Source organism: Eleginops maclovinus, chromosome 4 (assembly GCF_036324505.1).
Source record: "Eleginops maclovinus isolate JMC-PN-2008 ecotype Puerto Natales chromosome 4, JC_Emac_rtc_rv5, whole genome shotgun sequence".
In the NCBI taxonomy this organism is placed as follows: Eukaryota; Metazoa; Chordata; class Actinopteri; order Perciformes; family Eleginopidae; genus Eleginops; species Eleginops maclovinus.
The window spans coordinates 16785829-17037984 of record NC_086352.1 but is presented as its reverse complement, the minus strand read 5'-3'; the positions used below and the strand labels follow the sequence as shown (position 1 = coordinate 17037984).

Below are 252156 nucleotides of genomic sequence, written 5' to 3'. Positions count from 1 at the left end.
CACACACACACACACACACACACACACACACACACACACACACCACTGTCACTTTCCTGTCACATACCCATGGAAATGGCCTGAGGTGAAGTAAGGATGGGTGCCCAGAGCTTTACAAATCCTCTTGAAGGACAGAGCAGAGGAGCGCCTGCCTTCCTCCAGCCCCAAGCTATCTCCACACCTGCTGCACTGCACTCACTGAGCTGCCTGCCCTTAATTTGGTATTTCCACAAAGATGACATGTGTATCAGGCAGAGCAGGAAATGTCTTGGGTTGGGAGAGAACAGCCCCCTGACAGGTGTCACCTCCAATCTGCACAGGCCTACCTCTGATGTGTTAACTATTCAATTAACCAGCACATCGCACTGAGTGGGTGCCAGCACCTAATTACCTCTGAGACCTTGCCTGTGAATGGAGTGAAATATGTGCGTGCATGTGCGTGGATGACAGGTCACACATCATGTTACAGTTAAGGGTTCTTCTCACTCTGAACCACCTCGACATTCATATAGAATATGTGGTTCAGAGTATGTGTGCTTGTGTGAGAGAGGCAGGGTGTTCTTTCCATCCTCCTTCACTCCTCCCCTTATTTCCATCTCTCAGCAACAACTAAACACTGCAAGAAAAAAAGGCCTTCAGCTTTCAGTAAAATATGAGTGCAAACATTAAATAAAAATAAAAACAGTATAATTTAGCCATGTTTGAAAATGACTCCTGTCGTTTGGCCTCCCTACCTCACACCATTAAAATAACGAGGTGTCACTGAGCTCTGCTTCTATAGCTCCAATGTTGACACCCATCAAGACAAATCTATATTTCATGGCCACTTACAGATGTATAAATAGCCAAATGAGGTGTGCTAACCATCTATAAAATGGCACTAAAAGGTTGCCAGAAGATGGCGAGTGTCATGAGCCAGTTGCGTTGGTAATCAATCTGGGGAGAGAGGAGAGGAAAAGGAAAAGAGGAGAGGAGAGGAGAGGGCTGCATTGGTGGGTAAAAGGAGAGGCACAAAGCGGCGCAACAAGCAGGGCAGTAAATCACATCTGCACGGCACGCTCGCCCCACTGACACGCAGCCACTTCAACTGACATGGGGCTTGCTCGACACCCTGATGGATCACCACACTACACTCCATTAAAGGCAAACGGGCACGACAAGCTCTGACATAACAAACAATTAGTCACTGCTGTGGGTATGGACTTTACATGCCGAGGGCCGGACAGGAGATGGGCACTCGCTTCCTTTCTTGGGCACCGAGGAATATAAGGTCAATGTTTTTTTAGTGATATGAAGAAGGAATCAACTGTTGTAAAAGCTACTTTATATCATTCATGATGAGCACAAAGCATCCAGTTAAATTACACATATTCTATATGTATATTAAATGCCAATGGTTTTGAAAGACCACTGATCGACAGGTGGCAGTAATATCCTAAGAAGCAATGCGACAATAAAGGCCTCGAAGAAGAAAAACATGCATGAAAACAAAGCAGGTTTCTTTAGAAAAAGTTATTTTTATATATATTTTATGAGATAGGTAATGAATTCCTTGTTTCTTGTGTTGTTGACTTAATAACAGGCTGTTACCTGCATTAGTTGTAAGTCTCAACTATTTGAGCACTGGGTTTTATAGTCAGTAGCGGCATGGCTGTGAGTGTCTACACTTATTACTCTGGATCTTTACTACAACCTCCCTCTGTTACTACATCTTAGGTAAACATCATTGATTAAAAAGGAACACATGCTTTAAGTTGGTGTTGTCCAACCTTTGCTCAGGAACACGTTTTTAACCTTTGTTAACTGAAGCGTTATTTGTGTGATTTGTTTTCTGAAAGGTAATTAACACATTTGGTTCTATTTTGAGAAGTCTCTCTTATCTTCTTCTTCTTCTTGCTAGTACTTCATTTTAAAGAACCGACAACATTTGGAATCGAGGCTGATTTAGAGTCATGCAGTGCAAGTGTTTTCCTTTATATTTAATTACACAGTAACACTACAGGTATACAGGAACCGCATGTAATTAAACGTCTTACTGACAAATGTGACCATCATGTATTCTCTATTACACCACACTGACTCTCTCTCAACACCAAGGTACTTTTCTTTAAGTAGACCGAAGATCAGACGACAAACAGGTAATAAAGAGATACAGGCCATAGGGAGTGACTGACATTTGACTCAACTGGTAACTGTCTGTGCTTTGTGTAACCCACATGAGGACTGTGTGTGAGAATTGCATATGTGTGTATGATTAAGAGGTTTGTTTTGATCTAATCAGGATCTGGCATAAGACGACGACATCCAGAGATCCCCATGCTTTGGACTCTTACGAGGTGAGCCGGGGTTAGACGGGCAGGACTGAGCACTTGGGGATTAGTTGTGTCTGTTTACTGCGCCAATGGCCGAGTAGAAAATGAGTGTGAAAGTAAGTGTATAGGGAGCATCACCACCACTCTTCAATCACAGATGGAGGTGAGCTCCCTATCAGACCTTTAGCCACCTCCACTCGTCCACTACTGGTCTCCACTGGGCACACATACCTATTATTTATCACACACACACCTCTCCAATAGCATGACTTTCCACTTTAGTCCATCAGTGCTTCGAGATGATCTGTCTTTGTATACACGGTTGTGTATGTGCACACACTCTCACAGAGTAGACACATCTACAGATGGATACATATGTATGCACAGGAAATCCTTCAGACACTCTCATTCACATTAACACACAAGCACACACATCAATACAGCTAACCACTTAACAACACATCAATGCATCCCTTTCTCCGAGGGAACCATGCAGTCCAAGGCCTTTCCATAACCCCAAATCACCTTCCTTAATATCTGTTTTCCGCCTCCAGAGGATTCTCTATTGCCAGACATGATGGCCTCTGCTCTTTTTACTTTCTAGCATTATCTCACTATGTTCCTCGCTGTATGGCGACCATGACTTTGGTCGATGAGAATCAGCAAAAGCCGTTACTGATACTGATAAACATTTGTAAAAGACCCAGATCATGTGCCTTTCACAACACTGGTTCCTCTAACAGCCAAAGCTCTCTTATCATTCATTTAACAAATACACTTGACAATTTAAGCAATATTTAAAGTGGACCTGACCTAACCTCACTGAGAAGCAAAAGGTACAATTTTGTTTACATGACGAAAGTAGTTTTTAGCTTAGCTCCATCTATCTATCTAATCTCATGTGAGAAGAATGCCCAGAAGGAAAACAACAAAGACACTATAAATGACATGCAGTCTATGAAGGAAATTGAAGAGTTTTTCGGATGTTGTGTGTATGTGTTTCTACATTAGCCACCTAGTCATAAGACAGCCACTGTCCCCAATTTTAGAGCAAGGTTTTGCAATCATGGACTTGTTGTTGCAAACTGTCCTAGGATGCCTGGAGCTCAGCGCCTGGTCATTCTCTCCTCTGTGCCTCCTGCTGGTTCAATCTCTTCAACAGAAACAGAAATAGCTGTGGGACCGAGTGTGCAAGTCTGTGTTTTGCTCTGGTCTGTGTGTGTTTGTGTTGGGGCAGGTGGTGGGATGGAGAAAGAGCACCAGTGGGGATCAGAGACAGACAGATGTGTACCTACCATCTCCCTACAGCTCCACTGGCACTTTAATGACACCGGCTCTAGTGTACATTAGATTATTAGACTCCAGAGTACAATATCCAAGACTGGATAATATTGTTTTTCCTCTGGCTGATGATGCATTACAAAAATAAGGAATGGTGTAACAGATGTCTCTCGGGTAAAAATAATAAATCACACAGACTTGTAACATGGTTGAGAAATATGCGCCCACAAACACTCCCACATCCACAAAACCCTTCAGTGATTCATTTACTCTTCATTCCAACTGAGATAAAAGCCAGGAGAAAGGAAATGAGACAGAGAAATGGGAAAAAAGAGATTAGTTTGCATTTAACTTCCAAACATCATTAAGGCCTCTTTACTAATTGTGTTGTTTTAAACGAGTGAAATCTGATAATGACTTCATTAGTGACTCAGTGTAAGGATGACTCCCAGGGTTTAGAGAGATAGAGAATAAATACAGAGAGACAAAGAGTGTATCTGTATGTGCGTGTGAGACAGTGTGATCAGACAGAGGAAGCCAGCACTGAGGCTGTCTGTTGAATCTCTATTTAGATACACACCTAACTGCACACAAAAAAGGAAATGATACATGCAGAAAGGACACCACCAAAGGCTGAACAGGATAAATAGAATAATAACAACAGTACAGACATGGCTAAAAAGTGCGTGTTCATGAGTGTGTGTGTCCTCTCTAATGCAGAAGGGGACTGCTTGAGAAGGGGAGAGGTCTAATCCATAATACGGCAGCTTGCTGCATGGCTGCATACATTACTGCATACATTACTGCATCAATCAGTGCTAAGCTGCAGTGTAATTTTCTAACTCCCCATTTCTCTCCCTACCCCATCACACAGACAACACCCCATGGCTATTTCTGATGAGATTCAGAGCTGGAGAGAGGGAATGAGGGTGAGGAGGGGGAAGGGTGTTTATGGAGAAACCTACCTTCCTCTCCTCTTTCCTCTCCTTCTATCCATCCAACCCCCTGATTAATTTCCAACTAGATTGCTTGGCCAGCAGTATTATTAGCATAAAATGTCCATGGATCAAGCCCAGCTATGAAACCCTTTCATCAAGCTGCTTGTCAAACACAAAATTTGAAATCTCATTTTGTTTCTAATATCATTTTCATACTGGGGAAGTGATGGGGAGAGGAATCAGGCGCTACGGTGTGGAGAAACAGAGACCGTTGACGAGGTGGCGGGGGGGTACCAGAGAATTGTTATTCCAATGATAAACGGAGTCATCAATCAAAATTAAAACGAGCTCCAGGTTTGGAATGAGATTCTATACAAGCAGGCACACGTTTGTAAGTGTGCACGCCTGGCCGCAGACATGCCCACATGCTGCGGGCCAAGGTCAGTGCTGGTGGATAGGTGGGGGGTGGGGCATTGTGGGCTTGATCTGGGACGGAACAAACATGTGAGCTCAGCTTAATTTCTCATCTTCTGGTGCTTTACGTCAGCAGCACTTTCACAAATATGAATCTATCACCACACATGACACAACACCTCCACAATCTCATAAAATGCCTGTCAATGCACTGCTGTTTGACAGCCACCACAATAAATAATTCTAAGCATTGCTTTGATTACAAAATGTGCAACACAGTCACGTGTGACTCCCCCGAAGCAGCACACCGTGCCATTAGTTATGAAAAATAAGGAAGGAGAGCAGTGGGGGGTTTATTTTAATAAGGATAAAAAATCAATGAAATTTAATCAATCCGAGCTAATTAAAAAAACTATATTGTGAAACAATCAAGGTGCATAAACAACATTACAATAAATGAACTGTGCCAAGAGAGGCATGCTCTAATTAAATGATACAAATTGTCATTCCTTGGCGGTGTGCTGTTTGTTGACACATTGAATAAAGAGTGGGACACGCCTGACCACCCCCATGAGGCCCACTTCTACTGCATCTTTTGGTATTTTACAGTTTGTACTGTATATGTTATTTAACATATCAATGCATCAAATGACCCAAAGATAATACGCGCCAAACTTTACAGTTCTCCTCACCTCTGCAGAGTATTTCCGTGCCATTGTTTTCATTTTACAGCACACAAATTTACTCTCTTTCACCGCTCTCATCATCATTGTTCACGACAGTGTCTGGTGTTGAGGTAGGGAACATTTTTAAAGACCAGCCAGTGATTACAGTGGAGTATTTACTCGCTAAAGGACAGATATTTCCCTCAGGGGTTAGTGGAGACCAAACCATATAAGGAGAGTGAATAATACTTGGAATTATTTTCATCATGAGGCAAGAAATACTACTCCATGTGAATGCCAATGGTGCTCTGTGTCTGCAGGAAATGTGAACAGGGAATTGTTTGAAAACAGGTTCACCATATTAAATTAAATATGAACAAAGCAGGATTTACAGTATTTCAAAAATCCCCTCTGCAAATGTTTCAAGGAAGAAATAATGCCTTTAACACATTCGACAGGACTCAAGGATACACATAAAGCATTTAGGTATGTAAGACTGAATGTTAGCCTAACTTTGTGAACAAGAAACCTCAACAGGGCAACTTGTAATGTAAGGTTCAAGTACAAATGAAGAATTCATTTAAAAAAAGGTAAAGACTGGTATTTTAACCTACACTCAATACATTTATTGGTTAAAATTGGCTCCGTGTGCATCTTTAAATGTAACTCTTAAAATAATATACACCTATGAATGGCTGTGACATGAACTTCCTGTATGTCCCCTACAGATGACATGCATTATTAAAAATATTCTGTCTGGCGGTTATTTATTATTTCTAGTTTTTTTACATGACAAAGTTAGCAATGCAATGTTTTGGCTTTGTGGCAATGTTCTTGTTTTACATTTAAAGAAGATCAAACATGAGCAAATTATCAAAAAGAAACAGGAACTGGCCATCACCCAAGGGCTTGGATTCTCTTCTCATTTGGTAGAAATGTTCTCTTGCCCTGGCACCACAGTTTTCTCCACTACAATTTGCAATACAATAAGAGTGTTTTAAATTAAAGAAACAAAATAGACGTATTTTTGGAGCCCTAACAGTGTTTGAATATGCAGTGGTAGATTCCAAATATGATTTTCTGTTTGCATTTGAGAGATCACTGTACCTTTCCTGTTGGATCTCTTCTCTGACTCTCTAGTTTCTTCACCTCTGTCTGCAGGATGAGCCCTTCCAGCTACAGGTGCAAACACAGAGAGACACAAAGAGAATGCTCAAGGACACAACAATGTCAAAATACACCAGCGATACAGGATCAGTGATTATTAAGGATGCACACAAACACACAAATCTGTTTTTCTTTTGACGTTAAATTGGAATGGGAATAATCCATGAGTGGTTTGTGACATAAGGCTACGTTGTTGTCACAGAGAGAAAACACACATGCATGCTTGCCCATACACACAAACACACTCATTTAAAGTTCAGTGAATCGTTATCACTTATCAAGAATAATTGCTGCATGTTTGTGCAAGTGTGAAATTGAACAAAATCCCACTCTATATAATTAAAGAAAACACAGTGAGCACACGATAACACGGAGAGGCCAGGAGAGCGTGAAGGCAACCATGGCTTATTGTGTTCGTTCTCTATCAGAACGTCTGCCTCCTGTCCAACCTGTGGAGTCCTATCCTGGTGTTTATAAAATATGATTTCCTCACCTATCACAACATGTAACCTTGACCAGCCCTGTGCACAAGCTGTAAGTTTTATGTTGCACAGAATTAGTCTCATCCCTACTTTCTCTCTGGTGCTTTTTTCACCTCTCAGCTTCCAATCTCTTCTCCCTTGTCTGTCTTTTTCTGTCTGCTGACCTATCTGCCTGGATGAAAATGACGTCCTCTGGTGAATCTAAGGAAACACCACATAAAGCAATTACTAACAAGCCTGATGTGCCAACCCCTCCTTTCCTTTGTGTAGGGAGAGGATAGAGTGGGGCCAAGTGCCCTTCAGCAAAAATGAATTTTCCAATTTCAGTTAGTTCTTCCATGAATAAATAAACAAATGAATAATTGAAAGGAGCAACATAAATAAATAACATCACAAACATTTCACTGGTACTCATAAGTATTCTACAGATAACCCAGGCTGCATGCTAATGATAAAAACAGTACATGTAGCAGGTTGAAATGCATTATTCACTGCTCTGCTCCAAAATTAAATAAATAAAAATCTCTTAAGAAACTCAAAACATCCTCTCAGCATTGAAGTGACAGGCCTGTCCCATTTCAAACTCACAAGGACACTGTGGATAACAAACAACTGACCAGTGAGATGTAAGAGGGAATAAATAAACCAGAAAGTTGCTGGCAGCCATTGGCAGGATGTCAAAAAATGCATTTAGTCGTTAGAAGGGAAAACTTCCATGCTGGATGCATCCATCCAGCAGGTATTGACAAAGCTTTCTCTTCAATGGCCCAAATGTTCAACTCAGTTAGAGACACTTAGGTCAGAGGATGGTAGTTTCTATGATCAATAGTTCTATGATTTTATTTAGATTTTATTTAATCGGTATTTATATTTTATCATATTTATTGATTTTGTTTTCTTTTGTTTTACCGAAAGAGATCCCCATTTCATTGTGTTTGATTTTTTATTATCATACCTTTTACAGCCGTGTCTCTGAACTGTTAAACTGTTATATCATGTGTTTTGTTTTGTGCTGTTTTAAATTGTGATGTGTGCCTTGTTAAAGCATTTTGAGCTGCACCTGATGCATGAAAAGTGTTACACAAATAAAGCTCATATATTATATTATATTTGCTTGGAAAAAGCTTTGCTTTCATAAGGACATTCCTTAGTGCATCTAAACAGCAGCACAGGACTACAGAGTGCAACAAATCCCTTTGTGCTGAACAGAAAAGACACACATCACATGCCAAACACAAACTGTATCAAGCAAGGTCAATGTGCTGTTCTTTGAGAGGTCCATGACACATTGCGGCCTTCAAGCAACAGAAAAACTATGCAAGGCTAACAGCATAATGAGGACTTTATAGACACATTTGTGTAAACTGACTCAACATTGTTTTGTAAAAAAAGGTTAAATATGTTAATTACCTTTCTGCAAAGGTAGTTACTCTGCAAGTATGTTTAGAAAAGGGCAGTTTCACACATGGACAATCGAACATTGGTGTACGGATAATTTTGCCTGACAACAACAAATGCGCGCAGTAAACTAAGTTTAAATCTAGACAGATCTCTGTTACTCGACTCAACGTTGTATTAGTAAAGGCCTCATTCTATCACAACTGATGTCCGATTGTACAGAGATGGTTGTACAGGAGGGAATTATGTAGACGCAATATTGAATGTGGGGTTAAACAATGATTACTAATCTCTGTATTAGAATAAAGAGCAGCACCTCAGCAAACACGGGGAAGTTGCCCTTTGTCCCCTGTGTGGCTCGTTTTACACAAAGCTCATTAAGGGATACTGTTAACATGCTTCCTAAGCACAAAATGTTAATTAAAAACACAAGGCTAATATGCATTTTTCCGCCACGCTTTTGAACACCATGGCAAAAAAAAAAAAAAAATCTCATTTCCTCTGTGGCTCTGCTGATTGCAGTCTGATGCGGCGCTGAAGTTAATTAGAAACCTGTGATCTGATGTGATGAGGGGCTGACCGCACGACACGCTGCCACCAGATTCCCCCCCAACCCCACGTCACCTCCATGACTGCAATCAACCTGGGCCTACACATCAATTTCTGCGGCAGACTAGGCCATCTCACCCAGATTCAAGGTCCTGCCCTGATGATGCTGTCTTTTTTTCCTCTCTTCCTCTGACAGTGTTCATGTTTGTCTCCTAGCATGTCTTTCTGGGCCACCAGGCTGATGTTTCTTTCTTCGTGAAGACACCAGAAGGCCAGGCAGATCTTCAACTTTAAATCCTACAGCTCCCTATCCCATAGATATCACAGATCAGGTCATGCTATTAACATAGCTCTGGAGCTGGGCTGACAGCAAAAAGAGGACCAGGTCAGCATGGAAATAACTATAACAAAGTAATTATCAATCATTTTCAGCATCAGTCAACAAGGCTTTTGTTCAGTCAGACTATTTTTATGAATCTCATTTACATTCATATCATTTTGTACAAACATGTTTGAAGTTTATGGTGCCAGTGTTTCAGGGCACAACCAGGTCTCTACATCCCAAACTCTGCTATGGATGTATATGGTCTGTAAAATGTGCTGCCCTTTGGAATCACAGTGTGCTCTCTCAACATTAAAACAACATGTCTGTAACAGCACTGATAAGTTTTCACTAAAAGACACTCAAAGCGGGGGACCGTTTTTATGAAGTGACAAACTCACACAGTGACAGGATCATCCCATAAAAGTCCATACGAATGAAATGAACGAGTGTTCGTCGGGTGTGAAAATATACTGCGGCACGCACCTCTGCAGACCCTTCTATTAATCAACCTGTCTGCACTTTGTTTTGAGAGTAATCTCGTCCAACCACCAGAGAAGCACTCAGCAGTAAGTGGCGCTTGGCTGTGCTTTGAAGGCCGTGGTTTATTGCCATCCCAAAGCACAGCAAGACCGCGCTGTAAAAACACATCATCTCAGCGCTCAACACTTGCCTGCAGTTACACACCTCACACATGGCCATCGAGCACAGGCCTGAAGAACTCCTTAAGAACTCCTGGCCTTAAGCTTAGCTATCAGAGGCCTATGCAGTAAGTCAGTAAGGCTGCTGTTTTAAGTCATTTCCTTGACTTTGTTTTTGCAAATGGAAAGTCCTGCTTCTTAGCATCCCCCTATCTAATACTAGTGCATGATATGGAATAAACTCACTATTTATTTATTACGACAGTCAGGGTCAAGCCCTTATACACCTCCATTCCCACACTAATTAAAACAGCAGCAAAGCAGGTCAAAACCAAAAGTTAGAAATTCCTTAAAGCTTGCTGCACGGAGGTTTAATGATAAGCTACAGTATAGAGGTGAATTTCAGAGGATTGCTTAGAGAAGCAGTATTATGGAAAGGTCAGTCTGACTTTATTTCCCATTCCAATTCAGAAGGGTGATTAAACAGATCTCTGCGTTTTCTGAGAGAAGGAGAAGGAAGTCAGAGTGTGCCTCAGTGTGTGTGTGTGTGTGTGTGTGTGTGTGTGTGTGTGTGTGTGTGTGTGTGTTTGTGTGTTTCTGAATGTGTTTCTGTACAGAAGTTATTCTTGTGGTAAAATCCTGAAAACCAGACTATGGCCATTAGCTGATACTCTTGAAATCTCCCCATTTCTTCTTATGCATTGCAAAGCTAAGGAAAAGGCTTTGGCAAACACAAAAAAACACAGATGCAACATTTCCATTTGTATTTTTCGGTTATAACTGAGTTAAGGTAAATCAGTGGGACAGTACGGTTCATGACTTAACATACTCTGTGCCTGTAAAGTCAGTTTCAACAAGAGGCCTACGAATAACTCATTGTTTATTTTTCTGAACTTCAAAAATGATTACGGTGACTGATAAATAAGTACAATGATTTTTTTCAGAAACATAGCAACAGCCGTGCATACTGGCAGATTATCCGGCCATTGTGGCGTGGTCAGTGAGCTTACAATTCATTCGTTATAATAATCATTGACAGGTCTTTTGAGTCGCAGAGCAAACACACTGACTGATGTGCAAATTGTTGTTTAAGGTTGTTGTGAGTAGAAATACGGCTTGTGCAATTACGGCCAGCTCCACAGCGATTGAGATTTATAAATCCGAATCATAAATCTGACGAGAGCATACAAATATTTCTGTGTTTGTGCATACACACAGAATTTTTATTGTGAACGTATGCATCTGAGCCCTGGTCTTCCTCGAGGTTTAGGGGCCACTGTGTTAAGAAAAGAAGGCTGGGACTCAGTAATGAGCAGCAACAGTTATCATTAAAATTGCCACTGCAACTGAAATCTAATTCCAAGCTGAGATTGTTTGCAGAAGTGTTGTGTAAAGCAGGTCTGAGGAGTGACTGCTCTTAAATGGATGACCTCCTGCCTTTCCAATACAAGAGAGAAGACATTATTGGTCCTTTGACCTCTGTATCAACACTCAGTATTCATCAGTATTTATGAATGTGACATTCATCTTTCAAGGATGCAAAGATTGCAAGAGCTGTTGATCCACATCTTGAAGGTAGCATATGCGTCATAGCTACAGCCTATCTTAAGGCATTGACTTTTATTTTCTCTCACAAGGAGGAGGTCAAAAGGTCAAGGCAGGATGGCCCACGGCACCGCCAGCCTTTTCCTGTCTTCTTCTTTGAGCTCAATCAAAAGAAGGGATGAGCTGAAGCCAAAGGTACACATGAACACTCATATGTAGTGGTAAAGCCTTCTCTGTCCTGTTGAGGGAGCTGTGTGGATATATGTGTATTCATATGTGTGCTGTGCTTGCCGTTGGTCAATAGAAAGGCCACTGACCTTTCTTTGCAGCTCTTGCCTCTTATCCTGCAGCAGCATCTTCGGCCTGTCTATCTGCACCTGTAGCTCAGAAATCATTCTTTCGTTCTGCGTCACCGCCTCCTCCTGCTCAGCACACAGACAGGAAAGAGGGGGCAGAAGTGAGGCATACAGAGGATTGAAGCCGTCTGTTTTTAAAGGTGTCAGAACACCTCACTTTTGCATAATACATATCACACCTCACAGATGATCCATTAGCAGGTTACAGCAAGAAAGGCGAGCAATAAGCTGACGAGGTACACCTGCAGTGGATGCACAAAGACAGGCACACTGCACATAAATACACAATATCCTCCACTTTTACTGCCAGATGAGAGGGTGGGATTGTCCCTGTGGGGCGGACTCGTGTGTGGCTGCATTTAAAACCACTTTTACTTCTGTGCTCCGACCCTAAACTGCCTCTGGAGAAAGCGCAAAAGACAAAGTGCATGAGAGAAAGGAAAAGAGGAAAAAAGAGCGAGAGGGAGAGGCAGAAAGAAAAAGAGAAAAAGGCAAGTCACCACACCCCCCTGCACTTCCAGACACTGATTTATAATTTTAATATCTCTAATTTCCACAGCAGCGCCCATTTTCCAAATGTCATTTTCCAATTTATGTCAAACCGTGTGACCATTTTTCTTAATACAGCTTATGACAAGCTCGGTAGCAAGGCGGATATGCAATTCAGATTGAGTGTTTTACAGGCACTGCAGCAGACACACCAGGGTGTTTGTGTGTTTATCTTTATCAGTGTCTGCTCAGGATTTTGGAGGGGAAAGACCGGGAGCGTTTTACACCAGGGGAAAATTGGATTCCCTGCAAAATGTGTGCCCTCAGGGAACAGAACCATAATTCTGGCATAAATCTAATAATTACAGTTATCATAATAAGAATTATGATGGTGGCAATGATAATGTATTAAAATATGCATTAACATTAAGAGCTTGAAATGGGATGTGGGCTGGCTTTATGACCATTACATGAATATTGATGTTAATTAAAACAGAACCTCCCTTTTTATGTATCACTCCATCTTGTTGTAATGCTGAGAGTTGGACACAGTTGTGAGCCAGATGGACCAGAAATTATTACGGGTCGGTTTCCCCTTGAGGGACACTGTGGAAGTCCTCTTAGATGTGCTAAGGGGCTTTGAATGTTGCCTCTTTCCATATATATCTCATATCAAAGTCTAATAGAAATAGTATAGTAGTACTCTTACCAAAATAGTAATTTAGGTGAAATGTCTCAAGACACACTGTGTTAATCCAGATGTTTGTGATGTTGAAGAGGTGGCAGCTTTGATGGGAGTTAAGTTAATTAAAGACAAGGAAAAGTGTTAGCTTCGTTTTCCATCACCTTGTGCCTGAGGGACATGGGACCAACCTTTATATAGGAAGGTACAATATATAAGAAAATGAATAATACGAGATATCACATAATAAAAATAATATTTAGTAAATCAACATACTTTAGGTTTTAGTGACTAAATATTTAGTCAGAATCACATAGTGAAGGTTCGGCTTCGTTCTCTCAACACCACGGTTGTAATTCCTTTGCTCCTTTACGAATCTCCTCATGAGTCAAACATACCTTTTGGTTTAGTTTACCTTAATGACTAAATGATGAATGGTAAAAAAGATGACCATGAAAGCATAATATTTATACAATCTGGCATCACAGTTGGGATCTAGATGTAGAGTTCAGTAAAATAAGGGAAATACAGCAACAACAGTAAAAAGAGTGTTTGTATTGGAAGTTTAAAAGACTGCACTTATGATTTTTCATGTTTCATCACATTAACTTTAAACAACTACCACTGACCTTTTACTAAAGCATGGAATAATTTTTGGATTGATTTCCTTCTTTAAGCTCCAGGCACGCATTGATTCCAGTTCATGCAACTATGGTTACAAAAATCAATTTGCAAACACTTGGAATTTGCTCGAGATAGGGTATCTATTACAGTGGACATTACAGTATTGCATGACAAATAAATGGATTTTGTTAAATGTTTTTCTATCATCGTGTGTTAATAAAGCTGAAAGCAGGAAATGAAAGCTTCCTTACTTGTGGATAAACAGAGACACAACTAGATCGTTTCCGTTCAATTCTTTCAAGGCAAGAAAAAACACCTTCAAATAATACTTTTTATAATTGAATGTTTGCATTTGAGAAAAGGAAAATATAGTTTTAACAGTTCCAGCTCGAAGCTGCTTTTAGACATATTAAGTTGAGAAATTAAATGACATTAAATACAAAAATGAAGGTGTACCCAAAATGCAAGTGGAAGTTTTTCAGAAGTTATACTTGACTTTACAATCATGTTATAAAAGATGTGAAACCGTTTGTGCTTGCTGCCTTGCTTTCTAAGAGAAATAATCCTGAATGTCTGTGAAGCTAACCTCTGGCAACAAACATGCTCTGAAAACCATTAATGATCAGTGGGACAGAGCAGACCTGTCTAGTGGTGTAAAGACCTGCTTAGGGTAATCTAAACAACCTCGGCTCTATGCCTCCTCTCCCCTCTGAGCCAAACACTGATCGACTCTCTGTGAGTGGCGGCCCGCCAGCTCCCATGTTCTCTGCTATTGAAAAAAGGGTAAAAATAACAGGAACAAGTTGTCGGAAATGAAATTTCAATTCATCCAGTCCCTTTATACACTGGTGCGAGAGCCTGTCGTTGAGAGGGAGGGATCAATAGTGTTTAGACAGCAGGGCAGATTTTCTAAGCGCTGGATCAATAGGAAGGAGAGGGGAAAAAATACCCTGGCTTTTCTTTGGCTGTTGTAGTAAATACGAACAAATCAGTGGCCTTAGGCTAAATGGATTGACCAGCTGTTTCCGAGTTCTGTGTTGTAAATAAAGATCCATTCTGAGGTGTGTAACCGAGGCCCATAGGCGAGAGTGCCACTGTTCAGGTTGGCCCTGCATGGGCTGCGCAAGGCCACACTAGAGTCAGGGGGTGAGGAGGCAAGTCACAGCGGAGGGGCATAGCTGACAGCAGTTATATAACTCTATATATAAAAAAGGGGATATATTTATCTTATTTTTCACACACAAAAGACACATAGACACTGTTTATTCTTTGCCTTTTTTTGGAATTGGTACAAGAACAGTGAGATTTGTTTCTTTCTTTATAAATTGGTTGGACTTGAGTAAGTTTAAACAATAATTGGCAACAGTGGCAGGTTAAATATCTCCACCAATACAGTCGGCTAATCAGAGGGTAAGATCCTGACAGGATGACTGATGGTCTGCTTGCTTTACCTCACCTCTGGACTTATTAAAGAAAAACACTACAGGCCATGCTTTTACAAAACTCATTGGTCAACGACAGTAGTGCATTTGATGGGTGAAATTCATCACTGAGAACTCTTCAGCCCAAACAAAACACCCATTGGAGCGCCAACCGATACAAGATCCTCTGGTCATTACCAATCGCCTCCAAACTCAGTGAGAAAACACTTTGAATGTGTGCGGAAAAAGGATGGCTGTTGACTCAAGCTGCGGGGTTTACAAGAAAAAAGAGAAGAGAGAGAACATTCTTAGGGCTTTTGCTGTGCTTGGAAATACCATCTGGGGCTCAGAATAAAAGCATATGTGGTTAAAATCCCTTTCCACAGTTGAGAGAATAACCTAGCTTTACATTTGGCCCCAGTAAATATACAGCACTCCCTGTTGTTATATACAACAGCCCTCTCTGCAAGAGGCCGGTAAAACTGCAGTCTGGTTTTGCAACTGCACAGAGATCTCACACTTACTGTACGATTGCAGTCACATAACAGACATGGAAACTTCACAATAATACATAAATAGAGCAGCTAGACATGTTGTGTAACTCATTTGAGAGCAATTTCACAATGTAATTGAGGCATTGTGTGTGTATGTGTGTGTTTGTAAGTGCCGGCTCTCTCTGATTAAGGTGACCTAAGATTGTGCACTTACCGAATCTCAGGCTGAGCAGCAGAGGTTAGAGCACAACTCATTGGCTTCCTGAACACATTACCTTAATGATGCCATTCCTCACGCCTCCATTTTAACACATTTAGAGATGGAGCAGTTACAACGTCTATTAAGACATTCAAATGACTCCCCCAGCTATTTACCCGCTGCTCTAGCACAAAAGGGTAACCTGAATTAAGTGTGACAGCACTGACTCGTTCCCCTTTTCAAACAGACAAAACACATAGACAAAGTCATCACGCGGTAACGGTCATTAAAAATTTAGATTACAGCTCTCTTGCTTTCTTGAAAACTCTTGTCTTTCTCTGCTTGTTAATAGAATCGTTTTTTTCTTTCTTTTAATATGAAAGTGTTTATTATGACAGATTGTGGAGCTGACTCTGAGGGCTGCTTGTTCTCTGGCATCTGATCAAACCTCATTTACTCGATTGGGGGATTGAATAAAAAAGCCTGATCATTAACCCTGTTTCTGCCACTGGAGCAGGAGTGGCTGCTTGCCTCCTACACATTTCATATTTTGCTGCACCTCAGGTGAAGCAGATGCTGTTGTCACCCCATCCAAAATGTACACAGATATTCACAAATTAAGAAATGTACTAACTTGTACAACATGAAATATATGTCGTTAGAAGCCATGAACTTTCATAGTCAGTTCTCAAAGACAAAACCTAAGAAGTAAAATTGAATTGTCAGCTTGTCTTATTTTAGTGTGGTTTTTGACAATGTTACTGTCTGATGAGCTGCACATCTCAGTGTCATTGTGGTCAACTCCCCACAGGAGATCTGTTCCATATTTTGGCCTATTTAACATTTATCCCCTGTTTTGAGGTATTTGGGGTATTCTTGGGAGGAGACAAAGGTTATCGAGAGTGTTTATGTTCCTGCTTGTACTGGGGTTTCTAATGTGTAACACAGGGCACTTAGGTATTCAGACGCCTGGGGCTATTCTCTAAGTGGTCTTTACTTTGAAAACACAGGTGCCCTCCAGGGGTTGATGAGTGGTGGTTTTGTGCATGTGTGTGTATGTACAAGGACGCAGTAAGCTGGGAGGGCAGATAAAATAGCTGCACTGTTCTGCGGCCCATGCAACGCTCTGAATAATATATCTATACATCATGAGTTCATGTCAGACTTTGATTCAGTGTGGTGGTCTTGCAGAAACCACTGTGGTATTATCTTTAATAATGCAAGCTGGGATTACCCTCTTACTCTATTCTGATAAATATGAGCAAATCAATTAATTCCGCTGACATTCCCCCCTACAGCACATATACAAATCCAACATTGTGCTTGGCTTTCTTGTTTTTGGTCTCTAAAGCGGGACTGAATAGTTTAGTTTTTATGTCCTTATTCTAAGAGAGTAGGGAAGATTTGTTATTGTTGCAGAACACTGTAAAATAACTGTGATGTTGATATTTGAAAATCAAATGAGGTTTGGAGCAAGCTCATAAATTAGACAAATAAAGTTGCATGTCCCGCTGCTGGTGCATGAAAAAATGAATATTTGTGATAAAATAAATCAGAGGTTTGACATATCTCTCACTATAATTAGCAATCAGACAACCATAACCAAGCAACACAATGCATTCTATACTGTAATAGGAACATGTAGCCACCATGGTAATACAGAATCACTGCTCACATTGACAGTGTCTTGCTGGAAAAGCAGTTCATATGAGGACAATAAAAATAAAATGTGTGTAATGTGTCTTTTGCAGTGGTTAGGGTGGCAGTGAGCGAAGTACTGATGGAGAAGCCCCATGGTCATTTTAAAGGCTATGGAGCACTTAGCAGATCTCAGCTGGTCCTCATGCCAGTGACCTTGGTAATGAGGAGCAGCTGGCACAACACTCATTAGGCCTCGATATCTCCACCTACAGAAACCGTCTTTTATTTCCATAAAACCTTTTATCTATTTCTCTTTGTGCTCCTATAGAGTCCAACACTGGACAAGGGCCACTAATGGCTACAGCAGTACAGCAAATGTCATTACATAGCTTGTCTTATCAATACTTCTAAAAACATAACATCAATGGAAATCGAGGCAGAGCAGATATAATATGTTTCTGGCAGTATCACAATCTTGCAGGTCTAATTAAGTCGAGTTCAACAGAAAAGCTGCATGAGAGGATAGAGGAGAGGGGGACCCAATTAAAACCAAATCGAAACTCAGACTCACTTTGGTTCATACTCACAATGAGCAGGAACCTGTGAAAACAAGAAGAACACGCTTTATTAGTCCCTAAACCCCTCCCCCCCCCCGCCCCCCCAACCTCCATTTCCCTACACTTGCCTGTCACTGTTCGGTTCATAAATATTTTCTTATTATGATCATCATGACTTTTTTCGAGAGATATGCAAAAAGAAATCCGAGCCAATTACCAGGATTACAGGTGGAATGGGATCTTGCTGAGAAGAAATGAAGGGTTGCCATGGAGATAAAGCCAAAGAATGAGCCCGTATGTGTAATCATGTGACCAATATCTGGTTAAACTGTTGCTACGCTCCGGCCACTCACACCAAAGGACACTTAACCTCAATCGCTGGAAGCAATTGCAGGCCCATGTTGCTGAATTTATTAGCTATTTCGGTCTGGCTGTGTATCTGGTGCTGCAGCTCTATCCAAACACAGAGCATTCTCACCCTCTCTTTTATTAATGACAGCGCTGGAGAACTTTAAACAGTGTGATGATATTCACACAACCTGCATCAAAGGGAGAGCTGTGACAATGTTACAAAATCCAGTGGACACAAAGCTAGACAATAAAGAGTCAATAACATTAATTTAAACTTGAAGTGTCTGTAAAAGTTATACAGCAAAGACACAGACTTATCAGTAGGATAGAGGTACAGTAGAGGCTTTCCTGTTCGAGTTTGTTCCTGAGTTTATTTTGTCAGTGACACCTCTAAAAATATGCGGTTTGTTTTGATCTGTTAACAGAGCACACCTTTACCTATACGTATGTGCTGTGTGAACTGTGTCCCACTCTGTGATCCACCTTATTAAGAATACACTACCTTATGCACAGACAAGGATTAATAATTGAGAATGTGTAAAATGGGATTTGAAATGAAATGACTTGGATCAAAAGTTAATTAAGAAACACCTTGCACAAATATATCTTTTTAGATTGTGCCTGCTCACACGACCGCAAGAGAGGTTCAGTTTGATGTGTTGAGCGAGTCAACAGCAGACTAAAACAAATCTACTTTGAAACTGGAGCCGAGCAAAAAGTGGTCCTTCTGTCTTTGTATTTGTTTCTCACAGAAGACAAGTCTACTTGAGGATGTACTTGAAATGTTTATATTTTTTTAGTGATTCAATTAATACAAAGCAAAGGAGTGAAGCTCATTGGCAGAGACACCAAAATTCTATTATCCCCCTCTATTATCATGTTTAGAACATCTGTTTATCTTCTAATACAACTCATTAAAAGTCCTTCAAAAGCGAAATGCAACATCCTGCAATGCAGATATGCCAATGATAATGAAGCTGGAGTGAAACGTGTGGACAAAAATTATACAAATAAATGAATATACTCAGACAAACGGGAAAAATCATCCGACCAGAGCAATTATGGATCTAATCAGAGGTTTCTGCGTGAAGGTACAGCTCTCCTATCTCACTCCCATTTGCATCATAACACAGTGTGCAATATTAATTTCCGAGTTTACTGCTTATTGGAAGTGCAAAGTATGAAAAGCCATTAAGGCTCCAAATAGGAAAGCAATTTGCTGTCACATGGATTCGGCTCTATTAAAAAAGAAAAATCTTGTTAACCATTTGGAATTAGAGTCATTTGGCAAAAGGCATTCTGCCGCACTCCAGTAAAATAAGTAATTATGCTCCTCGTCCTTCTATCCCTCTCTTTCTTTCATTTGCACAAGCCAAGTGGGGAGTGGTGGATAGGGAGAGCGACTGGATGCAAAGGTAATTAAAGTTGTTGGCTATCTGTTTGGTTAATGTAGGGATCAGGCCAGCTGAGAGCTTTGGAGGGGAAAGCAAGATGAGAAACATCCATTTTTCTGTCCCTGTCTGGCAGCCCCCAGGCTAACTCTGATCTGGTCCATATATCACCTATTCTCGTCCTGCAATCCACAAACTAAACAGGGAACCATCCATATAGAAAACCTGGAAGTGACTATTCCTCTGAGCTTATCTCAGTTTCATTTAGGTTCCGACTGAGTAAAATCTCATTAGCAGTTCCCAAATGTGAGTAGCCTACTGTGTAAATCAAACCATCTCTGCAGGCCCTGATGTCTTAGCAGCATTCATACCATGTACTTTAAATGCTGGGTTGCATTCACTAACATCATTTATCACTGAGTGTAAAACCTTAACTTTTCCTTTTTTTACTAAATAAAAACAGGCATGCCTTTAATGTGATAACATTAGAAAACAGCTGCAATAAACATTAATGTAAAGTCTATATCAGAGAAAAACCAAATCACAGCTTTAACCTCTCTCCCATTCATATGCCAACCAAAATCATTTGGAGTGAACTCTTGACCCGGACCTTTAGTTGAGCTGTATTTTCTGAACAGTGTCATGACCTCTTAATCATCATTATCCGAGCTCAATGGGTAACCTATCCAACCAGGCTTGGCTCCCCTCACTCCACCATAAGAATAAGAGCCAAAAAAAAAAAAAGGCGATTTATGGGGTGGCATGTATGGCCTCTAAGGTGTTTTATGGTTGGACCTGCAGGGCCTATTTAGGAAGCACTGCGTGCTCCGTCCTGACCACAGGTATTGATCGTCAGCAATGGCCATGGCGTGACTGACTTGTTAAAGCCCTGCATGTGCCCTCACGGGGAGATGAAAATGAGGCCTCTGTGTGTAATGATCTGTGTATGAGCATGGAGAGGAGGCCACAGAGACAGAGAAGAGAAGAAATTAAATAATTCCTTTACTCTTTCAGGAGAGGCACTGCAGCCAGCCATGCTTGGCTGCTTAATGTGGGATCTGTTTTTGAGAAGAAAATTAAAAAGAGCGAGAGAGAGTGAGAGGGATAGTGGGGGAAAGAGAGATAAATGGCTGGATGTGAAGGCGGTAAATGAGAGCATCCTGATGCAGGAGCTGTGTGCGGATGTCCCTAATGGGGTAGGCTGATATGAGCTGTCTGGGAGCTGACCACCACTGTTACACCGCCTCCTTGCTCCCCCACACCAGGCCCTTCCAGCGCTTAGATGCTCCATGCTAATTGGCAGAAAACGATGGTGCATAACAGAAGAGACATTGGTCTAATTTGAAAGGGGGTGAAACGATGGATAAAATGCGTCTAATCATATGAGGCATTTTCTTGTCTGTGAGGCAGAGACTGCGCTTTTGTTTCGTTCCTCTGGAGAACCTTGAATCAAGGCACACAGGGACAGAGACTATCAGCAAACGATTTAAGACAAAAAGGAAGGCAACAGCACCTAAAAGTCACTTTCAAGTTTGTTTAGTCAGAAAACAGCCACACTCTGAAAGCTGCACATATTTTTACTTAGTTATTACACACAAGAAAGAATAAAAAACATGGCTTATTCAATTCCACTGTGAATAGTCTACAAGATGTGCGAATTGGACAATCAAGCGGTGTCAAAATCACTGGAAGACTGGGCGTAGTTCAAGAAAAGAATGACACTTTTATACAACAGTTGAATGAACCAGCTTAAATAGGAGTGATGGTGGGTGTGAATCTGCCAATCACTGAGAACAACTGGCATTGTATTGCATTGTTTTTACTAGAGGAAGTCAAATAAGGCACAAACAACCTCTGCTGTACATCATGAAACAAGCTCCTCAAAAAGAACGGAAAATCTAAATGTACCTCTGAATAACCATTTCACTTGTGAAAGATCTTGGGGCTCTTGGCTGCATTAGACCTTTTGCATGACCCCACCCTAAAAGCCTCTCACTTCCTCCCCACAGGGGCGAGTGCCAGTTCATTTCACCTCACCGGCCTCATTAACGCAGCCCTCTGCCATCATTAAGACGTTTGCAGCAAAATTAATTGAAAGACAGATTAAAAATAAATTAAGAAAAATGCGTTGCAGAATGCCTGCGTGCACTTCATAAATCACCGGGGCAAAGCCAGGAGCTGGCTCCCCATAATTAACTGCAGACTATTTATTTTATCCTGACGGTATAAATTAGAATTCAGACGCACAGATTATATTAGGGCTGTCTGCCATGCGGAACTGCTGAGGGGTGTGCGGAATATTTTAAGGATACAAAGAGGAGAACAGAGAGAGGTAGGGAGAAAGAGAAAGAGAGAGAGAGAGAGAGAGAGAAAGAGAGAGATAATATGTAAAAAGGCAAACAATATGTAAATGCATACATAGCAGAGAGATAACATTTGTGTCCCATGGAGCTAGTATTTACTCAGGCAGTGCATAAAGAATACATCGACTAAGCAATTAACAGCAATAATCAAGTGCCTGATTAAAAGAAACAACATATGTCTGATTATGAATGAACTGCGCCAATTGTTCTGCTGGATGGCCCGGTTACATATTTAACAACAGATCTAAGCAGCGTTGCTTGTATACGGTACACTAGGCCTGTGATCACTTTTAGAACTGGTGACATAACATTACCCAGGAAATCTCCCCTCGTTCTCCCCCACTGCTTTCCATGCTCCTGCTGTATCACTACCTGGCCACTTCACATGCAAATGCAGACTAAAGCTTTTCTGCCAGTCAGCCTCAGACACCCCCCCACAGACACGTTTGTATCCCTCAGTCTCTCTCAGTCAGTGCTGGCCACACACTGCCTCCTCGTGGGCACAGTGCCCAGGCTGGCACCGAGCCAGACCTGCTCTGCCACACTGGACTGGCAAAAACATTCCCTCTCTCTCTCTCTTTCTCCACACTCCAGATTCCCCGCACATGCTTTCATCAGAATGCCTGTGGCCCTCTCCTCCTCCTTTCTCCGTCTTTATTCTGCACCACAGCTGAGATCCACACTTTGAAAGTCTGCCCTCCAACCACCCAGAGAAGAATAATGCTACACGACTACTGCCGGGGAACAAATAAAGCACTCACACATTTGAATGCTTGGTTATTATGCAATCATACTGAAGGCAAAACTGAGTTATCTATAAACAATGTTACATCAAGGCCCCATTTCAGGTATCAGGTGCGTAGGGGAGCATGAACAAGCACTGTACACCCTGAGATGTATTCAATTTTGTATATTTTCATGAATCAACACAAAAATAAGGAGTATGAGCCCGTCTTGTTTGCAGTCAACACTGACAGATATGACAATACAATATGTGACTGCCAGCAGACTCAAAGTTGTTCTTGATAAATTATATGGTTTGATATGATCTGCATTGCAGCCCACAGCCAGGGGACAGAAGCTGCACTATACAACTGAATACAAACACAACCACCAGAGTAAATATTTTAAAATTAAGTTGTTAAAATGATTAAGTTGTCTATATTGAAGATATTTTTTACACTGTCATCCTGTAAAGTAATATACACATTAAACAGAGGCTCATCTAAAAGAGGGGTGTAAATTAGCCAGTGTCTTTTCATTTCACAAAGTACTGAGCTAGTGCATTAAGTTAGTCTTTTATAGCAAGACAGCTAATGTCACAAATAATCAATTACATTCATTATGCCTCATATTTTACATCATCTCTGCAGTACGCTTGTTATAGTTGTTTATATTTCCTATGAATGGTCTGTTCCTGTTTCTTGCTCACTGCGGATGTTAAAGACTCAGGTGGGAAGGTAGGAAATGAAGGGATTAATCAGCGTAATAACACAATCAGGTAGTGTATCTTTAAAAATGAAGTCTTTTTTATTTATTATTGTTGGTAATGCACGTCTGCAAGTGTCCTACTGTGACAGCCTCACAGAGGGAGACTTGTACACAGTGCTGCACCCAGTACAGAATCCATTTAAATCCTACTGTATCACAGTGTTGGATCCACTTCCCCTCAAATATAATGCCAATTGAAGCCGTGTTTGTAGTGTTTTGGGGACTCCTATCATCCCTTTTTTGGGGGGAGCAGTATAGGGGGCAATACGGAGGGGGTTTTGAACAACCTCTGCTTTTAAAGGCTGTATTTTTTTTAAGTACAAGATCCCAATGAGCCACCCTGTCTGATTAACTGATCAGCTGTCTAATTAGCTATCACTGAAAAACTGAATCCAAAATTGTAGTATCTGTAATGCATTAATTGACACATACACAACCAAAACTTTACCCAACTGATGTTAGCAAGGCTTTGACCCCAAAATTACAAGCAGGTTTTAAACAGTCGTAGCACGAAAAACAACCAGCCTGCCTCAGATGTATAATTTTGTTTCCCCGGTGAGTAAGAAGCCTTGGAGGCGAGTGCATACGCAGCAGTCATGTTTGTTAAGATACATGGCTAGAGCCGGCCTTTTTTCTCAAGCACCGGAAAAAATAGTACATCACCAGCAAAGAAAATAAATATATACTTATTACATTCTGCACACTGCATATATTCACCTCCTTAACATATTGCACAGGCTCAGTGTTAATGTGCAGAGCTGCACACGGGCAAAAAACATGCAATGAAAAATGACAACAGGGAGGGGTAACTGCGGACCTGGAATATAATGGTGCGTTGGAGCGGAGGAGAAATAATCATACCTAGTGGTGGGGTATGAGGGGAGAAGGGAGGAGCAAGACGAAGATGAGTCTGTGCCCTGTAGCAGGGAAATGGAGCTCCACTGCTCTGCTGCTGGCTGCCTGATTCCCCAATAACGCTGCACAAGAGCTCCCTTCAGCAAGGGGCAACAGCAGGCAGTGTTTGTATACAAGAAATGCATTCCCCTGACACTCCGCAGCCACAGGAGAGACAAACAGATGCTGCAATATTACACTATGTACATTATAGCAGCCACTGTGGTGCTAGCTAGTTTAAAACACAACAAATAAATACAAAATATTTATAGTTATTAAATTCAAAGGAAATGATCAGGCAAATATTCTGCAATGACTGATATAGCAGCTGTCTTCTGTCCTGCACAGAATTTTGATCAGAGCTGCAGTTCCCTCTGTGGCCGTTAGGTGTCTCTCTTTCACTTCGCATGGCTGAGGCTCTCTCTCTCTCTCTCCAAGTGGAACTCCTCTGCTTCTGAACTCCCATCTACACATAATATATACACCATCATTTGAAAATGGCAGCTTTTTGAAAATTCACCTTGATTATCAGACATTAAAAGTGACTTCTCCAGAGCTGAGTGTCTGGCTAGGGGGATGGCTGCAGACAGCAGAACAATGCAGCAGGCTTGATATTAATGCCTGGCTGGGGTGTGCAGGGAGGAGAGAGGAGCCAGCCCTTTGTTCTCCCCTACAGCCAATTATTTTTTACGTGTGCCTCTTTTCACAACAACAAGAGAGAATTTAATTTTAATGCACTCTCTGGAAAAAAGGGGGAAAACACATCTACAGTATTCTTAAACAGAGAAGGAGACTAGCATCATCGGTTAAGTATATATGCACACATCTCTGTATGATGCATAGACGGATGACAGGGGCAACAAGAATGACATCAACACAAACACACACACAGCATCACGAATCCTCTCATGCAAAATGATAAAACACATACCGTCTCACTTTCAAACCAAAGCAGAACCTTTTTAAAAGAAAAGCCAAAATGAGCAGAAAGACAATGAAATAAAACCACGGCTATTTCATTATACAGCCTAATGGTGCCGTTGTGGGGTGCACATTAACATGTGCATACCCGGGACACAATGGTAAGAAAGCACAAAAAGCACAAATAGCAAGGATTCCTGATCAAATGGCATGAACAATAAAAACCCAGGATTGGTGTTGGAAGGTATGTGGCCAAATATTTTTCTAATTGGAAGGGCACTTTATCTTGCTGTCAGAAAAGCAGTAAAAAGCGGTACTGTTCCCAGAAGGAGAGGAGCACAGCTTGCTGGCCTTTTATTAGTGCTGGAGCTCTGATATATGCGTCTGCTCTAGGCTTTCATCAGGAACCAGCACCATAAACACACGTACATACACACAAAGAACTGTTACAAACTAGCTACAGTAAAAACCCAACACTATTTTTCTAAACAAGCAATGAGCATACACTCATCAGAAATTATTGCCAAAAAAATATATAAAAACAAACTGATGATGCCAAAATGATCTTGGGGATTTTCTTGTTAACAAGTTAACACAATGATAACACATCAACACTAAGAGGCATTCAAATTCAGAAACAGCAGAGCAGTTTGAGGAGCGAATAACCACCTCAGTACAACCAGACAGTGTAAAATGCTACTGTAACAAATGGGCAGTGTAAAACAATTAAGCCACTAGAGAATAAAAAAAGCAGAAAATTCAGCATGAACACACAAACACTGCTGCAGAAACTCTTACATATGCAGTTCATGATAAGCTACATTTCCCTAACAGAGGCTCTACAAACTGCAACAAGGAGACAGACACACAGGCACAGACAAGGACAGCCAGACTGACAGACGCATGCGCATACGTGTGCGCAAACACACACACACACACACACACACACAAACACACACAGACACACACCAGCTAAATTAAATTTCAGTCCTTGGGCAGACAACTTAACGGCTTGTGTGTGGGACCTACTCTGCAGCACAGCAAAACCAATTCTCTGACGATGGTGAAATTAAAGGGCAGAATCCAGCCTGTTTATGGTGCTCACTCTCTTCTCCTCTCAATCAAATGTTTTATTAGCAATCATTTGGTCCTAGAAGTCATGTTCTTTAGAGGCAGCCGGCATCATGACAGCAGCCGCTGGACAGACAACACCACTTCACCACGAAACACTCCCCATTATTTACACCTGGCCTGCTTGAAGCTCTAATTAACCACACGGTAACCATGTCTTAAAGGGGACTTGCTTACCTAGACCTGCTGCTTCCATCAGGTCCAGCTTTTATATCCTGTGTCTTGATTCTAATGTAAGTCACAAAATTGGATGTATTATGAAGCACTCGAGACATAAGGAGCAGCTGACAAAATAAAACATGTTTACCAGTTTGTATAAAAGCCCAGCATGCAAGAGGGTGTCTGGTTCTGGCTGAGCAAACATAAAAAAACATTGTGATCCTACAAAGGGAATAATAATGTGAACAAAATGCAATGATAACATGACACTTTATTAATCTGCTATAGAGACAGCCCTACTTTGTAAAATCACTATTTTGATTCTGTTGGTTAAGGTATGAACAGGACGGTGCCTGCTGATTAAGGCAGCCATGTTGGACAACTCTGCATGTAGCTTCAGGGAAGCAGAGCAATCACTAACATGTCCAGTGTTTTGCCTCTACACTCTTTCTTTTCTATCTTATTTCACTAAGCATTAGGGGACAAAGCTTTTCAATGCACATTGCGTGTACTGGTATGATGTTTACATGACAGAAAGTTGTTGTTTTTATCAATTATATGGGTAAATTAAAAATTAAAATGTGGTAGAACAAGCAGAAACAGATAGTGATTGTATATTTTATGGAAAAACATATTTGTGGATTTTCTGCTGTAAATATGTTGAAATATGTGTATATGTGTGCATACTGGCCACCTTCGATTGTATCACTGAGGCATGTCTTTCTAGCTTTCTACTCCCCCCAACCCCCACCCTGCTCTGCTCTCATCTCCTCTGGAGTCTGGGAGCAGTAATCTGTTCCTGAGCCAGCGCTGCTGGGATTATGCAGCGACTGGAGATAGGATATATGCGTCATTAAAGCAGAGAGCACAACGTTGCAGAAGCAAGGAGACAAAGTCAACAAAGGTGACACAGAGACAGAGGACACAAATAGCAGAAACCCGCATGTACCCATATGCACACACAAATACACAAACACAGGTATAAAATAAAATCTCTACTGTATGATTGCAACCATATACAGGTCTGCCTGTGCCAACGAACACAGATACAACCCTTTTTTCTCTTACATAAGGTTTCTTTAACCTCCAGTGAATAAAAATAATCGGGCGTTTCTGTAATGGCTGTTTTAGAGAGAGCCACTGCATTAAACCCAAGGCTCTTATGTAAAACAATGTATATACACTACGCAAGCCAACAGTCATGACTGAGAATATTGTGAAGCTTTAATTATGCCAATAGATCCTTCATTCCGATAGCAATTTATCAATAAATCCATTTTTGAGACATTAAGACGTATGAACCACAACAATTAAAGCCTAACTTTGGCATTTATTAAATTAGCTGGTGAATAGAAATTGTTTGCTAATAATTGAAGGCATACAAGCGTACATTTGAGTTGTCTACATAGAATATTATAATATGAGAGTTAATAACATCTAAAGTTAGTTTTAATCTAAAGACCCAATCAACTATTGTTATAAATACATGACAATATGCAGCAATAGTTTGTATGTCAGGTTGAGAGTTTTGACATAATAATACATTGAATTACTTTTTACATAATCAAATAATTATTACCTTTATTTTTGCGTAGGTAGGCCCATGTGGTCATAAGGCATTGGTTGTCTCACCCTGCCCCAGGTGTGCTGTGTCTTCCCTGGCACTGTGTCACAGAGGCTGTCTTTGCTCCAGATGAGCCTCCAGGTCTTCACATCTGTGCCCCACCTGGGTGCTCTCTGCAGCCAATCTGCCCCACGATGCACGCTGCAAAGAGCACTTTTTCTGGTGCCTGAAGGATAGACAAATACGTGCTTAAAGGAAAAGTGAGGAAAAGTTAGTTGATTATAAAAATGCAAAGTAAAAAAAAGAGTGCTTTCCCCTATAACAGAGTTAAGAAAAGGTGTAAATATGTGGAAAGTTGATGCTGACTATGTCAGAAGTTTTGTTATTTAAATGTGTGCATGAGAGGTAACTTAACATTTAGAACCAAAATAGTAATAAACAAAAATTAGGAATGAAATAAACTGTACGTCCACGATGGTTTGTACCAACTATTTCAAGTATTTAGGCACTGAGGCTTTGGTGAGTTCAATCTCCTTCACACAGTAAGCGCTCCCCCTGCAGAAAGTATTAACTTTTCAAGGAAAGATCTGACTTTCACCATACCTCTTAAGTAGTTCGGCACCTTGAAAAACAGACATGTCTACAAGGTTATTATGGCCAAAGCATGCTTGTCAGGCTGACCTTTGATCTGTTTATTAAAGATTTCTTTGACTGAATGGTTACTGAATTCTTTGTTGTAGAGGGTCCTTCAAAGATCTTTTTTAGAACCATTTGCCATGGCCATTTGTCATTTAGTGAGAGTGAAAATCTGCAGAAAACCTGCATCAGATTGAACAATTAGTAAAGCTTAGCTGTTATTAAATTACATGATTTTGAAATGTTTTAGTTATCTGCAATTCTTTTCAGTGTGAGCTCTTATTTACACTAACAATATATATGTATATATATATATTTTTTTAAAGATATTTTTTGGGGGCTTTTTGCCTTTAATCGGATAGGACAGTGGAGAGTGACAGGAAAGTGGGAGAGAAAGTCGGGGTGGGATCCGGAAAGGACCACAGGTCGGGAATCGAACCCGGGTTGCTGGCGTACGGTGTAGGTGCCCCAGCTAGTTGCGCCACGGCCGGGGCCTACACTAACAATATTAAAACGGTTCCTCACTAGTTTCACGATCACTGCCTGCTGTGTCCATTGGAAGGCCTGGTCTGTCAGAGACACTGCAGACAGAAATTGAAACATGTCTGGCTCTGTGCATGTTCTTGTCTTAACATCAATCATCATCAATGAAACTGAAAATACACTCAACGTTACTTTTTAACTTAATAAAAACATTTTAAACCTTAAAGTATAATGCAATAGGCTGTTCATAATACAATAACCTTAACATAAAGGTTCTGCGAAGTTATTAAATTATGTGGTTTTGCTTTATTACAGGGCAGATATTTTACTTTTATTCTGACTGGCCACAGGCAATAATCATTCAGGTATAGGTATAGTAGTAAAGGAAAACTACACCCTCGTAAAATAATTAAATTAAAATTTTAAAACATGTAAAAATAACTGTGGATTTTGAAGTTTAAGAATTAGAAGAACTTTTACTTATACTAGTTGATGCACTATGGTGGATCATATTCCCCCGTACCAACTCTTAAATAAAGTGTGTTTTGCAATATGTGTGGTATTGTGTTGGTCAAATGTCACTAGACTGACCTCAGCTCTCCACTCCAGCTTGCAGTCCTTTTCATTAGCGCTTCCTTCTCTGCTTCCAGACGCCCTTTAACTGTAGCTGAGGAAGAGAAAATGGCACATTAGCCTCCAAGTTATACATTTACAAAACTCAAGTACAAGTATTTGACATTTGACATGTTTATTATCCACTTTATGTGACTGAAAGCATTTGTGTTTCATTTATCTACTAGAATACAATATGAGTTGAGAACAATTCATGGTAAATCCGTATTCATACTACACATAATAATAATCTAATGCTGAACGACTACAGCTGCAGCTTAAACATCTATGAGCCTTCTAACTTGGCGGTAAACTTTTAATAATTGGGATTCTCCCATCACATGGAGGCTGTTGTAGGCTAAAATCTATTAAGTTGTCAGTTAATGATCAGAAGAAAAATAATCATGACATAGAACTTCAATCTTTGAACTTTTAAAGACCAGCAAATGTTTTGAGCCTGAATTTGTTCCTTGTACAGCTGATGCCTCACCTCTGCCGAGTCATAGTAAATGATTAACTCATTGGTATTAATGATATAATACAGCAGACAGATCATACTGTAAAAGTGAATTTAATCATTTATCACATTATTTATCACATAGGCCAGATGTGGATGGGGGTTTAAATTACTCTGAATAATTATAAACAAAGATGTCATCTTTTGTATTTGACATTCGAAAACAAAGCCTAGTGTATGAGTATCCTTGAGGCCAAACAAATAGGTTGAATTTATTTTTTACCTATGATACATAACCACTAACCCTAACAGACCTAAAGTATGCAGAATGTTTATCAAATCATTGTCAGTAGGTGCATTGGCTGCTCTATAAAGACACCAGTTACAAAAAAAAGAGAAGCCGCTAATCAAATACAATGAAATGAATTCAAGTACCAATTTACAGTCTGATGTGTAGGAAAATGGTGGGTGATTGTTCTGGTCAATGAAGTATGCAGGAGCAGTAGTAAGAGAATAAGCACAGATTGTAGTAGCTAAGGAAGCACTGTGAGTGTTTCAGTCAACTATACGGAGAGAGTCTGACACCTCAGGATCTGATCGAACAACACAAACAGATTCTGCCCAGAGGCTTAGCAACAAGTGACACAGACACCATCCATCAACACAGTCAGTGATTCAGATTGGTCAGTGTGTTTTTTTTCTTTTTCTCAAGGGAAGATGGCAAGCAGCATCTTTTTTTTGAATGTATGTCAGACACCACAGTTATCAATCATCAGAAAGCTGGGTTTGATTGCCTGTCAATGTGACTAAGTGTCCGTTTGTCATACAGAACATGTTTTTCTGGTGACCCAGTGGACATGCATTCCTGCTTACCTGTCTGTGAGGTACGCTTTTTTCATTCTCTGCAACCATTTGTGTACTTACATGCATCACAAATGGAAGTATATATGCCATATTGCTTGCATCTTTAGTCATCTGTATTTACATACACACACATACACATGTGTATATATGCATATAAGCATATTCAGGACTAATAGACCTATTAATACATACTAATAGATATGACTAACTAACATCTACACATTTTACTGTGACTTCACAAGCTGCATTACTCTAGGTCAGATGGCACAGGCAAAATCCATATGAAGCAAAGCTGGGATGGATATATTTCAAATGTACTTATCAAAAATGCTAAAATGCATTGATGGGAATGGGCTCATGAAGCATGATGAGTCTGAGGCCTGCTGGAAACCCCGGGCCTACCAGTGAGCACTGTACCTGACTCTTGAGCTCCTGGGCCTGCTGAGCCTGGCTCTGAAGCTGCTTTTGGTAGTGCTGCATGTAAATCGGCTCCTTCTGAGATCCAGGCAGCTCTCTTGCAGTTCAGGCAGCGACTGAGAGATCCTTGCTCCTGGATGTCCAGCTATTGAACCACAAAAGAAGGCAGGGCAGCAAGAGGAGGAGAAAAATCAATCCAGCACACATAGCCTATCCTCTCTGCGCAGTCACCATGCTCACTCTGTAGCTGAGGCTAAGATACACCATGGTTCTTTGTCCTCCTAAGCAGATACACAGAAATATAGCCACCCAGAGTCCTGCCCTATCAATGGCAGGCCTAATTTATGCCCTAATCTGCTAATTCTGTCTGATGTAGATAAACCAAATTCAATATTTATCTGCAACAAATGATTCTGATTGGCAGTCAAATCACAAACAATACACATATTGTGCTACTTAGTTTTCAGTCTTTATTATGAAAAATACTATTTGATCGATAACTACATGTAGATTATGTATTTGAACAAGGGAAACATTTAAATACAGCCATGTATATACTATTTTAATGTTGTATTCTGTAAGACTAAGCAGAATGTCACAGTTCATGTTTATAAAAGTAAGTACTCCAATTAATACTTCTGTTAATTATAACTATAAGAATAGGTTATCAGTATATGTAATTTAAACACTTAAATTACAAAGACATCACAATACTATGAAAGTTATACATTAATGTATAATAAAAAAAATACTGAATGCAATTGTAGAATACACAGCGATGTAGCCATGATATCTAGCATACTATGAGATGAACTGTTCTTACCAAACTGGCAACAAACGGTTGCCTTCCCAGTAAGTGCCTCGGTGATAATAAACAGGCCACTAATTAATACTACCTCGCTGTGCTAAATCACGAGAGAGGAAGAGATAGAGGGGGAGAGAGAGCGCCAAAGACAGAGAGAGAGGAAGAGGTGGGAGTTTGTGAGAAAGGAAAGGAGGACAGTAAGAGGAAGACAAACAGACCTAGCTCCTGGTTTACTTGAGGCTGTAATCCAGTACGCCTGATGATGCTGCAGTGTCATTGTTACAGAAGGAATTATAAGCAGTCAAGATGGAGACCCAGACAGACATCAGGACAAACCATCATTCAACCATCTGCATACAGGCTGGCAAGTCTTCCATGAAATCAACAAAAACCAGGAGTAAAAAAGGCAGTTATTTCCATTCCTGACCTGTTCAAAGCCCTGTTTCATCTCCGTGTCCATTCTTGCTTCTCGGAACAAGTCAAACAAAAGAGGCTGGCGATTATTCCAGAATTAAAAGTACAGATTATGCAGAAATCCATTTCACGGAATCGCTTAAAACGTGTCTCATCCGTTAGCACTCTCTTTCTGTATGCGATCCACACCGATAACCCTGGTCTTGCTTTCTTTGCCTCACAATCGCTCCCTCTCTCTCTATTCTCCCCTCCTAAACTGATCAATACTTCATTTAAATCATGACATTAGCACACTACTAGTGGAAGAAAAGGGAGAAAACAAATACAAATTAGCTTCTAATGTTACGAAATAACGGATGTTCAATGTCGGAGGAGGCTTTCTTCCAAATATAATGTAAAAAACAAAAGACAGAAATATATGCAACTGTGCAGGGGCTGTACTGCTGTTTTGATTTGAGCTCAAGAGCCTCACACTGATCAATACAAATTTAAATCCAGGCTGAGGAGAGCTATCACAATATTTCTTCTCATCAGAAAAGGCAAACATGCTATCCCAATTATCCTATCAAATGACTAGCGACGAGGGAACACACGCTGGATGCTGATAGAGGCATATTTCATATTTATTCAGCACAATTTTTACATTAGCACCTGAGCGCATAATTGCCTAATATATATGCACACTCACACTTTTATCTATTCACATAATTCACAATGAGCGCAATCAATACTGCCCTCTCCATTCTCTGCACCATGCTCATAAAATGCGTCTGCATTAGATCATATAATAAGTCGTTCAGAAAAATCCCAAAGAACACGGGCTAATATCCTGGCGCTCATTGGAATTGCGAGCGAGAGTAACTGGCTAATCTTTCTGTCGTCATTAAACCCGGATATTTACCTGAGCAGCCTGAGAGTCACGGGCCTGGTGAGGGAGCAACGCATCTCTTTGGAGTCTGTGGATGGTCTCAGCCCGCTGAGATAGCTGAGAAGAAGCCGATCAGGTCAGGTTTTCTCCATTCCGAACATGGGTGAACAGAGGCGAGGACAGGAGAAAAGGGAGAAGAGAGAGGGGCAGACCGTGAGCCTAACACTAGGCGGGAAGTGGTGAAAATAGAGCCAAAGTCGATCGCTCGGGGGAACATGCACTTACATATAGTCTGGCGCCAATGTCGACCAATGAGCAATTAGGCAGACAAGACTAAAGTTATTGATCGGGGGTTCAGGCTCTTTTCTCAGGGCTAACTAGTCTGCCTGAGGTTGTGTGATGGCTGCTACAGCTGTGGACTGCAAGACAAGGAAAGGCATTACAAGAGAAAGTGGGAGGAAGGGCAGGTCTTTCTCTCCACAGGCCTTGCTCTTGAGTTGGGTTCTGGACATTGTCATTTAGGCTCCTATTGATTGCCACAGGTTTAATAAGCCTTCATATGAAACGCTAAGGGGGATGGAAACAACCTATCATTTTTGAAGGCTAATCAGTTTTTCATTTTCAAATTACAGAACAATGAGATCGAGAAAAATAAAGTTACTTATGCTTAAGGTGACAACAACTTGAAATGAACAATTAAGTACTCATTTTAAGGTCATTACAATTAGTTTACTACGATTGAGGTTTCAATTGTAAAAATAAATTATAATGCTGCTATTCTGACACTTTAGCGTGACAACAATAGTAACAACAATGCTTAGCTAAGCTCAATTACACATTCAATGCCATCTCAGAAGAAAACAGGAGTTGTTTTTCAAATAAGACATTGGATTGCTTTCACTAACATCTGTACTGTGTTATTATTATAGAAGATATGTTTATGTAAGTTTACTGCTCTCTTTACTATGAAAAGTTTGTGCAACAACATGTGATAATATGATCGTAGAATGCTTTATGAGGATGTTAGGGTTTTTGTTTTGTCTTATTAGCCCAACAGCTAATGTGGTGCTGGTGTAGCTGCTAGGTGGCTCAAGCCGATGTATGGGCAAGAACTACACACCACGGTTCTGGCCCCTTGATCACCATTACACATACTTAGCTTAAAATGACAAGAAGATATCAAGATGGTAGTGCCTGTGCAAGGGAAATGTTGTCATCACTTGTGTACAGGGGGAGGAAGAGGATGCAGGCTGTCCATCTATACATAAAATCTATTGTTATTATACAGTAAGTCATACTACTTTCTCTTGGCAATGTCTAACCTTGTGTAAGGATTGGTGTTTATGCTATGGCGAGGGGGCGCTAACTCCATTTTTTCAGGTGTTATGACCTGACCAATGGGCTATCCTGACTCTAACCATTGAGGTCAATGCTAACTCTCAACAGTTTACAGTTTGGGGTCTTGCCACGGTCAATACCACTTTTTGTTTTATTTTTAAGATTCTACAATATATACAATATTGTGAGAATGCACTTGATGTTAATCAGTCACCACATCCATTAAAAAAGAAAAATATGTTTAGGATGAAAACCTACAAGAGTTTCACAGCAGCATGTATAGAAATAAACTGCTGACCAATCGTGCAAAAATAGAGGTCAATTATGATTGATTTGCACACAAAACACCAGTGTACTAATGTATAGCACCTGCATGTGTCATGCTAGTCAAATGCAGGAGAATCATTAAACATCATTTAACCTTTAAGGGGATGGTGCAAGGTGAGAAATTGGTTTCATTATTCCTTCCTGGCTTCTTTTTTGAAACAAGAGAAACAAGATTTATATAACTTAAATCAGGACTTGTTTGACAAAGGTTGGCCTTTTCTTTAATGTATTTTGTATTAACATGTTGTTAGATTGTTTTGTATAGCTTCTGTATTATCTAAATGGAAAATACTCATTGTGTTCTCTGAACGATGCTTCCGGGAGGTGAAATAAAAGATCTGTGATACAAAATATCTCCCGCCCTTGGTCACACCAGACATTATATTCTGTTATTTATTGGTAATGTTGCAGATTAAATTAGAGTGTTTATTATGAGGAGTATGCAGAGAATGTTCAGTACAAATGAATGAAAATGTGCTGTATGCAGAAGTAGTGCTCGCCCCTTTTGCTGTGGCTTGTGTCTTTGTATGCAGTGCTTTCTTGTGTTTTGAAAATCAATTCTGATATTTCAAAGGAGAGGCATGATAATGAAAGGGCACATGAAAAAAAAAACCTATCTGAGGCGATTGCTCATTCCTCACAGCTCCCATTGCCTCTGCATCAGAAGGACACCTTTAATATTTGGACTTTCCACGTCACTCTAGACTAAATCCCTAGCAACCACCATAGCAACATACTCTGAGATCAACGTGAAATGCATGGCAAGTTCCCTGCTGCCACCAGCCAGAGAACAACAAGGGGAGAGAAAAAGAAGGGAATAAGATGGAGACAAATAAGCTCGAAGGAACAAAATAAGCTGAGAGGAAATAACGACCCAGCACAGAAATGATCATATCAATAATCACACATGCTTGTTTTGCGACATATGCTAAACGAATCACAGTACGAACTAAAAACCACACACATCTGAGACCAGCTATGTGATATACAGACAAAGAGCCTTTTCCCATAAGGTAACATTACTAGGTAATACAATGTCCCAGCTATACAGTACTGCCTTGTCTGATAAGAGCATATCTCACCTTGGCAAATAGATCAAAATGTATGTATGGCATGAATACATAAATATGAGCTTGCACGAAACATTTAAAATCGCTAAAAATCTTACATTTAAAGATATTGGCATGGAGGAAAAATTACTATATAGAAACCTTTACTGTAACTACCTCAGTAAACACTGAATGAGTAAACACATAAACTGGGAGAGTCTCACATTCAATTCATTCATTAACATTATCAAAAGAAAGTAATGAGGTTGAAGTGTTGATGATATTGTTCCCAAAGATGTGAAATTGAGTCAGTGTAGTAGGAATATTTAAAAATGTTATTGCTCTGGTGAAATAATACTGGATTTTGTCTGGTATTTTGGTTATGGTTTCGGCATACAGATCTGTGATTTAATATTTGTCGCTAGGATCCAAGTTACTGCATGAAACAAAGGTAACAAATGACCATATTAACAAAGTCAAAGCTGTGTACTTATATCTATGTTGGAAAAAATGTGAGTACCGTTCATTCTTAGAGCCAGTGTGATTGTGTTTTTGTGTGTTATACCCCTTTAAAACACTGAGAAAAGATAAACCAAGTCCCGTCTATGACTTTTTATTGCCAGCCAGGGCAAAAACACACTCGCTAGGGTGCTCGGAGTAGCTATTAAACAAGTGTGGAGGTGACCTCTGGTTTTTAGCGCTTGTTTCTCTGACAGCCACTGCTGCAAAGGCCATCATAAATGGATTTCCTAAAGTTTCAATCATGAAAATAAAAATGGAAAGTATTTCAAAAGCAGGGAGAAAGCTGTATAGATCACACAGTGCCTCAAAACTCCTGTTCTTTCTCAATGGTTGATCTGACCAATGGTGACCATGGTTCAGAATCAAGCCTTAGCAAAAACATATTAGCAAACTTACATATTTTACACCTTTCCAGTCTCAGGTTTACATTATCTGGAGTGACCTATTGTGTATATGGAAATGTGTTTGTGCTTAAAGATCCATGCGGTGTTCATCAGACTGACTTCTTCTTCTGTCTTTTATTGTGCATCATCCAACAGATATTGCATGCATATCCATTTAACATCTGAATTTGTCACTGATCCCGAATGATCTCTGTGGTAATCATGCAAACAATGCATAACTAAATAGATGTAGTGGTGAGTATATCCACCTTCACTACATTGCACTGGTGTTGTAAATATTCCAGCGTTACATGCAGCATCAGAAATGCCATATACCTATAAAACATAACATGAAATGTCCTTATGCTTTAAGGATATGCTGTCAGAAAAGTGGTTCATAATGGAAGATACTGTAATTTATGACCTATTGTTCAAAAATGTGAAAAATCATGTTTGCACTCAGCTCAACAGCTCGAGTAGGTGTCAATGTTAGTGGCTGCACTGAACACGGCCAGCTAGATATTCATTTGTGTCACTGTACACACAATGCAGTTCCATTATTATGGGTTAAAGGGATGGAAAAGCAGTCTACATTTAAATTAAAATCTGAAAACATCCTTTACCCGACCCTTTAGCCTTTGAAACGACAGGGGCTTTGTGCAGCGAAAGCAGAGGAAGGCTCAAAAGCGGGGCCTGAATCAGCTAGATTGCATCCTATCCTAAATGCAATTAATGAACCTCACAAAGGGGGATTATGCTGACAGGATTATTTTCAACAACAATGCAGCACCCGCAACCAATTACAGACGCACACACATGGTATCCATGCGAACACTGAACCTTGTAATTCAAACACCCAACAGTTTTCAAACAAATGCCATCAGCACTAGCATGGTGGAGTGCCATTGAATTGACCACTGCACTGTTCTATGACAATAAACTGTGACACTTACTTTTAGCTTTCATTAAGTTTCCTGTTGATCTCCTTAAATATATATTTCTAGCCTTTACAACACATTGTTTAATTTTCTAGTTCTCAGAGTGAGGCTCTCTGGCTCACCTTAAATCATCAGAAACGTAATCAGCCTCTGTGAACTTTGCAGAAGAACAGAGATGTTTGCCTAGCTCCAACATTTGACTCAAAGCCCCTGACAAGGATCTCAAACTGTCTGCAGGCAAATGAGACAAATCAAATTAGTGTAAGCAATGTTAATTTCAAGCAGCATTTCATTAAAAAAGTAAAAGATAATCAGAAACAAAGACTCCATGTCCTTCTGACTAATCTAATAATGCTTCGTTTGTTTGCTTTAATCACATTTAACGATTAAGAATCAGGGACGGGGCTAAGTCATGTAGACAGAGGGATCTCATAATCTGCCTGTCATGGCCACCATCTGATTTCCTGCCATTAGTCACAGTATGGATGCTGGGATGTGCGAGTGGTGTGTCAACCCTCAGATGACGTCTTTTGAGAGGTGCACTAGCCCCAGGATGGGACTGCTCATCTTCAGAAGAGAGGGGAAGTAGGGGTTCAGGTATCACCTTACCCTAAAGACTTGCAGTACTAAACTGGGGCCACTGGCAGACATGGCTATTAGCTTTGAATCCTGGGGCCTAGATACTTAAAGTATAATCTTCTTAAAGTTTGGGGGCCAAGCCAGAGATCAGGGAACATCTGTGTAATGTTAAGTTCTGTCATGTGAGTTTTCCGTCTTCCGGAAGCTAAATTGTACACAGACTGCCCGAATAATAAAAAACAACCTTAACCATTTTAAGTAATGCTATAAAAAAAAGCCTGAAAATATGATCATTTCAACATCTTGTTGTTTAATTTAAAAGGTAGTGTTTACATTGAAATTGTATTAGAAAAACATATTGTAAAGTTATTCTTATACTGTATATGCTTTTCCTCCATGTATTACAAGGGTTGATTTCAGTATAGATTTGGCATGATTTTCAGTGAGATAGTCGTAGGGCTGTCCAGTTGGGGCGAGTACACAAGTTACTTTTTATGTTGACATCCATATCAGCCATTTGGTTGAAACTAATGCAGTTCATGTCCTTTCTTTTTTCTGCATAACTGTTGAGATATATTGCTTGGTGATATACGATGTACTAACAAATACACTGCATCACCTGTAAGGGTTTAGGGAATCCACAAAGTAGCCATGTTTCTGACTGTAGTGAGTTTACTGTTTACCGAGTGTTTTGCTGCATAACACGGATTTATGGTGACTATTTATTTCTGCAGCTGGAACTGTAAAGGGGAGCGTTTGCTGAATAAGGAATAAGGAATAGGGAATGAAAACACTTATGTGGAATTTTTTAAAAAACTCATCAAATCCTCCTCCCTCAGAAAACATTAAAATAACTCATTCCTCATCAGTGGGTGAGATCACTTGAATGGAATCAATCAATTGTGTTCCGCTTGGCTTTGCTCTTCTTTGCTCTTCGTTTCCAAATCCAATCTCTTCCATGTCATCTCAGAGCACATTTATAAGGGCCCAGCCTCTTGATTATCTCCCTCCCTCGCCTCAACTCCCCCGCTGCTGCATGCTCCAATGTATTAAATTAAATGAGGTGTCTGTCCAGGTCACCCTTGCCCCAGCCTCCCCCCCCCCCCCCCCCTCACTGCTGGTAATCAAGGGAGAGTACCCCTCCCTGCTGGTTTTGTGCCAGCCAGGCTGCATAAATTAGCATTAATGTAGGCTGCAAAGACCTGCAGTTAGGAGGGAGGAAAGGACTGAAAGGAGCAAAAAGAGAGAATAAGGGGGAGAGAACTGCAGGCACAGATTCAAACTGAAAACCCACAAAGGGTTACTTTTCTCTGTAGGCTTACCGTCTTCCTTTCTACACCTTTCTTTCCCTTTTGTTGCCTAGCCTCTGTCTTTCTACTGGCTATCTCCCACAGACAGACTCAACAAAGCTCAGAGGAGTAAAACAGTGGTGGCTGGGGTTCTGGCAATAAATGAATCATAGATGAGGTTGTGTGAACACTGTTAACATAATCCCATGGCTCAAGCTCAAAAATACTGCAGGGCGCTTACGTCTTTGTTGTTCATCAAATATTGATGCATGCATAATTATTAAAGCATAAGTGTGCAGATGGTGGGAATATGTAGATACATTTCAGTGGCTGAGGCATTTTGGGTTTTGGCCTTACGAAAGCAAATTTGATTCCAGGGGATCTTATTAGACTTAATTACCTCAGGGATACATACCATTATCTTATGATACAGCGTTGAATGTGTCATGTGTTTTATATTGACAGTATTTGTTTGTATTCAGTTGGTTGTGATTATTTATAAGAAACTGTCAAAGCAGCATGTGGATGTACAGCACGCTGCTGTCGTTTGCTTCTCTCTTCTTGCAATCATTGCTATGACAATAACAGGAAAAATCACCACGTCCCTTTATTCTGCTGCTCCCAAACTTTAATTGCTTAATGCATCCTTTACACTTATACCGCTCACTCCTCTCAGTTTCCCCCTCCATCTCATCATTCTTCCCATCCCCTCCTCCCTTTCTCATCTCTTCACTGCCAGCTAATTTACAACCAAGTTCTTCCTGGTAATTAAAGTTGAACTACATGGAGGCCTTTAGTCTCAAGGCGACAAAGAATACAATCAGCCAATAACTACCTAACGTTGTGTTTAGCACAGAAGCTAACTATAACAAGATATCCTGTTAGTGACCGAGTCCCAAACACTTCACATTTAGCATGGGTGGGGCACACCTGATGTTAGTCACTCTTTGCATAACACTTATACTGTGTCATCACCGTATGAGAAAAAACACCAAGAGGGATAACATTACTTCTCAATTGCCTTCAACAGAAGGCACTATTTTGAATATTACGTACGCCACAAGCATGGTTGGGATATGTATGCTAAAGCACATGTAATGTAGTAAGTATGTGATGTGAAAAAACTTGCATGACTCTGCAAACATGGCAAATAGAATGAGAATGTTTCTTAATGCCATGGTTGCAGGAATTTAAAAAGAGTGATTAGGCTAACAACTCACTAACTGCGCTGCAAACAGACTTGCTTTTAGTTCAATTACATTTCAGTACTGGTTGATTTGGCGATACCTCTGCTTACTCTGTATAGAAGAGAATTATTTTGTGGGTTTATGTTTTTACAGTATGCACTGCAGCATAATATAATAAATCTCACAAGTACCATGAAACAGTCTGAAAGTATATTACTCACAAAGAAGCAAAAGGTCAATGATCCCATTGCAGTTACATGGTGTTCTGGACAAGTCCATACCTTCCTCAGAATGCTTAACAACTCAATGGCTGTTTAACAAAGAAGATCATATATGGAAGAGTCATTAAGAGTGGTTTTAGTGCTTCATAGTGCACCAATGCTGCACTACAAACCACTAAGCAGTATAAGATATTTGATGGAGGGAAATCTGAACTGGAACATGCGAACAATTACCAGACCTACAGTAGGTACTGTTCAAACCTACAGTACATGCTGTGCATACGTCTGCAGTCCGACATTATTTATTTCTACACTTCTCTTGGAACATTTATAAGAAACTGCTCTGAGGGCTCGGGAGGGGTGTTATTAAGCAAGAGCCCAGCTTGTCCCTTTTCTTTAATTAACTTTCATGGACAGCGAAGAGGACACGTTGACACCTGTCTGGTGCAGGATGATTATTTCCTACCTTCCTCATCTGTGCATGTGGTCTAGGTAGTTTGTGTGTGTGTGTGTGTGTGTGTGTGTGTGTGTGTGTGTGTGTGTGTGTGTGTGTGTGTGTGTGTGTGTGTGTGTGTTTCAAATTTCATACAACATTGATCCATATAATTGATATATACCATCACTTTTCCCCTATGCATGCAGCAGTGAGCCAGCACTAATAAACATAAAGTAATTCACACACACATACACTCACACACACACACACACACACACACACATTTTGCCAGAGATGACACAAAGTGGATCATCTAAAAATAGAAATGCATTTCAAAGTTTTGAAACAAATTGAAAACTCCCAGCTCTATAGGGATTTTAATTAGTGTTGCTCAGTCAACAGCATAGCAACCTAATTCTTTCTTACTAATAAACAAATCCAGATTTCTTTTCATCATGAACAAAAACACATAGCAAGGGCTGATTGAAACAACTACTCGTTCTGTGCTTAGTTATATCTCCTGCATCTCGTCTTGCTAGGCATGGTATAAGAAATGTTGCAGTGAAGCAGAAATTAAATCTGTGACAGATTTGAAGACTTGGCCTGAAAGAAAACCAAACTGCCCAGTATTTTTAAGAAGGTACAGTTCACAGAAAGGTGTGCGTTAGTTTTCTTTCCAGTAAGTGCTTTCAAGATTGATCCTTGTTGCGAGTCATTAGAAACTTTAACAAGCCAGATGATAAAATAGATAACCCACTAAATGATGTATGTATGTTTTGATTCAATTGTCAAGCTAATTATAAGCAAAATATGTAAAAATACAACTAATTAGGTGTTTTTTCCATCAATCTAACCCAGAGCTCTTCAGGAATTTGTTTTAATTTTTCTTTATGCCGGCTATATTGGCCATTTTCCATGCTGTCCAGAGTCGAAGACAATAATTCATCAGTTATGGGAGTTAGATATTCGGTACGTCAGAACTTATTTGAAGTCATTTTCATAATCCGTTTAGCACATCAACACTTTTTGTTCAAAGTTGAAAAAGGTGTCCATACAGCTTTGCTAATGCAACACTTCAAAATGTGCATAAGAACACGTAAATGGGAACACAGCATCTGTCACTTATCGCCTTGAAGTTACAGACCACCACAAAACAACAGAACATATATGTTAATACAATTTCATTTAACACACAACAAGAATAATGAGATAACAATTTAACTGGGGTTGATGATTATAAGCATTCTGGGAGGCCATTAAAAGTGTCCTTGTAACGACAAGAATCTCTGTGGTGCTGGGATGAAAGGACAGGGTGAGGCCTTGATTGATGGCCAAGGATGAGCGATTAGAGCTATGAGCTACTATAATATTCTCCATGACCGGACACACTGCAGGAGCAACCCACAGCACTGTAAACATTTCACTGCATGCCAACATGCTTTACTGCCTTTAAAGGGAGGGACATGTGCATTTAATACTAAAGCAAGCTGCTGCCAAGGCTCACTATCACAGCTCTGTCCGAACACTTGTCCATATTCACACACCCATTAACATATGGGTGTGTGAATGTGGAGGATATGTATCCTCCATATCATCCCGTGTAATCATATGCACACATACAGTTTCATCCAAGTGTACACTGGGCAAACCCATTTATTTACATGAATGTAAAACCTCTTTACAGTATTTAATTTAAATTCAATTATAGGGGAGGAGTTCAGGCAGGGCCTAATTGTTATTTTAGGATTAACTTTTTCATCTGGCATGTGGTAAAGAACGATTATATGGTCAGTGAAAAGTTTATTTTGGGGGTCTTTATTCTGAGTTCTTGAAACAACTTTATCATAAGTTCTGAAATGTAATATGCTATATTTGAAAATGCACATTTTACCTACCTGCCTGCATTTAACCATGAATCAGAGGAGGGAAATTGTGAGTAACACAGCATGTTTACAGGGTAAGTGGAAATGACAGCAATTGACGTTAATGGATCCGTGTGGTCTCAAATGTATGTGTAAGTACAGGTATGTAGGCACGCTGTTTTATAATGCACAGGTTTCCAATTTGATAAATGCCATGTTATTAGAAAGCAACCATGTACAAATAAAAATTGAACACTTATTGATGCACAGGTAAATATGTGCTACATTTTGACAAAGAAAACCCTACAATGTTGCATTGAAATTCAACACAGACTGAGCGAAATAGTGATCAGAAAACTTGATCTGTACTAGTCAAGTAAATAATGGCAACGAAACAAAATCAAAGCAAATCTGTGTTTGTTACAAACTAGCTGCGATAGAAAAGGGGTGTTTGAATGAACATTTAGGCCCATTTATGATGGACAAAAATTAGGAATCAATCCCAAAATTGGTAACAAAAGCAAACAGTTTGGAATACAAAATACCCTCAAATGGGCAGCATGATACACATAACATGTGTAATCTGATAGCTTTGTAAGAACACGTAATACCAAGTGGGAATTCTCCTTCAGAAATGTTTTAGCATAATTCTGAAAACTTCAATCGGCCCAAAACGCTCCTTCACAGAAGCTTTGAACATTCATACCTAGCAATTTAGAGTCCTAACTTCAGCTGAACTGCATGTATTTCAGGACAGTCAGGTAAAACCAAATTGGAGTCGGAAGAGGACAGTCAGCTCGCCACAGAGCCACTGCCTGCTTCATGCAATATGAAAATCACATAAGAAATGAGCATGTACTGTCAAACCTCCAAATTGTTGGGTCTTACAAAACGTTTGGAATAATGTTTAGCCTAGCCCCAAACATATTTTTGTTGTCATTCACAATTAAATAGATTGCAATAGTCATTTAGATATAGTAGTACCTTTAGCCAGTTACAATTTAGCAAGTTTAATTGGACATAGTTAGTGTGCACGCTAAAGAGTACACAGGGAGATCAGTGGTCAGTGTTGGTGTTAAGCACTAGAAACAGTTGCTATTTACAGCGATAAGAAACTGTTTAATGAGACTATGTTGTGCTATTGGCAATGCTCACTGGCTAACCTACTCTCCCTAAATTACAATGGATCAAAGGGACTTGTGATAGCTTGGAACAATCAGGATGAAAAACTACAGCCTAGAAGGCAGGGGTTGGCACTACTCCTGAACCCTGTGAATTGTATGAAAGGTGTGTGGAGAGACAGAAAGGAAGAAAAGAGTCAAGAAGAGAGAGCAATGACGGCATGTGAATAGAGAGGAGGTAGGGGAGTGGATGAAAGAGAGAGGGAGGGAACAGGGGTTAGGTATGGAGAAGAGAAATCAGGTTGTTATGTATATTGCTGGCAATTCACACACGCACATTCCATCTGAGATCCCATCAGCTGTCAAATTGGGAAAGCGATGGGGATGTAAGGGAAGCAAGAATCTCACCAAGGCCTGAACTTGGCACACCACTGAGACCTAATCAAAACACAATCACGTTCACTGCCAGAACAGACGCCCGCACTCAAACACTCATTCCCTCCACTCACATTCACACCCAAGCAAACTCCTAGTCACTCCCTCTATTTTCCACACAAACACTGTTAAACAAATGTACACATAATCAGGCACACACTCACAGAAAAACATTAACTTGCAGTCACACATGGGCAAACACATTCTGTCCCATGCAATCACACGTCAGCCTATTTCAAACTATCCTGTGCTCCAAGGTGGAGAGATGATGTATAGAAACTGCCCAGCTAAATACAGACTTTTATCTCTCTCTATGACCCGTGACTTGAGTTTATCTCCATTATGTAGTGGTTTTATTTCAAAAGCTTCACCTCTGTTGGAGGTTATTGGTATGGAAAACACATACAGGAACTATGGTTGCATATACGGATCAGTCCAAATTCTTCCCCAACTGAGTTTAGCCTACTTACCTAATGCCCCGGCCCCTAGGACAGTCTATCTGAGCCCCTAGTTGAGGCCACTCACTCAGGTGTGAAGGCATCACGGCTGACCAGCTCCCAGGTCAGCATTCTCACTGTTAATCCACACAGATAGGCCAAATGCTGACCACTAGCAAATAATGCTTACAGTCGGCTCTGCCAAAGTCACTTTAATGTGAGAACAGGTGTCTGGTGATAAAAAAAAAAGGAAAGTATTTTTTTCCCTTGTGATTTCCTCAGTTGTGCTAAACTAAGAGATTCTCCTGAGTAGATGTCACTGATAAGATTAGGTCTGGTGTGGTTGGTGGAGAAACCGTGATAATGTTCCAGCTTTAACACCAATACTGAATGGTGGTTTTTAGGGGTGGCACGGATCACAAAACTCACGGTTCACGGTGTATCACGGTTTGAGGTCCACGGTTTACGGTTTTGTACGGTTCTTGGTGTTTTTTTTACTTTTTTATCGTAGCCCCATAATACACGCCGTTTCACCAGTGGAACACTGTAATAGTCACTGAAAAGATTTTACTACCACAGCACAACACTTCTATGACATTACACAGTGCCTTTAGCAATGCATTACAACTTGGTCTTTGCCATTCTGGTAACAGCCAGTTTATAACAGGAGCCCTGTCTCTGAGAATATTCTTAGGCAGATGCTATTACTAACCATAGTTTAGGATACAGCATTTAAAAGGGTATAAAATTATAGTTATAATGTAATAATAATGCACAAACTTGAATTTCAATTGACTCTAAGCACACTGTTTTAACAATCTCAGAAAGGTAGCTAGTATTTTGATAGAGCAAGAGGGAAGACATGTATGATTTCAACATGTTTTACTTTATTACTCAAAATAAGTGTCAGGAATGTTTGCTGTCCTTTGAACAGGCGAACACAATTGCCTATGAGAACATGAGGCCGTAAACATAATATGAGCCCACCATCCAACCAGCCTAACAGAAAACAAAATCAACAACTCTTCTAATCCCTGAGAGTGAGGATGTATTTTTTTCACTTGAAATTAAAGTGCAGTGCTTTGAAACATATGGCTGGATTTGGTATCTAAACTTAAAGTGCCAGTGCCACTGTTATATTAACAAAATTTCGAACAAAATACACACAGACACAATCAGTATAAAATATTGCAATAGAACCAAACACTGCACTGTTTAAAACAGCCTTCCCCCTTTCACTTAATTCTCATATTCTTCTGCATGAAAATGAGCTTGTCAACATTTTCTGGCAAGAGACGAGACCTACTTGCAGTTACAATGTCCCCTGCTGTGGAAAAAACCCGCTCACTTGGCACAGATGTACCTGGGACAGCCAGGTCACGTTGTGCCAACTTTGCTACATGGGGATACGTGCGTTGGTCTTCCACCATGCGAGGGGATTTTCATCCACAGAGATGCAGCCTGTTTCCTTGTATGAAGTGACCTCTTCACGAATTATATCTTGGAAAGGCTTTGTGCTTCTTGCCTGTGTTGTAAAAAAAATCGTAGCTTTTTGGAAAGAAATTCGCTTGTGTGGCTGTCGTATATTGGGCGCGTTTGTAATACGCAGCTTCGTAACTCCCATTGGGGATTAATGTGGTGGGCAGTCACTGTCTGGTAACTTTCCGTGGACCTAGAAGTCCATCCATCCGTCGTCAGAGCTACGTGGCATGCCAAAGACAACTCCGTCACTATTTCCTCCCTTGTCTCGTCATATAACTTGGGTATCACATTGGTGCCAAAGTATCTGCAAGAGGGCATGACGTACCGCGGCTCCCGGAGCATCCTCTATCTCCGGCCTGGGCGGCCCGCCTTCTCCACTCCCACTTGCCATGTTTGTACAGCTGACACACCTCGACCTCTTAGCTTTCGCTTCTTTCGCGCGAATGAAAACCACGTGGTAACATACGGGCATTAGGCTACAATGCAACGTCGAACGTCTGGAGAAAAAAAAAAACAAAAAAAAACGTGGACTCCGTACGGTGCACAGACGCACCGCACCGTGGCAAGCAAACCGTACGGTTCGGTTTTTTCACCAAAACCGTGCCATGCCTAGTGGTTTTTCTATCTTATCTTATCCATGAGCCAAATAATCTTACTGTGTGTCAAGTGCATATATATGTCTGTTGCTCCATCGGTTAAGAAGCACTGACTTTAAGCAATTCCTTATTTATACCTTATATTGGAATTAGCACCATTTCCTGAGAGAACAAAGCAGGTGAGTTTCTTAACTGGCTTAACTGTGTCAAGCAGGAGAGCAGACAATGAAGAACATGAAGAACATGATACTGATGCACAAAAGTCTATCTTACGGAAACACCATAAATAAAATAGAACACACTATGCACCAGTAGAAAAACAAACAAATGATTTACATTGCTATAGATATACTGATTGAAGAAACACAGGTACAGAAACACAGACATCTTGTGGGACAATTGTGTAGGGATTTTCTAGTTTGGCGCTAATGCAGGTCAAGTCATTAAAAACAGGGTGAGAGGTACTGTAAAGCATTTGCCAGGCACTTATGGATCAACTAAGACTATAGGTTTATACTCAACTTCTCCAACAGGTCTCTAGCACGCCAAGGCTTCCTGACAGACAGTCTGCCAAGTTAAGTGCATGAGCCCATTGCTGGCGAGACTCCCTCTGAAGGAAAGGATAAATGCTGGATTCACCCATAGGCTTTAGAGGTTGCTGTGGGGTAAAGGGGCAGCCTGGCAACACAAGGAGAGAAAGTATACTTTGTTCAGAGTAAAGAACAGTGAATCTTTACACATTTCACTGTCCTTTTCGGTAGGATTATGGGCCGCTACAGATGTTCAAGTCCACAGACAGAGGCCCAAAGCCTGGTATCAACTTAACACTGACTCAATACGCCATGGCTTCAGAGATTACAGGGGGCTAAATGTGCCATTTCTGACACAAAGTGCAGCGTTGTCGACTTTAACACACCCCTCTCACTCTTCATTTCTTTTCCTCTCATCTACTCTTGTCTCCTTTGCAGTCCCTTTCTGTCAAGTAGCCCAGACGAGAAAGAGCCGAACGTCTGTGTCTGCTTACTGGGGCAAGTGAACATTTGAAATGACAGAGGGTGACGTTGGCTTGAGTGCTGGAGAAGATGCCTCAGAGCTAAGTGAAGGACCATTAGGGAGACGCTTATAAGATGCATGCATGTAGACAGGGCTACAGAGTGTTCACCTTGAACAGTCTGGTGTCATCTGCTGAGGAGGGCTATCACACAGTGAGAGCACAGCATCAAACTCCAATCAAACTCCATTGCTGCTGACAGCAAAATCAAACTGATGCCCACACACACGCCGAAAGGTGCTGTGACCTCCACACCCCGTTATTATTCATGCACAGTGACTAGCTATTACTTTGATGCCTTCTCACTTTGGTTGGCATTCCTGTATTGGTCAACTAAGCAAAAAGCTTTCAAGAGCCACAGTAACACTGATGAACTGAAAGATTCTTCTAAAGGAGACACACAAAGAAAAACAGTGGAGGCATATCGCGATGGGGTAATGGAAACATCACAGTTTACAGCTCAGGCACACAGTTGGATAGTTACCTCTCTCTTAATGGACAATAGAACCAACCAAGAACAAGATTTTACCATAATAGAGAAAAAATTGCAAAAGCTCAACTGCAACTGCAACAATTCTTCTGTTGTGTCATATGCTGTACACAGGTAACACTGAAATCATCAAAGGGAAGTGGTGATGTATGCTTTTACATTACGGCCCCTCCACACAGTTCTATTGCGTTGATGCTTGACGTCCTCGAACTGCATTGTGGTTCCGTTGCTTCGCTTTGGCTCCGATGCTTGCGTTGAAAGTTGAGCGTCGACGGAAGCGCCAGCAAATCAAATCCCGCTTATGCAAATATGCCAGTACAAGCGCTAGCCAATCAAACCATGTGTATGTGTGTCCGGGGCAGGAGATTAATGTGATTGGTTGTTGGTCGCGTTAACCCCACTCGCCAGACACGCCCACCGGCAAGCGTCAACGCAAAGGAACCGTGTGTACGCTGCGTTACACATGTCTCATTTATTAGAAAGTACACTAACATTGATCTTGTGTATGCCAAAGCATTGACTATTAAAAGAAAACAAATCCCTTTTAGATAGCAATAACAACATAAAGAATGCATATATACTGTAAATGTATTAACGACTGAGTTACAAAATATAGTATTGACTACAGTAGTTCAGTGAAACAGTTGGTCACATAGGAGCAAATGTTCTTCTACCCTACTGAAACAGCGCCACTGTACAATGTGTGATGTGTGTAACTTTAGTGTCAGGTGTACTTTATGTGTACATATTTGTCTTTAGCTTCTGTAATAAACATTAATGACGTGAAATATTGCACAAGCATGTTCCCTTCTCAGTAATCTAACCTTGGTCATGTGTAACCTTGTTAGCAGCACCAGTGCAGGCATAAAGGATCAGGCAGCAAATGGCCTTAGTTTGTCCCTCAAGGATCAAACACATACACCATTCTGTCTCTCTTGCATCTTGTCATCTTGTCTCTTCCCACCAATGTTTGCAGAGTTGGAAATGTCTTTAATAATTTATGCTGTTAATAACCAGCTCAGGCTCTGTGGTACAGAGCAGTCCTGTTTAAACATCGCTATGCATTTGTGTGTGTGTGTGTGTGTGTGTGTGTGTGTGTGTGTGTGTGTGTGTGTGTGTGTGTGTGTGTGTGTGTGTGTGTGTGTGTGTGTGTCAGTGTCTGTGTGTGTGTGTGTGTGTGTCCCTGCAGCATAGGGAAAATAGGACAGTGTTTGAACAGTGAGGTGAAGGTGTACGAATGTGTATGTGATTGCAGTGTGAGTTATCACAGACTGGGCCGAATTGACTGATATGATAGTTGAAGGTGGTTATAGGATGCGGTCCTGTGTCAACATAGCAGATGTCAGTGTAGAAAACTGAAGGTCACACACTGAACTATCCTAGAAAGTAATAGGTAGATGGGACATTGTATCATAATGTCAGAGCTTAGCCTGTTGCTAGCTGCAAGGGTTGTCATGAGAAGCGATACTTTGGTACCAAGTCAATAACAATAATTCTGGAAACCTCACACAACTGGATTTTTCTACAATACCATCAGAACTTGAAATCACCCAAGGATACGGTACACTCGCCCTGGTTGCACCAAAGGCATGCACCCTATTTCCCCCCTGATAATGCTACTTTAAGAATGACATATCCATGTTGGAATCAGCAGATATTTAACATTAGCTTTCTTAGCAGCAGATGAACGGAGGTTTAAAAGAGTCCTATTATGGTGGATTCAATCTCTATTCATATGAAACGTATATTGGCTAATGTTATCAACAATTCTGGATTTACAATCAACGACATTTGTAGTAATGTGACATCCCTTATGACAAACCCAGGCTAGCAATATCCACACAAAGAACATCAAAGAATTTGGAATTGAACCACAACAAAGAGGAATGATGCAATCAAGGACCATCATATAAAAACACCCAGCAGTTAATCCTTATAGAGAATGCACTTAATGGTGGTCTCATCAGTGTCTATAATTTCATCATCCACATCCTCATCCGGCCCTTTCCGTTTTTTTAATTCTCTCTTTCTGGTTCTTTATTGTCCCTGCCTTTTTATTTTTCTTTGTTACTTCTTTGCAATCGGCCAGTCTGTCTGGATGTGAGCTCACCATTTTTTCAGCCTGTCTATCTGATGGGAGGTGCAATAAAGAGGCGGGGCTTATCAGAGCAAGGATGACCTTGGCAAAAGTCTGATGATTTAAGGCGAGCAGCAATATCAATAGTAATGGAGAAATTAATAAGCTGGTGCATTGGCCTGAGGGTTCGACTACAGAGGGTGGAGTTGGTGGGGGAACATTGGCGGACTGTAATCTGCAGTTTGGGGGGGGGGGGGCAAGGCTGAAGGATGGCAGGAAGAAGAGGAGGTAGAAAGGGTGGGGGGGGTTTAGGGTGGTGTGGAAGAGGGGGTGGTAAGTGCACGATTTCCTAAGCAGCAGTGTGGTGCTGCAGTCCATGCTGTCACACGTCAAAGAGGGAGCAAATCAAAGGCAGCTCTTTTGATGAATATAAAACAGAGAGTCCTGCTGAGAAGCACTCTCCCTCCCTCCCTTTCTAATCACAGAGCCGCAGAGGCGGCGGGCTGCACCAATCCCCCCCCAAGCCCAGCACAAAATGAAAGGAGAGCAGAAACAAGGAAAAGGGGACAGAGAGCAAACGCGATCACAACAAAGGCTGCTTTATAATAGCCATAAACATTTGTCCTCTTGAGACATCTGCACAGAATGATGGGTGCGGTGTGGCATGATGCGAAAGAAGCTGGAATGGCATCAACACATTTTTACCCCCCACCCAACCCTGAAAAAGGTTCATCTCCAATCTCTGCAAGTGTAGTACATGCATTTTATCTGCAAACAACAACCAGTCCACTACTCTGCCAGGCACTGAAGCATGTTGCTTAGCTTGCAGGGTTTTGATAAACCGTCTAATATTCCCCACTACATGCTCAAAAAATGTATTACCCTATGGCACAAGTCTAATTAACCCATGCTTGCAAGAAACTGAAATGCTGACAGTGCTTCTGTTGAATTCATAACATCCCCTTCCCCAACTAGAAACATGCTATTCAGGTAGCATTATCACAGAATAGTTAGCTTGTACTCTTTTACAGACTGGAACATAGGCACACTTACTTTGTACAGCATTGAACATGTGTCCTTTGTAACTCTTAAATAAGAACTAATGTGTATTAAGAGTGAAGTCCAATAACGCCTCCTATGAAAAGACATGTAATGTGATATAAAGGCAAATCTCTCTTATTTTGTGTCTCATGGTTACCCTCCTTAGTAAGTACTAAACTTGAAATGTGGCTTTGCAGACTGTGTAAATATTCTATGTACATACCACATAATAACGAATATTAACCTATGCATAGGTCTGTCATTATCGATGACCTGACCTCCACTGCAGTGCAGTCTGGTCTAATCCACACAGCCTCCCAAGCTAAAAAATTGTCATCACTGTGTTCAATCAGCTCAGCCTTTGTAGCACTGGCTGGCCTCTTCTCCCCTAGCGGTGCCCCTCTAGTGCTCCCCAGGCAGCATTAGTATGTGACACCAAAGCCCACTCCCACCCAAGCCCTGAGCCCAAAAAGTGACACATGCATGGGTGTCGCTGCCGTTTCACCTCCTGCCTGCTGAAGTATGAGGCAATTTCCTGCGAGTGGTGCATGGTGAGAGAGAGCGGGAGGCCAGCACAGCACAGCTCTGCTGCTCTCTTTGATACTGTCAGGGAAGAGTAATGGCTCTCTGCAGCAACAGCCACCACCAAACTAATGTAGTGTGACTTTGGTTCTCCTTTTCAATACATTACAACCATAGTGAGCAAGAAGGAGATGGCAAAACGACAGGCAAACTGTGAGAATTTTGGGAGGAAGCACAGGTCTACATAGGGACAGACAGATTCCTTCACAGATGGGATTCAATTTCATTAAGTTTAAGTCCTAAATAAACAAAGACATGACAGGGATGTTTCTGTAATTGGAACACGTGTGCAGTGGCACAACTCGTACCAACCAGACAGGATGCTACTCAGACTGTAGGCCTTACAGGAAAGCCTGTACAGGCAAAAGTCAGCCCTGTTAGGTAGGACAGCTCCTACTAATCTTAACAATGATTTCAAGGTCACAGTGCTTTAGTACACACAGAGAGAGCAGCTTATCACTGGAAGGAACTCATCTAATTGGCCAATCTACTATCTCAGCAGCTATGACAGCCTTGTTCATTGTGCATGAACTTGCAAATTTAATAAACTGAGAATAAAAAGGCATCTCACATTTCTTTGCCAAATTTCCGGATTATAACAAAAAAGGCAAAGAAAGACGCTCTATTTGTAGACCTAGAGACCTCTCGGGTTAAACCTCTAACCTTTTTTCAGTTATTGGTGTAATTGCAATCAAACCCATTGAGAAATTATACCGTTATTATGTGGAATTAGAAGCGGATTCAAATTGCACAAAATTATAATTCATTAGAGCTCATTTAAAGCCATGGTCTTTAGGCTGGCTGCCAGGTGTCTGGAGATGTCTAGAGATAGTGGGTCCTCTATAAAGCCTAAGGGCTGAGGGTTATTTAGAGGGACAGACAGCTATTTTGCTTGGCCTTGGCTTGGCTCCCACATTGAGTACAACATGTGCCATCTTTAGAAAACCATTTGACAGGCAGCTTTCCAAAAGTCCCCAGTACGGAGCCAGAGCAATTACATCTTTGGCCAGTGACAACAAAACTGTGTGACTTCAGAATCAGCTTTATGGGCCAGGAACCTGCTCACATACAAGACATTTGTCCTCAGTTCCTGCATGAAGGTATTAAAGTAGTAAAGTAGTGTTAACAATTAAGGAAACTTGTGTAAAGCGCTATTTGTTCATTAAAGCAATGCAGTGCTCCGGTCGATATACATGTTAGCTATTTATATGTCTATATTTCTATAGAAACTAAACTTCAGTAAGCATACAGCAGTAAACATTCTAAAGCAATAATCACACAATCACATTGCTATTGAGATAAACAAATCTAAATGTTGTATAAGTTCCTATTTTCTGAAAACACAGAATGTGCAGAACAAATCACCTTCACTGCCTTAAAGAATGTCCTTCAATAGATACTACAGCAGTGTCTAAACCACAACAACGATCCTACTTTTCACTAACAAGTGAGCTCAGATGTTAAGAATGTTTTCCAAACAGAATGAATGCATTCATGGGTGTGAAGAGTCTCTAAATGCTGACTGTCCATGGTGCTGAAGTAGACAATGAAAATCTATTAAAGTAACACAACACATCTTAGAGAACGACTGCCATGTGAAAATGTTTGTTGTTAATATACAGTTAAGAGTTAGAGCTTGGAGTGTGGTACATCTTACATGATGTATGTTGGTTATTGGAAGCAGGTCTAAAATGCTATATAAATGTACATTTAGCGGCTGCATAAGGAAAATGTTGTTCTTTTGCACAAATTAGGTCTCAAAGCTTGTGCTCTTGTACGTCCCTCCTTACAATGTGCTCCGTGCAGACATCAATCTGGTGACTGCTGTGCATCACTGGCGATGGCACCTTCATTACCAAGGGGAGGTCAAAGAAAACCCACAGAAAGTGGAAGATGTAGATGATGCATGTGATTGAGATGGAGTGCATATCAACAATTTCCTTCAAGGAATCAACATCCAATAAAACTTTTTGAATAATGCATCTTTAAAAGCATTCCGACTTAAAGATAACATAAAATGAAGTAAATAATTCAGATTGAAAGACATAGGAGGTCGTTGATAATCTACCTCCCATATTCAAAGACCTTTTTCAAAAACATCTTTGAAGAAAGTGAACTGTGTTTTATGATGATCAGCCTTTGGTTTGTAAAACAGCACAGTTACACTATGTTTTTACTTTGTCAAATGGGTGGTTTTAAGGACTGTGGATCTTAAAGACTATCGGAGCAAAACTACGTTTTAATGGCATCCAAACCTTTAAACTTTCTATTAAAGTACTTTTTTTTGTTATAAAAACAACTACATACACAGGGGTTGCCCATATACATTCAAAGTATATCACATCTTTAACATTTGCAGAACTTCTAAATGACTTTATGACAGCATTGCTGTGTATTGAAAAGGTTTTTTTTTCCCTTAGAAAACAGCTTAACAAATAAATAAGCTCTTTTCTAAACACACAGTTAGCAGTAAGATCTTTATAATGACAAAAGTTTGTTGTTAATATCGATATCTGTCATATGTTTACTCTAAGAGACCACTTGCCAACACAAATGGATACATCCACAATATAGAAACTCATGGACTGAATTGATTTGAATCAATGTAGAGAGGGAAAAAAAGAAATACTGAGAGACAGAGAGAAATAGAAACAGAGTGCAAATGTGAGGTGGATGAGGGGAGTGTAACAAGGCAGGGGTTGTCTGGAGCCCGAGGCCTGGGGCAGTGCAGGGAGAGAGATGAGCTGGTGTGCACACTGCAGGGTATCGTCTGAGATACACTTCTACTGAGGCTAGGTTTGCAGCACAGTGGGTCACAACCTACCAGTGTCTGGCGTGTTTATGTTTGTGTTTGAATGATGGATTTACAAAATAGTGAAAAAATGCAAGCCAGTAGATAGAGGAATGAAACAAAGGATTGTCTAAAGGAAGAAATAAAATACACCTACGGTTTTGAATGAAACATTTACTAATACACCTTTACCAATGCTGAGTGGATTTGTGCGTTGAAGATCCCTTCACTCTGAACCGTGGGGCAGATGTCTTCAGCTACGGGCAGCCCTCCCAGTATCTTCAAACAGGCTCTTTGAACACAGAGCGCTGTTTTCCCCTGTGAAGCCAGCCTCTAAGTCTGCCAGGGCCTCCCACCCACCCTTTTTATTTGTTCATTGTTGACTTGAGCAGAACTATGACCTGGCCGTATGTATACCTTTGCTTCTCTTTATCTCCAGCTTCCCTGAGGAGAGAGTATAAAGCCCTGATTCCACTGTATAATGTCCAAATTTGAGGAGTTTTGTGTTTCTAAAGGAGCTATTATACTATGCTCATTATTTCTGACCTGATACTAGCCGCAGCAGGCCCAGCACACTGCTTGAACTGGGTGTTGTAGTTCTTCCTAAACCTCAGCATTAAGTAGCCTCTTTGATCTCGCACAACTGTGACAAAGCAGCACCACCAGGCCTCCTAAATGAACCACTCAGAACTCAAGCAGCGGGAACAACATCAAGTAGAGCTTGGGACAAAAATATGCAGATCCAACAGGAACGCTTCCAAAAAGAAAAGGGGCAGAGGAAAAGATGAGAATACAGGGTCCTCAGTATAATTAACTACAATGAGCTGTAGGCAGATGTGTGACTCCTAAACATAAAAGAAAAGATTACAGCCAGTATTTTTCACAAATTGCTCAGAAAATTATGAGTTTACTCAATGGAAGCCGAACATTTCATCTGTTAAAGGTTATTTGTTATCTCCAGGCACCCAGAAAGTACTTAAATTGCCTTGATCTTCACAGGTTTCAGTGCCAATCATAAGCATGCTAATCACAGATGATTTTCCAGACCTACAATAAAGAAAGAAGAACATGGAGGGTCTTTGTCATCCCAGGGTCTTGAAAGATCTTGTATGCAAGAAAATAATAAAGCCTTTTGAACTAAATTACAACACCCCTTTCAAATTAAGCTTGCACAAAAAAAAGCATCTTGAAGCTGTGCAGGTGCTTCCTGAACTCACACTTAACAGAAAGCAAAAAGGCCTGATTTTCTGATGTCATAAGTCATCACAGGCACCTTGGAATTAGCCCTCTTATTACAAGCAGGGAGATGGATCTATCTTATAAACATTCCCGCTGTCTTTTACTGCATCTTAGCAATAAACAATGAGTATATGTTCCATTGAAATGTTGTAAGGTATATTGCTTCTGATTAAAATCTCAAATGGTTACACAAATAAATATACGGCTGATTTGAAAGAATGAAGACGAGATGTTTTAAAATAATATATTTCTTATCATTTGTTAATTAATGTTTTATATTAAAATATAAAACAACAATGCTTTATATCTGTGGGCTGGAAAGCCAAAGCAATAACCAAAAGCAGATTAATTTCAATGCCTGCATAGAGGTGAATTAGTGGCTATTACTTCCTTTTCAATACACCCTTAGGTCAACTTAATTATTGTTAAATGCCAGTTGTACAAAGCTGCCTTTAAACTCACCAATCATACAGCAGGGAACATATCATCACCACTTCAGTAAGTTTTTTTACTCACAACCATATCGTCTAGTCTAAATGCCAGAGGTCAATCTTCTCATTCAGCAAGAAATCAAAATGATAATGACTTCTTATTAGAAATTCTATCTGGAAGTGCACACAGCAAACATCAAAAGGTGCTGACAGGGTGACTGGGGGCAACGATGAGGCTCAGTGATAATCCACATCAAAGCAAAGGCCGAGGCTGTGGGGACATCCATCAGGGGGCTAGGACTGTAACACATGTGCAGTAAAAATAAATACAGGCAGACAGCAATTCTCAATCTACAATTGGGATAATTCGCCCACCACTCTGAAATTGAAATGTATTATTGGTAGCCATTCCCAAAAGGAAAAGGCACTTTTTGGGGACTGATGAGCACAGTTGAAGGCCAGCCAGTACGGATGGGATGATGTCGTTTGGTAAATTATAAATGATAGCCCCACGGTAAAATGACATAAAGGAAATAATAAAATAAAACATCTAGTGGAGCCATGATGAACGTACACTGGAAATGTGCACTTCAGTAAACAATCAGCCAATGTCAATTATATGAAATTGGGCTGGCTATGCAGCATTTCTATTCCGGCACTGGCACAGTCAACCTTTTAATGGCAGGCTGTTAGGTAATAGCTATTTGTCTGTTGGCCTCCAGTTTCAGTTCCCAACAGATCCTTTTCACACTGACCTATTACAGCGTGGCAGTGCTGGTTCACAGTTACCTGCAGCGGCCTGTTTTACAAGGAGCCTGACAAACCCATCACTGTTTCCAGAGATTGAGGGAGTTCAGTGTCTGTACCAAGGAGGTAGGGGTCCTGACCTTCCTCCACTGGTCCTCTTACTCTATCCAGCCTGGCCATCCTGATAACAGCAGGTCAGGTAGCACAGACCCGTTTATGGTTCATTTACAGTAGAACTCACAAGACTTAGTAAATAGTTTGAACCACCAAAAACCTCACCTGGATACCAGCATGGACTGACACCACAAAACAGCAACAACAACCGTTTACAAAAGCCTATCTCAAATTGTAAACAACATGCCTCTTCTTCAACTCTGTACTACCAATAGAGAAGAATCATCATGTAGAAATACATGAGCATTTATTTTTAAGAAAAACTTTCAAAACTGTATTTCAAATCCCCCACAAATTTTGGTCTAGAAAAGGAACGTTTTTATTTTTTATGAACTGTTTATGCCTTTGTCTATAAAATAACAAAACAAGTTGCAATGTTATGTTACATGTTCATGATGACGATGATGAGGGTAGGGGTAGTATTTTATAAAATCATTATAGGCCTTTATTCTGGATATTCCACTGATATTGCTCATACAATGTAGTCTTCAGGATAGATTAGGCAGCAGGACTGCTGACTTCGGATTCACTTACATCCACAGGGCATACAATTAGCTTAAGACCTCACTTGGCGAGCACATGTCTACTACGCTTTCCCTTCATTATACAAAACCATCAATTTTCCAATTATGGAGTCATATAATTATATTGCACTTTAAAAAGTGGGATTTCATCCACACATGACTTTGACAACATTATTCTTAAGTCAGCACAACACCAAAACTGCTCAGATGGGTCATAAAGAAATGCATTCTTTATTAAAGTGCCATTTAATTAGGTATTTTATTAACCTTTGATTAAAAACATTAATCAAGCATTGTGCTTGTTAGACTCAGGCAATGCCTTTTTAAATATAATCTACTGAGAGAATTGACCAGCAAGACAATATAGCAGATGCTAAAGTCTGTACACTTCTGTTGTGTTATGTCTATTACAAAGTATAAAACATCAACATAAAATCACAGGACTATGATGACCATTTTTACAACTGCACATGCAATCAAACAAATACAAAGGCCTGTGTTTAATGCAGGTCTTCATGTTTTCTAGGTCAGAGTGTAAATTTCCCCTCTGTGGGGAATAAAGGTATTCTGATTCTGATTAATCCCTAAAAACATATACTGTTTAACAGAGAATGGGTCCTACTGCTTTGGTTGACTTTTTGGGGGGCATTTGTCAGTCTTATACGGCTTTGTGCATTAAATCTCACATTTGGTTGAACTTCACCAAATGCCTTGCAAGAGGAGTATTGTGAAAGTTTTGTAAGTGAGAAATAGCTTACTTCTTAAAACTCCAAAAATGATGTAACGGAAAATGAAACCAGAATAACAAAACTTTCTCTTTTATCCCATGCCCTGTGTACCTGCAATAACAGCAAGGACAGGCCTCCATCTGTTACACTCACATTTCTTATTCCATATTCTCCCCTCTCACCCAGCCCTCCACCAACAAAACCCATTCTTAAACACAACTGGGGAATTTCAATCCTACTTCATATCCTAGAACAAATTCCTTCTCTGATTACTGATGCATTTCAAAGCAGGCATCATTATATTTTCAGAACATTTTCTTTTAAAAATGTACTGAAAACCTTTATGCTGGTTCCCAAGGGCCCCCTTCTCCTCTTCTGTTATGCTCTTATTAGTCTGTCTCTCCCGCTGCCTGCTGGGGGATCCACATTGCTATTCACTTTCTGTCTCTCTGACCTCTGTGTGGATGGAATTCATCTGGCCTATCCCTTGTTCTTTACATTACTTTGGAGACAAGCTGCTACCGTCTGATGTAGCTATTAAAACATAAAACCCATTAAATAAAAATGTGCAGCAGTGATGCCTGTGGAAAGATAAAGACACGAGAGAAAAAAATACTTTCTACTGTGCAGATAGTAATTTATGACTACATTTGGGTAAAAATATAGGATATGTATTGTTTGAAGTAATTCAGAACTGATAAGTTTAAAAGTGCTGTCACAATTTCCAGCGATTTTGCAACCAAAGAACAAATTACCAGATGTGGGAGTTAAACCTTGTGATTGTAATGCAGTCACCAGCTACCTCAGAAATTCCTAACTCCCAGTAGTCACATTGGCAAAACATGGTTCTGTTTTACAAGTATGAGCAAAAAAACACATTATCTGTGAGTGTTAAAGCAATTATCTAACCTTACAGATGCATGCTCAGTTAGATCAAGGATTCCTACGTTCAGGGTGATCTGTCAAATTTCGAAATTTAGATTTTTGCTATAGTAGGGCACCTACTGTAGTTTTTTTTATAAACAGTAAGATATTTTCAATTTTGAAATAAAAAAATTGTATTAAGGTTTTAAATATATGATGTTGTTTCTGGCTCCAGAGGCAGTTAAACACAAGGCCTAGAAAGTGTGGATCTGAGCTGAGATGGCCTTCTGTTTGAATGCCCCTGGAGCCAGAAACAACACCATCTCGGCCTAAACTCATTTACTGGGAAAAGAAAATGCTCTCTAGCCGATTCATTTCAGCTTGTTGTTCGGATTGTCCTTTCGAAAGAGCTTTCAGCAGTATCTTAAGCAAAGTCGATGATATCGGCAAGACTGAACAAAAGCCAATGAGTAGGCTGGAAAACCCAACTTAAGATAGTGCATAGAGATGAATGGATTGATTTGGGATTTGGTAACACTAGGAAACCTTTAAGAGTTCATTGATTTAAAGTTCATAAAAAAATTTAACTTGAAAAAATGACACAAACCTTGCTTTAAGTGTTCATGTTGTTTAAAGAATAGTATGAGTGAGTAAGTGTATAATTGACGGGTTTACTGACAAATAAATGAGTTGGACAGAATAGGAAGGGGCTTTTTTATTGCGCAAGTCTTAAATGCAGTCCTGAGTGGCCGTTCTGGCAGAGAAGCCTTGCAAGGAACTGTTGGAGTTGATGAGGTAGTCCGGCTGAATGATATACATTGCCGGCCATAGGCGAGAGCTGTCCATTAGTAACAGGGGTTCCTGTAATGCCTAGCTCCAGTACATTATTTCGAAATGCATCAGTCAGCGTCGTGCAGCACAGATAAATTCTAATGCTTAAGATCTGTAATGCATACTCTCACCTCTGCTATAATACGCTGCAGGTTAGGAGGGCAGGAAGAGAGAGGAGGGAAAAATGTAATTTATTTTTCACTGCAGCCAGTATTCTTCCCATTAGCTTCAAACGTGAGATAAGTTATGGACTTTAACGAGCGCCTTTAGCCACAAGAGCACGCTGCACACAAGACTGCAGGCAGAAAAACTGGGCTGAAGGAGGATGCACTGGCAATCTGGATGTTTACCGCAAATGAAAAAACGATAATATCTCAATGTCCTGAGAAAGTTCAGAATGCAGCTTTTAATCAAGCTATTAAATTAATTCAATGTCAAATACCATGGAAATCTCATGATGCCTTATTGATGTGTCCCAAATCTGCACACTGTAACAAATACGTTAACGGGCATATTTCCTCCCCATCCACGTCACGTTACTGCCCATGACAAACAATTTAAAAACTCTGCCAGTATGCAAATACAAATACAATAGAAAAAGAAGGGCTCAAAGTGGGTGGCTGCCAGAGGGAAGCAACCTTTCACCTTTTCCGAGTTTAAGCTTATCACTACTGCATCACATTTCTACCTTTGCCAATCAAACATAACGACTGGAAATGGTCGAGCTGTCCTGACCTATTGAAGAGTTCTGAGATCACTTCCTGTGTTTCTGAGAGTTAAGACATGCCACAGCATGTTAGTTGAGTTATAAGAGTGCACACTAATGGATACACACTCCATAGCTAAAAGGTCATACATAACCTAATGTTCCGGATTGTGTGCTCCTGTTTATTAAATTAGTTGCTAAAACGGCAGGGCTGTTTCTTACAACGTCTTGCCAGAGTTTTTATAGCGTTTCATGACCCTTCATGTCTGAACTGAGTTTACACACATGAACCTGCACAACATGTATTAAGGCTGCATAAAGAAATGATATTCCATAATATGTTTTTACGCATTTTGTTAATAATTAGTATTCTCAATGATTTCTGGAAACAAACACGCCTCCCTGTGTTTCATTTATGTGGCGGTGGTGGCAAAGTCCATAGGGGCTTGGCCTGGGAACTGGAAGGTCACCAGTTCAAGTCCCCGAAAGACCTAGTGCCACCGTGGTGTCCCTGAGCAAGACACTGGTTACCTACACTGCTCCCCGGACGCCGTACATAATGGCAGCCCACTGCTCCTAACACTAGGATGGGTCAAATGCAGAGACCGCATTTCGTTGTCCTAGTACTTGTACTCTGTGCAATGACAATAAAGTTGAATCTTCATCTTCATCTTCATCTTCATATCCTTATATAATTATTAAGCTTATTTTTCAAAACACTTGCTAAACAATATTACACATTATGTGTTGTTTAGCTCTACAGAAAAATACAATGGAGCGCCACAGGGATCACGTATTTCTGTAGGCCAACCCGGAAGTAAGCTGCGCAAGGATTCCCTCGACAAAAAAGCAATGCAATTTCTCCGTAGGATTTTGGAATATTGTCAAAATACGATGTATTTAAAGTCGTAGAACAAAACATGATCCGTCTCTCCTTATTTCGAGCTATTTTCCAAAATCCTATGGAGAAATCCCACTGACTCTCAGACGAGGGAACCTGGAGTTGTGAAATGCTAACTCACTTCCGGGTTTTAGGACTCGTTCCTGCGCCACTCTATTCCCATCAATGTAAACCTTAAGTTAACAATTGCAAAGAAACTTTAAGAAACTGAACTATTTAAAGCAATCTCTTATTTACAGTAAGAACTTATAATGTTTACATGGACATGTGGCTTCTCCGTCCTCCTGGCTTTTTCAATTCTTACAGCAGCCTAGAGCTGTATCTGCCTGAAAAACCTCTTTGTTTCAGTTGTCGACAAGTGAGTAATTAGAATTGTGCCTGTAAGATCTTCATCCAGCTGTATTAGGAAGAGTATTAAGCATGTATGATCAATACTCGGTCTAAAGCCTAGCTCTCATCTGTTGCATATTAGCATCCATATCACTAATAGCACTTCACACATTTTAAGTATATGACATTAAGAACTTATTATGGTATATTTAGAAAAATTAAGCCTGTACTTAATATTAGCGCCTTTCCATTTCTTATTCATAGAATTTGGAATCACCATCTACGTAGTCAACAGCCAAAAAGATAATCATAATTTATCTGTCAATGAAAATCACATTTTATGAATCATGTATAGATATCCAGATGAATTAGCTACACCAATTGTGTCTAAATAAACTGTAGGATTTGGGGGAATCTCAAATCCGCGCGCCTGGACCACCATTATATATTTTATTTCATTTTATTTGACTGAGCTGTGATAAAAAAAACCCATCATATTACAGTTCTTCAGTGTTTTACACTAATAACTTGTACATTTATATGTAGCAAGATATATTAGTGTTTGTTATCTAGTATGTGTCTATGTCTATACTATATTTGATTGTGCAAATAAAGCTCAAGTTAAAAGCAGCATTCAGGACAAACATTGCATATTATTTCCATTTTATCAGAACCAATAAATGGTGTTTGCGTGAGAGGCGGTGGATATGTTGGCAGAGATATATGAAAGAAAATGGCTTTTTATATAGGCTTGATACTATTGCTCCACCCTAACCAGCCACAGGCTAAATAGAAAGACAGCAATTCTATGCACAAGTGCCATGTTGTCTCATCTTACATCAAATCATGTGCCAGCTCTGTTTATCCCAGAGAAACTGCTAGGCCTTTCACGCAGATAAATTATGAAGTGACTACAAGACTCTTAATTAACCCATCTACCCAGTCTGAATAATGCAGGGTTCTGCTTACTACCATGTTAGTGCACGCTCATTGCATGCTATAGTTAACATAACTGCTTAACACAGCCCTGGGCTCCCGAGAACTGGTGTGTATTTCAGGATTAAACTCATTAGTGGTGTGTCTGCATGTGTGAGTACAAAGATGTTTATGCTTTCATTGACTATGGCATGTGGCGCATGCTTAATGCAGCCGTTTAGGAAAGTGACATGTGGCAGTGGACATGTTTACCCTCTGGCACTTGTCTCTGGTTCATCAGGCGTGAGAGGGCAGGGGCTTCAGCATCAAGCATCTGTTAGTAAGGGCGGAGTGGAGTTCAGTGAAGCAGAAGATATACACAAATACAAAGACACATGTACATACCTGAACGGCAAGGACTGCCACTAAAAATGGGATAATAAAGTTATGTTGTCAGGACACTGAATTTATCTGTTGTGCAATGATAGACATGAGACAAGGACAGATGCACAGAGCTTGGCCTTCATGTTGACAGAGCAAATCTCTCTTTGCTGCTGGTCCATGCAAAGGCACATTTGGTGTACAGCTTGCTAAGAAGTTGTGATTTAAAGTTCAAGCTGGTTACACTCAAATGATTTGTAAATATGCACGTATTTGTGTTAAGTTTATATCTGAGCACTTGTCATGCAAAACCATTCGCCTAGATAGCAACAGGGTATATTCTGCAGTCAAAAAAGCCCACATCACATGAACCTCTAAACTGGTGAGCTGTATTAGCTTGCAGATATTAAATGTGAAGTGTGGACTGTTGTGAAATTCAATGTGGTCCTCATTCTTCTGCTACTTCTTCAGTGTCCAAATCCACTGCCTGGATAATTATTTTGCCCATCATCACTCTCTTGGTGACTCTACCAGCACTGGCAACAACTGACAAAATATGCCTTGAGTTGCAAAAGTGTAAAGTTTATTTTGTCAGTGGAGGTCCTTGGTTATCACTTAACATCATTTAGGAAAGTTCTGATGATTGGTTTGACAGCCTGTTAGGGTTATCATCCCTTTGCACAGTTGAGTGCAGAGATTAGTTTATGGTGATGTCATTCAACCCAGCAAATGTGTTCTGCAAAAGGATTATGAAGCCATTGCAGATTTAATAGAAAATAAACATTAACAAAATGTATTTAAAAGGCAGAGTTTTGGGGGCTCTTTTCAAGTAGGCTTAAAGACTTCTGACTTCTGTGAGCCAGTAAACTGTAAATGTTCCATGTGTTGCCATTATTGCTTTTGGATATTGTTTTACCATATTGCTTTATATCTATATTAATTGCATAGATTGTTATTTGTACATTATGTGTAATCCTGGTTGGTGCAGGATACGTCTTGTGTCTACAAATATGAAGAGGTTATACTTAAAAAACGAATTATCTAAAATAATGCAGGCTTAATTAGACTTTTGATTCAACTTGTTATCTTTTTTACAAAGTTCACTTAGCATTAAAGCCTAAATACATATATACATCTTGTGCGTTTCAGTATAGTGTAGTCTTGAAAGCTTTATCAGATCTCACATTAAAGGATAAGCAAAGATACAAACAAAGATAGCAAAAGATAGCATAGATACTGTGGGCTTACATTAGTCCCTTAGCTGAGTCACACATACACACTAGTCCTACAGCTGCATAGTTACAGCTAATATGACCATCATTTTTCTGAAAAATCCAGCGACAGAATGATTGAAGCAGCTAGGACGAGGCAGATGAGAATGTAGTGAAAGTTAGTGAACGAGTGAGGGAGCATCAGCACACCAAGTTAATGTTAAGAGACAATAAGTGCCTTAAAGGAGGGTTGCATCTAACCACAACCAAAATGGAGATTTTATTCCAAATGGAAGAAGAGCTATTACATCATTACAAAGAGAGAGAGAGAGAGAGAGAGAGAGAGAGAGAGAGAGAGAGAGAGAGAGAGAGAGAGCAGCCTCTTTTTAATGCGGTGTGCTTTTACATAAGATTGCTCCATCATTCATGTTTGGACTGTATTTATGGATATACCTATTTGCGTCTCTGTGATTTCAGATGCTGTTACCCACAATGCTTAAACCTTCATGCTAGTGGAAGAAGATTGCCACTTTTATGGGAATATCTTGTGCTGAAATAAATCCTCACCTGCTAATGTGTGCTGATGGGTCAAGGGGTGTAATGATTTTGAAGGGAGCTTTCAGTGAGAGTAGCAATCTAGCCCTGCTTTCATGTATGCCTTTCCTCGAAAATACAATCACTATGTACTGTACCATCAAAATTAACACTTATGTTGTTACTATTTTCTAAACTTGCCCCACCTAGTTTATAAAATACTTTACAGGCCGATACCTGATCAACAAGAAAACTACAACAAGAGTGGTGACCTTCATCAAACATAATGCTATTAATGATTGGAAAGATGTAATAAAATAAATTCAAGATAAATTGTATTTGTTTTGGTTGATTTTTGGTTAGCCCTAAATACGCTTAGTCTTCGCACCCTGAACAGATCTTTGCATTCAGGGCCCGATCCAGGATTGCTGTATAAAACAATAGCACACCTCATACTTAGCAGAGTATTTAACTCAGCCCCCCTGATAACAGACAAGGCTAATATTGAAAAAAAAAAATTGTCTCCTTCCAGAGTTGATCTCCTAACATTTCTTGTTAAAGTACTGATAATAAAAATTCACAAGGGAGAGGACCCTCACACTTGAAACAAAGATCCTGCACCTCCTCTGCACCCTCAACGACATATCAATAACACTGACTTCTGACTCATTTGTTTATTCAGTGTGGGTCTATCTGAAGCCGATGATGCATTGTGAGGTGGTATTAATGACTGACACAGAGCTGATCCAATACAATCCAATTGTGCTGATCCAGCAAAGGGTTTCTCTGTCATTTACCCCCCTCCCAGATACATTGCTTCATGTTGTGATTGCTAAGAGGAAGAAGCTGGGAAGCTTATGTGGTTAGCCTGCAGAACCCCCAGTTGGATGAAGGGACCTTGCCGCCTAACCCTTCTTCACAATATCAGCAGTTATGGCTCAAGTATGGACTAATTCCAACCCATCTAGGAATGGATAACGTCACTTGTCTTTTCTTCTGTGTTTTCTAATTGCGAAGACTGTTACGGGGCAAAGCACATATTAAAAAGCGATGCATGCCCAGCTGTCACCTGTATTTGGTTGCTCAGTTAAAAATGGAGGCTGGCTGAGCAAATATCAAAGCCTGTTTGAGGGCTATACATATTCGTAGAAATAGAGGTACATCCAAATAACTAATTTTACCGTGTGCCATTTGAAGACGCCACTTGATGTGACTTTATGTACTGTAGGATAGCAAATCTGACATTTGAAACCACATCTTGTTTACAATGGCAAAAGTAGGCAGAAACATTTAGACAACAAATAGAGAACAAAATTATGTGAAACTCCGTTTTCTCTTACCATATATATTTAGTGTTCATTACTTTCATTACATACTTAACTTGGTCCTTTCAGATGGAACAAAAGATAGTTTTTTCCTTAATAACTCCTGCCCAATGTGGTTTATAATACAGTTAAAGAATGAATTAAATTAAATGAATAAGGTGAGCTTTGACCGACACACAATAAGAAGAAGAGTATAAAACGAAACTTTCAGTTTAAATACATCATAAATTGCAAAACCAAACTCTTAAAAAGAATGTTGTTTTTGTTGTTACCTTTGTAAGCTGAAATGTGTGTAAAACTAATAAACAAAGGATTAGAAAATGTTAGAAATTAACTATGTTCAAACAGATATGAAAAGGAAAGTGACCCTGAATATGTTCGAGAAAGCCATACAGTAATTGTTGCTGTTTGTCTCAGTCCACCAGAATGAAACTATTTCCGCAAGTTCACTCTGGATTTTAGACAACAACAAAACAGTCTGATGATAACTGTATGCCTTGATGATATGCATTTTCAATCACAGTCCACAGCGGCTCATAAGCACTCCACCATGTTGGCCATTGTTGTTATGTATTCCATTCAATCGTACAGTATAACTAACATAATTTGGCTCAGTTTGTTTTTCATGTGCAGCCCATATACAGTGTGAAAACAGTACCATTAATACTTGCATATGTACCATTAGCATTAGCCAACATTATCCATTTCATGAAGAGGAAGAAGAAGAAGAGGAAGAAGAAGAAGAAGAAGAAGAGGAAGAAGAAGAAGAGGAAGAAGAAGAAGAAGAAGAAGATATGCTTTATTAATCCCTTACAGGGAAATGTCTTTCCCCACTCTGTAGTGTTTACACACATTACACACAGGGAGGATACATGCACAGATGATATACATGCACAAACACAACCACACACATGCAGGAGAGGTGTGTGTTGTGCACAGATGTCAGGTGACGTAGGTGACGTAGGTGACGTGTTCCTTTTTTACCTAAAGTCAAAATCTGCTTTGAATGGCATTGGCTGTTCAATGTTTTCTTGAAAGTATTTCTATGGTAAAAATAACATTTCTTTAACAAAAAGGTGTTCAGTCCGAACCATATGCAATGAAACCTGTCATTGTTATAAGAAGGGTCTTACTTAAAATAATGTTTTTTACACGTTTAATGTTTTAGTTAGAGATGACGCTACAAGAACTGTTTTGAACCCAAACTCTAGACAAACATATTCTTATTGACCGACAATAGATATTTCTGTTAAGAAAAACATTATATTGAAAATTTCTTTTAAAAATGTTTGAAAATTACTTAGTTTTTCTTCTTTTCTTTGGAAACTTGCTGTTTTAGGCAACTCTCATGCCAAACTTGTCATAACTACTTCTACAGTATAATGTTGAAAGTACATGACATCATAGAAGAATAACAAAACGTGTGCACATGCAGGATATAAAAATAAACAAATCTAAAACTTTATTTCCTCATCATTGTTAACTTATAAATATTTATTTATTTAGTATTTAAATTATTATTGTCAATATTTGACATGTTACTAAAATCACTGCAACTCAAATATAGTGACTGATAGTAATATTTTAAGTTAAATTAAAAAAAAATTGAATAAAGTGTTATATGTATTTTCACATCCTGAATGTGAAATTTGCCATGCATATTCATATACTGGATTCAAATTCAAATATCAGTCATTCATTAGAGATAATGAAAGGTCTGTGCGGTATAATAAGCTTCCGGTTGAATGCTAATTCAAGAAAATAATTGATTGCATGAATACCATGCACTCAGTAAATGAATCTTGGCAATTTCACAGCATTGCTACACACACGGAAAAACGCGTTAATAAATTGCAGAGAGAACCTAGTCGTCAAAAAATAGCTCTCGGTAATTATCTTGACATTCTACTTAAGAAAGGTCCGAGTTGGAATTAGCGACACCAACCAAAGCAAGTGCGAGAGAAAAATAATCTGAGCCAAAAGGTGAAATTAAAGAACGCTGAAGAAAGGTTTGTATTTCCATGGGATGGTCCACTTTTCTTCTTCTAATCCAGAGTCCTGATGCCAGTAGTGAGAAGGTGACACACTCCATTTATGTAAGTGTGTGTGTGTCTCTCTGCATGTGTCGAAGAAATAAAAGGAGACATCATGCTGACTTACATAATGTAATCTCCTTTGTCTCTTTCTGCCTCTAATGAGCACACGTGCCCTTACACACACACTCCACACATTCGCATGTCTGCTGCTATACATTCAATGTCCAACAAGAGGGGAACAGATACCCCTCAGACTAAAAGGTGCTTTTTACCATCAGAAGCTCGGCAGTGTCCAAGTGTGAGGAAACGTAGAAAGAGTGCATTCCATCTTCCAGCACATTGGCATCTAAAGCAAAAATATGACAAAATAAATATTCTTTGAGAACAGGCCTTGAGGAGGAAATAAGAAATACAGATTTTTTGTTTATGTCCTCAATGTACTGAAGTGAAAGCCTTTTCTCCAACGCAGTCCCCTTTTTTTCCCCTCCGGAACAATGTAGAATTATCTCTTTAGCCATTAGCATCACACCAACTATGCAAAGCAGGCAAATCAACACAAACAAGAGATCGTAATAAAATAATAGCAGCAAACTGAATCCTGATGGGTAATGAGAAGCCCAAACCACTGGTGTGACATTTGTATCACACAACAGGATGTGTCTGGTCCTAGTTTCCCTGGATACAGCCTAGAAGCTCTTTGCTGGGCTTGGCTGGGCTGAGTGGTGGCATCGAGGGTACTGGTGGAGACTGACTGGAGCCCACACACACATGCCTTCAGATGCAGCCTCTCTCTCCTTCTGTGTTTCTCTCTCTCCTCTCCTCTCCATCCCACCCAGCTGCCTTCATCCAACTGACTCATGAGGAAATCCTCTATAAGAGGTAAAAGCTGCTAGCTCCAATGACTTGAAAAAAAATGTAAAAAGCGGGCATCAAAGAAAAGGGAAAGAGCCAAAACGAAGGCACACGCAACAAGACAAAAAGCAGTAAGAAATCGCTGTCGCTCCGCCCAGTCGCAATCTTCCGCCTTTGTTTTTTCTCTCATTTTATTTAGTTTCGCAGTTGTTTTAGAGAATTAGCATCTGCTACTGAGCCTTTGTAGAGGGATTTATGTGCCCCCCTACACATGTATCCCATACCACCCGTCCCCGCCCCTTGCCTGCTTTTTTATCCCCCAGTCAGTCTGCCAGACAAGTTTTTCCCATCCAGTCACAGTACCCAGCCAGCAACCCCTTTTTGTGGGTGTGCTTGTTTAGTGGGGCTGGTCTGTAAGTGTGTTGCATGTCGTGCCAGCTTGGATAGGAGAGATGAGGAGGAAAAAAAACTCTTTGTAAGTTATGGGAACACTGTGAGACAGACACAGGCGCTAATAAATTATACGCTTCATTTGCATATTCCTGGCATAAGACATTATGCTAATACTGTCAATTTGCATAATGGATTCCTCTTGTTTCCTCAATTGCCCAGTTGCTGCTTTTATTTTAAGATGATAATAATAATTAAAAAAAAGATGGTGAAACAAGACAGAATAGCCATTTGAGCGCTATGACGCCGCTTGCCACTGCTTTTCTGACGCATCAAACAGAGAGACTTGAAAGAGTAAAACAATTCTGTGTTCAGATCATTTCTGATTATACAGCCATGCAATGTTTGAAAAATAAAATGTGTACAGAACACAAACAGACATAGGAGAGAGAATATATTTAAGAATGAAAATAGCAATTTCCTGAAGTATGCTGCACGATATTTCCGAGAGTTCGTAAATTTCTCTCTTAATTAGTCTCTTCTATATTGACCATTAAAGCAAGCCACAGCATTGCTAATTACCGGCAGTATGCATGCACCCTTCAGAGGGAGGGGGATTCATTAAATAATTCAACTATATTTCTTTCCGCTTTTTACCTCATCAGCTCCGTATCAAATGACAAGAATAAAAATAAAAAAAAATAGACGAAAGAGCAGATGTGACCAAGATAATTATTTAATCAAATATGCGCTACGACTACACTAATGACGCAATCGCTAATGAGTTGATAAAAGATAATTATCACATGTAGAGAGCCATAACAAAACATTTCCGAATAGACAGAAACGAGTTAACAAACCCTTTGTGGCACTTCTTATCCATGTCCTACAAAAGTAACGGCGAAGCAGATGGTCACAGATCCAGCTTTAAAAGTGATACAATTAAGACAATTACAAACAGAGACAGAGCGAGAGAAAGCAGAATCGTGTGTAGAGCTGGAAGAGAGGTAGGGAGACAAGTAAATAAATAAAAGAATTGAGGGTGGTAGAAAGAGGACTTTGATTATTTATAAAATGCAAGGACAACACAGTGGTCGGATCCGTCAGCAAAGCATAAAGTTGTATCACAGACAATCGAAAACGCAGCTTGAAAATGTATATTTATCTGCATGTGCCATATACTTTGGTACATATAGGGAAAGCTAAATACCCTGTTTTTGTTGCAGTACATTAGGTGTGCTGGTTATTGGTAGAGGCTCTTTCTTCCTCCAGCTAGGACAAATAAAAGCAAGGGTATAGCAGAAGCACAGTTAATGCCTGGCACTTTGGTTGCACGGCAGGACGCGAAACAGCAAGGCTTACGAGAACTGTTAGACAAAATCATCAGCATTTAGAATCAATTAACCCAAATGTTAATTAATGTCAAGCTCATAGTAGAGAAAAAAGGGAGATGGAAGGCGGGTGTACTGGGCACGTGGAAGGAAAGCTAGTGAGAGGAGGAGGGTGGGTAAGAGAGGGACTAAGAGAGAAAGGGGATGGGCAAATAAGGGAAACAAGGAGCGAATGCGGTGTATGGCAGAGAGAAGTTGGCACAGTGCCATCCATTCAGTGGCAGCACCAAGGCACACTTCTGTTCGCTCTCTAGGGTAGGTGGTTAGATAAAGCCTGGGAGAGAGAAGGTTCCTGTTATCATATTGGTAGCACCACAAGCTTTGATTTTCTTGGATCTTGTTTTCTTTTTTTGTATTTTTTTGTTGAAGGAGGGGCAGTTTGATATTATTAGAGTATGAAAGTTGCAGGGCAGATACATCCTTACTTCAGTACCGTCTCTGAGGACAAGAAAACGTCTGCTGATGAAGACTTCAGGAAGTCACCTACACCTGAACAAATGAGTGCTGACATACAGATGGATTGGCCTTTGCAGCATGGCACCATGATGGAGGTACAAGGATGGATATCCAGCACCCTCAAATACAGCAAAACTGTATATGACAGAAGATGCGAGACAGGAAGTGAACCTACAGAGATAGGTTCTATATACAGAAGAGCGGGAAATGGAGGAAACATCTAATGGGATTAAAAAAGGAAAAAAGAAGAAGAAATAAACAGAAACTTTGGCTGTTTTATTGTTCTAGTGATAACTTGGGGGTGTGGCGGGGGCACAAATGGAAGCTCCTCCCACTCGCTCATTCAGGCTCTCTCTCAAACCAGCTCTCTGTGCCAGGCAGCCAGCCAGCCATCTGGGCAGGAGACGCCATGCCAACTCATCCGTTAGCAGTAAAGGACGTACCCTCGGAATATAATAGCGAAGACAAACGCCATTTCTATCTCACAGTTGAGATTTATGGACTTGGGCAAAAGTCATTGGTTTGGAGGATGCCCAAGGAGCAATCATTTGGCACTTGCCTGTCTCAAGTTGTGTGCCAGCGGGAAAGTGATGGCATCTGGTATGAAAACTGGCAAAGGAAGGGGAATAATAACCAAAGACGGATCGACACAATCGGATATCCTTCACGTCTCAATTGCCGAAAACGAAGGAGACACGAGCAAACAGAGACGTCAAAGCATCTGATATGACTAATTAGAGCAACATTTGCTTCGTTAATTAATTAGGGCAGTCAATCAAAGGAACAACTTGATTTAGGCTGTTAACAAAAGGATCCATTCAAAGGGATAAAACAACAACAAAAACAAAAGGAAGACAAATGCTGCAAACTGTTTAACTATTAGTAGAGGGTGTGAAGGGAGTGTCTTTTCGTGCCAACTCCCTTCTCTCTTTACCCCTACATTTTCCCCAGTGTAAACTGCTAATTCTTATTGCACTGGATGGCAGCCACGTTGACGTATACCATAGGCACTGCTGCAAACAGACACTGCCAATTTGCCAGTGGCTTGCATACCTACAAGAGGACGAGGGGGTGGGGGGGTAGAGAATGGACTTGAGGGACTGTGCCTGAAGCTCAGTAGCAGCTGTTTACAATGTCACAGACACAAAAGACAGAGAAAAAGGCAAACATGAGGATGCACCCTAATGATCTGCCAAAACAAATTACAATCAGTGGAGGGACAGGAATTAATTACATATTTTTCCTCTATTTGAACTTGTGCTGATCAAAATGAATCACACATACTGTTTTCCTTTCGAAGATTGTTTTTATGATGGGTACATTTCTTTGAGCGTTTACATCCATAGGAAGTCAAGCAATAGCAGAAAGCAGCACAAGCATTTATGTACTTCATATTTTTTTCCCAGCAATCATCATGGATTTCAATTCCAATTGGGACTGGTATCCAGCATCATGAGAGGGGTGGCACGGACACAACAGGAACTCAGAAGAATTGGTACAGAAGGCACAGGAACAAGGAGACTACGTGAGTTCAAGAGACACTGAGGGGGAGGTGCTGGCCTGCCTTCAACCAAAATGGGGGTAGTGAGGCCGTGGGAACTCATTACATCCTCGACACCCACCCCACACCTCCACAACTTTTTTGCCCCCTTCTTGCCAACCATTGAAAAGAAATGATCTAACTCCACCCTTCCAGGATTTTCCTTCCTGCGCCAAACTATAATAAACAGATGCAACGCAGACTTTCCAACTGGTTTGAGTTTCAGTTCGGGGTACTATCTGAGTCCGGAGGTACGTTTCTGTTGTTCCCGCAAAGTCGGCTGGCAGCGGGCACGGAGCCAAGGATGGGCATCGCTGCAAAGACACACAACGGAGGCTTTAATTAAGTTCGCGATCATCATTAATATGCACAGTTGGAATTAAAACAGTAATTAGCAACGCAAGGATATTCACCCACTGGCATCCAACGATTATTGTTTTCATTTTCTTTTTTCCTGCATTTCCTTGGACAAGATGCATGGTTGTGCAATATGAATAATTAAGGAAGTCATCCAAAGGGAGGGATTATAACATCTTTGTGCTTGCTACCCAACCTTGGCACTACCAGGATGTCTGCATCTGGTTGAACCACCACTGAGAAAGGACCATTTGAAAGATGGCATCTTTTTGGGCATCTCAAATGCGATAATCGTGATCGCAACAAATACGAATAGCGATTTATCTAATTCGTAATTGATGTCGTATTTTTTCCGTGTTAATCAAGGGGAAACACATGGATATTCTAATCTTTCGGAGCTAATGAACTTTGGATAATCATCCTTTTATTTAATTCCATGGGGGATGTTAATTGTGCAGCGTCTTCATTACACAAATGGATTACAAAAAAAAAAAAAAAAGCTTGCGCAAGAGAGCAGAATGGAATGGGCGGTGTAGTGTGTGTGTGTGTGTGTGTGTGTGTGTGTGTGTGTGTGTGTGTGTGTGTGTGAGAGAGAGAGTGTGTGTGTGAGAGAAAGAGAGAGAGAGACAGAGAGAGAGGGAAAGCTAGATCGGGGATATTTTTCTTCCTTCGTTTTATGCCAGAAGTCAAATAATGCCACAGTACCCACAAACAAGCAGAAAAAAGCTCCTGCATTGCCAGTGATGTTCAAGTGCTCCCTGTTGGAAAAGCTGGTGCCTTAACTCTCTACCTGCTCTCTAGAGCAACATCTCTCAAATATGAAGACATCTGCCTTTCCTTGTTCTGGATTTTACAAAACTGGAGCGAGAAGAAACCATCCTGGAATCTAATTTCTCTCAAATTGGATATTATTTGTGTTATTGAAATGATTAGCGCATTAGCAGCATTGATGTTTATTAGAATGGTGTTGTTGGCGCCCAGCCGAAGCGGAATGCAGAGGAGGCAGCACTGTGGTGGGCACTGGCTAATGTCCTCTGTGCTTAATCATTCTACAGCAGAATGGTTTTATGCATATTTCATTTGCATATCATTAAATTGCCAAGGCATACTGCCAAATGGTAAAAGCGAGGGACTGGAAACAGAAAAGCATATAATATAAAGAGAAAAAAAGCGACTCATTATGCGATGACAATCTTCAAAGCTGGGTTCCTGGTTTCTGGCAACCTTCCAATTCATTTAATTCAACATTAATTAAAAAAGTCACCCTGCTCAACCTTTCCGACACGGACTAATTGAGCACCTTACATTCTGTGCAAGGAGCCATCTCACATACAGTGAATTCATGCATGTAGAACTAATAAATGTTTGTGGATTTGTGAATTAAAAAAGAAATAGATTATTGTAGCGATTCGAGACATTCAGAAATGTTTACATGTGACGAGTTAAATCGAGAAAACTGACTTGAATTAACAACAATTGGTCAATTACTATTACTACTAATATTACTACTACTATTGTAACTACTATTTTGTCAGAGCACAACACAATACAAAACAAACCCTAAAATAAACCAGGTCCTCGCTTTAGAACAAGGCCCATTATATCTGATTTAATTAGTGATAAGCTAATCCCCCCCACCCCCCACACACACACGCAAATACAGGTCATTCCATGAGAATAATTTTTGCACAGTTTATCAATTTGCAAAAGAAACACAAGTAATAAGGGAGGATGTTGAGGAGAAAAAAACTGTAGGATTTTGAGTGTCCTCTAAAATCATTTGAATTTTAAGATTGAAATATTAAAACAGTATTGAATGAGATAGCAAAAGCTTGTTTATTAAAACATGTCCAAAGAATAATTGCGTTAAGATGATTTAGATCTTAACGCTGAACAAGATTTTTTTTAACGGTGCACCACATTTTTAAAATCAGCTCCTGATTAACGGAAATCAGCTCTCATATAAAACAATACCCCGGCATGGTTCAACCGTAAAACCACAGAAACAACAACTCTATGGTAAAAAAAAAATGTCTCCACAGAGACCCATGTATCTAATTACTAATCCTCCCTTTTCCAGACATCCTTGCTTAATTCTTTCCCTATGCAAGGCAAATCCCCCCCAAGCTAGACTATTCAAATGAAGTGAGCTTCACGCCTCAGACAATTAGCCATGTTTAGTAATTTGAGAAATGATTGCCGCAGGTTCAAGGAGGAGGGGCGGTACAGAGGGGGCGCAGGCTGGCAGGGGAAGCCCAGTAAAGTGGGTGGGTATGAGGCTGGCGCTTTGTAACCATGGCACATGCAGATGTCGCTGTAGTTCTTCCAAAAGCTTCTACCAACCGAGAGGGAGGGAGGTAACGAGGAACTCGTTTGGCATCACACACCTCCACCATGCGTTTCTAAGGAGGAGTGTTAGTGTGCACGAATGATGGAGTGTGTGGGAAAGAGGCTGGTACTAGCAAGGGCCTGAGGAGCTGACGTGGGTGAGACCAGGGCTGGGGGAGATTCCTCTGTATATGAGGGAATTTGGATGCAAATAATGATAGTGGAGCATTGAAAAGGTTAAGCAGCACGAGTGAGGTGTCTGTGTATTCCTGAGCCTGTCATAAGATGTAGACATTATGTAGAGTGCTGACATTAATATGCATGTGGGCCCTCTTTATTATACAGCTCAGCGTGAGGTAATATTGCCGGGCTGATCCGACTCGCTTCAGTGACTGTCTGAGAATGTTATCTCTCTCTGAACAAACACAGCTTTTATTTCCTCACCGTCCTGTCAAAATGTTCAACTATCAATCATATCCACAGAGGTCAGTTTAAAAATGAAATACAGAATCTCCAGTGACAAGTTCTAACCTTGGGAAATACAACTGACAACTGAAATATGTCAGTTAGATGATATAGTCTATACATTGTTAATGGCATTTCATGGCTACTTTTACCCATTAAGCTACATAAAAGACATGTTTTATATTGCTATACACTTTACTCTTATCTAAAGTATACAATACTTGACTTAACCTTTTTTGTGGCGGTGTGGTAGGAGTTTAAAGCTTTCATAAAATGACTAATACCAAAACAGTCTGAAAGTATACGGTCTTCAGTAGAATTATTAAAAAAGGATAAAAATCTATGAAAATGTAACCACTACTTGGTATGTCAGTCCCAGCTTTCAGATTTCAGTTTTATTTTCCAGTTGGGGTGCATACAACAAGTTTACTCCATACATAGAATTAACTATCTTCTGAGAAATCTGTTTATGAATTGCTGCAATCATTGTCAAATAAATGTTCTCTAAAAAAACATTACAATTAAAACAGTAACACTAGTGCAGAATCCAATGATTATTCCAATCAGAAAATATCAGCTCAATACACATAAACATACATTTAGGCATACAGTAGTACATACATACACTGTAGTAGCTGTGCCAAGCATCATGTCTGTCAGTCAGCTGCATACCACACTGGGTCAGTGCAACCTTAGCAAAGCGGTTGCACAGCCACGACACCTCACCTTTTGGCTTATCACACAGACTGTGCAAAGTAAAATGCCTGCACATAGGTTCTTGGATCGCCTCTGCGAAATAAATCATACACATGCCAACAAGCACATACGTACATGCAGAATCTTACCGAGTGAAGGACTGAGGAGGGGCATTCAGCAGCTATGTCTGTGAAGCAGTACTATCTCTTTAACCACCGTCTTGTCTGGGGTCTGCAGATTAATTGGGTCCTGGTAATTCTATCAGATTAGTATTAATACGCTGTCACTGAGGCAATCGAGGTGACCCCATGTATCTAGCCCACTCTTCATCAACTGGTGTGAAGGTCAACTGTCAATCAACTTACACAATATGATAATCAGTCTTTAAAGTCAGCATGAGGATGCCATTAACAGCAGCAGTAATGGCTGATGAAATAACTGTCATAACGGCAAGCCTCCAGGGATGAATGCTTATAGATTGACTGGGAGCGCAGGGAAAGAGGAAAAAGACCTCAGCCATTCAGGGAATGTGCAATTTGAGAAATCCAGCCTTTGAGCACATTAGCAACACCTTTTAGCCTCAACATAACTAGCTAAATCTTAACGAATACAACGATTAAATGTCAACGCTGCAAAGCATTTTTTCAGTAAAACTATGGAACCTCTCAATTGAAGGATTTGTCTAGTTGGAAGTTGACTGTGAACTCAGTTCTCTAACAGAGCAGTTCTTATAGCATACTATGGCTGTCAGAGAGATAAAGATGTACCATCAGAGTGTGACTATTTTGCCTGGTCTATTGAGAAGCTGCTGCCTGTTTGCCTACAGTATTTCAGTGACGATAGACTTGAGTGCACATGAGAAACTCAGCATAGACTGAATAGAGTAGGCCATCCTAAGGGATATAGTCCATAAATGCCCCCCCTGATTCCTGCATGCTCAGAGAGATTCTATGTGAGCGTATGTGATTGTTTGAATGTCTGTAGAAAGATATGAAGCCAGGCTCGGCCCCTTTCCAAGTGATAGTTCGACGACGGAGAGTGAGAAAGGAAGAAAAGTGGCGGGAATAGAAGACATGAGAGAGTTAAAGAGAAGAACATAAAGAGGAAAAGAGAGAGAGAGTGAAAGAGAGGAGGAGATGAGAGACAGTGTGAAAGAAATGGTGCGTCTGTACTGTGTCCCACAGGGCCTGAACTGGGCTGCTGGCAGGGGAGCCATTACATGCGTGTCTCTGACAGCTCACTCTCTCATTACGCCAGGAGACAGTTAACACCACCACTTTTAAACCCCAGCTTTATAATGCTGACTATATCATCACCCAGCACATACACTTTAATATATTTAGTGGCTGCTTTGTTATATGATACATTAAAAGGATCAACTTATAAAGCTTGCTAGATTACATCTGTGCTCTGTAGAGTCTGGATGTCCACAGATAATGTCTTTGCTTTTGTTGAGTCAGGATGACGTCTTCTGATGTTTTGAGTTTTATATAAAGAAAGAACATAAGCTGTTTACTAAAGATTCATTTGGTTGATCAAAATGTGTTAGTATTATAACTTTTTCATATTTGAAGCTCACATGTGCAATATAAATAGAGAGCTAATAATGCTCAGCTTCAAAATTCATAATAAAGGATATAAAATTGGTTACTTAAATCACAGAAAGATCTTTAAATAAATTAACTTTGGGATGTCCACATGCTGAACTGCTTCTCCAGAAGGTGTTGTAATTGCCTGAGAAAGGAGTTGGCAGAGTTCAGAAGGAGATCCAAACGGGAAGCAAAGAGCCAAAATGAAGAATAGCAGGAGGTACTAGTTGCCATGTTTTGCTGACCACATTGTATACATGTTGTTTTGGTCTGTATACACATTGTATTGGTCATGCTTTTCCTGTAGTTTTCATCCCCTTGTCCATTAGTGGCTTCTCCCTCCTTCCACCTTTCCTACTTCTTTAACCCTAGTTTTATTCTTTCTGTTAATCCGTCTGTAATAGAATATGATGATTTCACTTGGCTCACTTCCCTTACTCACCTGGTTCTCCTTACTTTGATAGCATCATCCTGATGCACTATGGCTGCCAAGATGATTTCCCATAGCTCAGCATGTTGGATAGACAGCTACAGTACTACCTAGAACCTAGCATGGGATGTCCATGTCATATATACCATACTGATCTAATAACACTGAAGTCCTGCTGAAACACCAGAAGCCTGTGACATTGAGAACCTCTTGAAATTACACGTTACTCATAATTCACAGTACTGTCAGGAGACAACCTGTCTGGTTAAAACCTCCCTTGTCCCACCCACTCAAAAGGAGCTGAGGCTGTGAATGTGATGAAGGAAAGGCAAGAGGCACTCATAGGAATAGCGCTAGGCAAGCACACATGAACATGACCTCTGCTGGCTATGGAAAAATTCTGCTGCCTCCACACCTTATTGCTAAAGGGCAATGACAGACTTAATTGGACAGAAAAAGACATTTCTTCAAGACTTTTGGCAAATCCTCCTGCTAAGGTTATGAGAACTGTTTAAAAGAAGGAGCCAACTTAAACAGATGGATTTGTGAAGCAAGAAGACATGCATCTGTCACTGTTTAAGTACTTTAGGCATTAGTCAACTTATTGAATCAGAATCTTGCTAAAATTAAGCAAACAATGTCTGCATGCAGTTGATGATTCCAAACATTTCAAAACATAGTGTTAGAATTATAAAATAATAAACAGGGAGGTAAATACCAAAATTGAAAAGAAAAAAAAGTACAATCTTCTCATCTTCAGCAGCTGTGTTCTGATGTGAAAAATGTAAATACAGTATCCAGGCTTTTAAAAAATTGGCACGTTGGAACATGAATACAAAATAAAATATCTCTTTTCAAAGTATCTGTATAGGTGTAGATGGGGCTTTTGACTTCAGCCTCAAGGCCTGCACCAAACATATGTCCAGTCTTACATAAGGTTCAAAGGGAAGATGGAAAGAACGGAAATACCGTAGATGAAGGACTTCGGAAATGATTGACACAAGGGGCTTGTAATAAGAACCTTGAGACCTATTTAAATTTTTTTCCTCCACAAGCCAAAGACATTAAACAGTTTTTTCAGTGCAAATCTGAAGAGTTACCTCGATCATAGCCGGAACAAAGGAAGGAAAATTGTGCCTTTTTAGAGCTAACAACCTTTAATGCTTTTTACTTCTTAGCACTTGTTATAGATTCGCCTCTTCTTCTTGTCCCTAGACCAGGAGGTAAAATAATATGAAATGCCTATTCTTATATTTTTTAGTGTGATGGACATGAATATTGGAAAATCTCTGCAGAAACTAAAAAGCCAGACTTACCATTGCCAAAGCTCTTTAGTAATGTTGGCTTTGTTGGAGCATTTTACTCTTGGCTGCCAACCCTCACATTAACCACAGTGACAAAGGTATGCAGGATTGAATAGGAAAGAGAAGGGAAAGGAATATGAACAAGGGACCACAGGGAGAGTCATAATACGAAGAATGTCCAAATGAAAGGTTGAGAGAAGGTGAGATGGGACTATGTAGAGTGAGCTACATGAAAGACATGAAATAGGTTTAAGATAAAATGATGCACGACTGGGTTGTGAGGCAGCAGAATTTAAATATATTTAGTGAGCTACATGCCACTTTGAAAATGCCAATTGAAAATATAAATGCGAAATAAACGTAGAATACAAATTGAAAAGACCAAGGTTGACTTTTTAAGCTTCATTCCCTTTATTCAAACACTTTATTTATTTAAGTGTAATGCCAATTCTGTTGACAGAATTGGCATTACACTTAAATAAATAAAAACTTTTTGACTGGCAGACAAAAGCAGTAGCGTGGCAAACACTGTTGTAATCCACTGTTGTGGATTTGAGCTTGATGAAGAACAGAAATACCATGCCAAGTGCATTAGAGAGAAGAATTAAAACGTGGCACATGAGAGTGATCTAGACTGGGACGTAACAAAGACATGGGTACAATGATCTGCTGTAGTTGAAGTTGTGGTAAGGAGAAATTGAGAGAAATTAAAACGACAAACATCGAGACAGAGACAAGGAACTAAGATAAGAAAGAGTAAACAGATACATCTAAACACTCTTAAAATAAAGTATGTGTCTTCCAGTAAGGGGGGGCCGCTCTCTGATGCACCGCAGTGACAGGAAACACTGAGGTCCCTGGAGGACAACAACTTTTACCAGCATTTGCGATAGAATATATAACTGACACTCATTTACTTTCATGATGAATTAAACATAAAAGTATCTACCAACAACTTTGGAAATATGACATTTGTGATAGCTATTACTTTACAATGAGAACATAAGGAATGCTTTTCATTGGGTTTGAAAGCGATACGCACTTTAAGAGATTTGCTTAAACTTTCCAAATCCTACCAAACAAACAATTAGTCTGTCTGTATAACCATTCATGATGGCAGCAAAAAGAAGGAAAATGGAAACTTTTTAGTTCCAGCACCTTTTTCTTGGTAATATACTAAATCACATTATAGTGAGGAAGTAGTATTCTAGCTAAAAGGGAAAATGTACGATTGATATACAACAATATTGTTTGTGCGCAACAAAATACGTTACTTGTTATCGTCTTCCATAAAATCCCATATGATGTTCCAAAAAGCGTTGAATAAGAGCAACATACTTCACAGGTGTCTTAAATTCAGGTTGTATATATAGTGATTACAAAACCACTTAAATAATCCACTTTTGTGGTTTGTGAGAAAATAATACTGTTTATAGAAATGCACACTGAGTTTTTCTGATGCTTAATGCTGATTTGTAAATATAAATCATTGAGGAAATAAACCTAAACCTGTCCTTTTTTCTCATTTGTTTTCAACAGTGTTCTCAAGACTTTAAGCACCTGAACAACAATCATCATGTGTTGTATTTGAAAATTCCTTGTGTAGTGTAGTATAACATATATGTCTATGTGTTAGTTTAGCAGAAGCAGCGTCAATAAGCCATTCTGATGTTGTGTTCAACAGACAGAATTATGGCAGTAAAACAACAAGTATGCCATATTCCCAACAGGTTTTACACCTACACTTAGAAACTATTGTTTTTATGAATTATTAGATAATAAATAATATTCTCATGATTATCTGAGTGTATAAAAAGGTGGCATTCATCAAAATAGAAAGGGAAATTTAGGTCAAGTTGTTTGTATTCAAAACAATTCAAGCTAGTAACACATCCTCACCTCAAACCCAATGTAGTTGTTGTTGTTGTTCTCCACATGTACAAGACAAATAAACAATTGGAAGCAAATATAACAAATACTTGATTATGAAAAGGGTATAAATCACTGTCTTGGGAAGCAAACACAACCAGCAACTCCTTAAAAGATGCATTTACTGGGAGGAACTAGATGATTTGTTAATAGCACATAACAGCCATTATCACATGGCACATTATATCATTCAAAAGTGGCCCCAGTGCATATTAAAGGTAAAACAAGGGCCTTTGATACAGAACTCCTCTTTATACCCTCCCTACGGAGCCCAGGACTAAATTGGATTTCTGTTTCTTGATTTGAAACATCTATCATTTATTATTAAAAAAGGAAATAAAAGGAAAGTAAGGGAAGAACTGCCTTTGGCAGCATCAAGAGGCCCTGTGCTAAACCACCACTCAAAACTATGTGCTTTTTATACCCTTCCCCTACCAAAACCAGGTTACTTTTGAAACCGTCTCAGATATCAGGCCTTCTATATTTTAATATTTTAAATTATAACTAATTTAGTTATTATGGATTTTAAATGTTTGAAATTATACATTTAGGTGTGTTACTTGAATTTAAACAAGTGTCAGTGTATTCAGTTTTGTTTGACCATCGGTGTTGATGTCATGTCCTCCAGGAACACATTTAAATTATCTTCAGAAGGTAGGAAAAAATAATAATTTGATAGAAATGATCCATCCATTCAATTTAATACAATCCTGCCATCAAGAGTTGAAATTAAAACGATATTGCCAAACTGACACGATAAAACTATAATCTTTTTTACATATTGAACTGTATGTAGACCAACAGGATGTCATTCATTCATTCTCTTAGGTATATACATTTATCAAACAATCTACAGGTTTGGGGTATATTCTGCATGGAGAACAGTAAAATCAAACATTTGAGAGAAAACAAATTAGACTGATTTTCTTTCACTACCATATACCTCATTGGCCATAGTCAGCATCTCTTTGTAAGGGGCACATCTTCCTTACAGGGGAAGTTTGTGGACTTTTTTTGTCCAAATGTATTAGGTTCAAAGATGGAATGACTTATATGATAATGGATGCTGACATGGCCATTTCTATGCGTTTGCATGATGGATATGTCATGTCAGACATGACATGGTAAGGGGCACCCTCTTTTGAATGGCCCCCACAGAAACAGAAGGTGGTGGTGCATCTCTCAGACAGCCAGGAAATCCTTCTTAATAAAAGCTCATCCATGTGGTTTTGTAATCCTGCTCTGTATTATCACTTTGTTGAAGCTAAGTGTTGCAATTAGGCCGGCCTTTTTCATGCAAATCAATTTGACAGCACAACAATCAGTTAGTTATGCTTGCTGCTGCTCTCTCATTCTCCCCCCTCCACTCCTTCTGTCCTTTGCCCTCTCCCTCTTTTCTACCTCATTTCTCTGGCATTTGCAGAGGTCGCTACATTTGCATTATTTATCATATAAGGTTAGAATAGGCACCACTCAAAGCAAGAGCATATGGTTATTAGCACAGTATTACAAATGTAAAATGCAGTCATTTGCCTCACTCATGCTTACCAGTGCATCCCACTAAATATAACAGGATCATACTGCACTGAAGCTATTCAAAACAAACATGGGATGGTGAAGGAGAGACCTGTCCATCACTCATTTAAAGCCAAGTAAATATGTTTAAACTTTCATTCACACTTATATATGTTCTCCGTACACAAAGCACCTTTTCAGACATGATCTTGGTTCATTCTAAGCTGGAGATGCACGTAGAGTCGTAAACAGGAAGTCCTTTGCTTAGTTACAGGAAATACAACAGAGTAGGATTGATGTTTTTTTAAACTAACCACTGCTAGTCAAGGATAATATTGTTTTTATTTTATTTTATAGAAAGCACTAGTGATAGTTGTTTGGAGAGACAAGGAAGGACGAATCAGGGAACCACACATCATGACTGATAAGACTCTTTCAACAAGTGAACGTGGGGGTGATGCATCTTCAAAAAGGTCTAATTTTCTGCCGTTCCAGATCAAAAACCAAAGTGTCTTTAGATCAGATTGGGATAAGAAATGTTAATTATAAAATATATTAACATCTTGGTTTCATGGCCTTGGAAAGGCTGTAACTGTATGGACGCTAGACTTAACATAGCAGAAAATGTTGCGTTTGAAAACCAAGACGTGTTAGTGTGATGTTACCTTAGATAGTTCCCTGATTTACATATGACATGCTGCAACTCTCTATGTATGGAGTAAAACAAACACCTGCACTACATGACAGGCTATCATAAATGTATATGTTAAAGGCTACTCGAGCATCAGGTCCCTCATTCATTAAGATGCATGTGCTGTTGGAAGCGTGGTCATTGAGAATATTAATAGATGCCATTTGTTCATAGGAGGAGTCCCATCAAAGGCCTGCATGGAGTTGTGCTGGTATGATAGATAGATGTGGCTTCATTACCATTAAAAAGTCATTTACAAGACAAATAGGGACAAGCTTTTGAAATACGGTTACCTTATAAACAAACAGGATCAAAATTAAAAACAAAGCGGTTTGTTTGTAGACGTGACAAATTCTGATTGGCGGAGATTTCCTCTAACACCTTGTTTGTTTTGTGTGTGTTTGCATAGTCAATAGCGCAAGTGAACTGAACAAGTGTGGTCAACATAAGTAGTGAATGCAGAATTCAATACAGTCTGAACTCTGTTTCACACATTGCATTTGTGTGTGTGCTTGTTGGCGTACAGAGAGCCTTTCACTAGAGGCGGTGTCTCATTAACATGCCAGTCCACTATAAAAAGCTATCTATCCATCTATCTAAATTCATATTTTCATCAAAGCCGTTAGTTAAGTACAGAGGCAAGATGGGGAGACAGCCAGGCAAAATCTGAAGGAAATAACTGCATGTGATGTTTTTTATAAGGGTCAAATAAATTAAATCTGATAGAAAAATATCGAGGGAGAATTTAAAAAAGAGAGATGAGAGAGAGGGAGAGAGAGAGAGAGAGAGAGAGAGGGGGGGGGGGCATAGAAGAAGTGCTTCAGGATGGTGTGTGTGCCTTTAAAGTGAAGTCTCAATCTCACGTAGTTTTGTTCCTTAAAAGGAAATCAGAGGGCTTAGCTGAGGCATTGCCTTAAAAGTCATGAATAAACATCAGATTGCCTTTCTGTGCATACATCATACATCACAAGATGACACTACCTAATGGATGAGGATTCCTCGCCCTCCGACACATGAAAAGGCAGCGAAATTACCCACCAAACCATGCAGCCACATGGTTCTAAAATGGGCCGCTGAGGGAGAGAAAGGGAGGGGCGATGGGGGAGAAAGGAGGAGAAATGAAAAAAAGAATCTCTTAGTAAAATGGATCCCCATGATAACCACAATCTCGTTGGTGAGCCTATGTTCATTGCAGGATAAAATAAAATACACTTCCTTTCTATCTTTTCCCATGAATGAAACTCCTCCTTTAATATCTACAAATGTTTTGTTTCTGATGCCATTTCATGACATTCAACAGAAAGAGGAAATGTTTTGAGATCTTTAGGAAATAATGTATCACTGTGTCTCAGCTCAAAGAGTGAATTTGTTATAGAGGGGCACAGAAAAAGGACATCTGCTAGCCAGCACAGAGGGCCCGCTGATAAGAACAGCCGCCTGGCTGACACTGTGTCACCTCCTAGAAACATGAAAAAAAACCTGATGAAGGGCGCAGAGACGGAGAGATGAACAAACAAACAGGGACAGGGTCCGAGTGTACAGTGACTGGGAAGAGAGTAGAAGACTAACAATGTTGCAACGCATCACAGAAAGCACCACTGCGCTAAATTCTTCCGATGATTGCATTCCTCAAGAGAAAACTCCATTTGTCATTAACACAGCAAACATGTAAAGTGCAATGCAAAGAATAATCTTTGAAATAGTTTCTTAATATAATAAAAGTCCCCTGAATAATAGATCGGATAAAGAAATCAGTAGGTAGGAAAACACTTGTGGTACTATGTCCATGAATAATTTGTGGTAGGGGTATGGAGGAACAGGCGTCATTTTGAGCTCACGCATGTCCTCTATTTCCTATGTGCAAGCGTGGGTGCATCATCTGCAGAGAGCCTAAGGCAACTATGCACAGGACATTTCCACAGAGGATCACTTAGAAAAATATCCATCAGAAGGAGATACTAATTAGTGCAATTCCATGTATGCATGTGTATCTGTGTACGTGTGTATATGTGTGCATGCCTGTGCATGTGTGTGTTAGGGCAGAGGGATGTACACCTAGCCAGGCGTGAGAGCAGTGTTGTGCAGCCGAGTGCAGTAATTTCTTTGATCATTTTTAATGGCCATTCTTTCATGTGAGGCTGCAGCTCGCACACAGCTCCCTGCAGGTGTCATCTCATTCCTTCAGTTGTGGGATTAGTATGCGGCAGGCAATAAAAAGCCAGGCCATTACACTGTGCAGCACACATACATAATCTCAACACAGTGGGATCATTACCTTTTCAAAGGATGATATCAGCTCACAGTCTACAGAGAGACACAAAGAAAGTGATAGAAGCAGAGTAAAAGCGGAAAATGAACCAAAAGAGGACAGAAATAAAGAGGCTGCAATCCACAGTAGCAGTGTGGGATGGAGGGGGTTAGAGAAAGAGCTATCAATCAGAATTGCAAATAATGGCAGACAGGCAGGCAAGCAGGCAGTGGATGATGGTTCAGTTCCCCCAAAAGGCTGGCATGATATGGACACAGTGGTACCTGTTGTATTCTGAAATAAAGTTTAAGTTTCTCTAGCATTGTAAGTCCCCAGAAACATTATGAGGCCATTTCAGCTGCTAATTTGCAATACAAGTTGAGAAAATCTGATATTGTATTCTAACATTGCGATAAAAAAATACCAGTATGACTGTTGCTATGCATAAACCCTTATCTTATACTAAATATAAAGATTCTATAACAGTCCATCAAAGAGGAAATCTATCCAACCGGTTCAATGCTGCAGGGCAGCAAGCTGAGCTGTGGTAGGACTTCTAACAGATCGTCTCTAAAGCCTCACATATATGACGCCTTTTACACCAAACACCAGTTTCCACCAGTAACTAAAAAAGCTCTCCACAAGGGCAAAGAGTGCTCCCACTGTGCCTTTCACAAACTCCTGTGCAAATGAAAGCCGAGCAGACACGCAAAAGGTCTGTACCAGCACCTAAAAAGCCATTTTCATGATATGTGAATCCGTTCAAACCAGCATGTTGTTTCATTATTAATAGTTCTCAAGAGGCTCTGCTAGTTGAGATAGACGGCTGGCTTATCTCCTCCACCTGCATACTGCATCTCCCATGGTGGCCTGCTGAACCCGGTGCAATTTACACTCAGTTTTTTATCCATTTATTTCACCGCTTTAACCTGTTCTCATGTAGGCCAGCAGTTGTTCTTTTATTAATCTGGCATCTTTCTGTCCATCTTTTACCTTTTTTACCTTTTAACTTGAAGTCACTTGTATACAATACAACTTTAATGAACAAAAAGGAGTATAATTTTACTTTTCTTTAAGAGATTAACACTTCTCATAATTTCTTATCTCTCTCTCTAGTCTTTACTCAACAGCAAGCCAAGCTCAACACAGTAATTAGTCGACTCCAGGGAAAAACGTTAGATAATTCTTGAGCTTTGCATTCAGGCAAAGCTGCTGAGCCCTGGTATTTTTAAGTAATCCAGTTAATCATGAAGAATCTGATAATATCAATTATTTCAGTAAACAAGGAAGTCTAGATTAAGCTTTTGCCCTTCACTCAATCCCCGCATTAAATCAGCACACACATACATTTAGCAGCTAATTGGAGTAAAATGGAGCTTTGTGAGGGATGATTGAGGATTTCTACACAGTCTGTAGTGGAGTCTGTAAGGAAAAGTACACATTGTATTTACAGGAATGGTGTCAGGGAATGTATTCAACATGATATTATTGTCCATGAACAATCATCCTCCATTATGACAGTTACAGTTCAACTAAACCATAAGCTTATCATTGCTACAGTTTTTATTTACTTTAAATGTGCTTTAACTTAACAGTCTTGGACATAATTTACATTTTCAGGAAATATTATGTTTTTTTATTTATTTTATTTCGTCTCTACTGTAGTACTAGTATGGGTTAAATGCAGAGGATACATTGTGTGTGTGTGTGTGTGCTATACTGTGCACTGTACGAATAACGAGGGTTTCATCCTCCAATTCTTCTTCTTATAATCCAAGAAATACCTTTGCCTTTTCTTATCTTGCATATTTCTAAGTAAAAGGGAATTTAAAAACATCTTGAACAGATGTCTGACCAAGGTAAATGCAGGAATCCTGAAGGTTTATGACTTTATTTAATTGTAACTCCCTTTAGTCAGTAAATCAGGAAGCAGGCAAATGTGTTTTCCCCATCAGATGACTTCAAATAAAGCAGTTTCCATCTTTCCATAAATGAACTACACAGGATCACACTGCCCGTGCTTACGCAATGATTCAATTCACGCAAACTATACAGCAAAACTCTCAGGGTTTCCCACACATAGACTTTACTTGGGCGGGCCGCCCAGGTATATTAACGGCCGCCAAAGTATATTTTGCGACGCATTTAGGTTTTTCTTTTTTATCCGTCCGCGAGCACGACGCCCGGTCGTGCTTTACCTTTTAAGTATCCGCGTCTTCTGAAGTAATTCCAACGTCCTCTTCTCTTTTTCTCGTAAGGTCTCCCTTTCTGTTTTGTTGCTTGTTAGCAGAACCTTCACACGATAGCAGAGCAAACAGGTACAGGAGGCGTAGAGCCAGGAGATCATTGTCCACTAGTTAATCGATCGCGGATGGCGTCGTGCTCGTTGACGGATAAAAAAAAAACTAAAAAAACTAAATGGCCGGTCATCTGCACCCACCCCCCCCAAGTATATTTCAGATCTGTGGAAAACACTGACTTATATATTGAAAAAAAGTGCAACATATAATTCAGACAGAAATTTGAGCGCCTTTATCTTCGCTAATTTGATTTAGAGCTCCTGCGGTCACGTGACTTTTGGTTGGGAGCCACCATTTTGGCAGTCAACATGACCACCGGTGCCAGTGTTTTCTTACCGAGCGAGTATACTTCTCATTTTAATTCAAGTGAAATTCGGCTTTATAGTACAAAATTAGAGAGATTAAATATAAGCGACCCATATAATTCAACCATATCACGGCAGTTAACTATTTGAAATAAAATAATCTGAATAACACACCGATCACAAGTAGACCCAACATGTAATCAGACAGGAGTTTGATCTACCCACCTTTGACGGATGGCTTCTGCAGATATCTTTGCCTGCTCTACTTTGTGCAGTTTAGCCTTCTGCCTTCTGTTAAAAACCTCCAGTCTCGTTTTATGTCTCCTCTTCTCTGGAGATGGAAGGTAATCGAAAATTGAGGGGATAAAATCTGGACTCAACGGATTATCACTCTTTCTCCCTACAAAATAAGAAGGAATATTTCAACACGGGTTTGTTTACCACTAGCTTGCTACAAGCTAACTTGCTAACTGGCTAGGCTGCGCCAGAGCCACACTTGTTGAGTTAAAAAGGGACATCACAGTGTCCGTTAGCTATAATAACTGGGTGCTACTTCTTAAATTAAACTAATTAAATTTAATTAAACTGACCAGAAACTTTTTGTAGCATTGTACTGTATTCCTTCACCCACCTGATATGAAGTGATCACTGCATAAGCGAAAGCCAACGGCCGGGGGGTCCCATCTTTCAGTCTTTTTCTGAAGGCTCCTGGCTCTTTTAATCGCTCCAATCCACTTCTCCCTCCTCTCCGCGTCTTTAGGAATGCGATAATACGATACACCTTTCTTTTTCCCACGCCTATTTGTGCAACCTGGTGCACAGCAGTTATCCACCATCCTTGACAGTCTGCCAGTGCCTGTCAATTTACTGCCGCGATGACTGCCAAAATGGCTGCCCCTGTCGTATCTCGTCACGTGACCAGCATATATGACATCATCTGCAGGAGCTCTATACCTTGCAGACATCTTGTTGACAGGCCATCAGATTCCCTAGGTTCATAAGGGAGATAAAAGGCCAGGGTTCCTGCAGCAAATGATGCCTTCCTACAGACCTATGCCTATACTCTGCTTTAATTGGCCTCTTCTGTAGATGTGAACCTTAAAGACTAAAATGTCCCAGGATTAAAAGACTCTGTGTTCAGGCAAGGCAATTGTCTTAACCTTTTCTCAGCTGCTATGTATTTCCAGCTACGCCCCTCCCTATATTCATAATTTTTTTCTGTCATTTTACTTTCTACATTTCACCTGTTCCTTTTTCCACTATACTTTCACATTAATGTGTAACATGTAGGTTACAGGTCAGCAAACCTCCCATCCACTGTTCGTGCCAAACCACTTAACTATTTATCAAAGGTTATACAATTCATTTTATCTTTTAGGATACTTTCATTATTTAATTTGTCAAACCGTTGTAAGTCCTCACTTTCACATGCCAAATTGAACCCCTACACTGCAGTCTTTACCATTGCTAACGTGACTCTTTGCACTTAAAAAGGTTTGAACAGCCAGGTCCTGTCTCTGATACACAGCTCCCCACTGGTAGTCCATCATGAGCTGTGTGGGTGCTGTGATCAAGCAGCTAGTTTCTTCTGCACTAAAGTATGTTTTATTAGTTGGAATGCTTGCTAGGAAACATATTGTTTGTACTGCTACCCTTGGCCACGGATTCTGAGATTGTTATATACAGTAAGAATTCTTGTCATATTATGCAATTCTTCAATTGACACATCTCTTTTACATTCTTCTGCCTTTATTTAAATAAAACAACTGCAGTAAGGAAGAATCCAGAGCAAAAAAGCATGAATCCAATATGTCATGTTAACAATGAAGTGAAAGAGTGTGTATCATTTAATCATTTCTCCTTCATTTATTTTAATTTGACCATATAGGATATTTTATCACAGGCCTTTGAACACCTAAGGAGTTTTGTGAGAACTTCCAGTTGTTAAAAGTAGTACTCAAAGTACTGGGGATTTATTTAATGAATTGATAGATTGAAAAAGTAAGCTTAAATTCCACTGTAAGTGTTTTGTTGTGCGTATGTTAAGCCTCTGACATAAATCCTATACTGCTCCACGGATAAGAGACTTGGAGGACATCCAAGAACACAACGGCTAAAGTACAAGCATTCATCAACAACTACCCAAGGGACTCTTGAGCATCCACGAGAAGAAGAGGTGAATGATTCGGCCACACACTCTGAAAACCTATGCCAGCATTGGTCCTTGGATTGAACCGCCCAGGCAAAAGAAAGATAGTTTGGCCCAAGAACACCTGGGGCAAGTACCTGCAGACTGACATCAAGCTGAGCAGGCGGACAGAGTAAGAGCTGGATGGAGAGCCTAGGAGAGGAGACTCTGGCGAATTGTGGTCAACAGCCTATGCTCCAAAAGGAATGATAGACGCAAGTCAGCAAGTAATGTGTAGATTTGTGATTTACTTTAAGTGAGGTCATTTCTTCAGAACGGCTGTCAATCCTCCTTCAAACTCCACCACCCGACCTACCTCCCCTCCAGTTGCACAGACCTGGCCAGTGCTGAGTGATGGACTAATCGATGTGCAGACTAATCAGCCAGCTTAACTCTAATACCCTGGACAGGTCCACATCATTATCATATCAGCCTCCACACGTTTTGAGGTGACATGGAAGAGGCAAAGGATTAAAGACAATCTTGTAAAGAGGCAGCACAATTTTTAATGCGTTGACCAACCAAGAGAGGCCTGTGAAAGCTGGCAGCAGGGAGAGGGAGCTTAAGGCAAAAAGAGTGAAGACCAAAAGAAAAGAGGAAACCCAGACAAAGACTTCATGTCCGGTCTAGGCTGCCACTTCCTCTGCTGGGAAAGGATCATGCTAACGGTTCATTATGAGCATTAGTTAGGTGCATCGTCGAGAGGCAACTAAAGAGGTAGAGGTCCTTGCACCCAGGCCAATGTTAGCCCATTACGGGTGTCTATTAAAGTGAAGAGTTTCTATAAGTTAAGTACACATTTAGAAGAGCTCAAGGAACTTGTAGAAATTATCCATAAACTGCTTTACACAAACTGTTTACAGGCAGTAAATGACGCATAAAAGGAGAAACAGGTTTGAGGTTGCTGGGAGCTCGGGGCATGTGGTAGAGTCTGCACACTTTAAGCAATTATCTTTACAGACACGCACACACACACACACACACACACACACACACACACACACACACACACACACACACACAAACAAACAACATGATCTGGTGTTAATTACACTTAGTGAGGGGATGACATTGACATTCACACTTTCACAGCAACCCAATTGATAATGCAGACGATGCCATAGAATCTGAATCATTTTGATTTTACTTAATAATCATAATATCTTTGTATAATGTCTCCATATCTTGTGCTAAACCATGCTACAATGTATTAAGTCATCACAGGTCTTATATGTAACCATATGTGTGTCATTTTTTATTTCTTTTGATCATACATTTCATGAATGAGCATACTGATGAGGTTTTGCATTTCATAATAAAAGGTCGGTCTTATTAAGATGAAAGGAAGATAAAATCCCTCTCTTGATTTCTGATATCTTAGACACACAGTCGGCGTTAAACTGTTAAATTACAACTTTTAAGTCTTGCCCCTATATTGGTGGTATATTAAAAAACTCATGCAATCCAGAAAGAGATGGCCCATTCATAAACGGCTTCAGCTATCATAAAGCAGTAGTACTGGTGTGTGCTGGATAGTTTCATGGCTGGTATTTGTTCAAAGTTTTTTCTGATTCATAGAGGAACTATGCTTGAAAATGAATGTATCCTCTTAGTCAGGATTGTAACTTGAGGCAACGGCTCCCCATCATCATTAATGTTTAAGATGGCTAACAACTGTGCTGTCAACAGCTTCCAAGATAATCGACATGTCAATCAATGACGGGTGTGAGGCCGGCTTTTAGAGGGTCCCTAAGGTAGCTGTTTAGAGCACGCTCAGTTTAACACAGTGGCAATGGGAGAGTGTAAACAGAGAAGAATATAGACTCCAGGATTGACTGGCTGATCAATGCCATTGATCATTTAGCCCACAGAGCCTCCACTTCTCTGCATGGGCTGCTCATTTCCCCCACAGTCATCCCACTCCCAGGCGTTACGCTCCGGATCACAACTACTCTTTACTCAGTCACTAACAAATGTAGCCAACACACTAGAGGGAGACAGAGAGGGGGGCTTATACAAACATTACGTTTGGTTGGATGGTGTGATATGTTTGACTAAGTTTGACAAACTTTGATTTGTGTTTTTATCTTCACACTCACAGTGATGGGCTTCTTTTATACCCAATGCAGTTAATAATATTTTCTATTTAAACCAAAAGATGCAGGTATTTTTCATAGCAGTTGTGTAGACCAAAACAGTGCAAATAGGAAGCAAATCAATTATAGTTTGAGCAAATATCACATGGCTTGAGTACTAGTTGTCATTATTAGCAAAGTGGAAGTTAAATTTAGAGTCATAAAAAGTATTGCTGCTCTTTCAACATTGAGAAAAGAAAATGATGATAAATGATCCTAGTCTGAGAAGCATTTGCTTTCCAAAGCATCTTTTAGTGGCATGGAAACAGAGACAAACTCAGAGTGACAGTTGGCACACCTAACTTTAACAACAAGGCCAACCTATTGGTTCATTCTGCCTTGATGCAGGCCGAGTCCACCACTTCAATCACTGTACAGGCTGATATGTTCTGGCAGCATTCACTCTGAACTGTGCACCCTACATAAAAAGCAAGGACACTCAAACACAGAGCTAATTTCCCCCATCCTAATTTACTGGTGGTAGTCCTCTTTGTTGCTGAAAGAGGGATAGTGCATATTGGGCTCCCCAGCAGTGACACTATAGACAGTGAGTGGCAGTGTGGACAGAGAATAGTGACAGCAGGAGCGTATTATCTGTTGGACCGTTCCTTTACAACCTCAAATCAAGCAGTGAACCATTTGACAAAACAAATTTGGTCAAGGTACAAAAAAAAAAAGAAAAGATGTCACGCATTATAATCATAATCCAATACCTATTACTAGCCAATCAACTGGATCCAGCATACTGGGTTGCTGTAACTACACACAGGTCCATCAGTTCTAAATTCATGATGAATTTTTATTCTTGCTCTTTTCTCAAAGCATCCATTTCAGATGAGATGAAAAAGTAATATTCCAGCAATAAAGCTTGATTTACATCCCCTTCGCCGTTCCCCCTCTTCCTTTTTTATTTGATCATTTAGCCAGGATCATATAACTGTATATCAGACACAAATGAAATCAGGTCCCATGCACATTAAGGCCATGTCTTTCTGCAGCTAACATCCCCTCCAACCCAACCACCCAGCTCCACAGCAAGCCAAGGGCAGAGTCCCATTCATTTTCAGGCCCATTTCCTCCTATGATTAGGCGATCAATCAATCCCAGCATTCAATCTCATCAGGCAGACGGGATTATCTGCCCATCTTCCCCTCTGCCTCTTTCAACTCACTCCCTCCCACACACACAGCAGCACATTAACATCAGATCAAGTATCAGCCAACACAAGCAGTCTACCACATCCTCTGACCACAAACAGACAGCTTCTCATTTTAGCCATTTCTCACTCATCCCCTCCATCTCCTGCAAATGGCTGTGCTCAAATAAATAAAAATGAACACATTGTAAGTGCTAACTACTTTCCCTTTGTATGTTGCAAAGAATTAAGGCTTCCTGCTTCAAGATATTGAAAAACAGTCTTAAGAAGAAATGGAACCCCCCCGACCGCCTCCCAGAGATCTGCTCATTCTCATCATTTTTGTTATTCTCTGGTGGAGATGATTATTATAAAACATCATATTGTGAGAGTTGAAGAAAAAAAATGAATTAGTAATAAACGCACAAGAGACTAAGAGCACACACAGGAAAATGAAATTACTTTTTATGCCATCACTAATATTTAATATTTCTAGTTTTTTTTCAGATAAGCACTTGGTAAAAGGGACATTTTCCTTCCAGCTAAAATATTTAATAATTCCCCCTTAATGGCAAAAAGCTTTTTGATGTAGAAATGCTAATTCTTGAAACAACACTGATGAAACTGTCATGCTTTCAAGACACACTAGCTTTTAGTAACCATGTGCTGGGTTAATAATGTTTCACGTCTGAAAGGCAGCATTTCCTTCCATGCTCATACCCCCGTGAAGGTAGGCCTCAATACACCAGGATCTAAATCATAACTGGTACAGTCACATTGGGAAAAAAACAAGTCGGAAAGAACTATGTCACTTTTAACTATAAAATACACTTAAGAAATCATTATTTTATATTTATATGAAGACTCTTTTTGTTTATGTTCACTATAAAAACATGTTATTAGTGCAGCAATAGGAACTGTGGTTTTTTTAAACATGTTAATATCACAACCTTTTACTTCAATTTATTGCAATCTTTTTGTCAACAGGTTTGGCAATGAAAGTCCCTAACACGCTATTCAATGTTATCTTTTCTCTTGTAAACAGAAGTAACAAAGAATGTAGAGTTTGTGCGTTTCTGACACTGTGTTTCTGAACTAACTCCGTATTTTCCATCATTTATTTTACATCAACCATGGATGAATTGCTGCAGTGTGCCTATGTGAGTTACCTGTGAAGCACCCACGTGCTGGATCATCCATGGTGGCTGTATAATGGACAACATGCTGAAGACCTTCTTGGGAGATCACGTGGAAGTCCTCCAGGATGTTTCACATCTTTTCTGCTCACTGAGTGAGTATCACGGTATTACTGACATCCTATCAATGGAGACAAACGTTTCGTTTAGTGTCACTCACATCATAATATGAAGATAAATAATACTCCAGAAACAAAAGTGAAAAAAACACCATATGAATAAATGCTTTTATAAAAAACATGTATACTATTTAATGTCAATAGCAACAATATTGTCAGACTCTCTTTGGGACTGTTGACTGTCAGGAGACGCAGAATCTGCTGTAATAAATGGCTTTAATAACACGTCTGAATCCTCTTCAGCTTTTGTTCTATAGGTCATTGTTTTTAATAATGTTCAAGGACCAACTAAAATATGCACACTCTGAGATGCAAGTCTTAGTGTTTCCTGTTTACCTGCACCAATAAATCTTAGATATGGCACAGTATCTCTTAAAACACCATAAACAAAGCAACAAAACTGAAATTCAGACAGTGATATGGTTTCTGCTCATGGGCATTTTTATATGTGTTTATTAGGCTGTTTCAAAAATGATAAGCAGTCTAATCACAACCTGCTCGGTTAGGCATGGAGTTGGTACCGCGAGCTAATCTCAACAGTGATGTATCTTTACACAATTCATAAAAAACAACAATCTAATTGAGGCTGAAGCAAAGCAAAATAATGCATACTTTTTTTTTTTTTACAAAAAGGACCCTAACATTATATAATTTCAGAGATAATATCTCCATATTTGAGCATTTTGATCAGCTGTGATCTGATTCAATATGATTTTGGAGGTGAGTGGTGAATAGTTTAATTTTAATTGGTTAAAATAATTTTAAGCACAGTAGTAAGGTGTAAATCAGAGTAAACCATGGCTAAAACATGGTGTGTGTTAATTTCCTTCAATGTGTGTGACAGTTGACAATGCAGTGGGGTTATGGGGATGCTGTATGGGGAAAATATCAGTTTGGCTTCATCATATCCTCTTGCAGAGTAGCCTTGACCTGTTCCGAGATCTTGATAGAGCTGTCGTCCATTTAATTCATAGGATACACTAACAACCTCTGGATGCCTTATCTCAGTGAGGACCAAGTAATATATTTGGGATTGGATTAGAGTTATCCCACTGGTCTGTCTAGAGACAGGATACTACTGGCAGATAGACAAGGTGTGCAAACCCAACAGCCTATCAGTTTATAACCTTGAAAATATAGAGGGACTAAAAAGAAGCCTATACATTTAGCAAACCAATGTGTTACAAATATCGTTAAATGAATGATTTCAAAAACATAGAGGCAATAACAAAGTGGGAGTAGTAAATAAGGCCACAAACATGTCTACATGAGTGTAGTCCGGTGCAACTTCATTACATTACTTGATAATGTAAATAATAGTTTGATACTCACAAAAGGAGTTACTGCTGTTTGCAAACAAAAGCTCAAACCCACAGCTCTAAGGGTCAAAAGTAACACTTGCACAACACAAAATATTATTTATGTCAGTTTTTACTGAGACGCTTGAATGCAACTGAGCCATTATTAACTTTACTAACAAAACTTAACCCGAGAAGTTCAGAGACTCGTGGCAGTGTTGAAGAAATGCAGCCTCTGTCCTCTGTGGAATCGCCGGCTTTTAGAAAGCTTGTCGGGCAAATCCCTGTTAACACACCAATGACAAGGTGAGCTAACTTTGCCATAGAGACTCGTTGATTGGTTACAGGGCCGTGCAGAGGCTCCACTAACATGTTATTAGTAACAAACAGCGACGTCATGTTACCGGTATCACATCTTATTTAGCCCACTTAAACGGAGCACGAGTTTAATTTCTAGCTCTTTTCCTAATTTTCAGCATGTACTGCCAGATAGATAGATAGCTTTAATTAATGAGCTGCAATTACTACATTTTAGCATCTAAAACCATACTTTTACGGTTATTTAAAAGCTAATTCAGAAACAGACAACGACGTTTAAGCATTCAAAAAGTCTTTAACACAACTCAAAACATCAAAAAACATCTCTGACTTTACACGATCCAGGTCATGGACATATAAAGTCAAGCCTGTTTCAGTGAATGTTCCGCTACTTCACCCACCTGTTCGTGATTGGAGCTGTACGAATCCTTGGTGGAAGGGATCGGCGTTTTAGCAGAGACATCCATTGTAGGCCTCAGTCTGTGTTGTCAAAATTGTCAAAGCTTGCGCGATAGCATTGTATGGTTAGTTAGCTTGTCAATTGTAGCATACACCTGGTAGCACCTAATCTTACGTTGCTGGCTGGACGTAAATTAAAGGTCTATAAAGGAATTAAAAGTCCCACACATGGGAAAAAGACGTTAGACCTTCAATGTATTAGCACTAGCATACATTCAAGATACAGAGAGAGCTAACTGGCTAGCTAACGTTATCTTCACAGGAGAAAACTCAAATCAAACCAAGAGCAAACATGCCCATTATAAGCCAGGGGACCGTCTGGCACCTGTAAAATGGGGTCCAAGGCCAATGTAAGGAACGTTAATGAGATTGGAAACTATTTATTTTTAATAACAAAAATGTATTAACTCTAAAATCTTTTCTGATAAATCATTGTGTTGCACTCTTATGCAACACTTATTGAATTTAATTATTATTTTATGAAATTATTAAAATTGTTGCCAGCAATTTTGTTTATTATGTACAAATACTTTGATTTCTCAGTAAGACCCAATAGTTGTTCCAGATATTTTCATATTTTACAAGAAGCTCATTTCTGAAATCTCCAGTATATTGTATGACTTTTTGTATTAAAAGTACCTACACATTTTATGGATATGGTGTAAAGATTCTGGTAAAGTAGTCCCCATTTTTAAATGAATAAAAAAACAAAATGGTGAAGTACTATAGTATGATAACAAAGATAATAACAGTTGGATTATTAAATACTTTTTGATGTTAATTAATCTTGATGGTTGAATGAAATCATCGGTTTAGTCAGAAGAATTTGTGGATAAGAGTGCACTCCTTCAGGCCGGTGTGATTTATCTGGCCAATAAAAGTGGCTATGCAAGGCTCATAATGTGACTATGACTTGGCAACATCTTTGTTACAAACTAAGATTATTAAAATTATGTCCCTTGGCAACTCATTATAGCATCAATTCGGGCCATTTTCTCCTTAAGCATTTCATTAAATTTGAATGATTACCAAAGTACAGAACAGTCTAGAGCTACATGACTGCCAGCTTCAAGTGCATTATGCCAGCAGGCAGATGACTTGTTATTTAGATTTTTTTCCCTACATGCTCACAGCTCCTTGGCATGCTTGTTGATCTTCACAATGTTGACATGAATTACTCACATTATTGTTCTCGTACTCTCCCATTTTCTGTGTTTTTTTAGATTAGTTTTTATATCGGATTGCCTAAATGATGAGGGGAGAAGTCTTTTGAAAAATTAAATTGTTTGACAAACAGTGTAGATTAATAAATGTTGGCCATTCTGGATATACAATAGAACCAGGCCTGCTTTCATCTCAACATGTTCATTGTATAAATTATGTTGACTTATTAACCTGTTAAACATTAATGAGTGATTAGAAAAGAAAAGCGTCAACTCCACTTCACAAGACATGTCACAGACAGAGTTACAGATTGTTCCCCTTTGTTTAACCCACTGACTTGCTACAAATAGATCTTTATGCTGGAAAATTCAGTAATTGTGATATGAGCTAAGTGCTAAAAGTAATGTCAAGGTAAATTGGTAAATTTTTATCCTTGAAATGGGGGTCTTGAAACAAAAGCAACAGCACATTGTCACTGTATTTTATGTTACGTACAAAACATCATCACACAATGCCTTCTTTAGAGGAAGGGAAGAAAAGTGTTTTGAAAAAAATTGTGTTTTATTGATTAACATGTAAAAATGTACTTTGAATTAGATTAAACAATAAGTCAGTATGTCAAACGCAAGCCCCCAGAGAAGAAGGGGACATCATAGAACAGACTTATATGTTGTTATGTTTTGTAAACGCCAACTTGCTGTCAATGGATCTCAGCTCTGAAGAATTTGGTAATTGTGGTTTCTGTTAACTACACAAGCAAGCTGAAAGCAAGCAATGTCAGTGTTATATTTGATTAGTTGAAATTTATTTTTCTGAGCTTTTTAGAGCGAGAAATCATAAACAGCAGTCAAAAAACACAAAACAGCTTTCAGCATGTGACCTACAATACAATAACAGAATGTCATAGCAAACGTTGCATTAGAAATTAGATTTTGATTTAAGAGCAAATTGTAACAGCCTCATATTTTTGTGCTACAAATGTCTCCTTCTTGAAAGCGCTCCCAACTAGGTTACAACAAAGCAAGCAGTTTACAGGCCGTGAAATCCATGAACAGTTTACTCAGCAATGTTCAGTTTAACTTTGAAACCGTTTTCAAAAACCCTGCTTTAACATGAAAGTTAGCACTATGCTGTGTGTGTGCAATAGCATATTGTCAATAGTAGATCAAATGCATTTACTTTATGTGCTTTTTCACAATTAAATAAATGGAGCAACTGACAACCCACATTCATTTTTTTGCATGTATAAATATACAGGTTCTGATTTAAATGTTTCTTTTTATTGTTTAAAGTGTGAAGGCCTAAGTCAGCAACAATGTTTTAAGGATCAGCAGGAGAAAAAATATCAAGGGTTTGTGTCATTTATGGTGGTGATGAGGAGGCAAATGTTTGGCAGGTGACCTTGTGAGTCATACTTGATTACTTAATTGTTTTCAACACTTGCCTTGTTCACATGTTGATTATTTGTTTTATACTGTAGGCTATTGGTTTCAAAATAATGTAAATGGCTGAGAAACAAATCCATCAAACTCACCCCAAAGTAACTTTATTAAACACTTGATATATTCTTGGTCAAACAATGATTCTTACATATCTCACAGACAAAACTGAATGAGTGGAAGCAAGTTTTGAGACCTTAACTTCTTGAGAAAGAAATTCAGAATAAAATTGTTCATAATTTAAGTTTAGGTTTTGCACTACCCGAGCCACTGTTTTCAGAGAAAGTGGTGGTTGTTGCTTGGACTGTACATTAAGCTGTAACAAGCAAACACTGACTACACATATAAGAACGATCTGGTTGTGGTGAGTATACATAAGCATGATATATTTGACAGCTGTAAAGAGTGTGACATTAGCAGCAGCTGTAGTGGATGTGGCTTCAGCTGTTCAGTGTTGAATGGGGCAGCAACTGTGCCAGTCATGGATCTGTGTTTTATGATTTGGAGGTTCAGGTGGACAGTTTGATTTGTAAATTGAATAAAGCTAGTTAAGTAATGCATAAACAATAATGTACCATAGCTGTTGTTATTTTAGTTGATAATGCCCCAAACTGTTATTTCTGGCTTTTAATTCCCAAATTTCTACTTTGAACATTAACAATAATTTAGTAATTTGTCAGCAATGTTAAATAGAAGCTTAATCAGATTAGGATAATTCAAACCTTTATGCTGACTTGTTTAAGATATCATCTTGATCTGCTCAGAGTTAGCTGGAATTTACAGATTGTAGGACTTTGTGAAAGAAGGGTGGATTATCAATATGCTTTTTATTTGAGAGTAATTAGAATTCTTCATTTCTCTTTTAAGCCCTGCAGAAAGACGCAGGGTGGTGGTGTGGGTGACAGGTTAATGGAGGAATAATACCCTTCAGAATGATGGATTTTGGTGACTTGAGATGTCAGAATCCATTATAGGAAATTTAAATTTGCAATTAAAGTGGGAGGTTGGGTGCAGAATTATTTCATTTTAATTCCCCCTTGCTTCCTCTCCTGTTATTATTAATGTTCTGCATTTAATGTCCTGGTCCTCTGTTCTCTCCTTTGGCACTCACCCACCATCCAACACAGTTTGCCAAAATAAGGCTTAATTAATTATCTCATTCATGCTGTAAATCAAAATGTTGAGTTTTTATTTTTTTTTAGATTGGTAGACTAGAAGGACAATTCATCATATCAATAAAAACAACTGAAAAGCATTAAAGCCTAAACATAGCATGCCTGTGCTTAACTGCTCAATTAAATCCTTTTTATTCACTGTGTTTGGAACTTTTAGAAATGTGAACTATAATCCTATTCAAGTCAAGCATTGTGGTTTTTGGCTGTGTGAACTTAACTTACTGTAAAAAGACACATTTTACTGGACTATAATTTGATGCTGATAAGCAGTTGAAATTGTAGCTTGATTGGTAATATTTACGATGTGTATAAAGACATCTTGTTGAGTTAGAATAATTAATGTATTTGCAAAACGTCTTTCATATTATGAATATAAGATCGTTTATAATGTATATAACGATTTTAGCTGATTCTTTCCCCCACAAGTTAAGTATTCTGAAAATTGAGGCAGTGGGTGAATAAATTCAGCGTCTCTGTTTTCCTGTGAGGACTATCTGCAGCAGCAGCACATTAATGCCACTATCAGCTACTATATCACCAGTCAAAGTGACAAATGGCAGACAAGCGTCCTCTCAAATTTTCAGGGAGGGTGGAGTAGTGCAGGGGTGGTAATGGGTGATAGTGTTTTTCTCCATTTGGCAAAAGGACCTGATGTAACATTTGGGGAGAGTGATAGTTGAAGTGAAACTGAAAGAAGGCAGTGTTTGAAGTTTGCATGTTTGGATGTCTACACACAATAGATTTTAGTGCGGAAAACAAGTTATTGTCTTATTGTCCTTCCTCTGCACTCCCCACACCCCCACTCACACCCCCATCATTCGGACAGCTGGAAACAGAATTCATCCGATTCGTTCTGCTGCTTTTCTCTCTCCCAACTGCCCCATTCCCCCCACCATTCCCCAGTCCCCCTCGCTGTCGTAATAGGATCTGCAGGAATCATTCAAAGGCTAGATATAATTTACTGCTTGCCGTGCACAATACCCCCTCCCACTCTCACCCCCTTTCTCAATCGCACAAGGTGCCCTGCGGATGAACTAATCATACTTGAAATATTATTTCTGCTTCTTATTCCTCCATTTTATGAACAGCTCGTTTTTATGGTGCAATGGATTTAACCCCTGCATGGTCACAGTCACACCAGTCTGTGCAGACAGAAAAAGAGGTGGTTAATAGGTGTGGGTTGAGAGAGAAATACATAAAAGCCTTTTTGTTTCATGTTTTTTAGTTTACATTTCTCCCTTCTGTTTGTTTAAATGCATTTGTATTTTACCCACACCTTCATATCCCCAGCTAATGACTTCATCTTACAAAATAAAACATTACTAAGGCAAGATACAAACCCAGCCAGGAGCTCCACTGACAACACTATTATAAAAAAGCAATTCCACAGGGCTCCTTTACCCATGATCCCCATGCTCTCTTTATGCAATCCACATATTTGGACAAGTAACTCCTCTTCATTCATAATATATACAGCGCTTTAAATGCTCTCATGCATAACAGGCAGTATTAGCATATGAGCTGTGCTGCTCTTTAAAAAGAGAAAAGAATGACATTTTAAGAACAATTTTGAAATGTTCTCTCTCATGTGATGTACCTAGCAAGACATTTGCTCTCTTTACCAAAACCTGCAGGCCCAGTATGGAAGTGTGGAATATCCAAGTTTTTATTTGAGTCACTTGGCATCATGATCTTTTTGAATGCTAAATGGAGAGAGACAGAACATAAGCCAACAGAATTTGGTGAATAGTGGAAAATCCATGGAAAATTCTTTCAAAATCTATTGATTTGGCACTTGGTTCATTGATCCCTTGAGGTACAAGTGGTCTGGATTAATGTCCACTAAAACGGCTTGATAACTGACAGAATTACCAAAGCATTTTTTTCCCTTTTCTCTTAACTTGGTAAAATTGGGATAATTGAATCATAAAAGTAACATACTTTTGAAACAAACATAAAGATTGCATATATCTAAGTTCTCAATTGGTTTAACTTGCATATATTTCCCCCTAAATTGACATCATCTCAGTATGGTATTCTCATGAAATAGGGCCCACAATATATTTCATTTTATTTTTAGGGTCAGTTTTATTTGAGGAAAAAATATAGAAATACATCAGTTTGCATTGACAAGTTTATTTGTAAATAAAGTTTTTATTAAAAAGTCAGGCATTATGAACAGGTAAGCCAAAAAAAGGAATCTGAAACATCGATATTGGTATCAGGTGAAAAAAAAAATCCGGTATCCACTGGGCTGCATTATTTTTAATTGCACTGATTCGTGTAGCTTTCATACAGAGCTTTTTAAGGCTTTTGTGCCTGTTGAATAGCCAACGCATTAAATCTTCCTTTGAATAGAGTAGCACCAGGTTTTTCATTGTGTTCTTAGTGATTCAGGAGTAGCCAATACACCATGTTGATTACAGATATAATGAAGCAGCTGGACACCTAGGGAGGTGGGGGTGGGGTGATGTAGTTGTATCTTTAAGCCAGAAGCCATCAGGACACTGCCACGATAAACCTCTGTGCTTTTCCAGTTCTTTTCTGTCTGCATTAAAGGACTCCTGTTGAGGTCACAATGAACTGTTTAAGGTGGGTATGGTGTCACAAAAAAATCTAAATGATACAAAAATAGTTCACCATTAAATGATGTGGAGTGATTGTAGATTGATGGCCTTCTGTGTATTTATTTGTCTATCAAATGGGAAATATAACCCTGTCTCACTTTTTAAATGTTTGTCTGAGGGATCAAAGCAAAATCTCATGTAGATCTAATATACTTTTTACCTCACTGTAAAATAGGTTGCATTGCACCATTTGTTTCACAGGATATTGTGTGTTGTACCAATTATCCAAAGGGGAATAGTGTAATTGAAGTTCAAAATGGTAATTGGCTATGAGGTGAGCGTTTTTGTTCTTCTGCTTTAACATGTTCCTAAGAATTATCCGGCTTGATTAAATAAAACCTTAACATAATTAGCCTGACTGCACATTTTCAGTAAATTGTCAAAACAGCCTTGATAATGGGTAGTCACAAAAGTAATTGTGACACCTTTCCAGATGTTCACTTACCACTTTATTTGTACTTTTACTTACAAACAGATACATCTGATACATAACACTTTATAAAAAAACAGTTTTGATGGTTATTAACTGTTTAAAATCAGGTAACAATTATAATGCTACAATTACTGTTTTTTAACTGTTTGTTATTGCACACGTTACAACAATTTATATATTAAATTAAGTATCTGTTCGAAGGATTACCATGGTATGTTTTTAAAGCTCTATAAGAATTACATAGATATATGGACTAGAAATCAAATATTAAACATTTAACAACATGTTATCAATTCAAACTTTATATTAACCAACCAAAAATGTTAATAAACTTCTAACTGCATATTATGTGTTACAAATGTAGAATTTTAATAGATGTTTTATAAACAGTTTCCTAAATGTTAATAAAAATGTAGTTATTATAATAAAATACTTGGTTGCTGCAATAAACGTAATGTAAACCTCACTAAAACACAGATACATTATAAATCATATCATTGTTATATTTAAAGTTTAATTAACTATCTCATTTCCATTTATTAATGATGAGTACACAGGCCCACTTGTAAGCCAACACATTAAACCCTGTTTGTTTTGTTTAGTATACATATTGGATTAGCAGATGTAGAGACTGTGAGTAAGAGTGAATAGTGAGTAGAAAAAGAGACAGAATGGGAAAAAGGAATTGAAAAAAGTAAAGAGGAAAAGAGGGATAGAAAGGCAAAGTAAGAGCGGTAGACAGAAGGCAGCTATCAGCTGTTCACTTGTACTTAGAGAGCACATTTACTTTCCATTGATTTCCAATGCTTTAGTCAATTTCCTGCCACTTTTCATTGCAAGTACATGTGATCTCAGTTTAGCTGCTTGCAGGAAAAAGGAGAAAGTCCAGAATGGATATTTAGAGTCTATGCCACAATTGCTAAAGACTCTGTGTTTCCTGTTTGCAAATCTAATATTACTCTCGGCAGGTGTAAGAAGAACATGTACTAAGCAATAAGTTATTATTATTTAGTAGGCATTGGCTTTATAAAACAAACTATTATGTATAACCAAAACATTGTTCACTAAAGGGAAGTGCATACAGAAATAATAAAAACTTCTCATAGCAGATCACACCAGATGAAACTCATATATCACCAAACAAAAACTGACCAGTCAACATACAGCTCACTAACAGATGTGGCATCCTGCAGTTCCCATAAATCACTAAACCTACTGTAACTTTAACAAAATATATGCTTTACTTGTTTACTTTACTTCTGGTTTCTGAAGTAGCAGTTTATTTTGTGACTATTTTCTGTGCATGCAGCATACAGTTTTGATTTGTACCCCATTTGTTTTTTTCAATCTTCCACATCTTTCACAGTTTTTCTTAAATGCAAATATTCATTCACCTAGTTTTTATTTTGGTCCTTTTTTGTGTTGTCTGCCTCCAGAGAGCATATCCAACTTAATATTCAGTTTGAAAAAGCACAACTCCAAACAAAGGGCTTTTTTTTTTTTTCTTTCCTTAACACATATGCAGGCAAAGGGGAGACAGGGCCTTAACACCTGGAAGCAATAAAAGACCTACACATAGAGAAAAAATAAGGTAGGATTATTGTTCTGTGTGAAGAAGAGATTGTGTTCAGAGGAAAGACAGTGAGGCATAGGGCCACACTTTCACCTCAAACACTAGAAAAGCGGCCACCGATTAAAACTGAAATGAGGGGAGAAAGAACATCTGAAAATTAGGTGCCCTTTCATGCTGAGGCAACAAGAAGAAAACGTTATATATAATGGAATTAAAATAGCCTGGAATATTCCAAAACTCCTACAGTACTATTATTCAGTTACAACATAATTATCTTAACCAAGCTTAAAATGATACAAGCTGAGAGAAAACTGAATACAATTTTCCCAATTCTGATGAAACTCATTTGATGCATTTTCCAATCAGCCTGTAATTTCATCAGAGTTCACAGAAAATGAGAAGCACGGGATGTCATCTGATTAACTTCCTTTGAGACTGATATAGGCAAGCAGCACCTTACTAAAGAAATGAACAACATTTCTCTTTTATTTTTGTAGCACACAGTCCAATGAATCCTTACGTAAAAAATGTATTTCTAATTTTCATGTGAAATCCATACACCTATTTCCAATTGCAGGCCAACTAAAGATCAATGCACTGAGATGCACACAACATACAAGACAACAGTAAGGGTGCCTCTCCGTTAGGAGAAGGTTTATGACCTAACAATGCCCCTGCCCCCCCCCCCCCCCCCCCTCACAGTATGTTGGCCCATAACATCCAGCATAATCCAAATAATCCACACAAAAAACAATACAGAAACTGAGAAAAAAGAGTAGGTCCAAAACACTCTCTCCCTTTTCTTATCGCTCGCCCTCATGTTGACTGGAATGACATTAGATGCCAATGCTTGTTTGTGCTCTAATGACAAGTAAGAGGGGACTGCTGTCTCCATGGCAACAGCCAGGGCTCAATACATCATACCTTGTTACAGTAGTCAAGCGGGGACGTTTGTTCAAAAATTAATATATCAAGGGAAGGGGAGAGGGAAAGAGTGCATGGTGGGAACATTGCCCATTTGTTACATGAGTTTGGTAACTGTAGCATTTAAATGGTGGCCTTATTAATTCCAAGCTGCAGCAGTATAGGCAACAATTTAAAATGAATGTTCAGTGACCTTGGCTTGATACGGTCAGAGTAACATGTCTGTACGAGAAAGACTGTGGGAAGATTAAGCGGCAGACCAAAGGGTAGGGTATGTGTGCATTACTGTGAGCAAGTGTGTGTGTGTGTGTGTGTGTGTGTTGGGGTAGGGCTGGGCTCCAGGCAGTATGCTGCAGATTAATTGCTTATGATTCACAATTGTAGGAATTGTAGCACAACAGATACTCAGCCAGTCGACCACTGTCTTAAGCATTCAGACAGCTCAGACAGACTGAATCCTGTTACTGTGTAGGTTGTGTTGTTGGAACTTAACAGAATGCTTTGAAGAATGAGAGAAAAAAGGAAATGTGTTTCTCATTCACAAAATGTAAATGTATTCGTCAGAATGAGGATGGTAGGAAAAGGTTGATCTAGCTGAGGCATGTTACAGCTGTAAGGCAGAGTAAAAGGACACAAGGACATAGTTTGGGCCAGATGCATGACTCAAGCCTCCCCTAAAATGAATGCATTTTAATCCACTACTTTTAATATATATTCTGTTCAGAAGTCATGTAAAGTGAGAGCTCTGGAGAATTGAACTCAAATGAAATATCAGCAACTTAACGTGCAAATCGAAGGTTGATATTATTCCCCCAAAAATAAAACCTATTCATAACTTAAATTGGGCTTCTGAGATCCTAACCTGGCAAAAGAACGTGCATCCGTCAAAAATATTGTTTTGGTTATTACACACAATAATGGTTGAAACATATTCACACACTTTCATTTTCTTTTTAATTGAAGTTTCCAATTGGGGCAGGATTTTTTTTAAATGTTGTCTCCCATAAAATGATCTGGTCAACATAATGACTGCTTAAACAATATGCACATATGCAACCCAAAAACATATGAGCTTACAAGATAAACCATCCTTAATGACAGCCCTTTAAAAAGCCAGACAGAGTAAATCAAATATGAATCTGCTTTAATGCAATATTCTCATTTTCTTATGGATCAACTACCTTTGCATGCATGTTAATATGTCAGGCACAGTGTGATTGCCCTTTATTCATGTGGGAATAATTAGTAATTCACTCACTTGACAAAAAGGACCTTGTTAGATTTAATTATACGATAATCTCAGGAAGACAATAGTCAGTGATGATAAGAGAGCCACTCCTATTTGTATGTAATCAATGTTTAATATTTATCATTCAACAAGCTCTTATGGAAAGGCTTTAATGAGAACTTATCTTCACTTGAGTCCCTCTTCAGCTTTTTTTCAGCTCTCTGTCCAATTGACATTCTCTGACCTCCTGCAGAACACAGAAGTGGGGCTGACTGTTTCTCCCTCATGAGTCTTTGAAATAGGGTCTTTTTAAAGAGTTAAATTGTTGATGTTAAATTCAATGTTGGATTCTGCTAGCTGTCTGCTAATTAGATTTCCATCACAGGAGAACTTTGCAAGCCTGTCTGTTATAATTAGAAACACTTGTGTGGCCAGTCTGCCCAATCTTTCTTTTTAAACTCCTATACCATAAATTAGAAACATATAGATTTGGGTAAATCGTCAAAAATAGTAGTTCTGATTGGACAAAGCACTGTGTTTATGAATACACTCGAAACAACATGTCCACATTATTTAAGCAACACATTTATTTTGAGCCCATACTCTCATATTTATGAAAACAATGTAGTTTTTATGAAGGGAAAAGCAGCATATCCCCAATTTAAATAAAGATGCTGCAGCAACTGAAACAGCTCAACTCATATATTTTGTAGTAATTACTCTATTTTTTGTTGCATACACATATATTGTAAAGTATATTCAGTATAAGTTTGCAGTATATGGAGTGAGCAATTGGACTCTGACCCAGTCGGTTTCAACAGTGGTAGTGTGCCCTCCCTCTCACTGAGAGGAGCTCTCAGACTGACTGAGGAGTGTCTCAGGCATCCACAGCACACCTGGTCTCCATTATCTCTCCATTTCACAGGCTTGCACCCCCTAACAGGGCAGCCTGGGAATGGGCCTGGCTCTTTCATCTTCCCATCATTATAGCAGCTAGCCCAGGGTCAGGGCCCAGTCTGACAGGCATTCCAGCAGCAATGCAGTACAACTGATTTTGGTTAAGGTTTAAAAAAAAAATGCAAAACCTAAGTCAGAGAAATATTAATAAGAACAAGTCCTAAAACAATTATTATATTAAGATTTCTTTTTACAATCTCCCCAAAGCTATGTGAAATATGAGGCTGCACTTCAAAGGTGTGCCTCCCACTTCCTCAACAGCATCACTTCCCTCACCCTTAAACCCTTGCCTCCTTTGTGGCACATGTACTCACAACATTACACATAGATACACAGTTGTTCTACTGTTTGCTGACAAACACACAGGAAAGACTACAGAACAAGGGTTTACCTGTTTTGCTTTGTTTTCAAACGTTCAATACCACAGTAGTGTTCACAAGTGTGTAGTGATATCAAGCTGAGTGTTAGGTTTATTCTCTTGCTTTATCACTCTTAAATCTTGTCCGCAGAGGGACATTTGAAGACAGATCAAGGGGAAGCCAAATTCTTTCCCTTCTTTTTTAACTGTTAAAGGGATTTAACAGACCCCTTCAGACAATCTGTGAAACACATTTATGGAGAAAGGATACACCACCTGATGGTTCAGGTCTGACATGGTCCACCCATTATCATTTTGCATATGAGAGCAAAATGAGGTGTGATAATTGATCTCTCATGTACTCCAGCTCACTCTCTCACGGCACTATCAGCGCAACTTCGTTTAAAGCCTGAAAACACTCAAGCAGAGCTCACCCGAAGCCTTTTTAATGCATCATCACTTTGAGGTTACAGAAATGACACCATGAGAAGCACTTTGAAGTGAAGTAAAATTATCCCTTATTCCTACCCCACAAATGATTTATTAAGGGGGGAAAACAGGGGGGAAAGAGAAAAGGAAAAGGGCAGATGAAGGATAGAGAAGGACAAACACATTCCCAGCACATATTCTCTTCATTACGACTGAGAGGGGGGAGCCTATCATTCAATTACTGACTGCCGGCACAGGCTAATATTCCTGCCTGTCAGGGCCCATTCTGGCTCAGTTTTAGTCAGAGTCCTTCTGATGGACCTCATTTCCTGTTAAACAGAACCAGAAGGTGCTGTGAAAATGGCGACACCTGATCCTGTGTTCCAGGAGACGGGAATTGCTTTGGCAAGGCAGAGAGCCTGCCAAGACACCCTCAACACCTACACCAGCATGAATCCCACGTGGGTGGGAAGCCAGTGAGGTGGAGTCTAGGCAGAGGGGTTTATAGGCCACTCACTTAACCAGCACTGGTGTGGGCTAATACTGACAAGTATATTTTTTTCTGGGTATACAGTATAAATTGACGTGAAGATGAGTCAGCCCACTTTGATCATGAAACTTAAGGCTATATTTCAAAAGAAACTGAGTACTCCCTTTTAATTGTTTCATTCCTTTGATCCTCACTCACCCATCATTTTATCTGACAAATTAGATTGAATTAGTTTGACCTATCCTCAATGTAATTTGCCTTTGACATTGATATCGAAAGATACAATGTAGCCAGACAAAGAGGTATAGGTGGGGGTGGAAAACAGGGGGAAGAAGTAGGTATGTAATGTTGAAAGAAGCCTAATATGGCTTTCAGGCTTGTTGGTGAAATTCCTGTTCCTCACGGTCATTTATGTCATTTCAACAAACTGTCTGTCAGGGGTTAACCATTGACAGTGGCAGTGCAAGCTGCTCATTTGCAAAGCAGACCAGCTTAGCTCGGTTTTTCATTGGCTTAATGGCAAATGTATCCAGTATGTCCATATGCTGGTGACACACTTCAATGTGTCAATTCAATGCACTTCAGAACAGTTTACACTTATTCAATATGGTCCGGGGCTTCAATATGTTTAGCATTAGTCAAAACAGTTGGCTTTAAGTCTACATACTTTGGAGATTCCTCATCTAATTCTTCCTTACACTATGGTGCCAGCAGCCTCTTTAAGCAAGTTTTGCTGCTTACATTTTTGGCCATTTGTGAACAACATGGAACAGAACACATTGCCAGGGGTGACCCCTCTCTTTACTAAGAGGAAGGCAGGATGCTCTGACTGTAGCAGTGAGGAATTGGATGCTGGGATGCACCGACCCGTTTTTAGGTTTTAAATGCATAAAATAACCATATAAATTTGTTTATTGCATCAAGGCTTTATGACTTGTCAGGAACCTATATTTCAACAAAATAAAACTAAAAAAATTGTTTTCACTAAATTATAAAATGCTCTAGTTGAAATTAAGACCTTTGTGTTGTTAGGGTCGGTTTCGACCCAGTTATAAAAATAAGATTATAAAGCAATAATTAGAGCCAAAACTGAAATCACAAGTTCACTGTCAGCCAACACACTGACAGCCAGCTCCTCTCCCAATCATGTGAGCTTTAGGGGATTCTCATTTTGCCTTGTTTTCCAGTATACCTGCACAAAAACAAAACAAACAAAGACTGGCATGTCCAGACATGTGAGGCCAATTCAGTATAGAATTGGTGACTTGCAGAGTGCACATCTCCAATTTGTAGCATGCAAAAATGAGAAGAAGATTTTCAGTGAGCCAAGTTCTGGATAATATTTTTGGTGAAAATGAGGGAGAGGACACAGAGCAGCATAGTGATTCGGATGAGCAGGTTTCTGAGGAGGAAGACAATGTGGAGTATCATCCAGAAGACACAGACACATCTGATGAGTCTGATGAGGAGGTCACCGGTGCTGAAGCTGCTCCCGCTGAAAGATTCAAGTCCAAAAATGGTAAGATCTGTTACCTCCTGATGTACATGGCAGGGCAGCTGCTGCAAATGTCATCAAAATGACCCCTGGAATCACAAGGTTTGCTGTGATGAGAGTCAGCGACATCAAGACAAGTTTTGAGCTATTTATGCCATTGTCACTAAAAAGAGTCATCATTGCTATGACAAACCTTGAAGGAAAAAAAGTCCATGGCAGCATATGGAAAGACATTGATGAGGAATACCTGGATGCTTATATTGGTGTTCTTCTTCTTGCTGGAGTGTACAGATCCTGCAATGAGGCCACTGATAGTCTGTGGGACGCATCGACAGGCAGAAATATTTTCCGGGCAACAATGTCACTTCAGACCTTTCACATGATATCAAGAGTCCTCAGATTTGACAACAGAGATACCAGAGCAAGATCTGACAAGCTTGCCCCCATCAGGGATGTCTGGGAGAGATGGGTGCAGCTCCTTCCACTGATGTTCAACCCAGGGCCAGAGGTGACAGTGGATGAACGTCTTGTCCCTTTCCGAGGAAAATGCCCCTTCCGGCAATACATACCAGGGAAGTACGGCATAAAAATCTGGGCAGCCTGTGATGCGAAAACCAGCTATGCCTGGAATCTACACATTTACACAGGCAAAGCTGCGAGTGGCATCCCTGAGAAAAACCAAGGAAAACGTGTGGTCCTCGATATGAGTACTGGACTGCAGGGTCACAATGTCACTTGTGACAATTTTTTTACCAGCTATGACCTTGGACAAGAACTTCTCAGGAGGAAACTTACCATGGTGGGCACAGTGAAGAAAAATAAACCTGAGCTGCCTGCTGAAATCTTGCAGGTGAAGGACAGGACTGCACTCTCCACAAAGTTTGCTTTTACAGACAAAACCACTGTTGTCTCATATTGTCAAAAAAAAAAACGGAATGTGATACTTATGTCTACTCTTCACAAAGATGCAGCTGTGTCATCAAGAAGTGACATAAAGCCCACAATTATCCTCGACTATAACAAAAACAAAGGAGGAGTGGGCAACCTGGACAAGCTGACTGCCACCTACACTTGCCAGTGAATGACCAGGAGATGGCCAATGGTTGTGTTTTACAACATCCTTGATGTGTCTGCATGTAATGCATTTGTGTTGTGGACCCACATCCACCAAGGATGGAACTCAACCAAAAAAAACAAGCGGAGAATGTTTCTTGAGGAGCTGGGAAATTCCCTTGTCAAGCCACACATTGAGCGAAGGGAACGGGTGCCCCGAGACCCAGATGCTGCAACCTTGGTCAGACAGCTGCAGCACTCACCTAGAACTCCGTCCACGCCAGCATCCTCCTCAGACAGCCCTGCCTCAACATCATCCACAACAGCCACAACCACAACCCCACTCAGGCCACCTGACTCTAAAAGAAAGAGGTGTCAGGTCTGCCCAAGCAGTAAGGACAGAAAGACAAATGTATTGTGCTTCAACTGCAACAAATATCTCTGCAAAGAACACACTAAAAGTGTCACTTTTTGCCACACATGCATCTAAACACACACACACATACACATGCATGTTCTTGCACACAGAGACTTTTACTCTGATTTTGTTTTTTATTAGTGTTGGAACTAGTAATTGATTTCTATTGGTTTGATTTGCTTGATTGGTTGTTGTTTGTTTGACCTTGAAAATCTATATTTTGTTATATTTATGTTATATATATATATATATTTGTTCTGCTTTTCATTTTGTGTTTGTACTAAAGTTCTATTGCTGAACAAAGAGACTTTTTTGCCTTTTTCTTGAAGTAAATATATATGGGTCGAAACTGACCCGTAACACCATAGATGTTACTATAGTTAATAATATTAAAATGAAAAAATAAATAAAACAAATTTATTTAAGATTTATTTATCTAAATCCCCTCAGTAATAGTCAGGTGACATAACAACCTTTTATTTATTTATATGATTCTCTTGAGGTTCATTTTACATTTTCTTTTAATTGAAATCGAGGGGTATACTGTCAAAACAAAGGCCCAGGGGCCCACACCAAAAATATTAAAACCAATATTTTTATGGATAAGGAAGCCTAACAAGGTAACCAAGAGATGAGAAACAAATTGGAAGATAGATCATTGTTTTTAGTGTATTTTACAACTAAATTAAAACACGGGTCAAAACCGACCCGTTAACATAAGAGACGGTAACAGGGAAATAACACAAGACGAAGGTTAAGCCGAACAACAATTAGAGAACTATGTTTTTTCATTTAAGACAGGGCTAAAGATGACATTGCACAATCAAAGTGTTTGTAATCATGACGAAAATCCTCCATCATTTGTTCCCTGAAAAGATTGAAAGCTGATACTGAAGAGCTTTGGAAAGCCCATCTAGCCATTATCGCAACAAAGCAAGAACTTAGACCTCAGCATGGTAACACCACCCAGCTTGGGTCAGAGTGTACAAACAGAGTCTGTGATATTCTATCCAACAGAGCTTCGCTTGTCTTCTGGGCTACCAAAGAGAACCTTCTGTAGTATGTCAGGGGCTATTTGGGATATGTAAAAGGTTGGCCGGTTTAAAGAGACAAATGACTCTAGGAAGCTGTCAGCTCCACCTCGGACTGAAATGACTGAGTTAGTGAGGTGCATTGAGAATGATAATTAAATATGGGGCTAAAGATTGGCCTGATGGACCCAGTACCTTTAGGCTAGGGGAGAATTGGTTTGGGCGCTCAGATTGCCCAGGGCCTATGTTAGACTCATGCACTAACCCAATTTCACACTGTGTGACTGGGCCTGGCCTGTTTCAATGCAGTATTTGAGTGTGAGTGCCATCTGGTCCAGGCCTGTGAAGGAAATGGCCTTGCTTTTCACACTGATCGGATTAGGGTGTTTTTAATTCATTCGGGATGTGCCCTTGCGTGTTAATTGGCTCAACATGGCCAATGAATCTTGCCTGTTGCATGACACAGGATGGCCTTTTCCTTAAACTCTCTTTAGAGGTTTGCGGTTCCTCAGATTTGTATCCCCCTACAAAGCGCCATGCCTTAAAAACATCTTTGATAAATGTGTTCATCTATCAAACAAAATCAGTAAATAATTTATTACAAAAATGGATACTACTGTCACTAAATCTAAATGATGTGTGTGGCCTTACAAAAAGGTTATCATTTTGATCATTTAAAGTTTTTCTTTATTTAATGTAATTACACATTTATTTTAAAATGATCTTTTCTCTTTGATACAATAAGTGTGAAAGAAAGAGATAATGATGTCATTGTGTAATGATTGCTGCCTTAAGTGAACACAGACCATAATATGTATTACAGTTTGATAAAAGGCATATTCTAATGCATACAATCTATTGGAAGTCCTTGGAATGGTCTTTACTTGGTAAAATATCCAAAAGTATGGTTATTATAAGATCACAGTTTTAATGCAATTTTGAAAGAAATGATTCAAGAAGATCTGAAGTACTATTAATTATTATTATTCCTTACAATAACACTAATTCTAGATTCAATTTTTCCAAGCAAGATTGTCAGTACCTTTAATAACATATGTGGCACACTGCAACCCAAGGTGAGTGCCTTAATCCAACAAGCCGTCTAAATATAACACAGATAATACAAACAGATCTTCAGAGGTTGAAGGGAATTTGACAAGATCTCCTTAAGTATAAAATAAAACAGTGCAAAACCATTCTAATTTCAACAACTTGACGGCTCAAAATCTGGTACAAATTGACCATAATATGTCAGTGGGGGCTCACCGTTGTTGATGTAGATCCTCCTGTTATTGTATCTCAATGCCTGCTGAGAATAATATGTTGCTTAACAGGCAGAGGAGGACCTGTTTTAATTGGGAGCGGTCCAAACTACCAGGACCACTGCATTAGCCATTGGTTACTCCCCGGCTTATAGTTATGGGCAAAGAGGTGGAACCTCAGTTGCGCTTCGGCGGCCCAGGCTTACGCACCAGAGCAGACAGTTAACAGCTAGTAACCTTTGACGAGATCTACCCTAGGCAGCTAAAGACCTTAGATAGTTATAAAAAAGTTATGCACACTCAACAGATGACAAGCTATAGACCAAAATAGTTTTTCTGTACGAGGCTGTACAAATGTTTTCTGCTAATAATTGTGGATTTTAACATGGGGGTCTACACGGATTGACATGCTTTTGGAGCCAGTCTCAAGTTGCCAACAAGCTGCAGTTTTTGGCAGTTGGCTCTCAACAATGGAGGTTGCCATTAAGCATAACATTTACATGTCTTCTACGTTCTGAATATAATATGGTCATCATGTAAAACATACTTTTTCTCTGGGTTCTGCCAAGAAGTAGTTTGTTAACATCAAATCATAAAACACTCAAAGATGACTCACACCAATGCAATTTATGCTCATACTTTTTTAATGTATCACAATGAGCAAGAAACATACTTGATGAAATATTTTCAAAGGAGTATATTCAATTACCATCTACAATCAACTTAACTAGGACAACAAGGTTTTGTGACAAAAGTTTCTTTAAAAGTCTGAAGTTCCATGTGGTTGTATGTATGTTAGTTTCCATGTAATTTGGTACAGTTTGGAAATCTTCATCATATAATTACAGTAACAAAAAAGCTAACAAGACTACAGTATAGAAAAGACATCAAGAACAACATTTTTGGTTTAACTTGCTCTTTTTTGTACATTGCAAGGCTGTTTTTTTCTACCCTCGGATGGGCTGCCTGGAGCCACAGAGCCATGCTTATGAGGCTCAAAGGAGGAGTAATTTAAGGAAACAAAAAGAAAAACTAAAAGCATAAAAAAACATTGTGGCACCAGAAGTCACAAAAGGAACAAAGAGCTCCAAGTAACAGTTCATCTTTGAAGTTGGAGCAAATGGTTGTTTGGTTGTTAGTTTGGTTGTTAATTTTGGTTAATACGCTTTTTTAGTGTAACTGCCTCGTTAAGAATGACAGCTTTGAGAGCCCGTCCCCTCTCTCTGTTATTATTTTCTCTTTTTAGATGATGTAATCAACAGAGAGAGGGGTGAGCCGCCATTTGACTGGAGAGCTTAACTTGTCAACCAGAGACAAGCACAAGGAAATGAAACGGGTAGCAACATGAACTGGGAGAAATGAAGCAAGCGTGTCTGTCCATCCTGTCCTGAAATTTGGAAAATGTCCATCAAAGAGCAGAAGCAGAGGCAGAGCTGGAGAAAGAAAGAGACAGACAGAAAGGAAAAGAGGCAGCTGGAGCCACTAAAGTTCAGTTTCATCTAAGGACTTTCCTCTCTGTGTCACACATGTCCATTGGTTCCAGAGTCCATTTCCATTACAGAATTGTCAGTTATCAAATAAGGAGGTGGTTTTAAAGCTGTTTTGAGCCGGCCTTTGGCTCCCATGCCCAGTTTTGGTGTGCCCGCAGCCTCTCATGTCCTCCTAAGAAGATCTCCAAAGCTTCCCAAAGTCCTTTTTCTCTCTCTTTTCAGTCCTTCTTCTCAAAAACAAAAAAAGTTGATGTCTTGTTTTAAATATATCTATATCTGTATACAGGTACACGTTCGTTTTCACAGTGGGCAAAAGATGACCTCTACAGCAAAACCTTGTCTTTATCTCTCTCTTTGTAAATGTCCATTAAAATCAAGTATCCCAATGTTAAGTCAGTGGATCCAATTATCCACAATATGATTTGTGCCACAATAAAATATACACTTGTCTGGGGCACAACATGTAACTTGTTTTCTTTTCATTTCAACTGCATAAAGCTTTGGCCACATTCATAAAATCAATCAAAGTAAAAACTGCTCAGTGCTTCGGTATTGTTTCTGATCATTTTCTTTAAAATTGGATTTTCTAAATTTGTGTTATTCATAATCCAGCTTTTGTGGTTCAGTTTGTTTTGGTGTGTAACATATAAAAACAATAAAAGGCAAACAAGAAAAAAATTGAATTGATGCTGGCTCTTATGAAACACACACACACACACACACACACACACACACACACACACACACACACACACACACACACACACACACACACACACACACACACACACACACACACACACACACACACACACACACACACACACACACACACACACACACACACACACACACACACACACACACACACAGTCCATGCTGGCTGAATCTTATGTAGAGACCTCAACTTTGTCTTCCACAAAAGAGCCCAAAAAATTACACTTTGGAAATAAGAGAGCAAACAGTATCAGGTAGACAATGAATATAAAGAACATTTCACACCATAAAGTGGCCAGGTCATATTTTTTGTTTCGTAATTTCAGCAATTCAAATTAAAGCTAGTGTTAATTTATGATAAAAAGTAATATACATTAACTAAATAAAATACAAATAATTATAAGAAAATAACAACACGTCTGACATTGTCTGAAAATGAAAAGAAGAGAACATTTAAGAAAACTGTACAACTTAAGATTTCAGAAACAACATGTGAAGAGTAATTCAAGGGAATTGGACTTCTAAAAAGGTAACAAGCTTGCAGACCAAATCTCATGACTTCCAACAGCATGCTGTGGTATTAACACCGAATCACATTGTTCTGCAACACGAAGCACTTCAAACAATAGTGGCCAAAAAGTAGTTTCACAAATTTAAATAGGTTTTGGTTTTGGTTTTAAAAATAAAACTATTAGTTCATTGAATCATCAGTGAGAGGGTGGGGGTAACTATGCACTTCTATGTTCTTTGTAATAAAATGAAGTGGTTGACTTCTTTGGACATGAAAGCATCCTTGCTATTTGAAATCAAGGGACATCTTCAAAAAACCTCCTCCTTTTTCCAGAAATAATGCTTTGGAATGAAGATGTCCCTTAAAGACCTGTAATCTGTGCATGGAAGTGGCACCCTGCAGACACGTGGGACAAGTCACTGGTGGATTTCCCAGGAAGGGGTCAACTCATCAAAAAAGCCATCATTTCCCTCTGAGACTAGTTGTATGTTGACTGGCATAAATGTTACTAAACCTATGAGACGCATCAGTACCAGATGTATTATATACATTTTTTGGTAACCACTATTACTTGCTTAACAAATGAGCAACAACCTTGACTGGATGGAGGGATTTTCAGCAATGTTCCATGCCAGCACAAAATGACATATGGAGGTCACGTTATTCAGCAACCAATGAAGCAAAAATGTACACAACAGTTTACAGTCACTTAAAAAAAAAAAGAGAAAAAAATCGATTGTGACAATTAAAAGCAATTAAATGAAATAGGATCAGTCCTTGCTTAACAAAAATCCACTGTGATATTTGGAATGCACTGTCTTTACAAACATTATAGATCATTGGCTTTAAACATTGGTCTGTTCAAAAAAAAAAAAATCGGCAAAATGTCCTTTGGAACATATATTCACAGTCTTCAAAGTTCCGTTTTTGCAACAAGAAAAAAAAGGTGTTGCAGAGGCAAGAAATTGGTTTATTGTTGGTTTTAGTTAAAGCTTAGCCAAAAGCAAAATGAGCATGCATCTAGGTATTTTTTTTCCTTTCAAAATTCTACATTAGCAGCAAAACGTATGTCCTTGAAGACCAGACCTTATAAATGTTTTCTTTAAAAAATGGACACTTGAATGTGACAAAAAAGTAAAACAAAGATTAATAACCTCTATCTTACAAACTGCAATGGCTCTGTAACGGTGCTACTCCACAATGCAAGGACAAGGGCCCTTTTTGGTTTTTGGTATTTACGTAAAAAAGCCACCTGTTTGCTTGCAAAGAAGCAGAAACGGCAACTCTGATACGTACTCCTTTGTCTTTTAAAACTTTGTTTTCTTTCCTCTAAAAACAGCAACAAATTCTCAAGTATAAAGAAGCCTCTTTTCTCATATGTATGCACCAATGGTGAAAAGTGTTTAGTCTTTGGATTTTCTTTTTGTCTTAAAGCGTGAGAATTATTATTAGTATTCTTTTTCATTTTCATTTATGACAACAAACATGTCAAAATGAAAATAAAGACTGTAGCCACACTACATGAAGAACAAAAGACCTGTTTTGTAGTGTACATATCTACAAACACAGGAGAGCAGAGAAAAATAAGTGCGAAGATAGGAACAAGTAGAGTGAGAAATAGGAGTCAGACAGTGATAAGTGCACAAAGGTAACACAAAAATTAAATAAAATAAAACGTTCAATATTTCCCCCAGGATCTTTTTAGTTTTGGTTAGCGCAATACCAACCAAAGCATAACATTTAAATAATTCTTAAGGAGGATCCTGCCTTGTCAGGAGGGGCATTTGGGTGAATGTTTCTCAAGAAGTTGAGAATAAGACAGAAACAAAATGCGATAAATTACCTGTCCATAATCTAGTCTATCGGAATGACCAAGACAACATCAAATGAAGCGTCTTAAAGTTGGACAATACAAAAGCTAAATGTACACAAAGTTTTTTCAACCTACCATACTGTTTAAATTCATTTCCAATGCAACAATCTACTTAACACCAAAAATGTTCATATCTATCATAAATACAGAAGGTTGTTTTTTTTAATCAAAACTCTTTTTAACGCCCGTTATTGTCTGCAATGCTCTCCTTGTCTGGGTATAATGGATTTAAAAGGATTTCCAATGTTAAAACCAGCAAATCATTTACCCTTTTTGAATGCCCAGATACAATGCCGTGTTAACAATTTCACTCAACTTAACATTTTATGTTATTAAATCAACATATGAAAGAAACAATGCTTATCTCCTGTTGGAAACAAAAGGTGTAACGTGAATTTCTGTAACAGAAAAAACCTCTGTGAGCTGTTGACCTGAGAATAAAATAGACATTACATTATTCTTTTACTTTTGCAAGCCATTGGTATCTGAATGCTTAAATAGCAAGAAAACTGATAGACTATTCTCCCATACAGTACATACTGGCTTTTTGTGACTGTGCTATTAAGTAGAAATTATTACAAAAACAAAGGGACAGCTTGTTGACTTGTATTTCTTCAAATGGGTTCTTGGGCCATTTGTCAACTTTGAGGCAGTCCATTGCCATACAGTACAGCATCCCTCTATCATTACCCAAAACATAACTGCAGCAATCTTTTCTATTCTCATATATTAGTATGCATGTATTTCAGTTGAGAAAAACAAACAAACAAACAAACAAACAAACAAACAAAAGGAAAACCAGCATGTTGATATGGGAAAACAATCCACTAACATTAAAATTTTTGGTTACAAGCTTTGGAATTGCAGTTAGTCTTTACACATCTTTTTCTGAAATTGGTTTGTATACGTTTAATGTATTTTTAACATTGCTGCTTTTTATGTTTTTTCCATTTGTGATTTTTTTTTTCTTTTTAAGTGTTTTTTAAATATTGTCCATCATTGAAAGCTCTTTACAATCTGATGGAGTCTGTTCCTACACTAGCAAGATTACTACTACAACTACTACTGTCTTTGACAAAGCCAGGCTGCTGCGGCTCCTCCGCCGTCCTGCCAAGCCTGTCCACTGACTTCTGACTACTGTCAGAGTCAGACTCGTCGGTAAAGACGTCTGTTGGTATCGAGGTCTGAACTCCTGAGGTGCTCAATGAACTTGAGGTAACCGTTGAAGGTGAGGACATTGGAGGAAAAGAGGAGGAAGAAGAGGAGGGACTGGCATTGGGCTTCCCAGCTAAAGCTCTGGAGAAAGGGGCCTGGGGCCATGGTTTGCCGGCAGCTGTGGTGTTGAGAGGGGTAGTAGAGGAGGAGCAGAGGGAAGAGGAGACAGCAGAGGATGGCATGGTGGCTGATGTTGTTGGCGGGGGAGGGGGGCTGCTGATGGGATGAGTGGCAGACTGCGAGGTAGATGCGGTGTTAGGATTGGGGAAGCAGGCTGAAGAGTGAGGTAATAAACTAGTAGCGTGCTCTTTGGCATTTCTGGCTGATCGCTTGATTGTTCTGTGTTTGTGCAATGCCGATTCCAGGTGTTGACTGAGTGCTTTCTCCCCATCCAACGTAGTGTCACATGCCAGACAGTCATAGAGACTTCCAGCCCCTGCACCTACGCCACCAGGGACACGCAGCAACATCTCTTGCAGGTTTGCCACAGACTGACCGAAAAAACAGTTAGATTTAACATGGGTAATAGCCTCTTCTTCTTTTGTGAAAACTGCTTGACATTTGCGACATGCCAGTTTACACTGCACCTTCGGGACGATAAACTTGTCCACAGCTTTGCCATCCATCTCTTTCTGCTGAGAGGGTACTTTTTTATGAGAGGAGGAGGAGGAATTGGGGGGTTCACTATTGGGCTTGCCCTTTTGCTCCTCGGTTTTCACTTGATCTTTGGCAGATTCTTTGCGATCCCCCAAGGGTTGAGGGGGGACCGGAGTTTGGCTAGCCTTGGGTTGCTGGATCTGCTGAAGCTGCCTCTGCTGCTGCTGTAGTGCGTCCTGCAAGCTCTGCTGATATTGCTGGTAATGCTGCAGCAGGGACCCCGGAGACAGGCCCATCAGTGCTTGTGACAATGCTGGGTTGTAAGGGAAGAGACTTTCCATTCCATACATCGGTTGCAGGTAACCTCCTTGGAGAGCCCCAGGGATCTGTGGGCTGTAATACGGGGAGAAGCCAGGCATGAAGTAGGGAAGGAATTGGTTTGTGAGGAGAGCTGTGGGGTCAGATGCCAAAGCAGCCTGCAGGGCCTGAAGCTGGGCAGGATCTACTACATACTCCATACCAGGTGTGGGCATAGAGGTGGCAGGTACAGCTGTGTCTGGTTTCTCCTTCTTGGCACTGGCAGCAGAAGTGGAAGGGGCAGGGGTACTTCCAGTTGACGATGGGGTTGAGGACTTTTCTGTCTTTTCCTTGGACTTCTCCTTCTCCCTTATCCCCTCAACATCACGTTCTTTAGAGGGTTCAGGCCGGGAGCCAGACGGGGTGGTTGAGGAAGTGGAGTTGGATGTGACGGTTGAGCTTGAGTGGGAAGCAGATGTGCTGGTCTGGGCTGAGCTCGATGCGGCAAGAGATGATGAGGAGGGAGGCTTGTTGGGTAATCCAGACGTGGGGAGGCTAGGCGAGGGAACACTGGCACCAGGCATGTTCAGGAGGTTTGAAGGTTTTGGAGGAGTTAAAGCTGGAAAATGTTCAAACACAGACAAACATGCAATAATTAATAGGTGTATTTCCTTGATAAGTATGGCATTCTAAAATGTTAACACAACAATTAAATGAATTAAACTCAATCTGATAGAATCATTTGTTCACAGTTTGTGGCTGGTGTGGGTCTTACTGTTAAGTGTTGACATGTCAGCAATAGTGAAAGGAAATATTATGTTACACATTCTACAGTACTGTATGTATGCAGTATAAATGACTACATGTCACAGACTGATAAGAAGTTGATATGGGAAGAATATAGATAGTGTGTTGTTTTGTATGGCAATCATTGCGTTTTACATTGTAACACATTATGTGATGACTTTAGTTGGTTAAAAAACACATCTGCACCTCAAATGTTTTGCTTTTACTCAAAGAACTAATCCAAATCATGACATACCTGAATTAGATGAGTTAAAGCTGGAAAGAGAGGGGCTGCCAACCCCTGGCAAAAGAACTGGTGGTATGCCTTGCAGATTAGGATATGATGACTGAAGATTCAGAGCCTGCATTGCAGGGTTATCAAACAAACCCTGCTGCTGCATGGCCTGCTGCTGCGCTAGTCCTAAAACTTCATTGGCCTTCTTAATGCGGTCCATTTCTTGCTGGGCCATAAGTTGGCGGACGGTGGCGGGGTCAAAGTATTCTTTTTCCTTATCGATTTGACTGCCAATGGTATCCTTCACCTTAGAGATGTGTTGCTGGGAGAAAATGTGATCACGAATAGAGAGGCGAGCAGTGTACTTTACACCACACAAAGTGCACTCCGTCCTCGGCCCCTCATAGGATGTGTGATTAATTCCAAAGTGCTTGGCCATGTTGAGTTTTGCTTTTTTCTCCTTGGCACGAGCATTTTGAAACCACACCTGAACGACTCTCTTTGGAAGTCCAATATCATTGCCAAGTACCTCACACTCCAGCATAGTTGGAGTCCTGTAGTCGTTAAAACAGGATTTCAACAATTTTAGCTGAAGGTTAGTCATCTGCGTCCGGAAGCGCTTTTGGCCAGGTCGATCTCCACTGTCGATGCTCCTGGTCCCTGAGGCTCCAGGACTTGGTGAACAGGGGTCAGCCAGGCTGGACGTCTCACTGTGATCAATAATATGTTCATCATAGTCCTTAGTATAATAGCTTGTTGCAGGGCTTACTAGCCCTGAAGACATCTGGTCATCAGTTTCAAGGATGGCTGCTGTGCCACCAGACTTAGACAGGTAATCACCACTATGCTGGCTGTGCTTTGCATCAGCACTGTCATTATCAGCATTGGCCTCATCGCCTGTGGTTGTGTCAGTGATTGCTGTATTCACAGAAGAGCAGTCATCATTATCCAGTTTGTTTGGATCATAGCTGAGGTTCACAGAAGACATGGTTGCAGTCTCAAAATCTTCCATTCCCTCAACTTTAATGGATGAAGGGCTCAGTAGAGCCCTTGGAGACAAATCCATGATTTTGTTTACTGGTGACATAGAGGAGCTATGTCCATCACTGTGTGCTGGGGCCAGTTGGGAGTAGCTTGATGTCTCTAGACCATCTATTTTTATTTGCACACCATCATGATCAGGAAACATACCAGCTAAAGCTAAATTATATCCAGCACGTTTGGCTTCATGCCAGTGACGAGAGCGAATGTGTGCCTCTAGGGCAGTTTTTGCTTTAAAAAGTGCTCGACAAAAAGGGCACCTACGATGAGCTTGAGCTGGCCCTACTGCCCTAAACTGCCCTTTTCTTTCTCTAGCCCTGGTATTTTGGAACCAAACTTGCACTACTCTCTTTTTCAATCCCACCTCATGTGCAATGTGGTCAAGCATTTTACGCGTAGGATTTGAGTCTAATAAGTACTTCTGATAAAGGATCTCTAGCTGCTCAGGTGTGATGGTGGTTCTGAGCCTCTTGTCTCTCTGTGGTTCTTCTCCACTATTTGTGCTGTCGTTCTCTCCTGGGCTAGTGCCAGCTTTTTCCTCCAACTTCCTCTTCAGAGAATTCATGGTGGAGGTGGGGGTGGACGGAGAGGTGGCAGAGCTGCTGGGAATCTGTGGCATTGCTCCAGAGAGTAGCTGACTTGCCAGGAGAGGATTGCTGGGGTCAAATAGCATGAAAGACATATCTATTGGACGGTCAAGGAATTGAGGGTGGATGAATTGATTTTGCACAGAAAGGAAGTGTAATTGCTGGTGTTCTTGCCAGTGCTCAAAGGAGGGGAAGCCAATCTTGCACTGATCACACTGGTACGGGATCATCTGTTGTGCCAGTTGTTGTGTGGCAGAGGTCAGATGTGCATTGAGGCTCATATGCTGGCTTTGCAATGAGGCCTGGTTTGTCTGCGAGGCAGAGGGACCACACTGCTGCTGTTGTTGAGAGAAAGAGGACGATGAATGCTTGGTGGGCTTTGAACTAGTTTGAATCTTCTCTTCTCTCTGAGATCTATGGTGTTGTGCCTCTGATTGAGGTTGATGCACAACCTCCTGCTTAATAGAAGTTTGGTTTTCCCGTGGATCAGCAGAAATGTCTGGTAACTGCTTGGGCTTCTCATCAAAGAGGCTAGAGGTGGATGCTGGTAATGCCTCCTCTTTCTCAGTGGATGGGAGCTGTGAGAATGCTGAAGTGGAGGGTGGAAGTGGGCAGAGACTTGAAGAGGAGGGCATTGGGGTGTGACAGGAAGACCCAGAGGGAGTATAACAGTCATTGGAATAATCCAGTGAATCTTCATTTTGGCTGTCATATTGACCCTCATCATCTTCATCTTTGTAACACAGCTTCTTTTGGTGTTTTATCAGATCAAATATACGCTGGAAAACCAAACTGCATTTCTTGCACTGGTAGTTCAGATTTGATGTCCGTATATACCGATCATTTGACAATTCTCTTCTTTCTCCCTCTTTTGCCCCCTCACCTTGGTTTTCATAATTTTTCCTTGCCTTCTGGCGAGCATTTTGGAACCACACAACAATCACACGAGTGGGGAGACTCAAAAGGTTGGAAAGTTGTTCGAATTCATCATCTTTGGGATACGCATTGGCATCAAAGAAGTCTTGTAGCACTCTTAGCTGGTAGTCAGTAAACCTAGTCCTGGAGGATCTCTTGCTTCCATAATATTCTTGTTTCAAAGGTTCAGGGGAAGGAGGTTTAGAGTCAATTTTGGTTTCTTCTAATGTTGTTGTTGGTGGATTATTGAAATTGTATGGCGAGTCTTTGTTACGCTGTCGTTCTTTAAAAAGGGTGTTCCTGAACCAGTGCTTTATGACTTTTTGTGGAAGCCCTGACTTGTCTGCCATCTCTTTAATCTGTTCCTCATTTGGCGAATTGTTGATATCAAAGTATTGTCGCAGGACCCTAAGCTGGTCATCTGTAATGCGTGTCCGCGGCCTCTTGTTCTGCTGCTGCTGCAGCATGGCTGGTGTAAGCTGCTGTTGATAGAGCTGGGCCAGGTCTGATGCCAGGCTTGGCTCGACAGATTGTAGCTGTGGAGGCAATGACTGGAGAGACATGGACTGCATCATAAGTGGTGAGAAGAGTGGCAAATCCATTGGCATGGGAATTTGTGCCATTTGAACTTGCGGCTGCGGGTTAGATACAGTTGGAGGTGTAAGTGAGGCAGCAGAGACAGGAATATTTGGTGTTGGAGCTCTTTGGGGGGGAGGAGGTGGAGGAGGAGGAGGCTGTGGAGGAGCCGGAGCAGCCTCTGGTGTAGGGGGTCTCAGTGGATAGAGTTTATCATATTGTTCTCTGTACTCCTTAGCAAATCTCTCCAGGGATCGAAAGGGAAAGAAAGCCTGGTGGATATGCTCCTGGTGACTCTTCAGAATCAGAATGTTTGAAAACAGCTTGCCACAGGCTTCACATTCCAGTTTCTCTAATCCCTCAATGGGGTCCACCACTCTTGTTATCCCACCTGGACCACTTGATCCTGTAGGTCCAGCTGTCTTTTTCTGAGCTTTCTGTTTATTTTCATTGTACTGAATAACTAACTCAAAACCAAAATTTTCCAGCAGAGCTTTGGTAGCATTTCCACGAGCATCTGAAGCAATCCTTGGAGGAGGCAAGCCAGTATCATGGTTCATGTTTAAAGCAATATGTTGCATGTCCTTCTTCTCTCTTGACTTACTGTCTGTAGAATCTTTGTTAACATATTCTTCATTTTTTTCATTTGTGGCCCTTTCTCTTTGTAGTTCTCTTTCTCTCTCATTCTGTAAGTTGGAAAGTCTCTGCTTTTTTTCAGCCTGATGGAGCAGAGCTGCACTCTGTTGCAACAAAGCCATCTGCCCCTGAGCCTGCTGCTGTTGTTGTTGCTGCTGTTGTTGCTGCTGCTGCTGTTGTTGATGTTGCTGCTGCATGTGGTGATGCATCAATTGCTGCTGCAAGCAACTTTGCTGGGCCTGCTGGGCCGAGTTTTTTAGATCTTCCAGCAAGGAGGAGGTGGAGGAACCTGCTAGACCAAGCGCTGCGTTACTGAGGCTGATCTCTGGGTTCAGCTGAAATTCTGCACCAGGGATGTAGAAAGGGAATAGCAACTGCTGCTGTTGCAGGGGGAGAAGTGCTTCAGCTGTCATTGGGAAGTGCTGCAGAAGTGCTGGGTTGAATAGCTGTGATTGTAAAATAGCAGCCTGCTGCTGGAGCTCTTGTTGAAGCTGGGCTTGAGCTTGGGCTTGAGCCTGGGCCAATTGCTGTTGTTGCTGAAGCTGTTGTTGTTGCTGTTGTTGCTGTTGCTGTTGTTGTTGCTGTTGCTGTTGCTGTTGTTGTTGCTGTTGCTGTTGTTGCTGTTGTTGCTGTTGTTGCTGTTGCTGCTGTTGCTGCTGTTGCTGCTGCTGTTGCTGCCCCCTAGCAGAAAGCATGTCAGAAAACTTTGACTTTTTTACTTCATGGTTCTCCGATGTTGAGGAATGGCAGCTCGCTGAAGAATTCCCCATGCTCTCATTGATATGACCCTGGATAATATTGTTTAATCCAAGCATACTGTGAGCTATTTGAGATGCAGCAGAACTGTGATTGGTAGAGCTAGTAGTTGAGTTACTAGCTGGGCTTGGACTAGATGTTGAAGTGCTGATGCTGGACCCCCCGCCGCCTAAACTAGTAGCACTTGCAGAGCTAGGAATCCCCCCTGCTGCTTCAAGTTTGGCTGCCCTAGCTTTGGTCTGGTGTAGAACAGAGCGCATGTGGATCTCCAGAGTGGAACTCTGGCTATACGCCACATTACAAGTGCTGCACTTGAATGGCTTGTTGTCAGGGCTGCTGGTGGGCTCCGGCTGTCCAGTAGTGGACTCCTGAAGAGCCCTTTTCACCTTGTGAAGGTGGGAGACAGAGTTATAGTGAACCAGAAGAATGTTCTTCTGTGTAAAAGACTCTTTGCATACAGTGCACTTGAAAGGACGAGATGGATCCAAGAACTTCTCCATGGTGAAGTTGGGGCCCTTTCTGAATGGCAATGCACGTTTAGGTTCAGATCCAGAATCTTCCAGCAGTGAACCAGAATCACTGCCTGTTGGGCTTTGTTTATCTTCTTGGTCACTTTCATCTCCCTCTTTGTCATCTTCTCCAAGACTTCCATGCTCCTCACCAAGGGATGGGTCACCCATTACCATAATGTCACCATTCATCAATAAGCCCCCATAAAGCTGCTGGATATCAGCTTCACTCAGCTCCAGATGGCTAGTCTCTAGATGTTTCTTCAAGGCCTGGAGTGTTCTGAAGCTTCGCTGGCAGAGACAGCACATGGTGGCTGCCCTGATCACATGGTACTGTGAATGGAGCTGTAGTTTCTCCACAGTCTTGAAGGCCAGGCTGCATTGGTTACAGCGATACTTGTAGACATGGCGTTCTGAAACAGGCAACTGGGGCCTTTTGTTGTGAACCTCATTGAAGTGCATCTGGAGGGAGTTGGAGGATTTAAACACTTGATTACAGCCTTTCTTCCAGCACAGAAATCCTGTGGCATCATCCCTCTCTGACTGCTGATCTTCCAGAGGTGACTTTTGAGATTCAGCTGTTTCTGTTGGGAGTGACATCCCCTTCTCTGGATCAGCTTCTGATGCATCTGTGAATAATAAACAATCAAAAAAAGAGAGCTTTCCATTAGATGACTGCATTTACAAAGTAAATATTATCACAAAAAACCAGAGTTATGATTATTTATTTTTAGTTTATAACAAAGACTGACCTAATATTGCACCTGCATACACAGTGATTAAGTAAAACATTTAGTTCAATTTTGTGTTATTTTACACCCAGTCAGGATAATCCATTATAATATGTTCAATACAGAACATGTAGGTTATCACTGTTGTTGATTTATGTTTGTAGAAAAAACATAAATCCCACATAAATTTAGCAGTTTATTGGAAAAAGTGATTCATTTTCAAGTAACCTGCACATTTCTAACAGAGTCATATACTAACCAGTTTGCTTCTTTATATCTTCAGAGTTAGAGTTGGCTGTAGCATGAGGGGTGCTTTGGGACTCTCTCTCTGGACTTGGTACAGGTATGAACATGCTGGCTGGCAGTACTTCAGATGCTGTTACCTGGAAAAACAAAACACAAAGGAATTAAAATGTGAAAGTTCTTGGGAGGTTATGATATAATAGAATATGTTAGTTTAAAAGACTAAAGGAAATCAACTAAAACACAAGAAGAAACACAAAGCAGTTTAAAGTTAGATGGAATAAAAGTTGATATATTATCATTTCACATTGAACTGAGGACCATTGACATTAACCATAAAATCAAGAAATCAAGATTTAAAGCTGATATCCTTGCTCATTTGTATCTTATTTACCAATGTATCACTCATAGAGCAGACATGTACTGATGCATACACGCATTAAAAACAAAATAATATTTAGAAAAAATTCTATATTCTTTCACAGATTAGTTTCACAGTCCTGTGGCTTTGCATGTGACTACTTAAATTATGCTGCTGCCAATTAGGATCATGGACATCATGTCATACAGAGTGTCAGCCAGCTTAAACCTCACACCAAATGCTTCTACTTAAGAAATACAGTGTGCTGAAAATAAGTATAAAACACACATTATAAGAAGAATTGCTCAATTAGACACTGTGCTTCTTAATACATTGGTTAAATCACAGGAAAACAATGTTTGCTGATAAGAAGTTACGCTTGTTAAACTTGGGAAAAGTTTTTTCTTTACTTTACTAAATCAAATATTTCAAGGACGAATAGGTATTGATTAAGAAAGTACAGGGAGGAAGTATGGTTCTCTCCGCTCTCAAAAGGTTGGAGTCAATCATGTGTGAACGACAACAACCTCTGTTTATTTCTGCTGCTCTCCTCCAAATGTCTTCCTATTTCTCCCTCTGATAACCTTTTTTCATCCCCAAAACTTGAGAATTCATCAGAATCAATAATTAACAGTACCCTATACAACAATAATAATGTGCTGAAAGTGGGTGAGGTCAGAGTATGAGGATTGTCTTTTCCCACCTCCATCGACTTCACAAACATTCAGCTTCACTCACTTCAATGTAATGTTGAATTATATTATCGCACCATATCTCTTCACATACTACTGTTAGCCTAAAATCCCATATATTGTCCTTTTAAGTCATAGTTATAAAATATCTCTTGAATTGCTGAGACAAACGAGTAAAAAATGAAAGAACGCATACTGGAGAAGTTAGTATTACAATTTAAGAAAGTTCAGTTTTTGATCTGTATAGTTGATGGTTTGTTAATTTGTTAAACTCTAATAGCACAGTGAACACACAGCTGAATGTACTGCAGCATGTCCTATAGTCTACAGGGCAAATCCAAATCAAGCAGATTCATATGCAAACAATAGGATTTGCAAGGTTAAGTATGACAGTTTCCATCACAAAGTGTCCACTGTGTTTTGTTACTGAGGTCACAAATTGACTTGAAAACATCCAGCAATTTCCTTCTTTGTTTTTGATACCTTTCTATCTTCTCAAAATGAAAAGTGGAAAATTAATACAACCAGCATTGAAAGTCACAAAACAAAAAAAAGCAAGGATTTACATTACAAAGTGGACTGTTTCTAGACAACTGCTTCATTAGGCGATTAGTGTAAGAAGAAGAGTATCCCAAGGTCACTTTTAATTTGGACAGCCTAATTGGCAAACATAGTTCAAAATGGCTATCATCCAGCAAGACTCCGAATTAATGAAGCACAATTATTTTCATTACCCCTATCTTGCACAGACAGAAAATGAGACAGAGTGAGAGAGGGAGGACTGGGGGAGTGTGGATATTATATATAAACTGTTATGTATATATACTGTATCTGAGACAGAGCTCGAGACACATGGGGTGAAAAGGAAACGAGGGAGTGCAAAGACAGTTGGAGAATGAATGCATCATTATGCATGCTTGGCAAGAAATAAAAGTCACCTATTTCAGAATTAATTGACTCCTCTCCTTAGACATGTGAATAGGATAAAGCACCTTAACATCTGCATTCACCAGTTATAAAAGGGTGCTAGCTTTAATGTGTGTTATATTACCTCTGTTCTATCACTGTCCTCGTGTAGTGGCTCAGTACATTACTACCACTATAAAATAGATAAATATTGCCGTCTACCATACAAACGTGTTTGCCATTTACTTTCTAGATGAAGGCAGCAGACAGTAATGTTTCAGTCAGAGATTGTCCACTATGCTATTAAGGTTTACAGGACAGAACAGAATAAAGATTTGCTAAGTGATTTACAAGAAAACTGTATTAATATTACACATTTTATTTCCCTTTGATTAAAAATTGCTCCCAGTGCATTGTAGCTGTTACATCTAGTTTCAGGAATTAAATGTCCAATACCACATGATTCAAGATACACACACTACCAATTTTGACTCTTATTTCCTTAAGGAATGGACCTGAAATACACACATTTTGATATGAGACTTGATTTTGGCCTGATTTGTAGTGAATAATAACATTTCCAATGCTTGTACTCAAATTACATTAAGTGGGGAGACTGTTCATTACATTTTGATTAATCCTTGCCACAATTATTTTAACATATTCATCATGAAATGCCTTGTTTTGACTTGCACACAAGTGATCAAAGACATGGCAAGAGTGTCAGTGGAGTATAAATGAACTGGGAGCGAAGAGACCTGCTCATCTTGAAATTATTAAAAAAATACTAAAACAGATTAAGAATTCCCCTCCACAAATGGCTGTGATTACAAAAGAGCTAGCAAATGATGATGGGCACATTAAGACAATGAAAAAGAAAAGAAAAATTATGCATCCTAAAAAGGCCCAATCATTTCCAATGAGCCAATGGGATTGCCTGAAGCCATTTCACAATTAACCGCATTCTTTGTGTTTGATAAAAGACTGAATGTTGGCAATTTAGAGGGGGGAAGAAAGGAATGACAATTGTTCTCAGAACTACGCAGCCACTCCAGGCTGAGGGATTGATTAACAGCTAGTGACTCATTTTCTTGGCATTGTTGAAGTCGTACACTGGTCCTTGACCTGATCCACTGTCTGCAATGTGAAGGGCCTATACAACATGGCTTTGACTGGCTGCTGTTTTCTATAAATTACTATGTAGGTAATTAAAGACACATTATAGGACAGAGTTAATACAGAACTTGAATTAAAAAAATATGCACAATACAGCAAGACCATACATTTGTTTATCTAGGTTTTGCTTTTCTCCTGTTTTGCATTTCCTAAAGTATTTATGCCCTCTATCTCTTTGCTATGGTGCCGGATGACCAGACTTAACAATTTGCACTTGCCATGACAAGTAAATTCATATCAATTTTACAACACTTTACGTAACCTTGAATTGGTAAAGCAAACCACTCTAATAAATGAATGAAGGATCATAAGAATGAGGTTAAAACGTAAACCTTTCCAATCACACAGTATCCAATCACAGGCATAAAAACATAACAAAGGACTTACTGAGGCAATAAGCTTCTCCACACAGTCAGGGGCCACGCTGTGGAGGTGTGTCAGGTGGAACTGCAGGTGGACCTTGTTGTTGAGCATGTCCTGGCATAATGGGCAACGTAACATTGGCTGGACAGAGTGCTGCGTCATCACGTGCATTCTTAGACGATTCAAGTCCGTGTTGGTGAACTTGCAGTAGGGACACTGGTACATCTGGGTGGCAGAAGCAGGCACAGAGAGGGGGGGAAACAGATCCACGAAGGGTTAATGGGGTGAAATAGGTTCAGCGATCATGGTGGGCCTGCTTGAAGAGGAGCTGTAGATCAGGCAGAAGACTAAGGGCCCCCTTCCCTCAAGCAGGCAGATCCCTCTGATCACAGACAACTGTGTAATACTGAGCACCACCTAGTCTTGGCACCTACTTCAAAGTGCTCCCATCTGTCAAATACTATATCGATTTTCCACCTTATGCACAATTAGCAGTGCAACTACAGCAGAAAGGCTAAAATAATTTTTAGTAGATTTGGGGAAAATCCAGCATAATATTAAAAGGATCAGTGAGATAACTAACTAAACATTATTAGAAGCATATTTTTACATTTCTTCTTTTAATTGATACGGAGGTTTCAAGCTTATAATGAGGCCTTGGTATTTGAGGATGGAATAACCTTTAGCAAGAATCCCTTAATTCAAAGACTTTTCAAAACAGAGGGTTTTATGCATTTTTTAACATCTGAAGACATCAATGATTTGAAAAAATGGTGTGGTTTGTAACTCTTACCTGCTCCGCAGCACTCTTCTCAGCTGTCCTGGGACGCTTTGAGGAAAGAGGGCTCTCCGAGGTCTCCGACCGAGAAGAGGGCCTTTTGGAGGGGACCGGGGAATCTGACTGGTGTCGCTCCGAGTGGCCAGACACTGCTGCACATTCAAACAGACGCACACAAACACGGAGGGATGAGGAGAAGAGAGCAGACATGTCAAGACAAGGTGAGGACTTGGCAGCCTGGGAGCAGGTCAATCAATAACACTGTGGATAAAGGGCTTTGGAATGTCTTTCTTAAATGTGATAAAACTGCATTTAATGGGAATTGGGCAGAGAATGTGTTGTTATCAAACTCATGTCTCCCCATAAAAAAGACCAACATTTTTTTACTTGTGTTTCCATGCGGCTGCACGTGAGCTGTCTCTTTCATTTTGGTTCTTAGTATATCGTACAACACTGTAAACTGCGAAATATAAATTTGCCACAGGGTGCAACTTAAGGTGTCATTACATATCTTCATTCCATGTGAGTTTATAAACATGAGAGGAGGTACAACACATCTTGAAACCTCATCATGCAACTGTTAATCAGTTTATATTCATTCTTGTTTCACATACATTTGATGCTAAAAAGAGCCGATGTAATTTTTTTCCACGCTATAGTTTTGTTTACCAGTCAGGAGATCCTGATATTGTAAAAGGAGCATACTGTACATAAGAATATTTCTATAACATAGCTTCAACCACCTCTTGTGGTCCAAAAAGCTGAGGTCAGGCAGATGGTAAAATTCTGATTTCTGGAAATGTTTAGGGACAGTTCTACCAAAGGTAAATGTTAGTCAATCCGTCAATAAAAGACAGAGGAGGCAGTTTTTAAAGAATGAAGAAATACTGTACATGATTTTTTTTCTTTTTTATATTAGTTGGTCTCAGCTTGGAAAATTCCTCCACTTTATGTTTCCAAAAGCAGGGAAATGCCAGTTAAATTCTCAGTTTCAATGGCATTTCTGTAACAGGTAAACCTTATCTAGTGTTTTCTAGTTTCTATGCAAAGAGAAAAAGAGCACAGCAAGATTACAAAACCTCTTTCCCACTGAGCAAATTTAAATGTTCCCTAAAAGCTAGGTCACATATGACAACAAGCTCTCATTTAAGTTAAATATTTCAAGACAAAAACATGCCATTGGGCTCAAAGAAAGCATCAGTTGGATGATGAGTCATACACAAGCATATTCACAGGATACAGCCATGCTTCAGTTCCCAGTCTGAGGAAATGTAAAAAAGGGCTACATTCTTTGTCGGTTTGCTGCCAATCTATGAACAGATATCTATTATCGTCACCTATACAGCTACCTCAAGTGTTCCACTAGCTCAAAAACTGAATCACATGGCTAATCCATTTAATGAAAACAACACCAAAATGAACAAAGACGCATGTCTGAAGAGAAATGTACACTCAAGAGCCCCTGCAAAACCAATTTAAAATGACTCTACTTTATACAAAATAAGAGAAACTGGTTGCACACAGAAATTCATCAGAGTTGAGCACTCGCTAAGCATTAAGGACTCACAGAGGAGCTACATTCACATGGAGCTAGCATTGGGGAGCTGTAGTATCATCAAGCTTGTCACCAGTGGAAAACATTCACTGTGAAACTTAAGGAGGTGTCTTACCAAACCCTAACAAGCCCATAAAGAGTTAAATGTGGCCTGATTTGTACAGTCCTAGAGGGCAAATTGGGAACAGAGGGCATTGGAAGGGGAGGGTGATTTGGCGGGGGGTCAGGTTAAGCAGGGCTGACCACGCTCCTGCTCAAGACATTAAAATGTCAGCTCCAATCAGGACGAGGGCAGTTGAGCTGATTACCCAGTGGGGGACCTGGCTTTGGACAGAGCAGCCTGCAAGATCTCCCAGAGACACCGGGATCAGCCGGGGAGGCCCCATTAGGGTCCAGTCACAGGCAATCCTATTAAACACATCCGCCAATAAACAAAGGGAAAGTTAAACAAAAGGAACCTCCCATTCCCTGACATTAACCTCTCAGTCATGACGATGTCCTCACCAACTCCACTTCAGTCCACTCCTACTGCAACTGAACTCATCTCTCGAGGAGAACAACGAAAGACATCTATGGTCACTTTCACATCTCAACTATGTGGTTGATCTTTGGACTACTCACGTTGGTGATCATAATTACATTTAATAATGAAAACATATTTGTCTTCAAAAATTAATTATTTCTTTTTCAGGCCTTTTGAGTTAGTTAGTTTAGACCTCTGCCTTGATGGAGAGACAGAAAGTCAAGATGCAGTGAAAGAAAATATGTTCTAAAAGAGAAAAGGACCCAAACAGTAGCCTTAACCAAACAACATCTGTTAAAACTATTAATATCAGATTGCAACTCTTTTAAGCACCTGTTTTTTAGTGTAAAAAAATAATCTTAGCTTTATTTCCACACAGACGGAAAGGAACAAGCGTAGCAGCTGCTTCAGCTTAAATATGTATAATTGCCATTCACTGTGAATGACTTAAGTTTCCTAAAGTAAAAAATGAATTCTAGAGCAGGTAATATATACCGATGATATAACATACTATACAAAAAACCAACATGGATTAAGTAGAGAAACAAGTATCCTCTAAACCTCATGATAAAGGGGATAAACATAATTGATTATAAAGTATATTCCACTTCTACAATTACTCCAAAAGCAGCAGAGAGGTGAAACAAGTGGATGTTTATGCTAAGGCACTGAAGAGTTGCTGTAAAAGGGGCCCATACTGGCTCTCTAGTTCACAGTGTTTTAAGTTTATGTGTGCGTGTGTGTGAGAGAAACACAGAGAGAGCGAGGGACAGATGGAAGGCTGAGCGGCTTACTCAGACACAGTCTTTCTCGTCATGGCCAATTAGGACTCCATAAATCTGATCAATTGCTTCTCTTAAGAACACTACACCATCGTCGGCACCATGACTAACATCCAACTACTGTATCCTGTTTTTCCGTGTCAAGGGTGATGAAAAAAATGACCAAAACATTGCCAAGTTGGGAAATGAAATTGAGTTTTTCTCACTACACCGTCTTACACGGCAGATTGGAAACTTGTGTCCGAGCATTGCTGCGTACACGTGTGACATGTGGTTCTACAATCTGAGCAGGAGATAGAATCAATGACCAAAATATTGGGTCCTGATAAAGCAAGTATAGGACTTTTGGCAGACAAAAATAATGTCAAGAGTGAAAAAAAACGCCTCTTTAGATTTGCTATGACATTGCTTTAGAAAGACCTCAAACAACAGTTCATGTACAGTATATTTCTGCATTTGACCTTGGTGGTTGGTTAGATTAACAATGCTTTTCCCATTCACAAATAGTCCTTTACAGAGACCACTATCGGCTCCCCCTCTGACGGTGACCTTAATGTCTGTCAGGAGTCTGTCTGCTACGCTGACCTCTTCTGCCTGGTCATTACACACAAATCCCCCATCCACACCAAACCTCTTCTGACAGATACACAGGGTGGGTTTTGTTTGAAAGCACAAAAGGCAGGGCATGAGTGGAGAAAAAAAAACCTAAGAGTCAATTAGGTGATTATTAATTCATGCCCCTTTTCCGTAAACCAGAAGCTTTTGCGCTGTCGAGTCCCGTAAGTGAATTGGACTTTGGCACCTCGTCTCACCTCCCATAACTGGACTGTATTATTCAAGCAGCAAAGGGGCTGTCAGCACACTGCACCAGTCTCTGGAGCAATCACAACCTTGTTGTGCTTTTAAGGGGGAAAAAGATGCCTACTGGACAGAGTGACTGACACAGCACAGCACTGACTGAATTAACTACAACAGGTCATCTGACATTGAAATCTTCCAGGAGTGCAATCACAGCTGCCATTAATCCGCGGTGTCCTTGGGAGAGGTTATCCATATTCTCAAACAAGCGAATTACAGTAAACAGTATGTAAAGAAGTGAAAGATGGGAAAAAGATTAGTGATGTTTTGGAATTCCCCTCATACTGGCTGACATGGGGTCCTCATCAACTCTGGAGCCTCTGCCCCCTTATTACCACAGTTCCTGTCTCGCCGTGGCAGCTTCAGGCCCCCGGTTGTTAAAGACATAACCTATCATCCAGTCCGTCTAAGCCAGCGAGGCTGCATAACTTTACTGTCGCTTTGCCCAGAACAGCCACAGTCTGCCAATCAATTTAAACTGAAGCTCAGCCCACAATTCTTCTGCATTTTGAACCTTCCTATACTTTCTGAAAAAATGCCTCTGATCCAAAACTCTCCAAAACCTTTCACCTTCACACTGTAGAGGGCTTCTGACGGGCCTCAGGTCCCTGCAATATGGAAGAAAAATGTATCTGCATTCCCTGTGCAAGTTCACTATTAATATGGAGATGACTCAACTCCCCCAGTGCTACAAGTCATTCTCTTTTAATGCTATGCTAACAATACTCAGATATTGTCTTTTCCTTTTCCCTATTTCTATCAAGGTTTTCAATCTATAGCTTGTGTCAGAGCCCAGAGCAATAAAGGGCAGTGTTACATTTCATCTTGTATTTCTCAGGTGATTATGCTGCATTCGTTAAAAAGAAACAAAAAAAAGAAACGTTGAGTCAAAGGGCGATATTGAAGCTATATCTGAAATCATTTCCTATTATTTATGAAGTCAGAGAAAAAAAAACTTCACTGTGCTGTATGACTTTTATGCAGCCTAACAACATGAGTGCAAGAAAGGCACAAAAAAAAAAAAGAGATAAAGAAATTGAGAGGAGATATTAATTAGCAGAAGCGTTATTAATCTTCAAGCCACTGAATAACAGGGTGACACGACGTTCACCTTTACAGGACGCTTTGAGAGACAGCACTGGTGCTGGCCCATTAGACAACCTGCGGTAAAACTCATAAACACTGAGCTTTCAGGGAGTTGGCTCACAAACAAGGACAATTTATGGCCTATTATCTTCAAAGACAAAAGGAATTACGAATTTGAGAGATGACAAGCACTCAAAGGACGTGATATGAATATGTAAACATTGTCACTGTTCAGCTTCCTGATTAAGCAGACAGAGTACTACTAAGGGTTTAAAAGCAATACAAAAAATCAACCCATGCAGGTCTGCCAGTTCAGAGCAAGAATAAAATAATCTTAAATAATTTGATTGTAACTAACAATACGCATGAATTGTAGCTAATATTAAATCCACATATCTGCACTGTTATATGAAAATGATAACAGAAAATAAATTAAAAGACTGCAATGCCAAGGTGCTGGGTCTAGGGGATGCTAATCGGCACGTTTATTATCCAGAATAAAGGCAGCATCTGCAGCACACAATACAACATCTGTTTCCCTTAAACACAATACACCTGGGTGTGCAAATGTGCATGCAAAAGCACATTTTTATAGACACAGGTGGATGTGGAGCCAAAACACACAGTTGTATAAGCACACCCAGCTGCCCAGTCTTCATTTAAACAGTTTCAAAGTTATAATGTCAACATTTATCTGGTGTGTGTGTGAAAACATACTGTAAAACACACGACAGGTGTGTAACATTCGGTAGGAATAATGCTAAATAAAAAAAGATATGTATTTTACATGTATAGTTTTAACACACAATATGTTTTTCATACTATGAAAAAAAGGGTCAATACACTTTCTCTATAATTTTATTTGACTATTTCTTTAAAGTCTACTGCACATCCCTAAGACCTCAGCATGACACGTCAAGTTAACACATTTGTGCAGTCTGCGGTTCAGTCTGGAATGCATTTAGGTTTAATTATGTATTACAGATCGCACTTTTTTAATTTCCTTTTATCAAGCTCAACACATAAAAGGTACAAGCAATGTTTTCTGGCAAAATGAAGTAGGATAAAAAGCACTAAAAATGAAATGCACTATTTGTATACACGAAGTGTAAAAACAGTGTGCAGCAGATAATCAGTGCTGCATGTCATATTTAATTGGTGCTCCTCAAAACTATGTCAAAATACTCCTACACACTTTTACAGTAACAATTAAGCCCAAGCTAACATAGACAAATTCCAGCATGGCAAGTGATGATAAAAAGGGATTCACAGCACACAAACATGTGCTGTCTGCCGTTAATAGTATTGTGTTTGTTTAAAAAAACAAAATAATTTATATTATAATTATAAATATGATTATTTTCTAATTTCCCAACATTTACAGTAACTAAGCAAGATAATTGAGCTTTTTGCAAAAGTAATTCTGTCCCTCAAGCACTAGTTTTATGCACTGTTGTCCTTACTAAATTCCAATATCTTGTATTGTTTTGGACAATCAAACACAACCAAAAAGACACAGATTCATACAATGCTTTTTAAATAATATGCTGGGCTTTTTCTTACTTCTTTTCCAAAAAACATTAAAAACACTATTTGGCATGTTCAAATAATCATATTACCCCCAACTTCCTGAATGTAAGGACAAGGTATGAAAATGATTGATTGAGATCAATTTCAGGATTATTTTTTACTATACCCTTTCTAATGTCTCCCTTTCAACGCCCCCCTTGTAACCTTCAATAAAACCTTTTCCATATGTTTATGTTAAATATGTCGAATCATATTGTTTCTGCAGGAGTTTTAACAATTCCCCTCCTTCCTTGTCTTTCTGCTCTCTTCACCTTTCTATCCCCCCCCCCCCCCCCCCGCCTTTTTCCGTGCTGCATCCCCATACATTCAGCTGTTGCTAAAATACAGCACCTGCTTTAATGAAGGTAAGAAACCCATTCCTATGCAGAAGCTCTTTCATTTTGTCAGTGCTGTCTCTGCTAGGTGTAGAAGTTGTGAGGGGAGGAGAAGAGGAAAGATCCTCATGGCTATCCATTTATACATATTTCACAAGTAGCATTAAAAATGATCCTTTGAATTACTAATCATGCAGGATGATTAAATTGCAGCATGCATGGCCAACCTGAGCATCTTTGCCAAATGCATTAAGATTTTTGTATTTTACTTATAATTACTTTTCCTGTTATTTTTTATTTTCTTCTCTCAGAATATATGATAATATGCTGTATAATCACAAAAAGTTGCACCACATTTTAGCTTTGGTGCGGGGAGCATATGACATTAACATATGTCTGAATGCCATGTACATGTACATATACTGTATGTATTATATTGAGATAAATAAAAAAATTGCAAAATAATGAAGGCATCTTTCAAAAGATGACAAGCTGAATGCATATGCATTTAACAAAGGCTTCTGATGTACCTCTAAATGATTTTAATGAATACTGAGGAGCTGAGGAACAAGAAAGAGAAAACAAGATTGACAGTGACTTTAAAAAGGAGGAAGCCTTTTTTCTGTGTTCGCTAATGCTGTCTGTCTGACAGTGACTGTCATTTGTAAGGAACAATGTTGTGCTCTGTTCCAACAGCTACATGACAATGATGAGAAGAAACACTTCAGTAGTTCTAATGATGGACCTAAGAAACAGCTCAGCCTCAGACAGTGGGAGACCGAACACCTTTCAGATAAATAACAGGTTGGCCAAGACGCTCCGACACCATTTTTTAACATGCACACTTTTTTGTGTGCCTACTGTAGAAACATCTTCAGACAATCACTAGCCCGAACAAGCGCTCCTCTGTTTACTGAATGCATTGTGAGGTCTCCATGGCTTTTTTTGTTACAAGATGGTTTTCTGCACTTCCTTTGAATGGGCATTGTATTCATCAATCACAAAAAGTTTGAAGTACAAAAAGGGACACTTCCATTAAAATACAGCTGTCTACCTTTCGCTGACAGCACAGCCTTGAACCCACCACCCCAACGTAGCCATCCTGCTTTTCACTGACATCAAACAGAACCTCAGACCTGGTTCCCTAATGCACATTCTATTTTTAACTAAGCGTTTCTAATAAACTGCTGGGAAGCTGTACATTTTTCATATGCAAGCACCTATTTCCTTTGTGAAAACACAGAAACACACTTATTTGGTGATTAGCGACTGACAGAGGGGAGGAAAGGAACTGAATATGCTTGTATCAAATTGCATGCCTTTCAAAAAGGAGGAATCCTAATGCGAGGAGTCGTCTTCCTGTGCACCACAGGTATGAGTGAATTATTAATCGGCCAGCTCATTTTAATGCTTTTTAAAGTGCTTTATTTTGATGTGCTAAAACATACTTTTAGCCATATTCAGTCAGGCATGCATATCATTATTCCTTCCATCAAAGAAGAGTGTCGCCCTTTCAAAGAGCACAAACAACTCAGCCTCATTTAAAATAGAAGTTCGAATATCAAAGACATTTTACAAAGGCTGGGCTTCAAACACTGTGATGAAGTTTTTTTCCTACACTTGATAAAAAAACTTAGGTATGCAAAAGGTCCGAATTGTTTTCCAGCTTTTAACCTGACTAGTGTAAATCAAAACATCCTGCAGTAACACAAGAAGTTAGACAAGTGAGAAGCATCAATCCATGCCTGTTACTGTTCAGTGTCATCATTATCAAAAATCTCTTCTACTGAATAAGAGATGTCTTGACTACAGTCCCAATATTGTTTTTCAAACACAGGCGTAGCCAGTTATTTCTGCTTTCAAAAGAATAATGCAACTATGATACAATAAGTAATCAACTGCTTTCGATATAATAAGATGCAGTGTTGCACATACACTGTATATGGTAGGGCCTTCGAGACCTCAATAATACCAAACTTCAGACAAAATAAAAATAAAAACTCACAGAGCTGTGATTGTCATAGTTATCCCAACAAAGAGGGAACAACAATTCCATGCATGCTGAACCATTCAAACGGGAAACTTTGTATGAATACTTTTAAGATAAGACCTTTACCCTTGGTCAGAAATAGTTTAGGCCTTAAGCTCCACCCTTCACCCTAGGCCCAACCCCCTGCTTAGGACTGACCACCTACACCTGTCAATATAAAAGCCCAAAGATAAAAGCACCCTGATCCAATAAGGTTGAACACAGGTAAGTCTTGTTTGTCACCCTGTGTGTGTTGCTATCACATGTGTGTACAAACAAGGCCCAGCTGGAATTACACATACAGGCCCATCTCTTCCCATCACCTATTGAGCAAAGACAAAACATTGGTCACATGTCATCCCAACATATTATCTAATTTGATATTTTATCCTAACTGTATCAGATGGGATTTATTGCCTGGAAACCTGCAAAAAGTGTACCCTTTGAGCGCTAGAATTGGACTTAGGGAAATCTTTTTTTTCGAGTGTGTGTCATGTCTTAAAAAGACTTTGAATATTTTTTGTTAGAATAGGTTGTTTAATTAGACAAAAGGCCTGTTGTTCAGCACCATTGAGGTGCAGGGCCACATGTTTCCCATGAATAGTGTTCCCTAAATGAGTGTGGTGTAAATATTGGCCTTACCTGTCCCTTTGGTGAGCTCCTTCTCCCCCCCACTTTCTCTGTCTTTGGTTTGGTCCTCCTGGTCTGTGGTGGTCTCACTAGCAGCCTCCACATCCTCACTCAGCTCTCCTGAAGGGGGAGGGAGGATGGGATATGTAAATTACCACGCCATCAGAATTGGTGGAAGCACTTAAAGGGACGGCAGCGTTTTTTTCTATAGGAGCTCGCAACAATTACATATGCTGACACACAGTTGCAAAGCTAGCAGACAAAGAGGGCAGAATCTGCTTTCTGCTCTCTGTCCTGTGCTGTCTGATCATCACTGTGAAATTTGTTTTGGCAAGTATTTTAAAATCAGAGTTGAATAACAGTGAAGGATTAAAGGCATATATTTATTAATTATATTAATATCATTATTACAATTATTTATGTTGTTTTGTAATTGTTATTATATTAATATTTGAATTGCATCAAGAGCTTATTTATTATATTTCTCCATTTTTTAAGACCATGACAAATATGGTTCCCTCTGTTTAACGTGGTCATAAAACTGCGGAAAAAAGAACACATGTCCTGAAGTGGGCAGATGGAAAAAAAAATTGTGAGCGCTATTCTTCAAAAGGAAGACCTTATAGTAGACAAGCCCCCATTTTCTTTCCCACACATGAACACATATATTACTGTGCTATCTGCAATCTGTTACTTACCAATACAATGCATTCATTTCGCATCTTCTATCCTACTATTGCAACAACAGCAAAAAAATCATAAATATTTAAAACTTTCAGAGCCACAATTCATTTTAGTTTTATGCCAAGTCAAAGGCACAAATCCCCTGTAACCGCCTTAAAAGCCTCAGCTCGATATATCAGGCCATTTAGGAGCATTGAAGTCCAAACAATGGATATCCGATAACGCCATTTGTAAGTAACACACAGAGGAAAAGATAGCAAAAACAGATAATAAAAAGGGCATCAATCTTGTTTATTTCCCTCTAGTGCCCCCTGAACATCCCTTTGCCTGTTAAGTTTGTTTAAAAGTAGTGGGACTTGCATGCAATAGCATTGATTTGACAACAGTAAACTAGGCCGCAGTCAATAGCTCCTATCAGTTATTACACACGTCAGCTAATTCTCAGCAAATGTACTTAAATGCTCTTTTGAAAATGCTTTCATGCTCAGGTCTCTACTCTACGAGCTATTGATATATTGACAATGCTACAACAGCTACTGAAATATCCTGTTCAAGTATTCAGCCCTGCAGTCATCACGCATCCAATCTTAGCTCACCACATGACTACCCACAGCCGAAACCACTTTTATGATGATACATTATCCCCAAAACTCACTGTTTAACATGTCAGTTGTGAAACATTGCCCATACTGTACACAGAGTTGACATTGTGTTCGTTCTCAAACTCCGGTTTGTGTCATTATCACGGATACACTTTGAAGACTCATATATTTCTGAACCACACTGCTATTCTAACAGTCCCTTTCCTGAGACAAGTCTTACTCATAGATACAATATTCAGATGTTTTTCTCTTCGTAAGTAAATAGGGATGCATTATGCAAACAAGTCATGTTTATGAAAGAAAAATACATTTAAGGAAAAACTGTTTTTTACTTGACATTTCATTCTCTGCTGTGTATGCTAAATAAATTCAAGTGTTTTTTGTGTAGGCTAAAAAAAAGGTTGTGTATTTAAGAATATCTGCAACGAGTTCTGCTATTTTATTTTTAAAAAGGCAAATACAAAACTGGCTTGTTTTTTAAAGGTTGAATGAATACACACCGGCTACAGAATCATGTAATTGTATTATCCATTATTTTTACATATGGGGTTATCCAGTTAAAAAATAAATAAAATCGAAGCCGTTGAAAAAACCTTTGTATTACCGGCAGGAAGAGAGCAATATCTTCCATTTCCAGCTTGCTGACAGAAACGCTGTAGCACACAGCTTTCTGAGCGGAGTGATTGGTGAATGCTTTGTGTTGTTACACATTATAGCTAAAGGCCGATCCTGTGATCCAATGATCGTGTGTTTAAATAAAGATATTTAAAAGGGATGACTGAATCCTTGTATAAAAGTATATTTAAGTGTTCCCTCGATCCCACACACATGAATACATTTTATTCTTTTATTTTTAACCATGTTTCTATTATGTTTCCAAGGCAACTCATGAATTCCATCCAATGCGGCCTATGCTGGTGAGGCGGATCTGAAACATTCCCAGAAAACCAGAGATCTATTACAGAGTCCCGAAATCACATCTAAATCCTGGCTGCATACATATTCACATCTCCTGGAGAATTAGGATACTGCAGAGCTGCATATGGGCTCAGATTACAAAATAATCCCCAGGTAAATTTTTTCACCTTTAAAAACAGGGTAAGGTGTCATTTTTTAGCTATGTGACACTTGCAGTAAGACTAATTCCCTTCCTACACATTATTACTCACTTTGTGCTTTAACATTACTGTGATAGGCAGCCAACAGCCTGATGCTATTCAGAGTCCCTGCCCACCCCTAACTTCCTGCACACAACCATGCTGCCATAATATCTTTTCCTCCATGTGCTTTACATGCTTCTTTATTTAGATGTTTAATCAACGTATAAGACCATTCTAACACACACAACACAGAGCCCTGTCCATCATTTATGCAGAAATGCAGACATTTAATTCCAGGAGCAGCATTACATCTTTAAGTGGCAAATAGCTTTGCCCATTCCTCATCTCATCTCCAATGGTATCACAGCATGATTAAAGCCAGGCCCACCATAATTAATGAAAGGTCATGAGTGGCCTAAGAGTAAGATGCAAATGGAAGAGACACTAAAACTGTAACCAAAGATTAACTCTGGAAATAGATGAGGAGAAACACTCAAAGCTATGGCAGCAGGCCATTTCTAACCCAAATCTAAGAGATGTTAAGGACAATAGCTTGAAGGTTGTCTTCTAATTAATTGTCTTCATTAACCATCCTAATACAATGATATGAAACAGTTCCATTAATCTAATCATGCGAGCTGAATAAGCCCTTTGCCGACACAGAGATTACACTCATCTGTTCTGAGCGTATAAATATCAGCTTTGCTCTGCCAGTCACTCAGTGGGGACAGTCCATGGGCTCTCTGTTCCAGCATCTCGCAGACAGACACGTGCAGACCTTACGAACACACTCTCTCTCTCTTTCGCACACGCACACACACACACACACACACACACACACACACACACACACACACACACACACACACACACACACACACACACACACACACACACACACACACACACACACACACACACACACACACACACACACACACAGCAGCAGCAGCAGCGTTCCCCTCTTGTGTTTTGCCTGTGAGTGCAGGAGCTTAATCAGGCCCATAGGTGTCACTCTATACAAGCTGGGAGAGAGCGACTTGCTCACACACATTAATGAGGTGCGGGGGGAAGGGGCCGAGCAGCAACACACAGAAGAACAAACGGGGAAGGGGAAAAGGGAAGAAATATGTGGAGACGACAAAAGCAGATGCTATGCAAGAGGCGTCCGGTGAAGATGAGACACTGAAAATGGCAAGATTACCTTCAGATGACAGAGAGCAGCCTTCCTTTCCCCTGAAGAGCAGTGATTACACTAATGCTAATCAGACTGACAAGCACAAACGGCCTAATAAATAATTGATGGTAACCACTGCACTTTCCAGTATTCCTTCCCAGACTGTAGAGAAGAGCAGCAGCAAGTAATAATAGTCACTCTAGATATCTTTCACTAGGTCAGGCTCCTCCTCTATCCTCGGCCTCAGCAGAATACACTGCTATGATGATAACTGCCTTTCTTAAAGTACAGAATTCCAGTCCTACCTGAGAAGGGTTGCAGTCTTCCTCAAACAGCAGTGTCAGGCTGCTCTTTTTTGTTGCATATACAGTCACCAACACTGTCTTGTCTGTCTCTCTTGGCTTTTGTATAAGTCCTGAAGAACCAGCGCGGGGGCTGAGCTGAGCTTCTCCCTCTCCCCAGCTCTCGAGTGGGGCTGAGCTCTGCTTCTCTCTGGGCTCTTGTGTGGAGCTGTGTGTCTAAGCTCTCATTACTCTCATTATGATTATTGAGGCTGTTGTTATCATTTTAACCAGGTGTCAGAGGACTGCACTGTAAATCAGAGAAGTGAGCCCCCCCCCCCCCCCCCCCCCCCCTCTATATCCAGGGCCGGACAGCTTCCTTTTCTTTAACGCTGCACTGTCGGATAAAAAGCAATCTTATTTCACACTTCACAGACTCTATCTTTCTCCCCGACTTTCTCTTTTAAAAATCCCCCTCTTGCTCCCCCCATCATGCCTTGCACCCCTTCCTTATATCAAAGTTGGCCTGACTCTGGACTAGAGGGTGAAAATGAAAGTGACAGGAGGGTACCATGGGACAATGAGACACAGGACCCATGCTGAGGGCTTTCATGCATTGTCCGCTCCTCATATCAGCACCTCTGTACCCCGTACGCAAGACCCCCCTTTTAAAGCAATACACACACACACACACACACACACACACACACGCGCGCACACACACACACACACACACACACACACACACACACACACACACACACACACACACACACACACACACACACACACACACACACACACACACACACACACACACACACACACACACACACACACACACACACACACACACACACACACACACTCTCTTACTCCCTCACAGACGCTCCCTCTGAACATCCTCACAAGCTACCTCTCATAAAACCACAACAGAGCAAAACATGCCCACAATCTAGCCAGAGACATGAGGGGCTTTTGCTTATGAACACCTAATAAACCACAACAAGGTAATACCAGTAATTGTCTTGCCACTGCACTAAAAAGCATCAAGCTGAGTTAAAATGTGGACAAGTGTTATGTTAACAAAAAATGTGTTTTAAATATGACACTGACATGCACTTTAATCAACCATGTACACTTTTATATGAACATCAAATTTAAATATGAGAAACATTTGGAAATGCAAACAGCAATATTTAAAATTACTAATATAAATATCACTGCACCATAACATCAATGTAGTAAAATGTCAGAAAACACACAAAACCTGCCATACACACAAAAATGAGAGTGTATCTGCCTCTGTACTCTTCTCTCGTGCTCTCACTCCCTCTCTCCCACACACTTTCACATTTTGAAAGGAAAGAAGAGTAAGCTACCTCAGTGCTGCTGGTCGGAGTTACGTGTTAGATTCCTGACCTGTCTATGGGGGGACTCGCTGGCCTCTCCCTGCTGGCCCTGCTCTGACCTCAGGATCTAAATGTGAATGAATACTTTGTGTCTCCATGGGGCTAAGGGCAGGAGGGAGAGAGGAGGAGGGTAGCAGAGGAGGAGGCGCAGGAGATGGAGGAGGGGTGCGGGGTTAGGGCAGCTAATAACTAAAAAACTTTAACGGCAAGTTAATCACAAACAGCAGTGATAGCTCACACTGCCCTAGAACAATATCGTGGCTTCCCCTCCTCCACCGCTCCACCGCTCTCCCGGTGGTGCCTGCTCATCAAACCTCCCATAGGTCTTCCACACAACACTTAATTTGATCCCCCTTGCCTTTCAAAGTCACTGGCCATTTTAAAGTATGCTCAGCACATTCAGGTCACAAAGAGTCATACACAAAAGTCATGCATTCTTTAACATATAAAATACATTCAGACAGATACAGAAATAGCTAAATTGGCTGCTTTTTCTCTGCTCCTGATACTCAGTTAGTTAAGAACTGTTATTAATGTATTAAATGTGTTCCCTAACGTGATATCTCGTGGGAAATGATACTAATTAGAAATATTTCTTGTGATAATGGCATGTTTAGATACATGGCAAATAAAGTGGATAAAGTATGTGCCGCTCTATTTCTTTTCTCTTTGTGTTTTACTTGAGTGATGAAGGAGAGGAGGATCTGGGTTAATGTGGCTACACAGGGAGTGAGCATTCAGGGACTGCTCATGCTTCTGTCCCGGTTGACACAAACACACACACACACACACACACACACACACACACACACACACACACACACACACACACACACACACACACACACACACACACACACACACACACACACACACACACACACACACACACACACACACACACACACACACACACACACACACACACACACACACACACACACACACACACACACAGTGACTTCCTTGAATGTCCAAGATGATGATCGTTCGCTAACGCATATTATGTCCACAATGGAAGATGCAGGCTGTACTTTTCCCTGCTAGGATGGTGGACTAAAAGCCTGGATAGGGGGCAAAAACATCACTGGGCAGTGCTCTTCCATCTACTCTGCCTGAGGGACATTGTCCTGCACAAAGAGTCACTCTGCCTTTCTGCCACCCCCCGCCATGCATTTATGCTTGTCTCCTTCCACTGCTGCCTCCTCTTAAATCAACCTCCTTTTACTAATGCATCTTTTTCTTTTTCCTCCAGCTCACACTACAATGCCTTCACCTATTTGCAGCTATTCAAAGGGACCAAACAGAACTGGGGTGGGTTGACAGAGTGTGGGGGTGGCTGAAGGGGTGTCTAGAAAAGAGGGAAAAAAAGCATCACCACTGTCATGAAGGGCAATCACATCAGCTCTGAAATATTCACCAGTGGGTTGGAAAATGCGATGGTACAGTTATGACAGGCGAACAGGCAACTCCCCCCACTCTAGCCCACAGCCCCCCGTCCCTCTCTCCATCAGGGCGGAAGCGTGGTGGACACTCTGAATATGTATAACCCGGAAAATGTATTGATTTTTCATTTGGCAAAAAAGGGACACAAAAATCACATAACCTGAAACTGTCACAGCTCTTTTGTTCATAGCTCATCTCTCCTGATGTTTGGCTTTTGCCACAAACTCTCTTTAATTACCAGGTACAGCAAGCTTCAGAGCCTATCTCCACAGAGACCCAGCCACATACAGCCTGCTGGGCTTAACAAGACAGCACACATCTATTATATATGACATACACCCAGCAGCTTTTGTTTCATATCTGACTAATAAGCGCACTGAATATGAATATATCCACAGTTTGTTTTGTTATCATACACAAGATATAGAGCAAAAAGCTCTCTTGAAGAAACCTTGAAAATTAAAAACAAAGTATGCCACATTAGAAACTGCAATACTATGTTAAAAACAAATGCTGTACCTAGGATTAATTTGATGTGCTTTTCTGAACTAGTTCTGCTTTACATAGTAATTATTTTATCGATCTTAGTTTACCCAGGTACAGGCAGGTGCTTGTATGTTTGTCTGAGTGTGCACACTTGTGTGTGTGTGTGTGTCCATTAACAGGTACTTATCTGTTTATCTCTCCTTTTAGGCACTGCAGGCCAGTACAGTGGACTGTCTGAAAAAGATCTCTGCCTGTCGATTTATCGAATGCACCATTTGCATATCTTTGTAGTGCATCCATCTGCCTGTGGACTGTTCTGTGGAGGTATTAGCTCAGAAAATCAATGTTGCCATGGTTGGATGTATGTAGAGCCTACCTCGGCGCGTGTTAGGAGTCCGGCTCACAGCTCCCACATGGGTCCTATTTAAATGAGTCCTGCCGGCTATGGCTCTTCTGCTGGTCTTTCAATTTTTGTAAACTTAAAGTACATAAACACATTTCTCAGCAAGCCCCTCCATAGTGGGCTGGTTTGCCATTCACCTCGATGGTCATCCTGTCTGCATCCATAGCAAAGGGGCTAACCAGATGTTTGTTTATGAAAGCGTACGCCCAGATAAAACAGAATAAGACACGGTTATGAATACCAATTTTTCTAATCCATTTTTATCCCAAATATAAAATCTAGGGTATCATTGATGTGTGTTTGCTCTCAAAAGTTTACCGGCTGCTACATTCAGATGTTTCAGGATAGTTGAGAGGAGAGGTAGAGGATAGCGGTCTGGGGTTTTATCTTACTTTTTTATAACGCCCATTTAAAAAAAAAAATCATACACAAATGTAGTACAGATATAACCTGAGACACTTTGTTTCTCACGATACTGTAATTTTCTGGTAGATACTGCAGTGGATACTCTTGGCAACTTTTCTTCTAACAACCACCCCAGCTGGTTGGTCATAGCTAATTGCTAAAGAAATCCAATGATTACACTGCACAGGCACTTTAAAACATCCATGAGAGTGCTACCACTTATTGAAAAAAAACTCTTGCTAGCTCTATCCATTCAGTTTCTAATACAAATCAAACACAGGGAGCTTTCTTTCACCATTTGTCTTTCTTTCTGTTCCTCTTTGCATGGCCCATCCATTACTTTCAGATGAAATATGAAAAGGCAATATCCTCTCTGTGTTTGTACTGAAGCGTAATGCGATTGTGTTGTCATTTATAGGAAATAATCGCAAACCTCTCTTTCATTTTCCAGTTCAAATAACCATGAAAAATTAGCCTTCAATGTCAGGGAGGACAACAAAGGGATGCACACAGACTATTGCTTCACCACCGCGCTTGACATTTCTCCTTAATAGGAAAACGGGTGGTTGTTTCTATCTTTCTTTTTCAATCTTTTTCTTTTTCTAACCTCATTTTTTTCCCTAATTAAAAAGTTCTGCAGTTAGATCTCTGTAAATCGTTTGTGCGTCTTTGTTCACTGTCGAGCGTCTATATGTGAAAGTTGGAGGGTTAGAAAACTCTGGTCCCATGCACATTGCACTCTGTTCATTAGCACCTTTACCCCTTTCTGCTAATGGCTACTGTTGGAGGGAGATGTCGCCAGACAACCACTACGGGGCCTAGGTCGCCGTGACTACCGTCCAGCAGCCTGATAGATAAATAATTCAAGAGCTATCAGACTCCCTGGCAGCAGAGCAGTCCCAAAAACACACACTTAGGACACAGCTTGTAAAGGCCTTTCTAACGGATCAGCATTTAGCCCTTACAAATGATGTACAACCAGATGTCTGTACAAGACCCCACACAATTAGCCTTAGCAGTAGTCAGAGGATCTTTTAATTTAGAGAAATCTTTATTTTCAGTGTGAGCAACAAAGTAATGGTAATTGCTTTCTGTATTACTGCCATTAAAGGCTTAATAGGCAGGTTGTTTTCCACTGTAATTATGTACAATACAATCAACCAACTTTGCAGTGCAATTATTGGAGATGCATTTAAACAACTTTATGTTTTGCTTGTAACAACAGGAATAGAGAAAGTGACTTAAACTGATTATCAATACTGCAAGATGTGTACTGTTGGTATGTCAAATGCTTGCTATTATTTTAGTTCATGAGGAAGAATATATCAGATCAGTATTTTGCTAGTTTATAATTCTCAGATGTCTTCATACAGGTATATGTTCATCAAAGCAGCTAAGTCAACATTTGACAAGGTTATGTCTCAATCAAACTGGAATCAACACATTTATACACGCAGTCATATATTGTTTTACCCCCGAAAGACTGACACTGAATTGCTACAAAACTTCAAAGACACAGAGACTACCAGCAGAGGTCTGCACCCTTCTCTGGGTTATAAGGCATCAATGCTGTCCTCTTTTTCCTTTGCTTTATTTTTTATCTTAGGAGTGAAGGAACGTTTAAACTATACACTATATCAAATGACTCCTATGCTTTGCTAACATAATACTTTATTCTTATATGCATAATTTTAAAACTGGTTTCTATCTGGCAATATGGCTTTTGATGCATATAATGAACATTTGTCTCAAAAGGCTAATGAAAGAGTCTCATCTCGTGCAATTAGCTGATCCTTTATTCACTTTTTGTAATGTATTAATTTTTATCACATACCTCTGGCAGAATTATTTATATATTTGATTATGCGCACACCTTACAGCCTTAATTACTAAATAGACTCAGAGCCAGATGATGGGATGCAATGGACCAACTCAACCATCATTTCAACTAGTTATCCTTCTTATCTCAGTGGTACATCCCATCTGTATTAATCTGAGCCTAATCAGTAGGCCATATTGCTTTAAGCTTTCAATTTTTACCTGAAATATAAAAATGCATCAAAATGAAACTCAACAGAGCACCCTGCATGACAGCTTTTTTCTTGCTTTAAAGCTGATGTATCTCTTTCTAACAACACTTTGATTATACGAAGAAACCTCCATCCAAACATGGACGACATGTGCATTTGCATTACAGGTATTTAAGCAAACCTGGTTTTGCCTGTTTCTTCAAAACATGTTATAATACGGTAAAAGTGGGCTGGAAGCTTAGAGAGAGGTGGGACCATGCTGCCCGCTGTGCTGCTCTCCAGAGAAAGAGACTTTTGGAGTGATTACAGTCAAACACTGCTACTTAGCTATCTTTGGCTCAGCCACAGGAGAGGCAGAGATAGGCACGGAAAAAAATTAAACTGATGATGTGGCTAAAAGATGGGCTTAAATAATCAAAAAGATTATTACACCTGATACTGTTCACTTAACGGTTACCGCAAAATAAAACAAAAAGGAAACCTAGGACCCTCCAGTAGTAATCGACAAAAGATCATAGGAGGAGCACCAAGACTGATGTCCACTAGCTGCAAAACAACAAAGTACATTCTTACCAAACACTGTCAAGACCAGCTCTGTAGGGGTAGAGATATTTTTAGAAACATTTCAAATGCCCTTGGATTCCGAAGCGGAGGCCAATTAAATAGCTTTGCAGCATCCATTTTGTGCCAAGTGAACAGGTATGAGCAGGAGGAGGGAGGGGGATGATTTGATGGCAGCAGGGAGGCAGAGGGGAGAGAGCGCACTGGCAGGTATGTGTCGTACCTGATCAGCAAACTGCACTTAATATAGTTATAATTTATGCACATTGTTGAAACATTATGATGACACAACATCACATAATTGAAGGTAACTTTAACTTTTACAGGAAACGGTTATGTTAATGGTCTAAGGATCACATCTTTTTTTTTCTACTTGCATTCTCATCGGTTGAGTGCTGACTGTGCATGTAGGCACATGTAAATGAGCAGGTTGGTCAGAATTGTGGGGTTCGTAGCTCTCTAAGGCACGGTCAGGGATTAACAACACCCTGCCCTATGGAGACCAGGTTTGCTGCTAAATTGGCACTGTGCTATACCACATCTTGCATTTCTATTGTATGCATGTCTACGGTTGCTGTTGTTTTTATAATGGATGCCGTTATTGTCCTTGCTGCAGAAGACTCTTCTCACTCATTAGCCAGAGGTTGGCGAGTTAGGGGTGAAAGCCCAGTAAGGTATGAAATTAATTATTCATCTCAGTGGTTGGTTCTCGGGAGCTGCTATGGTGCCAGAAGCAGGGACTCTAACTAGCAGGAGTCTGCCTCTGGAGGACCGATGGAATAAATAATTGAAAAAAAAATGTTATGCCATGGGTGTCAGTTACCAGGAGAAAGCAAACACTAATCACCAAACTAATCATTTAAACAAGCTGCCTACAACAATAGAGCTCTCTGTGGATTCACGGTTCTTCCCCTGTGTACTGATCCAACATCCTAAAGCTCTATCATGTCCTCAGTGTAGTTCGTGCTTCTTGCTCATGAATTGGCCCAGATACAGCCCCCTCCTCTCCATTCAGCCATGGCTTCTGCTGGCTCCAGCCAGGACCAGTGGCCTCCTGAGAAAGGCTGTGATAAGAATTCATTTCTTCCTATTATGTGCTCTTGTCCACTGCCTCAGTTCATCAGTTCAGTGCAACCAAGTCAATGAAAGGGCCTGTAATGAAGCAATCAGATGCAGCCTGGTTCTCTGGGCCCAGCACTCCATTCTACCCTCCCAGACCCTAGCTCCCAGTGCAGAGTGTGCATTGGGGTGGGGGGTGGTGGTGAGGGGGGGAATGGACACAGTCTGCACGACATTAATTCAAGACCTTGCCTTTCATAGACTGGAGGATAAGCTGCTCTCACATGTGCTTCACACCAGGTCTGCTGTCTCCTGTGGATTCATAGAATCATCCAGTTTAAGAGAGCCCCATTAGTTTAACTAGGCCTCAACACTGTAACTAAACCAGCCAGACAGGTTTCTGTTGGATTCAATGCCCAGGTTACCAGTGAAGGTGGTTTGATGGAGCTCTTTAACCTTTTCACTCCATTGTGTCCACTGCCATCCCGTCTCTCCTGCCTCTACTCTTACATCTCTTCAACATGTGGAAACTATTATGAGGAGTTTGGGAGAGGAATGTATGTGTTGAATCTTAATCGCTGCTTTAAAGTAGAGGATTCTGGGTCTCCTTTGTCTTTTAATGCTGTGAAAGTCTCATTTCGAATTAAAAAGGGTCTTTTTGATCCACCTAATATTGTTTTCTTTCCCTTCAGGGGCTGGAAATGGTTACTGTTATCTTTGATCAGCCTCTCTTCTTTTTCCTCTCTTAGACACACACATTTACAGTGCAAACACACATGGTAGTTGTATTTTATGGTCTGTGCTACGGAGTGGTCAGGGTTCATTGCTAGGGTGCCAAGGCACAAAATAACAGTACTTAAAGAAGGAATAAGGGCTGATTCAGAGCAACAATGGTGCTTACCAGTCACTAACACACCTAATGCAGAGAGAAACTTGGACTCTATAATACTTAAAACATAAGGGTTTTCCCAACTCCCATATTTCCCCCTTCATCTTCTCGATCTTTACCTGCTTTTCCACCCTCCGCAGTTCACCTGCTGCCAGTTTTGGCAGAAAGACCCTGCGGCTGGATTCTACCTGACAAGAGCTCCTTAACAAGCAGCAGTCATTAACCTCAGGAGCAGGCAGCTGCCATGTGATGTAGTGCACTCGGCCTGCTGCAGAAGGGCCCTATTGATCCAAGACATACTTGGTGCCTTCCTGGATGTTTATAATCAATATGCAAATGGCCCGCGGCATTGATTCAATATTAATTTTCAATTAAGGAATTCTCAGGGGTCCTTAGGGGTCAATACAGAACTATTCAGAGCAAAGGCTTGAGCAAGTTGCAGGCATTGACGTTCCTCCACCCAAGACAACTTACTTACTGTTTATTTAGCCTGCCCTCCTGTAAGTCCCGATTAAGGCTTCGGATAATAGGCTGAGAGACAGATGGGCCTTTCTGCACTACTGCAACACTCATTACACAAACTGGATTTTGGGCTAACGGGCCTGTACTAACTAATAAGTCATCATCTCACACTTAGTTCTATTTCTTGTTTTGTCAAGTCTGTTTAGGTAGGAATACCTAAAGTAAAAAAAAATACTTTCCCATTAGACTATCTGTTTTACGTTACAGAAGATCTCCCCAAATACATAAAAAATAATAAATAAATATATATTCGAATACACACTTAGTGTTAGCTACTTAAATACACAACAGAATTAGCACATTAAAGTGATGCTTATGCCTTACACGGTTAAACAAACACTTTTTCAGACAAGCTTACATTATTAATTGAAACCAACTGCAGCCGCCATGTAATGCTCAAAGAGTGAAAAGCATTTACTGTAAATGGGAAGAGGAAGGCATGGAGGGTAGGGCCCAGCAACCAGAAGGACTGCCTTTTACTTAACACTCCATTGTTTCCATAGTCAGACTTACAGTAATTCAACAACACTCACGCAATACTTTCCTCTTTGTTCTTTCACAATAAACGTAAACTAAAATGCAAAAAACTCTGTTTTTCTTACAACCTATGAGGATGAGATGAATAGAAATGTTGAGCAATGAATGAGGTAATGGATTCCAGGTAAGACAATTCTTACTTTAAGCCATAGAAACAATAGTATTGATTAATAAGCCTGCTATTATTTATGTACAGACAGTGTGTCTATCACAGGGAGCTGTGGTTTCTTATTTGGCTCTGTCTCTCTGGTTGACTCTTTGTTACAACTGTCAAGACAATCAGGCTTCTATGGCTATTGACATGCACTATAGACACATTATTCACCACAAGATAGACCGCATGCAACACGTATAATTATTATTATTATTTGTAATAATTACAAGGTTCTGAATTATTGGCCAAAAAAACAGGTTTGTTATATGACAATCCTCTGTAATCATCAGTAAATTGTATTGTTTCCTGAATAGATGGGGACTTTTGAAACCTCCAGAAGACATAGACATCTAGGGGACTGCGAAAAATAAACAGCATTCATACAATAACAATAAAGTTTCAGCTCTACCAGCATGAAAGTAAAAATTAGATTAAATTAGAAAAGAGCTTTGATTACTTTTTCTGGTTCTGTAACATCAAGGCTGATACAACAAATAACTAGGTGTCATTTAAATACAATATTAAAATGTAACTATTTTCAAAATTGATTTTCAATTAGTTTGATAACCTGTGCAATTACTTCACAATATTTGTATTCCTTTATGGGCTGTGAATAGACTGGCAGAGCGCAATCTTACAGCAATGTTAACTCTGAGGCAGTAAAGAGGCAGCATGAGAAAATGACTAAGAGTATAACAGAGATAACCTGGTTGGACTATTTGCTGCACTTTCCTGTAGATGCACTGCCTGAGGTAATTGGTTTAGGGATAACATTAATTACCACATTGCTCATTAATGGATGAAGCCTTTATTGGTTCCATTGATCAGCAGGACCTGTTAGCCATCATCCTAAGCAATGGTGGATGTAACAAGCTTACATATTGGCATATCAATTAATGCAATCAATTCCTGTCTAGCAGTTGCCATTTCCCCTGTCTACCCCTCCCCCTTCCAATCACCCCTTCTTTCTCCTCTCTCATGTATCTGGGTGGCCAGGACAAAAGTCCCAAGTCAAACCAAAGTTCATTAAGAGATCTCCTAATTGTTCCTTAAACTGAGATCGTTGCACAGTAGACTGATTACGCTGATGTTAGGGTGTCAGGGCAAAACATGTCTCTGATTGGCCACCAGTTAGAGTAGAACAAGTGATTACAGGGACACAAGGGATGAAACATACAAGCAATAGCTATTAGAAAAAAAGACTTCCTAGTTTTAAACTGCCTTTTTTATACAAGATCATTGTACCTGTTCGGGACTCATTGATTAAAACTTGGAGTCTTCCTTGCTAAGCATCTTCCGAAAGGGGCGACTGACTTTGAATACAAGGCTGGTGTGCCCTGGAATAACATGGTGAAATGAGTAGAACATCAGGAATGAATGAGGGAACAGGGTGTGATAACTGAGAGCACACCATGACAAAGTGGAGGGATTTACCGTTGGGCCCGCAGTACTTCATTTGCTTAATAACAGATCACTCTATAAGAAAGTGGCTGCTCTGAGGGGGATATCACCCAACGAGGATGTCTCACTTGCAGAAATCCTATTTGAAGACAACACCTTTTGAGCGCTCATCCTCCTCCACGCATAAGACGATCAACGCGCATGACAGGCCCCATTAATATGATGCCCTGTGTAACCTTGCTCTTTTTCACTCTTTTTCCAACAGGAACAAAACTGATAGCCAAGAAGGAGGGGCATTATGTTCACATGGAGCATGTCACGGGAGGGTCGGTGTTCTTTTTGAAAAGAACCGAAGTCTTACATATCCTCCTGAGCCACGTGGAGCCACTTCCAGAAGGTGAGAGAACTATGTGAAACTATGTGGTGGGAGTTGTGTTCGTCTGATTTTTGGATTCATGTTGGAGCGAATATTGCCCTTTATGAATATGTCACCAAGAAAAAAGGGTGGCCTCATGACTCTTAAGTCGATCTGAAAAACCTGCAAATACAGAACCCTTCGTTCACATTTCTACTTAACGTTAAATCAAACACCTTTGTGACCTCCTAAACTAAGCTACATTAATGCCAACTCTATTAAACAAAAATTGTTGAACAAGCAGATATTCTATTGTTGCTACAATTAATTCTTAAAAACACTATCTGGAACATGCCTCTGGTGATTGCCTCTGCAATTTTGTGAAGGTCACAGAGTGAGAGGAGACCACATGTTTGTTGGATAGCGTTATGTGTCGTGCGAGAGACCAGACATGCAGGCAGTTAGTCGGACAACCCTTACTCACTCAATGCGGGACCTCCTGGAGGCCCCTGTCCCCTGAGCAACACACAAGTGGGCTGAGCAATTAACAATTTCATGCTGATTGCCTGAAGCATGTTTTGCTATGCCATAAAGATAATAGCATGAAGGGTGCAGCGGCAGCAGCCCCCCGACCCCCCTCCTCTGGTGTTCCTCTATTGCTTCCATCTTTCAATTCTCTCCAGTGCAATTCACATGTTGGAATGGTGCGCTGCCTGCTTGCTTTATTAAAGACACTCTCCCTGCTTAGAGGGTGCATTTAAGAATAAAAAAATATATAAAGATGACTCCCTGAAGAGTAAACAGGGATGATTATTAAAGGGAAGGAGAAAACTAGAGTCTTGGTCTCCCACTGGCTTCTTGATTTGAAAGTCTAATTTGGCAACTGCACACAACAGGCGTGCAGGTAGACAAAACAAACAGGTTCCATTTCCCCAGACAAAGGGAGCATGCTCAGAGTGGCGGCTGGTGACAGTGCTCATCTTCCTCATTCTCTGCCTCACCATGGCATGACAGCAATCCACTCTGACCATGGAGTTTACCGCTGTGTAACAGGGAAATCTCTGCTCCAATAAACCCTGCTATTCGTCGACAGGGCAGCAAATGTAAGAATGCAAAACACTGCAAGAACGTGGTACAAAACATGATAGTTGTTTCCTCAATTACATTAGTATTCTTTTTGTGTGGGTGTCTGTGTGTGAATGAGCTCAAATGGTTGTGTAGTAGAAACACAGATCAGAATTATCATTGTTTCACAGTTGTAAATGTCTATTTAATGAGTTTTGTGTGTTTTTAGAGACTTTGAAAATTATTATTTGGTGTCATTCTACAAAAAAAAAGGGACAGTGCATAAAAGCAAACAGACCCAGACCAAAGACAGTCCCGGCATAGTGGATAACTACGGCTGTGGCACACTGTCCCTAGCCTGATCACTTCAATGTACCCATATATTACATAGCACACATTCATTTTTAAGATGTGTTGATGTTATGATGGTAACTCCATACAGTATACTCTATACAACGAAGTGTAAAAACATCATTTCACTGTAGGTGAATATCACACAGTAAGATTTCTATAAGCCACCATTATGTCTGTTCACTTTGTCAGCAGTATCATAATAGCAAATGACTCCTCGATAAATGAGCATTTTTCTTTGAATAAATATGCCAGTAAAAAAGTGAAAATACACAAATAGATGACACTATTAAGTCTGACAGTCTCACTATTCGGAGAGCCAGATAATAAACAACTTACCCCTATTGTCATTGTTTTATTATGTGAAAACAAACCCTAAAGACATAAGGAGGAGCTGCGGACAAAGGGTTTCACCACCAGCCCCCTCTGGCCCGCCCTCCCTGACCCCCCCACCTCCCAGGCTTCTGGATGCCCTTCCACCCCCCGGCTGTGTGTGAAAGTCCAGCTGGCGCACTGACAAGCTCGACACCTCAGCTGAACGGGGTGCATTACAGGCCCCATATTGTTTATGATATGGAGCCTGTCATTAATTTGCATTAAGTGGCAAACACACACACATGCACGCTTGCCATGCGATAAGGAGAAACATGTTTTTGTGTTTATATATACAATATAGTGTCACACCCCAACCCCAGAAACACCATCAACACACACACACACACACACACACACACACACACACACACACACACACACACACACACACACACACACACACACACACACACACACACACACACACACACACACACACACACACACACACACACACACACACACACACACACTTATAAATTGCAGTCACATCCCCCTGCTAGAAGAGGATGATAATTGCAGACAGCCAATAAATTACTGCTGCCTCCACATCAATTATAAGCATCACGTCTGGCAATGAGGAAAATGAGATCTTGTGACAAATTTCATGAGGCTTGGCTGCCCAGCAGCCTTTCTTAACATGCTACAGATAGCAATCCCTTATCTAGCCTCTGTAATGGGGAGCTACGGATAGAGAGATGGAGCTGCAGCCATTTAATTAAAAAGCTGGGGGTAGGGGGTGGAGAGGTGTAATTCATTGAAAAGGCACAGGAAGGAGACAAAGCCTTTGTCTCAAATACATATTTTGCTCAAAATTGTCACTCATCAGAGGCCAAGCTTATATCTCCTCTGACAGCAATTCTGGAGATTTTTCCTGTCTTTGTGCTCATCTCTCCACTATTTTCCTCCCTGTGTCTCTCAGTCGTCTTTTTTTGTTTTTTATATTTCCCAGGAGTCCAGTGTTTTCTCCACTGGGACAGCTCCAGCGGTTTTTTTTTACGAATGACTGCGGTGGACAGACAGTGGCACTGAATGAAATGGCCCCTGCACCTAATTGTATTCCCACCTGGGGAAGGCAGGCAGGGCGGAGGCTTCAAGAGCACAGCAATGAGGATTTATGGCAGATGGGGAGACGGCAAAATAAAACACCAAAAGGGATGGCTCTTAAATCTCATTCCCAGTGCAATATTCATTGTAGTTGCAATAGGGTGTGCTGATAGAGCATTGAAAAAATGAACACTGCATTCAAATTATTGCTGTACTCTCTACCAATATTTAACATCATTAGAAAATCATTAGAAAGCCATCATAAAACCTGGGATTATGACCAGAGCTTAAACACAATGATTATTCAGTGTGTTCCTTTTCCGCTTTGCCTTGGAAATGAGATTTGCTCTGCTGCGGCTATGTAGAGGAAAAGTACGAATACTTTTCATAATTACTGTAACATTTGAAAAACATTGGTTTGCATGAATTACTATACCATTATGCAGCTGTGTTTTTCTGCCCAAAAGCAACGTTTTCAACAAGGTTTTGCATGGGATATCATTAATGCATTTTCATGGGGATATCAGCAGGAAGAATGCCAACATTTTACTACTTACACATTTTTACCAGTGTGTTGCAGAGACACACTGATTGATAGCATGCATAAGAAAGTAAATGCAAAATACAGGAATTAAATTAATTTTCCTTGTGTTTGGCTGCCTTGTCAACTACATGATCAGGCTGCATTGTCAAAGGTGATGGGACATGAGAAGGACAGCAATAGCTTTAATGTGGTCAAACCATTGACTGAACTGCCGTAATGGATATCAACTTCTTTTGGAAAATGTATAAACAAATCTGGTTTGAACACTGCATATAATGTGAATATATCTTCAACTGAACTCTGATGTACAACTCTTCTTGAAGAGAGAGAGGTCCAATAGTGTCAGAGGTGAGTCTTTACTTTTTGGGATTTCTCGGCAGCCCCATTATCAAGAGCAGCCATCAGCACAAAGATAAAAGATCCTAATGGAGCTTGCCCTGGTGGAGATGAAAGGTGCAGAGATGGCACACTGTTATGAATCTCTAATGCAGCCCATGTTTCTAAGGTAATGACTGACTCTCAGGCCCCTTTCACAGGCTTCCCTGCATAGGGCCCAGGCGATAAAGGTCTCCTATTTCTTATCACTAAGTAGTAAGGCAGTAACCCTGTGGCCCTTGTTCCAATTGGTTCTGGATACCATACTGAGATGGTAAACCAAATCTGGAAAAAGCACATCTGTTTCTACTCTGTCAACAAAAACAGCTCAAAACAGTTGCAGGGTTGAAAACAATAGTCCTGGTCACCACTGAATTTGACTAATGGTCTATTGATGCTCCTCAAATGAACAGTAGTCAGTATGATTGCAATGAGAAGGGTCAAATAGCATACTTTTGCCAGAGACACTGTATGTTCAAAATAACATTCTTTTTATTACGAAAAAGACAGCAAATATGTTTTCATACTGATGCTGAAGTGTGCTTGTTGTACAGTAGGTGACTATGAAAAACGTCTTTTTTTTGGGTCAGGATGAGCAGCAGGCTAATGTAAGAGCAGTTCCTTGTCAAGCTTTTCAGAGTAATTGAACTGACACTTATGAGAAGCAATGTTCTTTTGAATGCCTTACTTGGCAGATATTCAGGCTTTTGTCCCTTAAACTTTGCCAGCTAAAAATGATGCCCTTTAAACAACAGGGAGAGGTGAAAATACATAGTGAGAGAAAGAGCAAGTCTTCCCTCCAGTCCCTTTCACAGAACCTAATGGATTGTGAGCACTTAATGCATTAATCAATCAATATCTCTCACTGTACATCAACGCAACCAAGTTATGAATGACCTTTGTAACAAAAAAAGGACACTTTAATGCACACGAGATTGCTCCTAGGTTTGTAACTTGGGCCCGGTTTTTATCACACTTGATTACACCTCCACAAGACGACGAGGGCCATTAACAGTGCACTAAATATGCTAAGGAACTTTGTTGTACAATTTGCAGATGGATTAGCTGGAGGTACTGAAGGACTGTAAGCTAGGTCCTGATACAGATGCCTCATTTATTTACCTGCTGTTTATAATAACATATTCTTCAAGACTCGTACAATAAAACATATTAAATAGGAGTTAAAAATCTATTTTTGCTTCTTGTGATGTCCTAATTCGGGTAGCAAGCTTGCTCTAAAAAGCCACCATGAAAAGTGCTTCTCTCATTAAATATGGCCCCTATCTTTAAATAAAATAATTTTGACAAATGATAAATACTGTGCTATACACGAGTGGTTGCCGATTGAAAGTCATTATTACGTTTGCACTGCTGTCAAGGTCTATTCAATAATAAGAGTCAGTCATTTGCAGAGGTTTTGTATTGCTGATAGTGACACACATCAAGGAAAACAGATTTATAAAAAATGGTTTATTATTATGTTACGTCGCTAAAAATAGGGTTTATTTTTATGATTATAAATCATTCTTTGCACATTTGCAAACCTCATGGCACTGTCTGTGAACTCATGGAACATTCAATTACGATAATATGTAATTTAATGATTGTATTCTTTATAAAGGATTACATAAAGAATCTCTTCTTGAGACAAAAGTGAACTACAGACAAGGTACCTTTCGTTCTCTATCTGTACCTTTTTAACAGTGTGAACAAGTAAGCATGACAGGAAGTATTGAAGATGATGATGGTGATGGGATAATACAGGATAGGGGGAGAGCGAGGTTTGGTAAATCATGATGGGGGGCATGTTTCTGAGTCCCCTCCAGAGCACTGGTGGAGCGTGGAAGTGAAGCGTGGAGACAGAGTGGAACGGACAGGAGCTGACTGCAGAGAGCCAGAGAAAAGAAGAGTCCAGAACAAGAGAACAAACTAGTGCTATTGTGGTCAATGCACAATGGGTCCTGTAAAGTGACTGCAGAGGGCCCTTAAACAAAGAAGGTAATGCCATTCGCTTTCCCCCACCCAATTAGATTCTTTTGCCCGGTTTAACATGACAAAAACACAGCCCCATTTTCCTGGTTCTGGCTGCCATACTGGCCCCTATGCCAGCTTAAATCGAGTAAGCCCCTGAGCGCTGGCTTGTCTGTTGGACTGACAACGACTTGTGACATGGATTCAAACACATCCACTGTGTTCTCCATTCTACATAGCAAATATGTGCCCCATCGCAGTTTTCCCAAGTCCTTGAAATATTTAACATATACCTGAGAGAAACTCATTTCCAGAGAACCACTAGCTACCAGGCACCACAACAGTTAATCACTTTTTTGTATTAATATTGTATTTATTCAGAAAATTTTCCACAGGAAAATACTTTTCATTTCTTGTTGTGTCACCATGCAACCAACATTTGTGACAGTTTCAAAATGTGCTTTTGGTAAAAGAAAGAGCAGAGACATACATGTGGTCAAACACAAATGAGCTGAAGATCATGTGCCAGAGTACTTTAAATAAACAATAAATAGTTGACTACAGCACAATGAATATCTATATTATTGACTTCTTTTAATATGGCTGTTGATTTGTCTCATCATCTAATATCTTACAACTGAGCATTGAGCGTCTTTCAAAATGGCTATTCAAGGGCACATATATCATTTCAATAATACAACTACATAGAACAAAACCATATGTCTCATGACTGAAACCTGGAAAATATTTTTATAGCGGCTCTTAGTTCAACATAGCTGACTAACGCAAAAAAGAACAGAAATTGCATGTCCTCCCCCTTGACTGTGTAGTGCAGCTGAATTGACTCGATATGCTCTCCTGTATGCTTACTGAGCAAGTAGCATGAAAATTGACCTTTGCTTGCTTTCTAAACAGTGGATTATTCTTCTTAATGCTTCAAATTGTTCAGGGTGGGCTTTTCTGCTGTTTCTAACTTGTTTGCCTACTGTACTTTGTAAATTGGTTTGGTTTGTAAAAAAAGACATTTACAATGTAAAAAAGGCATAAACACCCTTCTCCCAATAACAATTTTTTCTGTACTTTGTATTTGGTATAAACTAAGCACTGCGGGGTCCGTCTACAAATGTGAATCTTTTTTCCTTTTTCATCGATGTCTGTGTCAGAGGATGCATGTCTTTGCAAACACAGCAGCATCAGGGAGTTAGTAATTAAACAGTTTTGCTAGTACAATACATAAAATAATCATGAAAGGCTTTGATTAGGGGTCAAGACCTAAGATACTGCTAGCGAAAAAATGTGTTTTTGGAAATTGGTTGAATTCATATTGTTGCACTAAAACCCTTTTTCCCTCTTTACTGTCCTGGTGGAAGTTTATCTCTTCAGTGAACATTTACAGTGTCAATGCCTGGCTCCTAATTCAGTTTCCCTGACGTAAATATCATCCATCATTATGCTGATCCAAGCTCTTTTGCTCCAAATGGACAGTGGGAAGAACAAATCCACAGCCAACTTATAAAACTGCAGCAAATGAGCGGCATTTCCAGACAGACAAAGAGAGACTGTGAGAAATAGGCTGTTAGTTGGACCAGGAAGGACCTCATAAATCTGAGTCAATAGGTCCGAGATTGTCACAAAACAAATACTATTTTGTCTCAGAGTGTCACTGGATAGGCTATCACATCTGCCTTATTCGGGCTGAGGGTATATCTTCCCTCTAGACTCCCTTTTTTTTTTAACAGATAGTGCCTGCAGGATCACTGCTCAGTGAGTAGCCACCACACAAGATACTCTGTACTGTATGTGCTCAGCTCATCAACCACAGTGTTCTTCACAACACTTATTCTGAGATAAGCACTGCCTTACTGTGCGTCAGGTTTATGGGTTAATTCTCGAGAAGTAGTCAGACACGGGCCCCAGGCAGAAGGTGTTTTGTAATCAATGGCAGCCCACTGTAGACTACACTAGTGGTATCACACTCAATGTGGTGTGAGAATGTCTGTCCGTCTGCTGATACACAGCTACATGGGAGCAAGGGGAACAAATCCAGAATAATTCCCAATATCCATCCATGGAAAGTTCCCTGTAATGTCACACACTAACATCACCAACATACTGCAGAGCCTCCCTCCCACTCATATTATCCTTTTGTGTTTTCAACCAAACTCATCCATTTCTCTTCATCCACCCTCCTCTCACCCTCCTCAGGTGGTGTGTAGTGTGCTGTCAAGCACAGCATGAATCAATGACTGGTGCTCACGCCCACAGGTAAAGGTTAAAAAGGTTCACTATTGAATTATTTCTGCACTTCTCTCATTGCTGCCATCTGCCTGGCTGCTTTTAGTTGATGTGTTTGATGCACTGCTAATGCACTCTAAACATGGACTTGTGTGTTTTTCATGTGTGTCTGTAATGTTTTTTGTCTGTAAAGATGTTTTCTTCAAATTAAACTAACATAGCATGCATTTGCGAATCGAGCAACATACACACGTGTACTTAGGCACACACTGTTCACTACTCCTGCCTCTCTATCAGTGAGTGGATAATGAATCACAACATCTGTGCTTTCAGCCATTCTCTGTTTCACCTGCCCATATTCTAATGGAGCCTTCCCAATGTAAGGGCTGGATGCTGCTGGATAGGGCATCCTTTAGTCTCTGGTTTTGTTTTGTTGTCAGTAAGGCCTATCATCTGATGGACCATGGGTGAACTCATCCATAGCACAGATCATGCTCTTTGATCCACCAGCTCTCTCTAGGGGACACAAACAGCCTTATTAAAAATGGCTAAATAAAACTTTCACAGCCTTAACTCAATAGTTGCCAAACTTTACCCCTGCTTCTTCTCTGATGCCGCCTATGGTCAAATTGAGCTGCCTAATTCTGACAGCAAGCAGCACTGTTCACCCGATACCAAAACATAGTAACAAACGGAACAATAAAAGTGTTTATTGGTTCTATTTTCTAGACTACCTGGCATACACTTGCACTACAATCAATATCCTAACTAAGAACATGCTGGATGTAAGATGACAGTGTGCGCCTTAGGCAAGAGTTGAAGTAAAGAGCATTGAGAAATCAAATGAAAAAAAAACCTTACTGTATTATCAGTAAAAAAAAAGCCAGACAAGAGAAACTGTATCTGCATTGTATTGCAACCAAACACAAGCAATATTCCTAACAAGTATTTTGTAGAACATTTGCAGGGAAGGCATTCTTTGACAAAGACAATCAAACAAAGTGGGCTTGATAATGAGGGACATACACAGCTGGCTCTGTGTGGGTTTAAGTAAATTAAAAGAGTAGGGGGAGTCATGTTTGTTATACTGGTAGAGAGTCCAAATACTTTTTGACAAAACCGTACATCATATTCTCTTCAAAAATAAGGGAGCAACTCGTGCATTTCTCACATACCTCACAATTGAATATACTGTATAACCAAACTACACATTACTTTGATGTTCAATCAAACACACCCCATATAAATCAGTCATTAAAGAGCAAAATCTATGCTATGTTCCTTCATCTCAAATTGACTTGTTTCTCCTTCATCTCATGTACCTGTATGGCAGTGACATGACTGCTGCTATAATTAAACCCATCAAAACCATTATGTCTTTGTCACCTAATCTATTCTCTCCTCCAGTGGCTGCGTCTGTCTGTAACCACAGACTTCCCGCCCTCTGCCATGACTGACAGCCCCTGCGGAGGCTGTGGTCACTCCATGTGAGTGACATGAGGGGCAGCAGGGCTACTGCATTACCTCCCTCCCTTCCCTCCGAGCTCCCCCTGATCCTGCGATCCAGCACCTCACACCACCGATCGCCACCTCTGCTCCAATATCCAGCAGCAAAGCCTCTAGGCCTGAAAATAGAACTCATTAACACGTTTAGTAAGTACAAATGAGATGACTGTCTCCTGATGGACTGTCTATCTTTTGGATCAGCTTTCAAGGAGAGTGTCTGGTAATGACAAGAGAGGAGGAAACCAATATTATAATGTGCTGCCAGTCTTCTCTGAAAATGGGCTTGATGACAGGGAGAGCCTCTCGCACCCACACATGGCCCGATTCTCAAAGTGGACACCTAAGTGTGTGCTCATTTATGGGTATGCGAGTTTGCAAAATAAAATTTGGCGCATATTTACACCCACATGGCATAACTGACAGTGAAATCAGACACGGAGCATAAAACATACAGGGCGCACACAAGGTGAACTCAGCAAGAGTTAAAATCCCAAAATAATGCATTGGGAAAGGTTCATGGCCCTATTACTGGATGCTATTGCTATTGTTGTTTTAGCACAACTCAACTTGTCTCATTGAATTCATCACTACTCTTACTGTCTCTTTCTTCCCGTATACAAGCACTCCTCTTTGACATTTATGCTGCCCTTGTTTTCCTCTAAGCCAGATCTATTAAACTGGCTGGCACAAGGACCCAGACCATACCAGCTTTACAGCAAGCCAGTATTTACAGAACAAGGTTCAGTCAGGAGGGGTAGAAATAATTTGGACAGAAGACATTTTTATTCACAGGCCATCCCAGAATAGCATGGTGGTTTTCTGGTCGACTTGCTATTACAGGATGAGCCAGCAGAGGAATTCAGACCAATCTAAGCAGAGGGCAAAGGGATAGAAAAGAGTTGCTTCTGTTGGTTAGAGCAGTCATATAAATGCTGATACACAACTGGAAAATCTATAAAGCCATCATTTTGGCTTTTTAATAAACGTCTAGTCTTTTGTAATATTTTCAAAATGAAAAGTAATGTATTTATGAATTTCCTGGCACGTTCTGTGGACAGCAAACAATTTCCTATGCTGCTTCGATGCCCTTCGGACAGGGATTAGATGGCAGGCGGCTGACAGAGGCCTGACTGAGCTTTGGGCCCTCTAGGGCCCTACTCATCCAGGCCTGCACGGTCCTCATCCTCATATCCACTCTTCATCACCAGGGCAATAACAGCCTTTATTAAAAGCGCATTGCAGCAGTGTCTGTCTATACAACTTACTTTCAGATTGGCCATAATGTGGCATGTAGAAAGGGTCTGGTGGTTAGGGGCTACAATATCCTGTTTCTGGAAAGGTTTACTTTGCATTTTAACAAGCATGAATAAAGGAGGACATTCCAGAAATGGCTACCGTCTGTTTTGCTCTTGCCCGTGGGGAGAATAATCTCAGACTATGGCCCTTGCATGCCATAAGAGCGTGGCCTGGCTCTCCTCTGATTTTACCTGTCTTTAGCTGCTTTACCCTAGCCACTGGACATGCAGATAGTAGGGTATGCTAAAGTATGAAAGCAGAGGAGAGTAAAGCCCTGTTAATGTTGCAAGAAAGCAGGTAGAAACAAAAGGATAAGACCATAGGATGAAGGCATGGTTCAATATAATGCATATTAAATATCTGTAACAGTATTTTATGAAAGACTGGATGTCAGCACATGCTTTCTGCCGTCATTGAATCTAAATGTGAGCTGAAGTGCAAATCCTACAATATGAGTGACTTTTCTCCATTTGCTTTATTAGTGCACTTTTCCATGTTCCAGCCCATTTTCAGCTTTTTCAGAGCCTCTCAAGAATTATGCATGAGGCAGAGGGGGAGAGGGAGGTATGTGGGGAGGGGAAAAAAATGCCTCTGTTGTCGGGACAGGCCTTACTATTAGGTGTGTGACCCTGAAAGCGCACCCCTTTTAGCGAAACAAGCAATGGATCTCATTTTGGATACCGCTATTATGCAGTCATTTGTATGCATCCTTTCGTCTCATTTCCATTTAATAATGCACACAGCTCCTCTGCCCAGTTTCTCAAACTGGTCATTAAAAGTAACGCTGATCTAAACTGGGGGCTTAAGTTCCACTTACAAGCTTTCACAGTGTGGCGAATGAAACAATCGCAAAGTCAAAGTAAGATGACCCCCCCCCCTCCCCCCCCAAACCAGTCTTCGCCCTTGAATACCCGGGCCTGTATGTCTACACAAACGGGAGACAATGACTGGTTGCTGCCCAGGCGGCCCCGGCCCCAGCCTTCTCCTTCCCAGCCTCCTAGACTCACAGACAGGGATTTCCTCCTGCGATGAGAGCCAAGCCGTCACAGCCCAGCGATCAAGGGCCTGCCATCTGTGACTGAGGCAGATTTACAGCAGGAGCTAATCCACACTGTCAGCCACGTTTGTTCTCCATCTCTGCTTCCTCTATACACATACAGATAAACGCACACACGTACACCACCACTGAAAAATACCAATATTTTACTCTTACAAAATGTTCTCGCCTGCATTTCTCTCTCACTCTCCCTCTATCTCACACAACAAAGCAAACATTTCTCGCAGAAGGGCATACACCCTTCAGCGCAATTTAATTTTGCCCTTTTTAAAAGGCATGATCTCATTCTGTTCTACGCTCAAAAAAATAACTTTAGTCGATTAAATGTTAAGAAATGAGAAACCTCAATGTGTCATTGAGTAAGCCCTGGTGAACATCATTCAAACGGAATAGGGTCATCATATGCTCAAGTGTCATACTGGCGCTCACACGCACGCTCCTAAAACTTGTTTCCCCACTTTTTTGGCTTACTTTATCTCTTATTCTCCATATATCAGTCTCTCTCTTACAAAAACCCATTGCTTTAAGTTGTCAGCAGTCACCATTAACCGCTACACTTGACATCAACATGACACTAGGTTTTACCCGTTCTCTGTTACCACTAAACCTAAAATATATTGTGTCTTCATGCTGTCAAACCAGCTGTCCTCACAAGTGAATGTTTCATGGGAGTTTTAACATTTCCCTCTCACCTTCTGTGTCACATGCATGCCATTCTTTTCTATTTTTTCTATGTCAAAAGCTACATGGTAATGAGGTGCTATCCTTAAAGGCAGTGTGCTAAAACTGGTGGATCAAGTGAGTGCTGAGCTTTATTCAGTGATCTTTGCACGCACGGGGCAGCTGTGCAGGGCTGTGGTCCCTCTCTGCCCCGTTTGTTTCCCACAACTAAAGGGTTAAAGAAGACAAATGGAGGTGGGGCCAGAGAGCAACATGCCTAAGCAGCACATTTTCAGTATGAGCAAGAATTAAAACAATGCTAGCCTTTTATTCCTGTGTTAGTCTAATTGGTAAGAATTTCTGCTGCCTTTGCTCTCCTTGGACATCCAGCCGAGAAAAGATATGTGGCACCGAATCCCTACAGTGTTGTGTACCTCATAAGGGGCATTAATATTCAACATTGTAAAGCGTAAAACGCAGCAGATGATGCATGAGCTAGGCTAATTTCATTCCATTGCTATCATAAAAAGGTATCAGCAGACAGAAAGACAGAAATGTTTAAAATGGAGGGATTCTGGGGAAATGTTTGCAGAATTATGTCGTGCCCCCATTTTATACCACCTCTATGTAAAATGTTGTCACGTGTTTGATAATAGTTGTGTGTGTTTTGGGTAAAAGGAAGGCTCTATCTATGTTTTGCAGAGAAAAAAATCTCAGGCAGACTAAAGCACAGCACCCAACACCAGCAGAGAACCACTTGCAGGATCACAGAACAGCAGCAGGCGAGGGAATTACTGTCTAGGTGACCCAGAAATCCAGGGGCAACTTTGTTTTAACAAGCGGGGGAACGTTCCACCACTTTAGCAACTATGCCTCAACCACAAAAAAAGAGCCCTGTGCCATGGAAGAGCTAGCGAAGAGGAAATTAAACATTACACTGGGAGGGAATGGTTCAGCCCTATAGTGGAGGGGTGGGGGTGTGAGGTGGACCAGAGCAGCTGAGGCTCTAGGAACAAGGCATCTGGGGTGTGAAATGGTAGAACTGAGAGGTGTTTAGTCAGCAATTTTAGAATAATGACTACAGACAAAAAGCTATGATCATTATTAAGGTAATTCGATCAAGATGCTTTTCCTTTACATACTTCATTTCATTTTGAAAAGAAAAAATGGAGGTTATCCTTTTACATGTTGTGAGATACTAGTCGACTGCTCAAGTAAGTGAGGATTATTGAAATTTGTTGAAACTCCGCAGGGAGTAACTGCTGTCTTTCCGTGTGTGTGTGTAATTAAACTGCCCCACTGCAGGGGCCCATTACTAAACCAAAGTTTGGATCTCTTACCATGGCACAAACATGGGCATCTAACTCATCAAATGTTTGAAGATAAAAAAGATTGATAAAGCCAACATTGGCTAAAATATGAATAAAACACATTTATTTGTAAAAAGCACAACAACTCCTGCTGTCTGAACACAAGAAAATAATTCCCAACCCCCAACCCTTTTAACCTAAATGGCCTTCCTCTTGCCTTTGCATGTTCGCCTGTCCACTGTACTGTAGTCATTAACATATTTGGAGTGCAGCGAGCAGAAAGCTTAATTGTCCGTAATTGCTCAGCTAAATATGTTCTCTAATGATTTGCTTCAGATCTGTGACTGCCTTTTGCGCAATTTCCCGGCCGCTGGCTTCATTATCCCTGCCTCCTTGGAACAAAGCATCTTCACAGGCTGGCCTTCCCCCCCCCCACCCTGCACAACACAGACAGCGAGTATGTGTGCGAGGGAAGTAATGGTTCCCTCTTGGAATGACACACAATAGAGCCCCTTTGTCAGGGCACTGGAGTTAAAGTGATTGGAAAACCAAATCTCTGCTAAGAAAGAGTGTTAATTGACCACAACTCACTCTTCCTAATCATTCTGTAATAAATGAGCAGTCAAGGCACTTTGTTTCAGTCGAGCTACTGTTGTTGTAGCTGCGTCTGTTTGGTAGTGTTCTTGTTGTTGTTGCAGCTGCTGCTGTTGTTCGGCTCCTCCTTTTCTGGCTTAGTGCTCTGTCTCAATATGTCTTTTTATGGCTGAAAAGGACAACTCCCATTAACAAGGATCTCTGCCTTTACTGCTGGAGGCAGGAATATTTGGTGTTAATGATATTGACCTTAAATTATATTCAATATGAAAAATGTATTTGAAATATTGCAATGTTATATGTTTAAAATGCTGTCTTTAAATGAAATCATAATTTAAAAGTCAAACTTTGTGGTGTAATGAATGTCCTCCTATATAGAATGTACATTTGAGTTTAATACTTCTGTATTTCAATGAAAGCTGTATCACTTAAAAAGAAACACCACACTTCTATGGGGAAGTAAATGTCAAATGAAGATATTTGACTAAATGTGCGGCCTAATAGGTCATTTCGTATTGCAGGTGACCATGTTCGGCAGTCAGGCCCAGGGGCTGCATTTCTTTCCCCCTTTCTTCCCTTTTCCTGTCTATCTACTTTGCCGTGCAATACAATCTTAAACAAATAGAGATTGACAAATTGTGAATGCACAACTCAGCCACATGAAGTGTGTCAGTGAAGTGGATATTGATATTGTTGTATTGGGTTGTTGTGTATACAAAAGACAACGCAGCATAAGTACAGAGATCAAGAGAGTAACACAAAGAAAGACACACATAAAGAGATACAAGGAAAAGGGCAACAGGGCCAGGTTCTGACCTGTATCTGAAGAAGAGCATTTGCGTATGGTGAAGATGGAGCTGAGGTCCTCCTCCTCCTCCGGCAGGCCCTTCTGCAAGCGCTGCAGCTTCCTGAGGCTCTCACTGCGCTGGTGCTTCATGGAGCGCACATGCTGGATCAGGTTGAGCTTGGCCTTGGTTGAGTAGTTACACAGCACACAATGGTAGTAGCAGGCATCACCCTCCACAGCGTTTTCGTGATGCTGCAGGTGCTGTGGGAGGGAATTGAGAAAGAGAGCGATAGAGAAAGATAGGAACATGGAGAAAGAGAGAGAGGGAAATAGGTTATTGTAGATGGCAGATAGCTGGCTAGGCACCACCGACTCACTTTCACTCAAACAGTTGGCAAATGAACAAATCAATTCCCAATCACAGCCCTGTTGTTTAACATCCAGACCTTTTCCACTTCAGGACAACTGTTTGGACTGCGCACTTTGTCTGTGTGAGTGTCTGTATCAGTGGGCTAACAGGACAGGAGAGGCCTGGGAGGCACGCAAATCTCAGGGGCCCAAGGGCGGGCAGGAATCGCATCAGCCACCCTTCAGAAGCCGTGGGTCTACAGCCTCACAGACGGAAGGGAGCATTGATCCCCTTCACTCAACAGAAGCCTCCCGTCTCTGAAAAGGAAACTCCAAACATCTGCTTGTTTCACGCATGGGATACTAAATATTGATCATGGTGAGTTAAATCCTCGCTCTCTCATAGAGAAAGAGAGGCAAAGTCAGCCGGTGGAGAGGCAGGAGGAGGATTTAGTACACTCTGAGAGAAACTGGAACATTCCACAACAGGAGGACAACCTTTAGATGACAGGAAATCAGCACTAGTATTGACCTGTCAACCCCAGCTTGTCCTCCAAGACTCAACAGCAGGGCTAGTCCAGCTTTCAGCCCACCCTCCGCACTGTCACAACATGCCTACACCCTGTAGTGACACCATACCACCACAAGCTCTTGTCACACCACAGAGCTCCGGTCTAATTACCTCCTGCATGGCTCAATCAATGATGCAAGCCCAACACAATATGGCTGGGCCTGGTGTGAGCATCAGAGTTATTGACCACTATACTGAAGCATCACACTGATTGTTTCTGCATGTTTACAATGAAAGCCCCAGGCTCGGTATGGCCACTTGTGATATGCCTGTCATGTGCTGCTCCTAATATCAAACTCTGGAGTCCTGCTGTGGACTTCTGTTGCTACAATCAATGCAAATCACCAAAAGTGTTCCTCTTTTCCCTTTAATGTCCTTGGCGCCCATGTCTCCTGCAATGCATGATGAGTGAAAACAAAATATATTGTAATCTATCGAAATATGATATGTATTTCAGGCAAAACATTTTGAATGCCGAGAGATGCTTAAGAGCTTTTAAGTCATATATGTTAATGAAACACTATCAAGTTAATTTTATGGAAAAAATAATAAATAACCAGGTCAAATCATAAACTGTGCTGAAAGCCTGCGATTAATACAAATGTATATATATATGTTTTACATCTTTTTAAATGTAATAAATATTTTAAATCAGGTGTTATTACAAATGAATATAAGTATATTATCCTCACTCGGTGCATGTACCTTACACATCATGTTTATGCTAACTGTAAATAAAGGTTCAGAAAAATAAATCCTTCATCAAGAATAAACTGAACTATCCTCCCCTGCACAGGATGGCCTTGGCTGGTTTGAATTTGTAAAAGCAATGGAAACATTAGACATTTAACCAAATTACATCTAAATCAGGTGTTGACAGGCTGGAGAAAAAAAGTCATAACATTATTATGCTTCCCTAAAATGCTCTTGTCCCTTTCTCCTAATGTTTAATTTTCTGGCAATATTGCAATATTGCTATGGGGTTTTCTGAGCTATTGTGTTTCATTCTCTTTGGTTTCATATTTCTCACTTCTACACCTAAAATGTGCATTAAGACACCGCTTCCAGGAAAAAGAATAGGATTTTTTTTCCTCTCTCCTTTTTGTGAGCCCCAGAGCTCAGTGTAATAGAGTTATTAGGTGATTGTAAAAGGCTCTGTGTCTCTGTGTGCTCTCCTTTCTCGCCTCGTTTTAAGCCATCCATGATGTCATGAATAGGTGTTGCAGGATATTGTGGTAACTCTCCTCCTTTTTTTCTCTGTGCACAAATATTGCATCAGAACTAAGGTAGAGAGAAACCTGAGAGACAGATTCAGTTATAGATAACAGCAAATCCATCATGCAAACTGCTTTTACTCATAGCAGATGTCTTGAATAAAATTTAAAAAAGAGAGCCGCATATGACTCATGGCTCCAAAAATCAGACAAGTTTTAAAAAATGACAGCACCTGACCGAAACTTCAAAGCTAGTCCCAGGAGGTAGAAAAAAAAAATCCTGGGAGTTTTATAGTTTCCCATAAAACGCACAGGGTTTATATAGGAGTGAACCTTAGACCGCCTGCCCCTGAATAGGCCATAATTCACTATAAACCTGACTGGCCAGGAAGATGGCCTCAACAGAGCCAAAAGTTGCCTGCCCCAGTGCTTGTAGCTCTGACTGCAATGTCAAACGTTTACACCTGTAAACTACCACTTTCAACATCTCTGCACTGGCCATGACCCAATGCAGTCTAGGGCATTTCAGAGTCAGTGGAGGAGGTAAGAGATCAAACAAGGTGTGATCAGTTAGGTGGCCCCTGCTCATTCAGTACCACAGGGAGGAGAAACGCAAAATGTTACTGTAGTGCCAGGGAAAAAAGCTTATACTTGGGCTGCTCCAAAACCCCTCTGATAATCAAATGTACTAACTTTATCTAACATTGGTTCTCACAGGATTCTCTCCGCATTATCTAAAGGATTATAGCTCACATGGCAAACACAGTGGGGACACGGTACACTCACAGTCAATCGCCCTCTGTTGTTCACACACACATTCTCATATATACACACTTTGAATGTGAAACATTATAATGCAAGGGCCTATGTCTGTTTCCTATGAACCTGCGATGAAGCCCCTAGTTGATAAATCACCTCCAACAGGAGTGCAGGAATTTGGCGGCTTAATGAAAAAGTCATGTTGAGTTGGGAGGAATTGGTCGACTTGGGCTGGGATTGCTAAGCGCCCTATCGAGGCCCCAACAGGAGGGGAGCTGTGGAGCATAATAGGGGGAAGCTGGCTAGGTCAGATTATAGTGCTGAACTGTCTGGCAATTTACAACAGTCACATAGTAGATTCAGCTGAGCATGTACAAATGTGTGACCACCTAGAATGTAGTGATGTACTCAACAGCGATTGGGCATGGTAGACATGCTGTGTGCATGTGAAAGTACTATACGAGTGTGGTCTGATTGAACAGATAAGTTAACAAAGAGACATTGATTGTAGGTACACATACTAGAAGACGTCATTTATGATCCACTGCAGTCAAAAACTAAGGGTGGTTAGATAACACTAAATTATCCTCCCATCCTTTGTTTTATGAATTTAAAGGATATTCTAAATTTCATCTACCTTCACAGTTTTTTCCACTGAAAAACCTAGTTTTAAGCTTTGTTTCATACTGTGGTGATTTTCAAAGTTTAAAAATGTATCTGTGGTTTTTCAAGCATCTCTCTTCTATGGAGCACCTTATCTTTTTTTTCTGTGGAGGCTGAAGCAGTGCTCTGTGCTTTTTCAGGTAAAGAGGGACAGGGGCGGTGTGGGCACCACCCCATCCTCTCTCATATAACTCCACAGTGCACCTTGCCCTCTGAGTGGGCAATACACGCCTGTATCAGTTTCACCACCCACCCAGAGCAGTGCATACATCTGCATTTCCATCCACTTAAATGCAAAGTAAAAGTGCACCTTTAACACAAAACAGTGTGGTTGCTGAGAGAGTCCAACTAACACAAGATAGAGGTGGGCATTACTGGAAGGGTGGAAGGGAGACAGAGAGCCGGTAATTCCAAAGGATGGCTCCCAATGGAGCTGTATAATACACGCAACAAACACGCACAATAATATAGACAAAATGGACATCAGAAATGTACACACACAAACAAGTACACATGAACATTCAGACTCTCACACACAGCCACAGACCATTACGATCATACCCTAATTTTCCCCATTAAATTTGGCAGTGCTGTTAATACAAAATTAATGCATTAAAACAGATGATTATCTGTGAGCTAAATAGCTATCAATTCTAAGAGAGCTGCCAAATTCCCTCTGTGAGAGAGCCAGTGAGTATCTGCCAGGATATTGCTTTGTAACCCCCCCCCTCCCCCCCGTTCCTCCTCTATTCTCGGCACTACAAACTGGTGTCTGAGTGTGTGTATGCGTGTGCCATGGGAGGGTAGAAAAATGCAATTCACACCTGAAGCCAAATAATGCACTGCAATATAGCACACCTGTTTCGTAATATGAGAAAGAACATATTAACCTTTAAAATAACATAGGTAAATATCTTGTTTACCCCGTCACCTGGGAAGACAATGTACTAACCGGCTTGAGCGGTGTTTGAATAAGTCAAGCAGCACCTTTGTTATATAAAACAGTGATGTCATAGCAGCAATCATAACCAGTGAGGTAACTGTTTCACTCTGAGGGGAGAAAAATGTAATGTGCCTGTTGGGTTGAAAAACACACCGTGACAAAAGGCAGAAGAAAACATCGTTGTGTGGCTTAATCACTGTGTGAAAACTGTGACCAAATGCCTGTACTCTAGAGTATATCTCTATGTCTATGTTTATTTTACTCTAAAACCATCAAGGAATTGCACAAATGCTGCCTTACTAAGGAAGTTAGAAGCAAAGATTAATTTAAAAGTTTAATTAAAATGTATATATTTTAGTGCCCAGGATCAGCTTTAGGGTTAGGGTAAAAAAAAAAAAGGGTAATTTAATGATCTCCTTTCTTCCCTGCAGTAATGTATTTGTACGTGTACAGAGGTTTTTCAGGGACTTGGTTCTCATAAATCTGCACTCTGGGATTCCCCTGGAACATAAGCAGGTTATTTAGGAAAGCAAAGCCGAGTGACTGGAGTCAGTGAGCGCTCACAGTTTAGCCTGTGTTTCCCTGTCTGCCAGCAGCACGAACAACAGCTCCAACCACAGAGGCCCCACTGGGTGCCAAGTGTGGTGGCTGCTTTGAATTAGCCACTGCAAGCTGCAACATGCCTAAAAGTTAGGTTGTGGATTAAGGGGACTGTGTACTTCAGGCTCAAACTGCCTACCTACTGCTTCCTGAACCTCAACCCGTGTCCTTTCTTGTCTTTTACTCTTCCTAATCCCTGCCGCCCCTCCACTGCATCCTGTCCCTCTGTCTTGAACCGATATAATGTGCCAAGTTGCTTCCTCTACTGCCTTGCTGTAGAAATGATCCATTACTAACGGTGAATAAAAAACAGGCTGCATATTTGTCTCTGGGAGGGAAGGGAGAAACAAAACGGACCTTTGTGTCTTAAGGGAGGGCAGCGAGGTAAAGATGGATCACTGTTGGTGTCCTTGGAGAGGATGACTTAACATAGGCCAATGAAACAAAGAAGCCAGGGAGGGGTCATAGAGACACTTAAAGACAATGCAGCTACTGGTGCTCCACACCCACCACTCTTACTTACTTTAACATTAAATAAAGCAATAATTATTGAATTCCGTTTGAATGAGTAAGATGCTAGAAAGTAAACAATGGGAACATAATTGCAGAGGGAAGGCAATCAATGCAGGCAGTCATTTGGGCCATGTTGATTGTGTAGGCTTCTGCATGTGCTCAGTGTGTGTGCACATTTGTGTAGCTGTTCAAATCTAAGGTGAGATAAGGGGAGTGTGTGCTGTGACAAGGAGCTGAGTAATACACTCACATACACACACGCACAAAACAAGAGTTGGGTAATCCCTCCTTCAATAATGACCCAGGGCTCTAAACAATAGCTCTCAATCAGCTGATCAATGTGTCCACATAATTCATGTGCAAGTCACTGTCTTTGAAAGGGGAAGAGGAGGAGGAAAATCATGCGAGCGGTGGAGAGATCAATGCCCTGTGTGGTGATAACGAGCCTGGGTCTATGCCCACAGGAGCCCCACACTGGCGTCCAGGGTCTCTCTCATTAAGAACATTTGGATAAGCATGGCTTTACATACATAATGTGCACTTCTAATCGTAGCCGGATAAAAACATTTCCCCCCTCTATAATGAGCTCGGCCCTGCTTTTGTGACACACAGCAACGACTCCAAAACAGGCAGGAAATGATGTCGATTCCCAAATAAGAAAAAAAGAGTAAAGCAAATTAACAGCAAGCTGTTGGCCTCCTCTTTCAGTAGCTAATTAACAGCTTAACCTCCTGGTGCTTTTATGAAAGCCATGCTGGGAGGAGCTTGCCAAAATTGCAGTACAATAAGACTGCCTGCAGGAGGCGAGAGCAGGGTGGAGCCATGGGGTTACCCAAACAATGGTTACAGACACTTGACGACATGTGTACTGGCAAGGAACCATCTGGAAGCTGAATGGGGCAAATCAAGACCTGCCCTGGCCCTACTTTGCATTACCCAGAGGTCTGTATCAACATTACAACCCTCTATTTTGGACACCGGTGACAATAATTACTTGTACATAGCTGTGGAATAACTTTTGTTTCTCTCATTTAAGCAAAACAGGAGGCGCTTAATGTTTGATTTAATAGCTAATTGCATCAGTGTTTTACTCTAACACTCTTACAACAATTATAGCGCATGACATTAGGGAGGAAAATAACCCTTTTTTGTTGTAACAAGATGTGATAGTGCTGAGAAAAAAAACATGTTCTACAAAAACAAAATATCTATTCAACTGTTGAGGTCGCAATGAGATTTTAAAAAGAGAAACAAGCATGTCTCTGCGGAAAATACACATGCTTTCAACCCTGGCAGAACCAACCTAACTTCGCACTCTGAGATATCTAAATATTCGTTCAAATAAAAGAGATACGGCTGCAGCCAGAGGCCACTAATGGTACTCTCCTGGACTTTTGGCTAAGAAAATTTGGCCGACACGAAAGATTTAAGTCTGAATTTCAGCCAGCATTATACGTTTTGTACTCCTGCGCTTTGTACAGTGGATCGCGTGTTTAAGCATACAGCTTTTTAGAAGCATCCTGTATGGGATCAGAGTTCGCAATGCAAACCGCAGTATACCTGTTGAACTATCAATCAAACCGAATGATCGTGTAGGAGAAAATCTCAGGAATGTATAAAAGGCATCACACTGTTCATCTAAACAAAGCTATGTAGGGCTCTTAAGTGTGTGCATACTAGATACGAACAACATGACTGACTACCTTGATCTGGATTGGTCTGTACAGTAGGTCACTAATGTGTTAGGATAAAGACAGAAGTAGCCATGCACTTACATAGCAGACACCATCTCCTACACCTCACCGCCTCTGATTTGTCATTTACCAGCCTGACAATGACATTATGGCCTTGAGGAGCTGCCACAAAATGTGGGCAAAAAAAAAAAATGGTGGCAAAGGATAAACAATAATCTGGAGAGGGCAGATGTGAAAAATCCTTAGAAGAGTGATCGGGACCGAGAGTCAGGGGATGGGAGGGTGTTGGATTAAGATACAGACAAACACCACTTGTAGTGATTAATGCAGTCAGTGTGAATTAAATTCAGGGCAGGAACATTACCCAAACACAATTAGTCCTCCAGAACAAACATCACACTCTGCCGTGAATGCAGATTCATTGCCATAATATTGTAAGGGAGTAGCCATCACAACACAAAAGGGGTCTTGCAGTTGCAATCATGCATTCCCCTCCAATCTTGTGGTTCTACTGTGACCCAGAAACAGCCCCTAAATGTGCCAACAGCAGTACAGGCGAGGGAAAGCCATGCTTATTGAAATGCAGGTCTGCCCACTCTCTTGCTTCTAAGCCTATTGTCTTTAGCCCATCTCCTGTTCCACCTTTTCGCTGACGTAACAGCGTAACAGCACAGAGGACACACAGAATACAGTTTCCTCAGGCTTGTATTATGTAGCTTTCCCCCCTGGCGTTCTCAGTTTGGTAGTGTAAATATTTCATTACCTCATAATTGGTTTCTGCTCCAGGCTACGCAATAAGGCTGTCATAGCTGTAATACTGTATGTTTCCTGACTTTCCCTTATCCTTTTTTTATGCATACCTCATAGAAATGTGTTTTAGGTAGGTGTTTGAGATCTCATAAGGGAAAATATTTAGCTGTTCACACACCAGCCTCGCACAAGCTTTCTAGAGACAGCAGCTAATTAAGAACAGTGATGATGAGCTCAGCCATTGTCAATATTTAACCCAGTCTTACACTGCTATCTTTATAAGAAGCAAAGCAACGACAAAAGGAGCAACATAGCCTTTGAGAGGTCCTCTTCTTAAAATGAAAATTAATGAGTGGGGTTGAGTGGAGGTGAATATACAGAGTGGGTCTATATGTGGGCTTATTTGCATGAAACAAGTGCCTTGTTAGAGGGTTCTTCAAGCAATTCATACACCAAACACCCACCAGTTTCACCTGTCAACTCTTCTATATAGCAACTAAGAGCTGCAACTTGAATAAGTGAAATACTGACATTGTATTTTTGGTGTGCACGATAAAAAGTTAAACATTTAAGAGTCATTTAAAATACTATTGCTTGAATATATATATATATTTTTTGTCAGGGTCAGGTAGAATAAAAAAACAAAAAAAACACTACCCGAATCCATCCTGTTTAAAATTCACTAAAAATTAATGGCATTTCCTTAAGATTTTAAATAAGAACGCTATCATTATAATACATTTAGACAGAGTTGTTGTATCCCCCTTCCTCTCTCGTAATTGTTGTTGTTATTGTTGCTGTTCTTCTTCTTCTTCATAATACCCATTGTAGCCCTTGACCTACGCCCATAGGGAGGTGTTGCACTTTTGAAAAATATTCCTCTATGCTGTGCCCCCCTCTTTCCCATGAGCACAGCCAACACAAATACACATGTGCCCCGGTACATTAGCCAAAGAAAAAAAAGACATAACTCCACTTTCCATTAAAAAAGAAAAAAATGCACATTGATCAGGCTGATCAATTGAGGATCAATAACCTAAACCCTCATCATTCCCAGTGCAGCATAATTGCAGCTGAGATATAGTTGTCATCACTAAAAATCAAACACGGACCAGACTAATTGGTAGAGGCCTATTGCTTTGCTCATGCTGGCAAAAAGCTTTATAAAGCCCCAGAAAGACTTGTGATGGCCGGCCGTTGGAGCTTCCTAAAATAACTGCTCATGCCATTAGCAAGTGTCATCACAGAGGTCATTGTGCTGGCTGCACATTTGGGGACATTTAATACAGGGCATAGCTTGCTACCACACAAGGGAGCTTTATATCGTTTTCCATCTAACTTTCATTAGACAACTTGTGATTTTAATCTAATGTTTTGGTGGAATGTCCTTATTAGGCAATTTGTTGCTGACCTATACTGTACGTTAAGCAGTGGTCAGATAAAAAGATGTCATTTTCCACTCCAGTAGTTCAGCACAGTAAAGAGGCTTAAAGAGCTGGTAAAGCAAAGAGGCGTGCCTGATATAATAGATATTTCAGAGGCTGGCATCACAGCCAAGCGGCCCTACTGGCTACACCATATACGCTGCTCAATCGTGCAAAAAATCTCAAACTATACTTCAAAGCCTACCACTTTTCTCCTTCCTGTTTATTGATTAGATAGAGCTCTTGTTCAGTAATTGTGCAGTAAATCAAGCATGGTGAGCACTAATCTCAAACCCGGGAGGAAAGTGTTAAAGGTAAAACCTGCTGAAAAGTGCATAATTAGGTGCTGTGTTCAGCCAGGAGAGAGGATATACTCCTCCCTCTCACATTTCTCACTCAATGCCTGCCTGCACAACCAAATGCAGCAGGGAGAGGGTTGGCAGAAGAGCAACGGGAAGTGTATACAGTTTCTAACCACCTCTCACTCCCTCCCTTACTCTTTCAATCTTTCTCTCTCTCAATGCATTCCCAACCAAAGCGCCGGGGGCGCCATGCTTGTAAAGAAACCACAGCCTTTTGAGTGCCTCTTGTATTTACAAACGGAGGCATGTTGGAATCAAAGGCATTACCACATGACATAACACATTAAACAGCTGGCAGATTGAGAATTTATAGGCTGAATAGATAGTGAGTGAGGTAAACAGGTATTGTGACATTGTTTAGCTAACTATACTTGGTACGAGAGCCAAACTTACCTAAACCAGAGTACAGTGTAGGTTTCACTTGCAGCAGCTCACTTCTTTCCCTTGCTTTGCCTTCTCTCCAAACACACAGCTCAGGCTATACTCCAGGTGGAGACAGCTATCACTTTCCCATCAACTTCCTGTTCCTCTTGTCTCTCCGCCCCCCTTTTCTCTCTGCTCTCTCACTCCCAGCTGCACAACTTGGTTTCTGTGCCATGTTTGAAGAAAAACAAAGCTGTATCTTTTCCCCCATGTTCTGAAGTACTAAAATCTGCAGTTAAGAGATTTTTGTTCCCTCTCCTCATCCCTCTTTCTCTTATCCTCCTCCCCAAACGCTTTTCCCATGTTGCTGTTCTGCCTAATCTCACCTCAGTTTTTATTTCACCCTCATCAGCAGGGACCTAAAAATAAATGATAAATGGAATATGATATTTTAAAGTCTCTTATCTCTTATCTGTTCTTACAGGGGAATAATAGGGTAGTTAATCCTGCAGATCCTTCTCAAATTGATTAATCAGCACATGCGGACAATCAAATAAATGATTAATATTCCCCAGTCCTGTGGTCGGACAGTTACCCCTGAAACCATCAGTAATAATTCAGTAACCCTTCCCAGACCACAGGCTGCAGCTAGTCAGCATCACTCAGCATCAGCCCTGTGATGTTCAGCAGGACTTTGAACTCTTCGCACAGAAACTCAGACTCACCAGGGGTAAGACAATCTGCAGTCTACTCCCTCCCAACCCTCCATACAATGCCTGCCTACCTGATTATATTCACATCTACAATATATACAACCGAGTGTAGGGAGGACAGCTACATATAAGACAAAGATTGCTTCCTATAACTGCTGTTCAAGATAGCAGAATACCCTCATACTTACAGGAGAGGCTATGGAAACATACCTTTATTATCTTTCCAAATTAACTGATATGCTACACATTCACTAAAAACATATTCCTCAAATCATTGCTTTATACATAGGCAAGTGATTTTCTTTTTACCATGTACAAAAACCTGCACTTATGTGTTATGTAAGCTAACGGTGACGTGCCAGTAAAAATAATGCCACTGTGTTCCCACAGCCACAGAACCAGATGTCTCAAGGCATTCACACACAGACTGACTGACAGAGGGACAGGCAACTCTCCCAGGCCTCACCACACTGAGCACACCCTGTCCTACTGGTGGACAAAGGGGAGAATCTCCATTGAAATGGGCCCTCTTTTCTCTCTCATTACCCGTGCTATTCTCCCTCCCACAGAGGTCAGCGAACAGCCATCTTCATGGTGCTCCACTGCATCTGCCAGCCATAACTGTTCTTAGTCAGGGAGAGGGCCAGAGGCAGAAGAGAGCACCTCTTGCTCCCCCACATTTGCACTCTGGCTGGGAACCAACAGTAGGGGTGGGGTCTGGGGTAAGATAGAAGATATATGTGTGTGTGTGTTATTGGGGGGTGGGGGCACGAGGTAAACACTGCTTGTAGGTGTGGAATGTCTACTCTGCTCCGAGCGGGAATATAATGCTTTAGTTGTAGATGTAAGTTTTAGGTAGTGCTTGGACACATGAGGCCAGTACTCTACTCTAAAAAACACACACATATACAGTATACACACACTGTTTCAACCCACCCTAATCCCTCCTCTCTACCGTACAGGAGGTTTGGCCTTTGTGTTGCGTCTGACCAGCTGGTTGCCTGAATCAGCATGTGCAGCTGTCTACTGTGACGAACACTACTCTGCCACTACGGGACATATGACTCTTCACTGCATTGCTATGTTTTAATATGGCTGCTTGGCATTACTACAGCCATTTAAAATCTACCTAAGAAGCCACTGACCCTGGGGGAGTTTACACAGGTTGAGATTTATCTGTAACACATATTGATGGCCTTTAACTAGTGTTTGAGAGCCTTCAAGGGTTGTGCAATAAGAACTAGACTCACAACTGCGGGAAGACTTAGCTGTGTGAGTGGCCATTCAGTACTCTTGCCAATATGCCTTGTGATATATAGCTTTGTCTTTAATAGGCACGGGCATGGTGTGTAGGGCAGTGTGGTGAAAAAGCCCTCGTTTTATATAAGCGTTACAGTTCACTTTGATCTCTTGTCTTGCTCCACTGTTTATAAATCAGCCACACAAATATTTATGAGCGGAACGAGGAAAATGGCTGGTCTGGTTTGTATCTCTGCCCTCCTTCCCCCCCTCCCTACTGCGTTCCCTCCCTCTCCCCGTGGCTGATGTGTGGATGAGGCCACCGCAGACGCAGAGCGAGTGCATAGGCCCCAGGCCACATCCATCATATTTGTTCTGTCTCTGGCTATTGTGTGTCCCAAGAGAAGGCTGACCTAACCAAAGCAAAGTAACAGAAAAGACAGCACAATTAGCATTAGAAGTGAATGCATGCATTAATGGTCACTGGTTTAACTTGTATGAAATGATATGTCATAGTTGAACCAGTACAATATGAGTGCATTTTATGTATACAATCAAAAATAAAACCATGCCGGTCAATACGAGCGTATGCCTTTGTGTGTTGTGCTTACACACATATCCGTGCTCCTGACTAATGCATCACTATTCCATCAGCAACAACGCTCGATTAATTAATACAGTCATGTTCAAAACATATTGGCTCTGCCTCCCTTTTAGCTCACCTATCTGTTTCTGCCAACAACTCACACAATGGGACAGGCCTGGAGCTTCAAGATCCATACGCTTTAATTGCTCCCCCCTGCCCTGACCTCTGATCCAGATCGTCCTGATACACAGCATCTCTATTAAATTGGGAAGTAGGTAAATATTCTTCTAATGACCCTTAGTTCTAGCGAGACCACTGAAAACAGAGGAGGAAAAAAAAAAAAATCAATCTAGTTTTGTTTCTTCTTTTTGCCCTTCACCAACTCTATTAGTTCTCTTTTTATCAGAGGGTCGACTCCAAAAATGTGGAAGGGAGAGCGGGCAGAATTGAGTGTCTACTCTCATTTCGATAGGGCAATGGACATTACTGAGATGCATTTCGATAATGAGTAGATTACAAACCTATGCTCAGAAGGAAATATCTTTTTAACGGAATCTTGACTGTCCTTCAAGAAACTCAGTGGGTCTACTGAGCCAATATAAAAGAAAATCAGACAACCTTTATCTAAACTGAACAGTATGTTGATCCTGCAATCTAGACTCGAGATAATTTAAAAGATAATGTGGTTCAGGCGGGAAAGAGACAAACGCGACCAAATGTTACCCATCACATTGTGCTGTTGCACAAAGAGAGAGTGGTTTATGCAAGGCAATGCGCCCATGTGCGTGTCTGTGCTTATGTGTGTGCACTGTACAGTAAAAGCCAATGAACTGTATGTGTGTGTCTGTGGGCAGGGGCGGGTGGGGGTAAAGAGGGGGTGGTGCTGGCTTGTCGATCGATGCAGTGATTGGCAGTTAATGGCTTTTCCTGTTCTGCCTTGGTAACCCTGGTCTGATGGCTGTTGCTTCTGATCAGAAATGGCAGATGGTGTTTGATTTTTGTACATAAACCTCTGACTTTGTGGAGATGGCTTCATCATTTTTAATGATTTAAAAGTTAAGTTGAACACTGGGAATAGTCCATTGCTGGGTCTCTCATCTTGAAAATCCACCTTTCCAGATGTAAGGACTGATCTCTCTGTACTACATACGCCACTCATGGTTAGTATTCAGCTAAAGGCCACCCAATCCTTCAATGATAAGATATTAGAATAACATTCATAACACATATGTTTTTCTCTATTTTAGGTTGGCCTCATTTTCCAGGCTGTTCAAACACAAACGTGCTCTTGATCCAATACGACCACTCAAAGATCCCAGATGATGACAGATAATCCTAAACACTTTAATATATATCAACAAATTATTCCATCCTTTGAACCCAGACTAGATCCAAGCCTAGAAACTAGAGTTAAGTAGAAAGAAGAAAAAGTTGTTCATTGAGTAAAATGTAATGATAAGCCCGGTTTTATGTGTAAAATAGATGGTAGGAATTCAAACAGCAGGTCCTGAAATCTCACATGTTTGAAGTAATTCCATGTTCTTAAGTGTTAACCTTTATTTGGCTCCTCAATCAACCAGTTTCAACTTCTTAAGGCTTAAATCTGTAGTTTAAGTCTGTTTAATATCCAATTAATCCAGACATTTTGACATTTGAAATTCAAAATGAGAATGAAAACTGGGTAATGCAACAATCTGTATTAGGAGGCCATGTTTGTAAGTTTTCTGTGAAATGATACTTGCTGAGAAACAGGAAGGGAATGTGTGTCAAAAAATTGTTGAGCACACAGTGACTTTTTGTGAATATGTTGATGGGTTTGTGTGAAAGATGCATAGTATGATGTAGTATGAGGTGTGTGTGTGAGTGAGATAGTAGAGATTTATGTGTAATAACTGCAAAATATATACGCCCTCACTCATGAAACATCAACAAATAATAAAAAATACTTATTTGCGGAACTTATTAAGATACTCTCTTCCTCACGCCTCTGAGCATGCAAATTAATACATTGATCATTTGAATTATAATTTGCATTTGAGATCTCACAATTTCATGTTCAAACTTTAACGGCTCCCAGAGTTCTCATTTAAACAGTAGCAGCACAGACAGCCCTTATGGTTCAAATTATTTCAACATGACTATTCCAACCTAACAAGCATAAATTAAGGAAATTCCTATCCAGTGACAGAGATAGGCCATCTAAAGGAAAGATCCTAGTTTGAATTATGCAGCAGTCTTTAATTTTAGGGCTAGTGTTGATTGAATGTGGTGACATTATAAAAAGGAGTTTGTGTGGCTGGCAAGGAAGGCAGTGAAAAAGATAGTATATGATCTGCGACTGGCCAGAGGAGTTCAGTGGCTATGTAGACTTCCTCTTTCGTCTGCTTCTCTGAAGAGACCTTAGAGGAACGAGGCCTCTGTAAATCAACACGAGGTTGAAAAGGACTTTATAAAACACAAATGTGTGCAACTGGTTACACTGAACAAAAGCCTGTACATAAGTCCCTCAAGCTTTAGCTTGTAAAAGAAAAGTGTCAGACAGTGTGACCCTGAGATTTGCCACATAAACGGCCCAGGGTGAGGTGAAGGTGAGCAAGGAACAGAGATGATATGTCGGGGTGGGGCTTAAAGGCATGGTTGTTAAACTCTTAAACGCCACTCTGTCTATTCTGGGCATCAGTTTGTCATGCAGGAATGTGAAGGCCATAAAGTATCGTTGCCCTTGAGAAACTGAAGAGCATTCTCGTCCCCAACTCTTAAAGCTGTCTCTCTCTTTTTTACTCACTATCACTTTCCCCTACTCACTCCCCCTCTCTCAGTTTAAAGTAGAACACAGGTGTAGAAGACGGCACCCGTGGGAAAGATAACATTTGGGAACATTCCTGGGGTTAAAAAAAAGATTTTTTTTTCTGATATTCTTCATCTGGGAAACTTTGTAATTGCCGTGCTTCCATGACTATGCCTTTGTCCCCTTTGTGCCTCCACCCCACGCTCCCCATCACAACCTCTTACATCACTACCTAGTAATTTCCATATAACAGTTTGAAAAAGAGATTGTATTCTTTGCCATTTTTTTCATTTTAATCTTTTCATTTTTTCCATCTTTTGTGTTGAAGAATAAAAGGCATGATGAGAAAACAAGGTGCAAAATGATCTTTTCCAGGGCCCCCAATAAAAGCTGCATGACACCCTGGGCTGTACCGCTTAATTACAAAAGGATGAAATCTTTTCTTCTACATCTGGAGAAAACATTGTCTGTGTAACCCTGTTAGATTTACAGCTCCCAGTTCTAACCCAGGACTCATGCACAAAGCAATTAAGCCAAACAGGGATGGCCAAACAGCGCCATGAAGTAAGGGAGGGATGGCTTTTCTCACTATGGAAAAGGCCTCAGAGGCCCCACTGTTTCAAATAAAAATTATACCCATAATTTCTTTTTCAGGATTTTTACTCAAGCCTTTCCCATCCATAATAGGCTGCTTAGATTATGGCATACAGCAACAGCACAACAGTCAGAAAATGCTGCGTTCTGCACACCAGTAATCGATTCACAACAAAATGGAAAGACCCTAGGGGAATTGTTTTTTTAAACCAAGAACAATCTAGGTAAAATAAATGCAGAACAGGCTCTTCAAACTTAAGAGCTATCTTAAAGGCAGCAGTACTGTTAATCCATGGGTTTGAGTCTGGCTGCCTCCAACAAAAAAATAAAGCCAACAGGTTGTGTAATGTTCTTACTTATAAATATGTATTTATAATAACTCAAAACTGCCTATAATATTGGGTTTAGCAACTCCAAGATTATGTTGTACTACAAGTGAAACATTACAAGGCAAGGGGAATAAAACATCAGCCAGGGGCACATATCCATCATTCTGTAAAATGTATCTGTCCCATGACTCTACTTTGTAGGCCAAAGCCAAGCAGAATAGAGGTCCCTGTGTGCTCATCCTGGTACCGAAGACCTCCTCCCCTTTCCTCATCTTTCTCTTCAGCCTACCTTGCTTTCATGTACAGCTCCACTGAACACAGACCTCAGAGCTGAGTAGTTTTGTGGCCCTGACCACTCGGAGGCCATTAATCTGGTGGCTTAGCCACTGATGTATTGATGGCACAGAGCCGGTAAGCCTGCCTGCCTCACTCTCTCCATCCCTTCAGCTTAGGAGCTACTTAGATTCACAGGAGTCTCCATCTGGCCTCATCAATGCAGTGTTTACCTGCCATTTACCACTGTTAGTATTTCAGGTGCGGTGGCTATAGGTAGCATAAGATGTATTGACCAGTAAGGCAAAAAGACATGTGAGATGCTTCATTGAAGCCGTGATAGCCACACAGTGTGTTTCCATTCACCCAAAATACATCAGTCGCTAAGTTTGGTTTCTTTTAGTGTATATAGAGCTTACGTTAAGGTGTTCTTTAGACCACTCAAATTCCCAAATTAGCTTCAGTGCTACTATATTAATATTTCTTGTAAGCCTGTAGGTAGACACACATAATGTCAGATATTACATTTCTTGTAAATGTAGTGACAATCCGCCTACATGACAAAATGTTCAACAGCAGTTTAATTATCAAACATTTTGTATTTTACCATTTGTGATAATCACAATTGTAAAGACAATTTGAAGCCTGGATAGCCCTGTGTGTATTGTTTTATTTTTGGTTATAGGAGCTAGAATTTCTGATTTAATAAGTTAACCAGTATGTTCACAATAAAGTTAACAGAACTTTGCTCTCAAGGGAGAAGCAAGGAACTTCTAACCAGCCTAAGAATAAATAAGAGTAGGATGGGGGATGCAGACAGACAATTCAGCTGAGAGAATGTTTAGTTTTCAAGCATGGTTGGATTATAGATATTTAACCTTAAGCAGATCCCCACTGTAGACCACCCACTGGTTTACTGGTTTATTTTCTGGGTCCTTTCACTCCCTATTTGTTATGTTTAGTAATGTTGTAGAGAAAGGGGGAAAAGGTAGGAAAAGGCAGAACGAAAGCAGGAAAACCGACAGAAGCACAGTGGACTAAGGGGGATAGAGCTAAGGGCATTTGACAGTAATGTATAAGAAACAGGGTGGGATGAACAAAAGAACAAACTATATCTTAACTATTCAGCACTGCTTATAGTGACAATGCCACCTACTGTACACAAAGAAGAATCCACATCGGCCTTGAACTGTTACGAAACCTGGCACCAAGAACATGCTATAACTCTGCCTCCTATTCCATTTCTTACCCGGAAACAAATCTGCCTTTGCTGCTGATCATGCTGGAGATAACATTAACAACAGCTTCCTTGCACATAGGCAGAAGCGTGTTCTGCTGCTCTCATCCAAAGAAAAAAAAAAGTATCAAATCAAACAACCATTAATTCAATGACCAAGGATCTCCGGCTCCCAGCTGACAATGTAAAACATCATCTCTAACCTTTTTCTACTCCTACGGCTCTGTGTGATGGAACACAGAGAATGCATCTCTATCGCCACCACAAACCAAAGACAGAGAACATGGTCTCGTAATGCACTCAGCCTTTTTAACTCTGACACTTGTGGTAAAAAGCCTTAAGAAATAAAGGTGGGAAAAACCTAACCTCCCCTGTCTAAGCAGCTTTCTACTCCCCATCTTTAGATTTCTTTCGCTGTTGCTTTGTCACAGCAGCTACCACAGAAGGGCAGTTGCACATATTTAGCTGCAGCAGCAGCAGCAGCAGCAACAGCAGCAGCAGCTGTGCCACGGGTCAAAGCCCCACCCGCTCCCTTGTCTTCTCAAGCGGTGGGAGCTAGAAGAGTTGTGAAATGCTTGCATACTGCCAAACACTAAACCTTACCAGCCCCCCATTACAGTACTTGCATGACAGCCCCTCTATCCAATCCATCCAGATTTCTCTGCCACTACTTCCTTGTTCCACTCACCACTCAGAGGAACTGATATCTGTTTGAGGTAGCACACCAAAAGCATAACGCCCTGCAGCTGAATACTAATACATAGAGAGTAATTTGGGTTCAGGATCATGAACATGTTGACTGAGAAGGTGTAACAGGGGCCCATACGGAACTCAAATTCCTTAGTGTGATGCTTTCTATAACATCTTTTGCACATAATCATTCTACTCATACTATAAGAACTTCGTTTTGAGCAATTAAAATTATACATTTAATGAGCCCTATGTTGTCATCTGCTGGCACTTTAGATCACAAGATTGCGCTGTGTGTGTGTGTGTGTGTGTGTGTGTGTGTGTGTGTGTTTGTGTGTGCTTTCACACGCTTGTGCATGTGAAAGGAGAGAATGGGCTGTCTCCCAGGATGTGCAGCAAGCGCTTTATTAGAGCGGTAGTACCAGTAAATCAGAGCTCAGCTCTTCCTGGAACTGCTGCAACCTTTCCCACTGAGCACTATTACTGAACAATCATAGGCTAGCCATGATAATTAGCAGAGTATCTATCCTTCCAACCCTCCTGTCTCCCCCTCCCCCTCCATCCCCTCTCTCCTGCCTGTCTCTCCATCCTTCTCCTACCCCTCCTCTTCTTATAAATGTCTGGTGGGTGAGCGGGTAAGGCCAGGCGCCCGCCGGATGTCATTTTGCCAGAGGACATCTTACAGTACCTGCAGTCATTTTTATCTTGACGTTCACCAGAGGTACAGGTTGCAAAGTTTTGTTTGCTGACACAATAGGCCCACCAAAACATATAAATAATGATTGGAACGTCACAGAAAAGTATAGGCTTAGGGAAGGAATAGGATATGCAAATGCAGATCCTGTCACTGTGGTGAAGGGCAAAAAGATTCCATAATAAACCTGAAGATGTCTTAAAATCTGAAAACTCCCGAACATCCTGTCATATAGTAGGCACTTATGTCAGCTGGACTGATCTCCTGAGTCCAAAATACACTTGCAGCTCCGTTTGATTTATATTTTCCTATAGCTGGAATACAACTATACCCTGTTAGAGGCTATATCCCAACAACAAACTATTTTATAGGCAAAAAGAATTGAAGTCATTCCTGGCAGTCAAGATCATTAATGGGGAGAGGTCAACACAGTTTGCATTCCTGATTCTGCTGAGTAGGATCATCACTGAGCCACCTTAATGCCTTTTCATGTAACCACTAATCCTTTAATTTACATGACTAACTCTCATCCTCTTTTATGTTTCATTGTGATTATTTGCTCTCTAGAGTATAGACATTTTCTTTCCTCAATGTTCACCGAATCTTTTGGATTGCACTGAAGGGTAAAATAAGAGCAGTAATTCCTTCAAAGTTAGAGATGTATTGTGTTAGTTAATGGGCCAGCCACTCGGCTTCCCTTGAAACTATGTTAGTGCAATTAAAAACAGAACATATGATCAGTGGATGTGACTACATGTGTATGGCTAAGAGAGAGATAGGTTAGAGGTTTGCATAGTTATGTGTGTGCTCAATAGAGCGGGAGCAGGACAGAGGGAGGGGTGTCAGGACTTTCTTGGTTAAAGATTCCCCATGTGATAGCGACGGCACTTTCTCCTTTTCTTTCCATGGCCAAGCGGCATCTGGAGTGGATTTTGTGCTAGCAGACACCGAGGAACATGATTACATTCGGCTAACTGCGCTCTAAACTGATTATGCATGTGCCAAGCTAATGGACTACATTTGCAAGAGGAAAAATAACATCCAATCAATCTCAATTACCGCCGATTGCACCGGCCCCCGAGACAAGGAAGGTAGCCAGCTAACTCCCTATGCTCCTCCCCTTTCCCCCCAACCCTTGAGAGGAAGCTGAGGCCTGTGGCCGGGCCTGGCTAGGCCCCACCCTTTCTGTCTGGCCACAGTGGCCGAGGCCTGGGAGCTGGATTAGTTTTACTCATCTCACCTCCACACTAAAACACGGCCAAGCCCTGAGGCCTTCTGTGAGTGGTTTAAAGGCTGTTATATTCAACGGTTTTGTACTTTGTGCTAACTGTAAAATACGAATAGAGGCTGGGTATGTCCAAGATGAAGAGAGAGTCTCAAGGGACACTACATCTAAAAACATAGAGTACACTAACGTTTGGGTTATCTGGATACTTTGAAAGAACCAATATGTTTGTGTTTAGGAGTGACCACTCTTGGAGCAGACGGGTAACCATAATGCCATCATCAATGCCACAAAAAATCTCATGGTCAAATGGGATGAAATAAAAGGTGAATTAGCTTTAGAGCCCAAGGGTGTGTTGGCTGAGCACACAGCGCTCAGAATGGGTATGTCTCAACAGAGAACACAGTATACAGGGGAAGATGGCATCACCCCCCACTATGTGTTGGTCAGTGTGGTCAGGATGACTTGCAGGATCTTTCTGTGGTCTTTTTGGAACATTCCAATAGTTGGGGTGGTGGGGGTGATATTTTTAGAAAGCCCTAATATGGGCCGCATACCACAGAGTCTCAAATTATCCCATCCAGCTTAGCCCTCAGTTTAAACCTTCCTTTTTAATTCCAGTAATTACAGGCTCAAATTTATATGGAGCTGTGCACACAAAGGGCCTGTTTAATGCAAACCAGTTTGATTTGGGTGAAGTGTCCCAAGCATCTCCCACATCATACAGCCTGTTTATGCTGACTTGATGATTTATTGTCTCCCCAAAAAGGTTAAAAATGGTCCTATTTGCATCAGATTTCTTTTGGGAAGAATAAACGAATGGGGATTTTCTTTTTTTGTCCTTGCATAATATACCAAGTTGGGTTTACGGGATTGTGGGCCACTGTGGGTTACTGCCTGTCAGTATCTCTACCAGGACAGTAAATCGAAGGCAGTATGAAGACTGTGACATTGTCAAGTGGGGAGCCTGTGCTGCCAAAGAGGCCTCACAACCATGTTCTTGTTGTCCGCTAATCACATTTGTAAGTCATAAAATATTTTAATGATACATGTCAAGTTCAGAACATCTCTGTTTTTGAGCAGTGTCTGTTGTGAGGAGAGCTTATGAGGGCCACTCGTGTTCTCGGGTTGAAATAACAGGTAATTTCTGGACAAATGTGTACACTTTTACTCAAAAGTTCAATTGGTTTTAAGAAACACGGAGCCATCTTAAGAGGCTTAAGTCATAAAATATGATCATGCCTGGATGTGTTTTACATATTTAATCCCCCGCAGCCTGAGTTGCAGTATGACATATGTCTCTTCTCTCTTAAAAAAAAAAAAGAGACAGAGAGGGGGGGGGGGGGTCTCTTTTGCCTTTTAGGCTCACAGCGAAGTGTAAAGCACTCAGATAATGTAATATAAACTGTAACCTGTCATGTGAGAAAAAAAAAACAAGTCTCTTCCTCCAAAAAGTGTGAGAAGTAGAGAGATAGTATGCCACAGTCTGTCTCTTTTGGTCTAATGTGAGACTGTCATTGGCCTGTGGGCCAGTAAGTCCAGCAGCTTATGCCAAGAGATGATGACTATGAGCTCGAATTAAACAGAAGGATAACTGCCTATGATTTTCTGCTGTCTCACAACTGACTCAACATATTTGCAGATTGTGTTGCATATTTGCATTTCTATGCATCTATAAATACCATCTGCAGCTGAAAATGTTCCTGTGGACCTCATGCTTGTCCTGTTCCAAAATAGCATTTACTCCCCTCAACACCTCCTGTGAGGCCTGGCCCAATAACCACTGTACTATGAGTCCTACATCACCCATTCCCATTTAACAAAACACCTTCTATCTTTTCCATTAATAATTCTGGAATTTTCAAATAGAAAGCCTTTTCAAGAGGTTTCAATGTCCCATTAAACATTAGCTTTTAATTTGATTAAAAACACCTTGCTTGAAGCATCACATTCTTGTGCCTCAATTTCCAAAGATGTCACACTATGATATAATGAAATGCCGAAAAATTGTCAAGCAATATAACTGTTTAAATGGTGCTTCCTGTTTACTTTTTAAGAGTCAAACACTTGACAATAGAGTGGACTTACTTTAAATAAAGGCAACGTCCACTAGAAGATAGTGCCAACTACAGTGTTATATTTTAGATTCTGCTGGTGTGTAAGTTATGTAGGCTTGTAGCGAGTGTATATTGTCACCGTTTGTATGTATTTTGTTGTGTGTTATGTGTCTGTGCATGCGCAGCTATGCCAGTTTGGGTTAAGCGCAGAGTGGCCAAAGCCGCAGACTCACAGGATAGGTACCTAAGTGGAATCAGGCCTGTTAGATTTATGGCCATTTGTTCGGAGAGTGTTCATCCATTGGCTATTATGGAATGATTAGAGGAGAAGGTGAAGCTCCAAGTCCAGCAAAAATCAATACGGCTGTCGAGAACGATTCAGCCTTTCCCGCTCCGAGGAGTATTAGCACCAAACCTCTGTCTCCTCACACTTCTTCATTCGTCTCCTAGTGATTCACCCTAGGCCTCCAAGCCAGCTTCACTTGCCATGTTCTTCTCATAGCAGCACTGTGGTCCTGCGTCTACATGAATACTTGGAAGCCAAGATTCACACAACAAAGCTATCATTCATGCCTTGGGAGAGCAGCTAGTTTAGTGCTGTGGGCTGCACTGGAACATTCACTGTTTCTTCCGGAGGAGTGTCAAGGATTACTGACACATTTGCCATTTCAGTTAAACTCATCAAAGTTTTAAAGGACAATAAATGTTCCTTAATATGACACAGACATACTTCTTCTCTTGGTCATATTATAAAACCTCAAATAGTGTAGACATTCTACCTATGAACATGCTCTTTACGCCCGATTAGTTATATATACAGTAATGATATGAAAATAGAAATACTCTGTAGTTTGTGTGGTGTATGTGATAAAGGAGAACTACTAACCTTGTAGAGTTTGAGGCTCGCCTCATGACGGGTGTTGACAGTGTGCATCCTCAGCTTTTCCAGGCTGTTAGTGTAGTAGTCGCAGGCGTTACACTTCAGGTGCACTGGGTTGCCTATGGCCACACATTTCAGACGCCATTCATTGCCTTTGCCCCCTTCTTTGATGTGGGCCACAAGCTGGTACTTTTGCACATGCTTGTCTGTCTTGCAGTGCAGCTGGAAGTTTGCTTTGAGCTGAGTGGTGTAGTGGCACAACTTGCACTGGTGAGAGTCACCCACCACAGCACGCCATTCTTCCTCCGGTAGGCTGCGTTCAGCTCCCATATGCATGCCAAGCACATCCAGGTTGTCAGTGGTGAAGCGGTTGCATACAGCGCACTGAAAGAGCTTGAGGGAGGGGTCACTGGTTTGTGATAGACTTTCTCCCAGGGTCATCAGTTCTTCGGACACCAACTGCCCGCTGCCCAGCCGCACATCCATAGGGATCTCCCCACCTACTAAAATGTGGGGGGAACACAAAGAGAGACAAAAAAAAAAAGAGGAAAAGAGACAAAAAATATCTTTAGAATTATCCTAGAAATACTCAAAGCTAACACTCTGAACTGGAGTTCAGTTGTAAAGATCACTTTATTTCTCAGTAATTCACTTCAGGACATCATTATTTAAGTGTTTGCTGTCTGTTTATTCCACTCTCAAAATGAATTGCATATCAGTGTGGTTTTCCAAAGCTTTACTTTATCTGTGTCAGTCAGTATGGAATCGCCTGGAGGATAAACTATATTGCATGAAATTTGAAATGGACCTATAGCTATCCTTACTTTGAGCTGAGAAAGAGCAAAGCTGGGACATTTTCCATAGGGACCTTACACTGCCAGAGAATGAACATACACATAGCCCTGCTTGGGCTATTGGACTTTCATGGCCTGTCTGTAAATCAACTCCAGAGGCCATGAGCTCCACAGAAAAAGCAAGTTATTTTATCATTACTGAAGAACTAAGGAGTTCCAAAGCACACATTACTGTAAATCAAATCTGTTGCCACTTTTCACAGAAAAATGGCATTAAAAAAATCCACTTTGCTTCTTGGATTCTTCTGCTTATTTCACTTCAGATTGCCTCTAAATCAATATGGACACCTAACAGATTAATTCTGCTTGGTACTGAGTCTAAACGATGAGGAGAGGGGGAAAGAAACATAGCAAGCACATATCATATGACACCGACCATAGAACTGATGTCTATACAGTCTGGGTAGGATGACTTAAAAAATTCATGCTAAAAATATGAGGTAAGAGCAGCTGGAGTTTTTGCCTTTGCTTGCTGATCTTTAATCTTTAACTGCCCAGACTGAGCATACAGGCTTGACCCTGCCTGCCTTTACACTAAATTAATTCCAGCAGCTCCTTTTTATTTATTGCTGCAGTATGCAGCCTGCTCTTGGACTTTTCTCCATTACCTGAGTTTTTATAGCCAGGAGAGGGAGACCTTTGAGAAGCCCTCTGAAATTACTCACAGACCTGGCTCTGCATTCATGGCTTCTAACACTCTCTCTATCTCTTACAAACAAACATATCCAATAGCTATACCAGTGCTGTCTTTCTCTGCACCTTGCATGTCTCTTTTCTAGCTGGCTCTCATGCGTCATTACTATTTAGAATCAATGATTTACCCGTACTTAGCTTATACTCCTCCCTGAATCCTAGTTGTTGACCATTAGATCAAGACCTAGGTATGTAGCTTTGTTTTCACATATTTTGCTGTTTAAACACTCATTTTTCAAAAATATCATGTACGATTGATAATGCTATGTGAATCTTAAAAGAAAATCTAAATACATTAGATTACTTTCTAAGACTAATGTTTAAAGTGCATAACTCTCTGACTTTTCCATTGTGCTGTCACACACAGTGTATGTGAGACATTACATTCCAGCACAAATGGCTTAAAAATCACATCCCCCTCCTTTCTTTTTTAGTCTCTTGCCCTTCATTTCATATCTTCCTTTCACTACAGTAGCTGAGTCTTGGGAACGAAGATTACTATGAGTGTGAGATCATATGAGGTTAACATTTGTTATCTATCTTTTCTGCAATGCACTCTAAAGTCAAAAATCCACAGTGAGAGCATGAAAGAGAACCTCTTGCTTTGGCTGCCTGGTCTGAGATCTCCTTGTTATGGCAGATTTTCCAAGAGATTTACTAAGCCTTATGTATCATACTGTAGAGTTAACCTCAGACTGTTTGTGTATGATGGCTTTAAGAGTTCCTTAAAGTGTGACAGAGGATAACACCACTGTGTCATCATTGCCTCCCTTGTAACATGCTTATTAAAACTCACCTCACATGAAAATGAACCAGATGGCAGAAAAGCTAAAAATAATTAGTCCCGGCAAATGCAATCAATACTTGTTTGTCTTTGAACTGGCGACAGTTGGAGACAAATCAGTACAAACTTTTGGGTTGTAACTGGCCTACCAAAAGCTCTTATATGCTTGTGGATTACACATGCTGTGCCCTCTAACCTCCCTTCTTTGACCAAGATAAAATGTATAGCTCCAATTACACATTTTGAAAAAGAACTCCAGTGGTGAAGTTCAGCAGCAGTTGGGGAATAATGACATGAAAAAGCTAAGGGTAGCTGCTTGAGAAATAAGGCAGGGAAAAGAGAAAATAGAGGTGTGACACTAACTCACCTATTGTGAGCAAAAGCGGGTACTACTTAGATGTCTTGTTGAAAACAAAAACAAATGACCTCTTCAATAATAGATACATGTACACCAAAAGCATTTGTAGATGAAAATAATTGACAAACTAGTATTTGGCACTAGAAGGTTAACTATTGATGTGAGATAAAGGCATTGAGCATAGGCCTACTGAATAAGGAAAATGATCATGAACACTATCTGTAAGGAAATATGAGAGAGGGTCTGGGGTAAGCCCCCAGCTATAAACTTGACTCAAAAGGATTATCTTTCTTACACCACTCCCACTTTATATTGCAGACACACTAAATTGAGAGAATGATGTTAAATTTACTAGGGCAGGTATACCTTAGGGTATAAGAAAGAAACAGGAGAGAGGGGCAATATGCAATTTTCCATTTTCCTCATTTTGTGTTTTAACACAATGAAAAGAGAGTTTAATACAATTATTTGTGTTCTCCAATTAGGAATAAAGATTAAGTAAAACTGAAACTAATTTATCCTAAAAGTAATATCTCCTTGGGATTCTGTGGTTACTATGGTCATTTCTGAGAGCAAGTAAGTCAGAGTGGTGCTCACCAAGTGCAGGGGCCAGGGCAGCCATGTTGGGATCAATGTGAAAACTCCCCATCAGGAACTGGGCCTCAGCTCCAGCTGGGTCTATCTTGAGGCCTGGTGGAAGGCTCATGTTTTGGGCCAGGTAATATTGGTATAGCTCAGCTTCAGATGGTGAAGGCATGGCTCCCAAGCCAAGTCGTCCATGCTGCATCTGAGTGACATTCTGTTGGAGTAGCATCATATTGTGCATGTGCTTCTCGCTGGTCATGTGGATACGCAGATTCCGTGCCACATTGGTCTCGTAGTCACATACCTCACACCGCCAAGTGGGTTTGCTCTTGGGCTTGGTCGGGGAAGGGGCCCCACACGGTCCAGCCATATGCGTGGAGGACTGTGTTGGATGGTGGTGTGGAGGGTGATGGCTACTGGACTGGGTCACTGAGGGGACTGCAACCACTCCACCTGGGGTATGTCCGAATACCTGCTCCTGTGCAGATCCAATGGTACCTCCATTCTGTAGTGTCTGCATGTTGTTCAAGTGCTTGTCCGACTGCATATGGATGCTTAAGTTGCCCTTTGTGGTGGTTGAGTAGTTACAAACCTAGAACATATAAGACAATTTAAATTGAACAGCAATAAAGTAAACATATGCAACCATTACCCATCAGTTCCCATTTGACATACATGTAAATGGCTCACTAACAAAAAAACAACTTTAATGGCAACCCATTTTTGTGCTACATACCTCACAACGGAAGGGCTTGTATCCACAGGTATAGCTTTCTCCACGAGCCAGACGAGGGTGGCTCTGACCACTTGTGCAGTACGAACAGGTACCTCCAGAGTCGGGGTGTTTCTCTTTCATGTGTGCCTCCAATGTCTGCTGGTACTTGTAATGCCAGTTGCATTTCGGACACTTCAGTGTCTTGCATGAGTTGCGTGAATGCATCATGGTCATGTGTCCACCCAAGGAGCGTGAAGAACCCAGAACGGTGTCACATTTAGGGCATTCTACCCCACTTCCGCTGCCACCAGGCCCATGGTTCTGGGAACACTCGCCCATCCCTGTTAAGTCACAGGAGCCTCCCGGGAAGAGGTGCGAGTGACCTTGAGATGATGGGTGGAGGAGATGATGATGGTGGTGCATGTGGTGATGGTGCAGAAGGGCTCCATTTTCCTCCTCTCCCTCTGCTGAGCAATCATTTGGTTCTGGAGCTGTGGCACTATCTCGATTGGCACTTTCATCAGCAGCAGCATTGGAGGACAGAGGTGAGGAGGAAGTGCCAGCAGTGTCGTCTTCGCTCCTTCTCACTGCCATGGGAACAGTGGGTCCCTGACAGTTAAAGCTCAGAGGGAGCTCTGAGGTCCTCCCTCCACTGTCTGCAGCTGAACCCTCTTTCTTAACAGAGGAGGAAGTGGAAGCAGGGTCTTTGCTGTTTAGTGTGGAACTGACCGCAGAGGTGCAGGCAGAAGGCTGGAGAGCGCTACTAGGCATTAATAAAGAAGATTTGGAAATGCTTTGGTTTGAGATAGCTTGTTCCCCCGCTTCACCCTTGCCGCTGCTACTGTTACCACCACAGACCACTGCAGTGCTTTCTGCCTCTAACTCATCTTCCTCCTGCCCTAATAACAGTTCTTCTTCTTCTTCTTCTTCTTCTTCCGAGCAACCAATCTGGCTCGATAAGTGCGCCTTGTTTTCATTTCCCTTGGTGTCCCCATCCTCTCCCTTGCATGCCAACTCTTTCCCAGCAGGCTCCTCTGTTCTCCCTCCCTGTTTGGGCAGGGCACTGGAGTCTTTGGCAGAGCCTGAGGACGAGGTAAGAGTTGATGCTTTGGGAATGCTCAGCCCCCCAAGAGAGAGGACTGAGCTTAGTGGGTTTTGTTGCTGCTGCTGCTGTTGGATGGGACCAGAGTCAGAGTCTTTGTTGAGGAGGCTCTCTCTGCCTCTGCTGCTGCTTCCAGGCTCAAAATGGACACCACTAAAAGTGCCATAGAAGCTCTGGCCAGAGTTATTGGGGAGCAGGTTTGGTGGCAGAGAAGTGCTCTTATTTTTTGGTTCCAGGAAACTGATGAGGGGCTCTTTGTCCTTCCCAATGCCCTGGATGATGGCAGATGCTTGCTTGTCCCCTAGCAGCTGCCGTTCGTCCTCACACAGTGTCATCCGGTGATCATGGACGGCATGAGTGGCAAAGGAACGGGCATAGCCAAAGGACAGCTTGCAGAGAAAACACATGAGAATGGGCTTACCCTTGCCATATAGGGCTAGCCCATCAAATTTGGAGAAATCCACGTTGTTGGGAACATCTTTGGATACACAGGACTTCTTGGCAGACCCATCGCTGTTCAGGTAATCCTTGTTGCTTTTGTGCCGCACATCAAAGACACGGAAACTGTGCAGGACAGGGCTGAGACCTGCCATGGTTGAGGTATTGGGGAAACCTTGGTCTGAATTGCCAAACCACTTCCTGAAGGACGAGGCTATGTGGAACGTGTTGATGATGTGAGGGTAGACCGAGGATGAAGTCCCAGCAGGATCCCCCGGTTTTCCCCCACTGGTGAGAGAGTTTGTGGGAAGCAGGCTGCCCATGCCCCCACCACTTTGGATCAACTGACTGATGCTCTCTACGATGTAGGCGGAGCCATCTGGCTGGTACACTATCTCTCCAGCAAGGTTCTCCACATCACTACTTTCCTCTTCTTCTTCCTCCTCTCCTTCATCACTCCCACTCTCAGGTGCTCCCTGCTGTCTTGTGGGCTGATGCCGCAAAAGAGTGGGCATACCCCCTCCCCCAGATGCCATTGAGACCCCAGGAAAGGGTTGAAGACTAGGGAAACAGTTGTCAATCTCCATTTCATCTAAGTCCTCAGATTCTTCCTCTTCTCCACAGCTTATTCCCTCTTGCTCTTCTTCTTCAAGACCCTCTCTTATGGGATGCAGCTGGCCTGTGGCAGAGCTATCACGGTGGGCCTCGGGTGATGTCTGTTTTGGTTGCTGCTGCTGGGACAGTGGTTCTCTCACTCCGTCATGAGTTGCACTGGAGTTTTTGAGTTGAGAAGGGTACGGAGCAGAGAGAGACAAGGGGTCCAGCGAAGGGTCCTGGTTGGTGCAAGGGACCTGTGAGCTAGAGTGATCGTTCCAGGGCTGTGGTGGTTGCTGCTGCTGGGAGGAGCCGAGCCCATCGTCTGTCCCAGAAACCACAGGAGACTCACAGCTGTCCATGCTGATGCCTACATGAGGCGTTCATCGCATCCAGGCCTGCAGACACACAAAAAAGGTACGATAAGGGGTTATTGTTGAAATTTGGATGTTAAATTTAAACATAGACACAATAACACATGCACAAACAACTCATCGTTGATCATGCTTCAACTCATAGTTTGCAATGCCTTTGCAAAGAAAGATGTCGATATTTTCTGAAATATAACTATGCCTATTAAGAAAATATCAGTTAAAGAATACATGAAAACTGTTATATATAGGAACTTTAAAAGAAGAAAATCAAATGTAAAGTGCATAGGGTGAGAGACAAAAGTCTGAGATATAATTGGAAAAATGACACCTTGCTCATTACGCTAGATTAGGTACTTAAACACAATACCTGAGACAAGCACTAATAAGCCGTCCATGATTCATCTTCCTGCCATATCAGGAAGGTACCATCTTTTATCTTCACCTTCCAAACAACACTCCTAATCGTATATTCTGCAAATCCTACATCCGTTTTTAATTAACTTGCAGTCAGAAAAAAGGAGAAACAGGCTAACTTAATGGATCAAATAGATTCCCTGTGAGATAATTAGACACTGAGAAGCCACCCATCAGCACATTGTACATTTACATAACTGAAAGAAAAAGGGAAAACTGCATCTAAAAAAAGAGATTCTTCACAGTATCACCATTATCACTCCATCTTCAAGTTGATTATATGTATAAAGAAGGCTATAATACATGTGCACTACTGATATACTGATATAGATGTGTATGATCTTTAATAAGAGCAGTAAAAGGCAGTTTTTCTGTGAGCCCAAAATACATAGGCTGGGTTGGGACTTCACAGCAGCTGTGTTTAGATCTTGCATCCAATAACCTCTACGCTCAGCCTGGTTTCAAACACTCCAGCCACCCTTCGCCTCTAAAATAATAAATGGGAACTGAGCTTACGGGAGCTGAACATGCCCTGAGCATCTGAGCGGCCCAACACAGGCTGCAATTTAGAGCGCAGAAGAGATAAAATGATAGCACAAGATACTGCTGAGCTAATAATTTTATTAAAGGGATGCAGCCAACATTGATTAAAGGGGGCAATCGGGCTGAAACCAATAACTCTGGGCTGCCCTTTAACCCACCAGTACTGAATATTACATGAGCAAAGTTTCCCGGCACCAACCTCACTGCCATGTCCCGCTTGATTAGCACATTCCCTGCTTGCATTTGATTTATTTACTTATTTACTTAGGGATGCAAATTTCAGCTGTGATCAGAATGGAGTCTACCCCCACACCCTAACATATTAACCACTGAGGGAGAGGATAGATTGATAATGGCTGTCTGCCTCTTCATGAATGTCTGATGAAGCTTGTCTCCCACAAAACATACCGTACCTGAGAGCTCTGTAGTCTTTATGCACTCAAGCTACAAAAAAATAATGGACATGTATATTAAAGGGTTGCTTTTGTCTTTGGACTTCCTAAATAACAATAGCAGGAGAGAGAAAAAAACGTTGATTGGGCAAAGTAACAATAAACTAATACATACCATAATGATAAAGCAAGGAATTTACATCATGACTGCAAATATGATGTAGATGTTATAGTAATAAATACTCAGGGATAGACATTTTCTCTCAGCATGGTCCACCCGATTGTGTTGTTGACACAACACAGAAGCTGACCCTGATGAACCCTGCCTTGCTTTGCATATAAAATGAAAGATATTAGACTGGCTGGCTTATTAACAAGATTGCTTTATACAGCCAGACATGATTTAGAGATGGCTGCCATATTGAGTGAGGGGATACTAGCGTTACTGGTCTGTATTTATTATCTGCTCCATTAATAAGAGGCAATGAGCTCAACAGCCATTTCACACAAATGGACTGAGGGCAGCGAGAGTAATGCATGAAAAAAAAAAGTGCCACATGTCAAACAGACAGTGATTCGTCACCTAAAAGCACATGGATAAAATGTAAAATGAAATGAAAACATGAAGAAAATGTGACTTGTCTAAAAGGCCGGCCTCACGGGAAAAATATCCATGCGTCCTGTCTGAGCATGAAGCGTTTCACACCTTGTTCCTGTAATCTATTCCATCAGCTCCTCCTCCGGATTCCTTTGCCTTTCTTAAGCAGGCCTGGGAAGACTGTACGATATGTGCAACTACCAATTAAGATTTTTGATTTGCAATAACCTCTTAAGTTTTCAAGTCTGAGATAAAAGTCACTGTGTACAGTAGTGAGTGTATGTACCCATCCATCCCTATTGCTCCTGTAAGATACCTGACACAATTAGCAGTAGACAAGACAACAGGATGACTCTTGATCAGTGCTGGAGCTTTGAGCCAGCTTGGTGTGTCCACTGCGTACAGAAAACAGGATTGCCCTTTAAAATCAAGATGGTGTAATTCAATAACCTGCAGTGGTTACTGATGAGCAATGGGATTGTCTGGAGTCGGGGAGTCGCAGATGGGCCAACAGATATAACGCTGTTTGTCTCTCGGAGGTCTGCCTGGCTCAGTGACACCTGTTTAAAGCAGGAAAAGCTTTAATCTCTGGGAGGCACTAAACAAGTCGGGGAGACAGACAAAGAGACGCGGTCGAAGGAGAGGGGAAGTGGAGGAGGCCAATGTCTCTGTGTGCTGACTGTGTTAATAACCACAAATCAAAATAATGGAGCAGCCTGCTAAAGGTGACTACTGCAGAGTGGAAAATGTATGAATATGTACTGTGATAAGGAGAAAAGTAGTCAAAACCTTTGCATTGGGGCACTAATGCTAGTTGCGCAAAACAAGTCAACCTGCCATGGCTTCTGCTTATGTTGTATCATAATTCTGAATGTGGGCCTACTGGGTCGACAATAGGCAGGCTGTATGCAGCCAAAACAAGCCTTAACTGACAATAAGAGATAATCAGAGGGAAGAAAAGGCTAAATTCCTGAGCTGATCTGAGGGAGAGCACGCCAGTGCTCACACACTCTTGCTGCCACCTGCCTTCAAAGGCTTTATGCCAGGGTCCCCCACCTCTCTCTTTTTCTCCCCTCTGACTCAACAATAAAAAGTAATATTTCATCTCTTTCCACCTCCCTAAAAAGCAGATAAGGTTAAACCTTTTGAAAAAGCCTGTGTCCTAATGAACACTGTCAAAGACTGGGTCTGGTTGTCATTTTGTAGAGATGGAAAATGAGATAAGATATAAGTTATGGGTCCTTTCATAAGGTGGGATCTACCAGCCAACTTGGGAAGAATTAAAGGCTAAGGAACCATCTGATTATAAGCATGCCTGATCACCTGCCTGAAGGCCTGGCCTTCCCTCCAGAGGACCCTACTCTTGAGGGTTTCCTGAGGGAATTATCTCTGACTCAGCCCTAGCTGTGAGTACTGCTGGGCTGTGAGTGTGATACAGCCCTGACCCTTATTCCTATTTGCGTACACGTCAGCAGTAAGCGAACACCTATTTACAATAGAAAAACAGTGTTTTTTAATCAGCCTAGAGACCCCTAACAATACCCCCGATCTGCTTTTCAATTGTCCCTCAGTGATGTTGCCTGTCTATGTCTAGTCTCTGAGCCATCACAGAGCCTGGCCAGCCACCGCAGGGTAAGGGGCGCTTATTGGAAAATCAATGGCGTGAACGCTAAGCAAGTTACAGGAAGATGTGGGAAGGAAGGGTTCTTATTGATAAAGCAGGGGAAGGCCTTTGATGTTGCACTAGGGACATGCTCATTGATGGGAGAACCATTGTAGTCCTCAGGCAGAGTAAGGCCTGGGTTTATCTCCTAGGTTTATTCCAATTACCGTAATCACCAATAAAAATGTTCATGCATTGCCCTTTTAAACATAAGTCCGTTTTAATGTCTGACATGGCTTAGTAAATGCTGTTTTTAAAACTGTGATCTCGCTGTGAGGGAATTTACGTTTCTGACATTGCAATGCAAGTGTCTCTTTCCACCTTTTTTACTTTCCTCTATATTCAATCTACTCTAGTCTCTGTATGAATTAACGGTGGCCTTCCAGCCAACATCTATTACAATAAGATGATACTCAGCTAAGGAATAAGTATGCGATATCTGAAAAAGTCCAACTGTGCTACTGCACTAAACAGTCAGATAATTTACTGTACAGAATCAAGATGATAACTTAGTCTTAATGTCATTAAAACACACTTTTTATTAATGCTTTTCTTCAAATAATACACTAGCTCAAATTGTCTGAAAGTGAAAAATGCATATCATATTTCAGTGCTATCACAAGGTCACATTTATTTTATAGTTAAGCCAAAAATATTTGTCAACCACAATAAAGTATTCTAATTATATTAGGGAGAGTTCTTGTTCTCTTTGTTCCCCAACCCTGTAAATCAGACAATTAAACATGTGCAGCATTGTTGTTTATGATGTGCTGTAAATATTCTGTCTGCTATTGTGCTAATGCAGACATAAGGCTGCTCCTCTATTGCTCCAACTGCAGGAGGCAAAAAGTCACCTCAGGTCGATGGCACTCAGCCTGTAAACAGGGCTTCCCGTAAAATCAATGATCTTCAGTAGGAGCTATCAGTCTGTGGAACAGAAATAGCCGTGGCTGTGTTGAGTCTGAGGCAGGGAAGAACGGTACTGTGTGTTTACATGAGTGTGTGTGTGAGTAGAGGGGGCCGGTCTCTGGCTTGTCTGGGAGTAGTTCTCAGAGATAGCAGAACTGAGGCATGCAGCTTTTGCCATGCTTACAGCCACCATGAGTTTCTATAGAGAAACGACTGCAACTCTCCAGTTGTATTATTGCTGTCTGTGTGTACTTTATGTACTAAACTAGTGTTGAAAAAATATATGCTGCTAAAATAATCCTTACTGATTACAATATGAACAACTCAAATACCCAGGAGGCAATGTGTTTAGTTGTAAAGCACTCAATTTTACTAACCATTTTGTACTAGTTTCACTGGCCAGAAAAGGCGAAATTGATTTTTTTGTAATATCAATTGCCTCCTTTGTTAATAGACTTGAAATAGAACCTTGAAAAGGATTTTACCCTTTACGCAACACCATCAAATTCTGCTAATCCATTTTATATTGCAGAACGGAAGAAAAGTGATTTAAGACAGAGCAGCGGTGAAATCATAGTGCATAACTGTATGGTTCTCATACATAGGGCAGTCTGATTCAATGAGGCGATTGGAGCTCAGCTAACTTTCAAAACCCACTACAAGGGGATTCATACATTGCACCAGAGTGTTTTCTCAGTTTTGGAGGGTGTGATAGAAACAGCGTGCTGGTGTAATTAGAAGTAGTTAATTAGCTGTGGGTTAATTACTGGGTTCTGCAGAGAGGTGGTGTAAGACCTGGTGGGGTGGCGAAGCAATGGGAAGCAGCGAACACACAGCAGGAAGCTCCCAGTCTCCTGCCAATTAGCAAACAGCATGGGGGGTGGGCTTCTCTGGTATACGAGCAGTACAAATGTGAGAAAGCTTATATCATTTCACTCAAGCCTCAGAACAGGGTATGAGATAAAGAGAGAGCAGACAAAATACATTCTATTTAAATATGCATGCTGCTAGAGACACTTTTTATTATGGTTTTGTAGAGAAAACACACTACCCGAGTTGCAGTGAAACTTTGAAGAGTGAAACTAAAAAGAAAATGACAACCAGGTTTCTGAAGAATGCTTGATTAAGAACAAAACAACGCAGGGGCTGTTTTAATTGCTATAAAAGTATCTTCTTATTTTGGCAGCCACACACAATCTGTCTTCATTTACCAACCACACTAAAATACTTGACTATTGTTTTCCTGTTATGTCCCTTGTGGTTTGTTTAGAAAGCTTTGTAATTTCTAAGAGCATTAACTATCCTTAACATTAAGGTGTGATGTATAATCAGAGAGGGGCAATCAGGCTCAAGCTAGCATTCACCCCCAGAGCACATACTACACAATGTGGTGTCTGTGAAATGCAAGACAGGCAGAGACAGAAAGAGACATAAAGTTAAGAGAGAAAGTGAGAGAAATAACTTTGCGACTTGCAAATTCTTATCAGATTATTTAGACACACATCCAGCATTTTTGATCAATTTTAGACCAGCAGACATGGATATTGAATGATTTGCAACAGTCTGCCATGGATCCTAACATCCTTTAACATTCAGTGCTCACTTTCCCATAGTGAAGAATGCAGAAAGGCTGAAAGAACACTTGATACTTTGTGCCCAGCTGGTCTGTGTGGCACTAATCAATCAGAAAACAACACACTGATTAGGATCCTTGGGAAGATTTCTAAATGTAAAACATTTAGAAATCACATAAAGACATATTATTTAGATAAACAATATGTATAATTCAGTATGTAAAACACAGAATGTATAACCATGTTTTTGTAGTGTTTTCAGAATGAAAACAATTCAAGAAGGATGATGGGGGGATAGAAAAACTATGATTGAGATGTAGTTAGAGAGAGCTAAAGACACATGTCCAATAAAAGGTCAGGGAGAAGGGGGAAATGTGCTGATCAAACTATTTGAGCTCCAGGACCTTTATTTCTACTAATTATCAAATCTACCCCTATTTATATCTGTGGGAAGCAGACGTTCTCTCAAGAGAGGATGGAAGTGAAATCTGCTAACTACAGTGCTTTTGGAGTTTCTGTTTGCACTCACTCTATTACATTTGTCCTACAGTAACAGGGTGAGGGTGTTAGAGGGGGTGAAGCGAACCAATGAACACAACTTGTTAGGGAATGTTGTTTTTATGAAAGTGAAGAACAGAACACCATGTACAGTAGACTGCAAAGCTGAGCAAAATGTGAAATATAGAATCAGTAACCCTTTAGTAGGTAAGAAACCCCTTTATATAATTCTATATAAAATATTGCATAAATGGTAGAATTACATGGTGCCATAACCATATATGTACAAACGTGCACACGTACACACATTCCCACAGTGTTGCTGTTAAGGCAAGCTTACCACAAACACAGTTGTTAAAATGATCAATACCATTGAAATATTAAACCTTAAAATGCTGCATTATTGATTGGTAGCCCAATGATAATACGGTTTATTATCATAATTGTGGGGCTTTATGTAAATGTTTAGAAGAGACCATCAACTGTCGCGCAACCAATGGGATGGGGCTAAATGTGTCCCCCCACCTCCAACCCTAACCACAAACACACAAACCGACAACCCAATCATCGCTCAGTTCTCCTGGCTTACCCTGCCAGCCAAACCCTGAGGAATTGCAGTGATTTGGGCGAACAGGGAGATGTCATTACCATTACTTCTACTTCCATTAAGGGTAGCTGACACTGATCAGCATACCAAGCTCCTGTTGACAGAGAGACGGGAGAAGGTGAACTGGCCCCTCGGAGCAGCACGGTAGCTCTGGGCTGTGGTCTAAGCGATCTCTAGCAGGCATGACTGCAAACAGAAGTAAACACACTGGAGCAGGATCCTGGCTACACGCAGGGATCATGCCCTGACAGACAGATAGGGGACATGGATAACATGTCTATAATCCTGGGCCATTCTGTGTAATCTGGAAAACAAATACCTTAGTAATGACCCAGTCCTGCACCTGGTAAAACACAGGGTTCACTAGCACCTGGAATTAGACAAATATCCACCAAAGAGCAGTCTTAAAGGGACACCCTTCTTAAGCAAAAACGCTTAAGGGAGTTTGAGAAGACACCAGCATTTGAGGAAATTGTGTGTTTTTGTTTGTTTTTTAAGTGTCCACCATCCCAGGCTATACAGCAAACAAAAAACAGCACTTCTATTATATTTGTGAAGTTACTGGGACAACCTTTGAGGTGCATGCAGTGGTCTGATGAGATGAGTTGACTCACACAGAGACTCAGCAGTGAAGCAGTGAGGCAGTGCCAGAAGCCTGAGGGTTAGGCACAGTGTTCAGTTAAGTGTCTAAACCTGAGTAGGGTGATAAGATCCCTTTTAGAAGGCCAAATGACCAAGAAACCTGAGTAATGTGGGTGAAAACTGTCTAGGGTGAGAGCGGAGATGTGGAAAGTCATGCTGTGTTATGTGTGGAAAATGGAAACTTACTATCTATCTTACACACCCCATCCTGAGGGGTGGTGCATTCCCAAACATATACTATGTGTGTGTGGTTGGGTATGTGAACCCACAAGAATATGTGCATTGAACTGCTCACACACACAGACACCCTGACACACACACCCCGACCCACACACACACACACACACTCACCCCGACCCACACACACACACACACACACACACACACACACACACACACACACACACACACCGACACACACACACACACACAGCAGGGATTAGAGGGTGTCCCAGAGAAACCATTCTGTGGAAATGATTTCTCTGCAGAAAAAAAAGGCATGAAAGCCAATCGTGACCTGGCCTCTAATTCTAGAGTAGGATATCCTGGATAAATAATTAGAGGGTTCCTTTGAAGACCCTGCACAGCCGAACCATTCACTCCCCACTTCACATTTGCTAAAGTCATTAATGACAAAGATTTAGAAAGGAAAAGCAAAAATCTTTCTGGTACACAAATACTTTTTTTACGAGGCCTGGCCCAAATTCCACTCCGCTTAGCTGAAGCCTTTATCCTGGGAAAGAACTGCACCCGTTTTAAACAATAAACCTCAGGGGAGAAGGGTTTTCTATTGCCCCTTTCCCCAACTGAATTATGTGGGTTAATAAAGTTAAAAGAATAATGTGCACAGTGTTTTAAAGAGAGAGTGAACAACAAATGTTGGGATACTGGTTGTCAACATACCAAGGCAAAAATGCAAAGCAAACTCAAGGGCTGTTATATTTAAGAATGAAAAAAAGAGTTAAGAGTCAAGCCTGTAATGAATTAAAAAAGAATCCCTTCCTTAATGAAGAACTCTGACTGCTTATGCACTGCTATTCCTCTACCACAGGGGCATATATCTCCACATAGTGGTCACATTTAAACACTGTTACAGCATGAGTACTTCTACTGTGAGCTTTGCTGGAATGATTCTTCATTGGGAAGCTACAGGAGGAAAACAGGTGGAATGCATGTATCCTATGTAGATTACTCTCTTTAGCAACAAAGGAAATGTAACTTGCCAAATTGTATTTTAAATTCAACAGCATACTGCGGAAACATCTTAGAGTATTTCATTGAGATATAAAAAGGAACAATCATGTGTCTTCAAGATGACAGCACACTGACCGCTGGTTAACATGCCAATGGGATGTCTAATCTTTACACTGGCAGTTTATAAACAGAGCACTCATAAATCAGATCTTGATGCAATCGTCATCTTAAAAGGAAAGCAGAGCTTGCCCTACAGTTTACAAGGACAGATTCAAAGGCAAACCTTGGAAGGTGATGTGCATTCCTTCTGAGTCGAGCAGTGATGAGGAACTGTCAACAGAGGAAGAGTGAGGAAAAACTCAAAAGAAAACAACTTGTTAAGTGTATAACAAGGTGGCCTGGAGGGCAATGCTTAAAGACACCTCGGCACTTGACTCTGAAGTGTGTAAGAAACATCAAACTGATTTTTTTTTGTAGCTATGTTGAGCACTGACAGAGCCGACCATGGCGTTCTGAGACCTTTGTGTGAGGAAAGACGCTATAGTTTGGCAGGAAATAAAGAGGTACAATTTGACTAAAAAGACATCAGTTCCTCATGCAGCAGTAATCACAAGCATTCATATGCACTAAATCTGAGTTCTGTTCTGAGACACAGACCTCCAGGGAGACCTGTCTAACATGAGGGAAAGCTGCAGCCATCAAACTACAACACTGAAACAGAATAAACCCATTCTTAAATGCAATTGCAATCAAAGAGAGGAGTTTAGTTTAGATAAAGGTTACCCTAGAGTTGTATAGCTTGAAGGTATGTGTGTGGCACGAAGAGAGATGAGGCTTGGGTGGCAAGAACGGCCCACAGAAGAAGAGTAAGCAGCAGAGTCAAAGCGTCTTTACTGCATAGCAGCTGACAGTAATCAACATAAATATGACTGTTGGCAGCTCATTGCTTGCACCAACAATTGGCACGGTGGTGTCTACAAGTGTCCAAGCACTTTGATCTGGGAGAGCAAATGCCCATGTGCTGAAAATACATTTAAAAATCCTATCCCTCTGGTTAGACAAATGAAAGAGGTAAGGAGAAGCAAAAACTGGTGTGATATTTTAGGAAACGCACACTGTGTTTATAAGTTCCTCTTCTCTCCTGGCCTGGCCTGAGTGTTGTGACAGCTACAGTGCTGTGGAGCTATATTTGAGAAAGACCAGCCTCCTGCCCCTCATCTCCACACACACACTGCAGCCCTTGTTCATCTGCCTTAATGAAATGGCCACATGCCTCCTCTCATCCCAGAGCTGCTTGCACACTGTAGCACCTGGTAGATATAAATCAACCCTACTGAGCTGTATTTGGGAAGTGAGGCATTAAGCATGACATGGGCTGTCAAAGTTCAGTTCGCACCGACCGCAACATCTAGTTGAACCGCTGCGGAACAGACCCAAGACCAAGGAGCGAGGCCTACCATCGGCCTCTTATCTTCTGCCTCCCAGCTCCGCATGACATGGCTGCCACATCTGGGCACCAGCTGGGCGGCCTGCTGAGCACAGCGTAACGCAACTGAGGCCTGCTAGGGAAACACTGGAGCACCCACATTACATGGATTCATGGGATCAACAGCTTTACAACAGTCCAGAATTAAAAGGGGGTTATTTGCTGCCATTTATCTTTACACTTTCTTATCTGTGAGTTGTGGGGGCTTGTGGGTATTATTACAGGTTTTAAGTGGTGCATGTTCTATTTCTGAGCAAGAAGATAAAAGTAGCTGAGTGCATGTTTGTTGTGTGAGCATACTGTATGTGGTATATATGTAGGTGTATGTGTGAGTGGAATTTCAGTCACGTGAGCCAGGGGTCTGAAGGTCAAACACAGCAAGAGAACCCACACATTCCTCAGAGGACAGGCACACATCATAATGCATGTGAAGGTTTGAATTGCCTTTTATGTGCATATGTAAGCATATTAAACTAGTCAAAGCGAAAAAAAACTCTACCACTGCACCAGTCTACCCCTGAGCTTTATACTTGAATATTAGATGTATTCTCACTCTGAGCTTTACGTGTATGTGATGAGTCCTCACACAGATACACAAGACACAAAGTTAGGAAGACAGAGCACCCAAAAAGAAAAACTCCATGAAAAGGGACAATGTGAGCTTAAGGGTGGGGATAACGAATTATCATCTTCTTAGGATTTGGTCATGGGCTTTCACATACAGTAAGGGCATGGTAAAATGACTTGCTCTTCTTATGTGGAAGTCACAATGGAGAACTGGGTGGCACGCAGGTACAAGCGAGAAAGGAACAGAGAAGAGAAATAGGTAAATTGAGATCGGGGACAGAGAAAGAAGTCCATGTTCAACTCAACCCTACTGTAATTTACATTTCTTTGTAATTAGTTTCAGGATCAAGGGCTCAAGCCAATGACAGATGCCTCTTGCAGGGAAAAGGCAACCATGTGTGGAGGACCACAGCATTACTCTTATGACACATAACATTCATTGATTCAGTCTGTTAGAGGGAGCATGTGTCAAGGGCATAAACACTGCTATGTGTACTGTACAAGTATACAGAAAAATCCATTCATGGATTTAAGGTTATCTTTGGCAGAGTAGAGTAAAGTAACAGCAGACTTGATTTTCAATGTGGGAATAGGATGAGACCCTACAACTGACATCTGCTGGATGCTTGTATAAGTGAAGATTTAGTCTGGAGTTGGATAACATTATTCTCATCTGTGCATTACGACATCATTTCAGATTTGGGAGGTAGGAAATAGGGAGATCACAGCAGATATTAAGAAAGAAGCAGAACACATGTACATACAAGTATTGGTAAAACACATTTGAGGATATTTATATTTAACATGTATTGTATGTGTTTTTCATAAGACAAGAAAACCTCACTCAGTGGTAGAGGATTAAACACTGCCTAGTGGTCTTCCAGAACTGCACATTTAATACACATTTAATTAATGTCATTGTTTTGACATTAAAAGAGTATGCCAGCAAACAAGATAAACACAATCTAGTTCTGGGAAGAGCGCTATCAGAATACTAAAGGAAATAGAAAGCTGGGAGATCACAGACAAAGCACTTTGAATCTTAACCCTCGGTCCTTGGACAGCTCCACATTAAATGAGGCACTATTCCATATAGCACTGAGCCCATTTCTCTGCGCCAAGCTGAGAGAATATTAACACACAGGGACCCATGTTTAAGGTCATATGTATGGATTTGAGACTAACAAGCAACCAGATACAGAGCCATTTTGTGAATGAATTCTCACTATGGAGCAGTGAGTTTCCACCCAGGCTGCTTTGCCAGTATGCTGGGCATAGCACAAAGTGTTTACACATGCCAACTAGAACTGGACTAAAGCCATAAGACTGGGAGGACACACACATACACTGCTAAACACGTATACTCAAACAAAATCAACCGCATACCAAAGATAGTTAAAAAACAAAGACAACAATAGAATAATACCCACTCATTCATGTAAGCATGAGCAAACTTGTTTATCCGCGTTACTGCAGCTCCTTTCACATACACACAGAAAAAAGGCACGTTAACAAGGAGGTGAGAATTAGAGCAGGGCCAACTGGCTCACCCTGAAAGTTCAAGTTGAGTGCCACTACAAATTACAAGTTGACAGCTAAAATTATCCCCTGTATGCATTTCTTACAATGTATGTGCATGTTGGAGTTTGCGAAGGCAACTGCTTCGAGACAGCTGTTCTGGATGAGGTATGTACATGTCATTGATTATCTCTTTAAAGAAAATAAATAGAACAACAGTATATAATCTCCCTCAAGACGAATGCTCCAGACTAGCAACCTCCCTCATATTGTCAATGACAGGACCCTCTGCCCCATCTCTAACAGATGCCCCCAAATTTTAAGCTGTGAAGAGGGAGTGTGATAGGGGCAGTGTAAAACGAGAGGGTGACTAATTGGTTCATAACCTGTAATTGGGGAGATGTAATTGGAGTGGACTTGCAGATGCCAGGTGCACCTTCAGGAGGTGGGGCAGCGGTTTGCCCTTTGACTTGCTATAAGGGAGTGCATGTGTTTGTGGTGGTGTGTGCGTGCAAGGGGTACAGAAGGATTAGATGTGTGAGGGGGACACTTCTATAGGGAGGGCACCCAAACAATATAGTTTAGGTGTGGCGTGTGTCTATTAGGTCCTTAAAACCACATAAAAGTTCATGTCACAACAAAGCACAACCACACCCAATAGGCATATACGTATACACATACACACTTAAACAAATACAACAGCTTCGTGTCCACTGGCAATTTTTTTTAGACCACTGTTGGGAGTAAGAAATCTGCTGCACAACATTTTCTCATGGTTCACATGATGGGTCAATGTGATCAATGTGCTCATGGCCCACCTAGCCAATACTACACTTCTCCCAATCAATGTAATGGGGGCTGAGTGTTAATTGGGACAGAGTAAGAGGAGGGTGGGTGATGGAGTGCAGTGCACTTTATGCAGAAGCATCAGAAACGTTGTACAGGATCTTAATGAAAGCTTCTTAGTGTCAATAGCATGCTTGTTTGATCGCTTGGTTAAATTGTTTTTGAACAACAAAGAGGAGCGGATGGTGTGTGATGAGGTGTACAGAGAGGGGGTTATTTTTCAAGAACATCTGTTTGTCTTGCCCATCACCATATGATTGTTGGTAATTAGCTGCAAAGCCTGCAGTTGCATGGGTGTGGCCATGCATTCCCCTCTCTGGGCAGGTATGTAGGGAAGACCCATAAAACATACTACCTCTTGTCTCTTTCTGCTAGCGCTCTATCTTCTTTATGAGTCACACAAACAGGCCTCTCCAACACGTACAATCATAGAAACTTAAACTACACAAGAATTATAAAATTAAGAGGCAGCACTTTAAGCTGCATGCTTTTTGAACAGGTTAGATTAGAATGATACGAGACAGCAGCAAACGTTAAATGTGGCACAATGTAATGGAAGTAATGCAAAAAGAGTGTTTCCTAGACACTGAACTCAGTCAAGAGGAGATACTGTAAAAAAACAAACTGGCCTTCAAATCTTGCTTTGAAAAGGCCATGTATTTCAGACAGAAAACAAACCAACTTGTCTCCACACCACAGCCATGCTTTCCATTTATAACGTTTTTTGTTCATAGGTAGGGTAGCTGAGATGGGATGAATCATTAATTGTTAAAAACATTTAAGTGTCTTTATTTCAAACCATTCATCTTCTGGATGAAAATGTACAAGAACTCCACTGAAGAAATGAACAAATTAATCTAGGGCAAGAAATGAAAAGAGACAGGGAGAACGGTAAAAGTGGAGACATTACAGAATCAACTGTTTACCCAGCTTTCTTAGTGCATGGTTGTTTTTTTGATGAGAAGCTGCAGCTGACAACTAAAAAAGTAAGTAGAGCACAGGAAAAACCTGCCTGACAGATATTATTCTGTCTGTCAGCTAAGTGGAAGTAGGAAGTGATGGTAGGGGAAACAGCCTTTACCAGAGTAAAGGCTGTTTCCCTAGTGTTGCCTGTTGTCTCGCCCTGTTTATACAGGGCACAAGGTTAGTCAACGTGGCATCCAGCCCAGAAAACTGTTGTACCACACACGAAATGGTGAAGCTCCAGTTGTGTTGTGAAAGACCTACATGCAGATACTCACAAATAGAATTTGGCCTACTTTATACTTTTTAGAAATTCTTTGTAATAAACAAAAAAAGCTTTTCAACATTTTAAACTATTGTTCCCCTTCAACATGAGCCATATATCTAAACCATTAGCTAGAAGTGAGGACACCCGATAGAGATGTATTGATTTCACACCATTTCGGTGTAATTTGGTCAAGATTAATTAACATATTCCCTGGCTCTGCCCATCCTGCTGACACAATGAACACCAGCGGGTCAGAGGAAGGTCTAAAATCAGGACACAGTCAGCCCAAAAACATAGCAGCCCCCGCAAGACCCTGGCCTACCCCCAGCCTCTAAATTACCTAGGTTGACACCAAGGAGGGTGAGGCATAGACCCACTTTAACTCTGTACTCAGGCCAGTGGCCGAGCAGGTCAAGACCCCCCCCCATTAGGGAGCAGGTCAAAGCCACATAACTCTTTAGCTAAGGTGAGGGTCACTGCGATGTTCTGTCCAGTCAGGGTCAACCAGATGTCTCTGGCCACTGAGGTTCATGGCAATACAATAAAGTAATCAATCTAGCCGCTGGACCTTGGTCAATAATATACTCCCAGGCTGCACAGGGTCACCACCTGTTCCCTGGCCTCTCCTTGGACTGTCCTGGCCTCCTGAAGTGCTGAGGTCTTACATTTCACTGTCATGAAGGGAAAACGGAAGACCACGGGAGACTGTAATCAAACCCTGGGAATAGTCAGGCACTATGGCAATAAACCATGACAGACATTATGCGCAGGTTGTCAGTAGGCAGCAAATGAAAGAGATGGACTTTTATTAATGTTGCCAAATAAAGTCACCTTTGGTGTCTATGTCGACAAAAGTGGACATTTTTTCCTCTGTAGATGAATCGCTTTACATCGACTAATATCTACTTGCTTTTCCGAGAAATGTGTTAAGACTTTTCATAGTGGATATAATATACTTTATAAGAGTACAGTCTAGACATGAGATATAGCTGTGCCATGAAATTGACACCACTCACCAATATGAGCTCTATTGTCTTTGAGGAAGTGCAGACGTGCATTTTCCATTCCACTTATGTTATCTACAGACACATACTCTGTATACAGCTGGTGTATAAATTCCTTTTAATACTGCTAACACCTTATCCTTCCTAATTTCTTTCAGGTTTTTGTGACATGCATCGCCTGCATGTTTCTTTTCCTTCCCCTTTCTCTTTTTTTTTTATTTGCCCTCTCACGCTCGCCATGAATGGAGGCAGACAGCATCCTTGGCGGCTGCCAGGATGAGGCAGCAGTTAATTCTTGGCTGCCCTCCCTCTCTGCTTAAAGGCAGGTATAGAGTTTCCAACAGCTCCAGCTGGCTGGATACAATGGAGATCTCAGTGCAGGGGCAGAGTTCCAACCAGGTGAACTAACCTCTCCTCCTTTCCCTTATAGCCCTTATCAGTCTTCCAACAGCAGTGCCACTAACACCCCAACAGCTCACACTCCACCAGAGTTTACCCTATCTTGCTCAAATTTCAGCCGACCAAACCCTTATGTCTCACACCATTTCCTGGCTTACAGTCGCAGCTCACTGTCTCATAGAGAAACATAAAACTAGAATGATAAGATCTGAAATATAATCTAACGAGCTAATGAAACAGTGTAGGTTCATGGCCCAAGACTGCTCAAATCTAACGCTATAAAACATGTATTTTAATAATTTACCATTATTATGTCTGAACACATGCATGTTTTCAGTATGAGACTGTTTTTTAACTTATTTTGTATCTCCACGTTCTCCTTTTTTTCCCCCCCTGAGCGCTCTCCCTGCCAACAACATGACATGTCATTAGGCAGTATAATCAGCATGCTATTTGCATACATCTCCTTTATTTTATTGATTGCTCCTCATTCGTTAAGATTCAGGGTATATAATTAATGACCAACCCCCTGGTGCCACACCCTGGGGACAGCTAATTCCACTGCATACTAAGGGGATTTCAGCAGAGGGCACAAGTGGGCTTGTCACAATGGGCACTGGGCCAGTATCAGTCCCGGTACCCTCCCTGCCTCCGGCTGTCCTTGGTCCCAGCCAGCTCCTCTAACAAGGAGAGCCCTTCCCTGGCCGCGTTAACTAAAAGGACAATTATCTTGAGAACAATGATGCTTTTCACAGGGGCTGTGTTGTCATTAATGCACTGGATCTGGTTACAACAGCCAGCTTAAGCTAATTAAGGAATGCTATCTGTTGGCTCTCATTGCTTCTTAATTAAGTCAGAGTTGTTTCAAAATGGGGACAAACAGTCACTTTTTTGGAAGGGGAGGGAGGTTGTTTGAATTTACTAATTTGGCGAGTTATTTTAATGCGATGGAAAAACTAGCACTTAGCGGCACTGAACTCTGGAGTTTTCGACAAAGTCACATTAATCATAGCTTTTGTCATAAAGCCAATCGACAGACCTATACAAACGAAACATTGGTGTAAACATAATGTGGCTCAAATATTAAACAGCAACGATTGATGACAGTAGTGATACAAAAAGCTGCTGAGGAATAGTAACATCCGTCTAGCTGTGGTCATAAAATGGTTTAGTCTGTGAAACCTCCATCACTGTAAGTATTAAGTTTCACCTATCACAAACAACATCTAGACCTCACTGTCTCACCATCCTTCTCAACCATTAACACCACATTCTGTTTAGAAATGGCTGACTGACCGACAAACTGAATGCTCTGGGAACAGATGCTTTTACAAAAAGACAGCTGACTCTTTTTTCCAAGGAGCCTGCTGACCTTTTACACAGGAGAGGGCTGTTAGTCACCAGTCACTCAGCACTGACTGACAACATTAGGAAAACTGAATGAGAGAGGGAATGTATGTGAGTGTGAGGCAGAAAAAGAAAACAAGTCGGTTTGTTCTAACTGTGTAAGAAACTGAAGAAATGTTCACATCTTTGGCTTCATTCTTAAGACGTACTGACACATCTGCAGAGGTTAAGATGACACATAAGCCCATTCAAAGCCATTGCATATCCTATCTAATGACACATACTTACTGCTGTCTCAGGACTTCAAGACAATAGGCCTTGTTCAGAGATGACAGCCAGTTAGTCCACCAATCACATGAAACCTAGTATTATAAAACAGTGGCTTATGTATTTTTGGTATCTAAAGGGTGTGTGGTGGTTCACGTGGGAGAGAGCAAATGTGTAAACACAGACACACATGAGCACAGGGATCTGGTTTGGCAAGAATATATGTCCTTACTTGCTGGGTATTGTGAAGAAGGTTACAGCTGTTGATTGTGATTAAAATGTAAACAAAACCCAGGTTCATAGAAAGGGCGAGTATGTGAGTTTCAGCGTTGATCAACTCTCACACCCACTGAAAAACTCTCATTCCACAGCCTACAAGACTTAGCAACACCAGATGCATTTATATATACACTGTATACAGTAAACACTGATAAATATTAAACATCTTCAAGGCTACACAGTAAATATTGTCTGGTGACATATTTTAAAATGTGCCATGTTTAGATCATAAAAATAAAAAAAACCTCAACCAAACCGAGCAGAGAACGTGCAAACAATTCAGGGGCTCCTTCACCCAACTCCCTCAATAGATCAAGTGAAAATGCGGATTAATCTCCTCTCTTTGGTGCCCATGGCCTGGGTCATCATGACCCCATCGTGACTGCTCTTTGCATCAACAGCAGCGCTGCTTCTTCCATTTGCTCTGCTTTTAGCCTCTCAACAAGAAAAATGTACTGTTGTAAGTAATCCTTGTTTGTACTGACCGCAATTGATTGGGTAATCCTGGTTTAACATGCACTAAAACCAGTGCTTAAGAATCTATTAGAAGGGCTAGCAGCTTAAAGAGGCAGGATCTATCTAATGTTGACTCCTAGATCTGTGTTTATGTGCCTAGAGGTTGGCAATGTTTGGTGACCCTTTCTGCGATGAGCCAGCACAAGCACCATCACATGGCCAGCTCTGTAATAGTCTGTTGTCTGTTATTTTTTTCCTTCCCTCTGTTTTTGCACTTCTCACGATGCTGGCACAGTGATACATTCATTGCCAAGGTTTAGTCTCCGGATTCTATCAGCAAATCCCTTGGCATTCCTCCATCAACCTGATGACATAGTCCTGGTGGTGTTAAGGCCAGCTTCTCCCAGAGCCACAACCCATCTCCACAGAAACCAAGGCAAAAGTCCCTGTCAACTCGACATGACACACGCCACACCGCACACTCATCACAGTGACAACCCTGTCATAATCAACACAAATCTCTCCGCGTCAGCACAAGGAGCAAAGGTTTTATGGAGCTGGAAAAGGAGGGATGGAGGAGGCTAAAGGAGAGGCAGACAGACACACACTAAGTACAGGTCGTGGTTCTGTCTATCTCACTGGCTCTGGGATCAGGCAGCAAGTGTGAATGTGATTGTGCACACAGGACAGTCAGACACGAGGAAGGCTAATTCCTGCTCCTCCCTCCACCCTGACTGCTGTGGTTTCTACGTGACGCAAAAAGAGGTGGGGAGGTCTCACACACACATACAGAGGAAAGAAGAGAAGGAGAATAATCCCCACCAAGACCTCTGCCCTAATGGGGCCCACTACTGTAATTACAAGGCACAGATTTCAGATCAGGCACTTAAGTAGCCAGCTAAGAGTGCCCAGAAAACAAAAAGCTCTGTAATTATCGTCTGCCTCCTCTCCCAGTGCAACTTCAGTTACCTGTCATGCTGCTGTTTTGTCAGGAGTCGTCGTTTCCTGGATTCTCCCTAATCCATGGCTGGAAGCAGCGTTGGCAGTGTGCCTGCATGTGCAAGATGCACATTTCAGCTCGCAGAGGCGAGTGACGACATGGCACACAAAGATAGCAGAAACCTGAGTCCTCACAGCCCCACAAGCACATGAATGCATTTTTTTTTTACAAGAGAAGGGAGAAAAAGAAGGAGGGGGAGTGTTCAGTTTGCTCTAGACAAAAGATCCATTGTGCAGTGAAACTTTATATACATATTAGAAACTCGAAACTCATAGCCTCTGCAAGCAGGATTCTTGTAACTGTGAACAAGATAACATTACCTAGCATTCTTTCCTTCTGTCCACACAAAAAGAGAAAAAAGCCTTCAATCCTACTTTTCTGCAAGAGTCTTATTCTTCATGATGGATTCCTGTTTTTTTGCAGGGTCATCTAATATCAGCGATAAGAGAGCTGTGGTCTCCAGGCAGTTTTGTAGCCCATTAGGTAACACATTCCCCAGGTGGAGCAGAGCAGGAGGCACAGCTTGTCGACAGAGATTTGCACTCAGCATTCTCTTAACTTGCAGTCACCATCCGCCTAACCTCTCAGGTGTTCTGGGAGGAATGTTGTGTCCATTCCTAGACTTGCTCATTCGCCCACTTGAGTCTGAAATGTTTTTTTCTCATGTAAATCTGCTTCAATAGTACTACTCTATTCCTTTCCAATCAAGGGCAAATTATATCTTTTTAAAACAACCTTTTACTTTTGTTTACTAACCCTTATCACCTGTACTCATTATATTAAGGTCAAGCTGAATATGTTGAGATTAATATGAGTCACGGAACACAAACAAATATAAAATAAATGTCCTATATCGTTTTTGGCACAAGTCCATTCTTGTTAGATTTGTATAGCTCCTTATCTATTTTTCAACAGGCAAGGTAAAGAAGCACATGCTGTAGCTAATAAAGTAAACTGAGACATTCACTTAACATCGAGCAGAGATGATTCTCGGGGGAAGCTGATGGGAAAAAATGGCCTTACATTTTTAAAATAAGAATGGCAAAACAAGTTTAAAGCTTCTTTCACAACTTAAGGATCGTCAAGACCCAGTCCAGCTCAGCTCAAATAAGTCTCTATCCGACCCGGGAAAGGTTGCCAATATAGTGAGATCATCTACATACAGACATATAATTAACCTATTGCAGCCGTGCGGTCAGGGGGAAGGCCGGACAGCAGGCTCATAATGACAACCCGTACAACTTGTAATTATTTTTTTCAAGGGACAAACACAAGCAAGGGCACACTTACGTTCAAAGCATACACACGAAAGGAGGGCTGGTAGAAAATAATGCCAAACATAAGTATAAGCATTTATTAAAAGATATGATAAGTACTATGGGGCGGGGGGGGGGGGGGGGGGGGGGCAATCAAATGTCATAACTTACCTAATGTCATTTAATTTAGGTTGAAAGGCATTGAGTATGGCAAACGGCAGAGAAACATTAGAGCATAATTAAATCAAACACTAGACAGTTTGTTGGTGTTCTGAACTTAGATTATTGCGTACTCTAAAAAGTTCATGTTCATCTCATTACTGAAATACACTTCAAGCAAGATTTTAAATAAATTGCATGAATTACCTTAATACACATTTATTAAACCTCCTTATAATGTTTTATTGCTGCTTTTTATGTGTTGCTCTTGCCCTAAGTTAATGAGGGGCTTTAGTAGGCAATCGCATCCACTTCAATGATAACCAAGTGAATGGGCAGCAAAATCAGTTCTGAAGCAAGGTACAATGAGTGTGAATCTACACTTAAAAGTGTCTTATGTTAGGGTGATAGTTAAAAGGTATGAAAACCATGTGTGTAAATAAGAAAGCATGAAACCCTTTATAACTACAGACACAAAACATGGGATTCTGGTGACTAAACCTGACGCTTTCCATTTGGGTTCTGGCTCAGTCTTTTTATCATTCTGTGAGTGTTTGGATAAAAGACAGCTTCCATTTTTACAAGTTCTATTAATATGTGCTTGAGGTGTATGATTCATTGTGAACCAGACCTGGGTTTTGTCAGCATAACTTGTTCCATGAATAGAGAGGTTAAGTTTTTCCACTGATTTAAATCTAACTAATAACAACTATGACAAGCACACATTCAGTTGTTTAAAAACTTTATTGTGCCCTGATGAACTTACAGTTCTTTATTCTGTTTTTGCCCTTACTTGTTGTGTATGCCAGGAAAAATAAATATAAAAGTAGTGTAATGAACAAAGAACTAACCACCAGTGTATGATTTGGGGGCCCCAGCAGTTTTAGCATGAGACTATGTTATGTGACGTCCAGGCAAATGATGTAACTGGCGCCTAATGTGAGGAAGTGCAGGTGACCCTTTGTTACTACCCTCCATCATGGAAAGATCATATCAAAGAGTGGAAATCAAACACATACTGTTGACTGTAAATGAACAGTGTCTTTGTCTCATTCTTTATCTCGCACTGGGCTGGGCTGCACTATGATTGTCTCTGTTGAGCTGCAGTAAGTTTCAAGCCTGGTTTGGTGTGGTCAACTTAGACCCAGGGAGCCTTGAGAGTAAAGAGGGCTCTAAGTTAGTTTTAATAGGCACATTATTTCTGCCCCCAACACTCACACAGGCTCCGCTCTGAGCCATTGGCTGTTTGAAGTTGGTAACAGCTGTAGTGTTCCAGTCTTTATTTAGAGGTCAGCACACTGACTTCACTTAAAAGAAGAGTGGGACTAAAGGAGAGAGAGAAAGAAAGAAGAGTAGGCAGTGGGAGGAGAAAGAAAGAACAGAGAGAGAGAGTGAGAGGTGAAAGAATGAGTTAAAAAAAGAAAGAGTTACTAGTGTGGTGAGGGATTAGCTGAGGGAGAGGTTAAAAGTTTGTGGAGTTGCATCTGGCCTCCTGCCTGCTCTGTTGTTTATTGCCGCGGGCCTGAAGATCTGGTGCCAACATTAACCGCACCTGAACCACTCCACACACACACACACACACACACACACACACACACACACACACACACACACACACACACACACACACACACACACACACACACACACACACACACACACACACACACACACACACACACACACACACACACACACACACACACACAGTTTTTACAATGAAACAGGAAGAGGCATACGCACAGCCTACCGTACTCTACAACGCTACAGTTTGCCAGCCTTTTCTTCCTCACAATACCAATGTGTGCATACTTATGTCTGTGAGCCAGTGTGAACTACAATAGCAGATGCCAAGTCATGACTTCTCATTTGTTAATACCCTGTTGCTCCTATTACCCTCGTCTTTTCCTTTCCATCTATGTGCTTTGTCACTCTGGATGACTGCCTGGCTGCAAAGCCCTCAACCGCCTCGGCCAAATCTCCCTCACTTAGTCTGCTGAAGCCTGGCCTGACAACAGCTCCAAGTCTTCTCAAACTTCCACTAAAGTTCAGTGAACTCAAGTCAGATAGGAGTTCTCATGGTCCATACAGGATCCCTATGTGCCATCAGACAGTAATGTATCACTGACACGTCCAGAGAAATACACAGGGCCACTGTGGGCAGAAATCACACACAAAGAAGAATGCTAGGATGCCACCCACTGCAGATCCAGGGGACAGACCCTTCTCTGTTCAACTTCTCTCTTTCACTGGAATTCCCCTTAATACTGTGCCAGCTTACACAGTGTAGTATGTAAATGCACGTGCGCACACAACCACGCACACAACACATTTAAATAGTGGGGACACAGGAGGGCCTGGGGAAAAGAAAGGGAGTTTGGAAAGGACAGTTGGAAGACATTGGGGGTGTTGGGTTGAGGACAGGGTATTTCTTTTGCCCCAGGCAGTTTAGTCAAGCCTGGCAGCCAATTAGTGTAAGTTGAAGCCACCCCCACAACCCCACTGCCCTCACCCCCTCCCCTCTGCTCAGGCTTGCCCTGGTCTTCTGAACTTAGTATGGTCAGGGCTGGAATGTTGAAGCAGGTCATGTTCACATGCACATCAAAAGTGATTAAGTACAAGCCTGCTGGATTAAGATGAGTCTGTGGACCTTCACATCTTGGGCTAACCTCTCGAAAGCACTTGGCTTCCTCATGCCACAACAGCATCCGAGTTCCTTCTGGCCTGACACTGGCCCCTCCTTTGCTTGGGGAAGTAATACCAGATTACAGAGCAACTGTTGTAAAATGTTGATATAATGTGTTTTTCTGGGCTTTCTTTGTTTGTACAGCTGTTCTTTAACAGCGGGTTCTCACTGTGCTTTTCTTTTATGGCTTACTTTGTGCAAAATTGACATCTCATTTCAGTTTAATACATATGGATTGCAAATACATTTGGATGGGAGGGTGGACTTATTTTGGTAATAAAGCCTGTTGAATAGAATTGACAGGTTTGTGTGGCACATTTTAACTGTAGTGACCAACTTTCCTCCTTATGCCTGTACCACCTATTAGCTAAATGCCAGCTGTAAATGGTTTGGCAGACGCTTCCTCAAAAGTACCGTGAGGGTTAACTAATCCCTCTGTGACTCAGGTATATGGGACATGTCCTGACAGGCGACCCACAACTCCAACACACACTGCATGCATCGGCACAGCCCACAAAAAAGGGGGATTTTCACCATGGCAAGAAGCTCTAAGAAAACAAAAGCAGAACAGGAAAGATGAACACCTCCTTGACAACATACTTTTCTTTGATGAATCAAAGTCGGCAAGAAAAAAAAGAAACATTCAACATTCAACAACCTTTAGGAACGTGTGATGAAAAGAGGAAGGGTAAAGACTGAGAGATCACGGACAATGAGCACAGGTAAGGTTGGAAAGGATATACAGAAGTAGTAAGCCGTATATCAAATTAAACCTGTGTCCTATCTCTCTAACACTACCCCTTCCATCCCTCCCTCCCTGTGTGTACATGTGAGGACCCAGCAGGCTGGAAGCTCTCCCAGGGCCCAGATGCTCTCTGTCAACACTGAGATTCCAGAGAGGAAGCAGGGCTTTACAGCATCAAGCTGCACACACAGCCAGGCCCGGCAAAGACCAGGAGCCAGGAGAGGACAACCTGCTCCACATAAACACAGACCTCCCTGTCTCCTGTCTGAGCCACTGGTTCTGCTTCCTGGCTCAGGATGGGCTTGGTTCAGAGCTAGCTAGTAGCTGTGAAGTCCTGGGAATGGGGAATGAGCAACTGAGTTCCTCTTGCTGAGCTGGGCCCCCTCTCCTCCTGCCACCGTCAAGAGGTAAATAGCTATTGGCTGCTCAATAAGTGGCTTCAGTGCATTGGAGTGAGGGGCCTTTTTCCCCCCACACTCTCCCAGCCTTGACAAGCATGTATTGACAGAGCAGTTACACACTAGCCCATTGGGGGAAATCCTCCACATTGTGCCCCAGGCAGCTGATAAATGGAACTCATACAGTACCTGTAAGCATGATCTCCTACGCATGGACACGAGAAAGTGCCTTTGCCGAACACACCGCTCGATACTACCATAATAATGCAGACATAAGTGCGAAGAATAGGGGCTTCACAGTATATAATGCAACAAACCAATAAAGCAGTGGAAAGGTAACGAAAAGAAGAGGGTTTACAGATAAGTGTGCAGTCGTTGAATATATCTTGTGTTAATGTCTCAGTGCTGACATTGTGTCTTTCTAACCTATCATATAACTTAAATATACGGCCCTGTATAAGTTCGGGAGGATGCAAATTACAGAGGGGAGTGAAAGAAATTCACTCAAATAGAGATGTTTAAGTTTGATTGATAATCATACACAACTCTTGAGGAGGGAAGTGAAAGAGACAAAAGAGACAAAAGCTTATACTGTTGCCTATGCTGAACTCTGTCATTAAAGGTGTCAGTCTTTCTAGCTTCAGTAAAAACTATATGTCCTCCTAGCCTTCTTGTTGCTGCCATTTGGAAACCACCGCAGTCCAAGGGAGGAGTAGGTGACAAGAGGAGGAGTCAGGGCTTGAGCCCCTAACACGTGGGAGGGGGTTGCTGTCGTGTTTGGCCCTCTCTCCCCTCGACCTCTTTCATGTCCGATCCACTGCTGATAAATAGCTAGGGGTGCACCACTCGCTTTCACTTTGTGATATGATGTCAGTAACCTTCATTGATCTGCGGGCGGGCAGGCAAGCCTTATCGCTGCCTCTCCCTTGTGATATACTGTGATCCAGGGCCCTGACTGCTTTTTAATGCACTGCACTTTAGGTAACGGTGTCGCAGGCTAACCACCCTGCCTACTAACACCTGAGGCCGTATTTTACAGCAGTACTGTGATGGCCAGGGAGATTGCACAGAAACTAACTCTCTGAGAGCCTGCCAGCAGAATGATAACACTGGCTGGAGTGGGACAGTGGAGTTGTGATATGGGGGACAATATTTATTCTTCACCATTCTGGCACAACTTCACCACCCAGCAAGGTGCACAAAGAAGCATGAAATAGAAATGTATTAAATTGCAAAAACATGGCCAAAAGCTGTCATCGTCTCCATCAGACTCATACAACTCCCATCCTCAGTCTAAGAGGGATCTCTATCTTCTAACCTCTTGTTCCGGTGGCTGCGTCTGAGGAGCTACCTGTGCTGTGTTTTTAAGCCTAATCAAGCACCTGTGTCAGAACATATAGAGCTTGTGTTAACAGAGCAAAGGGCTCTTAGCGTGGCCAAATTAATGCTGACAGCCACATCCTATGACCAGATTTATACATCTACACACTCAGAGTTTCCTGGGCTAATTGTTGAGTTTTACCCATAACACAACAAAAATGAGAATGAGCCTACCCTCCAGTGAACTCTGTGCCAACACTGACAAATTGAACAGTTGGACAACATCAGAGGTTAAAGACAACCATTTGGCAGTAGTGGTCCAATCCCATCAATAGTTTCAGTGAAAATACTATTTAAGACAAACACAAGCAACATTCACAAAAAGCAAAGTTATATGAAAGTGCAACTATATAACCTCTTATATATACAGAGGCATGTACCAGATAACCACCGCCCCCTGTACATGGGTTGAGGAATGCTGCAGATAAAGGAGACTGGACGACTAGCGGTAGAATTATCCCAACTATTGATTTTAGCTGTTGGGTATTACAGACGGAAACAGCGGGTTTATCAGGCCAGGATCCCTCTGCACTTTCACTAACTAAACGAGTATTTTCCGGGCTTATCAGGCAAAAAGCCTATTACTGATGGTCTCAGCATCCCCCACAAGAGAAAGTGTAGCCACCATTATGCAGCCACTGGATGGGTTAGGTTGCATGGCTCTTCTGGGGAACTCTAACACTTAACCAGCACTATCCAAAATGATATACATATATCCACCACCAACATAATATTCCTCAGGGGTGTTGCACATTTTAATATATAGACATATTCATATTTACGGTTATCTGCTAATGGACTTGTGACCTCAACTGCCTTCTCTCTCTCTCTCTCCCTCTCTCTCCCTCTCTTTCTCCCTCTCTCTCTCTCTCCCTCACTCTCTCCCTCTCCCTCTCCTTCTCTCCCTCTCTCCGGGTCAATGTCATTTCTATGGCCTCTGTATATGAGGACTATAACCAGAGATAATGGGAAGTGCTTTAATCCCTTAGCAAAGCCTAATACCAACCTTAATCACAAGGAAAAAATGTATGTTTTAATTACCGGCTCAAAGATCCAGACAGATACCTGTGAGGCACCTATCCCAGGATCCTTAGTGAGTGCGTCTCTCTTATCTGTGAAACATGAGGAAACCCCAGTGGTAAGTATGCATGCTACTCTGTATTAGCTGGCAAGAATTAAAAGTCCTCTCATTATTTAAAAAAAGAAATTATACTCTGAGACATTTTGAATACACCCATTTCCCAATATTAATAATGAAGAAGAGTAGAGACAGAGAAAATTTCCCCCAGCAATTACTGTGGAAATCCATATACTGATCAATGTGCAATACCAGGGATTGTCTTAATACATATAAAATATAGACAACTCTGCATGTGCGTATGAATGTGCAGGAATTTATTGTGGTGTAAAATTACCTCAACAAGATGAGAATTATATTGAATAAATAAAAGCTGGGTGTAATAATTTACATATTTCATCACATGCGGCAATGAAAGTAAGTGATTAAACATACAGTGAGAGAGACAGAGAGACAGAGAGACAGAGGAAGAGAAGAAAAAGGCAACGATAGGGAATATTGACCAGACTGAACAACACAAACTGCTTAACAGAATAAAATTATAAAGAAATAAAACAACTTCCCACTGGGGTCAGCCACTAAAAGTGTATCATGGAACAATAAGACATATTGGATAAATATGTCCGCCAGATGTTCTAAACTGCGTTACTCTAAGCCCTTCTTGTTCTAACTAAAGACTTCAGGAAAATCCTTCTTCCATTATGTCAACAATAACATTTTTCATGGTATATTCCAAAAGACAGAGATGAGCCCAGAAGTGTTGGAGACCAGCTCCAGCAGTGAAAGCGGAACAGGTCGTAGAATCGTGGCCACGCTTGGCACCAACGAAGGGGCAGTGCTCATCTGCCCACGGGCCTGCCTTTATGTCTCCAAGTCAGCCCTGTAATTTGCTTGGGGCGGAGATAAATCTTATCTCAGAGACCTGATTAAGTTTTTAATTTACACTCCAATCAATAGCCCAGGTCTATTGGCAATGTGTCTAAAACTCTATTTACCAAAGGATTCCCTGCTATCAATTGATCAAGGACCGGCAGCCATAAATTATGGGAGTGTGTGTGTGTGTGTGTGTGTGTGTGTGTGTGTGTGTGTGTGTGTGTGTGTGTGTGTGTGTGTGTGTGTGTGTGTGTGTGTGTGTGTGTGTGTGTGTGTGTGTGTGTGAGTGTGTGTCAGAGAGAGACAGGGAGAAAAAAAATGGGGGTGGTGTAAGGATTAGAAAGTGAAAGAGCCAGGTTGCATGTGACCGATTTCAGGATAGAAAAGAGATATGAGATGTAGCCTACTCAAAGATAGTCACTTGAGACTGATGCACATGACCTGGGAGCAGCACTAACACACTTTTGAAGCTCTGCTCAATACCCTTCAACAATTTTCAGCTCAACAGAGAAGCCAACTGTTGGTAATTCGTCTTTGCAGCCATGTCTCCATACACTGAAACCAATTGCAGCGAGAAGTAGAATGTAAATTAGCTGTGAAAATGATGCTACATTTCCAGTTCACTCACTTCAATTACTTTTTTCTAAAGATTCACACCCAGGGTGCTTGTTCTAAATGTCTGAACAAATGAGACCTCCTACATCCACTCTTTTCTGCATTAGTGGCAATATCTGTTTACAGTGCCTACCATCCCAACGGATCTGTTAAAAAAGGACTCTGCTGGAGTCTGGGTTCCCCCACAGAACTCCTACGTGCTTTTCCAACGCCATGATCCATGGCATCCTGCCTGGGAAACTGAGGGAAGGATTGTTCAGGCACCCGTTTACACCACTATGACATCCAGGAAACAGCTATTTTCTGTTGGTTATTTTCAGCAGTTCAAATGTTTGTTTAGGAAGATAGAAGATTGGCTAAGCAGCTCTGGATAATCAGAACTGTAAGAATCTAATTAATCTTAACTGAGACCATCCTCACCTGATTTCTCAGCCTGGTTCTGTGAGAGAACAAAGGTAATACCATTTTGCTCCAGAAATGACACAGACACAGTTCAGACTTTTCCCTGCTGTTCCCATGTAGAAAAAAGAAGGGGAGGGAAAGGAGGGCAGCATTATCACCGTGGAGAAAGTGTCGTCATGGCGGTTCTGCTCTGACCCTGCTGACTAGCCGATTCCTTAACATGAGATCATTTTGGACAGCTGACCTCAATATCACTGTGCTCTGAGGACGAAACAGATCCAATGAAGCTTCTTATTCCCTTCACCCTTCCTACAAAACATAAGCAGGGCACACATCTACCAGCCACATGCATAAAGTCTCCTTTTCTCCTGCACCACCATTAACAGAAATTGGAGGAGTGAACAGAAAAAGAATAAACAACTCAGTTTCCTCCTTTCTCACAATTTCCAGTGAGACATAAATAAACAAGAGGAAAGACAAGCTGGGCTTCACAGCATCAGGATATTCTGAACTTTTTACATTTGATTGTATTATTTGTTCTTAGTTTCACTCTCTCACATATTTGACAAAGCAGATAATACAGGATTTTCTGTAGAAAAAGACTACTCTCCAAGCTTCTCAACAGGTCAGCCGTGCTAGCACATCATGTTTCTTTTTTTTCACCTAGTATTTAAAATTACAACATACAATAATAAGGGAGAAAAATATTGTCGTAACAAATGTTTTGGAGGAAGTTATGTGCTACTTTGTCATTAGTGGAGAAGCTGTCTGGTAAAATCAGGCATAAACATGTGTCAGAATTACATGTAATTATAGTTGAAAAACTTCCGCATGGGAGCATGAATCACCTCTGCAGCTGGTTGGCGTGGCAGGAGAGAATACGGCACCCTGCTATCCTCACCTTCATAACTGCACTGGGGGAAGGGAGCACAACAGGGGAGACGTGCAGGCTAAAGAAGACAGACAATGTCAGAGAGCCTGACTTGCTGGTCCTGTGCTGGATTATCTAAAGAGCCACCGACGGATATGTGTAATCAGCCCCATCCCCATGTTTCTCTCTCACTCTCTGCCTCTCTGGCTAATGTCTCCGCCTGATTCGATTGAGGCAATTAAGGCAGTAATCTATAGAGCTAGGGAGTGATGGAAACATTTCCCACTGTCCTCCTCATGTTTCTCAGAGCTGCTATAATTAGCTAACTTTGTTTCTCATTAAACATCAGAGCAGTATTTACATACCCAGATCCAATTTGGCTCTGTAGAGCCCATTCCTTTTAAACTGTCTTGAAAACCCTGAAACATGTCTGTAAACAAAGGACTGGAGGAGCTGTAATCTGCAGTTATTTGAATCAAACATTTATATCTTATATTCGTAAGACACAATGTATCCAGAATGTACAGATTAATAACAATGTCAGAGTGTGTGTAAATGAGGCCTAGGAACTCCTGTTATGGCATGAAGTTAAATCTTAAAACTGGATGACATCCTTCCATCCCAGGTTTAAATGAGCCATCATGGGAACTGGCATGGTAGGCCAACTCATATTCCCTGATGGCTCGTATATAGTTTTAATTGTTTTTGCAGAGAACAAGCACAATTCGGAAATCACAGAGAATGGTGGAGTGCACTAAACTAAAACACACATGGACAGATCTTGAATATATCTCTATCGTAGTTTAACTCTCTGTAACTATATCATATTAACATATCCGATAACTTTTTTACAAATTGATTTGCAAACAACACATAAAAAGTGTATTATTCTGAAATACGTTTTTTTTTTACTCACACTATTTTATGACTTAGGATATCCTATAACATTTCTGCAATGCAAATTAATTGTATTTCTTGAAAACAAGAAAGCCAGTTAGGCTGGGTAAAAAACAACAACTTCTCAAAATGTTAAATGCCGTCTGTAATAACTCTATAAAGGAATTCAACATCAAACCGTCATTTATGTTGAATGGCCTAATGATCGGTTTCAGTGCACTACAAACAGCCTGTTGAGCTGAACAACAGAGGTCAGAGGAAGACACAGAAGTTGAGTTTCTGTACCACACGAGTGGGATCTCTCTTTAAAGCTACTCTGGCCTGCAGCAGCTTACACACAATGAGTTGTACTGCAATGTTAAACTTTTCTGTTTATATGCAAAGCAGCATGGATCATTGTATGTCCCCATGGTAACACTGCCCCTGCTTTGCAATAATGTAATGATTAATCATCGTTTTGATAACAATGGACAAAATCCCTGTCACCACTTTAATGTGTGTGTGTGTGTGTGTATATATATGTATGTGTGTGTGTGTGTGTATATATATATATATGTATGTGTGTGTGTGTGTGTGTGTGTGTGTGTGTGTCTGTCTGTATGTGTATGTATATGTATATGTGTATGTGTGCGTGCGAGGTTACTACAGACATACAAAGCTGACTCTCCTGTTTCTTTAAGTGTTTCTCTCTGAGGAGGTGTGTTGAATTCCTGTAACACACTGGAAATAATTTGTGTTAACACATTTACCTTTGAGGTAGCAAACTGACTCAACGAGCTGGCACAATTAGAACCTCTTATTTTGCGTGGGCTGCTGCACATGTACAAAATAATCTACTACTACTATGGCTGTGGGCTTATATTTTGGTAAAATAATTGGAGACACTTCTAACATGAAAAGTTAAATATGGTCATATTCAGGCTGGCTCCTACCTGAAGATGGTTGCTTCTTGCATCAACAAGTTATTACTGAGACAACTAAGAAAATCAAACTTAACCATCCTTGATGTGTACAAAAACATCAGCTACGAAATGATGTACATTTTTCAAACAAAAAAAAAATAGTTTAGCTTCCGTACTTGGCTGCTAGCAACTTCTATATGTGTTGGATAAATACATTTTTTTATTTGAGTCCAGCAAAAACAGATTACATGGGCCAAATTATGACAGGTCTTAAAATCCTGAAGCTTTAACAGTTACATATTAGGGTGTCAATGAAATACGTAGAAATCCAATCTGCTCATTTGCTTGTCTACAGTATGGGGTGGCTTGAAAACATATGCAGAAGTACAGCCAGGACTGAGGAAGGTAATTTAATCAGCAGCACTCCAGCCTGACACAGATTCTCTTTGACATGTGTGCTTTACCCGTAATTCATCTTTCTGAAAAAACAAAAAATATTATACAAACAATAATTTATCTCAAATCCAATACCTGGCAAAGGGGTAGGTGAAAATGTAATAACAGGTTTTCATTGGCTCACAACACAATCCCTTCAGATCTCATCCTATCTAGAGTAAGTTTCTGGATGTCCCTGAGAACACAAAAGATATTTGTATAGAAATGTCTAACAGTGAGAAACAGATGGTTTCTGCAATTATACCTTAACTAATTACTGACCACACGTTTAAACAGACTATATGACCATACAATGCACATTAGCTGGTAGTGGAATGTATAAGTAAAAAGTGTGAGGAGTAGAACTGTGCATAGGGGTCCAGATGGGCAGGCAGGGAGGCCTGTCCTGGGAATGGGCTGTCAGTCCCATACGCCCCTCCTCAGTACCGCTCTGGGCCTGTGTGCAAAACTGCAGCTAGCCTGGCCTGAGCAGCAGAGGGTTAACTGCACTGCCCAGTCACAGGCGTGAAGTGAAACAATGAAATAATGGCAGCGAGTGAACGCTCAAAGGCAGGGGGCAGGGTGGGTATGGGAGGGTGGGGGCTTGCCATGGGCTCCTGCAGATGTTGCTGGGCTTCGGCGGGTCACACAATCACACGTATTAGCATTCCTGATAGAGGGAGCCCGGATTAGGGAGCTGAATGCCTTTCTCGACTCTGTCAGAGTTTGAACACGCCAGAGAAGCAGAGCTGAGGGAAAGAAATCTCAAACATGTGGCGAGGAAAGGTGGAGACAAGAGTGTAGGAGAAAAAAAGCCCGCTCAGACAGTGTGGTGGAAGGCCGAGCTCACAGAAAGAGCAGGCACAATGTTGAGGAAGGCAAACGAAGAGTAAGATTGACAGACAAATTGCGCCAAATTGACTAAACAGCTAATGAAAGAGTTTAACAAACAGACAATAAAGAGAAATCAAGCATGTGATAATTTAATGGTTTTGTGAGGTTGGCAGAGGGAGTGTATATGAGAAACGAAGATTTCTATTTGTGGCTGAATGAGTGAATGAGCATAGACAAACGCCTTTCTTTCTTCTTTGTGTGTGTCAGTGAGCGAGAGAGAGGGAGAGAGAGGACAGAGACAAAAGCTTTTCTGAGTGTATGTGTGCCGTCCTGTCCTTTTTCCCAGGACAGAGGTCTGGAGAGGCCTCATATTTCTGGCTGCTGTCAGGCTGGGCTGAGAGGCAGAGACAGCAAGGGGCAGCTGTTTGCTACGAGGTACCCTGGCTCGCTCACACACAGCCTTTGATCCAACTTGGCTTCCTTGGCCACGTCTCACCCTGTGTATGTATGAATGTGTGTGTTTGTGTGCGTGTTAGGGTATGAGCATGTCAGATGGAGAACAAATAGAAATTTGTGGGTGTAAAAGGTGTACTAGAGGCACAAGTTGTTGCAAAATCTGAAATACAAAGGCAACTCTAAGCCTGTGCTTTTGTTCTCTTTCTTTGTTTTAGCACAAGACCAATAATTTTAGAGGAATGCAGCAGGACGAGTTTGATATGGTTGTGTATTCAGCAGAGATTTTTGAATATAGAAGAAGAAGAAGAAGAAGAAGAAGAAGAATGATAATAATCATAGTAACCACCAAAACAATTCTGTGGTTAATTTTAATGGGCAGCAAAATGAAACCAGATCAAATGCAGTATCAGTAATAACACTAACCTCAATTTAATGAAGAAGCACTGTGTACACACCTTCAACCACAAAGACTTTTGTTTGTGGTGTCATTACTACATATAATAACAGTGATTTTTGGAAACAGAGGTGAGGAAATGAAACTATTCAATTTATAATTTAGTCTAAAGTTTAATACAATGATACAATTAGTACGTGGGCTTTACTGCACTATGATTTTTTTTTCGAACAGCAGGCATAACCCAGGTTTCTATTAGGAGTCTATGCAGGTGGAACATATTCATTGCATCCTGCTATCATTGTCCTTAAATCCATAACAACAAAAGAAGAAAAAAAAAACATGCAGCGACACTGAACACATTTAAAAACCTCTAAATTTGACAGTTAAGGGAGATGTACCTTTGTCCCCACCCAATGACTATCAGTGACTATACAAGTTAATATTTGCTTCCGCCTGCTCATAAATTTGCATTGCATTAGAAACTGACCTAAATGCATTTTTATCACCCAAAGTAATTAGCTGAGCATTAGTTGTATGAGAAAGACAGAAAGAGAGGGAAGAGAGAAAGAAAGTACTATGAGGCTGAATCTTTGCTGAATGGGAGTTGGTGGATGAGAGCTACAGGAGGAATGGTTACAGAGTAAAGCAGAGCTGGGCCACCAGATTAAAGAGGAAGTAAACATGGCCAGAGTGCTGCCTCTTTAATCTACTACATTAACTCTGGCACCACAATGGGAGGAGCCAATACGAAGGCAAACGGCACAGCCACACAAAAGGGGGAGTGTCAATGAGGGGGTAATAAGGAAAGACAATGAGTAAACAAGCAGGGGAAGTCCATGCCTGTTGTGCTAGTAACTCCCTGCTTCTCACTGCCTGGCACACACAAAGGCCCTGCTGTAATTAGCCACCCCAATAGGTTGTTTAACATTTGCATATAAATGCCCTCAGAGGCAAACGCTAAACACGCTGACACAAACCATGCCCAAAACAGACGTTCGCCACACCTCTACCCCTCCAGGAGGTCTCAGGGGTCCACTTATGTTGGGGTACCCCCTCCCTTTGCCTTGTGCTTGTACCCACTACAGGCAAGCTGGCATCTATTACACAAAAAGCGGAGAGCACACAAAAACGCGGGTACTCAGTTCTTGTTTCAAGAGATTGTGAAACAGTGTAGCCAGGCTTCCTGTTGAAGGCCCACACAGCCATCTGTCATGTGAAAGTACATTTTTGCCCTGACCACAGGACTTACGCTCAACGAGGGGGGGGGAGGGTGCAGGTGTCAGTCCGATGTTTTGTTCGAAGTGGAAGACAGGAAAGAACTCATACAGATATATCCATGTACGATCACTCGCCCATGTGCATCTGTACATGTGCATGGACACACACAGAGCTGTGCTGGGAAGCCAGGGGTCTACAGAGTGTGAGAAATGAGTGTTCTTTCTTGATCAGGGTCAAAACATGCAGGCTTGTTTATTGTACCCTGTCTGGCAGCAAAAAGAGAAGTGTTGTGTTTGTATCAGCGTAGACCAAACTGGCAGATTAGAGTCAGAGGCCTAATCCATTTACAGAGCATTCAATAGCAAACATGCTAACACATACTGTTTTGATTTTTCTACAGTTTTGAGTTTAAAGCTTTAGTGTTACTCAAAAAGTTAGAAATGTTTTTAATGGGACCTTTGCCTCAGTTCTACATTTCCTCTTTTGTCTGCTGTTTTTTTGACAATGGAAATTCATGAAAAAAGATACAAACTATAGCAAGGAAGGAAGTGATGAGACTAGGGTCTCTGCCCTCCTTTCCTCCTCCAGCGCTGACAACCACCTCTCTCTTTTCTCTTCTTCCTCTAAACCCATATTCTCTGCAGTGTAAACAAAGGCTGTGTCATCTACAGACTGGTCCTTTTCCCGGTGCTGCTAGGAGGGTATGACTACATCCACAAAGCTCCTGCACCATACAACGACTACTTCCTGTGTTAATTCTAAACCCAGAGTTCAATTGTACTACTTCAGTGTACTCTAAGCTCTGCTTATAGCACGGGAATACCACAGAATAACATGCTAGCAAAAAACCTGGTTTTCACCTGCCATGCAGCCTGTTGTTCCCCATCAGGGCATGACCCAACATGAGGAAACACCTGGCTTCAACGAAAAAGCAGGCAATAAGAGGAGCCTATTTGATAGCCATCCTCCTCCTGATACAGTTATGCTTAAATTGCAGGGGCAACACTGGATCTATGCTGCTTAAATGATTCCCTCATATTTGAAGCATTTATTTTATTTTATCAAATACACATAATGTAGACTGGGGACAAAACATTGCTCCGGGGAGGAGTAATGAAGTAGTAGAAGAGAAGGAAAGCAGAGAATTACTTGTCAAAGCATTGGCACTTTGGCATGTAAGGAGGAGAACAACTGCTCTAACAGTCAGCATCCGTTTTGAGCCTTGTTCTTACCTCAGGCTCACTTCCTATATGTGGTCAGGGTGTGTTTTGTTCTACAGCTTCACACAACAATGCTGGCTTGCTATTTGTTACCCCAAGTAGAACAAAAAAAATCAAATATTGACCATGCTAGAAAAAGACAGGAAAATGTATTTGAATTAAACCAAAATGCAGCGTGACAGACTTGCAGACGTACAGCAGATCAGACCAGGTGACAGAAGGGATGTTTTAAACTAAAACCATTATTGCAGATAGGTAGATACATGTTTTGCTTTTAGTGATGGGGCACCATATTCACAAGAACCTCACCAATAGCTGCATACAATAGCCCAAGCCCCTACCTTCATTCATTAAACAGTAGGGGAAATTAAAGCCATGATGGCCAGACGAGGCAAATGACGTCACAAAGCCGAGGTCACCAGTCTGTCACGGCCGTCTAGCCCTGTGTCAGTCCCATGGGACCTGCCCCACCCCCTCCAGCCTAAACCCAATCTCTGCTCTGTGGCACTGAATGTCAAAATGAAAACCAAACAGTTGCAGAGGGCTCTGTGTCGAATATGTAAACGCTACGGCACTGTCGCTGTCATGAGACATAAGCTACTGGGTGCAACAACAGAGGTTGTAGCATAGCCTGCCATAGAGGTGGGAGCATCAGGACCAGCAGCCAAGAACTGCCATTAAACTGGATAAATATACATTTTTAGTACATGTGAATGGGAGAAGAAGAGTGTATATGTCCTCCTCCTCAGGCTAGGCACACACACACACACACACACACACACACACACACACACACACACACACACACACACACACACACACACACACACACACACACACACACACACACACACACACACACACACACACACACACACACACACACACACACACACACACACACACACACACACACACACGTCTAGTTTTCGGTGTTGCTTTGTGGGAGTCTGCTTCTCTCTAATCAATTTATTATGAGGCACCGGGGTCCCTATGTTTGTTCATTTAACACAGGGAAATTGAGAAAGAACATTTGTTATAGGTACAAGGAGATCCAGAGAGGAAACCTTATGCGTTTCGGGAGGAGGAGAGCTGTAGAGGAGAAGGGTGAGGCAAAGGCACACAGCACAGAAACACCCTGCAGAATAATGTAGAGGTGTAATATTGTGGCTTTGAGGAAATGTTGATTTAATTGCAGTTTGGTGCACATTTAATGCGGTCTGTATGACACCTGGCATAAATGGTTTACACTCGGGACAGTGCCAATTATAATTCAGCCAATCAGAAATCTTTCATAAATCCTCTGACATGCTCACTGCAACAGCTAGATGCTTATTTGACGAGATGAGATGGGATGGCGACAGACGCACATGCAGTATATCTTCTTTTTAATTACAATGTCTGCAGAGGTGGGAAGCGCTATAAACAATCATCTGTGCAATCAAACACCAAATACCACCTACATGCATTATAATAATACATTCTCGCTGAAAACTGAAAACGAATGAAATGAGCATGCACAGTATTTCTATAATTATTATAGCCATGCATAGCTAAAAATGTAACTCTACCATTCATTCAGCAGCTTTGACTTTATTGTTTGATTTCATAACGACTATCAGGTGGTGGTGGTCAGTTGGCCTAGATTCACAGAGGCAGACACACACACACTGGGAGGATAAAAGCAGAGTATCATTACTATTCTGCTGAATGTAAAGCGCTAGAAAATACTTAAAACAATTTTCATAGCTCATTAAAAATATAAAATGTCTTTGAATGTCATTTAAACTGTTAGCTTGTTCTCACACTGCAGGTCATTCACAATATTCTAATATTATGTTTATAAATATATTGTTTTGTAACACATGTCAAAAAAACTAAAATAGTCTACATGACTTCAGTAAGTTATTTCCATGCACTTATCAACAACAAAGATGAAAAAAAGACGAGAGCTTTATCTCACATTTGTAAATAATAAAAAGGACAGCTATGTTGAGTAAGGAAAACTGAAGGAAAATAACAATGTACAGTTTGTGTTTGCACGCAGAGCAATATGCCCCTATGTTTGTAGTAAACAGGAAAATATAGCGGCAGAAGCTGGAAGAAAGCTGACATCAGAGGGATACGGAGGCTACAGCACTTAAAGGCCATTTTATTGCTTTGCTGTGGTCAAGTGAGGTGCACCGAGCTCAATTCCACTACAACAATGGCAAAAAGGGCCGCAGAGACAAAAGAGGGCTATCCCTGCTTCTTAACCCCTTCACTACTGGCAGATCAGTCGCCTTGGGTACCGAGCAAGAACACCAGGCCACCTCAGGAGAAGCAACGGGAATGACAAATAGCCAGCCGCAACGTATATACCTACTGTATGACAACAGCTCACACACAAACACATTTAGCTACTTACACATAAAAAAACAATACATGCACACAAACCACATAAGAATGTATAATTGATAGGGCAGGTGAAGTCGGCTGCTTTTCCTGACCAGGAACAGCAGTCGGCTTCACCTCAGCCCCGTCTCATACTGAAATACACTGCAGCGTGCTCTCTATGTCTTTCCATCTGTGCCCCTCCCTCTCCTTCTCTCTCTCTCCTTCCCTCTCCCTCTCTCTCTCTCTCTCTCTCTCTCTCACTCTCCTCCACTGGGAAAATGGACAGGCTACTACACATTTGCAAGTGAATTACACTTTTTGTTGCAATTTTCGTTGTGTGTGAGGATTGTAAAAAAAAAATGGGAAAGAGGGTGTGAGAGGGAAAGGGTGCTCCTGCCATCGCTCTTTTTCTTTTCTTCTCTGTATAATCCTGAGGAGGATAAGCCTTGAGGTACACAGAGAGGAAGTGCCATAGACCTGCTGGGGTCCAGCACATCCTAGTAGTGCATTCCTGAAGCAAAGCTATCAGATGCACGTATAGACAGACACAGACTAAAATCCTCTCAGCCGCACATTATGACAGAGTGGAGTGGATGCAGAGCTGAAATAAACTGAAACACTGCTCACGTGTAATTGTATGAATCAGAAAATATACTGTCAAACACCCTCAATCTGTCTATCTCATGCCCCAGAGTTAATACTAAGCATGTCCTTTGACAATCAAATGGAGAATAAGTAGAATCAAGAAAGGGAGTTATGGAGTCTATATCAGCATAATATTCATATCGCTTTCACATAGCTCTTTATCTATTTATTAGCCTTTCAAACAAGCCCAAACCGAAGCTAATAGCTTGACTATACAAACACACACTGTATTTGGTGCGTGTACAAGCCGAGATGTTGCATCATCGTGTGACCTGGCTGTAAATTAGTGACAGGGAAAAAATACACAGATCAACTGTGGTTAAACATGTCTTCTTTTATACTAATTGTAATTTCTTGTATAAAGAATAAATAAATTGTTCACATTTATCCTCTGTCTCAATTGGTGAGTACTGTTTTCATTTTTATTTCAATTGTATAATACTTCATGTTAAAAATATGTAATACAATAAATAATATGTAACAGGAGGTAGGAGCTATGCAACTGATGCACTGACAATATTTTAAACCTATCACTCTCTTTCACACACTGACCCACACACACACACACACACGACTTACATTTCATCTACACAATGCAGATTTCACAGACACAGATAAACAATGCAAGGGCAGTTATCACTCCACGGAGCACAGTAACATAGAGGAAGAGGAAGAGGATGACAAAGAAATAGGGGAGGATAAAAAGACGGCGTGTGTGTCGTCAGAGTCACAGGCCAGAGGGGCCCATGTATTGTTCCAGGGCTCAGTGTGGGTAGAGAAAGGCGACCTGGGCCGCCTCTGTCTAAGCGTCCCTCCATGTTTTATGCATTCTGTCCTTTGTGATGATAAGCGCCAGTGCGGAGGGTGGAATGCTGGCCTCCAGGGTCCAGGAGTGGGGTGGGCTTATGGGGGGCTGGGGTGCAGCTCAGTTTAATTTTGCAGCCCTTGGAGTGGTCCCTGTCATCCCTGCTTCGCCCGCGTGTAGGCATATGTAGCCCATACAGACACGAAAACCGTTGTTCCCCCCTCCATCCCTAAACACTAGAGCTAGCTGCTGCAAATACGATATTATAACCACTATGACACACACACACACACACACACACACACACACACACACACACACACACACACACACACACACACACACACACACACACACACACACACACACACACACACACACCACACACACACACACACACACACACACACACACACACACACACACACACACTACAATGAAACAATATTGAGAATTTAGTCAAGGACGCAGGTACACACACCACTTTCATGACTACATCATTCATTCAGATATGCTATACAAATTTGTACGAAATTGCTATATTCTATGACGGCGTGTACATTTCCTTCACTCAAGTTCATTTCAAAATAGAAGCCTGCTTGCTTTCAACCATATTACTGAATGGAAAATGTTTTATTTATTTTATTTGACCCCGTATTTCTGAGTGCTAGATTATCAGAGCAACATTGTGCGTGATTTGTCTGAATTTGAACACTGGTATAGAGTTTTTTAAAACAGTTCAAAATTAATACTAAATAATTAGTATATCAATAAAACGTGTATAACGCCGGCCTTGATGCGGCACATTAAAAATATTTTTCATAATGCCAGTATGCACACAAATCAGAATGCACACACACATGCAGAAAACAAACGCATCTTCTGTTGCCTACCACAATGATTTAACCAAGATTGTAAACACGATAACATATTGTGGAAGACCAAACAACAAGAATCCCTGCAAATTTCACTTTAAAAAGATAAAAGGATGAAATTGAAGGAAAGCTCAAGACGAGGAGGAGAATTTTAGAGAAAATACTCTCTGTGGATAAAATGGATTCCTATGGACACTCGGAGCTGGTAGATTAAGGATTATGTACAGCATGTATACACAACACAAGCATGCACACACACACCTGAGCATGACAGTCATCTCTGCCTTTCCTACTTTCCACTCTCTCGCTTGCCCCTGTGCTGAGCCGAGATCCCGCCCCCCTCCTGCTCCTTTATGACAGCATGACATGTACACTGGCCTCAACAGCAGGACAACTGGCAGAACTGGTTATTGCTGTACGACCTTGCATATTCAAAACCACACATCAGACTCAAAGCCATCATCTGTGTCCACTGACTTCATATACATATGTCCATAAAGTAAACGCTGACACTTTACACTCTTTTCTGGTTTCAGTGAAGACACATCCACACAAAGATAGACCTTCATATTTGTAGTGCTCTGCAGCTCTAAAGAAGCAAACGGAACAGTAAAAAAGAATTCAATGAAACTGATGTTTAAGTAAAATACAATATAGGTCAATAATAATAACGAAAAAAATAGTATTTCAAATGTTACATTCCAAAAAGACGCAACATTTTTCCAAATTTTACTTATCAGAGCATTACAAGATAATAAGATGGATTTAATTGTTCTGTGTGTATAGACTTCCAATAGCAAACAAACCTAAGTGTGATGAGTCTCTCATGTACAGCCTTAGCCTACAAGTAACCCAAAGAGGGCTCTCTTCAACTGATAACATGGCAACGAGCTCCCCCACGGAGCCAATGCCCGAGCACAGTAAGGTTGTAGTTAAAGAGGGAGCTATGCAGACACATTGAGAATGAGATGGAGAGAGAAACGGGGGGGTGGGGGTGGGGTGGGGGGGAACAGTGAGAGGAGGAGAAGGGGTTATGACAGCCAGAGGCGCTGTCTCCCCTTTCTCTGTGTTACCCCCAAACCATGAAACAAGCCTGTCCATGACGACTGCTACTCCCTTTATCTCATTTCCCCGACTGAAAGCGCTACCGCTGCTCATGCAGTCCAATCACATCTGAATACTCTGAATATACCTGTCATTGAGAATGGTAATAGAGGGAGGCCAAATGTACAGTGGACAGCCGTTTTGCTGCTGTGCACGATCAATGGCAAGTACAGTAAAAACTCTGGTCAAATCACAGCATAAAAACACAAAATATGTTCTTCATGATACGAAGAACCATCGAAACAGCAGCAACACACAAATATCAGTTCCTGCATATATGTACTTGCTTTATTAGACATATAACTAGATGCAATTTCAATTACTAGATGCACAGCACCATCGTCAAAAATAAACAAACCTGTGTTTTTGTATCTTAGACAAAGGATTTTTTTCCCATGGCTCACACTTTCAAATAACATGCTTACAATTTATTATAGTTTTATAACCATGTGTGTGATGGTTAAAAACAGTTGCATGATGTCATAAAGATACAGAGCAATTAAAAATTAATTCAAACAAATTCAAATGAAATTAATTAGTATAATTAAGATGTGTGAAATATCTGCATGACAGTATTTCTTACAGAGTGATATCCTGTTACACAATTTTCCTTCAGTTATGGTAGCTGCACCTTTGTGATTTTATTCATATAAATTAATTTAAATTAAATTTAAATGAAAGTTCCTTCCTTCTTGAAAACATTTCAAAAATGGAAAAAACAACTCAAGTAATGAGTTCAAAATTAAATGGCAAACTTTCAATTATTTTTTTCACAAAAACACTGTCTGTGGTAAAACCATCACTCTGGTGGCACCTCACAGTTCTCACGAGCACAATACTTCCAATATCACAGTCAGGGATAAGGATGAGGTATTAGTTAGCTACACCGAACACAACGTCTGACAAACACACATTTGAAATAGAATACATATAAAATAAACCAAATGACATTCCTAAACCTATGCCGGGAACTGTAATAATTAAACATAAATATGATGATGAGACAAGCCAGGAAAATCAGACAGGTGAGATGACAGTAAACATTTCTGCTGTCTTTGTTTTGTAACAGAAGACAGCGAGAGAGGGAGGAGGAGGAAGAGGAGAGGAGTGTTACTGTCAGATATGGGAGGAAGAGAGATCACTCGAGTTCTCGCAGAGCAGCCTACCTGCCCTATACACTGCAAAACCTTTGAGTTTCTAATCACTGGAATCCAAACACATACAATTTGCTGTCTTAGACACACACAAATAATACTTGGGTAAACATACCTATAAAGCAATACAAAAAGACGAAGGAGACAAATATGAATTTTAAAACTGCTATAAATGAATCAACTCTTTTTGTCCCGTGCTAACATCTTTGCATCTGCTCCTCCACAGACTGAAAGGTAGGATTCTGTTTATCTGACCTCTTCCCCGGATTGCTCCTCTATGGCCCATGGCTATCTGACCCCTCCACCCTGCCCCCTCCTGCCATCAACCTCCCTTTTCCTTTCTCTCCCTGACAGCCTTAACGTTTTGTTTTATTAAACCTGTTACCATTTGTTTTGTGTAGCTCTCATCCTAAACTAAAGCCAAAGTCTTAATCCTGCAGACGCTGACGACCACAAGTGCTTTGTGTGGTTCCCAAAACATACTAACAACTACCATCACCCTTTTCTCCAAGGGAGACTCACTCTCTCACTATCGTCCCTCGGCTGTTTGCGCGGGGTTTCCTCTCTTTCCTTTTTATCTCTGCACTCACTCCATGACCCCTGTTCCCCCCGTTTCTTGCTGTCTGACCTACACCCCCACACCCACGCACACAGTCTCCCACCCCCCCTTTCTGCTTTCTGTTTCCCCCAATGGAACACATATCCTATCATTGCCTCTGCTCGCTCGCAAAACCTCTTTTTCCTCTTTATTTTCCCGTCTCTATGTCGCTAAAAATATCCGAGGCTGGTTTATAATTCTCGCAGCTTTTTCTGGCTCTATATAGCTCCATCACATCCGTAAAGCAATAGCTATTTTTGATCAAATCAATGGACATTTTTGGCTTGAAATTACACCTAATCGTCAAGATAACAGTTCCGTTGTATTTATTTTTTTCGGATGAGATGCATTTTTCGGCGATGTTGGTAATAATATAATAATAGGCAGTTCAAATTGTATTTTATTTGAAAAAGGCCTATTCAGTTTAGTGAGGTTGTTTCCTCCGACAGTACAGACTATTCTAATTTGGGGTAGGAGAAAGATGTATTGTTTAACTTGCAAAAAAAAAAATCCTGCCAATGTTAACTGGCTAAGCGGCTACTAAATGCATGCAGTGACCTATAGGTTCAGCTTGGACCGTACTTTAAGTTTCCGGCAGTAACTTTGGAATGATTATGGCTGCTTAAGGTCAGACTAATAGGGCAATGTTTTGTTTTCATTCCGGCCAGCATTTCTCGGGGAAAAAAATGTTCTCCTGAAAGTCAGATACGGTAGCCAAGTAGTTGGAGGCAGCAGCAGCTCCAGCCTGCCCTATGTCTTTCCTAAACCACATGTCTGTTCTCTGAAACGCAGCTCAGACTCTCGGGCTGTCCGTGTACAAGGTCCTGCTGATCTGCTCTTGTCATGAAGGAGACCCGGGGCTTCGTTCATCTCAACACACACATTCACACAACACACACACGCTCGCAAAACACGAGCCCATTCGCGCACGCACGCACACATACACACATGTCGATCGATTTGCATGTGACTTCGTCAGGGAATGAGCGAGAATCGACTTAAAAACAACGCTTCAAAAGAGCCAAACAGCGATGAAAAATAAAAAGACAAGATGGGCAAAGTGGGGTAAAGGGGAAAAGTGTAGCATGAGGAACTAAGACAGGGCGGAGGGATTGCACATTTCAGAGAGAGACGTATCGAAGAAGAACCAAAATGTGTTTATCCAGAAGAGGATTTCAAAAGCGACGGTGCTGAAAACCCTTGGATGTGGCAAGTGTCAAATCTGTAAAAATAAGAAAGCGAGAGATGGTCCCTTTCGCCGGACGCACACGGACCCACAGGCTGGACTTGGAGCTCCTTTTCTGGGCTGCGCTCATGTGGAGCTGCCGCTGCCCTTCGTCCGCTCAACACAACCCCTTTTCTTAATGCATCTGTGCCTTAAAACACGCTTCTTGACACCCATAAGCCCTTCATACCTGTTCCTGATCCCACCGAAATGCACATATCTGTTTTAAAACCGTGTTTTTCTACGGTCAACTGCTTGGAGAGGATCGCTGTCTTGCCCATTTCTTATCTTCCATTCATGAGGAGGAGAGGACGAACGCTGATGTAAACACAGGTAACGATACGAATAAAATCGAGAATAAAACAAACTACTTGCATGAAATGAACTTGTGATCGCCAGTTATTTCTCACAATGTGAGAAAAGCCAGCTTCGCTACACGTAGCGTAAACTACGAACAGATAGGAAAAGAGATTCAGATAAGTCTACAGCGAAAAGAATAGGATCGTGGAAACAGAGAGGAAAAGAGACAAACGCAAAGTTGAAACTTACAATTTCTCGCTGCCGTTTTGTGATCCTCGCTTTTTAATCCAGTATTGAGATGATTTAGCTAAAGATCCCATCAAGGCAGTCCCCTTTTGGTCAGTTTGCGCTTAGGGTGGCAAAAGAAAGATCATTGTTGTTGCGGAGTGTAAAAAACCGAAGTAGGTACTATTAGTTGTTAAAGGCAATATAAAAATAATTTGGATGCAAAGCAGGCGATGAGTCTTGTGTTAGAGGGAGCGAGGAAGAGGTGAAAGTGAGATCTGATGATTGAAAAGAAAAAACTCTTTGGATCTTTATTCCTGCTAATTAGTTTCCTGCAAAAAATGGCTGTGATTAATTCAGTGCGCATGTGCTTCATTACACAGGCACGAAGGGAAGGGCTAATTAGCCGCCTTCTGGATCAATAAGATTCAGCAAAGGAGAGAGCTCGGGAGAGAGAGGGAGGGAGGGAGGGAGAAAGAGGAGGGAGGGAGGGATGGACAGATACAAGTAAAAAAGAGGAAAGTAATGATCAGGAATTGAAAATATGGAATTAAGAACAGCAGAAAGTAAGAGTTTGATTAGACGGAAGACAGTGAAAGTTAATACTGAAGCAGGCAGCCGCAGCAGGCAATGCCCGACGCTACAGGCACAGCTTTTTCTCCGCTCTTTTTCGACTTTTTCAAACGATTTTGTCCCGGTTTTTGCCTTTTTAAATAAAAGATATGCATATCCTTTGCCCACCTTAAGTACATA

General features: G+C 40.8%; 1 protein-coding gene and 1 pseudogene across 3 annotated transcripts; one reads left to right on the top strand and one right to left on the bottom strand.

Annotated features, from left to right (window-relative positions):
* Window positions 1-114522: 114522 nt before the first annotated feature.
* Window positions 114523-115445, top strand: LOC134862875 (piggyBac transposable element-derived protein 4-like; annotated as a pseudogene).
* A 2980-nt stretch (window positions 115446-118425) lies between these two features.
* On the bottom strand, window positions 118426-251772 carry zfhx3b (zinc finger homeobox 3b). Of its 3 annotated transcripts, XM_063881164.1 has the most exons (11): window positions 251428-251772; window positions 203354-205864; window positions 202630-203209; window positions 199350-199846; window positions 175864-176095; window positions 145170-145277; window positions 135806-135942; window positions 135037-135237; window positions 131531-131654; window positions 125542-131169; window positions 118426-125118 (listed from the first exon to the last, which is right to left on the bottom strand). In XM_063881164.1, exons 2-11 carry the CDS (start codon window positions 205826-205828, stop codon window positions 123401-123403), a joined length of 11700 nt encoding a protein of 3899 aa, XP_063737234.1. In that variant the 5' UTR covers window positions 205829-205864; window positions 251428-251772; the 3' UTR covers window positions 118426-123400. The 3 variants fall into 3 exon arrangements, with proteins under 3 accessions (XP_063737234.1, XP_063737235.1, XP_063737236.1); XM_063881165.1 differs by lacking the exon at window positions 145170-145277; XM_063881166.1 differs by lacking the exon at window positions 145170-145277 and having other exon boundaries at window positions 135806-135939.
* Between the last annotated feature and the right edge of the window lie 384 nt (window positions 251773-252156).

Bases quoted from the DNA above. Each gene is read 5' to 3' on its own strand.
- zfhx3b (XM_063881164.1), bottom strand. From the start codon at position 205,828: ATGGACAGCTGTGAGTCTCCTGTGGTTTCTGGGACAGACGATGGGCTC. The intron at 145,278-175,863 runs GTCAGAACCTGG...CTCCCCCTTCAG, and splicing joins ATGCTCTTCTTCAGATACAG to GAGAGCTGAGTGAGGATGTG. The intron at 131,655-135,036 runs GTAAGTCCTTTG...TTGTTTTTCCAG, and splicing joins TGGAGAAGCTTATTGCCTCA to GTAACAGCATCTGAAGTACT.